This window comes from Lampetra planeri, chromosome 27 (genome assembly GCF_965212315.1).
Source record: "Lampetra planeri chromosome 27, kcLamPlan1.2.h2, whole genome shotgun sequence".
Classification (NCBI taxonomy): domain Eukaryota; kingdom Metazoa; phylum Chordata; class Hyperoartia; order Petromyzontiformes; family Petromyzontidae; genus Lampetra; species Lampetra planeri.
The window spans coordinates 11323894-11612251 of record NC_136133.1 but is presented as its reverse complement, the minus strand read 5'-3'; the positions used below and the strand labels follow the sequence as shown (position 1 = coordinate 11612251).

Here is a 288358-nt window from a genome sequence, read left to right as displayed (position 1 = left end):
TTTCACTGGAAAAACCATCTCTGAGGTACTAAACTCTACTGACCTGGTATCGACAATCAAGGGGATTTCCCTGTCCCCAGACGACCTGCTTGTCAGTTTTGATGTGGTTTTCTTATTCACCAAAGTTCCTGTACCTGACACCATCGCAATCATTGAAGACTTGGTTCATCAAGGACTGAACGCTGGGGTACCCCCCCTGGTGAGACACTGCTTAACCAATACATACTTCACCTGGAATGGAACTTTCTACAAATCAAACTGAGGGCACCCCAATGGGCCCCCCCCCCTATCTCCGGTTGTAGCCAACGTGTTCATGGAGAAATTTGAGACTGATGCCATCCAGACTGCCACTCTACGCCCGACCTTATGGAAGAGGTACGTAGATGACACTTTTGTCATCTGGCCACATGGCCGGCCTGCTCTAGACCAATTTCTCGACCACATCAATTCCATACACCCAGCCATCAGATTCACCATGGAAGTCGAAAAAGATGGCAAGCTACCCTTTTTGGATGTCCTAATTAAAAGGAGACCTGATGGTTCAATGAGCCACTCTGTCTACAGGAAAGCCACCCATACACATGCTTACCTAAAACCGGATTCCCACCACCATCCATCCCAGAAGAATTCCCTCATCAAGACTCTATACCATAGAGCCCAATGCATATCCGACCAGGAACACATTGCCAGTGAACTCAAACACGTACGCCAAGCTCTTAAGGCTAATGGTTACTCCGACTACACAATCCGCAAAGCCATTACTCCAACCATCAAAAAGGATCCTGTTGAGGAGCCTTTCAAGACCATCGCCTTACCCTACATTGCTGGGCTCACAAAAAAGATCTCCAAAATCCTGATAAAACACAAGATCCAGGTCCGATTCAACACAGTACATAAAATCCATGATCTGGTCCCGTCTGTAAAAGATGTTGTTCCAGACATACAGTACCCTGGCGTCTACAAACTAAGTTGCCTCTGTGGTAGCAGTTACATTGGAGAAACCAAACGACATGTCTCAGACCGCATCCGTGAACATAAAGCAGACTTGAAACACGGTAGGACAAACACCTCAGCTGTGGCAGATCACTGTTACAATTCAGTGGGCTCACATGATATTGACTTCTCCAAGACAGAGGTTCTCTGCAAGCCGTCTGGCTACCATGAGAGATTCGTTCATGAGGTGATCCACATATACAAACACAGAGACAATTTCAACCGAGAAGATGGATTCTGGCTTAGCAATCATTGGAAGGACGTAATAAACCATTTCGGATTTTAACTGATTGTGTTCACGTTTACGGTGACTTTCAGACCGTGTTCCACTCACTGGCATTGTATTCTCCGCAGGGAATGGATTCTTTGCTCCGCTGCAAGTTTCTACCCCTACTGACCCATTGACATATTTCGTTGCTTCCTCTTAGTATCTTTCACACGACGGTCAATGGTACAGTGTATAATAACAAATAGTATAACATTTATATGCTTAATACAATGTATAAAGTAATATATAGTATCGTAATTGTATAGTCAATATACAGCAGTGTGATATACATTAGGGTGGGTAGAATAATACATAGTGTAATATTACAATGTATAAGGTGGTTCATAGCAATACAGTATGTAATTTAATGTTGGGTTTGTCTATGGCAGTATATAATACGGTGTAGACTCGTGTGATGTAAGGGAATAAAGTTTAGATGGAAGCATATTATATATTTTTTACGACATAGAATTGTAATGTATTACTTACTGTTAGTAACTCAGCTTATTGTAGAGTATATTTAGTATACTGATGATACTATGTAGTTTATACTTTAGTTGTTTACGTTGTGGTTTTAGTTACTGCAGCTACATACTATTAACACTCCTTCCCTTTATTAATGCTACCCCTATCCCCTCCCTTTGATGCTGCTAATCCTGCATAATGCACGGACATAAGTAGTACTATTCACATACCTGCATTTCCCATGTCCCCTCCCTTTGATGCTGATAATCCTGCATAATGGACGGGCATAAGTAGTACTAATCACATAACTGCATTTCCCATATCCCTTCCCTTTGATGCTGCTAATCCTGCATAATGCATGGTCATAAGTAGTACTAATCACATACCTGCATTTCCCATAAATATGCTAAATTCCTCTTGATATGCATATTCTTTTGTCAAGGCGCCCTTTTCCCCCCTTCCAACCCAGCTTATATATATGCTCCAAGCACGTGTGCTGTTTTATTCAGACGCTGTCACCTCAACAGACCTGGTTTTCACCTGAGGACGGCTGCTTGCGTTGTGGCTGAAACGTCGTGAGAATTGTTTTATTATGTTTTATTTTTATTATTTTATTACTTCCCTTCTACGTGACTTTACCGAAAGAACCAAAGAAGACTTGGAGAATATCTGCAAAGAGGAGTGGGACAAAATCCCTCCTGAGATGTGTGCAAACCTGGTGGCCAACTACAAGAAACGTCTGACCTCTGTGATTGCCAACAAGGATTTTGCCACTAAGTACTAAGTCATGTTTTTCAGAGGGGTCAAATACTTATTTCCCTCGTTAAAATGCAAATCAAGTTATAACATTTTTGACATGCGTTTTTCTGAATTTTGTTGTTGTTATTCTGTCTTTCACTGTTCAAATAAACCTACCATTAAAATTATAGACTGATCATTTCTTTGTCAGTGGGCAAACGTACAAAAACAGCAGGGGATCAAATACTTTTTTCCCTCACTGTAAACCCAAAACCCTATAAACCCCTAACCCTCTGAACCCCTTTACCCTTAAACATCTTTACCCTGAAAACCCTAACCCTCTAAAATCCTAAACCTCTAAACCCTTCACCCTTTAAACCCCTATACCCCAAATAGCCTAATCCTCTAAACACCTAACCCTCTAAACCCCTTTACCCTGAAAACCCTAACCCTCTAAACCCCTAACTCTCGAATCCCCTCAACCCCTGACACTCTCAACCCCTAAACCCTATAACCCTCGAAATCCCGAAACCTCTAAACCCCTTATCCCTGAAATAACCCGAAACCTCTAAACCCTTAACTTTATAAATCCCTAACTCTCTAAACCCCTAACCCTTGGTGTGGAATGTGGTGGGTATGGTGATAGTGGTCGTGGTTCACAAAGATCCGTGACCACCACCACCACCTCTACTGTGTGGTGGACCGGCCACCACACAGCAGCACGCGTCGGAGGAGTGAACGGATGGTTCTCCCTATGCGGGCCAGACTCCCTCGCTTCCTCTTCTCCTGCATCACCATCACCTGATCCTCTTTCCTTGTCATCTCCTTCTCCACCATCTTCTCCACCAATGTCTCCTCCACCTGCACCACCATCTCCTCCTCCTGCTCCTTCGTCCATACCTCCTCTGTCTCCCCCCTCATCTCCTCTTCTTCCTGCACCACCAGCTCTTCCACCAGGGTCTCCTCCTCCTGCACCACCAGCTCCTCCACCAGGGTCTCCTCCTCCTGCACCACCAGCTCCTCCACCAGGGTCTCCTCCTCCTGCACCACCAGCTCCTCCACCAGGGTCTCTTCCTCCTGCACCACCAGCTCCTCCACCGGGGTCTCCTCCTCCTGCACCAACAGCTCCTCCACCAGGGTCTCCTCCTCCTGCACCACCAGCTCCTCCACCAGGGTCTCCTCCTCCTGCACCAACAGCTCCTCCACCAGGGTCTCCTCCTCCTGCACCAACAGCTCCTCCACCAGGGTCTCCTCCTCCTGCACCACCAGCTCCTCCACCAGGGTCTCCTCCTCCTGCACCACCAGCTCCTCCACCAGGGTCTCCTCCTGCACCAACAGCTCCTCCACCAGGGTCTCCTCCTCCTGCACCACCAGCTCCTCCACCAGGGTCTCCTCCTCCTGCACCAACAGCTCCTCCACCAGGGTCAGGGTCTCCTCCTCCACAACAACCGTCAGCCATTTAGAGGCCTGGGCAAGCGCGGAGGATGGGGGCAGCGCCGGCTCCGCTCTGTAAAGAGATGCGAACGACACCGTTCCAACTTCCTGCTACAGCAGAGATTGCACCCCCCCCCCCCCCCACCATCGTGCGGAGATAGATTAACCAGGTTAATAACGATGCTGCAGTAACGCAGCATACCTTTGCCCATCGTGGGTCTGGTTACAAAATGGGCATTAGTCTTGCGATATCACACTGGATGAAAGGCTACATGGCAAAGATATGGCTGCTTAATTATTTGTCCTCACCCAGAAACCAATTATAAAAATACATCCGCATATATACCGAATGTACACGTGGGGTTTGAACTGTACATGTGTTCGTTTGCAGGCGGCAGGGCTGGAACTCCCAGTCAGAGGGACCTGGGTTTGATGCCCAAAACTGGGGCCACTTTCTCCGTGTGGAATGTGGAAAATTACACTGGTCAACACTTTTTCTGGAATAAGGTATTCCAACGGTTTTTGGGTGCCGATTCCAAATCTGGCTTCAGTTTGTGTCTATCACATCAGGTTTTTGAGATCTCAAATATTGCACTTTCAATAAAAACTGCAGAAGAAAAATATTAAATAAATGTGGATATCTACATAAAATGATATTATAAACACACTATCCTAAAAATACAGCACCATATTTTAACACTAAAGCAGTCACTGACTCGCAACAACTTGCAATCATAAGTGACCGAGTTAATTTAGGATAAAATCAATGAAAATTGGGTATGCCGATAGCATAAAAATGAGATGTGATCGAGCAAATCTGAGACAAGATTTGGAATCAGCACACTGAAATTAGTCTAAAACAGCTGCAAAAGTCCAGGCCAGAAAAACATGTTTTTTTGTTGACCAGTGTTATTTAGACTGGATGAAGAGGAATCCGATAAGCTATGAAGCTCTTCTTTCACAGATATTCAGTCGAGGCACAGGGTCAGCAAGTTACAACAACAAACATAAGAAAATGAGTGCAACATGTAAAATGTAAGCAAGTCACAAAATAATTGAGCATATAAGCACAAAGTACGTAAAATCCTGCCAGTTTTTCAACACTAAATACAAACTTGGGCAAGGCAGCAAAACATCAACAAAAACAGCCCCAGACCTCACCAAGACAACACACAGTCCCTCAATAAAATTGTACATTAAAATGTAACTTTCATTCCTTGGAGTTTGGCATTTTCCTCCACGTAACCGAACCCTGACACACACGCCACACAACCAGTGTTGGATGGACATCCTCGGCAGTGTTAGAAATTGAACCCCCAAATCACTCAATAGGAATCGCATAGCAGCAGTAGCAAAAGCAAATTTGTTCTGTACTGCAAACAACTTGGCAGGACTCTAATTAAAAAGAGTCTTGAGACTGAGTGAGGCTCATGCTGGCTAAATAAGGGTAGTAGTAATCAATATAGAGCCGGGTACGGTGTACTGGGGAAACCGCCCCGGGCACCGTGCTTCTGGCGGCCCTGTGCTTCGATGTCACGGTGTCAGATGTAATGTCTTTTTAACACGTAGGCTTTCGTACCAGATTGGCTCACAAATGATGACATCACATTTATCACTATTTAAGACTGAAACAGGAGTATTTCTCCATAATTCTGGCCGTCACCTTATGAGGCTGGTTGCAATCCCTGGCAAAATGTCGTACTCGAATTGTAAATGTGGTGCGTTTACTTTCCAACACACTGGTGTGCTGATCTAGTAACTAATTGTCACATTTTGTTTACATGATACACCTTACTAATTGGCTGTGTTGGGTGATGGTGGGTTTAACAACACACGTATATCTACGCGATCTAACCGAAACAAACCTGTATCATTAGTAATACTTCCGGTTTAATTGTGACTTGCCCCGGGCTCCACACCTCCCTATGGACTGTCTTGAACATTTGACAAGCAGATCGTGGCTTACCGTCGCTCAGCAGCTCCAAAACACTGTACACTGCCAGGAGTAGCAGTGGTGGTGGCGTTGCTGGTGGTGCTGGTGGCCGCGGTCCGGAGCCAGCTGTGACCCAGCGCCTGCGCTGGCGTCATGCGACAATCCGGATCCCATCTGTTGAGAGACACACGGGGGTCACACGCGGCGCACATGGTGAGAGAGGCGTGGTGAGAGCATTGACGTTCCTTCCCTTCTCCCACGAGGTCCAGGAACGCACGGCAGCAGCGGTAGTCGTGGTAGCCGCGGCAATCCTTCAATACGCAGTACTCTAAAAATGCCCTGAGCCTCGCACTGCCGAGTAGAATCTTTAATGAACCTCCAAAGAGGGCGATCTTAACACCGGTGGTACTGGTCATCGGCAGATTCACTCAGCTCCACATCTTCCTGGTGATCGGAGGAGAGCGATCGTTGATCATCTTGGTGGGGGAAATCCTCATGGGGAGGGGGGATGATTCTTACCGCAGGCAGGAGCTGACGAATTCAACAAACTCCAGGTCTTGGCTATTGAGTGCCCCGTGAAGTGACAAGCTCCCTGGCACCCTTCTCTTGACTGGGCAGAACATCATGCCCACACGATCTGCAGGAGACATGCACAGCAGGAGAGACACAGTCACCAACCACCACTTTGCCCACTTACCCACCCACCCACTCTCCCACACACCCTTTTGCCCACCCACCCACTCACCCAAGGAATTGAAAATACAAAGAGGCCCCCCCCATGGCCACCCCAACAGCTCCAGGCCACACCCTAACACTGAATCCGGTCGGTTGCTCGCCCCACCCTTCAACTCACCAAAGTAGTGCATTCCGTCAGGAGCTGCATCCATCATACATCTTGGAGGCAACCCGAGGATCTGCACATGGTTGAGATAAAGGCAAAGGTCACCCATGTAGCCGCAGCAGACTGTAGGGGCAAGTGCTTATAGTAGTGAGTAGAAACAGCAGCAACAGTAGCGGCACCTGTTGAGGGCCAGGACTGTGACACACACAGAGAGGGGATGGTTGGCCATATTGAAGCAGGTACACACCGCACCAGGTACTCATTTGAGGCCGAGTCGAACAAGGGGATGCCCAGTACCGGTTCAGATAATCCTCACTGATGTTGGCCGTGATTTGGAATCAAACTCGCATTACCGGGTTTGTAGCTGAGCACGCAAACCGCTGCACCACCGCTTCCCCCACACGTACAAGACACACGTGTACACACATACAACATACGATGGCTGCCATTCGCCAGGTCACCAAGTACCCAATCGCCCCCCCCCTCTCCTACTTCCCCCAGAGCCTACAACTTCAAGGAAGGAGGGGGGAATCACGAGTGGGTGAACGCCCAGTTGGAAATACCTCCATGCAGCACGGGAGGTGGTCGTCGCGGCTGTCCGACTGGAATAATTCCCTGCCGGTCACCAACTCCGCCACCGTGCAGCCCAGTGCCCACATGTCCACTGCACAGGTCAATCTGTAGCCCAGCAATACCTCCGGAGATTGGAATGGCAGGGTCCCACCAACATGCAGAGCTGCACAACAATCACAACAACAACAAATATATATGTATGTGTGTACTCACTATGTCATGAACAGCATCGTTATTACACACTGTCACATGTACAGACACTAAGAGACTTGCACACACACTGGTACACAGACACAACCACACGCAGAAACTCACACCCAGGTGAGGTTACTCACGTTGACTTTTCACAAAAAAGCTGGTGCCAAAGTCCGTGACCCTGATGGTGCCGGTCACGGTGTCCTTGATTAGAACATTTTCCTAAAGCAAGAGAGGCAGAAGGAATTCACACTCGAAGGTTACGCCAATAGCATTCAGCCAGCAGTGGATCAATCACGTACCACAGTACATACTAAACAGGGGAACTAGGTGAGGCGTAGCGCCGTCGTCAACCTTTAGTCAAGTGCAACATTCCCTGTTTTCTGACAGCTGCCACTGGGGGTGCCCCTTTCAAATGCGTCAAGACGAGCCATGTTCGTCGAGGCTCACATGTAAAGCTCTCTGAAGCACCATCTATGTAAAAGGGTGCGGCTCTATAGACAACTTATCCTAGTTGCTCACAGCTGCCCGTTAACGAGTTACAAACCAAAAACCACACTCGAGGGCGCACGGATTTAGTGACGATTTGGGAAGTTTTCCATTCACAGCATGGAAGCCGACAATGGGCACCTGTCAGTTCAAACGCGTGTTTGGCACGTTTTGAAAATCATTCTTTTCGGCTCCGGTTTGTGTTTCCCAAAGTTTGTGGCAACGCTGTGATCTACATTGCTGGTTTTCTCCGTGGTGAGTCCCCCAATAGCGACACGACTCTACACGACAGTTTAATTCATACCGGATCATCACCAGAGGTAACATGACCCTGTCTCCTTCCAGATAGATGGACAGAGCTAACACATCGACCCTGTGACCAACGTGAGCGGTTTTCTCTATGGTCCGAGTCCCCAATAATGACAACTCCGGAACAAAGTCACGCTGAATGCTGTGTCCACTCACTGGCTTGATGTCCGCATGGATGATGCTCCTGGCCTTGGTGTGGCAAAGAAACTTGAGGATGCCCCTGGTGTAAGTTTTCACCATCCCCATGTGCAATTGCCGGAGCCCTGCTTCCGTAATCACATCATGGAGGCTCTCCCTGTGAAAGAGGCAGAAGCAACAACAACAATTACAACGACGCAGTGTCAGTGGCATACCCTGCAATACTGCGTGGATTATGATAACGACAATATTAATATTCTATTTGCACATTCACGACTAATATGAGTCATAGCGCCGTGTGGGTTTAGGTCATTGGTTTGCTGATAAACCGAATCAGCTAGCACATCTGACCACTTGCTTTCATTGGCTCTGTTTCCAGGTGGTGGAGTTATCTATTAGGAGATACAAACTCCACGCAGAAAGGCGTCCGTGTTGAGAATCAAACTCAGGGATTTTCATCGAGGTGCACAAGCGTCACCACTGCGCTGCAGCCAACCTGATCGAGTGGAGGCGTGGCTATATAAAAGTGGGCGGCGCTGATTGAGAAAAGAGGAGTGGCCTCTAGTGCACCTGGGGCACATGCCAGCTCCACAGTATCGCAATGCGAGGTTGGCACGGGAATCCCAGAAGTAACATCTAGCCCCGGTGGTGTGATGTTATCACCCCCCCTGGTGTGGAAGAGATCGGGGCTTTGATCCTGACGCTGACGCATGTATATTCTGAGTTTGCATGTTCTCCCCCTGGTCACGTGGATTTTTATCCGGGTCCTCTGGTTTTTCCCTCCATATTTAGAAACGTGTTTAGAGTATTTGGCTGCCATACATTTCCACATCAGCCACTTTTTTTAGCTATCATTAGTAGCCAGGCCGCTTGTGAAAAATAAATAATAGGGCAGTGGGCTTTACCTGCTAAATAAAATAGTTTTTGTTTAGCTAATGACGTTAACCACGCTATGGGGGGGGGGGGGGGGGGGGGCGGTGGGAACACATGGTACGTACTTCAACAGCTCCAGGACAATGCAGTGGTGTCCTCTGAAGTCAAAATGGTTCAGGACTTTGACGACGTTGTAGTCCTCATCACTGCCCTCGCCCTGAAGTGCCAGAGCCATCTTGATCTCCATTCTCTGAGATTTATCACGCTTGGAGCTGTGCAGAGAAAATCCATAAATGAATCATGACTTAGACTTGCTTAAGGAATGACCAGAAACAAATTATATTCAGAATTAAATAATTATACGTTCCCCAAGTGTAATGTCATTGTGAGTTCCAGTAGCGCGCTCATGGAAGGTTCCAGAAAGGATAGGGAAGAGGATAAAATAAGCAAGGGATAGAGGGGGTTTGGGGTGCTGCCTTAACGTAGTGATTCCCTAATGTGTGAATTGAGCCGACTCCGAGCTTGGCCCCAGCCACACTCAGGATTTCCAGGAGCTGAGCCAAGCCACGGCTGAGCCACTCGTGTATCTTTATCAGCAGCTGAGTGGCTCAAGCCTGAGCTAAACCACGGCTGAGCTGGAGCTGAGCCTGAGTTTTAGAGACTGAGCCATAGCTGATTCGTGACTGAATGTGGCTCTCACAGAGCAAGGCATTATAACGTGGAACATCCTGGGACCTCCTTTGCCAATACCAAAATATGAGAATAGATTTTCCCCTTTTTCCTGGCAACAAAACAGGTGTTAAGATGTAACAAAAAACTGAAACCTTTTACAAGGAATCATGTCTGAATTAACCACAATACTTGTGGTCAGTATGCAAACAAAAAACATACTCTGATAATATATGCATTGTCTTTTAAACTGATTGGTCCACACCAGACAGCTTTCTGTTAAGTCTAGTCTCAAAACGGTGTTAAACCAGAGGACGCCAAAAGGCGTACAGCACAAAGACAAGCACTATCAGAGGAATGAGAGCTCGTGGTGAGCAGCTACATCATGGGACCTCCTTTGCCAGTATATTTTTGGTACTGGCAAAGGAGGTCCCATGATGTAGCTACTATAACGCAGAACGCACATGTTATAACACAGAACGCGCCTGTTATGACATGGGATAACCTCATTAAAGCGTGGAACGTGCCTTTTATAGCGTGGAACGTGCCCATTATAACGTGGAAGGCTCCCGTTATAACGCGGACCGCACCCATTATAATCCGGAATGCATCTGTTCTAATGCAGGAAAGCGCCCATTATAACGTGCAATATGCCTGCTATGAAACTGCCCGGCTGAGCGGTGATACAGTAGGCGGAATGCGGAATGATAACGTGACGTGACAGCATACCCTCCATTATTGGTCTCTTCATATCACTGTGTGCGTGTATTATATCTTGCAAAACTTTATCGTTACATTATATATGGGGATATTATGTTTGCTTAATGTGCTTTCCCTTAACGCGGCACTTTTCAGGAATGCATCTACCAGGTGAAATGAATAATTAATGTAATGTAATAGTGAACTGATCCAGAACAGGGGGAGAACATACAAACTCCACACAGGAGGGCACCCGAGTCGAACCGGGGACCCTCTGTGAGGCACGAGTTGTCACCACCTCATCACACGGCCGCCCACAGCAAAGGACTGAACAACAACGTCGTCCTTGTGACAACACCGCTCTGAATTCTTACCTCAATGGTGATACCAAGATCTTCACGGCCACCAGGGTGTTCCTCATGTGGTCAAGGCACCGGATCACCTGGCCTTGACCTCCTTCCCCAATCTTCTTCACCACCTCATAGCGGTAGTGGAGGTGCTCATGCTGGACCTGCACCAAATTACAATCATTTAGACTGACTATATTTTGAAAATCACAACATGTAAGAAGTGTGAGCATTATTTTACGAAATAATTGTTTTATTAAGTGTTTGGTTTTCTTAAATCTGTAATTGTGGAATGCTCTGATGTCTGCTGGCTGAGACACCCTTAAAAAAGCTCATTAGCTCAATGGGCTTAACTTGGGAAATAAACTTGATTGTGAAGTGTGTGGGAGAGTGCATGTGTGCTGTCTCTGGGTGGTTGGTACTTCAGGTGCAATGACAAGAAGCCACGAACCTCGCGACCGCTGCGCCTGTGACCGCCCCCACGGCGCGGGGGCTTTGTGGCGAGTCTCACCGGAATGTAATGATGTTCGTGGTCGTCGTATCCATCGTTGTTTGGTCCCCGGGATCTGTTGCGGAGCGCAAAGTACCATACTTCCTGTATGGCGACAAGCTCCAGCTTCTCCCGGTGGGTCATTTGAGGGCCAAAGAGAGCCAGGATTGCTGCAGGCAAGAGAATAACAACAACAGCTGTCGGTGATCATTTGTTTAGATTCCTTTTCAGGAGGTTCCTGCAGATGATTTACAGAGAATGGGGGTGACGCTGCTGCCATTACGTCTGCTGTGTGATCCCAATTTGAGGAGTTTGCAGGGGATTTGGATGTTTTGGCCAATACCAGTTATATCTGTATGTTGAACTTATTTTGCATCGTGCTTCAGCAACCCTGCTAATCAGAAGTGAGAGGGAAGGACAATAAACTAAAAAGTTCGCAAAAATTATAGAATTAAATGAGCATCGCTCCAGTGGCTTCCTAATGTCGGAAGAGCATTCCAGATGACTGCAGAAGCACATCTGAAAACGTGCGATGCAGTGACCATCTTCGTTCGATGTCCAGCTATATGCAGCTTTGATGACGTCTTCGGTTGCTTGGGTTTGACAACGGGGTTAATGAATTAGATAAATATAACACAGATATGCCAAGGATTTTATGAAATAATAGCTTTTACCCTTTCTGGCACAAAAACAGGTGTTAATATGTTCAAACACCAAATAGATACCTTTTGCAAGGCATCACGTCTGCATTTACCACACGTACTTGTGGAAAAATATGTAAACAAACATGCTCCGATAATATATGCAGTCTTTGAAATTGACTGGCCTGCACCAGAGACAGCCTTCTTTATGACCTTGTCTCGCCGGTGTGAGACCAGAGAACGGCAAAAGTCGAACGGTACATCACCCATGCAACATGGCCACCATGAAGTCCCCCATGCATCATGGTCACTGTCACGTCCCCCTTGAAACATGACCGTCGTGATGTCCCACCATTCAGTGTGGCCATCTTGATGTCACTCATTTCTGTTCTTACCTTGTGGCGATTTGCTGCGGATGGAGGCGGTGCGCGCTGAGGACAGCGCACTCCACGTGGTGCAAGACTCGCCGTTACTCCGAGCCTCTCCAGCTCGGCTGATCTACACACACACACAAAAAGGTCCACCACTAGGGCTTGAGGAGTGAGTGGGACTCGGGCAGGACGAGCCATGGCCAGGATGGACAACAATGGCTGACAGTCAAGAATAATAACAGCGACAACCAAGGAACGGAACACATCAGAGAGGAGAGCCACCAGAGAGATGGTGCGACAAAACCGGCGCTTGGCGGATTATTCCATCACAGGATGTGAGGGGTAGCAGGGTCTCAGGGAGCGAGGCGTTCATCCATCAGTGGATAGATAACAGTGCTGTAGATGCTCACGCGTAGACAGGCATGTACACCAACAGGATCTTGGAGAGACACTGATAGACGCAAACACACTCAGGCGGGCAAGGAGAAGCACATCCAGGTATACAGGTCACAGGTAGGCACACGCAGAGGGGAGAACACACGTCCACCCATATTTCACCACACAAGTCGAGGAGCCTCATGTACCTCCATGGTAGCAACTTGCAGACGAGGGTGCTCAGAGCTCACGGTGTCTCTCGCGCGGTCCGGGTCTCTGCGTGGAGAGCGGGAGACAGAGGCGAGGGTCACAGAGTCGAAGGGGCGTGACACGCTCACGTCTAAACACACGTCACTTCACAATGCGGACTCTCATCATCAACACAGACTCACATCCTCACCAGTCACCCATAATACGAAAAACACAAAAAGCAACAACTGCCTTTCCTCAGCATGCCTGGCAAGGTGGTGTTGAATAATCCTTGCCAGGACCTTTCCCGGCACACTGAGGAGTGAGATGCCCTTGTAGTTGTTACAGTCTGTGCGGTCTCCCTTCTTAAAGATGGGGACCACCAGGGCATCCTGCCACCTCACTAACACCACCACCACTAATACCACCAACACCACCATCACTAACACCAGTAACACCACCACTATCACCACTAATAACAACCACAATCACTAACACCACCATCACTAAAACTAACACCACCACCATCACAAGCACCACCCCCACTAATACCACCAACATTAACACCACCACTCCTCCCCCTGCCAGTATGGGACAACAAAGACAAAGAAGGCTCAGCTAATCGAGTCTCTCACCTTTCTGAAGAGATGCCGCGACTCTAAGGTAATACCAATCGCATTTACACTAACCTCTGCTGCTGTAACTTCTTCTAATGCTAAACGAATTCTGTCTAGAACTAGCTTAGCTCTTATCTCAGAGAAAATCAGACTTATGCGCACCGAACTAGATCAGTTAGACAAGACACTCTAAAAATCACACTTATCTTTGACTGCAACAATGTCCACATCGGATTGGGAACATGTAGACAATATGACTGCCTCTTCAGCTGCCGCTATGTCGACCAAATGTAAGGACAACTTGATTTCCAAACTCTCAAATAAGAGACCGGACCCACACACTGAAAAGCTAGACGTTAACAAAGTCGTAATTAATCGCTAATCCTGCATAATGCACGGGCATAATGACTTTGAAACCCCCCGTCAAACCTCCTACGCATTTCACAAGTAGTACTAATCACATACCTGCATTTCTCATAAATATGCTAAATTCCTCTTGATATGCAAATTATTTTGTCAAGGCGCCCTTCCCCCCTTCCAACCCAGCTTAAATATACGCTCCAAGCGTGGTGGTGTTTCATTCAGACGCTGTCTCACCTACAGACCTGGTCTTCACTTGAGGACGGCTGCTTGCGTTGTGGCCGAAACGTCGTGAGAATTATTTTATTATGTTTTATTTTTTATTATTTTATTAATACCATTCCACGTGACTTTACCGAAAGAACCAAGAAGATGAATCCCTGCAGTCACGAAAGCTTTAAATCGAAATAAAAACAAAGATCCCCGTAGAGACTTAACCGTCTGTAGGGGAAAGTGCTGTTAGCCAGCAGTACGTATGAAGGCTGGCACGACACACGAGGGGGTTGGATTGCCAGCACCACGCCCGGCCGCCTTTGTCTCCCTAGTGGCGATCTTTACACACCGCACCAGGTTGAGTCGACCTAGGGGAGGCCCAGCACCGGTTCAGATAATCGTCACTGCTGTTGGCCTTGAGAGAGAATCCACCTCGGGGTCTCCCAGTTAATAGCGCGGCGCGCTGTCAGCTACATGACCGTTCCACACACACAGACTCACACAGATAGTCTCACACACACAGACTCACACAGAGAGACACACACACACAGACTCACATAGAGAGACTAACACCACCACCACCACTCGCCCATAGCTCGGTTCTACTCCTCACCTGCTCTGGGGTCTGTCCGCGCCTCTCTAACGGGCAAACTGCCAGTGGGAAGCACGTGGCGCGAGACGCGGGGGCGGTACAAGTTAACCACGCCCCCCCCCCGTGATGTCACAGCCATGAGCTCCTCCCCCCCACCTGAGCTCCTCCCCCCATGCCTCCTCTGCCCCCCACCCGAGACCCCTCTTGCCCCCCCTCAATACCCCCACCATGACCGTTCCACACAGACAGACTCACACACACACAGACTCACACGGAGAGACTCACATACAGAGACTCACACAGCCACCACTCACCCACAGCTCGGTTCCACTCCTGCAGAAGACCGACTCAGGGAAGTCCCAGGGCTTGCGAGCTGGTTTTCAGTCTTCAACGGCTCTTCTGCTCCAACGACTGCCTCGAGCTCTCACACGCACCGCCTTATATAGCCAACTGCCGCCCGAGGGGCGGGGCTGTATGCGGACGTTGATGTAGACACCCCACGCACGGAACGTGATGTAGACACCGCAACGTAATGGCTTGCTACACCCCGGTACGTAACACCTCTACATCTCGATTTAAAGCTTTCGTGACTGCAGGGATCCATCTTCTTGGTTCTTTCGGTAAAGTCACCTAGAATGGAAATAATAAAATAATAAAAATAAACCAATAAAATAATTCTCACGACGTTTCGGCCACAACGCAAGCAGCCGTCCTCAGGTGAAGACCAGGTCTGTCGGGGAGACAGCGTCTGAATGAAACACCACCACGCTTGGAGCGTATATTTAAGCTGGGTTGGAAGGGGGGAAGGGCGCCTTGACAAAATAATTTGCATATCAAGAGGAATTTAGCATATTTATGGGAAATGCAGGTATGTGATTAGTACTACAGTACTTGTGAAATGCGTAGGTGGGCGGGGGGTTTAAAGTCATATTATGCCCGTGCATCGTCAGTATACTAAATATACTCTCCAATAAGCTGAGCTACTAACAGTAAGTAATACATTACAATTCTACGTCGCAAAAAATATAATATGCTTCTAGCTAAACTTTATTCTCTTACGGGTCTACCCCGTACTATATACTGCCATAGACAAACCCAACATTAAATTATATACTGTATTACTATACACCACCCTATACCTTAGAATAATACGTAGTGTAGTATTACACTATGTATCATTCTATCCATCCTACTGTATATCACACTGCTGTATATTCACTATACAATTACGATGCTATATATTACTTTATACATTGTATTAAACATTACAATTTTATACTATTTATTATTATACAATCCGCTATACACTATACCATTGACCGTCGCGTGAAAGATACTAAGAGGAAGCAACGAAATATGTCAACGGGAGAGTGCACTGTGGTCTGAAAGTCATCGTAAACGTGAACACAATCAGTTAAGATCCGAACTGGTTTATTACGTTTTTTACCTCTACATCTCTAACGGCCAAACTGCCAGTGGGCGAGACGCGGGGGCGGTACAAGGTAACCACGCCCCCCCGTGATGTCACAGCCATGAGCTCCTCCCCCCATGCCCGCCCTGCCTCCCCTCGCGACCACCTTCCTCGTCCCCTCCCCCCTCGCGAACCCCCCATGCCCCTCCCCCTCACTCCCCATGCCCCACCCCCCTCACCCCCCATGCCCCTCCCCCCTCACGCCCCTCTCCCCTCCCCCCATGCCCCTCCCCCTCACCCCCCATGCCCCTCCCCCTCACTCCCCATGCCCCACCCCCCTCACCCCCCATGCCCCTCCCCCCTCACGCCCCTCCCCCCTCCTCCCATGCCCCTCCCCCTCACCCCCCATGCCCCACCCTCGCGAAAAGCTTCTGAAGCGGCGGCTCGCTGGGCCTCCTCTACGTCGACTCAGCCTGAAGGTGAGAACCTCGCGCGGTGTGTCCACATCAGCAGTGGCGGCGGCGGTGGGAGGAGACAGAGGAGGCGCCTGGCCCACAGCCGTCACGTTCTGCGGAGTTCACGGCGCAGCTTCAAGCAGAGCTCGTCCCTGCTGCTGCTGCTGTGGTTACATTATAGTTGTGGTTACATTATAGTTGTGGTTACATTATAGTTGTGGTTGCAGTTGTTGGTCGTGGTTATTGTTGTGATTATAATTGTGTGGTTGTTACTGTGGTGGTTGTGCAGGTGGTGGCACACGAGTTAACCCATAGCACCAGGGTCTAGCCCTCCTCTTGTACCGAGCCAGGCAGAGCAGTCGGCCCATGGCACCTGAGTCTGGCCCGTGACCTCCTCCTGCACTTAGCCTGGCACAGCCGTCAATCCATGGCACCTGGGTTATTGTGGTGACGTCACCGCCACGTCGTAGTGAATGGCGACTGTTGATGTGTGTGGGATTGTGTGTGAGTATGATGGTGAATGCGAGAGTATGATGGTGAGTATCATGGTGAGTATCATGGTGAGTGTGATGGTGAGTGTATCATGGTTGGTGAGTAATACTGAGTGTGAGTTTGACGAATTATCTTCCCTCTCCCTCTCGCTGTCTCTGCTTTCCCCCCTAACTACCTCGCCTGGTATACAGGAGTTTGTAGGTTCGATCCCGACCCTGATGCCTGCTGTATATTTGGAGTTTGCGTGTCTCTGTCTCTCCCGGTGGTCGCGTGGATTTTTCTCCGGGTCCTTCGGTTTTCTCTCCACATTAAGATACATTCGTTTAAAGTTTTGACTTAAAACTTTCGTGACTGCAGGAATTAATATTCTTGGTTCTTTCGGTAAAGTCACGTAAATAGAAAACAAAAACAAATCTATTTTTTTAAGTTAAAAAAATAAGATAAATTGAAAATAAAATCAATTTATTCGATTTATTTTCATTACTAATTTTTTTCTTTTTTGGTTTTCTATTTACGTGACTTTACCGAAAGAACCAAGAATATGAATATTCGTTTAAAGTATTTCGCTGCAATAATTTACACGTGATAATGAGCCACTTCGTTGAGCTATTATTGGTGGCAAGTAGCTTCTGAATAAGTAATATTTAAAAGTACTTTTTTTTTTAAAACACGCTTTAATTAAATGAAATGTACCACGACTCCAGGAAGTGGCCCCGATGCTTGCCATAACGTAAGGGGCCGTGGTGATTTACAGCCAACGTCAGTTGAGCGTGGACAATTAGACCCAAGCCGAAACATAACATAAAAATGAATACTTTTATTATAGAATGTAGTTTTGTCATCAGTATGACATAAGTAAACCAAGTTTTCAGTCGATACCACATTGGGAAGTGGGTTAAAATTGAGTTTCAAGATTTGAGGATATGACAACAACAGACAGAGTGAGTTAAATAAAAGCGCGTAATAAAATAGATATTTATCTCAGTGGACCTTACCTGGTAAAATTAAAATCGTTGAGATCTAGTTTTATCTCTCCTTCCCGAGCACAACAAAAAGCAGGAGTAGTGGGAGGAGCATTCTCCACTAAGTAGTGGTGACGACACCACGGCGCTTGTGCCAGGATATGTACACCACAGATATCCATCACATAGAGACCCATATAGTCATCACACATAGACCTATACAGTCACTACGCACAGACCCTCAGACTTGCACAGAGAACCATAAATTCACCACAAAGACCCAAATACTCATCAGACAGAGAACCACAGACTCAAACAGATCCACAGACTCGCACAGAGCCCTATAGACTCACCTAACAGAGACATAGACTCACCACAGAGAGACACATAGACTCACCAGACAGATACCCATAGACTCAATCGTACCCATACTCGCACAGAGACCCACAGACTCGCCACACATACCCATCTAATTACCACACAGAGACCCATAGATCTACACAAAAGTGCATAGACTCATCACACAGAACCACAGACTCAAACACACCCACAGACTCGCACAGAGGTCTATAGACTCGCCACACAAACACACGGTCTCACCACAGAGACGCATAGACTCACCCCACAGAGACTCATAGACTCACCCCACAGAGACCCATAGAGTTATACAAAAACGCATAGACTCATCACATAGAGAACCACCGACTCAAACAGACTCCCACAGAGCCCTATAGACTCACAAAACAGAGACACACGGACTATCACAGAGACCCATAGACTCACCACACAGAGATCCATCGACTCACAGAGAGACCCAAGGGCTAGCACGTGAATGTGTGGTGATTTAGTTGAAGGTGGAGGGGGGTTACCAGCCCCTCGCACCCATCCAGAACTCCCCGTGGCCACTGGTGGCTGCGGGCGACGTGAGGTGGTTCACAGCTGGTCAGGGTTGGCGCCCCCCCCCCCCCCCAAAATGGCATTTCTCACAACCACCGCTGCATTATCAACCGTCTCCATTCGCCAATAAGTAACAGTGACGTCGCCACAGCGACTGTGCCAGGCCAGGTGCACTTTGAAGCCACGTGAAGTGTCGAAGGCTCGCTGACCGGAGGTCCTGGAACAGACCCAGGTGCCATGGGTTGGCTGACTGAGATGACTGGCAGCACCACCTGTACCCCGTACTGTGCCAAATTGCTGCATATTTATCATCCGGTGTTCCGCTCGTTGTTGTGAGTGTCACTCCTCCGTTGTTGTTGGAGGGCGACTGTCGCCAACTGCCAAGTAGATGCATCCTTCACGAGCCTCCCCGCAGAGGCCGATCTCGACACCACTGGTACCAGTCGTCGGCAAAGCCCACTCAGCTCCACATCCTCCCGTACCGCATCAGTCCACCTCCACTCCAGCCCATGCCGTGCCCGCCCAGCTCCCTCCATCCACCCACCCACATACTCACTTACCGGCTTACTCACGCACTCACCCACTCATATCTGCTCACGCACCCACGCATTCAATTTTAAATGCAGGCTACGCAAAGCATCGTGATCAATTTACACCAAAATCTACTCTCAACCACTTAAACCACATATTCGTAAATGATGCGCACCCTAATCAGCCACTATGGCTGCGTGCAGGGTGTTGTGATGTCACATAGTACGACGTTTTTCTTGCTCCCCCCCCTCCCCACCCCGTTATAACGCATTGTCTATCTATGGCCTCGTCACATTGGCCTTAATGGACGCGTGGTGATGGTGAAATATGATTCGGCGGTGGACACTGAATTGCCGGAGCCCCATTTAACATTCAGGTGACACGGGGCACGGTACGTGAAGAACCTCTTATGTCCTGTAAGCAGACTTCTCTGCGTGGGATAGTTAACACCTCTTAATGCACAGACAACCGCCAACGCAGCCTCGCCTGCCGGAGGAGCTCGCTGATGATCGGACAGTGTTCAGATCTCTAAAGGATCTGTGAGCTACTCGCGCACAAAGATCCACGTGTAGCCTTTAACAGACTGTTGGGGCAAGTGCTTTATAACATCATCAACCATATATGGAAAAGAGATTTTTCCATATATGGTCTTTGTTGATTGTGAATCGATACTAATTGTATTGATTCCACTCAGTCGATACAGCAGCAAGCTCAAAATGTCCGATTTTATCTGAAATTTTCTGCGTTTCACAGATCATACAAAGCAACGGTATTGATGCCTGGTTTGTATGTACTTTTCTTTTGTAGTCTATCAGACTTTTGTATTAAATCGCTCTGCAAAAAGTCATTTTGTATGCTAATAAATCAATGTTATGCTAATGAAAAATTTCATCATAGCCGCGACTCGGTTTACTCCGATGTGCAATGTCATCTTTATTTCGATCCTGTGAGTGTACAATTTTATGTTAAACTTCATTTACTGAGTGAATGCAAGACCACTTATATGCTGATGTCCATTTTTATCATAGCTGTGATTCATTCAGCCATTCACTCACTCAGCCACAAACTCATTCAGCCACACACTCACTCAACGACTCACTCAACTACTCAGCCGCTCACTCACTCAGATATTAACTCACTAAACCACTCACTCACTCAATAATTAACTCAACCACTCACCCAACCAATCATTCAACCACCCACTCAATCACTCAACCATCACCCTCTCACTTAACCATTCACTCACTCAGCCACTCACTCACTCAATCACTCAACCACTCGCTCACTAAACCACTCGCTCATTCAACTGCTCGCTCACTCAACCATTCACTCACTCAACCACTCGCTTGCTCACTCAACCACTCACTTGCTCACTCAAGCACTCACTCACTCAACCACTCAACCACTCACTCAAAGACTCATTTATCCACTCATTCAAGCACTCACTCAAGTACTCACTCACTCAACCCCTCACCCAACCACTCGCTCAACGACTAACTCTACCACTCACTCAACCCCTCACTCAACCCCTCACTCAACCTTTCACTCAACCACTCACTCAACGACTCACTTAACCACTCACTTAACCACTCACTTAACCACTCACTTAACCACTCACTTAACCACTCACTTAACCACTCACTTAACCACTCACTTAACCACTCACTAGCTCAACCACTCACTCACTTAATGACTTACTCAACCACTCAACCAATTAATTTCTCACTCACTCAGCCACTCACTCCTTCACTCAGCCACTCACCCTTTCACTCAGCCACTCACTCATTTAGCCACTCACTCAGCCACTCACTTAGCCACACACTCAACCACTCAGCCGCGCACTCACGAAGCTACTTACTCACGAAGCTACTTACTTACTCAACCACTCACTCACTTAATCACTTACTCAACCACTCAACCATCACTCTTTCACCCACTCAACCACTCGCTCACTCAGCCACTCACTCCCTCAACCACTGACTGAACCACTCACTCAACCACTCACTCATTCAACCATTCCCGAATTCATTCAACCATTATGTCGCTGGACGAGTACCACCTTGATGGGTCTGCGACATTTCTTTCCAGAGTTATTGCCAAAAAACCACAAACATCCCATAATCCTCTCGGTTTGGGGTACAAATGTCGCTTATTATATCCCATGAGAAACATCGCATCGAATAAATGCGATTGGATTCTCTCCGCCTGGACGAGCAGAATTGAATATGTAAGCATCAGGGTTTGGATCAAACCTACAACCTCCTGTATACCGGGCGAAGTAGTGAACTTCTCGTCACCCAGGTCGCCCTAATCCATTCCCGTATCTCTTCTTCTGTGTGTGTGCTACAGGCGGGTGTCTCAGATTGCCAGCACCATGTGATGGGAGCTCCAGGGCATGCTGCGTGCTCGCCAGGAGGGGGTGGGCAAGATGGCGTAGTCGCTGGAGCAGCTGCGGGCGCGGCACCGCCGCTCTCACCCTGGCGGAGTGCAGCAACACAGTGGGGCGGCACCAGCGGGACACTCTGGACAACGCAGCCAAGGTGCGCGCCAGCCACTCACTCATCCACTCGCTCACTCACTCACTTAGCCACTCATACAGCCACTCACTTACGCAACCACTAACTTAAACCACTCACTCACTCATCCGCTCACTCACTCAGCCACTCATATAGCCACTCACTTACTCACCCACTAACTTAAACCACTCACTCAACTACTCACTCACTCAACCACTCACTCAACCATTCAGTCAACCATTCACTCACTCAACCACTCAATCAATCACTCACTCAGTCATTAACTCAACCACTCACTCAACCACACACTCATGCACTCAAACACTCACTCATTGGTTCAAACACTCACTCATTCAAATACTCATTCAACCACTCACTAATTCACTCAACCACTCACTCAGTGAACCACTCACTCGCTCACTCAACCACCCGCTCTCTCAATGAACCAATCGCTCCATCAACCACTCATTCAGCCACTCACTCAACCATTTGTAGTAGGCTCAAAGAGACTTGGACGACGTAGTCGGAGGCACACTTATTTATTAAACGTTCCACTATATACAGGCCAAGGTATACGACACTCGAAGGGGTATCGGCCCCTTCACCCGCCTAACAGGGAGATCCCACAATCTCTGTCCCGGCTAGCCTACTCCCAGGTCCTCCACTACAGAGCTAGGGGAGGCTAGCTGACCCGGCTCTGGTCAAGCTGGGATTACGGTACCCTGAGTCTCCAGACTGGCTCTTATAAGAACATCGGTTCTGGATTCTTTGCTCCGCTGCAAGTTTCCCACCACGACTCACCCATTGACACGACGGTCAATGCTACAGTGTATAATAACAAATAGTATAACATTTATATGCTTAATACAATGTAAAAAGTAATATATAGTATCGTAATTGTATAGTAAACATATAGCAGTGTGATACACATTAGGGTGGGTAGATTAATACATAGTGTTATATTAACATATATAAGGTGGTTTATAGCAATACAGTATATATTATATACAGTATATAATTTTAATGTTGGGTTTGTCTATGGCAGTATATAGTACGGTGTATACTCGTGTGATGTAAGATAATAAAGTTTAGATGGAAGCATATTATATAATTTTTACGACGTAGAATTGTAATGTATTACTTACTGTTAGTAACTCGGCTTATTTTAGAGTATAGTAAGTATTCTGATGATGCTATGCAGTTTATACTTTAGTTTTTTATGTAGTTCATACTTTAGTTTTCTACGTGGTTGTTTAGTAACTGCAGCTACATACTATTAACATTCCTTTCCTTTGTTAATGCTACTCCCTGCACCATCCCTTTGGTCTTGCTGATCCTGCATAATGCATGGGCATAATATGACTTTGAAACCCCCCCCCGCCCACCTCCTACGCATTTTCCATGAATATGCTAAATTCATCTTGATATGCACATTCTTTTTGTTAAGGCGCTCTTCTTCCACCTCCAACCCAGCTTATATATAAGCTCCTAGCTTGGCAGTGTCTCATTCTTCACCTGAAGACGGCTGCTTGCGTTGTAGCCGAAACGTCGTGAGAATTATTTTATTTTATTATGTTTTATTTTTATTATTTTATTACTTCCCTTCTACGTGACTTTACCGAAAGAACCAAGAAGTTGAGCAGGTGAGTTAGTGTGTGATTTGGTGGGTGGGTGAGTCAAAGAGTGGGGCACCACGGTGATGAGATGTTAACTACCTCACCTAGTATACAGGAGTTTGTGAATTCGATCCATCCTTTACACCTGTATATTTGGAGTTGGCATGTTCTCCCCGTGGTCGTGTGGATTTTTCTCCAGGTGGTCTGGGTTCTCCCTCCACATTTTAAAACATGCAATTATAGAATTTGGCTGCTATAACTTTATACGTGAAAAGCCACTTAATTGAGCTGTTATTTGTGGTCAGGTGGTTTCTGAAAAATATCTATATAGCTGAGGGCCTTACCTGGTAAAATAAAAAGCGTAATTTTCATTTAGTGTGCAGATGAGTGGCCGAGTGGGAGAGTGGATGAGTGAGTACGACGTTTGATGGGTAGTAGGTCAGTGGCTGGGTGAGTGAGTGTGGGCTTGAGATTGAGTGGGGGGCTTGGTGAGTGGGTAAGTGTGCGCTTGGCTCGGTGGTTGAATGAATGGATGGTTGAGTTAGTGGGTGGGTGTTTGAGTGTGTGTTATCGTGGGTGGGAGAGTCAGAGAGTGGAGTGCCATGTTGGCAAATTGTTAACTACCTTGCCTGGTATTTTTAAGTTTGTAGGTTCGATCCAAACCCTGTTTCTCAAAACAATATATATATGTCAATGTGCCTTTCCTGGGAAAAAAACATGATTTAGATTTAGTTAAGGGTGTTGGTGAGTAAGTGGGTGGGTGGGTGAGTGCATGAGTGTGGGTTTGAGATTTAGTGGGTGGCTTGGTGAGTGGGTAAGTTCGAGTGACTCAGTGGTTAAGTTAGTGGGTGGTTACGTTAGTAGGTGATTAAATTAGTGGGTGGGTCAATAATTACGTGGGTGAGTGGCTAAGTGGCTGAGGGAGTCGGCGGGTGATTGGGTGGGTGAGTAGGTGGGTTATAAATTGAGTAGGTGGCAGGGTAAGTGGATCTTAAAGTGGGTGAGTAGGTGCACGGCTGGGTGAGATAGTGAGTAGATGGATGAGTGAGTGAGTGGGTGTGGGTAGGAAGTTAGGTGGGTAGTGAGTGAGTGAGTGGGTTATAAATGGAGTGAGTCGGTTAGTCACTGGGTGATTGAATAAGTGGGTGAGTGAGGGGTTGGGTGAGCGATGGGTTGAGTGGGTATGTTTTTTTGTTAGTGAGTTTGTCGGTGGGTGAGTTAGTCAGTGAATGGGTGTGTTGGTGGGTGAGTGTGTAGCTTGGTGAGGGGTCGTAGGGTGAGTGAGCAAGTGGTTAATTAAGTGGGTGAGTTGTTGACTGGGTGGGGTAAGTGAGTGGGTGGGTGAGTGAATGGGTGAGTGACTGCTGGTTGGGTGAGTTTATGTGGGAGGTTAAGTGGGTAAGTTAGCATGTGAGTGAGTGGATGGGTGAGTCAGAGAGTGAGGCGCCAAGGTGGTTAGATGTTCACGACCTCGCCTAGTATACAGGAGGTTGTGTATTTTATCCCAGCCCTTCCGTCTGTATATATGGAGTTTGCATATTCTCCCCGTGGTCGTGTGGGATTTTCTCCGGGTTCTCCGGGTTGTCCCTCCACATTTGAAAATGCATTTATAGAATCTGGTTGCTGTAACTTTATTCGTGAACAGCCACTTCATTTAGCTGTCATTTGTGCTGAGGTGGCTTCCGAAAAAGATCTATGTAGCTGAGGGCCTTACCTGGTAAAATAAAAGAAATTGTTTAATGTTAGTTTAGTGTGTGGATGAGTGGGTGAGTGTGTAGGTGGGTAGATTAGTGAGTGGATGGGTTGATGGGTCAGAGGTGAGTGGCTGAGTGAGTGGCTGGGTGCATGAGTGTGGGTTAGTGATTGATTTGGTGGCATGATGAGTGGGTGAGTGTGTGAGTGGCTCAATAGTTGAGTGAGTGGGTGGGTGATTGAGTGGGTGAGTGGGTATTTGAGTCGGTGAGTGTGTGGGTTAGTGGGTGGGGGAGTCAGACAGTGGGGCACCACAGTGGCGAGATGTTAACTACCTTGCCTGGTATGCAGAAGGTTGTGGGTTTTATCCCAACCGTGACGCCTGTATATTTCCCTCCACATTTAAAATCAGCAAGCATTTTTTTATTTGGTTACAATAAATAATTACGTGATAAGCCACTTTGTTGACCGATCATTTGTAACCAGGTCACTTCTGAAAAATATTTTATATAGCTCTGTCAGCCTTACCTGGTAAAATAAACATAATTTAGATTCAGTGTAGTGTGTTGGTGAGTGTGTGGGTGGGTACTTGTGAGAGGCTCGTGGGTAGTAGTGGATGGTTGAGTTAATGGGTGCTTGAATTATTGGGTGGTTGACTTATTGGGTGTTTGATTGATGGGTGGGTGGGTGAATAATGACGTGGTTAGTGGGTGAGTAGCGGAGTAGCTGGGGGAGTGGTTGGGTGTGTGTGTGGGTTAAAAATGGAGTAGGTGGCATGGTAAGTGGATGTGTATGTGACTGGGTGAGTAGGTGAGTGGCTAGGTGAGTATGCGAGTGGATGGATGAGTGAGTGAGTGTGTGTGTGAGTGGGTGGGTGAGTGATTGTGTGGGTAGGAGGTTAGGTGGGTAGTGGGTGGGTTAGAAATTGAGTGAGTGGGTTAGTGATTGGGTGAGAGAGTGGGCAGGTGCGTGGGTGAGTTGTGGTTGAAAGAGTCAGTGGCAGAGCGAGTTGATGGGTTAGAGATTGATTAGCTCGGTGAGTGAGTGCTGGATGGGTTAGTGGGTTATTGGGTAGGTGAATGGGTGAGTGTTACTGGGTGGGTGCTTGACTGGGTGGCTGGGTGAGTGGTTGAGAAGATGGGGGTGCAAATCAACGGGTGGGTGAGTCGGTGAGTGAGTGGGATGGGTTAGAGATTGAGTGGGTATTTGGGTAAGTTGTGTGAGTGAATCGATGAATGGGTGGGTGGTTGGTTGAGTGAGTGAGTGGTTGGTTGAGTGGGTGAGTGAGTTAATGTGAGAGGTTGAGTGGGTAAGTTAGTAGGTAATGAGTAGGTAGGTGAGTCAGAGTAGGGCGCCACGGTGGTGGAATGTCAACTACCTCGCCTAGTATACAGGTGGTCGTGATTAGATCCCGACCCTGTCATCTGTATATTTGGAGTGTGCTTGTTCTCCCCATGGTCACGTGGATTTTTCTCCGGGTCCTCGGGGTTTTACCTCTGCATTGAGAATAAACTTGCATTCAGAGGATTTGGCTGCAATAAATGTATATGTGATAAGCCGCTTTGTTTACCTGTCATTTGTAACAAGGTCGCTTTTGAAAAGATCTATATAGCTCTGTGGGTCTTAGCTGGTACAATGAGAAATAGTTAAGTTTTCGTTTATTGAGTGGGTGAGTGGGTAGGTGGGTGATTGAGTGCGTGGGTGGTTGGGTGGGTGAGTCGGTAAGTGGCTGGATGAGCGGGTGGGTGAGTGGAGTCTAGAGTGAGTGGCTGAGTGTGTGCTTGAGCGAGTGAGTTAGCGGTTGAGTGGGTGGCAGGGTGAGTGGGTTTGTGAGTGGGTGAGTATGTGGGTGGCTTTAGTAGTTTAGTGGGTGGGTGAGTCCCTTGGCCTGGGGCTCCATGCAAGATCTCAATTCGTGGAGAAGGGTGAGGAAATCAGCCCAGAATTACACAGGAGGATCTTGTCAATGATCTCAAGGCAGCTGGGACCATAGTCACGAAGAAAACAGTTGGTAACACACTACGCCGTGAAGGACTGAAATCCTGCAGCGCCCGCAAGGTCCCCTTGCTCAAGAAAGCACATATACATGCCCGTCTGAAGTTTGCCAATGAACATCTGAATGATTCAGAGGACAACTGGGTGAAAGTGCTGTGGTCAGATGAGACGAAAATGGAGCTCTTTGGCATCAACTCAACTCACAATGTTTGGAGGAGGAGGAATGCTGCCTATGACCCCAAGAACACCATCCCCACCGTCAAACATGGAGGTGGAAACATTATTATTTGGGGGTGTTTTCTGCTAAGGGGACAGGACAACTTCACCGCATCAAAGGGACGATGGACGGGGCCATGTCCCGTCAAATATTGGGTGAGAACCTCCTTCCCTCAGCCAGGGCATTGAAAATGGGTCGTGGATGGGTATTCCAGCATGACAGTGACCCAAAACACACGGCCAAGGCAACAAAGGAGTGGCTCAAGAAGAAGCACATTAAGGTCCTGGACTGGCCTAGCCAGTCTCCAAACCTTAATCCCATAGAAAATCTGTGGAGGGAGCTGAAGGTTTGAGTTGCCAAACGTCAGCCTTGAAACCTTAATGACTTGCAGAATATCTGCAAAGAGGAGTGCGACAAAATCCCTCCTGAGATGTGTGCAAACCTGTTGGCCAACTACAAGAAACGTCTGACCTCTGTGATTGCCAACAAGGATTTTGCCACCAAGTACTAAGTCATGTTTTGCAGAGGGGTCAAATACTTATTTCCCTCATTAAAATGCAAATCAAGTTATAACATTTTTGACATGCGTTTTTCTGGATTTTGTTGTTATTCTGTCTTTCACTGTTCAAATAAACCTACCATTAAAAATTATAGACTGAAAATTTCTTTGTCAGTGGGCAAACGTACAAAATCAGCAGGGGATCAAATACTTTTTTCCCTCACTGTAAACTCAAAACCCTATAAACCCCTAACCCTCTAAACCCCTTTACCCTCTAAACTCCTTTACCCTTAAACCCCTTTACCCTGAAAACCCTAACCCTCTAAAACCATATACCCCAAATAGCCTAATCCTCTAAACACCTAACCCTCTAAACCCCAACCCTCTAAACCCCTAACTCTCGAATCCCCTCAACCCCTAAACCCTATAACCCTCGAAATCCCTAACCCTCTAAACCCCTAACCCTTTGTGTGGAATGTGGTGGGAGTGGGATCATGGGGTAGGTGGGTGTAGGGTGTGTGTGGTGTGCGTTGGGTGGTGGGTATCACAAGGGGGTGAATGGGTGCAGGGTGTGTGTGGTGGGTATGGTGATAGTGGTCGTGGTCCACAACGATCCGTGACCACCACCACCACCTCTGCTGTGTGGTGGACCGGCCACCACACAGCAGCACGCGTCGGAGGAGTGAACGGATGGTTCTCCCTATGCGGGCCAGACTCCCTCGCTTCCTCTTCTCCTCCTGCATCACCATCACCTGATCCTCTTTCCTTGTCATCTCCTTCTCCACCATCTTCTCCACCAATGTCTCCTCCACCTGCACCACAATCTCATCCTCCTGCTCCTCCGTCCATACCTCCTCTGTCTCCCCCCTCATCTCTTCTTCCTGCACCACCAGCTCCTCCACCAGGGTCTCCTCTTCCTCCACAACAACCGTCAGCCATTTAGAGGCCTGGGCGAGCGCGGAGGATGGGGGCAGCGCCGGCTCCGCTCCAACTTCCTGCTACAGCAGAGATTGCACCCCCCCCCCCCCCACCATCGTGCGGAGATAGATTAACCAGGTTAATAACGATGCTGCAGTAACGCAGCATACCTTTGCCCATCGTGGGTCTGGTTACAAAATGGGCATTAGTCTTGCGATATCACACTGGATGAAAGGCTACATAGCAAAGATATGGCTGCTTCATTATTTGTCCTCACCCAGAAACCAATTATAAAAATACATCCGTATATAACCGAATGTACACGTGGGGTTTGAACTGTACATGTGTTGGTTTGCAGGCGGCAGGGCTGGAACTCACAGAGGGACCTGGGTTTGATGCCCAAACTTGGGCCACTTTCTCCGTGTGGAATGTGGAGTGTGTTCTACCCCCCCCCCCCGTTTTATCCTGCATTGGTTTCCAAAATCAGAATAAATGATTTAGACTGGATGAAGAGGAATCCGATAAGCTATGAAGCTCTTCTTTCACAGACATGCAGTCGAGGCACAGGGTCAGCAAGTTACAACAACAAACAAAATAAAATGAGTGCAACGTGTAAAAATATAAGCAAGTCACAAAATAACTGAGCATATAAGCACAAAGTACGTAAAATCCTGCCAGTTTTTCAACACTAAATACAAATGTAGGGGTTGTTACGGGGAGAAAGGCGGACAAAAACAGCCAGTGTGTGAGAAGCTTACCAGGGAAGACTGAAGACCGGCAGAATAGGCCCTGGAACTCCCCTGGCTCGCTGTCCTTGTCAGGGATGAGCAGGGCAAGCCAGTGGCGCGGCCCCAAGAGCTCCAGGACCGCTGCTCTTGTAAGAGCACGGCCTGGTTAGCTGGGTGCTGGGATCCATGCTTGACCAGGGCCGGATCAGATAGCCTCCCCTAGCACTCATAGCGGAGGACTGGGAATAGGACAGTCAGGGGATAGTGCTAGGGGTGTTTCCCTTTGAGTACGGGTGAAGGGGCCGTTACCCCTTCAAGTATTGTTACCGCCTTTTGGTTAAATAAAAGAGTGTGCCTCAACTACGTCGTCTGTCTCCCTGAGAACTCACTACACTTGTATAAGTGTAGTGTATCGTGTCGTGTATAGTGTCGTGTATAGTGTAGTGTGTAGGTTAAACGTTGAGTTTTATAAGGGCACCACGGGGTGACCAGCCCCTCCCCACCCAGCCCCACCCTCCCCACCCAGCCCCTCCCCACCATCCCCTCCTCCCCCAGCCCCTCCCCACCCTCCCCTCCCCACCCAGCCCCACCCCCCCCCTCCCCACCCAGCCCCACCCCTCCCACCCCCACCCTCCCCTCCCCATATGCACGACAGACAATCCCTGGTGGGCAGTGTGGAACCTGTTGTTCCTACCGGTATAACAGTGGGAAATATCTGAACCGGTCCTGGGCCTCCCATTGGTCGACTCAGCCTCAAATGAGTACCTGATGCAGTGTGTACACATCACCACGAGGGAGACAAATGCGTGGTGTTGGCTACCCACTCCCCTGTGTACTGTGCCAGTCCTCATTAGGTCCTCACTAACACCACTTGCCTCAAAAATCTGTTAAGGCTATGAGGGGGATCTTTGTCTATGTACAGTGGCATTGGCTACGTATAAACTGATACTTTGCACGGAGTTTATAATACAGCATGGCCTATGTGTAACGCATCATATACCGTGAACACAGCACCATGAAAGTGTGTGCCGTATAATACAGAGTATGTGTAAAGGAGCATCGCCTGTGCACGTACTGCAGCGTTACTTTGAACTGAAACGTGGCATGGCCGTTATGTGTAGAACAGCATTTCTTGTGTATATGTAGTGGGTTCCCACGGAGACTGGAGACGTAGCTTAGAGGCAACACGGTTTATTTAAATCTTATAACAGAAGCCCCTTTTACTCCCACTACTTGGGGAGGTATGGCCTCCGAGCTAACGTGCCCTATCACTGGGGCTACGGGCTCTGAGTCCTCTGACTAAGGGTGGCCTAAGGGAGGCTATGCTGACCCGACCCAGTCAAGGTGCGAGTCTCGACCACTGGTCCGTGCTCGGCCCCGGCCCATAAAATGACGTCGGGTCCCAGGGTCCCAGGGTCCCAGGGTCCCAGGGTCCCAGGGTCCCAGGGTCCCAGGGTCCCAGGGTCCCAGGGTCCCAGGGTCCCAGGGTCCCAGGGTCCCAGGGTCCCAGGGTCCCAGGGTCCCAGGGTCCCAGGGTCCCAGGGTCCCAGGGTCCCAGGGTCCCAGGGTCCCAGGGTCCCAGGGTCCCAGGGTCCCAGGGTCCCAGGGTCCCAGGGTCCCAGGGTCCCAGCCTAGCTGGTCTTCAGTCTTCGTCTTCAGAGCACTGCCTCGGGCCGTCCTGGGGTCCGTCTTTTATACCCACCTCGGGGACTCTCCACCCCCGGTACCGCCCCCTTTCTGGAACCTTCCAGGTAGCTCTGGAATAACCCCCCAACCCCTCACCTGGGGTCGGGGGTGGAACTCGGCCTCTCAACGGTCCCGGTTCTCTCTCTAACTCAGGGTGGCACCCCCTTTCGACTCGTGCCCGCAACTACAGGTAAGCATACAGTGTGGTGTGTGCTTTGCATTTCCGACGCTACATATACAGCAAGAAATACTCTACATAGAGAGAGCATTGCATCTGTGTGTGTGTACTGCATGACACACGGTGTACGGTGTGTAATGCACAGTGATGGGCGGCTGCTGCTGTACCTGTTGATGTCGGGGCAGGCAGAGTCCTCGCTCCGGGTCCCGGTGGCGTTGCTCCGGGGGAACGTGCAGAAGAAGGCGTTGGCCAGGAGACAGGCGGCCTGCTCCTGAGACATCGTCAGCATCAAGCCGGTGTCCCGGCGGAGCAGCGACAGGGGCTGGGGACACGTGCGGTGCACAGGGCGCAGCGACGTCACACGCGGCAACGGGTGGCACGGGGTTGCAGAGAAGCAACGGCGCAATGGTAACACCGATGCAGAGCACTGAGCCTGCAGCACTGGGATGCTGGGGGCTGGGGTCTGGATCAAGGAGTTCTGAAATGCACGTAAACCAGATGATTGTTGTACACGTGAGGTTAATGGTGCAGCCCTGCAATTACTTGCTCATGCAACTGCTGGTGAAAGAACCTCCACTAGAGGGAGGTCTAGAGTGCCGATCCGGTGGGTATGTTTTGGCCAACTTTTCCACACTGACCATTCGTCTTGAAAGAGGTGGGAGTACTCGCCATTTAGCCCACTGCACGCGACCCACCGATGGACTGTGGGTGAACAAAACAGGGAATTGTAAGAATCCTGGTCAATGTTTTCAAGGCCAGGCTGGGAGATCGAACCGCGACATTTGAAGTCAATCGTGACAACCATCCCACAGGCATGGCAGCAGCCCTTTTGCAGAAATAAAATAAAATATTGGAGAGGGCTTCACACAAGAAACAAGAAGATTTAGTGGTTTGGACGTGGCTCTCCAATGAGTACAGAGAGGGTACCACAAGTAGCGGTGCATACTCGGGCGCAAGGAAATAGAAGCAGAGACAAAGAATGAGATAGATCGATGCAATAAAGAATTGGCAGTGGTGCACCAAGCACGACCCCTTGCTGAGCGCTGAAGCAGCAGCCACTCCCCCCATCTCCGGACCCCTCCCCCACCCTCCACTTCTCACCCTGACGCCACACAACCCGTGGGTAGGCGATGCCCTCTGGTGGACAAGGCGCGGTACAGGCGGCAGCACGAGACGCCAGCAGCGTTGCGCTGCCAGGGTTACTCACCCGAACACCTCCGTACACTTACACACACCTCTATACACCTCTATACACTCACACACACCTACACACTTACAAAGACCCCCCGTATAGCCTTAACAGACTGTAGGGGCAAGTGCTGTTAGCGAGCACCTATGAAGGCCTGAACGGTACACGAGGGGGTGGGTGGCCAGCACCACGCCCGACCGCCTTTGTCTCCCCAGTGGCGATGTTTACACACCGCACCAGGTACTCATTTAAGGCTGAGTCGACCTAGGGGAGGCCCAGGACCGGTTCAGATAATCGTCACTGGTGTTAGCCGTGAGTGGGAATCGAACCCGGGTCGCCAGGTTCATAGCGCAGCGCGCTAACCGCTACACTACCGCTCCCCACAGACCTACACACACACACCTCTACACACTTACACACCTACACACACACACCTATACAACAACAACCGCCATTCGCCACTAAGTGGCGGTGACGTCACCACGACGCTTGTGCCAGGCCAAGTGCACCTTGAGGCCACGTGAAGTGTCGAACGCCCGCTGGCAGGAGGTCACGGGGCAGACCCAGCAGGTGCCACGGGTCGACTGACCGAGATGACCGAGATGACTGGCTGATGCACCACCTGTGGCCCCCTACCGTACCAACTTGCTGTGCTTTAGCCACCCGGCGCTCCACTCCTTGTGAGCGTCGCTCCTCCGCCCTCCGTTGTTGTTGGAGGGCGACTGCCTCCAACTGCCCAGTAGCGTCCTTCACGAGCCTCCTCCACTGAGGCCGATCTTGACACTGCTGGTACCAGTCATCGGCAAGTCCACTCAGCTCCACGTCCTCCTGTACCACATCACTCCATCTCTTCTCTAGCCCGCGCCGCGCCCGTTTAGCCCCCTCGATTTTAGGCATGCGGTAGCTGGGCATGCGTGCTACATGACCCAGCCAACGCAGCCTTGCCTGCCGGAGGAGCTCACCGATGGGACTTTGCCCAGATCTTTCAAGGATTTGTGAGCTCCTCACACAATCCAGCCTGGTTAAACCCAGGATGGATTGTAGGCAGGCCAGCCTAAATGTTTCCAACCAGCGAAGATGCTCCATTAGGGGGGTCCACGTTTCGCAAGCGTAGAGAAGGGAGGGAATGACCGTGGCCGTAAAGACCTGAAGCTTCGTGCGGAGGTAGCTTCCACACAGCGTTACGCAACCGATGAAAAGATAATGCCGCTCGACTGATTCGGAGTGAGACCTCTGCTGATAAACTGGAGCCGGTCATAAGCACACTGCCCAGGTATGGGAAACTCTCCACTCTCTCCACAACTGCCCCATCACCGATTGGGAGTTGTGGGGGTGGAGTGTCTGATGGTACAAAATACCCAGGCAGGTGCTTAGTTTTGGTGGGGCTGATGGTAAGGCCCCACCTCTTAGTGGCACGCTCCAGTTTCAGCAGCAGCGTCTCCAACTCCTCTTCTGAATGAGCAGCTATTACTAAATCATCGGCATACATAACGTGGTCGATCAGCCTCCCATTATATCTGTACCAAATGGAAATTCCCCCGGTACAGCTATTGAAGGCTTCACGAACTACGCAGTCGAAATAGATGTTAAATAATGTGGGAGCCTGAGGACATCCCTGTCACACCCCAAGGTGTACAGGGGAAGGCTCTGATTTCCGGCCACGTAGTTTTACCCGGGCCCGCTCACCATCATGAAGGTCCTTAATGATCGTGAGCAGAGGGTCAGGGACTCCGAAAGCACGAAGAACAACCCAGAGCCCAGGCCTACTGATGGTATCATAGGCCTTGACCAGGTCAATAAAGCAGAGATGAAGGTCTTGTTGGAATTCCCTATACCTCTGCTGTAGCAGACGGACAGAAAATATGGCATCTGTGCAGGACCGCCCTTTCCTGAAACCGTATTGGGGTTCTGCAAGCCTCTCCTCAGCGTGCCTAGCAAGGCGATGTTGAATAATCCTTGCCAGGACCTTTCCCGGCACACTTAGGAGTGAGATGCCTCTGTAGTTGTTACAGTTTGTGCGGTCCCCCTTCTTAAAGAGGGGGACCACCAGGGCATCCTTCCAATCCTGCGGTACCCGTCCAGCGGTCCAGACTGTTGTTATGATGTCATATAGGGCAGTCTGTGCACAAGCGCCACCCTCCCTCAGCATTTCACTTGGGAGATCATCTCTGCCCGGTGCCTTTCCTCGTCTCAGACTCCGGATCGCCTTCAGTACTTCCTCAACAGATGGCACCTCAGCCAGCCACTCACAGGGGGTGACCTCCTCCAATATTTGAGGCACCGCAGCCTCAGCAGGGTTATCCCCACTTTGTGCCATGATGTTTTCCTGGCTGAGAGATTTTCCCTCTATACACTTACACACACCTACACACACCTACACACACCTACACACACCTACACACACCTACACACACCTCTACACACTTACACACACCTACACACACACCTCTACACACTTACACACACCTACACACAAGTACCTCTATACACCTACACACCTACACACACACCTCTAGACACTTACACACACCTACACACACACCTCTATACACACACCTCTATACACTCACACACACCTACACACACCTCTATACACTCACAAACACCTACACACACCTCTATACACTCACACACACTGACACACACCTATACACTTACACACACCTACACACACACCTCTACACACCTAAACACACCTATACACACACCTCTATATACTTACACACACCTACACACACACCTCTATACACTTACACCTACACACACCTCTATACACCTAAACACCTACACACACACCTCTATACACCTAAACACCTACACACACACCTCTATACACGTACACACACACCTCTATACACTTACACACACCTACACACCTCTAAACACTTACACACACACCTCTATACACTTACACACACACACCTCTACACCTAAACACCCACACACACACCTCTATACCCTTACTCACACCTACACGCAGGAGGAGGTGGTAGTGCAGGAACGAAAGGGCCTGGCTCGTGCGGCGAACGTGGTCCGTGCGCTCCTCCGCAGCATGATGCTGTTTTGTTGCGACCGGTCGACCGCACAGTTGGGGTGATGGAGGTGGTGCGGTGCTTACCATGACCGCTATCACCACATGCACCACACCATCTACCCACCCACCCCGTGATACACACCACACACACCACTCACACCACACACCCCACTCACACCACACACACCACACACACCACTCACACCACACACACCACACACACCACACACCCCACAAACACCATACACACCACACACACCACTCACACCACACACACCACAAACACCACACACACCACACACACCACTCACACCATACACACCACACACACCACACACACCACACACACCACTCACACCACTCACACCACACACACCACACACACCACACACACCACACACACCACTCACACCACACACACCACAAACACCACACACACCACACACACCACTCACACCACACACACCACACACACCACACACACCACAAACACCACAAACACCACACACCCCACTCACACCACACACACCACACACACCACTCACACCACACACACCACTCACACCATATACACCACACACACCACACACACCACTCACACCACACACACCACACACACCACACACACCACACACACCAGACACACCGCACACTCCGCACACACCGCACACACCACTCACACACACACCACTCACACCACTCACACTACACACACCACACACACCACTCACACCACACACACCACACACACCACACACACCACTCACACCACACACACCACACGGTTCCCCGGAAAGACGGTGCCACTGGGACCGCAGCTGGGGAAGGAAACTGAGCAGCAGATGCCAGGACTGGACTGGACAATGACTGCTGCCAACAGACTAATTCTGTTCAGAGATAGGATCAATCCAATGTATTATGTAATACTTATCATTGTTGTTTTTATTATTAACGTCATGACATGAACTTATGAGGAAACAATGTAACTTTGCATTGCTTGTGAGTGCTACCTGGGTTTGTTAAATGTGCCTTGGCTCGTGTGCAGTGTCCCGGCTGTATGTGCGGCGGTACAATGACAACTATGTCATGAGAGAAGTTTCAGGCAATGGCCCTTCTTCAGAACGTGTACAGGCAGTGGTGGGAAAAGATAATCAGGCGATTCGTCTGACACATCCGCCCCCTAACTGCTCCACTGCCCCTCTGCCAAGCTGCTCCGCTGTCCTGCTGCCCCAATGCCCACGGCCCCACTGCCCCTCTGCCCCACTGCCTCACTGCCCCTATGCTCCGCTGCTCCACTGTGCTGGTGCTACTCTGCCCTAATGCCCCGCTGTTCCATTGCCCCACTTTCCCACTGCCATCACATCCATCACGAAGCAGCGAGACGTCCACACCACCTCATTAAATATTACCCTGATGTGCACGCAGAGAGAGAGAGAGACCCTCGTTAAACATTAAATACTGGAGGGGGCTGCTGTGATGCGATGGCTCGTAAAATTCACTGGCAATAGAGAGATTTCTGGTTCCACCTTCTGGCACAGCAGTTGAAACAAATGGTCGAGTACTAATAGGGTTTTCCCCTTTTTTCTGGCAACAAAACTGACACCTTTTGCAAGGCATCATGCTTACATTAACCACAATACTTGCAGTCAAATGTTGCCAGAAAAAAGGGGAAACCCCTATTAGTATATTTTGGTACTGGCAAAGGAGGTCCCAAAATGGTCGAGTATCTTAAGTTCCCCTGCCTCTGTCCGCCAAACAGTACAACTGGGTACACCAAAATCGAGTGGCAAGTTGGGTGGTTAGGTGCTGGATGAATGAGTGCATCGGTGTGTGGGTAATTGGATGAGTTGGTACCTGGGTAAGTGGATGGTAGGTGGTTGAATGGGTAGATGGGTAATTGAATGAGTGGGTCAGTGTGTGAATGAGTGGGTGGCTGGGTGTGTGGTAGGTGGATGGATGAGTGGGTAATTCAAGTGTGTAGATTGGTGGATGTGTGAATGTGTTAATGAGTAAGTTGGTGGTTGGTGAATGATTAGGTGGGTGGATGAGTGAGTGGGCGGTTCAATGAGTTAGTTTAAATGAATGAGTGGTTGAATGGGTAATTAAATGAATGGGGAGGTGGATACATGATTTGGTGCTTGGGTGGGTCAGTTGGTATTTGAGCGAGTGGGGAATGAGTACGTGGGTGAGTGGATTTTTGAATGAGTGAATGGGTGAATGGGTGAGTTGATGAGTCTGTGTGTGAGGGGATGATTGAGTGGTTGGATGAGTGAATGGGTAAATTAGTGGATATTTGAGTGAGTTGTTGTGTGGGTGAGTGGGTAAATGAGTGGGTGAATGAGTGGTGGGTGAGTGGGGAGGTGATTGGGCGTGTGGGTGAGTGGATGGGTGAGTTAGTAAGTGATCGAGTGGGTGGGTGAGTGGGTGGATACGCGGGTGGGTGAGTTAGTAGGTGGGTAAGTTAGTAGGTGGGTGAGTGGATGGGTGAGTGGATGGGTGAGTGGGTTGGTGAGCGAGTGAATGAGTCGGTGAATCATTGAATTAGTGGGTGAGTAGGTGACCGAGTGAGTACTTGAGTGGGTGAGTGGGTGGGTGAGTAGTTGAGTGGGTAATTGAGTTAGTGAGTGAATATGTACGTGGGTAATTGGGTATTTGAATGATTGAGTGATTGGGTGAGTGGGTGGGTGAGGAGGTGCGTGAGTGGGTGAGTGAGAGTGGGTGGGTGGGTGAGTGGGTGGGTGAGTGGGTGAGTGGGTGGGTAAATTAGTGGATGAATGAGTGGGTGGGTGTGGGTGGGAGAGTGAGTGGGAAAGTGAGTGGGAGAGTGGGAGAGTGAGTGAGTGAGTGGGTGGGAGGGTGAGTGGGTGGGTGAGTGGGTGGCTGTGTGGTAGGTGGATGAATGAGTGGGTAATTCAGTGTGTAGATTGGTGGATGTTTGAATGTGTTAATGAGTAAGTGGGTGGTTAAGTTGGTAAATGATTAGGTGGGTGGATGAGTGAGTGGGCGGGTCAGTGAGTTAGTTTGAATGAATGAGTGGTTGAATGAGTAATTCAATGAATAGGGAGGTGGATGCATGATTTCGTGCTTGGGTGGGTCAGTGGGTAATTGAGCGAGTGGGGAATGAGAACGTGGGTGAGTGGATTTTTAATGAGTGATTGGGTGAATGGGTGAGTTCGTGAGTCTGTGTGTGAGTGTATAATTGAGTGATTGGATGGGTGAATGGGTAAATTAGTGGATATTTGAGTGAGTGGTTGGATGGGTGAGTGGGTTAATGAGTGGGTGAATGAGTGGTGGGTGAGTGGGGAGGTGATTGGGTGGGTGGGTGAGTGGGTTCGTGGGTGGGTGGGTGAGCGGATGGGTGGGTTAGTAAGTGGGCGAGTGGGTGCGTGGGTGGGTCAGCGGGTGGGTGAGTTAGTAGGTGAGTGGATGGGTGAGTGGGTGGGTGAGCGAGTGAATGAGTCGGTGAATCATTGAATGAGTGGGTGAGTAGGTGACTGAGTGAGTACTTGAGTGAGTGAGTGGGTGGGTGAGTCGTTGAGTGAGTGGTTGAGTGGGTAATTTAGTGAGTGGGTGAATATGTGCGTGGGTAATTGCGTATTTGAATGATTGAGTGATTGGGTGGGTGGGTCTGAAGACCAGACACGGTTGTGACCACTCCGTCCCCTTCGAGCGCCTTGCTGGCCTTCATCGGGGCTCACTACCAACACGAGCTGCCCTAGATATGTATATGAAAATCAAAATCTGAATATGTAATCATACTGGAGGAATCTGATGAGCTATAAAGCTTTTTTCAGAGATGTCCAGTAGGGGCAGGTTTGAACGTTACAGCAACAAACAATCCAAAAAATACGATCGGAGTGCAAGGTATAGGAAAAGTAAACAAATCAGTAAAAAAGTTACTGAGCAATTTTTGTTATCTTATCAGGCAACATCCAATGAGGTATTAGCTTATATTTCAGAAGCCACTTGACCACAAATGATAACTCATGTCTGGGGGCAGCTATTGAAGGCGGCCTGAGATGAACATGATGTATGCTGAACTTGTTTCGCACCGTACATAGCCAACCGTGCTAATCCGAAGTGCCGGGGAAGGACAACAACAGTATTAGGTTAGGGACAGGGCTATAGGCTCAGGGCTATAGGATGTAGGGGCACTGCAGGTTCTCCACAAGGCACGTGATGCCCTCTAGTGGACGAACGCACAACTACAGCTGCTGTTGCTGCTGCAACGCAAGGAACAAGACAACCGGCTGTACAGCCTGCACATCGCCACTTCTCCACGCACACAACGCGAGTGGTGCTTCTCAGCCGCACAACCTTCTCAGAGTGCATCTCATCATCAACATTAACTCAGCACAAACAGCACCCTGAAACAGGCTTCGTCTCTCAGTGTCTCATCAGCAGTCAGGCTCGCTTGAACCAACACTGGTGAACTGCCAGATGTTACTGACAGGGTACCACTCTGTTAGACGAGCCTTTTGCCCGTCCAAGGACGGGTGTATTGCAGTAAATCTGAAACGTGCAAGCGACAAAGCAGACCACGACGTGATATTCATTGCATCCATTCGTGTGCAATCTGTAAGGCCGCGGTGACACGGACCTATTTCATTTGCAGGTTATCATCCCTTGATCATCATGACGTCCTTTTTACTTTGATGTCTCAACTGCGTTATGGAGATCGCGTGACGTCAGGGTTGTTCTGCCTTTGTCGTGAGGGTTGTGAGTTGACGCCGAGGAGGGGGGAGGAGGCGCCTCGGCTCCCCATGTGGAGTGACGTCACCCACTAATTATTATGAATGGAGGGGGGGGGGTGTCAATGTGGAGGACGTCACCTGCTCATGAATATTAATGAGGGGGGCTGGTGGATGTGGAGTGACGTCACGAGCGTTAAGGACAGACATTCCTGGGTGATGAGAGTAGATCTATGGGCCTGCTTCAGCACAGGATCGTGTAGCGCAGTGGCAGGAGCCTGGCGCTGCTGCTGCTGCTGCCACTGCGGTGCACGGCGGAGACGCGGCGCCCTCTCGTGGGCGAGTCTCTGGGGCTGCAGATTATTGGGTGAAGCTGCGTTGGCAGCGACGCACGAACGCAATTCAAGACGACAAACTCAACACATTGGCCAATAACCCTGTGGCCTGAAAGAACCTCGACAGGCGGGAAAGTCGGGCCATGTCCAGCCCAGCGGCTCTCCTCGTCACCAGCGGGGGGACGACCTCGCGAGGAGCCGCCTCGTCCCGCGACCTCTGCCGCTGGTGGTGGTGGTGGAGGTGGTGGAGGTGGTGGTGGTGGAGGTGGTGATGGAGGTGGTGGTGGTGGAGGTGGTGGTGGTGGTGGTGGAGGTGGTGGTGGTGGTGGTGGTGGTGGAGGTGGTGGTGGTGGTGGAGGTGGTGGAGGTGGTGGAGGTGGTGGTGGTGGAGGTGGTGGAGGTGGTGGAGGTGGTGGTGGTGGAGGTGGTGGAGGTGGTGGTGGTGGTGGTGGTGGAGGTGGTGGTGGTGGAGGTGGTGGAGGTGGTGGTGGTGGAGGTGGTGGAGGTGGTGGTGGTGGAGGTGGTGGTGGTGGTGGAGGTGGTGGTGGTGGTGGTGGAGGTGGTGGAGGTGGTGGAGGTGGTGGAGGTGGTGGTGGTGGTGGAGATGGTGGTGGAGGTGGTGGTGGTGGAGGTGGTGGTGGTGGAGGTGGTGGTGGTGAAGGTGGTGGTGGTGATGGTGGTGGTGGTGGAGGTGGTGGTGGTGGTGGAGGTGGTGGAGGTGTGGTGGAGGTGGTGGTGGTGGAGGTGGTGGTGGTGGAGGTGGTGGTGGTGGTGGAGGTGTGGTGGTGGAGGTGGTGGTGGTGGAGGTGGTGGTGGTGGAGGTGGTGGTGGTGGTGGAGGTGTGGTGGTGGAGGTGGTGGTGGTGGAGGTGGTGGTGGTGGAGGTGGTGGAGGTGTGGTGGAGGTGGTGGTGGAGGTGGTGGTGGAGGTGGTGGAGGTGGTGGTGGTGGTGGAGGTGGTGGAGGTGGTGAAGGTGGTGGTGGTGATGGTGATGGTGGAGGTGGTGGAGGTGGTGGTGGTGGTGATGGTGCTGGTGGTGGTGGTGGAGGTGGGAATGGGACGCGAACCCTGGAGGAGGTCTCCTCCTCCTCCTTCTCGTGAGCTAAACGACCTCACCCGCTAAACTTTAACCGAGTGTCCATGTCGTGAGGTATCCGAACTCTGCTCACTGCAAGGGAGTAAAAATCGACGGACGCTCTGCACGCGTGACGTCATTTGTCCGCCCTCGCTGCTTCCTATTGGAAACCGCATTGCTTACGATCTACGAGTTTATAAAGGTCTTTAACCTAGTTGTAAGTGATCATACGGATTCAACATTGGTCGTAGCAGATTCGTACACAATTATTCACCAATCTATAGTCACACATTTCACACATGTATAAATCACCTCACTACACCCCCGCTAATAACCGAACGAGGAAGAAGGTCGCGCAGACAAACGAGTCGCCTTGTAACGAGTGCGTGGTCTCGGTGCGTGCGTGGTGAAGTCGGCGCGGGAGGTCGGGGGGCGAAGGGACGCGGCGCCGCGTGTCGTCTGCGGAGTCCCTCTCGCTTCTGTGGCCACAGCGAGACCCCCGCGACTCGACGGCGGCGCCAAGTGGAGACCTCGGGTCGGCCCTGTGACGTCACCGCCTTGCCACGCGGTGGCGCCACAGCGCGGCAGCAGCAGCGGCAGCAGTGGCACCTCGCGGGTTTGTTGGTCGTAGCACCGAAAAAAACTTACTAGCGTAGCAGCTACACGCTGTGTGGGCTCGGTGCGTGGGTGTAGAGGCGCTTGTGAAACGTGGACCCCCCTAATGGATCATCTGCGCCGGTTAGAAACGTCTAGGCTGTCCTGCCTACGATCCATCCTGGGGTTAACCAGGCTGGATCGTGTGAGGAGCTCGCAGTTCCTTGAAAGATCTGGACAAAGTCCCTGCAGGCAAGGCTGCGTTGGCTGGGTCATGTAGCCCGCATGCCCAGCCACTGCATGGCCAAGCAGCTTCTGTTTGGCCGGATAGACGGGCCTAAACGGGCACGACGTGTTCTTTGGGTCTTTGGGTAAAGTCACGTAGACAGGTTCAAAGAAAGAAGCAGTCACGAAAGCGTTAAGTCAAGATATAGGCACGACATGGGCTGGAGTAGAGATTAACTGATGCGGTACGGGAGCATGTGGAGCTGAGTGGTCTTGTCTCTCTCCATTGTACCCACTACATTAGTATGTTGAAGGGTGTGTTTAAGTGTATAGAGGTGTGTGTGTAGGTGTGTGTAAGTGTATAGAAGTGTGTGTGTAGGTGTGAGTGTATAGAGGTGTGTTTAGGTGTGTGTGAGTGTGTGTGAGTGTATAGAAGTGTGTGTGTAGGTGTGTGAGTGTATAGAGGTGTGTGTGTAGGTGTGAGTGTATAGAGGTGTGTGTGTAGGTGTGTGTAAGTGTATAGAAGTATGTGTGTAGCTGTGAGTGTATAGAGGTGTGTGTAGGTGTGTGTGAGTGTGTGTGAGTGTATAGAGGTGTGTGTAGGTGTGAGTGTATAGAGGTGTGTGCGTAGGTGTGTGTAAGTGTATAGAAGTGTGTGTGTAGGTGTGAGTGTATAGAGGTGTGTGTAGGTGTGTGTGAGTGTATAGAAGTGTGTGTGTAGGTGTGTGTAAGTGTATAGAGGTGTGTGTGTAGGTGTGTGAGTGTATAGAGGTGTGTGTGTATGTATGAGTGTATAGAGGTGTGTGTAGGTGTGTGTAAGTGTATAGAGGTTCGTGTGTAGGTGTGTGTAAGTGTAAAGAGGTGTGTGTGAGTGTATAGAGGTGTGTGTGTGTAGGTGTGTGTGAGTGTGTGTGAGTGTATAGAGGTGTGTAGGTGTGTGTGTATAGAGGTGTGTGTGTGTAGGTGTGTGTGAGTGTGTGTGAGTGTATAGAGGTGTGTAGGTGTGTGTGAGTGTATAGAAGTGTGTGTGCAGGTGTGTGTGTAAGTGTATAGAGGTGTGTGTGTAGGTGTGTGAGTGTATAGAGGTGTGTGTGTAGGTGTGAGTGTATAGAGGTGTGTGTGTAGGTGTGTGTAAGTGTATAGAGGTGTGTGTGTAGGTGTGTGTAAGTGTAAAGAGGTTTGTGTGAGTTTGTAGAGGTGTGTGAGTGTATAGAGGTGTGTGTAAGTGTCTAGAGGTGTGTGTAGATGTGTGTAAGTGTCTAGAGGTGTGTGTGTAGGTGTGTGTAAGTGTATAGAGGTGTGTGTGTAGGTGTGTGTAAGTGTTTAGAGGTGTGTGTGTAGGTGTGTGTGAGTGTATAGAGGTGTGTGTGTAGGTGTGTAGAGGTGTGTGTGTATGTGTGTGTAAGTGTATAGAGGTGTGTGTAGGTGTGTGTAAGTGTATAGAGGTGTGTATGTATGTGTGTGTAAGTGTATAGAGGTGTGTGTGTAGGTGTGTAGAGGTGTGTGTGTATGTGTGTGTAAGTGTATAGAGGTGTGTGTAGGTGTGTAGAGGTGTGTGTGTATGTGTGTGTAAGTGTATTGAGGTGTGTGTGTAGGTGTGTAGAGGTGTGTGTGTGTATGTGTGTGTAAGTGTATAGAGGTGTGTGTAGGTGTGTGTAAGTGTATAGAGGTGTGTGTGTATGTGTGTGTAAGTGTATAGAGGTGTGTGTAGGTGTGTGTAAGTGTACGGAGGTGTTCGGGAGAGTAACCCTGGCAGCGCAACGCTGCTGGCGTCTCGTGCTGCCGCCTGTACCGCGCCTTGTCGACCAGGGGGCATCGCCTACCCGCGGGTTGTGCGGCGTCAGGGTGAGAAGTGGAGGGTAGGGGAGGGGTCCGGGGATGGGGGGGGGGCTGCTGCTTCAGCTGAAGCAGCAGCCGCTGAAAGTCACCGTAAACGTGAACACAATCAGTTAAGATCCGAAATGGTTTATTACGTCCTTCCAATGATTGCTAAGCCCGAATCCATCTTCTCGGTTGAAATTGTCGTTCATGAGGCGATCCACATATACAAACACAGAGACAGTATATAATTTAATGTTGGGTTTGTCTATGGCAGTATATAGTACGGTGTAGACTCGTGTGATGTAAGAGAATAAAGTTAAGATGGAAGCATATTATATCATTTTTACGACGTAGAATTGTAATGTATTACTTACTGTTAGTAACTCAGCTTATTGTAGAGTATAGTAAGTATACTGATGATACTATGTGGTTTATACTTTAGTTGTTTACGCGTTGGTTTTAGTTGTTGCAGCTACATACTGTTAACACTCCTTCCCTTTATTAATGCTACCCCTATCCCCTCCCTTTGATGCTGAATAAGTACTATTCACATACCTGCATTTCCCATATCCTCTCCCTTTGATACTGCTAATCCTGCATAATGCACAGGCATATGTAGTACTAATCACATTCCTGCATTTCCCATGGAAATGCTAAATTCCTCTTGATATGCAAATTCCTTTGTCAAGGCGCCCAGCTTATATATATGCTCCAAGCTCGTGTGGTATTTCATTCAGACGCTGTCGCCTCGACAGACCTGGTTTTCACCTGAGGACGGCTGCTTGCGTTGTGGCCGAAACGTCGTGAGAATTATTTTATTATGTTTTATTATTTTATTACTTCCCTTCTACGTGACTTTTCCGAAAGAACCAAGAAGATGAATCCCTGCAGTCACGAAAGCTTTAAATCGAGATGTAGAGGTGTTACGTACCGGGGTGTAGCAAGCCATTACGTTGCGGTGTCTACATCACGGTCCGTGCATTGGGTGTCTACATCAACGTCCGCATACAGCCCCGCCCCTCAGGGGGCAGTTGGCTATATAAGGCGGTGCGTGAGAGAGCTCGAGGCAGTCGTTGGAGCAGAAGAACCAGTGACGACTGAAGACCAGCTAGCTAGCCCTGGGACTACCTTGACTCGCTGCACTTATAAGAGCCGAGCAGGGCAAGCCAGGGGCGACCTCAGAGCAGCGAGGTCTGTGTCCTTGTGAGGGCCAGGCTCGTGTGGCTGAGGGTCGGACCTGAGCCGAAGCTGGGCCAGGTCAGTGAGCCTCTACAGTAAAATGAAAAACAATTAAATATTCGTTTATTGTGTGGATGAGTGGGTGCGTGCATGTGTGGATGAGTGGGTGCGTGAGTGGATGAGTGAGTGGATGGGTTGATGCGTCATAGGTGAGTCGCTGAGTGAGTGAGTGGCTGGGTGCATGAGTGTGGGTTAGTGATTGAGTGGGTGGCTTAGTGAGTGGGTCAGTGTATGAATGGCTCAGTAGTTGAGTGGGTGAGTGTGAGTGGCTCGGTGGTTGAGTTAGTGGGTGGTTGAATGTTTTGGTGGTTTAATTATTGGGTGGTTGAGTGATGGGTGGGTGGGTAAATAATTACGTGGTTAGTGGGTGAGTTGCTGAGGGAGTGGCCGGGTGGTTGGGCGAGAGGGTGGGTTAGAAATTGAGTGGGTAGCATGGTGAGTGGATGTGGATGTGACTGGGTGAGTAGGTGAGTGGCTGGGTGAGTATGTGAGTGGATGGATGAGTGAGGGGGTGAGTGGGTTTGTGGATGAGTGAGTATGTGGGTAGGAATGAAACACCAACACGCTTGGAGCGTATATTTAAGCTGGGTTGGAAGGGGGGAAGGGCGCCTTGACAAAATAATTTGCATATCAAGAGGAATTTAGCATATTTATGGGAAATGCAGGTATGTGATTACTACTACTTGTGAAATGCGTAGGAGGTGGGCGGGGGGTTTAAAGTCATATTATGCCCGTGCATTATGCAGGATTAGCAGCATCAAAGAGAGGGGATAGGGGTAGCATTACTAAAGGGAAGGAATGTTAATAGTATGTAGCTGCAGTAACTAAACCACCACGTAAACAACTAAAGTATAAACTACATAGACATCTCTAACGCCAAACTGCCAGTGGCGCGAGACGCGGGGGCGGTACAAGGTAACCACGCCCCACCCCGTGATGTCACAGCCATTAGCTCCTCCCCCCATGCCCCTCCCCCCTCACCCCCCATGCCCCACCCCCCATGCCCCTCTCCCTCACCCCCCATGCCCCACCCCCTCACCCCCCATGCCCCTCCCCCTCACCCCCCATGCCCCTCCCCCTCAACTCCCATGCCCCTCCCCCTCACCCCCCATGCCCCACCCCCTCACCCCCCATGCCCCTCCCCCTCACCCCCCATGCCCCACCCCCTCACCCCCCATACCCCACCCCCCATGCCCCTCTCCCTCACCCCCCATGCTCCTCCCCCTCACCCCCCATGCCCCACCCCCTCACCCCCCATGCCCCTCCCCCTCACCCCCCATGCCCCTCCCCCTCAACTTCCATGCCCCTCCCCCTCACCCCCCATGCCCCACCCCCTCACCCCCCATGCCCCTCCCCCTCACCCCCCATGCCCCACCCCCTCACCCCCCATGCCCCTCCCCCTCACCCCCCATGCCCCTCCCCCTCACCCCCGATTGCCCCTCCCCCTCACCCCCCATGCCCCTCACCCCCATGCCCCTCCCCCTCACCCCCCATGCCCCTCACCCCCCATGCCCCACCCCCTCACCCCCCATGCCCCTCCCCCCTCCCCCTGCTGCTACTTACGCTGGGGCCGGGTGGAGGCGGCGCGCGCTGTGGATTGTGGGTGGCGAGCGGCAGATTTTGATTCCCGCTCACGGCCACCGTCAGTGGCGAGCGAAAGCTTCTGAAGCGGCGGCTCGCTGGGCTTCCTCTACGTCGACTCAGCCTGAAGGTGAGAACCTCGCGCGGTGTGTCCACATCAGCAGTGGCGGCGGCGGTGGGAGGAGACAGAGGAGGCGCCTGGCCCACAGCCGTCACGTTCTGCGGAGTTCACGGCGCAGCTTCAAGCAGAGCTCGTCCCTGCTGCTGCTGCTGTGGTTACATTATAGTTGTGGTTACATTATAGTTGTGGTTACATTATAGCTGTGGTTGCAGTTGTTGGTCGTGGTTATTGTTGTGATTATAATTGTGTGGTTGTTACTGTGGTGGTTGTGCAGGTGGTGGCACACGAGTTAACCCATAGCACCAGGGTCTAGCCCTCCTCTTGTACCGAGCCAGGCAGAGCAGTCGGCCCATGGCACCTGAGTGTGGCCCGTGACCTCCTCCTGCACTTAGCCTGGCACAGCCGTCAATCCATGGCACCTGGGTTATTGTGGTGACGTCACCGCCACGTCGTAGTGAATGGCGACTGTTGATGTGTGTGGGATTGTGTGTGAGTATGATGGTGAATGCGAGAGTATGATGGTGAGTATCATGGTGAGTGTGATGGTGAGTGTATCATGGTTGGTGAGTAATACTGAGTGTGAGTTTGACGAATTATCTTCCCTCTCCCTCTCGCTGTCTCTGCTTTCCCCCCTAACTACCTCGCCTGGTATACAGGAGTTTGTAGGTTCGATCCCGACCCTGATGCCTGCTGTATATTTGGAGTTTGCGTGTCTCTGTCTCTCCCGGTGGTCGCGTGGATTTTTCTCCGGGTCCTCCGGTTTTCTCTCCACATTAAGAAACATTCGTTTAAAGTTTTGACTTAAAACTTTCGTGACTGCAGGAATTAATATTCTTGGTTCTTTCGGTAAAGTCACCTAAATAGAAAACAAAAAATCTATTTTTTTTATAAAAAAAATCATATAAATTGATAATAATAGCAATTTATTATATTTATTTTATTTTCATTACTGATTTTTTATTTCCATTTACGTGACTTTACCGAAAGAACCAAGAATATGAATATTCGTTTAAAGTATTTAGCTGCTATAATTTACACGCGATGATGAGCCACTTCGTTGAGCTATTATTGGTGGCAAGTACTTTGTTTTTTTAAACACGCTTTAATTAAATTAAATGTACCACGACTCCAGGAAGTGGCCCCGATGCTTGCCATAACGTAAGGGACCATGGTGATTTACAGCCAACGTCAGTTGAGCGTGGACAATTAGACCCAAGCCGAAACATAACATAAAAATGAATGTTTAAAAATACTTTTTTTTATATATAGAATGTAGTTTTGTCATCAGTATGACATAAGTATACCAAGTTTGCAGTCGATACCACATTGGGAGTTAAATAAAAGCGCGTAATAAAAGAGATGTTTATCTCAGTGGACCTTACCTGGTGAAATGAAAATCGTTGAGATTTTAGTCTAGTTTTATCTCTCCTTCCCGAGCACAACAACAAGCAGGAGCAGTGGGAGGAGCATTCTCCACTATCGGCGCTTGTGCCAGGATATGTACACCACAGATATCCATCACATAGAGACCCATAGAGTCATCACACATAGACCTATACACTCACTACGCACAGACCCTCAGACTTGCACAGAGAACATAGACTTACCACACAGAGATCCATCGACTCACAGAGAGACCCAAGGGCTCACACGTGAATGTGTGGTGATTTAGTTGAAGGTGGAGGGGGGTTACCAGCCCCTCGCACCCATCCAGAACACCCCGTGGCCACTGGTGGCTGCGGGCAACGTGAGGTGGTTCACAGCTGGTCAGGGTTGGCGCCCCCCCCCCCCCAAAATGGCATTTCTCACAACCACCGCTGCATTATCAACCGTCACCATTCGCCAATAAGTGACAGTGACGTCACCACAGCGCCTGTGCCAGGCCAGGTGCACTTTGAAGCCACGTGAAGTGGCGAAGGCTCGTTGACCGGAGGTCCTGGAACAGACCCAGGTGCCATGGGTTGGCTGACTGAGATGACTGGCAGCACCACCTGTACCCCGTACTGTGCCAAATTGCTGCATATTTATCATCCGGTGTTCCGCTCGTTGTTGTGTCACTCCTCCGTTGTTGTTGGAGGGCGACTGTCGCCAACTGCCAAGTAGATGCATCCTTCACGAGCCTCCCCGCAGAGGCCGATCTCGACACCACTGGTACCAGTCGTCGGCAAAGCCCACTCAGCTCCACATCCTCCCGTACCGCATCAGTCCACTTCCACTCCAGCCCATGCCGTGCCCGCCCAGCTCCCTCCATCCACCCACATACTCACTTACCGGCTTACTCACGCACTCACCCACTCATATCTGCTCACGCACCCACGCATTAAATTTTAAATGCAGGCTACGCAAAGCATCGTGATCAATTTACACCAAAATCTACTCTCAACCACTTAAACCACATATTCGTTAATGATGCGCACCCTAATCAGCCACTATGGCTGCGTGCAGGGTGTAGTGATGTCACATAGTACGACGTTTTTCTTGCTCCCCACCCCCATTATAACGCATTGTCTATCTATGGCCTCATCACATTGGCCTTAATGGACGCGTGGTGATGGTGAAAGATGATTCGACGTTGGACACTGAATTACCGGAGCCCCATTTAACATTCAGGTGACACGGGGCACGGTACGTGAAGAACCTCTTATGTCCTGTAAGCAGACTTCTCTGCGTGGGATAGTTAACTCCTCTTAATGCACAGACAACCGCCAACGCAGCCTCGCCTGCCGGAGGAGCTCGCTGATGATCGGACAGTGTTCAGATCTCTCAAGGATCTGTGAGCTACTCGCACACAAAGATCCCCGTGTAGCCTTTAACAGACTGTTGGGGCAAGTGCTTTATAACATCATCAAAGGGGCGCTGCAATACGATGCAATCAAAATCACCGATCAGAGATTTTCCCATATATGGTCTTTGTTGATTGTGAATCGATACTAATTGTATTGATTCCACTCAGTCGATACAGCAGCAAGCTCAAAATGTCCGATTTTATCTGAAAATGTCTGCGTTTCACAAATCAAACAAAGCAACGGTATTGATGCCTGGTTTGTATGTACTTTTTATTTTAAAAAAAATGCATGTAGTCTATCAGACTTTTGTATTAAATCGCTCTGCAAAAAGTCATTTTGTATGCTAATAAATCAATGTTATGCTGATGCAAAATTTAATCATAGCCGCGACTCGGTTTACTCCGATGTGCAATGTCATCTTTATTTCGATCCTGTGAGTGTACAATTTTATATTAAACTTCATTTACTGAGTGAATACAAGACCACTTATATGCTGATGTCCATTTTTATCATAGCTGTGATTCATTCAGCCATTCACTCACTCAGCCACAAACTCACTCAGCCACACACTCACTCAACGACTCACTCAACTACTCAGCCGCTCGCTCACTCAGATATTCACTCACTCAACCACTCACTCACTCAATAATTCACTCAACCACTCAACCAATCATTCAACCACCCACTCACTCAATCACTCAACCATCACGCTCTCACTCACTCAACCATTCACTCACTCAGCCACTCACTCAGCCACTCACTCACTCAGTCACTCAACCACTCGCTCATTCAACCGCTCGCTCACTCAACCATTCACTCACTCAACCACTCGCTTGCTCACTCAACCACTCACTTGCTCACTCAAGCACTCGCTCACTCAACCACTCACCCAACCACTCGCTCAACGACTAACTCTACCACTCAGTCACTCACTCAACCCCTCACTCAACCTTTCACTCAACCCCTCACCAAACCACTCAACGACTCACCAGAATCCTCTCGGCTTGGGGACTCACTTAACCATTCACTTAACCACTCACTAGAGCAACCACTCACTCACTTAATGACTTACTCAACCACTCAACCAATTACTTTCTCACTCACTCAGCCACTCACTCCTTCACTCAGCCACTCACCCTTTCACTCAGCCACTCACTCATTTAGCCACTCACTCAGCCACGCACTCAACCACTCAGCCGTGCACTCACGAAGCTACTTACTCACGAAGCTACTTACTCACTCAACCACTCACTCACTTAATCACTTAATCAACCACTCAACCATCACTCTTTAACTCACTCAACCATTCACTCAATCAGCCACACTCACTCAACGACTCACTAACTTAACCGCTCAGCCGCTCAGTCACTCTATCTCAATCACTCAACCACTCGCTCACTCAGCCACTCACTCCCTCAACCACTAACTGACTGAACCACTCACTCAACCACTCACTCATTCAACCATTCCCGAATTCATTCAATCAGTCACTCAACCATTATGTCGCTGGACGAGTCCCACCTTGATGGGTCTGCGACATTTCTTTCCAGAGTTATTGCCAAAAAACCACAAACATCCCAGAATCCTCTCGGTTTGGGGTCCAAATGTTGTCGCTTATATCCCATGAGAAACATTGCATCGAATAAATGTGAATGGATTCTACCCGCCTGGACGAGCAGAATTTAATATGTAAGCATCAGGGTTTGGATCAAACCTACAACCTCCTGTATACCGGGCGAAGTAGTGATCTTCTCGTCACCCAGGTCGCCATAATCCATTCCCGTATCTCTTCTTCTGTGTGTGTGCTACAGGCGGGTGTCTCAGATTGCCAGCACCATGTGATGGGAACTCCAGGGCATGCTGCGTGCTCGCCAGGAGGGGCTGGGCAAGATGGCGTAGTCGCTGGAGCAGCTGCGGGCGCGGCACCGCCGCTCTCACCCTGGCGGAGTGCAGCAACACAGTGGGGCGGCACCAGCGGGACACTCTGGACAACGCAGCCAAGGTGCGCGTCAGCCACTCACTCACTCATCCACTCACTCACTCAGCCACTCATAAAACCACTCACTCACTCATCCACTAACTTAAACCACTCACTCAACTACTCACTCACTCAACCACTCACTCAACCATTCACTCAACCATCCACTTACTCAACCACTCAATCAATCACTCACTCAGTCATTAACTCAACCACTCACTCAACCACACACTCATGCGCTCAAACACTCACTCATTGGTTCAAACACTCACTCATTCAAATACTCATTCAACCACTCACTAATTCACTCAACCACTCACTCACTGAACCACTCACTCGCTCACTCAACCACCCGCTCGCTCACTGAACCAATCGCTCCATAAATCACTCATTCAGCCACTCACTCAGCCATTCACTCAACCAATCAGTCAATCATGAATTAAACCGCTCACTCACTCAACCCCTTACACACAGGCTCATCACCTGTGTCTCAACCATCTCACTGAGTAACATAACTCTTTTTTTAGAAGTGACCTGGCCACAAATGATAGGTCAACAACGTGCCTTATGTGGAAATTTATAGCAGCCAACTACTCTAAACGCCTGTTTCTAATGTGTAGGGAAAATCCAGAGGACCAGAATAAAAATCCACTTGACCACGGAGAGAACATGCAAACTCCAAATATACAGGTGTCAGGGTTGGGATCTAATCGACAACCTCCTGTATACCAGACGAGGTAGTTAACATTGTATCCGGGCAAGCCGTACATCGAGCTGGCGTGGACCATGCGGCCCATCCCTATCGCGTGAGTGGCTCCCACTGTTGTTATTGTGTTCATATGTGTGTGTTCTGCTTGTGTGTATGCGTGTGCCACACTGCGCTATGAACCCAACATGACCAGGCTGTTGCCCCACTCGCCCAACTCGTTGAGAGGCTTGCCCACCCCCCAGGGCGTTGTCGTGAAGATACCGCTGGGAGGAAGAATATCTCACAATACTGGAAGAGGTGAGGACTACACATAGAGTGGGTTATTAACTGGGTGGGTCTGTGAGTGAGTTGGTGGGTGAGTCAATGGGTGAGTCGGTGGGTGAGTGGGTGAGTGAGTGTGTTAGAGATTGAGTGGGTGGTGGGTGATTGTGTGAATTAGTGGGTGGGTGAGTGAATAGTTTGAAGTGGGTGAGGGAGTGGCTGAGAGGTGGGTTGGTGAGTGGATGAGTAAATTGCTGGGTTAGAGATTGAGTGGGTGGGTAACTAGGTGATTGTGTGGGTGAGTGGCTTAATGGGTGAGTAGGTGAGTGCCTGGATAAGTAAGTGAGTGGATGGTAGCATGAGTGGGTGGATGGTTGAGTGAGGGGTGAATTAGTGACTGACTGAGTGAGTTTATTGGGTAGGTCAGTGCGTGATTGTGTGGGGGAGTGGTGAGTGAGGAGTTGAGTGAATAGGTTAGTGGGTGGGTGAGTAGATTGTTGGGTGGGTCAGTTAGTGGGTGGGTGAGTGAATATCGAAGGTTGAGCAGGTGAGTTGTTAGTGTGTGATTGGGTGGGTGGGTGAGTCGAAGAGTGGGGCACCACGGTGGTGAGATGTTAACTACCTCACCTAGTATACAGGAGTTTGTGAATTCGATCCCATCCCTTCCACCTGTATATTTGGAGTTGGCATGTTCTCCCCGTGGTCGTGTGGATTTTTCTGCGGGTCCTCCAGGTTTTCTCTCCAGATCTAAGATCAACATGCATTTAGAGGATTTGGCTGCAATAAATGTCTCCGTGATAATCAGGTAACCAGGTCACTTCTGAAAAATATTAATATAGTTCTGAGCCTTATCTGGTAAAATATAAAAGATTGTTTAGTTGTTTGGGTGGGTGAGTGGGTAGGTGGGTTGTGGAGTGCGTTGGTGGGTAGGTTAGAGGTTGAGTGGGTGAATGGGTGGGTGTGTGAGTGGGGGTGTGAATAGTTGAATAGGTGAGTGGGTGAGTAAATTGTTGAGTGAGTGGATTAAAGATTGAGTGGGTGGCAGGGTGAGTGGGTTTGTGAGTGGGTTGGTGGGTGTTTGAATGGGTGAGTGGGTGGAGTGCCGTGGTGGCGAGCTGTTAACTACCTCGCCTTTTTTACAGGTCGTGAGGTCGATCCCGACCCTGACACCTGTATATTTGCATGTTCTCCCCATGTTCACGTGGAATTTTCTCCAGGTGCTCCGGGTTCTCCCTCCACATTTTAAAACATGCAATTATAGAATTTGGCTGCTATAACTTTATACGTGAAAAGCCACTTAATTGAGCTGTTATTTGTGGTCAGGTGCTTTCTGAAACATCTATATAGCTGAGGGCCTTACCTGGTAAAATAAAAAAGCGTAATTTTCATTTAGTGTGCAGATGAGTGGCCGAGTGGGAGAGTGGATGAGTGAGTGCGACGTTTGATGGGTAGTAGGTCAGTGGCTGGGTGAGTGAGTGTGGGCTAGAGATTGAGTGGGTGGCTTGGTGAGTGGGTGAGTGTGTGCTTGGCTCGGTGGTTGAATGAATGGATGGTTGAGTTAGTGGGTGGGTGTTTGAGTGTGTGTTATCGTGGGTGGGAGAGTCAGAGAGTGGAGAGCCAAATCCTCTACGTGACTTTACCTTGCCTGGTATTTTTAAGTTCGTAGGTTCGATCCAAACCCTGCTTCTCAAAACAATCTATATAGCTCAGTGGGCCTTACCTGGGAAAAAAACATAATTTAGATTTAGTTAAGGGTGTTGGTGAGTAAGTGGGCGGGTGGGTGAGTGCATGAGTGTGGGTTTGAGATTTAGTGGGTGGCTTTGTGAGTCGGTAAGTTCGAGTGACTCAGTGATTGAGTTAGTGGGTGGTTACGTTAGTAGGTGATTAAATTAGTGGGTGGGTCAATAATTACGTGGGTAGTGGGTGAGTGGCTAAGTGGCTGAGGGAGTCGGCGGGTGGTTGGGTGGGTGAGTAGGTGGGTTATAAATTGAGTAGGTGGCAGGGTGAGTGGATCTTAAAGTGGGTGAGTAGGTGCACGTCTGGGTGAGTTAGTGAGTAGATGGATGGATGAGTGAGTGGGTGGGTGAGTGTGTGGATGCATGGATGTGTGGGTGAGTGAGTGTGTGTGGGTAGGAGGTTAGGTGGGTAGTGAATGAGTGGGTGGGTTATAAATAGAGTGAGTCGGTTAGTCACTGGGTGAGTGAGTGGGTGGGTGGGTTTGTGAGTTTTGGTTAAGAGATTGAGTCGGTAGCAGGATTGGTGTGTGGTTTAGAGATTGAGTGGGTGAGTGGGTGGGTTAGAGATTGAGTGGCTCAGTAAGTGAGTGTTGGGTGGGTGAAGTGAGTTGGGTCGGTGAGTGCGTGGGTGGGTGATTGACTAAGTGGGTGAGTGAGGGGTTGGGTGAGCGATGGGTTGAGTGGGTATGTTTTTTTTGTTCGTGAGTTCGTGGGTGGGTGAGTTAGTCAGTGAATGGGTGTGTTGGTGGGTGAGTGTGTAGCTTGGTGAGGGGTGGGTGGGTGAGAAAGTGGTTAACGGAGTGAGTGGTTGGGTGGGTGGGTGAGTTGTTGACTGAGTGGGGTCAGCGAGTGGGTGGGTGAGTTGATGTGGGAGTTTGAGTGGGTAAGTCAGCGTGTGAGTGAGTGGATGGGTGAGTCAGAGAATAAGGCGCCAAGGTGGTGAGATGTTAACGACCTCGCCTAGTATACAGGAGGTTGTGTATTTTATCCCAGCCATTCCGTCTGTATATATGGAGTTTGCATATTCTCCCCATGGTCGCGTGGAATTTTCTCCGGGTTGTTCCTCCATATTTGAAAATGCATTTATAGAATCTGGTTGCTGTAACTTTATTCGTGAACAGCCACTTCATTTAGCTGTCATTTGTGCTGAGGTGGCTTCCGAAAAAGATCTATATAGCTGAGGGCCTTAGCTGATAAAATAAAAAAAATTGTTTAATATTAGTTTAGTGTGTGAATGAGTGGGTGAGTGTGTAGGTGGGTAGAATAGTGAGTGGATGGGTTGGTGGGTCGGAGGTGAGTGGCTTAGTGAGTGAGTGGCTGGGTGCATGAGTGTGGGTTAGTGATTGATTTGGTGGCATGGTGAGTGGGTGAGTGTGTGAGTGGCTCGGTAGTTGAGTGAGTGGGTGGGTGATTGAGTGGGCGAGTGTGTGGGTGTTTGAGTGGGTGTGTGAGTGGGTGTTTGAGTGGGCGAGTGTGTGGGTATTTGAGTGGGTGTTTGAGTGGGTGAGTGTGTGGGTGTTTGAGTGGGTGAGTGTGTGGGTGTTTGAGTGGGTGAGTGTTTGGGTATTTGAGTGGGTGTTTGAGTGGGTGAGTGGGTATTTGAGTGGGTGAGTGTGTGGGTGTGTGAGTGGGTATTTGAGTGGGTGAGTGTGTTGATGTTTGAGTGGGTGTGTGTGGGTGTTTGAGTGGGTGAGTGGGTATTTGAGTGGATGAGTGTGTGGATGTTTGAGTGGGTGTGTGAGTGGGTGTTTGAGTGGGTGAGTGTGTGGGTTAGTAGGTGGGGGAGTCAGACATCGGGCACCACAGTGGCGAGATGTTAACTACCTCGCCTGGTATGCAGAAGGTTGTGGGTTTTATCCCAACCTTGACGCCTGTATATTTCCCTCCACATTTAAAATCAGCAAGCATTTTTTTATTTGGTTGCAATAAATGATTACGTGATAAGCCACTTTGTTGACCGATCATTTGTAACCAGGTCACTTCTGAAAAATATTTTATATAGCTCTGTCAGCCTTACCTGGTAAAATAAACATAATTTAGATTCAGTGTAGTGTGTTGGTGAGTGTGTGGGTGGGTACTTGTGAGAGGCTCGTGGGTAGTAGTGGATGGTTGAGTTAATGGGTGCTTGAATTATTGGGTGGTTGAATTATTGGGTGGTTGAGTGATGGGTGGGTGGGTGAATAATGACGTGGTTAGTGGGTGAGTAGCTGAGGGAGTGGTTGGGTGTGTGGGTTAAAAATGGAGTATGTGGCATGGTACGTGGATGTGTATGTGACTGGGTGAGTAGGTGAGTGGCTAGGTGAGAATGCGAGTGGATGGATGAGTGAGTGGGTGTGTGAGTGGGTGAGTGAGTGTGTGGGTAGGAGGTTAGGTGGGTAGTGGGTGGGTTAGAAATTGAGTGAGTGGGTGGGTTAGTGATTGGGTGAGTGAGTCGGCGGGTGCGTGGGTGAGTTGTGGTTGAAAGAGTCAGTGGCAGAGCGAGTTGATGGGTTAGAGATTGATTAGCTCGGTGGGTGAGTGCTGGATGGGTTAGTGGGTTATTGAGTGGGTGAGTGTTACTCGGTGGGTGCTTGGGTGGCTTGATGAATGGTTGAGAAGATGGGGGTGCAAATTAACGGGTGGGCGAGTCGGTGAGTGAGTGGGATGGGTTAGAGATTGAGTGGGTATTTGGGTAAGTTGTGTGAGTGAATCGATGAATGGGTCGGTGGCTGATTGAGTGAGTGAGTGGGTGGTTGGTTTAGTGGGTGAGTCAGAGTAGGGGGCCACGGTGGTGGGATGTTAACTACCTCGCCTAGTATACAGGTGGTCGTGATTAGATCCCGACCCTGTCATCTGTTTATTTGGAGTGTGCTTGTTCTCCCCATGGCCACGTGGATTTTTCTCCGGGTCCTCGGGGTTTTACCTCTGCATTGAGAATAAACTTGCATTCAGAGGATTTGGCTGCAATAAATGTATATGTGATAAGCCACTTTGTTTACCTGTTATTTGTAACAAGGTCGCTTTTGAAAAAGATCTATATAGCTCTGTGGGCCTTAGCTTGTACAGTGAGAAATAGTTAAGTTTTCGTTTATTGAGTGGGTGAGTGGGTAGGTGGGTGATTGAGTGCGTGGGTGGTTGGGTGGGTGGGTGAGTCGGTAAGTGGCTGGGTGAGCGGGTGGGTGAGTGGAGTCTAGAGTGAGTAAGTCAGTAAGTGACTGAGTTGGTTGGTGGGTGGGTCGTTGAGTTAATGAGTGGGTGTGTAGGTGGGTGCACAGGTAAGTTATTGAGTGGCTGTGTGTGTGCTTGAACGAGTGAGTTAGCGGTTGAGTGGGTGGCAAGGTGAGTGGGTGGCAGAGTGAATGGGTGAGTGAGTGTGTGGGTGGCTTTCGTAGTTTAGTGGTTGAGTGAGTCAGATAATGAGGCACCACAGAGCGAGATGCAAACTCCCTCGCGAAAGACGACGTGTTAAACTGGTATATTGGAATTCGTATTTTTGACCCCAACCCTGATGTCTGTATATTTGGAGTTTGCATCTTCTCCCGTGGTCACGTCGATTTTCCTCTGATTCCTTCGGGTTTGTTTAACACGTAGACTTTCGCGACCAATATCATCCATAATAGAGGTTTATTTTTGGGTTAGATTGCGTAAATATATAAATGTGTCGTTAAAACCCACCACCATCCGACACAGCCAACTAGTAAGGGTTGTCACATATGCAGAACATGCCAATTTGTAACTAGTACAATTTGTAACTAGTAGAGCTCACGGTGTGTTGGAGAGTCAAGCCACAACATTTACAATCTTATTACAACGTTTCGCCAGTAATTACAACTACCTTCATCAGGCAACAGCCGCATTTGTGGAGACATTCACCTGTTTCGTTCCTTATATAGAGGCGTAGATGTGGTGCCTGTTTTTATCATTTGCCTGTTATCATTCGCCTGTTATCAAGTTAAAAGTAGAAATAGTTATTATTGTTTTAATCACGTTATAAGTAGAAATAATTGTTATTTCGTTAAAAGTAGAAATAATTATTGTTATCAGGTTATAAGTGGAAATAATAATGACTGTTCTCATTCGCCTGTCGTTATCATTTGCCTGTTGTTATTTTTCGCCTATTGTTATCAAGTTAGAAGTAGAAAGTTATTATTGTTGTTATCATTCGCCTGGTGTTGGTAGCGCACGTCTCTAATCCAGCACTGTGGAAGGTAGCGAGGGTTGGTGAATCACCGCACAATGATGTTGGAAAATACCCTTCCCGTGGGTGTCGAGGTGCCATAACCTGACTCGCCAGGAGAAGGCAGTAGAGCAAGTGGACTAATCGCCATCTTCACCTGTACAGGGATAGAGTGTTTCACCCTCACACGCATGGGTTTTCTCCGGGTACTCCGGTTTCCCCCACTGGTATAAACACTCGTCATTAATTAGCGCATAATGCCTCCATAGAGGACTGCAGAGCTTGGACAATTGTTGGGACTGGCTCACCACGTGGCTTCCTTCCTGCACGGCTGTGGTTCCTCCTGCCTCCGAGTCGTTCTTGTGCGCGCTATAAAACTTTAAATTATTACTATTATTCGCCAGGCGGTGGTGTTGCAAGCCTGTAATCAGCAGTGGAAGGCAGCAAGGGTGAGTGGATCACACAGTGAATGTTGTGAAACCCCCTTCCCGTGGGCATCGAGGCGCCTTCTCCTGGCTGGCTGGCCAGGAGAAGGCAGGACAAAAAGTGGGATAATCGCCATCTTTGCCTGTACGGTTTAAAGTGCTGCCCCTCGTATGCGTGGGTTTTCTCCAGGTGCTCCGGTTTCCTCCACTTGTGTAAGAACTCATCATTCATTCGTCGAAAATGTAAAAAAACAATTCAGGACCCGACTGTGACTCAGTGTGGATCTCCTGGAGAAAGTCTATTTTATTATTATAAAGAGTTAAAGGGGCTGTTTGATGACACGACTAGAGAGCTGGCTTGCACTGCAGGGAACTTAATATTCAACTTGGATTCCGCAACCCTCAATGGCCTTTTTAAGTTAAATGTGTGCATGTAAGACTCGCACAAACAACCATACCCAGAAACCCATAGACTCCAACAGAGACCCATACATTCCTACAGACCCTCAGACTCACACAGCGACCCCATACTCACAGAGACCGATAGACATGCACAGAGACCCATAGCCTCACACAGAGATCCATACACTCAAAGGCCCAAAAACTCACACAGAAATCCATAGATTCGCACAGAGGTCAATAGAATTTGAATTTGAATATTTATTTATACTGAATGAATCTGATAAGCTATAACGATGTTTTCACAGACGTCCAATCGGGTGGGTCAGAAAATAACAACAAAAATACAATACAAAAACATCACAGGAAAGGTAAACAAATTGTTTCGAAATATACAAATTAAACTGAACTCTTTTTATCTTACCATAGACTCATACAAACATGTTGGACTCGCACAGAGACCTTAACCACTAAACCTCGAACAATTAAAACCCTCTAAACCCCTAACTATCTAAATCCATAACCATCTAAACCGCTAACCCTCTCAACCACTTTACTCTTACAACCCTAATCTTTAAACCCCTCGCCCTCTAAAAGCTTAACCTCTAAACCCCCAAAACCCTAACCAACTCAACCCCTAACCCTCTAAATTCCTATACCCCTAACCCTCAACCCCTTTACCCTTAAAACCCTAACCCACCAAAACCCTCACTCTCTAAACCCCTTATTATTTTAACCCTAACCGTCTAAGCCATTAAAAAACCAAACCCTCGGAATCCCTAACCCTCTAAACCTTGAAACCCTAACCTTCTAAAACCCTAAATCCCTAACATTATAAATACCAACCAATCTAAACCACAACCCTCTAAAGAACTAACCCTCTAGACCCCTAACCCTCTGAACTCATAACCTCCTAAATCCTCAACCTCTAAAACCCTAACCCTCAAACCCCAAACGTTCTAAAACCCTAAATCCGTAACCTAATCCCAACACATTTAAACCCCAACCCTCTAAAGAACGAACCCTCTAGACGCATAACCCTTAAAACACCTATGCCCCTAAAATGCTAACCCTCCAAACAGATAATCCACTAAACCCGTAACCCTCTAAACCCATAAAGGTTTTTTTTGTTGGATTATGTAAATATAAACGTGTCATTAAACCAACCACCACCTGAAACAGCCAATTAGTAAAATTTGTCACATCAACAAAAAGTGCCATTAAGTGTTGGAGACTAACGAAAAAAAACACTTTATTACGGACAATATTAGTTGTGAAAGTCTAGGTGTTAAACCCTCAACTCTCAAACCACTAAACCCCTAACACTGTAAATCCCTAACCCTTGAAACCCCGATATCTCTAAACCCCTAAACACATACCCTTATAACCTCCTCAACTTCTAACCATCTAAACCATTCAACATCCAACAATTGAAACCCATAAACCTCTAAACATGTAACTCTCTAAACCCCTAACCCTCTAAAACCCATAAACCTCTAAACACGTAACTCTCTAAACCCTCTAAACTCAAAACGTTCTAAACTCTATCCCTCTAAACACCAAATCCTCTGAAGGACTTTCCCCTTAAGACCCCAACCGTCTAAACACCTCACCCTATAAAACCGCAACCCATAAACCCCCAACACTCTTAACTGCCAAAACCCTTAAACGTATAAACCCCAAACCGTCGAAACCCTTAAACCTGTAAAACCGTAACCCACTAAACCCCTCGCCTTATAAACCGCTAATTCCCTAAACATCAAAACCTCTAAACCCATAACCTTCTAAAACTCCTAACCTTGTAAACCAATACACCGAGCAATCAAACCCCATGAACCCTCTAAACCTCTAAACACCCAACTCTCTAAACTCCGAACCCTCTAAACCCATAACCTTCTAAACTCTAATCAAATAAAAAAAACCTCAACCCCTTTACCCTTAAAACCCTATCCGTCTAAACTCACCCTTTTAAATCCTAACCCAAATACACCGAAATCCCTAACCCTCTAAACCCCTCAACCTCTAACACACTCAACCCCAAAACATCATAACCCTTGAAACCCCCAAAACCTCTAAACCGCTTATCCCCTAAAAACCCCAAACCTCTAAACCCATAAGCCTTATAAACTCCTAATCCTCTAAACCACTAACCCTTTAACAATCAAACCCCATAAATCCTCTAAACACCTAATTATCTAAACCGAGAACCCTTTAAACCCATATCCTTCTAAACTGTAACCCTCTAAAACCCAACCCTCAAAACCCCTTTACCCTTAAAACCATAACGGTCTAAATCCATCACCCTCTAAAATCCTAACCCATAAACCCTCAAACCTCTAACCCACTGAACCCTTAACCTAAACCCTTACAGTGAGGGAAAAAAGTATTTGATCCCCTGCTGATTTTGTACGTTTGCCCACTGACAAAGAAATTATCAGTCTATAATTTTAATGGTAGGTTTATTTGAACAGTGAGAGACAGAATAACAACAACAAAATCCAGAAAAACGCATGTCAAAAATGTTATAAATTGATTTGCATTTAATGAGGGAAATAAGTATTTGACCCCCTCTCAATCAGAAAGATTTCTGGCTCCCAGGTGTCTTTTATACAGGTAACGAGCTGAGATTAGGAGCACACTCTTAAAGGGAGTGCTCCTAATCTCAGCTTGTTACCTGTATAAAAGACACCTGTTCACAGAAGCAATCAATCAGATTCCAAACTCTCCACCAAGGCCAAGACTAAAGAGCTCTCCAAGGATGTCAGGGACAAGATTGTAGATCTACACAAGGCTGGAATTGGCTACAAGACCATCGCTCAGCAGCTTGGCGATAAGGTGACAACAGTTGGTGCGATTATTCACAAATGGAAGAAACACAAAATAACTGTCAATCTCCCTCGGCCTGGGGCTCCATGCAAGGTCTCACCTTGTGGAGGTGAGAACTACACAGGAGGATCTTGTCAATGATCTCAAGGCAGCTGGGACCATAGTCATCAAGAAAACAGTTGGTAACACACTACGCCGTGAAGGACTGAAATCCTGCAGCGCCCGCAAGGTCCCCCTGCTCAAGAAAGCACATATACATGCCCGTCTGAAGTTTGCCAATGAACATCTGAATGATTCAGAGGACAACTGGGTGAAAGTGTTGTGGTCAGATGAGACCAAAATGGAGCTCTTCGGCATCAACTCAACTCGTGTTTGGAGGAGGAATGCTGCCTATGACCCCAAGAACACCATCCCCACCGTCAAACATGGAGGTGGAAACATTATGCTTTGGGGGTGTTTTTCTGCTGAGGGGACAGGACAACTTCACCGCATCAAAAGGGATGATGGACTGGGCCATGTACCATCGAATCTTGGGTGAGAACCTCTTTCCCTCAGCCAGGGCATTGAAAATGGGTCGTGGATGGGTATTCCAGCATGACAATGACCCAAAACACACAGCCAAGGCAACAAAGGAGTGGCTCAAGAAGAAGCACATTAAGGTCCTGGAATGGCCTAACCAGCCTCCAGACCTTAATCCCATAGAAAATCTGTGGAGGGAGCTGAAGGTTTGAGTTGCCAAACGTCAGCCTCGAAACCTTAATGACTTGGAGAATTTTTTTATTTAAAGCTTTAGTGACTGCAGGGATTCATCTTCTTGGTTCTTTCAGTAAAGTCACGTAGAGGGGAAGTAATAAAATAATAAAAATAAAACATAATAAAACAATTCTCACGACGTTTCGGCCATAACGCAAGCAGCCGTCCTCAGGTAAAAACCAGGTCTATCGAGGCGACAGCGTCTAAATGAAACAGCACACATGCTTGGAGCATATATATAAGCTGGGTTGGAAGGGGGGAAAAGGGTGCTTTGACAAAAGAATATGCATGTCAAGAGGAATTTAGCATATTTATGGGAAATGCAGGTATGTGATTAGTACTACTTATGCCCGTGCATTATGCAGGATTAGCAGCATCAAAGGGAGGGGATAGGGGTAGCATTAATAAAGGGAAGGAGTTTTAATAGTATGTAGCTGCAATAACTAAAACCACAACGTAAACAACTAAAGTATAAAATACATAGTATCATCAGTATACTAAATAAACTCTACAATAAGCTGAGTTACTAACAGTAAGTAATACATTACAATTCTACGTCGTAAAAATATATATAATATGCTTCCATCTAAACTTTATTCTCATATCACACGAGTCTACACCGTACTATATACTGCCATAGACAATCCCAACATTAAATTACATACTGTATTGCTATAAACCATATAACACTATGTATTATTCTACCCACCCTAATGTGTATCACACTGCTATATATTTACTATACAATTACGATACTATATATTACTTTGTACATTGTACTAAGCATATAAATGTTATACTATTTGTTATTATACACTGTACCATTGACCGTCGTGTGAAAGATACTAAGAGGAAGCAACGAAATATGTCAATGGGTGAGTAGTGAACGGGAAACTTGCAGCGGATTTTCTCTGAGATAAGAGCTTAGCTAGTTCTAGACAGAATTAGTTTAGCATTATCTCAGAGAAAATCAGACTTACGCACACCGATCTAGATCAGTTAGACAAGACACTCTACAAATCACACTTATCTTTGAGTGCAACAATGTCCACATCGGATTGGGAACATGTAGACAAAATGACTGCCTCTTCAGCTGCCGCTATGTCGACCAAATGTAAGGACAACTTGATTTCCAAATTCAACCGCCTCTCAAACAAGAGACCGGACCCACACATTGAAAAGCTAGACGTTAACAAAGTCGTAATTAATCGCATTAACAGTTCTATTTCTGAAGGTCTGAAATCCGTTTTAGCTAAAGGACTAAACTTTGCAGTCACACCTAGACACATACCAGTTAATGATATAATTGCTAGAGTACATGTAGCTCTCAAGGGCCTGAGTCACATCGCTGCAGACGTAGCAAGATCTGAAATCTCTGCAACCCTCAAAAACGCTAAGATGCCAGCTAGCAACATCAGCAAAGATGAGCGTTTTTAATTAGCTCAATTAAAAAAGAGGGATGACATTGTCATCCTCTCAGCCGACAAAGGCAATGCCACTGTCATCATGGACAAAATAGAATACAACAACAAAATTCAAGAACTACTCAACGATGGCAGCTATACAAAAATAAAAAGAGACCCCACCAACAGCCTCGTTTCTAAAACCAACAAAATCATTTCTGCTTCAACCGCATTAATTGATCAGACCAAACAGTTCTCGTTGAAACCTTCTGCAGCCAGGCCACCAAGATTATACGGCTTGCCAAAGATACATAAACAAGATACACCTCTTTGTCCCATTGTCTCTACTATCAACTCCCCCACCTACAAACTGGCTCGTTTTTTGTCTGAAATCCTACGGCCTTTCACTGGAAAAAACATCTCTGAGGTACTAAACTCTACTGACCTGGTATCGACAATCAAGGGGATTTCCCTGTCCCCAGACGACCTGCTTGTCAGTTTTGATGTGGTTTTCTTATTCACCAAAGTTCCTGTACCTGACACCATCGCAATCATTGAAGACTTGGTTCATCAAGGACTGAACGCTGGGGTACCCCCCCTGGTGAGACACTGCTTAACCAATACATACTTCACCTGGAATGGAACTTTCTACAAATCAAACTGAGGGCACCCCAATGGGCCCCCCCCCCTATCTCCGGTTGTAGCCAACGTGTTCATGGAGAAATTTGAGACTGACGCCGTCCAGACTGCCACTCTACGCCCGACCTTATGGAAGAGGTACGTAGATGACACTTTTGTCATCTGGCCACATGGCCGGCCTGCTCTAGACCAATTTCTCGACCACATCAATTCCATACACCCAGCCATCAGATTCACCATGGAAGTCGAAAAAGATGGCAAGCTACCCTTTTTGGATGTCCTAATTAAAAGGAGACCTGATGGTTCAATGAGCCACTCTGTCTACAGGAAAGCCACCCATACGCATGCTTACCTAAAACCGGATTCCTACCACCATCCATCCCAGAAGAATTCCCTCATCAAGACTCTATACCATAGAGCCCAATGCATATCCGACCAGGAACACATTGCCAGTGAACTCAAACACGTACGCCAAGCTCTTAAGGCTAATGGTTACTCCGACTACACAATACGCAAAGCCATTACTCCAACCATCAAAAAGGATCCTGTTGAGGAGCCTTTCAAGACCATCGCCTTACCTTACATTGCTGGGGTCACAAAAAAGATCTCCAAAATCCTGATAAAACACAAGATCCAGGTCCGATTCAACACAGTACATAAAATCCATGATCTGGTCCCGTCTGTAAAAGATGTGGTTCCAGACATACAGTACCCTGGCGTCTACAAACTAAGTTGCCTCTGTGGTAGCAGTTACATTGGAGAAACCAAACGACATGTCGCAGACCGCATCCGTGAACATAAAGCAGACTTGAAACACGGTAGGACAAACACCTCAGCTGTGGCAGATCACTGTTACAATTCAGTGGGCTCACATGATATTGACTTCTCCAAGACAAAGGTTCTCTGCAAGCCGTCTGGCTACCATGAGAGATTCGTTCATGAGGTGATCCACATATACAAACAGAGACAATTTCAACCGAGAAGATGGATTCTGGCTTAGCAATCATTGGAAGGACGTAATAAACCATTTCGGATCTTAACTGATTGTGTTCACGTTTACGGTGACTTTCAGACCGCGTTCCACTCACTGACATTGTATTCTCCGCAGGGAATGGATTCTTTGCTCCGCTGCAAGTTTCCACCAATACTGACCCATTGACATATTTCGTTGCTTCCTCTTAGTATCTTTCACACGACGGTCAATGGTACAGTGTATAATAACAAATAGTATAACATTTATATGCTTAATACAATGTATAAAGTAATATATAGTATCGTAATTGTATAGTCAATATACAGCAGTGTGATATACATTAGGGTGGGTAGAATAATACATAGTGTAATATTACAATGTATAAGGTGGTTCATAGCAATACAGTATGTAATTTAATGTTGGGTTTGTCTATGGCAGTATATAGTACGGTGTAGACTCGTGTGATGTAAGAGAATAAAGTTTAGATGGAAGCATATTATATATTTTTTACGACGTAGAATTGTAATGTATTACTTACTGTTAGTAACTCAGCTTATTGTAGAGTATATTTAGTATACTGATGATACTATGTAGTTTATACTTTAGTTGTTTACGTTGTGGTTTTAGTTACTGCAGCTACATACTATTAACACTCCTTCCCTTTATTAATGCTACCCCTATCCCCTCCCTTTGATGCTGCTAATCCTGCATAATGCACGGACATAAGTAGTACTATTCACATACCTGCATTTCCCATGTCCCCTCCCTTTGATGCTGATAATCCTGCATAATGGACGGGCATAAGTAGTACTAATCACATAACTGCATTTCCCATATCCCTTCCCTTTGATGCTGCTAATCCTGCATAATGCACGGTCATAAGTAGTACTAATCACATACCTGCATTTCCCATAAATATGCTAAATTCCTCTTGATATGCATATTCTTTTGTCAAGGCGCCCTTTTCCCCCCTTCCAACCCAGCTTATATATATGCTCCAAGCACGTGTGCTGTTTTATTCAGACGCTGTCACCTCAACAGACCTGGTTTTCACCTGAGGACGGCTGCTTGCGTTGTGGCTGAAACGTCGTGAGAATTGTTTTATTATGTTTTATTTTTATTATTTTATTACTTCCCTTCTACGTGACTTTACCGAAAGAACCAAAGAAGACTTGGAGAATATCTGCAAAGAGGAGTGGGACAAAATCCCTCCTGAGATGTGTGCAAACCTGGTGGCCAACTACAAGAAACGTCTGACCTCTGTGATTGCCAACAAGGATTTTGCCACTAAGTACTAAGTCATGTTTTTCAGAGGGGTCAAATACTTATTTCCCTCGTTAAAATGCAAATCAAGTTATAACATTTTTGACATGCGTTTTTCTGAATTTTGTTGTTGTTATTCTGTCTTTCACTGTTCAAATAAACCTACCATTAAAATTATAGACTGATCATTTCTTTGTCAGTGGGCAAACGTACAAAAACAGCAGGGGATCAAATACTTTTTTCCCTCACTGTAAACCCAAAACCCTATAAACCCCTAACCCTCTGAACCCCTTTACCCTTAAACATCTTTACCCTGAAAACCCTAACCCTCTAAAATCCTAAACCTCTAAACCCTTCACCCTTTAAACCCCTATACCCCAAATAGCCTAATCCTCTAAACACCTAACCCTCTAAACCCCTTTACCCTGAAAACCCTAACCCTCTAAACCCCTAACTCTCGAATCCCCTCAACCCCTGACACTCTCAACCCCTGAACCCTATAACCCTCGAAATCCCGAAACCTCTAAACCCCTTATCCCTGAAATAACCCGAAACCTCTAAACCCTTAACTTTATAAATCCCTAACCCTCTAAACCCCTAACCCTTGGTGTGGAATGTGGTGGGGGTGGGATCATGGGGTGGGTGAGTGCAGGGTGTGTGTGGTGGGTATGGTGATAGTGGTCGTGGTTCACAAAGATCCGTGACCACCACCACCACCTCTACTGTGTGGTGGACCGGCCACCACACAGCAGCACGCGTCGGAGGAGTGAACGGATGGTTCTCCCTATGCGGGCCAGACTCCCTCGCTTCCTCTTCTCCCCCTGCATCACCATCACCTGATCCTCTTTCCTTCTCATCTCCTCCACCATCTTCTCCACCAATGTCTCCTCCACCTGCACCACCATCTCCTCCTCCTGCTCCTTCGTCCATACCTCCTCTGTCTCCCCCCTCATCTCCTCTTCTTCCTGCACCACCAGCTCTTCCACCAGGGTCTCCTCCTGCACCACCAGCTCCTCCACCAGGGTCTCCTCCTCCTGCACCACCAGCTCCTCCACCAGTGTCTCCTCCTCCTGCACCACCAGCTCCTCCACCAGGGTCTCCTCCTCCTGCACCACCAGCTCCTCCACCAGGGTCTCCTCCTCCTGCACCAACAGCTCCTCCACCAGGGTCTCCTCCTGCACCAACAGCTCCTCCACCAGGGTCTCCTCCTCCTGCACCACCAGCTCCTCCACCAGGGTCTCCTCCTCCTGCACCACCAGCTCCTCCACCAGGGTCTCCTCCTCCTGCACCAACAGCTCCTCCACCAGGGTCTCCTCCTCCTGCACCACCAGCTCCTCCACCAGGGTCTCCTCCTCCTGCACCAACAGCTCCTCCACCAGGGTCTCCTCCTGCACCAACAGCTCCTCCACCAGGGTCAGGGTCTCCTCCTCCTGCACCACCAGCTCCTCCACCAGGGTCTCCTCCTGCACCAACAGCTCCTCCACCAGGGTCTCCTCCTCCTGCACCACCAGCTCCTCCACCAGGGTCTCCTCCTCCTGCACCAACAGCTCCTCCACCAGGGTCAGGGTCTCCTCCACAACAACCGTCAGCCATTTAGAGGCCTGGGCAAGCGCGGAGGATGGGGGCAGCGCCGGCTCTGCTCTGTAAAGAGATGCGAACGACACCGTTCCAACTTCCTGCTACAGCAGAGATTGCACCCCCCCCCCCCACCATCGTGCGGAGATAGATTAACCAGGTTAATAACGATGCTGCAGTAACGCAGCATACCTTTGCCCATCGTGTGTCTGGTTACAAAATGGGCATTAGTCTTGCGATATCACACTGGATGAAAGGCTACATGGCAAAGATATGGCTGCTTAATTATTTGTCCTCACCCAGAAACCAATTATAAAAATACATCCGTATATATACCGAATGTACACGTGGGGTTTGAACTGTACATGTGTTCGTTTGCAGGCGGCAGGGCTGGAACTCCCAGTCAGAGGGACCTGGGTTTGATGCCCAAACTTGGGCCACTTTCTCCGTGTGGAATGTGGAAAATTACACTGGTCAACACTTTTTCTGGAATAAGGTATTCCAACGGTTTTTGGGTGCCGATTCCAAATCTGGCTTCAGTTTGTGTCTATCACATCAGGTTTTTGAGATCTCAAATATTGCACTTTCAATAAAAACTGCAGAAGAAAAATATTAAATAAATGTGGATATCTACATAAAATGATATTATAAACACACTATCCTAAAAATACAGCACCATATTTTAACACTAAAGCAGTCACTGACTCGCAACAACTTGCAATCATAAGTGACAGAGTTAATTTAGGATAAAATCAATGAAAATGGGGTATGCCGATAGCATAAAAATGAGATGTGATCGAGCAAATCTGAGACAAGATTTGGAATCAGCACACTGAAATTAGTCTAAAACAGCTGCAAAAGTCCAGGCCAGAAAAACATGTTTTTTTGTTGACCAGTGTTATTTAGACTGGATGAAGAGGAATCCGATAAGCTATGAAGCTCTTCTTTCACAGATATTCAGTCGAGGCACAGGGTCAGCAAGTTACAACAACAAACATAAGAAAATGAGTGCAACATGTAAAATGTAAGCAAGTCACAAAATAATTGAGCATATAAGCACAAAGTACGTAAAATCCTGCCAGTTTTTCAGCACTAAATACAAACTTGGGCAAGGCAGCAAAACATCAACAAAAACAGCCCCAGACCTCACCAAGACAACACACAGTCCCTCAATAAAATTGTACATTAAAATGTAACTTTCATTCCTTGGAGTTTGGCATTTTCCTCCACGTAACCGAACCCTGACACACACGCCACACAACCAGTGTTGGATGGACATCCTCGGCAGTGTTAGAAATTGAACCCCCAAATCACTCAATAGGAATCGCATAGCAGCAGTAGCAAAAGCAAATTTGTTCTGTACTGCAAACAACTTGGCAGGACTCTAATTAAAAAGAGTCTTGAGACTGAGTGAGGCTCATGCTGGCTAAATAAGGGTAGTAGTAATCAATATAGAGCCGGGTACGGTGTACTGGGGAAACCGCCCCGGGCACCGTGCTTCTGGCGGCCCTGTGCTTCGATGTCACGGTGTCAGATGTAATGTCTTTTTAACACGTAGGCTTTCGTACCAGATTGGCTCACAAATGATGACATCACATTTATCACTATTTAAGACTGAAACAGGAGTATTTCTCCATAATTCTGGCCGTCACCTTATGAGGCTTGGTTGCAATCCCTGGCAAAATGTCGTACTCGAATTGTAAATGTGGTGCGTTTACTTTCCAACACACTGGTGTGCTGATCTAGTAACTAATTGTCACATTTTGTTTACATGATACACCTTACTAATTGGCTGTGTTGGGTGATGGTGGGTTTAACAACACACGTATATCTACGCGATCTAACCGAAACAAACCTGTATCATTAGTAATACTTCCGGTTTAATTGTGACTTGCCCCGGGCTCCACACCTCCCTATGGACTGTCTTGAACATTTGACAAGCAGATCGTGGCTTACCGTCGCTCAGCAGCTCCAAAACACTGTACACTGCCAGGAGTAGCAGTGGTGGTGGCGTTGCTGGTGGTGCTGGTGGCCGCGGTCCGGAGCCAGCTGTGACCCAGCGCCTGCGCTGGCGTCATGCGACAATCCGGATCCCATCTGTTGAGAGACACACGGGGGTCACACGCGGCGCACATGGTGAGAGAGGCGTGGTGAGAGCATTGACGTTTCTTCCCTTCTCCCACGAGGTCCAGGAACGCACGGCAGCAGCGGTAGTCGTGGTAGCCGCGGCAATCCTTCAATACGCAGTACTCTAAAAATGCCCTGAGCCTCGCACTGCCGAGTAGAATCTTTAATGAACCTCCAAAGAGGGCGATCTTAACACCGGTGGTACTGGTCATCGGCAGATTCACTCAGCTCCACATCTTCCTGGTGATCGGAGGAGAGCGATCGTTGATCACCTTGGTGGGGGAAATCCTCATGGGGAGGGGGGATGATTCTTACCGCAGGCAGGAGCTGACGAATTCAACAAACTCCAGGTCTTGGCTATTGAGTGCCCCGTGAAGTGACAAGCTCCCTGGCACCCTTCTCTTGACTGGGCAGAACATCATGCCCACACGATCTGCAGGAGACATGCACAGCAGGAGAGACACAGTCACCAACCACTACTTTGCCCACTTACCCACCCACCCACTCTCCCACACACCCTTTTGCCCACCCACCCACTCACCCAAGGAATTGAAAATACAAAGAGGCCCCCCCCATGGCCACCCCAACAGCTCCAAGCCACACCCTAACACTGAATCCGGTCGGTTGCTCGCCCCACCCTTCAACTCACCAAAGTAGTGCATTCCGTCAGGAGCTGCATCCATCATACATCTTGGAGGCAACCCGAGGATCTGCACATGGTTGAGATAAAGGCAAAGGTCACCCATGTAGCCGCAGCAGACTGTAGGGGCAAGTGCTTATAGTAGTGAGTAGAAACAGCAGCAACAGTAGCGGCACCTGTTGAGGGCCAGGACTGTGACACACACAGAGAGGGGATGGTTGGCCATATTGAAGCAGGTACACACCGCACCAGGTACTCATTTGAGGCCGAGTCGAACAAGGGGATGCCCAGTACCGGTTCAGATAATCCTCACTGATGTTGGCCGTGATTTGGAATCAAACTCGCATTACCGGGTTTGTAGCTGAGCACGCAAACCGCTGCACCACTGCTTCCCCCACACGTACAAGACACACACGTGTACACACATACAACATACGATGGCTGCCATTCGCCAGGTCACCAAGTACCCAATCGCCCCCCCCCTCTCCTACTTCCCCCAGAGCCTACAACTTCAAGGAAGGAGGGGGGAATCACGAGTGGGTGAACGCCCAGTTGGAAATACCTCCATGCAGCACGGGAGGTGGTCGTCGCGGCTGTCCGACTGGAATAATTCCCTGCCGGTCACCAACTCCGCCACCGTGCAGCCCAGTGCCCACATGTCCACTGCACAGGTCAATCTGTAGCCCAGCAATACCTCCGGAGATTGGAATGGCAGGGTCCCACCAACATGCAGAGCTGCACAACAATCACAACAACAACAAATATATATGTATGTGTGTACTCACTATGTCATGAACAGCATCGTTATTACACACTGTCACATGTACAGACACTAAGAGACTTGCACACACACTGGTACACAGACACACCCACACGCAGAAACTCACACCCAGGTGAGGTTACTCACGTTGACTTTTCACAAAAAAGCTGGTGCCAAAGTCCGTGACCCTGATGGTGCCGGTCACGGTGTCCTTGATTAGAACATTTTCCTAAAGCAAGAGAGGCAGAAGGAATTCACACTCGAAGGTTACGCCAATAGCATTCAGCCAGCAGTGGATCAATCACGTACCACAGTACATACTAAACAGGGGAACTAGGTGAGGCGTAGCGCCGTCGTCAACCTTTAGTCAAGTGCAACATTCCCTGTTTTCTGACAGCTGCCACTGGGGGTGCCCCTTTCAAATGCGTCAAGACGAGCCATGTTCGTCGAGGCTCACATGTAAAGCTCTCTGAAGCACCATCTATGTAAAAGGGTGCGGCTCTATAGACAACTTATCCTAGTTGCTCACAGCTGCCCGTTAACGAGTTACAAACCAAAAACCACACTCGAGGGCGCACGGATTTAGTGACGATTTGGGAAGTTTTCCATTCACAGCATGGAAGCCGACAATGGGCACCTGTCAGTTCAAACGCGTGTTTGGCACGTTTTGAAAATCATTCTTTTCGGCTCCGGTTTGTGTTTCCCAAAGTTTGTGGCAACGCTGTGATCTACATTGCTGGTTTTCTCCGTGGTGAGTCCCCCAATAGCGACACGACTCTACACGACAGTTTAATTCATACCGGATCATCACCAGAGGTAACATGACCCTGTCTCCTTCCAGATAGATGGACAGAGCTAACACATCGACCCTGTGACCAACGTGAGCGGTTTTCTCTATGGTCCGAGTCCCCAATAATGACAACTCCGGAACAAAGTCACGCTGAATGCTGTGTCCACTCACTGGCTTGATGTCCGCATGGATGATGCTCCTGGCCTTTGTGTGGCAAAGAAACTTGAGGATGCCCCTGGTGTAAGTTTTCACCATCCCCATGTGCAATTGCCGGAGCCCTGCTTCCGTAATCACATCATGGAGGCTCTCCCTGTGAAAGAGGCAGAAGCAACAACAACAATTACAACGACGCAGTGTCAGTGGCATACCCTGCAATACTGCGTGGATTATGATAACGACAATATTAATATTCTATTTGCACATTCACGACTAATATGAGTCATAGCGCCATGTGGGTTTAGGTCATTGGTTTGCTGATAAACCGAATCAGCTAGCACATCTGACCACTTGCTTTCATTGGCTCTGTTTCCAGGTGGTGGAGTTATCTATTAGGAGATACAAACTCCACGCAGAAAGGCGTCCGTGTTGAGAATCAAACTCAGGGATTTTCATCGAGGTGCACAAGCGTCACCACTGCGCTGCAGCCAACCTGATCGAGTGGAGGCGTGGCTATATAAAAGTGGGCGGCGCTGATTGAGAAAAGAGGAGTGGCCTCTAGTGCACCTGGGGCACATGCCAGCTCCACAGTATCGCAATGCGAGGTTGGCACGGGAATCCCAGAAGTAACATCTAGCCCCGGTGGTGTGATGTTATCACCCCCCCTGGTGTGGAAGAGATCGGGGCTTTGATCCTGACGCTGACGCATGTATATTCTGAGTTTGCATGTTCTCCCCCTGGTCACGTGGATTTTTATCCGGGTCCTCTGGTTTTTCCCTCCATATTTAGAAACGTGTTTAGAGTATTTGGCTGCCATACATTTCCACATCAGCCACTTTTTTTAGCTATCATTAGTAGCCAGGCCGCTTGTGAAAAATAACTAATAGGGCAGTGGGCTTTACCTGCTAAATAAAATAGTTTTTGTTTAGCTAATGACGTTAACCACGCTATGGGGGGGGGGGGGGGGGGGGGGGGGGCGGTGGGAACACATGGTACGTACTTCAACAGCTCCAGGACAATGCAGTGGTGTCCTCTGAAGTCAAAATGGTTCAGGACTTTGACGACGTTGTAGTCCTCATCACTGCCCTCGCCCTGAAGTGCCAGAGCCATCTTGATCTCCATTCTCTGAGATTTATCACGCTTGGAGCTGTGCAGAGAAAATCCATAAATGAATCATGACTTAGACTTGCTTAAGGAATGACCAGAAACAAATTATATTCAGAATTAAATAATTATACGTTCCCCAAGTGTAATGTCATTGTGAGTTCCAGTAGCGCGCTCATGGAAGGTTCCAGAAAGGATAGGGAAGAGGATAAAATAAGCAAGGGATAGAGGGGGTTTGGGGGTGCTGCCTTAACGTAGTGATTCCCTAATGTGTGAATTGAGCCGACTCCGAGCTTGGCCCCAGCCACACTCAGGATTTCCAGGAGCTGAGCCAAGCCACGGCTGAGCCACTCGTGTATCTTTATCAGCAGCTGAGTGGCTCAAGCCTGAGCTAAACCACGGCTGAGCTGGAGCTGAGCCTGAGTTTTAGAGACTGAGCCATAGCTGATTCGTGACTGAATGTGGCTCTCACAGAGCAAGGCATTATAACGTGGAACATCCTGGGACCTCCTTTGCCAATACCAAAATATGAGAATAGATTTTCCCCTTTTTCCTGGCAACAAAACAGGTGTTAAGATGTAACAAAAAACTGAAACCTTTTACAAGGAATCATGTCTGAATTAACCACAATACTTGTGGTCAGTATGCAAACAAAAAACATACTCTGATAATATATGCATTGTCTTTTAAACTGATTGGTCCACACCAGACAGCTTTCTGTTAAGTCTAGTCTCAAAACGGTGTTAAACCAGAGGACGCCAAAAGGCGTACAGCACAAAGACAAGCACTATCAGAGGAATGAGAGCTCGTGGTGAGCAGCTACATCATGGGACCTCCTTTGCCAGTATATTTTTGGTACTGGCAAAGGAGGTCCCATGATGTAGCTACTATAACGCAGAACGCACATGTTATAACACAGAACGCGCCCGTTATGACATGGGATAACCTCATTAAAGCGTGGAACGTGCCTTTTATAGCGTGGAACGTGCCCATTATAACGTGGAAGGCTCCCGTTATAACGCGGACCGCACCCATTATAATCCGGAATGCATCTGTTCTAATGCAGGAAAGCGCCCATTATAACGTGCAATATGCCTGCTATGAAACTGCCCGGCTGAGCGGTGATACAGTAGGCGGAATGCGGAATGATAACGTGACGTGACAGCATACCCTCCATTATTGGTCTCTTCATATCACTGTGTGCGTGTATTATATCTTGCAAAACTTTATCGTTACATTATATATGGGGATATTATGTTTGCTTAATGTGCTTTCCCTTAACGCGGCACTTTTCAGGAATGCATCTACCAGGTGAAATGAATAATTAATGTAATGTAATAGTGAACTGATCCAGAACAGGGGGAGAACATACAAACTCCACACAGGAGGGCACCCGAGTCGAACCGGGGACCCTCTGTGAGGCACGAGTTGTCACCACCTCATCACACGGCCGCCCACAGCAAAGGACTGAACAACAACGTCGTCCTTGTGACAACACCGCTCTGAATTCTTACCTCAATGGTGATACCAAGATCTTCACGGCCACCAGGGTGTTCCTCATGTGGTCAAGGCACCGGATCACCTGGCCTTGACCTCCTTCCCCAATCTTCTTCACCACCTCATAGCGGTAGTGGAGGTGCTCATGCTGGACCTGCACCAAATTACAATCATTTAGACTGACTATATTTTGAAAATCACAACATGTAAGAAGTGTGAGCATTATTTTACGAAATAATTGTTTTATTAAGTGTTTGGTTTTCTTAAATCTGTAATTGTGGAATGCTCTGATGTCTGCTGGCTGAGACACCCTTAAAAAAAGCTCATTAGCTCAATGGGCTTAACTTGGGAAATAAACTTGATTGTGAAGTGTGTGGGAGAGTGCATGTGTGCTGTCTCTGGGTGGTTGGTACTTCAGGTGCAATGACAAGAAGCCACGAACCTCGCGACCGCTGCGCCTGTGACCGCCCCCACGGTGCGGGGGCTTTGTGGCGAGTCTCACCGGAATGTAATGATGTTCGTGGTCGTCGTATCCATCGTTGTTTGGTCCCCGGGATCTGTTGCGGAGCGCAAAGTACCATACTTCCTGTATGGCGACAAGCTCCAGCTTCTCCCGGTGGGTCATTTGAGGGCCAAAGAGAGCCAGGATTGCTGCAGGCAAGAGAATAACAACAACAGCTGTCGGTGATCATTTGTTTAGATTCCTTTTCAGGAGGTTCCTGCAGATGATTTACAGAGAATGGGGGTGACGCTGCTGCCATTACGTCTGCTGTGTGATCCCAATTTGAGGAGTTTGCAGGGGATTTGGATGTTTTGGCCAATACCAGTTATATCTGTATGTTGAACTTATTTTGCATCGTGCTTCAGCAACCCTGCTAATCAGAAGTGAGGGGGAAGGACAATAAACTAAAAAGTTCGCAAAAATTATAGAATTAAATGAGCATCGCTCCAGTGGCTTCCTAATGTCGGAAGAGCATTCCAGATGACTGCAGAAGCACATCTGAAAACGTGCGATGCAGTGACCATCTTCGTTCGATGTCCAGCTATATGCAGCTTTGATGACGTCTTCGGTTGCTTGGGTTTGACAACGGGGTTAATGAATTAGATAAATATAACACAGATATGCCAAGGATTTTATGAAATAATAGCTTTTACCCTTTCTGGCACAAAAACAGGTGTTAATATGTTCAAACACCAAATAGATACCTTTTGCAAGGCATCACGTCTGCATTTACCACACGTACTTGTGGAAAAATATGCAAACAAACATGCTCCGATAATATATGCAGTCTTTGAAATTGACTGGCCTGCACCAGAGACAGCCTTCTTTATGACCTTGTCTCGCCGGTGTGAGACCAGAGAACGGCAAAAGTCGAACGGTACATCACCCATGCAACATGGCCACCATGAAGTCCCCCATGCATCATGGTCACTGTCACGTCCCCCTTGAAACATGACCGTCGTGATGTCCCACCATTCAGTGTGGCCATCTTGACGTCACTCATTTCTGTTCTTACCTTGTGGCGATTTGCTGCGGATGGAGGCGGTGCGCGCTGAGGACAGCGCACTCCACGTGGTGAAAGACTCGCCGTTACTCCGAGCCTCTCCAGCTCGGCTGATCTACACACACACACAAAAAGGTCCACCACTAGGGCTTGAGGAGTGAGTGGGACTCGGGCAGGACGAGCCATGGCCAGGATGGACAACAATGGCTGACAGTCAAGAATAATAACAGCGACAACCAAGGAACGGAACACATCAGAGAGGAGAGCCGCCAGAGAGATGGTGCGACAAAACCGGCGCTTGGCGGATTATTCCATCACAGGATGTGAGGGGTAGCAGGGTCTCAGGGAGCGAGGCGTTCATCCATCAGTGGATAGATAACAGTGCTGTAGATGCTCACGCGTAGACAGGCATGTACACCAACAGGATCTCGGAGAGACACTGATAGACGCAAACACACTCAGGCGGGCAAGGAGAAGCACATCCAGGTATACAGGTCACAGGTAGGCACACGCAGAGGGGAGAACACACGTCCACCCATATTTCACCACACAAGTCGAGGAGCCACATGTACCTCCATGGTAGCAACTTGCAGACGAGGGTGCTCAGAGCTCACGGTGTCTCTCGCGCGGTCCGGGTCTCTGCGTGGAGAGCGGGAGACAGAGGCGAGGGTCACAGAGTCGAAGGGGCGTGACACGCTCACGTCTAAACACACGTCACTTCACAATGCGGACTCTCGTCATCAACACAGACTCACATCCTCACCAGTCACCCATAATACGAAAAACACAAAAAGCAACAACTGCCTTTCCTCAGCATGCCTGGCAAGGTGGTGTTGAATAATCCTTGCCAGGACCTTTCCCGGCACACTGAGGAGTGAGATGCCCTTGTAGTTGTTACAGTCTGTGCGGTCTCCCTTCTTAAAGATGGGGACCACCAGGGCATCCTGCCACCTCACTAACACCACCACCACTAATACCACCAACACCACCATCACTAACACCAGTAACACCACCACTATCACCACTAATAACAACCACAATCACTAACACCACCATCACTAAAACTAACACCACCACCATCACAAGCACCACCCCCACTAATACCACCAACATTAACACCACCACTCCTCCCCCTGCCAGTATGGGACAACAAAGACAAAGAAGGCTCAGCTAATCGAGTCTCTCACCTTTCTGAAGAGATGCCGCGACTCTAAGGTAATACCAATCGCATTTACACTAACCTCTGCTGCTGAAACTTCTTCTAATGCAAAACGAATTCTGTCTAGAACTAGCTTAGCTCTTATCTCAGAGAACATCAGACTTACGCGCACCGAACTAGATCAGTTAGACAACACTCTAAAAATCACACTTATCTTTGACTGCAACAATGTCCACATCGGATTGGGAACATGTAGACAATATGACTGCCTCTTCAGCTGCCGCTATGTCGACCAAATGTAAGGACAACTTGATTTCCAAATTCAACCGCCTCTCAAATAAGAGACCGGACCCACACACTGAAAAGCTAGACGTTAACAAAGTCGTAATTAATCGCTAATCCTGCATAATGCACGGGCATAATATGACTTTGAAACCCCCCGTCAAACCTCCTACGCATTTCACAAGTAGTACTAATCACATACCTGCATTTCTCATAAATATGCTAAATTCCTCTTGATATGCAAATTATTTTGTCAAGGCGCGCTTCCCCCCTTCCAATTATTATTTTATTAATACCATTCCACGTGACTTTACCGAAAGAACCAAGAAGATGAATCCCTGCAGTCACGAAAGCTTTAAATCGAAATAAAAACAAAGATCCCAGTAGAGACTTAACAGTCTGTAGGGGAAAGTGCTGTTAGCCAGCAGTACGTATGAAGGCTGGCACGACACACGAGGGGGTTGGATTGCCAGCACCACGCCCGGCCGCCTTTGTCTCCCTAGTGGCGATCTTTACACACCGCACCAGGTACTCATTCGAGGTTGAGTCGACCTAGGGGAGGCCCAGCACAGGTTCAGATAATCGTCACTGCTGTTGGCCTTGAGAGAGAATCCACCTCGGGGTCTCCCAGTTAATAGCGCGGCGCGCTGTCAGCTACATGACCGTTCCACACACACAGACTCACACAGATAGTCTCACACACACAGACTCACACAGATAGTCTCACACACACACAGACTCACACAGAGAGACTCACACACACACACAGACTCACATAGAGAGACTAACACCACCACCACCACTCGCCCATAGCTCGGTTCTACTCCTCACCTGCTCTGGGGTCTGTCCGCGCCTCTCTAACGGGCAAACTGCCAGTGGGAAGCACGTGGCGCGAGACGCGGGGGCGGTACAAGTTAACCACGCCCCCCCCCCCCCGTGATGTCACAGCCATGAGCTCCTCCCCCCCACCTGAGCTCCTCCCCCCATGCCTCCTCTGCCCCCCACCCGAGACCCCTCATGCCCCCCCTCAATACCCCCACCATGACCGTTCCACACAGACAGACTCACACGGAGAGACTCACATACAGAGACTCACACAGCCACCACTCACCCACAGCTCGGTTCCACTCCTGCAGAAGACCGACTCAGGGAAGTCCCAGGGCTTGCGAGCTGGTTTTCAGTCTTCAACGGCTCTTCTGCTCCAACGACTGCCTCGAGCTCTCACACGCACCGCCTTATATAGCCAACTGCCGCCCGAGGGGCGGGGCTGTATGCGGACGTTGATGTAGACACCCCACGCACGGAACGTGATGTAGACACCGCAACGTAATGGCTTGCTACACCCCGGTACGTAACACCTCTACATCTCGATTTAAAGCTTTCGTGACTGCAGGGATCCATCTTCTTGGTTCTTTCGGTAAAGTCACGTAGAATGGAAATAATAAAATAATAAAAATAAAACAATAAAATAATTCTCACGACGTTTCGGCCACAACGCAAGCAGCCGTCCTTAGGTGAAGACCAGGTCTGTCGGGGAGACAGCGTCTGAATGAAACACCACCACGCTTGGAGCGTATATTTAAGCTGGGTTGGAAGGGGGGAAGGGCGCCTTGACAAAATAATTTGCATATCAAGAGGAATTTAGCATATTTATGGGAAATGCAGGTATGTGATTAGTACTACAGTACTTGTGAAATGCGTAGGAGGTGGGCGGGGGGTTTAAAGTCATATTATGCCCGTGCATCGTCAGTATACTAAATATACTCTCCAATAAGCTGAGCTACTAACAGTAAGTAATACATTACAATTCTACGTCGCAAAAAATATAATATGCTTCTAGCTAAACTTTATTCTCTTACGGGTCTACCCCGTACTATATACTGCCATAGACAAACCCAACATTAAATTATATACTGTATTACTATACACCACCCTATACCTTAGAATAATACGTAGTGTAGTATTACACTATGTATCATTCTATCCATCCTACTGTATATCACACTGCTGTATATTCACTATACAATTACGATGCTATATATTACTTTATACATTGTATTAAACATTACAATTTTATACTATTTATTATTATACAATCCGCTATACACTATACCATTGACCGTCGCGTGAAAGATACTAAGAGGAAGCAACGAAATATGTCAACGGGAGAGTGCACTGTGGTCTGAAAGTCATCGTAAACGTGAACACAATCAGTTAAGATCCGAACTGGTTTATTACGTTTTTTACCTCTACATCTCTAACGGCCAAACTGCCAGTGGGCGAGACGCGGGGGCGGTACAAGGTAACCACGCCCCCCCGTGATGTCACAGCCATGAGCTCCTCCCCCCATGCCCGCCCTGCCTCCCCTCGCGACCACCTTCCATGTCCCCTCCCCCCCTCGCGAACCCCCCATGCCCCTCCCCCTCACTCCCCATGCCCCACCCCCCCTCACCCCCCATGCCCCTCCCCTATCACGCCCCTCTCCCCTCCCCCCATGCCCCTCCCCCTCACCCCCCATGCCCCTCCCCCTCACCCCCCATGCCCCTCCCCCCTCCCCCTGCTGCTACTTACGCTGGGGCCGGGTGGAGGCGGCGCGCGCTGTGGATTGTGGGTGGCGAGCGGCAGATTTTGATTCCCGCTCACGGCCACCGTCAGTGGCGAGCGAAAGCTTCTGAAGCGGCGGCTCGCTGGGCCTCCTCTACGTCGACTCAGCCTGAAGGTGAGAACCTCGCGCGGTGTGTCCACATCAGCAGTGGCGGCGGCGGTGGGAGGAGACAGAGGAGGCGCCTGGCCCACAGCCGTCACGTTCTGCGGAGTTCACGGCGCAGCTTCAAGCAGAGCTCGTCCCTGCTGCTGCTGCTGTGGTTACATTATAGTTGTGGTTACATTATAGTTGTGGTTACATTATAGTTGTGGTTGCAGTTGTTGGTCGTGGTTATTGTTGTGATTATAATTGTGTGGTTGTTACTGTGGTGGTTGTGCAGGTGGTGGCACACGAGTTAACCCATAGCACCAGGGTCTAGCCCTCCTCTTGTACCGAGCCAGGCAGAGCAGTCGGCCCATGGCACCTGAGTCTGGCCCGTGACCTCCTCCTGCACTTAGCCTGGCACAGCCGTCAATCCATGGCACCTGGGTTATTGTGGTGACGTCACCGCCACGTCGTAGTGAATGGCGACTGTTGATGTGTGTGGGATTGTGTGTGAGTATGATGGTGAATGCGAGAGTATGATGGTGAGTATCATGGTGAGTATCATGGTGAGTGTGATGGTGAGTGTATCATGGTTGGTGAGTAATACTGAGTGTGAGTTTGACGAATTATCTTCCCTCTCCCTCTCGCTGTCTCTGCTTTCCCCCCTAACTACCTCGCCTGGTATACAGGAGTTTGTAGGTTCGATCCCGACCCTGATGCCTGCTGTATATTTGGAGTTTGCGTGTCTCTGTCTCTCACGGTGGTCGCGTGGATTTTTCTCCGGGTCCTTCGGTTTTCTCTCCACATTAAGATACATTCGTTTAAAGTTTTGACTTAAAACTGCAGGAATTAATATTCTTGGTTCTTTCGGTAAAGTCACGTAAATAGAAAACAAAAACAAATCTATTTTTTTAAGTTAAAAAAATAAGATAAATTGAAAATAAAATCAATTTATTCGATTTATTTTCATTACTAATTTTTTTCTTTTTTGGTTTTCTATTTACGTGACTTTACCGAAAGAACCAAGAATATGAATATTCGTTTAAAGTATTTCGCTGCAATAATTTACACGTGATAATGAGCCACTTCGTTGAGCTATTATTGGTGGCAAGTCGCTTCTGAATAAGTAATATTTAAAAGTACTTTTTTTTTAAAAACACGCTTTAATTAAATGAAATGTACCACGACTCCAGGAAGTGGCACCGATGCTTGCCATAACGTAAGGGGCCGTGGTGATTTACAGCCAACGTTAGTTGAGCGTGGACAATTAGACCCAAGCCGAAACATAACATAAAAATGAATACTTTTATTATAGAATGTAGTTTTGTCATCAGTATGACATAAGTAAACCAAGTTTTCAGTCGATACTACATTGGGAAGTGGGTTAAAATTGAGTTTCAAGATTTGAGGATATGACAACAACAGACAGAGTGAGTTAAATAAAAGCGCGTAATAAAAGAGATATTTATCTCAGTGGACCTTACCTGGTAAAATTAAAATCGTTGAGATCTAGTTTTATCTCTCCTTCCCGAGCACAACAAAAAGCAGGAGTAGTGGGAGGAGCATTCTCCACTAAGTAGTGGTGACGACACCACGGCGCTTGTGCCAGGATATGTACACCACAGATATCCATCACATAGAGACCCATATAGGAGGTCTATAGACTCGCCACACAAACACACGGTCTCACCACAGAGACGCATAGACTCACCCCACAGAGACTCATAGACTCACCCCACAGAGACCCATAGAGTTATACAAAAACGCATAGACTCATCACATAGAGAACCACCGACTCAAACAGACTCCCACAGAGCCCTATAGACTCACAAAACAGAGACACACGGACTATCACAGAGACCCATAGACTCACCACACAGAGATCCATCGACTCACAGAGACCCAAGGGCTAGCACGTGAATGTGTGGTGATTTAGTTGAAGGTGGAGGGGGGTTACCAGCCCCTCGCACCCATCCAGAACTCCCCGTGGCCACTGGTGGCTGCGGGCGACGTGAGGTTCACAGCTGGTCAGGGTTGGCGCCCCCCCCCCCCAAAATGGCATTTCTCACAACCACCGCTGCATTATCAACCGTCTCCATTCGCCAATAAGTAACAGTGACGTCACCACAGCGCCTGTGCCAGGCCAGGTGCACTTTGAAGCCACGTGAAGTGGCGAAGGCTCGTTGACCGGAGGTCCTGGAACAGACCCAGGTGCCATGGGTTGGCTGACTGAGATGACTGGCAGCACCACCTGTACCCCGTACTGTGCCAAATTGCTGCATATTTATCATCCGGTGTTCCGCTCGTTGTTGTGAGTGTCACTCCTCCGTTGTTGTTGGAGGGCGACTGTCGCCAACTGCCAAGTAGAAGCATCCTTCACGAGCCTCCCCGCAGAGGCCGATCTCGACACCACTGGTACCAGTCGTCGGCAAAGCCCACTCAGCTCCACATCCTCCCGTACCGCATCACCTCCACTCCAGCCCATGCCGTGCCCGCCCAGCTCCCTCCATCCACCCACATACTCACTTACCGGCTTACTCACGCACTCACCCACTCATATCTGCTCACGCACCCACGCATTAAATTTTAAATGCAGGCTACGCAAAGCATCGTGATCAATTTACACCAAAATCTACTCTCAACCACTTAAACCACATATTCGTAAATGATGCGCACCCTAATCAGCCACTATGGCTGCGTGCAGGGTGTTGTGATGTCACATAGTACGACGTTTTTCTTGCTCCCCCCCCTCCCCACCCCGTTATAACGCATTGTCTATCTATGGCCTCGTCACATTGGCCTTAATGGACGCGTGGTGATGGTGAAATATGATTCGGCGGTGGACACTGAATTGCCGGAGCCCCATTTAACATTCAGGTGACACGGGGCACGGTACGTGAAGAACCTCTTATGTCCTGTAAGCAGACTTCTCTGCGTGGGATAGTTAACACCTCTTAATGCACAGACAACCGCCAACGCAGCCTCGCCTGCCGGAGGAGCTCGCTGATGATCGGACAGTGTTCAGATCTCTAAAGGATCTGTGAGCTCCTCGCGCACAAAGATCCACGTGTAGCCTTTAACAGACTGTTGGGGAAAGTGCTTTATAACATCATCAAAGGGGCGCTGCAATACGATGCAATCAAAATAACCGATCAGAGATTTTTCCATATATGGTTTTTGTTGATTGTGAATCGATACTAATTGTATTGATTCCACTCAGTCGATACAGCAGCAAGCTCAAAATGTCCGATTTTATCTGAAATTTTCTGCGTTTCACAGATCATACAAAGCAACGGTATTGATGCCTGGTTTGTATGTACTTTTCTTTTGTAGTCTATCAGACTTTTGTATTAAATCGCTCTGCAAAAAGTCATTTTGTATGCTAATAAATCAATGTTATGCTAATGCAAAATTTCATCATAGCCGCGACTCTGTTTACTCCGATGTGCAATGTCATCTTTATTTCGATCCTGTGAGTGTACAATTTTATATTAAACTTCATTTACTGAGTGAATGCAAGACCACTTATATGCTGATGTCCATTTTTATCATAGCTGTGATTCATTCAGCCATTCACTCACTCAGCCACAAACTCATTCAGCCACACACTCACTCAACGACTCACTCAACTACTCAGCCGCTCACTCACTCAGATATTAACTCACTAAACCACTCACTCACTCAATAATTAACTCAACCACTCACCCAACCAATCATTCAACCACCCACTCAATCACTCAACCATCACCCTCTCACTCAACCATTCACTCACTCAGCCACTCACTCACTCAATCACTCAACCACTCGCTCACTAAACCACTCGCTCATTCAACTGCTCGCTCACTCAACCATTCACTCACTCAACCACTCGCTTGCTCACTCAACCACTCACTTGCTCACTCAAGCACTCACTCACTCAACCACTCAACAACTCACTCAAAGACTCATTTATCCACTCATTCAAGCACTCACTCAAGTACTCACTCACTCAACCCCTCACCCAACCACTCGCTCAACGACTAACTCTACCACTCACTCAACCCCTCACTCAACCTTTCACTCAACCACTCACTCAACGACTCACTTAACCACTCACTTAACCACTCACTTAACCACTCACTTAACCACTCACTTAACCACTCACTTAACCACTCACTTAACCACTCACTTAACCACTCACTTAACCACTCACTTAACCACTCACTAGCTCAACCACTCACTCACTTAATGACTTACTCAACCACTCAACCAATTAATTTCTCACTCACTCAGCCACTCACTCCTTCACTCAGCCACTCACCCTTTCACTCAGCCACTCACTCATTTAGCCACTCACTCAGCCACTCACTTAGCCACACACTCAACCACTCAGCCGCGCACTCACGAAGCTACTTACTCACGAAGCTACTTACTTACTCAACCACTCACTCACTTAATCACTTACTCAACCACTCAACCATCACTCTTTCACCCACTCAACCACTCGCTCACTCAGCCACTCACTCCCTCAACCACTAACTGACTGAACCACTCACTCAACCACTCACTCATTCAACCATTCCCGAATTCATTCAACCATTATGTCGCTGGACGAGTACCACCTTGATGGGTCTGCGACATTTCTTTCCAGAGTTATTGCCAAAAAACCACAAACATCCCATAATCCTCTCGGTTTGGGGTACAAATGTTGTCGCTTATTATATCCCATGAGAAACATCGCATCGAATAAATGCGATTGGATTCTCTCCGCCTGGACGAGCAGAATTGAATATGTAAGCATCAGGGTTTGGATCAAACCTACAACCTCCTGTATACCGGGCGAAGTAGTGAACTTCTCGTCACCCAGGTCGCCCTAATCCATTCCCGTATCTCTTCTTCTGTGTGTGTGCTACAGGCGGGTGTCTCAGATTGCCAGCACCATGTGATGGGAGCTCCAGGGCATGCTGCGTGCTCGCCAGGAGGGGGTGGGCAAGATGGCGTAGTCGCTGGAGCAGCTGCGGGCGCGGCACCGCCGCTCTCACCCTGGCGGAGTGCAGCAACACAGTGGGGCGGCACCAGCGGGACACTCTGGACAACGCAGCCAAGGTGCGCGCCAGCCACTCACTCATCCACTCGCTCACTCACTCACTCAGCCACTCATACAGCCACTCACTTACGCAACCACTAACTTAAACCACTCACTCACTCATCCGCTCACTCACTCAGCCACTCATATAGCCACTCACTTACTCACCCACTAACTTAAACCACTCACTCAACTACTCACTCACTCAACCACTCACTCAACCATTCAGTCAACCATTCACTCACTCAACCACTCAATCAATCACTCACTCAGTCATTAACTCAACCACTCACTCAACCACACACTCATGCACTCAAACACTCACTCATTGGTTCAAACACTCACTCATTCAAATACTCATTCAACCACTCACTAATTCACTCAACCACTCACTCAGTGAACCACTCACTCGCTCACTCAACCACCCGCTCTCTCAATGAACCAATCGCTCCATCAACCACTCATTCAGCCACTCACTCAACCATTTGTAGTAGGCTCAAAGAGACTTGGACGACGTAGTCGGAGGCACACTTATTTATTAAACGTTCCACTATATACAGGCCAAGGTATACGACACTCGAAGGGGTATCGGCCCCTTCACCCGCCTAACAGGGAGATCCCACAATCTCTGTCCCGGCTAGCCTACTCCCAGGTCCTCCACTACAGAGCTAGGGGAGGCTAGCTGACCCGGCTCTGGTCAAGCTGGGATTACGGTACCCTGAGTCTCCAGACTGGCTCTTATAAGAACATCGGTTCTGGATTCTTTGCTCCGCTGCAAGTTTCCCACCACGACTCACCCATTGACACGACGGTCAATGGTACAGTGTATAATAACAAATAGTATAACATTTATATGCTTAATACAATGTAAAAAGTAATATATAGTATCGTAATTGTATAGTAAACATATAGCAGTGTGATACACATTAGGGTGGGTAGATTAATACATAGTGTTATATTAACATATATAAGGTGGTTTATAGCAATACAGTATATATTATATACAGTATATAATTTTAATGTTGGGTTTGTCTATGGCAGTATATAGTACGGTGTATACTCGTGTGATGTAAGAGAATAAAGTTTAGATGGAAGCATATTATATAATTTTTACGACGTAGAATTGTAATGTATTACTTACTGTTAGTAACTCAGCTTATTTTAGAGTATAGTAAGTATTCTGATGATGCTATGCAGTTTATACTTTAGTTTTTTATGTAGTTCATACTTTAGTTTTCTACGTGGTTGTTTAGTAACTGCAGCTACATACTATTAACATTCCTTTCCTTTGTTAATGCTACTCCCTGCACCATCCCTTTGGTCTTGCTGATCCTGCATAATGCATGGGCATAATATGACTTTGAAACCCCCCCCGCCCACCTCCTACGCATTTTCCATGAATATGCTAAATTCATCTTGATATGCACATTCTTTTTGTTAAGGCGCTCTTCTTCCACCTCCAACCCAGCTTATATATAAGCTCCTAGCTTGGCAGTGTCTCATTCTTCACCTGAAGACGGCTGCTTGCGTTGTAGCCGAAACGTCGTGAGAATTATTTTATTTTATTATGTTTTATTTTTATTATTTTATTACTTCCCTTCTACGTGACTTTACCGAAAGAACCAAGAAGTTGAGCAGGTGAGTTAGTGTGTGATTTGGTGGGTGGGTGAGTCAAAGAGTGGGGCACCACGGTGATGAGATGTTAACTACCTCACCTAGTATACAGGAGTTTGTGAATTCGATCCATCCTTTACACCTGTATATTTGGAGTTGGCATGTTCTCCCCGTGGTCGTGTGGATTTTTCTCCAGGTGGTCTGGGTTCTCCCTCCACATTTTAAAACATGCAATTATAGAATTTGGCTGCTATAACTTTATACGTGAAAAGCCACTTAATTGAGCTGTTATTTGTGGTCAGGTGGTTTCTGAAAAATATCTATATAGCTGAGGGCCTTACCTGGTAAAATAAAAAGCGTAATTTTCATTTAGTGTGCAGATGAGTGGCCGAGTGGGAGAGTGGATGAGTGAGTACGACGTTTGATGGGTAGTAGGTCAGTGGCTGGGTGAGTGAGTGTGGGCTTGAGATTGAGTGGGGGGCTTGGTGAGTGGGTAAGTGTGCGCTTGGCTCGGTGGTTGAATGAATGGATGGTTGAGTTAGTGGGTGGGTGTTTGAGTGTGTGTTATCGTGGGTGGGAGAGTCAGAGAGTGGAGTGCCATGTTGGCAAATTGTTAACTACCTTGCCTGGTATTTTTAAGTTTGTAGGTTCGATCCAAACCCTGTTTCTCAAAACAATATATATATGTCAATGTGCCTTTCCTGGGAAAAAAACATGATTTAGATTTAGTTAAGGGTGTTGGTGAGTAAGTGGGTGGGTGGGTGAGTGCATGAGTGTGGGTTTGAGATTTAGTGGGTGGCTTGGTGAGTGGGTAAGTTCGAGTGACTCAGTGGTTGAGTTAGTGGGTGGTTACGTTAGTAGGTTATTAAATTAGTGGGTGGGTCAATAATTACGTGGGTGAGTGGCTAAGTAGCTGAGGGAGTCGGCGGGTGATTGGGTGGGTGAGTAGGTGGGTTATAAATTGAGTAGGTGGCAGGGTAAGTGGATCTTAAAGTGGGTGAGTAGGTGCACGGCTGGGTGAGATAGTGAGTAGATGGATGAGTGAGTGAGTGGGTGTGGGTAGGAAGTTAGGTGGGTAGTGAGTGAGTGAGTGGGTTATAAATGGAGTGAGTCGGTTAGTCACTGGGTGATTGAATAAGTGGGTGAGTGAGGGGTTGGGTGAGCGATGGGTTGAGTGGGTATGTTTTTTTGTTAGTGAGTTTGTCGGTGGGTGAGTTAGTCAGTGAATGGGTGTGTTGGTGGGTGAGTGTGTAGCTTGGTGAGGGGTCGTAGGGTGAGTGAGCAAGTGGTTAATTAAGTGGGTGAGTTGTTGACTGGGTGGGGTAAGCGAGTGGGTGGGTGAGTGAATGGGTGAGTGACTGCTGGTTGGGTGAGTTTATGTGGGAGGTTAAGTGGGTAAGTTAGCATGTGAGTGAGTGGATGGGTGAGTCAGAGAGTGAGGCGCCAAGGTGGTTAGATGTTCACGACCTCGCCTAGTATACAGGAGGTTGTGTATTTTATCCCAGCCCTTCCGTCTGTATATATGGAGTTTGCATATTCTCCCCGTGGTCGTGTGGGATTTTCTCCGGGTTCTCCGGGTTGTCCCTCCACATTTGAAAATGCATTTATAGAATCTGGTTGCTGTAACTTTATTCGTGAACAGCCACTTCATTTAGCTGTCATTTGTGCTGAGGTGGCTTCCGAAAAAGATCTATGTAGCTGAGGGCCTTACCTGGTAAAATAAAAGAAATTGTTTAATGTTAGTTTAGTGTGTGGATGAGTGGGTGAGTGTGTAGGTGGGTAGATTAGTGAGTGGATGGGTTGATGGGTCAGAGGTGAGTGGCTGAGTGAGTGGCTGGGTGCATGAGTGTGGGTTAGTGATTGATTTGGTGGCATGATGAGTGGGTGAGTGTGTGAGTGGCTCAATAGTTGAGTGAGTGGGTGGGTGATTGAGTGGGTGAGTGGGTATTTGAGTCGGTGAGTGTGTGGGTTAGTGGGTGGGGGAGTCAGACAGTGGGGCACCACAGTGGCGAGATGTTAACTACCTTGCCTGGTATGCAGAAGGTTGTGGGTTTTATCCCAACCGTGACGCCTGTATATTTCCCTCCACATTTAAAATCAGCAAGCATTTTTTTATTTGGTTACAATAAATAATTACGTGATAAGCCACTTTGTTGACCGATCATTTGTAACCAGGTCACTTCTGAAAAATATTTTATATAGCTCTGTCAGCCTTACCTGGTAAAATAAACATAATTTAGATTCAGTGTAGTGTGTTGGTGAGTGTGTGGGTGGGTACTTGTGAGAGGCTCGTGGGTAGTAGTGGATGGTTGAGTTAATGGGTGCTTGAATTATTGGGTGGTTGACTTATTGGGTGTTTGATTGATGGGTGGGTGGGTGAATAATGACGTGGTTAGTGGGTGAGTAGCGGAGTAGCTGGGGGAGTGGTTGGGTGTGTGTGTGGGTTAAAAATGGAGTAGGTGGCATGGTAAGTGGATGTGTATGTGACTGGGTGAGTAGGTGAGTGGCTAGGTGAGTATGCGAGTGGATGGATGAGTGAGTGTGTGTGTGAGTGGGTGGGTGAGTGATTGTGTGGGTAGGAGGTTAGGTGGGTAGTGGGTGGGTTAGAAATTGAGTGAGTGGGTTAGTGATTGGGTGAGAGAGTGGGCGGGTGCGTGGGTGAGTTGTGGTTGAAAGAGTCAGTGGCAGAGCGAGTTGATGGGTTAGAGATTGATTAGCTCGGTGAGTGAGTGCTGGATGGGTTAGTGGGTTATTGGGTAGGTGAATGGGTGAGTGTTACTGGGTGGGTGCTTGACTGGGTGGCTGGGTGAGTGGTTGAGAAGATGGGGGTGCAAATCAACGGGTGGGTGAGTCGGTGAGTGAGTGGGATGGGTTAGAGATTGAGTGGGTATTTGGGTAAGTTGTGTGAGTGAATCGATGAATGGGTGGGTGGTTGGTTGAGTGAGTGAGTGGTTGGTTGAGTGGGTGAGTGAGTTAATGTGAGAGGTTGAGTGGGTAAGTTAGTAGGTAATGAGTAGGTAGGTGAGTCAGAGTAGGGCGCCACGGTGGTGGAATGTCAACTACCTCGCCTAGTATACAGGTGGTCGTGATTAGATCCCGACCCTGTCATCTGTATATTTGGAGTGTGCTTGTTCTCCCCATGGTCACGTGGATTTTTCTCCGGGTCCTCGGGGTTTTACCTCTGCATTGAGAATAAACTTGCATTCAGAGGATTTGGCTGCAATAAATGTATATGTGATAAGCCGCTTTGTTTACCTGTCATTTGTAACAAGGTCGCTTTTGAAAAGATCTATATAGCTCTGTGGGTCTTAGCTGGTACAATGAGAAATAGTTAAGTTTTCGTTTATTGAGTGGGTGAGTGGGTAGGTGGGTGATTGAGTGCGTGGGTGGTTGGGTGGGTGAGTCGGTAAGTGGCTGGATGAGCGGGTGGGTGAGTGGAGTCTAGAGTGAGTGGCTGAGTGTGTGCTTGAGCGAGTGAGTTAGCGGTTGAGTGGGTGGCAGGGTGAGTGGGTTTGTGAGTGGGTGAGTATGTGGGTGGCTTTAGTAGTTTAGTGGGTGGGTGAGTCCCTTGGCCTGGGGCTCCATGCAAGATCTCAATTCGTGGAGAAGGGTGAGGAAATCAGCCCAGAATTACACAGGAGGATCTTGTCAATGATCTCAAGGCAGCTGGGACCATAGTCACGAAGAAAACAGTTGGTAACACACTACGCCGTGAAGGACTGAAATCCTGCAGCGCCCGCAAGGTCCCCTTGCTCAAGAAAGCACATATACATGCCCGTCTGAAGTTTGCCAATGAACATCTGAATGATTCAGAGGACAACTGGGTGAAAGTGCTGTGGTCAGATGAGACGAAAATGGAGCTCTCTGGCATCAACTCAACTCACAATGTTTGGAGGAGGAGGAATGCTGCCTATGACCCCAAGAACACCATCCCCACCGTCAAACATGGAGGTGGAAACATTATTATTTGGGGGTGTTTTCTGCTAAGGGGACAGGACAACTTCACCGCATCAAAGGGACGATGGACGGGGCCATGTCCCGTCAAATATTGGGTGAGAACCTCCTTCCCTCAGCCAGGGCATTGAAAATGGGTCGTGGATGGGTATTCCAGCATGACAGTGACCCAAAACACACGGCCAAGGCAACAAAGGAGTGGCTCAAGAAGAAGCACATTAAGGTCCTGGACTGGCCTAGCCAGTCTCCAAACCTTAATCCCATAGAAAATCTGTGGAGGGAGCTGAAGGTTTGAGTTGCCAAACGTCAGCCTTGAAACCTTAATGACTTGCAGAATATCTGCAAAGAGGAGTGGGACAAAATCCCTCCTGAGATGTGTGCAAACCTGTTGGCCAACTACAAGAAACGTCTGACCTCTGTGATTGCCAACAAGGATTTTGCCACCAAGTACTAAGTCATGTTTTGCAGAGGGGTCAAATACTTATTTCCCTCATTAAAATGCAAATCAAGTTACAACATTTTTGACATGCGTTTTTCTGGATTTTGTTGTTATTCTGTCTTTCACTGTTCAAATAAACCTACCATTAAAAATTATAGACTGAAAATTTCTTTGTCAGTGGGCAAATGTACAAAATCAGCAGGGGATCAAATACTTTTTTCCCTCACTGTAAACTCAAAACCCTATAAACCCCTAACCCTCTAAACCCCTTTACCCTCTAAACTCCTTTACCCTTAAACCCCTTTACCCTGAAAACCCTAACCCTCTAAAACCATATACCCCAAATAGCCTAATCCTCTAAACACCTAACCCTCTAAACCCCTAACTCTCGAATCCCCTCAACCCCTAAACCCTATAACCCTCGAAATCCCTAACCCTCTAAACCCCTAACCCTTTGTGTGGAATGTGGTGGGAGTGGGATCATGGGGTAGGTGGGTGTAGGGTGTGTGTGGTGTGCGTTGGGTGGTGGGTATCACAAGGGGGTGAATGGGTGCAGGGTGTGTGTGGTGGGTATGGTGATAGTGGTCGTGGTCCACAACGATCCGTGACCACCACCACCACCTCTGCTGTGTGGTGGACCGGCCACCACACAGCAGCACGCGTCGGAGGAGTGAACGGATGGTTCTCCCTATGCGGGCCAGACTCCCTCGCTTCCTCTTCTCCTCCTGCATCACCATCACCTGATCCTCTTTCCTTGTCATCTCCTTCTCCACCATCTTCTCCACCAATGTCTCCTCCACCTGCACCACAATCTCATCCTCCTGCTCCTCCGTCCATACCTCCTCTGTCTCCCCCCTCATCTCTTCTTCCTGCACCACCAGCTCCTCCACCAGGGTCTCCTCTTCCTCCACAACAACCGTCAGCCATTTAGAGGCCTGGGCGAGCGCGGAGGATGGGGGCAGCGCCGGCTCCGCTCCAACTTCCTGCTACAGCAGAGATTGCACCCCCCCCCCCCCCACCATCGTGCGGAGATAGATTAACCAGGTTAATAACGATGCTGCAGTAACGCAGCATACCTTTGCCCATCGTGGGTCTGGTTACAAAATGGGCATTAGTCTTGCGATATCACACTGGATGAAAGGCTACATAGCAAAGATATGGCTGCTTCATTATTTGTCCTCACCCAGAAACCAATTATAAAAATACATCCGTATATAACCGAATGTACACGTGGGGTTTGAACTGTACATGTGTTGGTTTGCAGGCGGCAGGGCTGGAACTCACAGAGGGACCTGGGTTTGATGCCCAAACTTGGGCCACTTTCTCCGTGTGGAATGTGGAGTGTGTTCTACCCCCCCCCCCCGTTTTATCCTGCATTGGTTTCCAAAATCAGAATAAATGATTTAGACTGGATGAAGAGGAATCCGATAAGCTATGAAGCTCTTCTTTCACAGACATGCAGTCGAGGCACAGGGTCAGCAAGTTACAACAACAAACAAAATAAAATGAGTGCAACGTGTAAAAATATAAGCAAGTCACAAAATAACTGAGCATATAAGCACAAAGTACGTAAAATCCTGCCAGTTTTTCAACACTAAATACAAATGTAGGGGTTGTTACGGGGAGAAAGGCGGACAAAAACAGCCAGTGTGTGAGAAGCTTACCAGGGAAGACTGAAGACCGGCAGAATAGGCCCTGGAACTCCCCTGGCTCGCTGTCCTTGTCAGGGATGAGCAGGGCAAGCCAGTGGCGCGGCCCCAAGAGCTCCAGGACCGCTGCTCTTGTAAGAGCACGGCCTGGTTAGCTGGGTGCTGGGATCCATGCTTGACCAGGGCCGGATCAGATAGCCTCCCCTAGCACTCATAGCGGAGGACTGGGAATAGGACAGTCAGGGGATAGTGCTAGGGGTGTTTCCCTTTGAGTACGGGTGAAGGGGCCGTTACCCCTTCAAGTATTGTTACCGCCTTTTGGTTAAATAAAAGAGTGTGCCTCAACTACGTCGTCTGTCTCCCTGAGAACTCACTACACTTGTATAAGTGTAGTGTATCGTGTCGTGTATAGTGTCGTGTATAGTGTAGTGTGTAGGTTAAACGTTGAGTTTTATAAGGGCACCACGGGGTGACCAGCCCCTCCCCACCCAGCCCCACCCTCCCCACCCAGCCCCTCCCCACCATCCCCTCCTCCCCCAGCCCCTGCCCACCCTCCCCTCCCCTCCCCACCCAGCCCCACCCCCCCCTCCCCACCCAGCCCCACCCCTCCCACCCCCACCCTCCCCTCCCCATATGCACGACAGACAATCCCTGGTGGGCAGTGTGGAACCTGTTGTTCCTACCGGTATAACAGTGGGAAATATCTGAACCGGTCCTGGGCCTCCCATTGGTCGACTCAGCCTCAAATGAGTACCTGATGCAGTGTGTACACATCACCACGAGGGAGACAAATGCGTGGTGTTGGCTACCCACTCCCCTGTGTACTGTGCCAGTCCTCATTAGGTCCTCACTAACACCACTTGCCTCAAAAATCTGTTAAGGCTATGAGGGGGATCTTTGTCTATGTACAGTGGCATTGGCTACGTATAAACTGATACTTTGCACGGAGTTTATAATACAGCATGGCCTATGTGTAACGCATCATATACCGTGAACACAGCACCATGAAAGTGTGTGCCGTATAATACAGAGTATGTGTAAAGGAGCATCGCCTGTGCACGTACTGCAGCGTTACTTTGAACTGAAACGTGGCATGGCCGTTATGTGTAGAACAGCATTTCTTGTGTATATGTAGTGGGTTCCCACGGAGACTGGAGACGTAGCTTAGAGGCAACACGGTTTATTTAAATCTTATAACAGAAGCCCCTTTTACTCCCACTACTTGGGGAGGTATGGCCTCCGAGCTAACGTGCCCTATCACTGGGGCTACGGGCTCTGAGTCCTCTGACTAAGGGTGGCCTAAGGGAGGCTATGCTGACCCGACCCAGTCAAGGTGCGAGTCTCGACCACTGGTCCGTGCTCGGCCCCGGCCCATAAAAGGACGTCGGGTCCCGGGGTCCCAGGGTCCCAGCCTAGCTGGTCTTCAGTCTTCGTCTTCAGAGCACTACCTCGGGCCGTCCTGGGGTCCGTCTTTTATACCCACCTCGGGGACTCTCCACCCCCGATACCTCCCCCTTTCTGGAACCTTCCAGGTGGCTCTGGAATAACCCCCCAACCCCTCACCTGGGGTCGGGGGGGGGAACTCGGCCTCTCAACGGTCCCGGTTCTCACAGAATGGTGTGTGCTTTGCATTTCCGACGCTACATATACAGCAAGAAATACTCTACATAGAGAGAGCATGGCATCTGTGTGTGTGTACTGCATGACACACGGTGTACGGTGTGTAATGCACAGTGATGGGCTGCTGCTGCTGCTGCACCTGTTGACGTTGATGTCGGGGCAGGCAGAGTCCTCGCTCCGGGTCCCGGTGGCGTTGCTCCGGGGGAACGTGCAGAAGAAGGCGTTGGCCAGGAGGCAGGTGGCCTGCTCCTGAGACATCGTCAGCATCAAGCCGGTGTCCCGGCGGAGCAGCGGCAGGGGCTGGGGACACGTGCGGTGCACAGGGCGCAGCGACGTCACACGCGTCAACGGGTGGCACGGGGTTGCAGAGGAGCAACGGCGCAATGGTAACACTGATGCAGAGCACTGAGCCTGCAGCACTGGGATGCTGGGGTCTGGATCAAGGAGTTCTGAAATGCACGGAAACCAGATGATTGTTGTACACGTGAGGTTAATGCTGCAGCCCTGCAATTACTTGCTCATGCAACTGCTTGTGAAAGAACATCCACTAGAGGGAGGTCTAGAGTGCTGATCCGGTGGGTATGTTTTGGCCAACTTTTCCACACTGACCATTAGTCTTGAAAGAGGTGGGAGCACTCGCCATTTAGCCCACTGCACGCGACCCACCGATGGACTGTGGGTGGACAAAAACAGGGAATTGTAACAATCCTGGTCATTGTTTTCAAGGCCAGGCTGGGAGATCGAACCGCGACATTTTAAGTCAGTCGTAACAACCATTCCACAGTCATGGCAGCAGCCCTTTTGCAGAAATCAAATAAAATATTGGAGAGGGCTTCACACAAGAAACTAGAAGATTTAGTGGTTTGGACGTGGCTCTCCAATGAGTACAGAGAGGGTACCACAAGTAGCGGTGCATACTCGGGCGCAAGGAAATAGAAGCAGAGACAAAGAATGAGATAGATCGATGCAATAAAGAATTGGCAGTGGTGCACCAAGCACGACCCCTTGCTGAGCGCTGCAGCAGGAGTCGCTCCCCCCCATCCCCTGACCCCTCCCCCCACCCTCCACTTCTCACCCTGACGCCACACAACCCGTGGGTAGGCGATGCCCTCTGGTGGACAAGGCGCGGTACAGGCGGCAGCACGAGACGCCAGCAGCGTTGCGCTGCCATGGTTACTCACCCGAACACCTCCGTACACTTACACACACACACCTATACACACTTACACACCTACACATACACCTCTATACACTTACACCTACACACACACCTCTATACACTTACACACACCTACACACACACCTCTATACACTTACACACACCTACACACACACACCTCTATACACTAACACACCTACACACACGCACCTATACAACAACAACCGCCATTCGCCACTAAGTGGCGGTGACGTCACCACGACGCTTGTGCCAGGCCAAGTGCACCTTGAGGCCACGTGAAGTGTCGAACGCCCGCTGGCAGGAGGTCACGGGGCAGACCCAGGTGCCACGGGTCGACTGACCGAGATGACCGAGATGACTGGCTGATGCACCACCTGTGCCCCCTACTGTACCAACTTGCTGTGCTTTAGTCACCCGGCGCTCCGCTCGTTGTTGTGAGCGTCGCTCCTCCGCCCTCCGTTGTTGTTGGAGGGCGACTGCCTCCAACTGCCCAGTAGCGTCCTTCACAAGCCTCCTCCACTGAGGCCGATCTTGACACCGCTGGTACCAGTCATCGGCAAGTCCACTCAGCTCCACGTCCTCCTGTACCACATCACTCCATCTCTTCTCTAGCCCGTGCCGCGCCCGTTTAGCCCCCTCGATCCGGCCACCACCACCACCACCACCTCCACCACCACCACCTCCACCACCACCACCTCCACCACCACCACCACCACCACCACCACCTCCACCTCCACCACCACCTCCACCACCTCCACCACCACCTCCACCACCACCTCCACCACCACCACCACCACCTCCACCACCACCACCTCCACCACCACCACCACCACCACCTCCACCACCACCTCCACCACCACCACCACCACCTCCATCACCACCTCCACCACCACCACCTCCACCACCTCCACCACCACCACCACCTCCACCGCCACCTCCACCACCACCACCTCCACCACCTCCACCACCACCACCTCCACCATCACCACCTCCACCACCACCTCCACCTCCACCACCACCACCACCACCTCCACCACCACCTCCACCACCACCTCCACCACCACCACCTCCACCACCACCACCTCCACCGCCTCCACCGCCACCTCCGCCACCACCACCACCACCTCCACCACCACCACCACCACCACCACCACCTCCACCACCACCACCACCACCACCACCTCCACCACCACCTCCACCACCACCACCACCTCCATCACCACCACCACCTCCACCACCACCTCCACCACCACCACCACCTCCACCACCACCACCACCACCACCACCTCCATCACCACCTCCACCACCACCACCTCCACCACCACCTCCACCACCTCCACCACCACCTCCACCACCACCACCAGCGGCAGAGGTCGCGGGACGAGGCGGCTCCTCGCGAGGTCGTCCCCCCGCTGGTGACGAGGAGAGCCGCTGGGCTGGACACAAGTCCCATGGCCCGACTTTCCCGCCTGTCGAGGTTCTTTCAGGCCACAGGGTTATTGGCCAATGTGTTGAGTTTGTCGTCTTGAATTGCGTTCGTGCGTCGCTGCCAACGCAGCTTCACCCAATAATCTGCAGCCCCAGAGACTCGCCCACGAGAGGGCGCCGCGTCTCCGCCGTGCACCGCAGTGGCAGCAGCAGCAGCAGCGCCAGGCTCCTGCCACTGCGCTACACGGTCCTGTGCTGAAGCAGGCCCATAGATCTACTCTCATCACCCAGGAATGTCTGTCCTTAACGCTCGTGACGTCCCTCCACATCCACCAGCCCCCCTCATTAATATTCATGAGCAGGTGACGTCCTCCACATGGACACCCCCCCCCATTCATAATAATTAGTGGGTGACGTCTCTCCACATGGGGAGCCGAGGCGCCTCCTCCCCCCTCCTCGGCGTCAACTCACAACCCTCACGACAAAGGCAGAACAACCCTCACGTCACGCGATCTCCATAACGCAGTTGAGACATCATGAGATGCACTCTGAGAAGGTTGTGCGGCTGAGAAGCACCACTCGCGTTGTGTGCGTGGAGAAGTGGCGATGTGGAGGCTGTACAGCCGGTTGTCTTGTTCCTTGCGTTGCAGCAGCAGCAGCTGTAGTTGTGCGTTCGTCCACTAGAGGGCATCACGTGCCTTGTGGAGAACCTGCAGTGCCCCTACATCCTATAGCCCTGAGCCTATAGCCCTGTCCCTAACCTAATACTGTTGTTGTCCTTCCCCGGCACTTCGGATTAGCACGGTTGGCTATGTACGGTGCGAAAGAAGTTCAGCATACATCATGTTCATCTCAGGCTGCCTTCAACAGCTGCCCCCAGACATGAGTTATCATTTGTGGTCAAGTGGTTTCTGAAATATAAGCTAATACCTCATTGGATTTTGCCTGATAAGATAACAAAAATTGTTTACTTTTCCTATACCTTGCACTCCGATCGTATTTTTTGGATTGTTTGTTGCTGTAACGTTCAAACCCGCCCCTACTGGACATCTCTGAAAAAAGCTTTATAGCTCATCAGATTCCTCCAGTATGATTACATATTCAGATTTTGATTTTCATATACATATCTAGGGCAGCTCGTGTTGGTAGTGAGCCCCGATGAAGGTCAGCAAGGCGCTCGAAGGGGACGGAGTGGTCACAACCGTGTCTGGTCCTCAGACCCACCCGCCCAATCACTCAATCATTCAAATACGCAATTACCCACGCACATATTCACCCACTCACTAAATTACCCACTCAACCACTCACTCAACGACTCACCCACCCACTCACCCACTCACTCACCCACTCACTCACCCACTCAAGTACTCACTCAGTCACCTACTTACCCACTCATTCAATGATTCACCGACTCATTCACTCGCTCAGCCACCCACTCACCCACCTACTATCTTACCCACCCACCTACTAACTCACCCACTCGCTGACCCACCCACGCACCCACTTGCCCATTTACTAACCCACCCATCCGCTCACCCACCCATCCACGAACCCACTCACCCACCCAATCACCTCCCCACTCACCCACCACTCATTCAGCCACTCATTAACCCACTCACCCATCCAACCACTCAATTATACACTCACACACAGACTCCAGAACTCACCCATTCACCCAATCGCTCATTAAAAATTCCACTCACCCACGTTCTCATTCCCAACTCGCTCAATTACCCACTGACCCACCCAAGCACGAAATCATGTATCCACCTCCCTATTCATTGAATTACTCATTCAACCACTCATTCATTTAAACTAACTCACTGACCCGCCCACTCACTCATCCACCCACCTAATCATTCACCAACCACCCACTTACTCATTAACACATTCACACATCCACCAATCTACACACTGAATTACCCACTCATCCATCCACCTACCACACACCCAGCCCCCCTTTCATTCACACACTGACCCACTCATTCAATTACCCATCCACCCATTCAACCACCTACCATCCACTTACCCAGGTACCAACTCATCCAATTACCCACACACCGATGCACTCATTCATCCAGCACCTACCCACCCAACTTGCCACTCGATTTTGGTGTACCCAGTTGTACTGTTTGGCGGACAGAGGCAGGGGAACTTATGATACTCAACCACTTTGGGACCTCCTTTGCCAGTACCAAAATATACTAATAGGGGTTTTCCCCTTTTTTCTGGCAACATTTGACTGCAAGTATTGTGGTTAATGTAAGCATGATGCCTTGCAAAAGGTGTCAGTGTTGTTGCCAGAAAAAAGGGGAAAACCCCTATTAGTACTCGACCATTTGTTTCAACTGCTGTGCCAGAAGTTGGAACCAGCAATCTCTCTATTGCCAGTGAATTTTACGAGCCATTGCATCACAGCAGCCCCCTCCAGTATTTAATGTTTAACGAGGGTCTCTCTCTCTCTGCGTGCACATCAGGGTAATATTTAATGAGGTGGTGTGGACGTCTCGCTGCTTCATGATGGATGTGATGGCAGTGGGAAAGTGGGGCAATGGAACAGCGGGGCATTAGGGCAGAGTAGCACCAGCACAGTGGAGCAGCGGAGCATAGGGGCAGTGAGGCAGTGGGGCAGAGGGGCAGTGGGGCCGTGGGCATTGGGGCAGCAGGACAGCGGAGCAGCTTGGCAGAGGGGCAGTGGAGCAGTTAGGGGGCGGATGTGTCAGACGAATCGCCTGATTATCTTTTCCCACCACTGCCTGTACACGTTCTGAAGAAGGGCCATTGCCTGAAACTTCTCTCATGACATAGTTGTCATTGTACCGCCGCACATACAGCCGGGACACTGCACACGAGCCAAGGCACATTTAACAAACCCAGGCAGCACTCACAAGCAATGCAAAGTTACATTGTTTCCTCATAAGTTTATGTTATGACGTTTATAATAAAAACAACAATGATAAGTATTACATAATACATTGGATTGATCCTATCTCTGAACAGAGTTAGTCTGTTGGCAGCAGTCATTGTCCAGTCCAGTCCTGGCATCTGCTGCTCAGTCTCCTTCCCCGGCTGCGGTCCCAGTGGCACCGTCTTTCCGGGGAACCGTGTGCTGTGTGTGGTGTGAGTGGTGTGTGTGGTGTTTGTGGTGTGTGTGGTGTGAGTGGTGTGTGTGGTGTGTGTGGTGTGTGTGATGTTTGTGGTGTGTGGTGTGAGTGGTGTGAGTGGTGTGTGTGGTGTGTGTGGTGTGTATGGTGTGAGTGGGTGTGTGGTGTGAGTGGTGTGTGTGGTGTGTGTGGTGTGTGTGGTGTTTGTGGTGTGTGTGGTATGAGTGGGGTGTGTGGTGTGAGTGGGGTGTGTGGTGTGTGTGGTGTGAGTGGTGTGTGTGGTGTGTGTAAGTGTAGGTGTGTGTAGGTGTGTAGAGGTGTGTGTAAGTGTATATAGGTGTGTGTATGTGTGTGTAAGTGTATAGAGGTGTGTATGTAGGTGTGTAGAGGTGTGTGTGTATGTGTGTGTAAGTGTATAGAGGTGTGTGTGTAAGTGTATATAGGTGTGTGTGTGTAAGTGTATAGAGGTGTATGTAGGTGTGTGTAGGTGTATAGAGGTGTATGTGTAAGTGTATATAGGTGTGTGTGTAAGTGTATAGAGGTGTGTGTGTAAGTGTATATAGATGTGTGTGTAAGTGTATAGAGGTGTGTGTAAGTGTGTAGAGGTGTATGTGTAGGTGTAAGTGTATAGAGGTGTGTGTGTAGGTGCGTAAGTGTGTAGAGGTGTGTGTGTAGGTGTGTGTAAGTGTGTCCAGGTGTGTGTGTGTAAGTGTACGGAAGTGTTCGGGTGAGTAACCCTGGCAGCGCAACTCTGCTGGCGTCTCGTGCTGCCGCCTGTACCGCGCCTTGTCCACCAGAGGGCATCGCCTACCCACGGGTTGTGTGGCGTCAGGGTGAGAAGTGGAGGGTGGGGGGAGGGGTCCGTGGATGGGGGGCGGCTGCTGCTGCAGCGCTCAGCAAAGGGGTCGTGCTTGGTGCACCACTGCCATTGAATGAGATCTATCTCATTCTTTGTCTTTGCTTCTATTTCCTTGCGCCCGAGTATGGACCGCTACTTGTGGCACCCTCTCTGTACTCATTGGAGAGCCACGTCCAAACCACTAAATCTTCTTGTTTCTTGTGTGAAGCCCTCTCCAATATTTTATTTGATTTCTGCAAAAGGGCTGCTGCCATGACTGTGGGATGGTCATCACGATTGACTTCAAATGTCGCGGTTCGATCTCCCAGCCTGGCCTTGAAAACATTGACCAGGATTCTTACAATTCCCTGTTTTTGTCCACCCACAGTCCATCGGTGGGTCGCGTGCAGTGGGCTAAATGGCGAGTACTCCCACCTCTTTCAAGACGAATGGTCAGTGTGGAAAAGTTGGCCAAAACATACCCACCGGATCAGCACTCTAGACCTCCCTCTAGTGGAGGTTCTTTCACAAGCAGTTGCATGAGCAAGTAATTGCAGGGCTGCAGCATTAACCTCACGTGTACAACAATCATCTGGTTTCCGTGCATTTCAGAACTCCTTGATCCAGACCCCAGCACCCCAGTGCTGCAGGCTCAGTGCTCTGCATCGGTGTTACCATTGCGCCGTTGCTCCTCTGCAACCCCGTGCCACCCGTTGCCGCGTGTGACGTCGCTGCGCCCTGTGCACCGCACGTGTCCCCAGCCCCTGCCGCTGCTCCGCCGGGACACCGGCTTGATGCTGACGATGTCTCAGGAGCAGGCCACCTGCCTCCTGGCCAACGCCTTCTTCTGCACGTTCCTCCGGAGCAACGCCACCGGGATCTGGAGCGAAGACTCTGCCTGCCCCGACATCAACGTCAACAGGTGCAGCAGCAGCCCATCACTGTGCATTACACACCGTACACCGTGTGTCATGCAGTACACACACACAGATGCCATGCTCTCTCTATGTAGAGTATTTCTTGCTGTATATGAAGCGTCGGAAATGCAAAGCACACACCACCCTGTGAGAACCGGGACCGTTGAGAGGCCGAGTTCCCCCCCCCCGACCCCAGGTGAGGGGTTGGGGGGTTATTCCAGGTCCACCTGGAAGGTTCCAGAAAGGGGGCGGTACCGAGGGTGGAGAGTCCCTGAGGTGGGTATAAAAGACGGACCCCAGGACGGCCCGAGGCAGTGCTCCGAAGACGAAGACTGAAGACCGGCTAGGCTAGGACTCTGGGACCCCGGGACCCCGGGACCCGACGTCCTTTTATGGGCCGGGGCCGAGCACGGACCAGTGGTCGAGACCCGCACCTTGGCTGGGTCGGGTCAGCATAGCCTCCCCTAGGTCACCCTTAGTCGGAGGACTCAGAGCCCGTAGCCCCAGTGATAGGGCACGTTCGCCCGGAGGCCATACCTCCCCAAGTAGTGGGAGTAAAAGGGGCTTCTGTTATAAGATTTAAATAAACCGTGTTGCCTCTAAGCTACGTCTCCAGTCTCCGTGGGAACCCACTACATATACACAAGAAATGCTGTTCTACATATAACGGCCATGCCACGTTTCAGTTCAAAGTAACGCTGCAGTACGTGCACAGGCGATGCTCCTTTACACATACTCTGTATTATACGGCACACACTTTCATGGTGCTGTGTACACGGTATATGATGCGTTACACATAGGCCATGCTGTATTATAAACTCCGTGCAAAGTATCAGTTTATACGTAGCCAATTCCACTGTACAAAGACAAAGATCCCCCTCATAGCCTTAGGCAAGTGGTATTAGTGAGGATCTAATGAGGACTGGCACAGTACACAGCGGAGTGGATAGCCAACACCACGCATTTGTCTCCCTCGTGGTGATGTGTACACACTGCATCAGGTACTCATTTGAGGCTGAGTCGACCAATGGGAGGCCCAGGACCGGTTCAGATATTTCCCACTGTTATACCGGTAGGAACAACAGGGTCCACACTGCCCACCAGGGATTATTTGTCTGTCGTGCATATGGGGAGGGTGGGGCTGGGTGGGGAGGGGAGGATGGGGAGGGGCTGGGGGAGGAGGGGATGGTGGGGAGGGGCTGGGTGGGGAGGGTGGGGCTGGGTGGGGGGGTGGGAGGGGTGGGGCCAGGTGGGGAGGGGCTGGTCACCCCCGTGGTGCCCTCATAAAACTCAACGTTTAACCTACACACGACACGATACACGACACGATACACTACACGATACACGACACTTATACAAGTGTAGTGAGTTCTCAGGGAGACAGACGACGTAGTTGAGGCACACTCTTTTATTTAACCAAAAGGCGGTAACATTACTTGAAGGGGTAGCGGCCCCTTCACCTGTACTCAATGGGAAACACCCCTAGCACTATCCCCTGACTGTCCTATTCCCAGTCCTCCGCTATGAGTGCTAGGGGAGGCTATCTGATCCGGCCCTGGTCAAGCACGGATCCCGGCACCCAGCTAACCAGGCCGTGCTCTTACAAGAGCAGCGGTCCTGGAGCTCTTGGGGCCGCGCCACTGGCTTGCCCTGCTCATCCCTGACAAGGACAGCGAGCCAGGGGAGTTCCAGGGCCTATTCTGCGGTCTTCAGTCTTCAATGGTAAGCTTCTCACACACTGGCCCCGAGCCCTCTGGCTCCCCGCCTTTTATTAGAATCCTCTCCGAGGGGTGGGGCTATGGGGGATCACAACGCCCCCATGCCCCCCAGGGTAAACCGATGCGGACGTGGATGTAGACACCCGTGTGTGGGTCCAGACACCCTTGTGTTTCTGTCCGCCTTTCTCCCCGTAACAACTCCTACATTTGTATTTGTATAAAAACTGGCAGGATTTTACGTACTTTGTAGCTTATTAAATCCTTTATATTAAGTTCACTTGCTTTCTTGCTTGCGTGCTTACGACCGTGCAAATCTTTCGGTCGTTTTAACCCACTTCCCGTGATCCAATCGAGCTGACATTTTGCACACAGACTCGTTGTGCGTGACAATTAATTTTAGTGAATTTTTTTTTCCAAAATATTACACAGTTTAAGGAATTTTTTTCAAATATTTATTTACCAATTGCTTAATGCTGGCAGACACTCATCTGACCCATAGGTGGCAGCAATCTCAAGCCAGAGGACGAGAGGCCTCTAGCCGCCACGCATATAAAGGATTTAGAGTGAAAAACTTGAACGACGATTTTTTGGCCCCGCTCCCCCTCCCCCTCCCGATGAGTTGTACTAACATTCTGATGAGCTCCCCCCCCATCTCCTCCCCCCTTCAACTTGCTTATAAGGGATTACATCTTGAATCATTGCCTCACTTGATGCAGCTAATTCGGCTGTGACGGTCCCACCTGATGACGGAGACTTGTGTTGCCTCCGAAACGTCGTGATTTTTTGTTTTATTTTATTTTATTTTCATTAATTTTGATGTTTTACCTACGTGACTTTACCGAAAAAACCTAAGAATATGATTCCTTGCAGTCACGAAAGCTTCAAATCTAGAACTTGATAACAATAGGCGAAAAATAACAACAGGCAAATGATAACGACAAGCGAATGAGAACAGTAATTATTATTTCCACTTAGAACTTGATAACAATAATTATTTCTACTTTTAACGAAATAACAATTATTTATACTTATAACGTGATTACAACAATAATAACTATTTCTACTTTTAACTTGATAACAGGCGAATGATAACAAGCAAATGATAAAAACAGGCACCACATCTACGCCTCTACATAAGGAACGAAACAGGTGAATGACTCCACAAATCTGGCTGTCGCTTGATGAAGCTGGTTGTAATTACTGGTGAAACGTCGTACTCAGATTGTAAATGTTGTGGCTTGACTCTCCAACACACCGTGTGCTGTACTAGTTACAAATTGGCATGTTCTGCGCAGAGAAAAATCAACGTGACCACGGGAGAAGATGCAAACTCCAAATATACAGACATCAGGGTTGGGGTCAAATCTACGAATTCCAATATACAAGTTTAACACGTCGTCTTTCGCGAGGGGGTTTGCATCTCGCCACTGTGGTGCCTCATGATGATCTGACTCACCCAACCACTGAACTACGAAAGCCACCCACACACTCACTCACCCACTCACTCACCCACTCACCCTGCCACCCACTCAACCGCTAACCCACTTGCTCATGCACACACACAGCCACTCAAGAACTTACCTGTGCACCCACCTACACACCCACTCATTAACTCAACGACCCACCCACCAACCCACTCACTCACTCACCCACCCACTCACCTATTCACTCCCCCACTCACACATCCACCCACCCACTCTCTAACTCACACACTCATCTGCCCGCTCAGCCAGCCACTTACCGACTCACCCACCCACCCAACCACCCACGCACTCAATCAATCACCCACCAACCACTCACCCACCCAATAAACGAAAACTGAACTATTTTTCATTGTACCAGCTAAGGCCCACAGACCATATAGATATTTTTCAAAAGCGACCTTGTTACAAATTACAGGTAAACAAAGTGGCTTATCACTTATACATTTATTGCAGCCAAATCCTCTGAATGCAAATTTATTCTCAATGCAGAGGTAAAACCCCGAGGACCCGGAGAAAAATCCACGTGACCACAGGGAGAAGATGCAAACTCGAAATATACAGGCGGCAGGGTCGGGATCAATTCCATGACCTCCTGTATACTAGGCAAGGTAGTTAACATCTCACCAACGTGGTGCCCCATTCTCTGACTCACTCACCCACCCACTCACACACTAACTTACCCACTCAACCTCCTACACTAACTTACCCACCCACCCACCAGCCACTCACCCAAACACCCACCCATTCACTTACTGACTCACACCACTTACTCAAATACCCATCCACTCACACAATGGCCCAGCCACTGACTCGAACACCCACCAACTCACCCACCCAACCCCCATTGAACAACCCAACCACCAACCCACCCATTCACTCACTTACCCACTCACCCACGAAACAAAAACTAAACTGTTTTATTTTACCAGGTAAGGCCCACAGGGCTATATAGATCTTTTTCAAAAGCGACCTTGTTACAAATGACAGGTTAACTAAGTGGCTTATCACATACACATGTATTTGAGCCAAATCCTCTGAATGCAAGTTTATTCTAAATGCAGAGGGAAAACTCAGTGGACCTGGTTAAAATCCACACGACCACGAGGAGAACAAGCACAATCAAATATACTTGCGACAGGGTCGGGATCGAATCGACAACCTCCTGTATACTAGGTGAGGAAGTTACCATCTGACCACCGTGGCACTCCATTCTCTGACTCACTCAAACACCCACCCATTCACCTATTCACGCACACCACTTACTCAAATACCCACCCCTCTCACTCAATAACCCATCCACTCACTCATGAACCCACTGAAGCACTCACCCATACAAAAACCCACTCACCCACTCACTTACCGACTCACTCACCCATGAAATCGCACACCCATCTTCTCAACCACTCAGCCAGCCACCCACTCAATCTCGTACCCACTAACTCTCTCACTTCCTCACCAACCTACCAACCCACCAGCGACGTGCGGTCAGGGGAGGCAGAGCCTCACCTGTCATACTCCAATGACAATAGTTGTTACGAAAAGTAAAAAAAAGAGAATAATAAAATAAAAATTAAGATTTTTCCACTGATCTGTGTTATAAATGTCATTTATGTACGACTACAATCATTTTTATAGTCAAAATCGCCAAAATTGCGGAGCTCCGCTGCAAATACAGGAAGAGACGAGAGGTGAGGCAGCGACGAGCTCAGCCTCCCCTGATTACGCAACCCCTCAGTAACTGGATGGAGCGCGGGCAATAAGCGCGTGCCTGTTACTATCACAGTATGTCACCAATGTAATGTTTGTAGACCCCTTCATGTCATGTCCTCGCCTTCCATACTCCAGGTAACTTATTTCACGTATGTGCATTAAGATATTTAGGCTCGCTGGTCTCGTCATAAAACTGCAATGAAAAAGCACCAGGGGAGGCAGCCATCACATTTGCCTCACTGAGGGGGATGCGTCTAACACGCCCCCCTCCGTGAGGCCACGTCCCCCTCAGTGTGTGAATCTGGCTCTGACACAAGCCAGTGCCTCCCCAGCCATTGACCTCACCACACGTCACTGCAACCCACCCACCCACCCCCTCACTCAACCACCCACCCAGTCAAACATCCACCCACTAACACTCACCCACTCACCCACCCAACAACTCACTAACCCACCCATCACTCACTCACCGAGCCAGTCAATCTCTAACCCACCAACTCACTTTTAAACTGACTCTCTCAACTACAACTCACCCAGTCACTAACCCACTCACTCCCCACATAATCTCCTACCCACACACTCACTCATCCACAAACCCACTCACCCCCTCACTCATCCATCCACTCACATACTCACCCAGCCACTCACCTACTCACCCAGTCACATCCACATCCACTCACCATGCTACCCACTCAATTTCTAACCCACCCTCTCGCCCAACCACCCGGCCACTCCCTCAGCAACTCACCCACTAACCACGTAATTATTCACCCACCCACCCATCACTCAACCACCCAATAATTAAACCACCAAAACATTCAACCACCCACTAACTCAACCACCGAGCCACTCACACTCACCCACTCAACTACTGAGCCATTCATACACTGACCCACTCACTAAGCCACCCACTCAATCACTAACCCACACTCATGCACCCAGCCACTCACTCACTCAGCGACTCACCTATGACGCATCAACCCATCCACTCACTCATCCACCCACGCACCCACCCACTCATCCACTCACGCACGCACCCACTCATCCACACATGCACGCACCCACTCATCCACACAATAAACGAATATTTAATTGTTTTTCATTTTACTGTAGAGGCTAACTGACCTGGCCCAGCTTCGGCTCAGGTCCGACCCTCAGCCACACGAGCCTGGCCCTCACAAGGACACAGACCTCGCTGCTCTGAGGTCGCCCCTGGCTTGCCCTGCTCGGCTCTTATAAGTGCAGCGAGTCAAGGTAGTCGCAGGGCAAGCTAGCTGGCCTTCAGTCTTCACTGGTTTTTCTGCTCCAACGACTGCCTCGAGCTCTCTCACGCACCGCCTTATATAGCCAACTGCCCCCCGAGGGGCGGGGCTGTATGCGGACGTTGATGTAGACACCCCACGCACGGACCGTGATGTAGACACCGCAACGTAATGGCTTGCTACACCCCAGTACGTAACACCTCTACATCTCGATTTAAAGCTTTCGTGACTGCAGGGATTCATCTTCTTGGTTCTTTCGGTAAAGTCACGTAGAATGGAAATAATAAAATAATAAAAATAAAACATAATAAAATAATTCTCACGACGTTTCGGCCACAACGCAAGTAGCCGTCCTCAGGTGAAGACCAGGTCTGTCGGGGAGACAGCGTCTGAATGAAACACCACCACGCTTGGAGCGTATATTTAAGCTGGGTTGGAAGGGGGGAAGGGCGCCTTGACAAAATAATTTGCATATCAAGAGGAATTTAGCATATTTATGGGAAATGCAGGTATGTGATTAGTACTACTTGTGAAATGCGTAGGAGGTGGGCAGGGGGTTTAAAATCATATTATGCCCGTGCATCGTCAGTATACTAAACATACTCTTCAATAAGCTGAGCTACTAACAGTAAGTAATACATTACAATTCTATGTCGCAAAAAATATAATATGCTTCCAGCTAAACTTTATTCTCTTACGGGTCTACCCCGTACTATATACTGCCATAGACAAACCCAACATTAAATGATATACTGTATTACTATACACCACCCTATACCTTAGAATAATACGTATTACACTATGTATTATTCTATCCATCCTACTGTATATCACACTGCTGTATATTCACTATACATTTACGATGCTATATATTACTTTATACATTGTATTAAACATTACAATTTTATACTATTTATTATTATACAATCCGCTATACACTATACCATTGATCGTCGCGTGAAAGATACTAAGAGGAGGCAACAAAATATGTCAATGGGAGAGTGGACTGCGGTCTGAAAGTCATCGTAAACGTGAACACAATCAGTTAAGATCCGAACTGGTTTATTACGTTTTTTACCTCTACATCTCTAACGGCCAAACTGCCAGTGGGCGAGACGCGGGGGCGGTACAAGGTAACCACGCCCCCCCGTGATGTCACAGCCATGAGCTCCTCCCCCCATGCCCCCCTGCCTCCCCTCGCGACCACCTTCCATGTCCCCTCCCCCCTCACGAACCCCCCATGCCCCTCCCCCTCACTCCCCATGCCCCACCCCCCTCACCCCCCCATGCCCCTTTCCCCTCACCCCCATGCCCCTCCCCCTTCCCCCATGCCCCTCCCCCTCACTCCCCATGCCCCACCCCCCTCCCCCATGCCCCTCACCCCCCATGCCCCTCCCTCTCACCCCCCATGCCCCTCCCCCCTCCCCCCGCTGCTACTTACGCTGGGGCCGGGTGGAGGCGGCGCGCGCTGTGCATTGTGGGTGGCGAGCGGCAGATTTTGATTCCCGCTCACGGCCACCGTCAGTGGCGAGCGAAAGCTTCTGAAGCGGCGGCTCACTGGGCCTCCTCTACGTCGACTCAGCCTGAAGGTGAGAACCTCGCGCGGTGTGTCCACATCAGCAGTGGCGGCGGTGGTGGGAGGAGACAGAGGAGGCGCCTGGCCCACAGCCGTCACGTTCTGCGGAGTTCACGGCGCAGCTTCAAGCAGAGCTCGTCCCTGCTGCTGCTGCTGTGGTTACATTATAGTTGTGGTTACATTATAGTTGTGGTTGCATTATAGTTGTGGTTACATTATAGTTGTGGTTGCATTATACTGGTAGGAACGAAGTGGACCAGACCACCAATAGATTAATGTGTCCGTCCGTCCGTCCGTCAACATCGCCCCCTACTGCAAACACTTGGCATGACCCTGTCCGACAAGATGGCCGCCCGCTCCCCCTTCGATCTGTGAATTAAACAAGATGGCCGTCGCTTCTGGCGCATCACGGCAAAACTTTAAACTTCGCTTCAAAATTACTTTACTGAAACGCAGCACGTTTATTTAAAAAATTACTTTACTGAAACGCAGCACGTTTTTTTAACACAGAGACAAGAAACATTTATTAACACAGAGACGAGATACATTTAATCGCCTTATTTGTGCACGAAAAGCATGGCGCGAGGCCTTGTGCGGCAGGCTTCGCGAGGCCTAGTGCGGCAGGCTTATTAACACAGAGACGAGATACATTTAATCGCCTTATTTGTGCACGAAAAGCGCGGCTTCGCGAGGCCTAGTGCAGAGGCTTCGCGAGGCCTAGTGCAGAAGGCTTCGCAAAGTCTACTGCAGAGAAGGCTTCGCGAGGCCTAGTGCGGTAGGCTTCACGAGGCCTAGTGCGGCAGGCTTCACGAGGCCTAGTGCGGGAGGCTTATTGATCGACTGACTATGGGCGAACTCATTTATTCTGGTGGGTGAACAGTGGCGGGGAGGGGTGGAGGAGGAGGAGGAATTGATGATAAAAACAAACTTGCACCATCGCTACAGCTGCCGCGACGAGAGATGTGGGAGGAGAAGCGGCGACCGCTGCCTTGCAGATGAGAGGTGCATGTGTGTGTGTATATGTGTGTGTGTGCGTGTGTGTATGCGCGTGTGTGTGTGTGTGTGCGTGTGTGTTTGCGTGCGTGTGTATGCGCGTGTGTGTGCGTGTCTGTGTGTGCGTGCGTGTGTGTATATGTGTGACTGTGTGTGCGTGTGTGTGTGCGTGCGTGTGTGCGTGTCCGGCCCACTCGAGCGGCGTGATGAATGGGCGCTATTGGGCTTCGGATCGTTATTCACGGCGAACTGGAAGCGTAGCAACACAACTTCATTACGTGTGTGTGCGTGCGTGCATGTGTGTGTACGTATGTGTGTGTGTGTGCGTGCAGTGTGTGTGCGTGCGTGTGTGCGCGTGTGTGTGCGGTCGATATCCCTGTACCGGTATTAGTATTATTCCTACCAGCCCACCCCGCAGGGTCCTGTTAGTTGTGGTTACATTATAGTTGTGGTTACATTATAGTTGTGGTTACATTATAGTTGTGGTTACATTATAGTTGTGGTTACATTATAGTTGTGGTTGCAGTTGTTGGTCGTGGTTATTGTTGTGATTATAATTGTGTGGTTGTTACTGTGGTGGTTGTGCAGGTGGTGGCACACGAGTTAACCCATAGCACCAGGGTCTAGCCCTCCTCTTGTACCGAGCCAGGCAGAGCAGTCGGCCCATGGCACCTGAGTCTGGCCCGTGACCTCCTCCTGCACTTAGCCTGGCACAGCCGTCAAACCATGGCACCTGGGTTATTGTGGTGACGTCCCTGCCACGTCGTAGTGAATGGCGACTGTTGATGTGTGTGGGATTGTGTGTGAGTATGATGGTGAATGCGAGAGTATGATGGTGAGTGTGATGGTGAGTGTATCATGGTTGGTGAGTAATACTGAGTAGGAGTTTGACTAATTATCTTCTCTCTCCCTCTCGCTGTCTCTGCTTTCCCCCCTAACTACCTCGCCTGGTATACAGGAGTTTGTAGGTTCGATCCCGACCCTGATGCCTGCTGTATATTTGGAGTTTGCGTGTCTCTGTCTCTCCCGGTGGTCGCGTGGATTTTTCTCCGGGTCCTTCGGTTTTCTCTCCACATTAATATGCATTCGTTTAAAGTTTTGACTTAACTTTCGTGACTGCAGGAATTACTATTCTTGGTTCTTTCGGTAAAGTCACGTAAATAGAAAACAAAGACAAATCTATTTTTTTAAGTTAAAAAAATAAGATAAATTGAAAATAAAAGCAATTTATTCGATTTATTTTCATTACTAATTTTTTTATTTTTTGGTTTTCTATTTACGTGACTTTACCGAAAGAACCAAGAATATGAATATTCGTTTACAGTATTTGGCTGCTAAAATTTACACGTGATGATGAGCCACTTCGTTGAGCTATTATTGGTGGCAAGTCGCTTCTGAATAAGTAATATTTAAAAGTACTTTTTTTTTAAAAACACGCTTTAATTAAATGAAATGTACCACGACTCCAGGAAGTGGCCCCGATGCTTGCCATAACGTAAGGGGCCGTGGTGATTTACAGCCAACGTCAGTTGAGCGTGGACAATTAGACCCAAGCCGAAACATAACATAAAAATGAATACTTTTTTTTATAGAATGTAGTTTTGTCATCAGTATGACATAAGTAAACCAAGTTTGCAGTCGATACCACATTGGGAAGTGTGTTAAAATTGAGTTGCAAGATTTGAGGATACGACAACAACAGACAGAGTGAGTTAAATAAAAGCGCGTAATAAAAGTGATGTTTATCTCAGTGGACCTTACCTGGTAAAATTAAAATCGTTGAGATCTAGTTTTATCTCTCCTTCCCGAGCACAACAACAAGCAGGAGTAGTGGGAGGAGCATTCTCCACTAAGTAGTGGTGACGACACCACGGCGCTTGTGCCAGGATATGTACACCACAGATATCCATCACATAGAGACCCATAGAGTAATCACACATAGACCTATACAGCCACTACGCACAGACCCTCAGACTTGCACAGAGAACCATAAATTCACCACAAAGACCCAAATACTCATCAGACAGAGAACCACAGACTCAAACAGATCCACAGACTCGCACAGAGCCCTATAGACTCACCAAACAGAGACATAGACTCACCACAGAGAGACACATAGACCCGCCCAGCTCCCTCCATCCACCCACACCGCTGTCCACCCTCCGCCTCTAGTCGGGCTACCCTTCCAGATAACCCTCCTACCGTGGCGCGTAGGTCCCCCATTTCGGATCGGATGGTCTCAACGGAGGATTGCAGTTTGGTCATATTCTCACCTATGTGGGTTACCCTCTCACCTACTTGTGTTATCTTACCGTTCATTTAGTCTACCCGGCCAGCAATATCTCCCATGCCGGTCTGTAACCCGGCTACCCACCCCGGGGTTGTCTCGCTGGGTCTCTGGGGTTCCCTTGCCCGTCCCCTTACAGCGATGGCGAGCTCTTCCTCCTCGTCGGAGAGTAGGCTCGCTACGGCACACTCTCGTCCCCTCCCTCGAGGCTGCGCGCGCTCACCCGAGAGTTTCTCGCATTGCGCGCGCGCTTGACGAGGGTGTTGAAGGAGAGGCGTGCACCGTCGACATTTGGCTGCCACCACGGGGTTTGTGCCAAATATCGCTGGACCTTCCCGGCGGCGAGGCCCTCAATTATTTTTTACTCTTACTCTGGGTACGCGAGCTGGGTCAGCGTGCGTACGTCCTCAGCGTAATCTCGCAAATCCTCGCCGGGTTGGCGGCGGCGTGCCTCTAAGGCCGCCTGCGCCTCCTCCTCGTCATACGTGCCGAAGCGCTGTTTGAGTTAGTTCCTCCCACTGTGTTTGTGCGCTTGCGGGCAAAGCTTCCACAAAGTCAGCTGCCCTCCCATCTAAATGTAGCTCTAACTGCTGCAACGCCTCCTCATCTGACCACCCATTAACCTTTTTAGCCCCCCTGATGCTGCGGGCAAACGATTTCCATGATGGAATTCCTTTGCCCGTAAATGTGCATTTGATTTTAATCTGGGTTGGGGGGCCTCTTTCCCTTGGGGGTGCGGGGGATCGTCCCGTTTCTGACACCACTTTGTCGGGGTCGCTGGCCCCCGAGATCCCTCCCTCGATAATGCTAATGGCCGGGCTGACATCATTACTCGCTCCCCTGCTGCTAGGCGAGCCACTGCTGGGTTCCTCACCCATGGGGTGGGAGCCGTCGCTCGAGGATTACCCTCCAGCGTGGGTCCGCGTAGTAGGCATGGTTAGTTAGTTACCGAGTGGTATTACGTCCCCTTCACACTACCACGATACTTCCCTTTCCTAGTCGCGCACCTGTTTCCTCCACGTAGTGAACACACGCGCACCCACACGCGCAGCTCCGCGCAGCGCTCACTCACGTGGCGAACCACTGTGTACACAGCACCACACACGTTCACACCTCTCAACGAGATCACACGAGGCCACGATCAGCTATTAATGATTTATTGTTTGCTACCTGGGAATTGATGTTACATCAGTATGAATCGACGAGGCTGGCCTATTCTACTACCCCTGGACCTATTCCCTATTTATCGGCTATGATCCTAACTCACCTTCTTACTCACTGTTAGGTGCCCACGGCAGTCCGTTGATCCCGTGCTCGCAGCGTACCTCGATGCGTCTCACGGACGTCCGGGTCGCTAGGCTGGAGAGCGTCTTGTCGCCTGGTGCTGGAGTAAGAGAGAGATCTCTCGTTTTCGCCCCCTTTTTATCGTCCCTACATCAAAGGGTTGTTGCTCCGCCTGTCGTCGCTCCCCTTCCAGTTTTTCTTTAACAATGGGCGCGCGCGCCCGTCAGGCCGCGTGCGCCCATTGTGCCTTTGATATGCTAATCGGATGCGCAGCGTGTGCGGCGTTAATTCTAATTAATCCCTTTCTCATGCATGGCGCCTTGGTCATGCACATTATGCAGCGGCGTCCATCGCAACGGCCTGCTGTGGAAGTTAAGCGCGGAGCCTCCGCATGTCTCCACCACCTGCCCCATCAATTGCGCACTATGCGCCCGAGTCGCCTCTCTGATTATTTGCAATTCCCGCCCTATCCTTTAACTTCCCTAACAATGGCACCTACGCACTCGAGCCCGCTTTGGCACGCTAAACTATGCCGCCCCGTCCCTCCTCTGCCTGTCTCGTCGACCCGTGGGGGTGTGTGTGGGGGGATGTGCTTCAACCGCGGTGGCCGAATGCCCTTCGCCGCAACCATACCATCTTAAGGCCGGTCGCAGCGCCGCGGTGCAAAGTAGCGTCGGGGGAGGTCGTCCAATTCCCTGGTCGCCGGAAACCGTGAAAGTTAATCCCGATAAGGGCTTCTCAGATAAAAACCGGTCGGTCAGGTGACCTCCCCTCGGAGCTCTATGGGGGGGGGGGGGGATGCGTGCGGGTGTGTTCATGTGAGGTGAGGTGAGGGGGACCCGGGGTCGGCTCCGTCGCTTGGTGGTGGCGAGGTCGTAGATGGGGCGCCTGCTGAACGGCTTCGTGGCGGCGGCATCACACAACACTGTTACAAGCAGACACCCGCATGGACGCCGCGTCAATTTATCACGCACACAACCGGACGAACACGCTCCGCAACCCAGCGAGTTAAAAAAAACACGCGATCGCAACCCGGCACACGCAAGATGGGTGAAGTTATTATTATTTTTCTTGGGGCCGGGTGCTTGTCATGTAACGACTCGCCTGGCAAACTGTGAATAGCGGAGGGCGGCAAGGTGGAGCACTGGGACGCCCCGAAGAATCTTGCATGGTGAATACGGCCTGCTCTTGCGCCACCCGAACGTGTGGAACTCCCCCTCCGCAGGCGTTGATGTCGGCGGGAGCGGCATTTCGGCAGCAGGAGTCGGCACGATGCTCGCCGTCGTGGTGCGTGATGATTCTGTCGTCGGATAGCGCGCGTAGCTCATCCACTGCTGGATGTCTTGGTTCCCAGCGGGTGTTGGTCGGTTTGTGGTCGAACACACGGCACATTCGATGGCGCTCTCCTCTTCCTCACGGGCGGCCGGTCAGGCTTTTTCCACTGCTACGTTCTCTCTCCTTGCTTTCGCCTTTGGCGTGCAGCTGACAGCTTCACACGGGCACCCGCTGATGCCTCTCCCGCCCTCACTTCAGGGATGCGCTGGAACCACACATCGTCACTTCGTTCTGCGAGAAGCGACACCGACCATCGGTGTCGGTGCCTGCTCCCTCGCGACGGCAACGCAAGCCTGAGCCAGGCTGAAACCAGACTCAAACCAGACTGTAACCAGACTGTACTGCGTGATGTGCATTTTGTGCTTAAAAACAAAACGTGAAACCCCCTCCCATCTCTGCGCGTCTCTTGCGAGAGAAAAACAAACAAAAGAACAGATGTCCTCCGCGGCACCTCCCCGTGGCCTCTCCCCGCGCTCCCTCTGAGTGCTTGTCATCTCGAGACCCCTTCATACATATTTATGGCTGGCATGTGTTTGTGCCGAACCGTTGGAAGACAAAGGGGGCCGGGGAGGCTTTGGTTCTATGGGATACATATTGTGTGTTCCTGTGTGTTAGATTTATTCCTTGTATCTCTTATGAGTTACCCCCGGTCTTAATATATCATGGTTATTATTCGGTTCATGTTTAATCAATATTCGTAATGCTCCTCGTTACGTCATTATTTTGAGGGTTTTGCCAAGTTCCGTTATGAGTCTGTCTCCAGGGATTTTTTTTATTTTAAAATATATTTTTCGATGCTGGGGAATAGTTTTAGTTTGGACTTAAGTTTTTAGTGATGGCAGGGCTCATGTATTGGTTCATTTGGTGAAGTTGCATAGATAGAAAGATACAATATAAAATAATATATATGTGGTGAATACGAGTAATATAAGGGAATTAATAATAAAGCCACTATTGTAGACTGCAGTCTTATCACGTTGATTTGTTCTTTTTTCTGAGTTTCAAACTTTTAACGTTAAAGAAAACGCGAGTTGTAACGTTGTTTGTCTCTGCTCTGCATATTATTTGTGCACCTCCAGACGTTTTGGGAATGTCGGGTCATAGACCTTTCGTCAATCTGGAGATTTCCAGATAGTCTGTAACCTCTCTTTGCCCCAAGCTTGTTGTTTAATGGAATTTTACGACCTCCAGATGCTTGGTGTGGCTTATGAGGGGTAGAGTTGAGAGTTTTGGGGGTATATGATTTTTTTATATATTTTTTTTTCTATTATTATTTTAAAATATTATTGGCTGAATTATTCTTAATATGAATTTGGAAAAAGGGGCATAAATACAACAGCACCATGAGGCACCACAGTGGTGACAGTCTGGGGAAGCTGAAGATCGCAGGGGTGGTTTGTGTAGGCTTTGTGTGTGTAATGTGCATTATACACAGCACCTCACATTTGTCTTCACAGATAAAGAAATTTTATTAATTGTTCGAAAGATCTGTACGCGACACGAGCCTCTTGCCAGCAGTGGACAGGCAATTTCGGCGAGGTGGGGTGTGGATGCCGCACAGCCAGGACAGACTGACATTGGATGAAACTGCACAGTTTGATTTTGAGATTACATTAACATCCAAACCAGGCAGGGCACAAGGTCGCACTGGCCCTGGGGGAACCCGTGGCCCCGGCAGAACCCGGGGCCTGGGGAAACCTGCACCGTCCCTCAATTCTCGGCTCGTGTTGAATCTTTTCTATGCAACCTTTTGAGAGTGCTGTTTGTTGCTGACCGCTTGACGTTTTGGGCCACTGCTCAGAAACCACGTTAAACAACAAAACGCCTGTACTCTGCTATTTAGACGTTAATACACTCTTACTCATATTTTGTAATTATTCCTCTTGTTTACCTCAAATCTTCACCGATTCTCAAGATCTTTCCAATCAAAGTCCCCAATTTTAGGGGGAGATTGCTATGCAGATTCCAATTGAGTAGATCACGGTGTTATTTTTAACATTTTGACTGACACGCCAGCACACAATGGCCTACTCTTGGAAATTATGCTGGATGATCTTAATCGTCCAGTATCAAGCAGACAGCACATGATATTTGCACGGTTACTAGGCACCGTGGTATTAACCAGGGCGGAAGTCGATTCACACGGGAAGCACACGACAGAGACGTCGCAGTGGCTGCTCGCTGGGGGCAGACAGGGCCTGCAGATAAGTGTGCATTTGAAATGAGGCCTACAAAGCCTCAAAGATAAGAAAAATACAGACACACGAGCTCTCAAAGAAACAGGATACAAACCCATAAAATTTAGGCCTGCAGATAGGCCCTCATGGAAATGGCCTACGCACAGGTTGAGAGACAGGGCCTCAAGGAGCCTAGATAGAGAAGAAAAATATCTTAAAGAGATGAGGCCTACAGAGCTTCATGGAGATAGGGCCTGCATAACATACAGTGTGAGGGCACCACTCTCCTAGCTCCACTGGAGGCCGCTATAGACCCTTGTTGAAGAAGACCACACATAGTTTGGGATTCTTGCTCCAGATCTCCACCCTCACCTCGGGCTCCAGGCGCGACACCGGCATGGAGCTGGGCCACAGTGACACGATCAAGATCATTAGCTCCAACACCATCACCAGCAACATAATCAGCATAAACATCAGCAGCAGCAGCAGCAGCATCAACAACACTATCAGCAGCAACAATCAAAATACTGTATCAGCAACATCACCATCAACAATCACAATCAACACCATCAACAACATTCAAATCAACACCATCACTATCAACACCATCACCGACATCAGCACCATCACCATCCCATATATTTACCACCCATTGATGACAGTCATCACTTGAGCCCGGGCTTCATCACAGTTAAGTCTGTCAGCTTTTGTGAATGTGTCTTGCTATAAGTCAATGTGTCTCTATATAGATCTGTGGATCTCTAGGTCCCACGGGTCTCTCTATAGTTATATGGGTCTCTATGTAGGTCTGTGGATCTTCCATGTGAGTCACTGGTGACCGGGCTGAAACCATCAACTCAGTAGACTTAAGAAGCCATTTTACCACAGTGGGCGGCTAAAACCTGGACTTGAACCCAGGACCTCAACGGTGCCAGCTCAGTGTTTTCGACACAATCATGATGCACTTCCTGTGTCTTTGATCAGAACCTGTTCTGTGGGAAGAGAGCGCAGCAAAGTGGTGTGGCGAACACCAGGCTGGGGGAAATAAGAAGACACGGGGAGACAAGACAGGGGGAACACAAAGGCATATGGGGACACACGGAGGAGAGAGGGAAGAGAGGTTAAATAACTTGCAGTTATATATCTTTGTAGTTGACATATAAACACAAACTGATGCAAATTACAAATACAAAGACAGTCACAGAGAGACAATTATACACATACCCAGACACTCGATGTGACACAGGTACCTTTTTAGAGACAGAGTATATCCCGATTAAACAGAATGGCAGAGAGACAGTCACAAAGACACTCGGAGACTAAAGACACAATCACAGACAGAGACACAGGGGTTCATAGAGATAACAGCCGCCATTCGTCACTAAGTAGCGGTGGCAACATCGCAACTTTTGTGCCAGACGAGGTGCACGTTGTGTGGAAGAATCGCCGGTAGGTCCCTGGACAGATCAAGGTCCCGTGGGTTGACTGAGATGACTGGCAGATGCGCACCACCTGTGCTCCCCATTGTGCAAACTTGTGCCAATGTTGTTTTGAGCATAAATACACCGCCCTCTGTTGTTGTTGGAGGGCGACTGCCTCCAACTACCCAGTAGCGTCTTTCACAAGCCGCTTCCACAGAAGCCGATCTTGACACCGCTGGTATCGGTCATTAGCAGGTCCACTCAGCTGCACATCCTTCTGTATGTACCACAGCCCAATTCCTCTAGCCCATGCCATGCCCGTTTAACTCCCTCTATCCGGCCAAATAGAGGCAGATACCAATTGAGCCATAGAAACACAGACTCACACATAGAGAAAGCCGCAGGCTCATACCCTGGCACACAGAGACACAGAGATAGATTCTTACCAGAGTCCAACCAAGGCAACTTGCACAGGAGCTCCTATCCATGGTATCCGCTGAGAAACATAATAACCACGATCATTATCACCATCATCACTATCATCATCACTGTTCCCTCGTGGTAGCGTGGTTTTTTTTCTTCAGGTCCTCCAGTTTTTCCCTCCACATTTCAAAACATGCATTTAGATTATTTGTCTGCTATAAATTTCCATGTGATAAGCAACTTCGTTGAGCTGTCATTTGTGATAGCCAGGTCACTTCTAGAAAAAATAACTAAAAGCTCAGTGGCCTTTACGTGGTAAAATGAAACTGATTTTTTTGTGATTTGCTTACCTTTCCTATACTTTGCACTCCTATCGTGTTTTTGTATTGTTCTTGTCGCTTTCTGACCTGCCCCTACTGGACATTTGTGAAAAAGAGGTTTATAACTCATCGGATTCACGCAGTATAAATAAAGATCCTGATTCTGATCATCTCCATCATGATCATCATTAGTATCACCATCATCATTGTCATCATCTTTGTCATCACCATTATCATCAGTAGCATTATCATCACTACGATGAATATTACTGCAAAAATTATTTTCACTAGTAAGGAACGTTTCACACAAAGCTGAAAGATTTGAAAGAGAGAACCAGGTGACAGAATAAGATGCAAAGATGAAGACAACTAACTAGTGAGAGGTTTATAGCAAGGCCGTAGCCATGGAGTCAACATTGGGGGGGACCAAATCTTCCAGGGGGTCTGGGGGTCCCCCCCCCAGAAAAAAAATCTAAATTTGGAAAGAATTTTCTGCCTAAAATATTTTTAAAAAATTCACTAACACATAGGATGGACTTTTTATTTATTTTTTACAATAATGTCGAATAGTGTATTGTATTACATTGCTCTGTTTTTTCTTTTTTTATCTTTTCTTGTTTCATTGTATGTAATGGCAGAGATTAGGGATTAATAAAGTACAACCATAACCACAATCATATAAACAGAAATCTATTTTATAGCAATATATTGGGGGGGACATTTTGAGCATATTTGAATATTGGGGAGGCTGTGTGTGTCCCACAATATATATTATAATTACGGCCTTGGTTTATAGACGCCATACACATCAGCAATGTCCGCAACCGTCCACAACCAGCCTGATCTGCACAACGAGGGAGTTCCAAAACCGGTAGGCACCAGTGGGGAGGTCCCCAACCGGCAGACACCAGTGGGGAGGTCCCCAACCGGCAGACACCAGTGGGGAGGTCCCCAACCGGCAGACACCAGTGGGGAGGTCCCCAACCGGCAGACACCAGTGGGGAGGTCCATAACCGGGGGGCACCAGTGAGGAGTTCCACAACCGGGGGCGGGGGGGCACCAGTTGATCATCACCATGACCGATAGGGAAACATCTGTCGACTGAACCTGGGCAACGATTAGCCTCCCACTATATGTGTACCGGATGTAAATTCCTCTGGCACGCCTATGGACGGCTTTTCGAATTATACGGTCGAAGATGATAAATAATGTCGGGGTCACACCCCGAGGTGAACAGGGAATAGCTTTGATTCCCGGTCACACAGCTTGAACCCGGGCCTGCCCCCACCATCATGAATATCCTTCATGATTCTGAACGATTGATCACCATCATTACTTCCATCGCCACCATTACCAATTTTCATAATCAACACCACAGTCACTACCACCGATGTTGAAACTCCTGCCCACGTTCCCATTGCTGGGGCCTGGGGAGCAGTCTGCCTCACCTTGAGGAGAGGTCTCTTCTCGAGCGTGTTCATGATGACTGGTGGAATGGCTGCAGGGAGCAGAGATTCACATAATCACCAACAACAAAAACTGCCATTCGCCACTAAGTGGTGGTGACGTCACCACGGCACTTGTGCCAGGCCAAGTGCACTCCGAGGCCATGTGAAGTTTCGAAGGCTCACTGGCAGGACAGACCCAGGTGCTATGGGTTGACTGAGATGACTGGCAGGTAGCTTCCATGCAGCGTTACACACCTAACAAACAATGCAGCTCAACTGATTTGGAGTGAGACCCCTGCTGCCAAACCGGAGCTGGTTAGAAGCATGGTTGTGGGGGTTGTGGTTGTTGTGGGGGTTGTGGTTGTTGTGGTGGTTGTGGTTATTGTGGTGGTTGTGGTGGTGGTGCTTGGCCCTCTCACCCATGGCCGGCAGGGCCATGCACACGCGGGAGAAGACGACCTGAGCAATGGCGGAGCGTGCGGCGATGCGAGACTCAGAGACACGGACTCCGTGTTCATCAGCCACGGAGACACCATGAATCAGCTCCCTATGGAGACATGGGAACATGGAGACACCGTGAGTCAGCTCCCTATGGAGACAGGGGGACATGGAGATTCCATACGTGAGCTCCCTACGGAGGCACAGGGACATGGAAACACTGAATTAGCTCCCTATGGAGACACGGAGACAAAGGGACACAGGGAGACACTGGGAGAGACACGAGGAGGAACAAGGGGAGACATACGGGAAGGCGCATGGGAATACAAAGAGATGCACAGGGAGGCACACGGAGAGACATACGAGGAAGAACAAGGGGAGACACACAGGGAGACACACACGGAGACACACAGGGAGACGCATGAGGAGATACACGGGGAGTCGCATGGGGAGATGCAGGGAGATGCATGGGGAGATGCAGGGAGATGCAGGGAGAGATGCACTGGAAGACACGGGGATAAGCATAGGGAGGCACAGTGAGGCGCATGTATCACCTCTGCCGCATGAAGGGGACGTTGATGCAGTTGGCGGCAGCGACAGCGGCGAAGGGGACCAATCTCCCCATGATGGGCGGCAGCGTCTGCATGACAACGGTGATCAGGATGGGGGTGGGGGAGGAGGCACCACGGCGCACACGCATGGAGATGCATTGAGACGCACAGAGATGCACGGAGGTCACACAGACTCAATGGCTGAGCTGCGGACTCGACCCCCCTGCACCGATATTGCGGAGCTGAATGGCGCCGGCAAATGCGCAGGCACCCAGGATGAGAGCCTCGTCGAGTCTCAGCACTCTCTTGCTGGAGGCTCCTACCCAGTGTTTACGCTGGGCAGCGGTGATTGCTGCTGCTGTCACAGCTCCTCTGTGCAATCCCAATGGACGTGAGTTTTGCTGATCCCATCTGTGGAGGACAATATTCCTGACATGCAATATCCCGGTGTCTCCAAACTAAGCTGTATCTGCGGCAGCAGTTACATTGGGGAAACTAAGCGACATGTCTCGGACCGTGTTCGTGAACATAAGGCAGATCTGAAACACGGTAGGACCAATACTTCTGCCGTAGCTGATCATTATTTGAATGTGGTTGGCTTACACGAATTTGATTTGTCTAAAACGATGGTACTTTGCAAGCCTACTGGCTATCAACAAAGATTCGTTCATAAAGCCATCCACTTAAAGAGACACAATTTCAACCGAGAAGACAGTTATAAACTCAGCAATCGGGAAAATGTCAAAACTGGGTGGTTTTTAACTTTTGCCGACAAAACTGGATCCCAAATGTCAAAACTGGGTGCACCCTGGGTGGCCAAAAACTTGAGTTTTGGAAACTCAGGGTGCACCCAGTTTTGACATTTGTCAAATACACTTGATAATTGTATACTAGCACAGTGTGCCAGCACCCCATTCATCCAAACACTTGGTATTTGTATACTGGCACACTGTGCCAGCCCCCCATTCATCTAAACACGTGGTATTAGTATGCTGGCACAGTGTGCCAGCACCATATAACTACACACACTTGATATTTGTACGCTGGCACAGTGTGCCAGCACCCCAACGACCAACATTTCAAGCTACGGCTCGGACTCGGAAGTGAGCCCGGGGCGGGCTTGCGACCAGGCGGGCGCACTGCCACCTTGCTCACATTCGAATGGCAACCCTCCACCCCAAGAAGACTTTTACCACGCGCCGCGAGGCCATCCACGGCATCCAAGACTTTGCTTTGCAACAAGGCAAGCGCGCGGTCCTTGACCTCAAGCGAAGCGGCGGACGGCACGTTGCCATCGTCTGCTCTAGTTCAACACCTTGTTCCTTCAAGGTGAAGCTGACGAAGCTCAGGGGGGAACGACGCGGCTTCCGCGTCTCGGCGCTGTGCACGGATCACCACGGCTGCACGGGCACTACCAAGATCACGCAGCGCCAAGTGGAGGCGAACACGACAGCCCGTTCGGCCTTTCGCGCCAACCCCCGTACCTCCGCACCAACTGTCATTGCCCAGGTCGCCGACGTTGCTCGCGTCATTGTCCCGACCCGGATGATGTACCGCGCCAAGGACACGTGCATCGCGGCGAACGAGAGTGCGGCCCATGCAGGCTTCGAGTTCATCAACTCGCTGGTGGAGACGTTCGGCAAGCTCAACGCGACGACCTGCAGTGTGCGAGAAGACGCGGGCATCTTCTGGGGTGCGTTCATCTGCAACCCGATCGCACGCTCGTTGCAGCCAAGTCTTCAACGCGTCGTCGGCATCGACGGGTCGCACATGAAGGCGCGCGCCTACAATGGAACCATGCTCGTCCTCGTTGGGCGCGACGGCAACAACCGCAACGTCCTTCTCGCCGTGGCGCTGGTGCCGTCCGAGACGGCAGCGGCCTACGACTGGTTTCTCAACTGCTGCACGACCAACGACATCGAGCTCGACGGCACGCCGGTCTTCTGCGATCGTGGCACGGGCATCCTAGCCTCCGACTGGAAGGACCTCATGCTCATCCACTGCACGCGGCATTTGATCTGCAACGGCGTGGACAACATCGGCTCCGCGTTCACGCCCGACCTCCAAGGCATCATCTACGATGCCCAAGGGTGCGCCTCCGAGGCCGCGTTCCGCAGCTCCTTGGGCTGCTTGGGCGTAGCTCTGCCTGCGGTGGCCACGTACTACAACAAGATCGACCCCCACACGTGGGCGCTCTACCCGCACCTGCACACGACGCCATTGTACGGCTGGCGCACGACGAACTTTGTGGAGTCCACGAACAGCGAGGCCCTGCCGGCTCGCGAGATGGACCCCTTCCACTTCCTCATGCACCACATGGAAGACATGATGACGACGGCCTTTGCCCACCGCAGCGACGCCGAAAAGTGGGCCGCTCAAGGGCGTGTCATTACGCCGTACGCTCAAGGACTCATCGACGCTCAGCAGGCGTTGGCCCCGAGGTACAAGGTCTACGAGAGTACCTCGACGCGTGCATACGTCAAGGATCCAGACGCCTACACCTCTGCCAAGCGCCGAGTCGATCTCAGCTCTCGGTCGTGCACGTGCGGGTACATGAAGCAGATGGGCTTGCCGTGTCGGCACTACATTCGTGCCCTCATGGCGTTTGGGCGGATGCCCGAGCTCTACGACGCATGTGCGGTGTGTTACCAAGTCTCTGCCATCAACACGACATGGACCTCGGTTGCCGGTATCGAGCTGCCCATTGCCAAGGAGCTGCAACGCGACAACACCATGATGCCACCTCCTCGCCAGAAGAAGGCTGGCCGCCCGAAGAAGCGTCGGATTCGCAACCGTGGCGAAGGTGGCCCATTGGGCCTCACGCGGTGCTCCTTCTGTCGCGCCAAGGGCCACAACAAGCGCTCTTGCCCGTCGAAGTAGTTATATATATGTAACAAACATGTTTTGTTCTAAGTGTGCAGCACCATACTTCTCGACGCAAACACTATCTACCGTTGTTCTACTGTAGTAGGTGTAGCATGCAAGCTGGCACACTGTACCAGTATACAAATGGCAAGTTCGTGTATGTTCGCGAGCTGAAAGTGTTACTGTAGTTGCAAGCTGGCACACTGTGCCAGTATACATATGGCAAGTAAGTGTTACTGTAGTAGCGAGCTGGCACACTGTGCCAGTATGCAAACGGGAAGTTTGTGGTGCAAGGTATGGAACATGAGCCACGAGAAACATCATTTGGAACGCTCTAAATCTGTGGCGACATATGGATGAATAACGCAAGGACCTAAACGTGTACAAAATGATACATTAAATCGTACACCTTCTTCACCCAGTTTTGACATTTGTCCACATTGAATATCACCCAGTTTTGTCATATCAAAAAGCACCACCCTGTTTTGCCTGTCGTTTTCCAAGACCACCCAGTTTTGACATTTGGGATCCAGTTTTGTCGGCAAAAGTTAAAAACCACCCAGTTTTGACATTTTCCCCTCAGCAATCATTGGAAAGATGTCATCAACCACTTTGGGTCATGACTTGATTTGTACTTTCTTGTCAACCTCCACCGTCAGCCATGTGAATGTGTGGAGCGAGGTGCAATGCCCCCCATCTCTACCCCCTCTCTCTCCCCCGATCTCTACCCCCCCCTCTCTCTCCCCCCTCTCTCTTTCCCTATCTCTACCCCTTCTCTCTCCCCCTTGTCTTCTCCTGCATTAGCATTGCCTGCCCCATTCATGCTGCTGACACACTTGGACTGCGCCACTCGCCGCTCAGGGCTGGCTCCACGGCTCATGTGCCCTGCCCACTCACAGCTTTGGCCCACCCATTCATGCTGCCCCGCAGGACTTGTCCCCACTTCTTCTGACACTTGGGCTGCGTCCATTTCAAGGCTTTATAAACAGTTGCAGTTGGAGGCTTGCCCACTTTTCTCTCCGCCTGATGACGACCTCTTGTGTTGCGTTCGAAACGTCGTGAGTTTTGGGTTTCATAAAAAAAAAAACATTTTATTATTATTATTTTTATTTTATACTTTTCTATCTACGTGACTTTACCGAAAGAACCAAAGAATAATCAAGACATCGTTCACCACTGAGCCATGGCCGGGAATCGCATGGGATGGGGGGCTGGGGTCGCAGTCGGGATCAGGGTCGTGACCTCTTACCTTGGCGAGGGACTTCAGTGCCAGCGCGGTAGCCACGGCTCCCGATGTGGCACAAATATATGCGCTTGCCAGCTGCCTGCAGCAGGAAAAACAAGTGTCACGACTGAGACACTTATTCATAGACCCGTATCTCCTCTCATGTCCTTTGTCCTCGAGTCCCTGCACGTCTCCCCATTTGTCCCCGTGTGTCTCCGTGTGTTCCCGTGTGTCACCCTGTTTGTCGCTGTGTGTCTCCCTGTATCCCCGGTGGGCTCCGTGTGTCCCTGTGTGTTTCCATGTCTCCCCGTATGTCCCCATGTGTGACCGTGTGTCTCTGTGTCTCCTTGTGTCTCCCTATTTGTCCCCGTGCATCCCCGTAGTCCTTTGTCCCTGTATCTCCGTGTCTCCCCGTGTGTCTGCCGTGTCTCCCCATGTGTCCCCATGATCACATGGTGCTCATGGGTGCGACTCCGCTGCGGTTCGTGAAGTTGACGATGGCATTGAATGACTGATTGATCCACTGCCAGAAAACCACCGCCGGGGTCGATCTAGAGCAAAAGGCAACAATCAACTATTACAGGCAACCATCAACCATCATGGGCAACAATCTACCACTACAGGCAACCATCAACAACCACGGACAACGATTAACCACCACGGGCAACCATCAACAAGTCAACTGACCATCAGCTGATATTAGTGCATAGGTAAGTAGGTGAGTGTGTTGGTGAGCGAGTGCTGACCGGTAGAAAGTGAGCATGCAGCCTGTGATGGTCATGTTGGCCGGGACCTGGGCTGACATGCGGCCGATGAGCAGCATCTTCTCCCCGGTTTCCGGGTGGAACGCAGAGTCATGAGCATACTTAGCACGCCACACCTACACCACCACCATCACCACCACCACCACTATCATAACTACCAATACCAATACCCACCATTCGCCACGAAGTGACGGTGACATCACCATGGCACCTGTGCCAGGCCAGGTGTACTTTGAGGCCACGTGAAGTGTCGAAGGCTCACTGACAGGTCTCGGGACAGACCCAGGTGCCATGGATTGGCTAACTGAGATGACCAGTAGATGCACTAGCTACCCCCTACTCTGCTAACGTGTTGCATTTTAGCTGTCTTGCGCTCCGCTTGTTGTTGTGAGTGTCACTCCTCTGCCCTCTGTTGTTGCTAAAGGGCTACTGCCTCCAACTGCCCGGTAGCATCCTTCACCAGCCTCCTCTATAGACGCTGATCATGACACCGCTGCTACCAGTCGTCGGCAAGTCCACTCAGCTCAAAATCCTCCCGTACCGCATCAGTCTATCTCTTCTCCTGCCCATGTCCGTTTAGCCTCCTCTATGTGGCCAAACAGGAGCTGCGTGGGCATGCGGTAACTGGGCATGCGGACTACATGACCCAGTCAACGCAGCCTTACCTGCCGGAGGAGCTCAATGATGGATTTGTGAGCTTCTCAAACAATCCAGCATGGTTAAACCCAGGATGGATAGTAGGCATGCCAGCCTGAATATCTCTAACCATCGCAGATGTTCCATTAGAGGGGTCCATGTTTCACCAGCATAGAGCAGGGAGGGCATGCCTGTGGCTAAGAAGACCTGAAGCTTCATGCGCAGTGACAGACCAGGTAGCTTTCACACAACATTGCGCAGCCGACTGAAATATACTGCCGTCCAACTGATTAGAAATGAGACTTCTGCTGTCAAACCGGAGCTGGTCATAAGCACAAACACACTGCCCAGGTAAGGGGAACTCTCCACTCTCTCCACAACTGCTCCATCACCAATGGGGAGCTGAGGGGGTGGAGTGTTTGGTGGCACAAAATACCAAAGCAGGTGCTTAGTTTTAGTGGGGCTGATGGTAAGACCCCACCTCTTAGTGGCAAACTCCATGGTTCAGCAGCACCGCCTCCAACTCACCCTCTGAGTGAGCAACAATCACCAGATAATCAGCATACATTAGATGGTTGACCAATAGGGGGCCATACCTCGACCGCACCCAAGCATCGATCAGCCTCCCGTTGTATCTGTACCAGCAGATGTAAATTCCTCCAGTACAGCCATAGAAAGCTTGTTGAACTATGTGGGCAAAGATTATGTTAAAAAATGTAGGAGCCAGAGGACATCCCTGTTGCACCCTAGGTGAAGAGGGAATGGCTCCTACTCCTGGCCACGTAGCTTTATCCAGGCCTGCCCACCCATCATGACGGCCCTTAATGATTGTAAGCAGACAGTCAGGGACTCTAAAAACCTGAAGAACTGCCCACAACCCTGGCTTGTTGATGGTATCATAGGCCTTGACCAGGTCAATAAAGCAGAAATGTAGGTCTTGTTGGAATTCCCTACACCTCTGCTGTAGCAAACGGACAGGGAATATGGCATCCGTGCAGGACCGCCCTGGTCTGAAACCACATTGGGGCTTTGCAAGCCTCTCCTCAGCGTGCCTGGCAAGGTGATGTTGAATAATCCTTGCCAGGACCTTTCCCAGCACACTGAGAAGAGAGATGCCCCTATAGTTGTAACAATCTGTGTGGTCCCCACTCTTAAACAGGGGGACCACCAGGGATTCTTCTAATCCTGCATAACCTGTCCTGTGGTCCAGACAGTTGTGATGATGTCATATCGGAAAGTCTGCACACAGATGCCACCCTCCCTCAGAATTTAGCTTGGGAGATCATCTCTGCCCGGTGCTTTTCTTGGTCTCAGACTTCGGATTGCCCCTCACACTTCCTCCACAGAAGACACCTCAGCCAACCATTCAGAAGGGTAGCTATTTCTGCCAATATTTGAGGCACCGCAGCCCTTGCATGGTCGTCCCCACCTTGCCCTGTGATGTCTGGGCTGAGGTAATTCCCTTCCCCCAAAACCTCACAAAAGTGCTCTGTAAACCTGCAGACTTGTTCCTGGGGGTCAGAGATCAGATTACCATTCTTTTCTTTAAGGATGGTGAAAGGTGAGGCGCTGCACGTTACTTTTACGATGGAATTAAAAAGTAATTTTTGATTGCGGGCTACTGAGGCAGATTCCATATCCCCAGCAACCTGCCCCCACCACTCATCCTTGCAGCACCGAAGGGCTCTCTGAATCTCCGAGCAAAGGCTGCGGTTAGACTCCTCATTCTCTGATGTTGGATTTTTAAGACGACGGGACTGGGCATATCGTTTTCTCTCAACCAGCCGGAACACCTCTTCTTTCAGCCAGGGTCGCTGGGGAGGTCTGGACTGCATACCCAATGCAGCCATTGCAGCTGCACAAGCCACAGTTCTGGACCTCCCCCATTTCCCCTCAGCATCAGAAGTAGGGGGCATGATGCTAACCCCAGCTGCAAGCGATATTGAAATTCCTGCTTTCAACTATCCTCAGTTAGCTGAGACCAAGCCACTGTGGGTTTGAATGGGGTCCTGGGTGTACACCCACCTGGAGTGGAAGAATGGCAGGCACATCTTACAGATGACAAGTCGATGGTCAGTGGGCAGATGAGCTCCACGGTAGGTCCTGGTGTCAAGGACATGGGCTTGCATCCGCTGGTCCGTAATTATATAGTCCAAACTCGGCGTGCATCCATGATGTTGTGTGGATGTGCCGATGCCAGAACAGCGTGTTCGTTATTATACGCCCATGGGCTGCGTAGAAGTCTAGCAGCCTCCTTCCGTTATTATTGAGCTGATCTGGCCCATGCCTTCCCATCACTCCAACCCAGGTATCTGCGTCACAATCCACTTGGGCATTACAGTCACGTAACATGATGACTCTATCCCGAGGGGCCACTTTAGCTAACACCTGGAATAGGAGGTTATAGAAGGCGTCTGACTCATCGGCCTTAAAACCACCACCACCATTCCTCGCCTCTTGTTGATGGGGAGGCGAGCCCATAGTTACCACCATCACCACCACAACCACCAAAGAGGAGTGAGGGGTGAGTGGAGGAATGAGGTGAGTGAGGAGGTGAGTGGAGGGGTGAGGAGGTGAGAAGTGAGGAGGTGAGTGGAGTGAGGAGGTGAAGATGAGGTCAGTAGAGGTGACAGTAGGTGAGGAACAGTGAGGTGAGTGGAGGTGTGAGTAGGTGAAGAGTGAGGTGAATGGAGGTGTGCGTAGGTGAATGGAGGTGAGGTGGAGTGGTGAAATAAGATGAGGTGACTGGAGCGAAGGATAAGTGAGGAGGTGAGGTATGGAACTCACATCCTCTTCGCTGAGCTCTGCATGTGAATAGCCTGCCCTGCATGCCAACATCAACAAGATGCACATCAATAAGATGAACATCAACAACATCATCAGAAACATGGTGTTGTGAGATGATTATGGTAGTGGTGTGGTAGTGTGATGGTGATCATGGTGTGGTGGTGGTAGTGGTGTGATGGTGAACGTGGTGTGGTGGTTTGGTGGTTTGCTGGTAGCCGTCTGGTGGTGGTGGTGACCATATACTGAGACAGGCGTGGGTGGAGCGGTTACTTGACGAGTGGGGGAGGGGTTCCCACCGGAAGTCGGTCACGATGGAGCGCGCCTGCTCGAGTTCGTGGGAACTCAGCAGGAGATTTCGGGGGTCCGTGACGGCAAAGAAATGGAGGGCGCGCCCCCAAAACGTCGACTGGTCCCAGCGGGGTGATCGCAGGTCCACGACTCGGGGGAGAGCAGAGCCCCCCTCGCCCATCGCCCTGTGGTGGGAGGGAGATGGGAGGTGGGTTACATGTCTCTGAAGGCTTCCGCAGATTACTACTAATCCCATTTGTACGTCAACTTCATGCCGCACATCGGTGAAGTGGCTGCCACGGATTTTTTAAAACCAGTCTCGTAATCCTTATTAAGATATTATCGATGGCTGAGTCGGCTTGGCGTCTACATATTTTTACTGGTTAAGGCGCGTGCCGTATTCACCGTAATAACCGTGCTGGCGAGATTTATATTGTCTTAGCGAGGTCATGTCTCATGGCCATGTTATCTGGCTGCCGCAGATTACTAGACGATATGATCCCGTGTTAAGTATTGAAACGTCGCTGCCTCGCATTTCTACACTTTACGGTCCAATATTAACAATCCAGTAGTCAATTTAGGAAGCTACGTGGCTTCAACAGACTTCTAATATAGTCCCCACAAAACTATAACCTATAGCTGCGGAGGAGCGGATATCCGAATTGGACGCCAAACCACGGCTAACATTGTTATTGTAGCAAGTTATATCTGCATCAACTTGCACTGACGCGCGTGGTGAAGTATGGTCAAACAACACCCGTGACCAACAGGCGTGGGGAGGCTTTCCTTCAGCAGTGGATTGAGAAACAGATGAAAGTTCCTGATTTTATATTTAGACTATGGAATTGTACGCTGCTCCCACTGAGTTCCAGAAGACAGACCTGACCCATTACCATCTTAGCTGTCACGCGGCCGCTGAGGATTTCTGTCAGTCCCTCCAAGCCATTGCCAGTACTGCCATGCGGCTTCCACGGATATCTCGGGAACCTGGTCATAGTTGTAAAACATCCACGTAACCATTGCGTTTTTTTTTATTTATCCCCGGAGCTGTGTTAACGATCGTCCCGATCGGCAAGCACTTACTTGGCTTCCGCGGATTTCTGAGATTCTTGTGAAGAGGTGGTAGCGGATGAGGAGTGGACGCGAAAAGGAGGTGGTTATTTTGATGTGATTGAGGTATTTATTAGTTAATGAGGTTAAATCTGTTTGTCATGGTTTCATGGAATGGTGAGCTGACGATGTTATTTGATGTGGTGAGTTGATGTCGTGAGGTGGTGATGAGAAGTAGTGAGGTGGTGATGAGTAGTGATGTGGTGAGTTGAGTGGATGACGAGGTGGTGAGTGGATGAGGTGGTGAGTTGAATGAGAACTGGCAGCCCCCCCCTCACCTGCACTTGAGGGGGGTGGGGTGCGGTGCGTCACGTGACCGCGTGGGTGGAAACCGCGACCACCATAAAGACTCTAATTATAGCAGGGGGCACCTTGCCAGTGTTTACACACACGGTTACACAGCGCGCTAACCACTACACACAATCACACTCCCACTGTAGAAGATGGGGAGAGCGCACACACTCCACGTACACAGCTGATTCTCGCTGCGAGGAGGCGGTGCGAGTCTCGGTGGCGCTAACGCACGAGCGCCTTTGCCTCTCGTCGTTGCGGACGTTCACGGTTCTAATGCCGCCCCGGTTAATACTGCGTGTTGAACCATATAACTACGACGTGCCGTCATTCGCAAAGCGTAGTACGTCAGTGTGTCAATGGCTCCACGCTCCAAATTTCCCAACTCTGGCAATGTACACAGCAGCAACACATTTTTGGAACCTTTTTCCAGCATCCAAATGAATGAAAAATAAGAATAAGTTTGACCCTTTCTTACAATAAAACAGTTAAGATGTTCAAACACCAAAAACTGTAGATCCCTTTTGCAAGGTATCAAGTCTGCATTAACCACACATACTTGTGGCAAAACATGCAAACAGACATGCTCTGATAATAAATGCATTCTTTGGAACGGATGTGTGTAGGCCAATCAGTTTCAAAGACAATGCATTTAATTGCATGTTTTTCCGCAGAGCAGCTGAAATCGCCGCACAACCTTCCGGCGAGCCCTTGGCAGGACCCTCATGACTCAGCGAGGCGCTCCTCCTGGGTGAACGCGTGGAATGAAGTCGGTGGTGGTGGTGCTGGTGGTTGGGGTAGTTGGGAGTGCAGTTCATGCGGAGCCGCCGACTCTCACGCGCGGCACCGGCAGAGCGTGACTGCTGATGCGGCAATGTCGAAACCGGTCTGGGGTGTGCGTACGTGGGACCCATGGTTCTCGATCATTAATGAAAAGTCAATCACGATGCGCCAGTCTCTCTCTACTGCTGGATGAACACCTCCGTTCTCGGTGTGCCGACGGCCCGATGTCTCTCGTCGGTGTGTAGGCGCAGCTCTGCAACTGCTCGCTACTCGCCACTGCTGCTGGCAAAAGGGGCCTCCACTCGAGGGAGCTCCAGAGAGATTCGGCCAACTCTTCCATGCTGACGAGATATCTTGAAAGAGATGGGGAGTACCCACTTTACCCCACCACCCGCAGTGACCTACCTGCACGTCGACTTAACCCATTTAGAATCAGAATGTTTATTTATACCGGAGGAATCATATGAGCTATTAAGCTCTTTTTCACAGATGTCCTGGAGGGGCGGGTAAGAAGGTTACAACTAACAATACAAAAACATAAGTGCAAAGTACAATAAAGGTAAACAAATCACCCAAACACATCAAAAGAAACCATCCCCATCCTGCCATGCAAAGCTCAACGAGGTATTCACATCGCTGCTGGGGGGAGGTGGAGTTTATGAACTCCGCTCCGTTGTTTAAACTGCTGTGCCAGGATCTCGAACAGGCATTTTTCCCCACTTACAAGTATCACACTCACGATATATTTAAACACCATGCTCCTAATTGTATGTGCTGGCTATGTGGACAAGACCCCCAATCCCGGTCTTCAGTGCCCCGTGCCCCGCCACCCAAGCCGAACACGTTTAACCACCCCCCACGTCCGCTGTCGTTCCTGACTTAGTGCGCTTGGCCAACGATGGCAGCGTCAATCTCGAATCAAATTGAAGCTTTGGTTCAGAAATAACATTCAGAAATGACACGTTCTTATAAATATCGAGAGGACATCCATATAGAGCGATGAAATCATCGCAGGATCGTGACAAGTGCCAGCGGTGGCTCTAAGAAGCGATACATCCAGCAGTGGATCGACACTGGCTGTCCACGCGTGTTCTATTGAATCGTGGGGATGCAACGATTATGTGAACAGGCTTCCCCGAGGTGGGCTCATTCTCAAATGAGTAGTTGGTGAACGTCATCATTAGGGAGACAAAGACGGCTGGGCGTGGTGCTGGTCATCTATCCGCTCGTGCGCGGCCTTCATCGACACCTCCGCACTCACTCAGCACTTGGTCTGGTCTCTAGGCCGCGGCTTCGGCACAACACAACCGACGCGGCGCCGGCGGCCGCCTACGGAAAATAGTTCCGCGTCCGGCACCACCGAACGCTTTTAAAAGCCTGAGCACCGCTCACGCGAGGCGGTGTTTCACCGCTGAGGCAGAATAGTTTTCCGTGGCGGATGAATACCGGCACTCGGATCGCGTTATGATGCACAATGCGATTTCTGGAGTCGATTCTGGTGGTTCCGTGAGCAGTTTGCAAGTGAGTCGCAATTACCGTGAATCGATTCAGAGTTTTTTTTTATGAAATCGATTCCTACAGCCTGCAGTGGAGGCCCGAGGTGAGGTGTATGTGGTGAGTGCGAGCGTGTTGTTGTAAGTAACAGCCTTGTGGTGATATAGTGAGTGTGGTGAGTGAGAGTCTGGTTAGAGAGTGAGTGTGGTGAGTATGTGGTGAGTGAGAGAGTGTGTATTGAGAGAGACTGTGTGGCAAATAGACGTGTGTGTGGTGAAATAGAGTGTGTGTGGTGAGAGAGAGTGGTGTGTGTGGTGAGAGAGGGAATGTGTGTGTGGTGAGAGAGAGAGTGTGTGTGTGTGTGTGGTGAGAGAGAGAGTGTGTGTGTGTGTGTGGTGAGAGAGAGAGAGTGTGTGTGTGTGTGGTGAGAGAGAGAGTGTGTGTGTGTGGTGAGAGAGAGAGTGTGTGTGTGGTGAGAGAGAGTGGTGTGTGGTGAGAGAGGGAATGTGTGTGTGGTGAGAGAGAGAGTGTGTGTGTGTGTGGTGAGAGAGAGAGTGTGTGTGTGTGGTGAGAGAGAGTGTGTGTGTGTGTGTGTGGTGAGAGAGAGAGAGTGTGTGTGTGTGTGTGGTGAGAGAGAGAGAGTGTGTGTGTGTGGTGAGAGAGAGAGTGTGTGTGTGTGTGTGGTGAGAGAGAGAGAGTGTGTGTGTGTGGTGAGAGAGAGAGTGTGTGTGTGGTGAGAGAGTGTGTGTGTGTGGTGAGAGAGAGAGTGTGTGTGTGTGTGTGGTGAGAGAGAGAGAGTGTGTGTGTGGTGAGAGAGAGAGTGTGTGTGTGTGTGGTGAGAGAGAGAGAGTGTGTGTGTGTGTGGTGAGAGAGAGAGTGTGTGTGTGTGGTGAGAGAGAGAGAGTGTGTGTGTGTGGTGAGAGAGAGAGAGTGTGTGTGTGTGTGTGTGGTGAGAGAGAGAGAGTGTGTGTGTGGTGAGAGAGAGAGAGTGTGTGTGTGTGTGGTGAGAGAGAGAGAGTGTGTGTGTGTGGTGAGAGAGAGAGTGTGTGTGTGTGTGGTGAGAGAGAGAGAGTGTGTGTGTGGTGAGAGAGAGAGTGTGTGTGTGTGTGGTGAGAGAGAGAGAGTGTGTGTGTGTGTGGTGAGAGAGAGAGAGTGTGTGTGTGTGGTGAGAGAGAGAGAGTGTGTGTGTGTGTGGTGAGAGAGAGAGAGTGTGTGTGTGTGGTGAGAGAGAGAGTGTGTGTGTGTGTGGTGAGAGAGAGAGTGTGTGTGTGTGGTGAGAGAGAGAGAGTGTGTGTGTGTGGTGAGAGAGAGAGTGTGTGTGTGTGGTGAGAGAGAGTGTGTGTGTGTGTGAGAGAGAGAGTGTGTGTGTGTGGTGAGAGAGAGAGAGTGTGTGTGTGTGGTGAGAGAGTGTGAGTGTGTGTGTGTGAGAGAGAGAGAGTGTGTGGTGTGTGGTGAGAGAGAGTGTGTGTGTGTGGTGAGAGAGAGTGTGTGTGTGGTGAGAGAGAGAGTGTGTGTGAGTGTGTGTGTGTGAGAGAGAGAGTGTGTGTGTGTGTGTGGTGAGAGAGAGAGTGTGTGTGGTAAGAGAGAGTGTGTGTGTGTGTGGTGAGAGAGAGAGTGTGTGTGTGTGTGTGTGGTGAGAGAGAGAGTGTGTGTGTGTGGTGAGAGAGAGAGAGTGTGTGTGTGTGGTGAGAGAGAGAGAGTGTGTGTGTGTGTGGTGAGAGAGAGTGTGTGTGTGTGGTGAGAGAGAGAGAGTGTGTGTGTGTGGTGAGAGAGAGAGAGTGTGTGTGTGTGGTGAGAGAGAGAGAGTGTGTGTGGTGAGAGAGAGAGAGTGTGTGTGTGTGTGGTGAGAGAGAGAGTGTGTGTGTGTGTGGTGAGAGAGAGAGAGTGTGTGTGTGTGTGGTGAGAGAGAGAGAGTGTGTGTGGTAAGAGAGAGAGAGTGTGTGTGTGTGTGGTGAGAGAGAGAGTGTGTGTGTGTGTGTGGTGAGAGAGAGAGAGTGTGTGTGTGTGGTGAGAGAGAGAGAGTGTGTGTGTGTGTGGTGAGAGAGAGAGTGTGTGTGTGTGTGGTGAGAGAGAGAGTGTGTGTGTGTGGTGAGAGAGAGAGAGTGTGTGTGTGGTGAGAGAGAGAGAGTGTGTGTGTGTGTGGTGAGAGAGAGAGTGTGTGTGTGGTGAGAGAGAGAGTGTGTGTGTGTGTGGTGAGAGAGAGAGTGTGTGTGTGTGGTGAGAGAGAGAGAGTGTGTGTGGTGAGAGAGAGAGAGTGTGTGTGTGTGGTGAGAGAGAGAGAGTGTGTGTGTGTGGTGAGAGAGAGAGAGTGTGTGGTAAGAGAGAGAGAGTGTGTGTGGTAAGAGAGAGAGTGTGTGTGTGTGTGTGGTGAGAGAGAGAGTGTGTGTGTGTGTGTGGTGAGAGAGAGAGAGTGTGTGTGTGTGGTGAGAGAGAGAGAGTGTGTGTGTGTGGTGAGAGAGAGAGTGAGTGTGTGTGTGTGGTGAGAGAGAGAGTGTGTGTGGTAAGAGAGAGTGTGTGTGTGTGTGGTGAGAGAGAGAGTGTGTGTGTGTGTGGTGAGAGAGAGAGTGTGTGTGTGTGTGGTGAGAGAGAGAGTGAGTGTGTGTGTGTGGTGAGAGTGAAAGAGTGTGTGTGGTGAGAGAGAGAGTGTGTGTGGTAAGAGAGAGTGTGTGTGTGTGTGGTGAGAGAGAGAGAGTGTGTGTGTGTGGTGAGAGAGAGAGAGTGTGTGTGTGTGTGGTGAGAGAGAGAGTGTGTGTGTGTGGTGAGAGAGAGAGTGTGTGTGTGTGGTGAGAGAGAGTGTGTGTGTGTGGTGAGAGAGAGAGTGTGTGTGTGTGGTGAGAGAGAGAGTGTGTGTGTGTGGTGAGAGAGAGAGTGTGTGTGTGTGGTGAGAGAGAGAGTGTGTGTGTGTGGTGAGAGAGAGAGTGTGTGTGTGTGGTGAGAGAGAGAGAGTGTGGTGAGAGAGAGAGAGTGTGTGTGTGTGGTGAAAGAGAGTGTGTGTGTGTGTGGTGAAAGAGAGTGTGTGTGTGTGTGGTGAAAGAGAGTGTGTGTGTGTGTGTGGTGAAAGAGAGTGTGTGTGTGTGTGTGGTGAAAGAGAGTGTGTGTGTGTGGTGAAAGAGAGTGTGTGTGTGTGGTGAAAGAGAGTGTGTGTGTGTGGTGAAAGAGAGTGTGTGTGTGTGTGGTGAAAGAGAGTGTGTATGTGTGTGTGAGGAGCTCACAAATCCTTGAAAGATCTGGGCAAAGTCCCATCGATGAGCTCCTCCGGCAGGCAAGGCTGCGTTGGCTGGGTCATGTAGCCCGCATGCCCAGCCACCGCATGCCTAAACAGCTTTTGTTCGGCCGGATCGAGGGGGCTAAACGGGCGCGGCACGGGCTAGAGAAGAGATGGAGTGATGTGGTACAGGAGGACGTGGAGCTGAGTGGACTTGCCGATGACTGGTACCAGCGGTGTCAAGATCGGCCTCAGTGGAGGAGGCTCGTGAAGGACGCTACTGGGCAGTTGGAGGCAGTCGCCCTCCAACAACAACGGAGGGCGGAGGAGCGACGCTCACAACAACGAGCGGAGCGCCGGGTGGCTAAAACACAGCAAGTTGGTAGGGGGCACAGGTGGTGCATCAGCCAGTCATCTCGGTAAGTCGACCCGTAGCACCTGCTGGGTCTGCCCCGTGACCTGCCAACGGGCGTTCGACACTTCACGTGGCCTCAAGGTGCACTTGGCCTGGCACAAGCGTCGTGGTGACGTCACCGCCACTTAGTGGCGAATGGCGGTTGTTGTGGTAAAAGAGAGTGTGTGTGGGGGGAGAGGGTGTGATGGGTGTGGTGCGTGATGAGTGCGTTTGTGGTGAGTGAAATTGTAAGAGGGTAGGTGAATTGTGAGCGTGTGTGATGAGTGAGAATTTGTGGTGAGAGTGTTTGTAGAGTGAGTGTGAGGGGAGTGACTACTTTGTGGTGTGTGTGTGTGGTGAGTAAGAGTGTGTGATGAATGAGTGAGTGCGTGCGTGGTAAGTGTGCGTGTGTGGGGAGTGAACGTTTGAGAGGATAGGTGAGTTTTGAGCGTGTGTGTTGAGTGAGTGTGTGTGTGTACAGTGTGTGGTGAGAGAGAGAGTGTGTGTGTGTGTGGTGAGAGAGCGTGTGTGTGTGTGGTGAGAGAGAGTGTGTGTGGTGAGAGAGAGTGTGTGTGTGTGTGGTGAAAGAGAGTGTGTGTGGGGGGGAGAGAGTGTGATGAGTGAGAGTGCATGATGAGTGCGTTTGTGGTGAGTGAAATTGTAAGAGGGTAGGTGAATTGTGAGCGTGTGTGATGAGTGAGAATTTGTGGTGAGAGTGTTTGTAGAGTGAGTGTGAGGGGAGTGACTACTTTGTGGTGTGTGTGTGTGTGGTGAGTAAGAGTGTGTGATGAATGAGTGAGTGCGTGCGTGGTAAGTGTGCGTGTGTGGGGAGTGAACGTTTGAGAGGATAGGTGAGTTTTGAGCGTGTGTGTTGAGTGACTGTGTGTGTGTACAGTGTGTGCTATTTGAAACTATGAACCTTACCTTAGTTTTGATAGATTTTAGAGTGCAGTGTAATTAAGGGGCTGTTGTGTTGATGCCTTGCTCAAGCTTATATTTGGTCTTGACAAATCGGCAGGACTTTACTTACCTTTGCAATTTGTACTTTTACACTTCATATATATGTAGTAAATTAGCTTTGATCTTTCTTGCTCCTGTGTCGTTTCCTGGATGTTTTGTTGATGTGGCTTGCTGACCCACCCCTACTGAACAACTATGGAAAATAGCTTTATAGCTCATCAGTCATCCAGTCTAAATAAAAAGTTTGAGCGAGTGTGTGGTGAGTGAGAGTACGTGCGTGTGAGTGGGTATGTGTTGTCGAGTGCATGGTTAATTTGTGTGTGTGACAATCACACGTTACTCTATAATTCCATAAAAAGTAACTTTCAGCACCACATCTATTACCATCCTTAAGTGAAGGAAAATCGATCTTATTTCCAATCCTCAGAAATATATCTGCATGTTTCCTGAAGAATTCTGAGGTCTTGGGGGAGTGTAAACCCCTCTGCTCAGATAACAATGAGACAAGATGGGGGTTGACCCTGCTGGGGCTGCCATCCCTCAGATATTAGAAGTAGCTGCCCCTTGTAAGTGACTAGCTGATGTGCCATCTGTTGAGGAAGGGCGATCCATTACCTGACACTAGTAAAAGCGCCGGGCAGAAATGACCTCTCAAGCGAGCTGCTGAGGTAGGGTGGCATTTGTGTGCAGGCTACCTTCCCTATGTGATGTCATAACAACTGTCTGGTCCACAGGATGGGTTCTGCAGGATTGAAGGATGCCTTCGTGTTCCCTATGTTTTTTAAACGAGGGCCGCACTGATTGCATCAACTACCATGGCATCTCCCTTTTCATTCTGCTGCGAAAGGTCCTGGCAAGGATTATTCAACATCGCCTTGCCAGGCACGCTTAGGAGAGTATTGTGGAGCCCCAGTGATGTTTCAGGACAATGTGGTCCTGCATAGTAGCCATATTCTCTGTCCTGCTACAGCAGAGGTGTAGGAAATTTTGACATGACCTACATCTCTGCTTTGTTGACCTGGTCAAGGCCTATGATAGCATAAATAGGCCAGGGCTCTGGGTTATTCTTCACGCTCACAAACACGAAGGACCATAATGGTGGTAAAGCTGCATGGCCGGAAGTCTGAGCCATTCCCTGTTCACCTTGGGATGCAAAAGGGATGTCCTCTGGCTCCTACATTATTTAATAATTTCCCCCCCAATTTGTTCAAGAAGCTTTCAATGGCTGTACCGGAGGGATTTTCATCTGCTACAGATGTGTAATAAACGACTTCCATGACGACTGTTGACTGGCATCTTATTATTAATAGAACTTATGCACAGCTCACTCCCGCTCTCCCCGAATATTTCCCTTCTCTCGACTGCCGGGGACGAGCCGTTCTCTCTGCTCCACCGCTGAGGTTCGCCTCTCTCTCTCCCCGATCCCGCCGCTGACTGGCGGCGTTCCGGGAGGAGAGGCGAGCTTCGCTGGAGTTCCGCCACTTGGTCGATGGCGAGGAGAGGTTCGTGCAGTGAAGCGGTCCGGACTCGAGGCTTCACACACCGACCTTGAGTCCTCCCCTGCCTCTGCTTATATTCCTCTCGAGCTAAGCTCCGCCTCTAGCCACGCTCCCTCGTGGAACCTTCCCGATGGTGCCCGCACGTTCCCCTTTGACTCCGCCCATCACCCTTGGCCCAGATATATCCCTGCTTGGGATTGGATACCCGTTACCCGGTGGTGGCCGTGCAGTTACCCCTTGCCGCCCATTGGATGGCGCTCTCATTACAGATGCAATGGGAGGCTGATCGATGCCTGGGTACAGGCAAGGGATAGCTCCCTATTGGTCAACCATTTTACGTACGGAGATGATCTGGTAATTGCTGCTTACTCTGATAAGGAGTTTGATACCCTGCTGTTGAACCTGGAGCATGCCACAAAGAGATGGGGACTTACCATCAGCCCCATAAAAACTAAGCACCTGCGGCATGATTGATGGGGCAGTTGTAGAGAAAGTAGATACGTTTCCATTGCTGGGCAGTGTCGTTATGACCAGCTCCAGTTTGGCAGCAGAGGTATCCAAATCAGCTGCGTTAGTTTCCTGACCTATTGCTCCATACAAATCTTTGGGTGAGAATAGGGTTTCCCCTTTTTTTCTGGCAACAAAACAGGTGTTTAGATGTTAAAACACCAAACTGAAACTTTTTACAAGGAATCATGTCTGCATTAACCACAATACTTGTGGTCAGAATGCAACCAAAAAACACATTCTGATAATATATGCATTGTCTTTGAAACTGATTGGTCCACACCAGAGACAGCTTTTTTTTAGCCTAGTCTCAACGGTGTTAGACCAGAGGATGCCAAAAGGCGTACAGCACAAAGACACGCACTATCAGAGTAATGAGAGCTCGGGGTGAGCAACTACATCATGGGACCTCCTTTGCCAGTACCAAAATATGAGAATCGGTTTTCCCCTTTTTTATCGCAACAAAACAGGTGTTTAGATGTTAAAACACCAAACTGAAACCTTTTACAAGGAATGATGTGTGCATTAACCACAAAAGACCCAAATATGTGGGTCTTTTCTGCCACAGTTATACCCTCTTGTGTAAGCTTGCAAAATATGGAACCCTTTAAAGGAACATCTGTGTAATTTTTAAACATTCAGGCTGGCCTGCCTATGATCCATCAATCTAACCAATTTGGATTGTTTGAGGAGCTCACAGATACTTGAAAGATGGGGATGCAGTGCCATCAGTGAGCTCCGGCAGGCAAAGCTGCGTTGGCTGGGTCATGTAGCCCGCATGCCCAAGCAACTTCTGTGTGGCCGGATAGAGGGGGCTACAGAAAAGATGGGCTGATGCAGTATAGGAGGATGTGGAGCTGCGTGGACTTGCGGATGACTGGTATAGGTGGTGTCAAGATCGGCCTCTGGAGGAGGCTCATGAAGGATACTACTGGGCAGTTGGAGGCAGTCACCCTCCAGCAACAACAGAGGGCAGAGGAACGACACTCATAACAATGAGCAAAGCACCGGGCAGATAGAACGCAGAAAACTGGCACTGGGGAACTCAGGTAGCACTTCTGTGAGTAATCATAGTCCATCCATAACAGCTGGGTCTGTTCCGTGACCTGCCACCAAGCTTCGACATTTCAAGTGGCCTCAAGGTGTACTTAACGTGATACAAGAGCCATTTTGATGTCACCGCCAATAAGTGGTGAATGGCGGCTGTTGTTGGGTGTTTTAGATATACGTTTAAGGTGGCATTGTGCATACCCCAAAACTTTGCCGTTCGCAGTGATTATGTTATTGATAGCAATCGGCAAATCCCCATTCCACAAACTCAAAGGCAAAAACGGGAGTTTTGTTCTCAGTTTGTTATATGACTCCCCCTCCTTTTGTTTTGTTACCCTACATTAACTCAAACATGAAACAGGTATTTTTAAAAATGTAAAGTAGGATGAACAGGACTGTTAAATATAACTTGTACACTAAATGTATAGAATTCTGTGATTGACTGAGTGAGTAACATTGTGACCGTTTCCTCTGTCTACAGGTCACGTGACCGTGATGTCTCCCCCCACGAGTGAGCGGGACCTGGGGGCAGTAGCGGGCTCGGCTGGGGTTGCGGCACGGAGAGGGGGACCCGGGGGGGGCACAGCCCCTTCCTTGCTCTCTCTGCTGTCCCCTCAGGTGCCTTCACGTTTCCCTTTGTCTCCCTGTGTCTCCCCGTGCTTCCCTGTGTAAGTGTCTCCCTGTGTCTGTGTATCTCCATGTATCTCCGTGTCTGTGGAGGAGGCTCATGAAGGACGCTACTGGGCAGTTGGAGGCAGTCGCCTTCCAGCAACAATAGAGGGCAGAGGAGCGACGCTCACAACAACGAGCGGAGTGCCGGGTGGCTACAGCACAGAAATTTGGCGCAGTAGGGGGCACAAGGGGGTGCATTAGCCAGTCATCTCAGGCAATCCATGGCACCTGGGTCTGTCCCGTGACCTGCCAGCGGGCGTTTGACACCTCATGAGGCCTTAACGTGCACATAGCCTGGCACAAGCGCTGATGTGACGACATCACCTCCACTTCGTGGTGAATGGTGGTTGTTGTATATCTCCGTGTCTGTGTGTCTCCTCGTGTCTCTCTGTGGCTGTCACCCTGTGTCTGCGTGTCTTCATGTGTGTCTGTGTGTCTTCCAGCGTCTCCCTTTGTCTGCCTGTACCCACCCGAGTCTGGCTGTATCTGCCAGTGGTTGCCTGTACAGTAAGGCCTCGACATTTGTGAGGGTTAGATTTTTGTAAATGTAGATACTGTACTGTGTTTAAATGTGAATAAGTAATATTTAAAAAAACTTTTTAAAACACGCTTTTATGAAATGTACTAGTAATGGCAGAACTCCACGACTCCAGGAAGTGGCCCCGAAGCTTGCAATAACGTAAGGGACCGTGGCCAATTACAGCCAACGTCAGTTGACCGTGGACAATTAGACCCAAGCCGAAACGTAACATGTAAAAAAGAATGTTTAAAAATATATATTTTTTATGATAGAAGAAAGTATTGTCATCAGTATGAGATAAGTATAGCAAGTTTTCAGTCGATACCACATTGGGAAGTGGGTTAAAATTGAGTTACAAGATTTGAGGATACAACAACGACAACAACAATAGACAGAGTGAGTTAAAAGTAAGCGTGTAAAAGGGGGATTAGGTTCCCGAGTCTGACTGCACATATGGAAGAAAATGCAAATTTGTCATAACATTAATGCTCTACTGTACACATAAATAGCATCCATATGCTTAATAAAATTCTATAATACACATAGATAAGAACATAAATACTACAATACACATCAATACATTTTACTGTACATTTAGAAGTTTTATTTACCTTGGATGATGATGGGGTGTGATAATGATACTACTTTGACGATCATCGGTGCACTTGTCGCCACACTCTCCCTGATTGTTTTCTCGTTTTTCTCTATAACTCCGACTGTTGACTCGTTTACCATGGCGGCCAACAGCAAGTCTCTCCAACTACTCCACTTTTTGCGCTAAACTTATCCCTGTTTTCTACCTTTCACTCTTGCCCTTTCTGCCTCGACTCGACTCTTAGACCCCATGATCAAAATAAAAACACACTACAAATCAGGCCTAAATAGCACATAAGTCAACTGCGCTTTAAGAGTGAAAGCTTGAGCATGTGTATGGCGGCACACGGGACACTACTGTACTGCGCAAGTACAGTACCCCTCTCATGATGTGAATAGTCGAAGGAAATGTGTGTGAATGTTAAACTGGTATGCAAATATTTAATTGCGAATAATTGAATCCGCCGAAACAAATCCGCGAAGTGAAGATGTTTGACTCGTATTTGGCTCTGGTTGTGTGCACGGCCCCCTTGTCCTCTCTCCCCTGCTCCCACCCCCACTGCAGGACCGCGAGCTGGACCTGGTGGTGCTAGACCACAGCTACGCGAGGCCCTGGAGCGCGCACCCGGACGCGGGGCACACACGCCCCCCTCGCCTCCTCTTCATGCGTAAACGCAGACTGCAGCAGCAGCAGCAGGCGCTGTGAGTCGATTGCGGCGTGTGTGTGTGTTGTTTTGTGAATATAGCTCTCAGAGTTGTTCTCCATGTGTATATGTCACGATGTGCTTGACTCTATGAATGTATATGATTCTCTATGTGTGTGTATTTGATTCTCCATGGATATATATGGCTTTCTTTTTGTGTGTGATTAACTTTGTATGTATGATTTTCTTTGGGTGTATATGGCTCTGTGTGGGTATGTGTATGCTTCCGTGTGAATGATTCCCCTTTGCCCAATAATTCTGGCCACCGGTCCATCGACTCAGGACTGTATGTGGAGGTTAGAGATGTTTAATTTAGACTCAGGTGCTTAGTGCTATTATATCTTGGAGTCGATATTGTAAATCACTGTGCAGGTGGTGGCGATCTTGCCTGTTTTACAAACGGGCGAGACGACACAGTTTGAGAATGGTTTTGTTAACATTTTCAACTATTAAATTGGCGTGGTGCGAAGCCACACATATTGTCTCTTCAATCAATTTTATATGCTTCGGCATCAAGTTACCTCCTGCTAATCAGCAGTGTTTAGTAGGGAGCAAGTCTTCTATAAGACTCACCGCATTATGTCGGTCTTCCTGTCAAAGGTTGTGTCAGGTGACACCCAAAGGCAGGAAATGCCAGCAAGCAGTAACAGCAGACCGGCTGGTGCAGTCCACAGCTGCCACGCTACACACACGGGAGCAGTATGCAACAGTGTTCGGGATCACTTGGTGAATCTCTAGTAAGACTGCTGGTAGAGGCGCTTGTCGACACCTCTGACCAATTATCTGGGGACAAGTCTCTCATTGTTGAGGTGACTTCTCACCACAAAGAAGAGGCATACACAGGCGTGGAGCCAACGCAAGCCTCATAGGGGTCTTCACCATATATACCATGTGGACGAAGACATCCTCACAGGGGTGACTGAGAAGTTCTGCCCTCATCAGATACGGAGGCCCCGATGATCCTGACCAAACAGCTGAAGTGTTTGCCACAGACCAAGCAGTAGTGTCAGCTTTAGAAGATGATAATGTCTTGCCAAAACAGGTCCAACTTCGCCTCGACCAGGGCCCTCCTCCTGTTGTTCTGAGCCTACCATACACCCTGCATAATGCAGCAGGTGTGTCAGTCTCTGAAGACGATAACGTCTTTCTGGGACAGATCAATTGGCGTGTCTGCTGTCACTGGCCAGAGGTCAATGCCACATACCTAGCAATTCGCTGCGGAAGTGTCAATCTCTGAAGATGATGCCATTGGCTGGGATGAATCCATCTTCCAGGAGCCCTGAATGCAGCTGAATAAGCATCGTCTGCACACCTTCATAAAAAATGGATGTTTCTACACGTCCTGCACTTGCCGAGATGTAGGATGAGGCGCAAGGTCAATCTCACTGAACCGGAGCACCCTCAGCTGACCGAGGTGGAGTCATTCCTCAGTTGTTTGAGGACGTAGCAGGCAGGAGCCAGTGAGCGTGCCAGATGACAGGTTAACCTACTGTACAGGAGGAAAGCTCCCAGGCCCTGTGGGACGCAACAAAGGTCATCAACCACAGCATCTGCCATAAGCCCAACGAGGAAGAGGACCAGGAGTTCTAGCAGGCTTACCTCAACATTCAGGTTGAGACCGTGTTTTTCCTCAACGCGGGAAAAGACACGCTGTACATTCCCTCTTAGTTGGTAGCGGCCATCCTAGTGGGCCGAAGTTGACCACGAGCTCAAAGAAGGTCTTGTGCGCTCTGCCGTCCGAGGGCGAGATCCTCTTTAACAAGGACCTGAAGGAGCGACTTTAGAAGGTGGACGATGCCAAAAAGGCAGAAGTGTGTAAGTCCTGAAACCAACAATGTCCTTCAACTCAGCGACTCTACCACCTTGCTGCTGACATCTGGAAGGACCAAGGTCAGATGCGACTTTCAAAGAAAATGGCATTGCACATCAGTCAACAGGCTCAAAAGCTGCAGTGACCAGGGCAAGGAGCATGCTAGTTCTTCTGGGGTAAATAGCTTCCACCACGGAGATGGTACCATGGGCAAGACTTCACGTGAGGTGACTTAATTTGGCTCGATTGCATCAATGGGATGCATTTCACAGCAGTCTTGATCAATGGGTTGAACTTTCCCAACGAGCGCTTGAGTATCTAGACTGCTGAGAGCCATGGAGATAACTCGGTGGCCAGACCTTTACTTGAGACTGATGATAGTGTGTGGGTGTGGGGACCACACCTCCAAAACATATACCGTTCCAAGGCAGGTGGCCAAGACACACAGAGGGAAGCATGAATCTCCTGGAGCTTTGAGCAGTGCATCGAGCGCTTTGTCACTTTCGGACTAAGGTCCCACAGAGGTGAATTCTCAAATGCTGTGATAAAGTAACAGCTGTAGTGAGGGTGAATCGCCAAGGTTACCCAAAATTTTGATCACGAATGATGGAGGCTTGGGGGCCCTTGTGTTGTGCGAGATGTGTTATCCATATGTCAGGCATTTTCAGTTGACTGCACGGACAATGAGGAGAGCCCCCAAGGGCATGGTTTATGCCAGCCCCTGTAGGGCATTCTTCCAGTCTGTCAAGGAAGGTCAGGTTGCTCTGTCATGCTGAATCTCAACTTATGCCAATCACCAATAGGTGGAATTTGAAAACGGCTCATTGACCGCGTCCATAAAGGTATGCCTGTCGGCTATTTCTGCCTTTCACGAACACATCCTTGGAGTCCCGGTGGGTTCCTCGGCAGTGCTGTTTAGGCTCCTGTGCGCCATGGCTGTGGAGAGACCAAGGCGGTCAACGTCCATGGTTCCTTGCGACCTTAGATTGATGTTGGACATTCTCATGTGTCCTCCATTTGAAACAATGGCTATTGCTTCCGAGAGGTTTCCAACCTTAAAAATCTGTCTTTTGGACTTCTGGTGACATTGTGCAAGAGTGAGCTGATCTTTTGAGTTACCTCTTCACCAACCACTTCATGTGAGTGTCTTGATGCACCTTTTTATTTTTACGAATATATATTTTTTACTCTCGATGTCAGACCCATTAAAGGGGGTCCTAGAAAGAGACAATTGAACCCTCCCTTTACCCGTTAAACATCCTAGACAGTAAAGGAGCAGCAGGAGCAGGAAACAGGGTAGGCTAGGGCCTGCCTTGCAGTGCCACACTTTACTATACCCCGACTCCTCCCTCCCCTCCCGAACTGCAGTTAGTTGGAGCCTCCTCCTCCCTCTCCACTCCACCGGTGCCCCTAATGTTCGATCAAGGAATGAACGGGTGGAGAAACAGGAGGCGCATATCATGGCCTTGCAGGTCACGACGAACAATTTGGTGAAAAATGACAATAGGAGAGGAGACCAACTCCAGGCTCTGGAAGAGGCTTTCAATAAGTTAGAGGCTATAAACAGGAGAAGCCAATTGAAGATATTCGGGGTTCCGGAAGGGGTGGAGGGCAAAGCAAGGAATCGGACCCTCATGTATGTCAGGAAGCATCTCCCAGCTGCACTCAAGAACATCCAACTACAGGACACCCCCCCTGCGGCACCTAAAACTATAGTGCAGGCTTTCCGAGTGGGTTGAAGGGAAAACACGGCCGACATGGAGACAAAACAAGCCACCAAACCTCGCCCCCTCCTTCATCCACCTGATAAACAGAGCGGAGACTAACAACATCCTTGTCACTGACAGGAACATGAAAGGCCAAGACATACCAATCTAGGATTCCCAGGCCTTAATTTCCCCGGACCTGACCCAGCTAAACTCCAAACAGTGGGCACTGGACCTGGGGAAGAGATCGGGGGTGAGGACATGGCTTCTATACCCTGCCAAGCTCAGGGTCCACCTGAACGGGAAGCACCTAAACTTCAACCCCATAGAGGCGATGAGCAACAGGGAGATCCAGGACCTGCTGCAGGAACCACTCGGATACCAGGAGAGAGAGCATGATCTGCTGGGACACATCTAGGCACGGCACGAAGAGTGAAGCGATAGGGATGGCAGGTCATCCCCTCGCCTCATGCATCTCAGCCATGTGGGCCCCCCTCTCTTCCCTGAGACCTCAACGTCGGAGCCATCATTCCAGCGGTCTTGGTGGATCCTTGGGTCCAACGTGATATCCACCCATCGCTCTCCCCCCCGAACACGCCTATAAACATTATAGGCGTGTTTGTTTTGACCCCCACCCTCCATCCCCCGATAACCCTTATGTTGTCTTGGCCTTGCCTCATCCCCGACAATTGCAACACTCTGTTCGCGACTCACGCTGTTTACCGTTGGGGACCATGATCCCCTGGGTGCCACTGTTGGCCCCATTTAGAGTCAGCAAGTTCAAGCCCGACTCTCAACCTCGCTTACGTGACCTTATGCGACCTAATATTGGTATGGGGGCCTTTTCCTATCGTGGTGATCCCCCTCCCCTGTCCTTCCCCGGAATGTGTTTTTTTCTCAATCCCCCTCCCTCCTCCCCTGAACGATGACACTCTGTACTGTATCGTGCTCATGGACAATGCAAAGCACACAACACCGGTCACGGTGGATTGCCTCACTTTATGGCTATAACCGCAGGACACTGAGATTCCCCCCTTGGGGGGCCGGTGTTTGACCGCCTCCCCAACCTTCCCCTCTACCCCCTCCCCAACTCCCTGAGTCAGTACTTTGTAGTTCGCCATAGAAACTCACGCTTTTGTGGATCGGGCCCTCATAGTCAACAGCGGGGCCCAGCCCCCTGGCCCTCAGACCATCCCTCCCCCCTTGATACACGATGCCACTGCCAGCTAATGGGGACACTTCCCTCCATGCCTCGGTGAGGCCAGAAGGTGAGGTCGTCCGACTAAGCATCATCTCCCTGAATGACAACGGCCTTAACCACCCTATAAAAAGATGGAGGACCCTGTCCTTCCTCCAGAGGCAGATAGCTGACATCGCCTTCATACAGGAAATCCATCTCACTGAGCCTGAGTTATACTTGACCAATAGCTTTTTGACCACTATCATGTTCTTACACAGTTTATTCTGGATCCCACTGAAGAATCCCATGAACATGGTTCCTGGACACCAGATTATTGCAGGATGCTGGACTATTAACGATAATCAGAAACGAGGTCACTAGTTTCATGGAAATAAACTCCAGATCATCCCCCCAACTTCCACCCTGGTGGTCTGAGATATCCTTAAAGCTTCCCTCAGGAGCATTTTAATCTCAGATGGGGGCTGGTGGAAGAAAGAAAGGGTCAGAACCATCCTACAGCTGGAGGGGAAACTGAATGAGAAACATAGCCTATTCAAGACAACCTAATCTTGTGTGGTCCAAGGGGCAGTCAATAGACTAAGCTGGAACTAGACAAGGTGTTAAATAACCAAACCTTCCCCTTTATTAAGGACCAAGATTCCATTTCACGACCCCTCTTCCTCCACGACCAAGCTCTTAGCCCGGCTGGTCAAGCACACGCAACCTTGTAACCACATTGCTGGGATCAAGAATGCCGATGGGCGCCTCAGGACGAGGGTAGCGGAGGTTAATGAGAAGTTCTGCAGCTTCTATAAGGACCTATACTGGTCAGACCTTCCATCGAGCCCTGACTTAGAGAAAGTCCTACTTGAGACTCCTCTACCCCATGTTAATCCGGATTGGGGGGTAGCTATGGAAGCCCCGATTGAGCTCCTTGAACTCCTGGAGGCCTAGGGTTCCTCCTCCATAGGGAAGGCCTCAGGCCCCAATGGCTTCCCATTGGAGTTCTACAGAAGCCTGGGCCCCCCGATCCTAACACACCTCCTTGACACTTTAAATTAATCTGTTAGACAAGGGAAACTTGTCTAACAGATTCACATGGCCGTTGGATGCCAAGTGAAAGGCAGTGACCTTGCAGTCCGCTGCATACATTTGTCAGGCATTACATAAGGACATCTTGGCTTCGCAGAATTCTTCCTTTGGGTTTGTTTGTGGCCTTCTAATGAGTGACCATTGCCTCCTCCAGGTTCCAGCTCTGGTATGGTTGCTGAATGGTATCAGATTTTGGCAGAATAGGATGAATATAAAGTTTTCTACCTTGGTAAACACTTTTTTCTCGAGAAGAGTGTTTACCATACTGCCAGCCTTCGGTTTCTCGCCTAGCCATCCCCACAATTTCCCACTCCTTTTGATCATTGGGAGAGTCTTTCGGGGTTCATATTTCGTTGAAGAGGTAAGTGATGTGTGTTAGTTTTGTTCATGTCCTGATCCTCCTTTTCAGTGTTCTTACACTTTCAAGTTGAGGAGTTTCCAATGCTTATGTTCTGGTCAGTGTCATACTTCTCCCTCCCCCCCCCCCATCGCTTCTCCACATGGCTTCGATTGTGTCAATGGAAGGGAGGGTGTTAACGTTATTTGTGTTCATGCTACTGGAAGTGTGCTTTGCTATAAGTAGTGTAGTGAGGCTTATGGCTAGGGTGTAGGCAATGGTGATGATTGGCGGGGCAGGCACTTCTTTTTATCTGCTGTGTATTCCACGAATCGAAGAAAATTGCTGAATATTAAGATTAACATTGGGACCAGTGGCTGGCAGTATGGACTAGAGAAACGAGTTTTTACCAAGTTACACAAGCTAATTTTTCTATGCGTGTATATGGCTTTGCGTTTGTGTGTATGATTCTCTCTCTATCTCTCAGTGTGGTGGATGAGCTGGTGAATGTGGAGAGCGTGGAGCCGCCCCCGCTCGCCCCTGCAGCGCTGGGCGACTCGGCCAAGGCTCGCTCGGTGATGAACGAGTGCCAGCGTCATGTGACATTTGCTCGCTCGCACTCCGAGGCTGCTCCCCCACCTCCCGATGAGTGGGAGGACAGCGTCAGCAGGTGGGGTCACGGGGGTCATGTGGGGGTCATGGGGGTGTCATGGGGTCACATGGCACATGGATGGGGGGGATGGCACCTGGGATGCAGAGTTACATCGTTCCTTGGGGGGGGGGGGGGATGGTAATTGGGAAATGAGGATCATATGCTCCATTTAGGTCACATGAGGTATGAAATCTCATGCGGAAGTGGGGGGGTCATATGGTGCATGAGGAGAGGTGGGTTGCGGTACCTGGAGAAAGAACATCACATGGTTCGGATATCACATGATGTATTGTGGGGGCAGCACCTGTAACAATAGAGTCACGCTGTACTTCGAGGGATCACGTGGTACATGCAGGTCACATTGCGCAGGGGCAGAACTTTGGGGATTGGAGTCACATTGTGCGTGTGCCTATGTTGGCACAGATACATGCACAGCATAGTGACGGTGCGCCAGTCGGTCATCTCAGTCAACCTCGTAACACCTCGGTCTATTTCGTGGCCTACTCTCAGCGACCCTTTGACACCTCCACGTGGCCTTAAAAGTGCGCATAGCCTGGCAAAAGCACTGTAGTCACGTCACCACTGCTTAGTGGCGAACGGCGGCCATTGTTGTTGTTGTGTACAGGCTGGGGTGGAGCATCAGCCAGAACAAGTTGTTCACGAAGGTGGTGAAAGCCCTGCAGGCCGATCGGCTCACTCGTCTCGCCTACCAAGGGGTACGTGTGTGTACCCGTGTGTACCCGTGTGTCCTGTGTGTACACGTGTGTGTGTGTTTACCCTTGTGGAAGCAGTAGTGTGCTACGAATCCCAGTGACCCAAGTTCAATTCCCACTTACAGCCAATACCAGTGATGATTATCTGAACTGGTGCTGGGCCTCCCCTATGTCGACTCAGCCTCAAATGAGTACCTGGTGCAATGTCTACACCACTCGGGGTACAAAGGCAGCCAGGCGTTTTGCTGGCCACACACCCCCTCGTGTACCTTACCGACCGTCATAGGTGCTCGCGAACGGAACCTGCCCCAATAAGTCTGTTAAAGCTATCCGGAGGATCTTTGCCTTACTGTTGTGTGCGTGTGTGCACCTTGTGTGGTGCCTGTTATTTTGGTGACCCAGGTCACTCATGCAAAAGAGACATTATCTTGGTCTCTTGTATTCATTATTTTTGTTAGCTGAGATGAAATCCTTTATCTACGTGTGTATTTGTATATATGTGTGTGTTGTATACACATGAGTGTTGTATACACGTGTGTGTTGTATACACGTGTGTATTGTATACACATGTACATGTGTACACATGTCCATGCGTGTGCCCACGTATGTATCTGCTTGTGTGCGCGTGTGTATATACACAGCGAATATAAATATATGCATATTTTGTGTGTGTGTCTGTTGGGGAACAGTAGTGCAGCGGGTTAGTACGCTGCGCTACGGACCTGGCAACCGGAGTTCGATTCTCGCTCAAGGCCAACACCAGTAATGATTATCTGAACCGGTCCTGGGCCTCGCCTAGGTCCACTCAGCCTCAAATGAGTACCTGGCTAGGCATGCAAACATCACCACCGGAGAGACAAAGGCAGCCGGGCGTGGAGCTGGCCACCCACCCCATCGTGTGCTGTGCCGGCCTTCCTAAGTGCTCTGTGTGTGTGTCCGTGTGGTGTGTAGGTGAGTGGCGAAGCGGTGCTGCGCCGTGCTGCCGTGGACCGTTGTGCAAGCCGCGTACGCGCTGCGCTTGCGAGCTGTGGCTGGGAGCCACGGCTGACCCAGTGGCTCCATGCAACGCTCATTGACTCTCTGAGCGTCGCAGCACTCTCCTCCTACCTCGACGTGCTGCAGACGCTACGCTCCAAGGCACGATCACACTCACCACCGTTCTTTCCTTTGTGCATGCTAGCTGGAAAGTGGTCTGTGCTGGCAAGATTATATCAGCAACACTCACACCCCCCTCCGCACCGATGGTGCTGCTTGCACGCCAGGCACGTTTAACTCGGCACGGAGCAACCAGTTTCAAGTTGAGTTTATTTAACCAGCATGAGAGCTCAAGAGACCCAGATAGTCTCATTTTCAAGAGTGATCTGGGTCACAAACATTACAACAGCAAGACAAAAGAAATTGCATCTTCATCTGCAGCTTGTCCTTGCCTTGCTGCAGTCAGAGCAATAGCAGGCGCTCCTCTGAGGTGTGTGACAGTGGCGGCACGGGGAAGCAGACGACAAGGAAAGCCTTGAGGGACTTTCTAACTTTTGCTGAGAGGCTTGTCGAGAGGTTGTGTCGAGAGGTGGTGTCGAGAGGAGGTGTCAAGAGGCGGTGTCGGAAGGATGTGTTGATCGGCTGCATTGAGAGATGGGCTGATGGGGTACAGGAGGATATTGAGCTGGGTAGATTTGCTGATGACTGCTACCAGTGTTGTCAGCCTCTATGGAGGAGGCTCTTCAAGGACGCTACTGGGCAGTTGGAGGCAGTCCCCACCCAACAACAAGCGGAGCGCTGTGCGGCTAAAACAAAACAAGTTGGTACAGTAGGGAACACTGGAGGTGCCTTTGGCAGTCATCGGCCACTTTGCGGCAAACGGATGTTTGTTGGTGTTGAAAGGCTTTGTTGAGAGGGTAAAGTTGAAGGATGTGTTGCGAAGCTGTCATATTGATTGACTGTAGTGAGTGAGCTAGGGTGTGGAGAAGAGCATCAGTTGAATGGTTGTGCTTGCCCGCCCAGGTCCCGTCGCTGGTGGACCGCATGATCGCCCCGTCCACTACCAAGTCGGAGGCCACGAGTGCCGAGGCGCTGTCCCTCCTCCTCAAGCGCCCGTGGGACCCCGCAGTGGGGCTCTTGTCTCAATACAAACCGGTACGGGGACACGGAGACACGGAGACACAGAGATGCGTCTCTGTGTCCGACTGGTATGAGGACACGGGAACACGGGGACATGGGGACTCACAGTGGGACTTCTTTCTCAATATCTGTACACGTGCGAGTGCGAGTACGCGCATGTGTGTACGTGTGTTTGTGTACGTGTGTGTTTAAACGTGTGTTGTGTGGACACATGCACACATGTACACCTAGCATGGCACAAATCCCGTGGTGACGTCACCACCACTTCGTAGTGAACGGAGATTGTTGTTGTCATGTTGTATATGTGCCTGCAGGTGAAGTAGGGAGCGGTAGTGTAGCCATTAACTTGCTGCACAACAAACGTGGCAGCCCGAGTTCGATTCCCGCTCACACTCAACACCAGTGACAATTATCTGAACCAGTCCTGGGCCTCCCCTAAGTCGACTCAGCCTCAAATGAGTGACTGTAGTGATCTACATTGGGTCAAACTTAACATCTCTCAATGTTCGACGGCTTGTGCATCAGATCTTATTTATTCATGATGTACTTACAAAAAAATTCGCAGATTAGCTACTGGATCTCCTCTCTGTTTCAAAGAACAAATTTGACCTAAGGTCTTCGCTCATTTACCAGCTTCACATTCCCTATTGCCGTACAAATACTGGAGGAAGGGCCTTTGCTTTTGATGCCCCCAGGGTCTGGAATGCTATTGCCAATAAACTGCAACTTGAAGCACTACCTATGAGATTTTCACTCAAAACTGCTCTAGAGGAGTTGTACACCCCTAGCTGCCACTGCAATTTAGTGGCCTAAAATACAATGTTTCGCTCCGGATGATCGCTGCAAAGTATTATCTGTGTTCAGATTTAGTGTGCTGATCTTAAAGGTGCATTGAAAAATGTTGATACTCCGACTGATGCTCCTACTGTTGTGGAGTGACTCATGCAGCCAGCTATGGCTGCAGAGTTTGGTAGTACATGTTGTTTACGTCGTTTATTGTGAAAATTCGGTCACAGTTCCTATGACCACTGTTTCATTGCTTTTATGGCTTTATTTTGGTGATTTTCGAAAAGTTTTTTGGTTTGGCCATGTTTGTTTGTTGTATTACATAGTTAGACTGATGGCCTTAATCTAAGTTGTCTTGTGGTTGTTGTTGTTTGACTTGCATCCCACTGGGATTTTTGCACACAGTGTTGGTGTACAGTGCTTTTTCTGCAATATTTTGCTGTCTTTTCTTGGATTTTCTATTTGCACTTAGACACATATTTACTTTAAGATGTTTTTTGTTAATGTTTTTGTTTTTTGTTTGTTGCGGTTGCACCCGATTCAAGAGCCGAATGGCTCACAGGGCTACACCTAATAAATTAACTTGAACTTGAGTATCTGGTGCGATGTGTAAACATCGCCACTGGGGAGATGACGGCGGTCGAGTGTGGTGCTGGCGACCCACCCCGCCGTGTGCTGTGCCGGCCTTCATAGGTGCTCGCTAACAGCACTTGCTCCTACAGCCTGTTCAGGCTATAGAGAGGATCTTTACCTTTCTCTTTGGTTTGTGTACACATGCGTGTGTGTGTGTACGTGTGTGTGTGTGCAGGTGAAGCTGCTGGGTGCCCCCCTCCTCCTCATCGCCCCCAGTGGCCCTACCGCCTCCACGGCTGCTGCTGCCGCATCTCGGCGCCTGCGCTTCTGGAATTCACAGCTCTCGTGCCTGGGCAAGGTGCGGGGGGTGACTGGAGGTGGTGGTGTGCGTGAGGAGCTGTGGCACTGTGGTTAGCACACCACGCTTCGCATCTGGTGTCTTGAGTTGGATTCCTATTAACGACCAGCAACAATGATAAATATCTGAACTGGTTCTGGGTCTTCCTTAAGTGGACACAACCTTCGGTATCAAAATCAAAATCTTTATTTAGTGTAGACAAATCCAATGAGCTATGAAGCTCTTTTTCACAGATGTCCAGTAGGTGTGGTTGTGGCCACACCACCCTCTCGTGTGCCATACGTGCCTGTTAACAGCACTTGCACAAATTCCATTAAGGCTATACAGGGGAAACCTTTTGTCTCTATCTTTTGGTGGAGGTGGTGATAGTGGTGATGATGATTATGATAGGAGAAATACTTTGTTCCAGTCACTATACAAACTGCGAGTGGTGGTGGTGGTTCTTGTGGTGTGACTGGTGGCGGTGGTATAGGTGATGGTAGTGACAGTAGAGGTAATGGTGGTGGTGGCAGTTGTGGTAGAAGTGATTTTAACAGTGGTGGTGGCAGTTGTGATAGAAGTGATTTTAACAATGGTGGTGTTGGTGGTTGTGAAGACGGTAATGACGATGATGGCGATGATGTCAATAGTGGTGGTGATGTCACGCAGGTGGTGCCAGTCACTATGCACACCACGAGTGGTGGCGCTGGCTTCAGTGTGGGACAGTGTCTGGAGCACATGGTGGGCGCTGTCAGGACCAAAGTTCTGGAGGTAGCACACACTTGTCTGTCCATGTGTGTGGATGCACACATCCGTATGGGTGCTTGCGTGTGTGTGTGTGTGTGCATGCTTGCGTGCGTTTGTGCGTGCATGCTTGTGTGCGTGTATGTGTGTATTTAAGGACCTACCTCTGTTTTGTTGACCTGGTCAAGGCCTATTATACCACCAACAGGCCAGGGCTCTGGGTTTTTCTTCATGCTTTCGAGGTCCCTGACATCTGTACTACATATCTGCATTTCCCATAATATGCTAAATTCCTCTTGATATGCAAATTATTTTGTCAAGGCGCTCTTTCCCCCCTCCATCCCAGCTTAATTAGTCGCTCCAAGCCTGGGGTGTGTCATTCGACAGACCTGTTCTCCACCTGAGGACAGCTGCTTGCGTTGTGGCCGAAACGTCGTGAGAATTATTTATTATGTTTTATTTTATTATTTTATTATTATTTCCATTTTACGTGACTTTACCGAAAGAACCAAGAAGATGAATCCCTGCAGTCACGAAAGCTTTAAATCGAAATCATCAAGGACCTTCATTATAGTGAGCAGGCCCAGGTACAGCTGCATGGCCTGTTGATCTTGGGATGCGACAGAGATATCCTCTGACCCCTACACTACTGAACATCTTTGACCACATAGTTTGAAAAGCTTTCCATGGTTGTACCGGAATAATTTGATACAAATACAATGGCACGCTGATTATGCCCGGGTGTGATCAAGGGATGGCTCCCAATTATGAGTTGGATACCCTATTGCTGAGCCTGGAGCATGTCTGTAAGAGGTGAGGCCTTACCATCAGCCTCACAAAAATAAAGTATGGGTCTTTATGTCATAAAATACTAAACCCTGTCCACTTCCCATGAGTGAATGGGCAGTTGTGGAGAGAGTGGAGAAGTTTCCATACTTGAGCCGTGTGCTTTTGAATATTTCCAGCTTGGCAGCTGAGATCTTATTCAGTCAAGCGGCATTATGTTTGTGAAATTCTGTGGAAGCTACCTGGCCTGTCGCTCCACACAAAGCTTTGAGTCTTCTCAGCCACGGTTATTCTATTCCTTCTCTATGCTTGCAAAACGTGGACCCCTCTGCAGGAACATTGTGCCGGTTTAAAACATTCAGGCTGGCCTGCCTACAATTCATCCTGAGTTTTACCAGGCAGAATTGTGTGAGGTCATTGAAAGTCCCATCAGTGAGCTCCTCCGGCAGGCAAGGCATTCCCAAGCAGCTTCTGTTGGCCAGATAGAGGGTGCTAAATGGGTGCGTTTGGGCTGGTATCGGAGGATGTGGAGCTGAGTAGACTTGCCATTGATCAGCAGTGTCAAGATTGGCCTCTGTGGAGGAGGTTCGTGTAGGATGCTACTGGGCCCTCCAACAACAACGGCGGGTGAAGGAGCAACACTCACAACAACGAGCGGAGTGCTTGGCGGCTAAAACGCATCTAGTTAGCACCATGAGGAGCACAGGTGGTTTGTCCCACGACCTCCTGTCAGCGAGCCTTCGACACTTCACATGGCGTTAATGTGCTGTTACTGCCACTTAGTGGCGAATCATGGTTGTTGTTGTACGTGTGTGTGTGTGTTTGTGTGTTTACAGCTTCAGCACCACTTCCCAAACCGACCGGTAGTTCTAATTGGCTGGAACGTGGGAGCATTGGTGGCGTGTCACGTGAGTTCACACACAAACACAAAGCTCAACATATACACATACCCGCACACATGCAAACACTCTCGCACACACACAAACAGGGAATGTCACACACACCCATACTGGGGTGCTTGTGTGCGTGTTTGCAGGTGTCTCTAATGGAGAGCGTCTCAGCTGTTGTCTGCCTCGGCTTCCCACTCTTCACCACAGAGGGCGAGAGAGGGGTGAGACACAAAGACAAAGGTCCCCATTTTGTCTGTGAGCTGTCGTGTGGTTATGTGTTCGTGTGGCCGTGTGCTGCCGTACGGCGGTGTGCGCGCTCTGTGACCATGTGACTATGTGCTGCCTTGTGCTGCCATGTGACTGTGTGCTGTCGTGTGCTACCATGTGACCGTGTAACCATCTGTTAGGGTGTGACTATGTGCTGCCATGTGACCATGTGACCATGTGACCATGTGACCGCGTGCTACGGTGTGACCGTGTGCTGCCGTGTGGCCGGGCCAGGATGTGGACGACCCTCTGCTGGAGCTGCGAGTCCCAACGTTGTTTGTGATTGGGCAGCGCTCGACCCTCAGCTCGCCCGCCGCCATGGACGAGTTCCGCGAGCGACTCCGCGCTCACAGTGGCCTCGTCATCGTCGGGGGCGCCGACTCGAGTCTCCGGTGCGTCACTCCGCACCGCCACATCGTCAGACCGCAAGGTCACACCATCACATCGCACCATTACACTACACCATCAGACCGCAAGGTCACACCGTCACACCGCACCGTCACACAGTACCATTCCACAGGCACACCACACCATCGTACTGTCACACCGCACCGTCACACTGCATCGTCACACCGCACAATCGCACCACACAATCACACTGCACTGTCGCACCGTCACACCACACTGTCGCACTACAGTCTTGCTATCGCACCAAACTGTCACACCGCACCATCACCCTAGCGCCACCTCGGCATCACATCAGCGTCACGGTATCATGCCACATCCCTGCGCTGTCACGCCCGTCCATCACAGCGCATCGTTACACTGCCACATATCATCACACACCACCATCACACCGTTGCTTCACACCACAGCGACACCTAAGCGTCGCACCGTTACACCACACCACCACACCGCACCATCACCATCGCGTCCCCTCATTGTCATACGGTATTCACATACCAGAGTTTGTATGTGTGTGTATATTTGTGTATATGTGTGGGGGGGAGCGATAGTGCAGCTCTATCCCCCCACATGTACACATTAAATGAGTCTTATTCATTGAAAGTGAAGGGCGAGTCTAAACATATTTAGTGCTTGTACACTGAGATGTGTGTGTCCTCTGTGACGTGTGTACACTGCTGTGTGTGCGCATCATGATGCGAGTACTGGGATGTGTGTATACACTGTCCTATAAACCTGGAGACCCGAGTTCGATTCCCGAACCAGTGACGATTATCTGAACTGGTCATGGACCTTCCCTAGGTCGACTCTTGCCTCAAATGAGTACATGGTGCGGTGTGTAATCATCTCCAATAGGGAGATACGTGGTTGGGCGCGGTGCTGGCCACCCACCCCCTCCCATGCTGTGCCAGCCTTCAAAGGTACTCACTAACAGCCCTTGCCCCAGCAGTTTGTTAAAGCGTTAAAGGCTATACTGCGTTTTTTGTCTTGCACCCCTGTGTGTGTGCAGGATGAACAAGACTAAGCGACGGTTGGAGGGTCTCACACAAAGCATGGTGGATCGCTGCATTCAGGTGTGTCTCTGAATATCTCTATGAATACTCTTTGGTTCTTTCGGTAAAGTCACGTAGGTAGAAAAAACGCAGACACAACTTCAACCGAGAAGATGGGTACAAACTGAGCAATCATTGGAAGGACGTTATTAACCAAGTCAAATCTTAACTGACTGTGATGTTTCCATCCTACCTGCCTATGTCAGCTGTTATTTCTGACTCTCTCTGTGTGTCTCTCTCTCTGTGTCTCCCTCTCATCATGTGTACCTCTTGCTCTTAGGGTTTCTTTTTGTTCCTGTTGCCCGGGTCTTCTGACATTGACATGCTAATATTCTCATTGGCACGGTGGCTGTGCCGTCTCACATTGACATGCTAATCTTTAACATTTACAGCTTCAAATCAAGATTTACGTACAAATACCTTCTCTAGCTCCGCCCACTTACCCTTGGGTTGGGCCCACCAAAATCCTATATAAACTCTTGTTGCAGCAGCTCTTTCTCCTACGTCAGCGGTCCTGCTGTGTTTGTTTCACACCTGATGATGGTTGCTTGTGTTACGATCGAAACGTTGTGATCTATTATAATTTTTTCTACCTACGTGACTTTACCGAAAGAACCAAGGAGTATGGATTCCTGCAGTCACGAAAGCTTCAAATCAAGATCTCTATGAATGTGTGTATTTCTACGTCTATGAATGTTTGTGCATCTCTGTGAATGCATGGATATATTTTTTATGAATGTGCGTCTCTGAATGTGGGTGTATCTGTATATATATATCTATGAATTTGTGTGTCTCTATTTAACCCTTTCCTGTTCCGAGACATCTGCAAGTTGCAGAGTGGGTCCTGTTCACCGCTGAATTTCAACGCGCAAGCGGTTTAGCATTATATTTATAGAGGTGAAGCGCTGCTGTTTTTAATGACATTGTCCTGTACTCACTGCAGGTAACTGTAGCGACACGAATGCACTCCACGATAGCTGGTACCAAACTGCTACATGCCCCCCCCGCATGGCCTTTTACTTCCGACTCCATTCGCAATAGATTCTGTTCCGATGATGTAAACGTACGGAATCGGAACGGAATCGGAAGGAAAACTGACGATGTACACGTACGTCATTAGAACAGGAATAGGTTAATGTGTTGTCTCTATGAATGTGTGTGTCTCCATGTATCTCTATGCATGTGTGCGTTTCTCCGTGTGTATGTGTGTCTCGATCTCTCAGGATGAAATCTCAGACTTCCTCTCCTGGGTGCTGGGTCGCGCTGCCTCCGCCCATGTGGGCCCCGACCCCCCAGGGGGCGATGGGGGCGCGGGGGGCGGTGGGGGCGATGCAGGTGGTCGGAGGAAGGGAGGGGGCGGCGGCGGAGGGGGCGGCGGCGGGGGGGGCGGCGGCGGGGGGTGCGGCGGGGGGGGGCGGGAGAGACGCCCGGAGAGACCTCTCGGTGGAGATGCAGGAGAGGGCCCCCCAATCGGCCTTCTCTATCTACCGGACTGCACAGGTGCCCACCACTAAAGTCCAGCGGCTCCACACTCCCCTCTGCACCCCCACTTTAAACAATTACCATGTGAATTTATTTACAGAGTCTGAATGTTGACATGTCTCTGCTATTGAGTATGAAAGTTTAAGCTTTTGAGTGAGTGTGTGTGTCAGAGGGGTGGCGCTGTGGTATAGCACGCTGTTCTTCAAACTTAGCAACACACGTTCGATTCCCACTCACGGCTAACACAAGTGATGATTATGTGAACTGGCCTCGCCTCGTCTGACTGAGCTTAAAATGAGTACCTGGTGTGTAAAACATTGCCACTAGGGCTGTAAAGGCGTGGTGCCAGCCACCCACCCACTCGTGTGACGTGCCGGCCTTCATCGGTGCCCACTAACAGCACTTGCCCCAGCAGTCGGTTAAGGCTATACGGGGGATCTTTGTCTTTTGTGCGTTTAAGTGAGTATATTTGTGAGTGAGTGTGCATAGTGCTTGCCACCTACCCCCTTGTGTGTCGTGCCGGTCTTCATCGTTGCCCACTAACAGCACTTGTCCCAAAAGTATGTTGAGACTACACGGAGGATATTTGTCTTTTTGCGTTTGCGAGTGCTGCCGCCGCTGCTGTAACTTACTGCGTTTGCAGGGAGCAACGGGGCTGAGCTCAGCGCCAGTGGGGGGTGGCGTCGGGGGCACCCGAGTGAGGCTGTGCGGTGGCACGGCGGGGCTGGTTTCGCCGGCGCTGTCGTCCGCGCTGGGCCTCTCCTCTGCCGAGGTGAAGGCGTCGCTGCTGGCGTCAGGCTCCGGGGCCCACTACGCCAGCCTCGTGCGCAACAGCCTGCAGCGCGCCGGGGGCAACGCTCTCTCCCGTGAGTGGGAGGCAGCCGGCGAGCGAGCGCGAGGGGGTGAGAGAGAGAGTGAGTGTGTGAGTGGGAACACTGGTGGAGCAAGTGGGGGGAGTGGGGTGGCACGTGCCCCCCCAATGATCCGATCGAAATTAGGGATTTCGATCGGATCATTGGGGTTTATTAGTAATAAATCGGCATTTTGCGACCCCCACTGCCACTGTGCAGCATATTATTACGTGCCAGGGACTCTATGAGATGATAGGACAATAGTCTGAGTTATAAGTGACTCACAGAATTGTGTGCAGTTGCGTATACAGTACACGACTTCTCTGAAGGCATTCACCTTCAGCGAGCACGATGCCGATCACACACGGTTTGAATTCGACCCTCGATCGATGGCTGTGCCATCGCCTCACACGTGTCGAATAAAAAGCAAGGGACAAGTCCTTACTTACTAACAACTCCTTTCATCTTTCATTGCTGGAGGGGTTGCCCCCCCTATCTGAAAATCCTGGCTCTGCCATTGAGTGGGAATTGGTGTTTGCTCACAACACTTGCCCCAGCAGTCTGTTAAGGCTATACAAGGGATCTCAGTCTTTGTGGGGAGTAGTAGTGCAGTGGTTAGAGCGCTGCGCTACGAACCCTGTGACCCAATTTCAATTCCCGCTGACATCTAACACCTGTGGTGAATATCTGAACTGGTCATGGGCCTCCCCAAGGTCGACTCGGCCTCAAATGAATACCTGGTGCGGTGTGTAACATCACCACTCAGGAGATAAAGGTGGCTGGGCGTGGTGCTGACCACCCACCCCCTCGTGGGCCTTCAGAGGTGCTCGCTAACAGAACTTTTACTAAAAGTCTGTTTCTACGGGGATCTTTTGTATTTGTGAGTGAGAACGCCAGGGAGTGAGTGTGAAGAAGTGAGCATGTTAGAGTGAGAGTGTGAATGGCTATATGAGAGCCAGCGAGTGTGAGTGTAAGCGTTTTAGAGTATGATAGAGTGGGAGTGTGAGTAGGGAGGGGATTGTCAGAAGGTGACTGGGGAGGGGACTGAGTTGGGAGGGGATTGTGAGAGTGTGGACAGTTCGAGAAGCTTTCCATCTCCATCTGGTACAGATACAATGGGAGGCTGATTGATGCCTGGATGCAGTCAAAGGATGGCCCTCCTATTGGTCACCATGTTATGTATGCGGATGATCTGATGGTTGCTGCTCACTCTAAGAAGGAGTTAGAGGTTCTGCTGCTGAACCTGCAGTGTGCCACTAAGTGGTGGGGCCTTGCCATCAGCCCCAGCCCCAGCAAAACTAAGCACTTGCTTGGATATTTTATGTCATCCAATACTCCATACCCTCAGCTGCCCATAAGGCAGTTGTTTAGAGAGTGCAGAAGTTTCTTTACCTAAGTAGTGTGCTTATGACCAACTCCGGTTTTGGCAGCCGAGTGGCATATTTTTGTTAGCTATGTAACGCTGTGTGGAAGCTACCTTATGTGTCGCTCCACACAAAGCTTCTTCTCAGCCACAGTCCTCCCTTCTCGCCCTCAATGGAACACCTGCACCAGTTTAAGACATTCAGGCTGGCCTGCCTACGATCCATCACAGGTTTAACCAGACTGGATTGTTTGAGGAGCTCAAATCCTTGAAAGATCTGACACAGTCCTCTTAGTGAGCTCCGGCAGGCAAGCCTCCATTGGCTAGGTCATGTAGCCCACATGCCCATCCGCCGCCTGCCCAAGCAGCTTCTGTATTGCCAGATAGGTCTAAACGGGCATGGCACGGGCTGGAGAAGTCACGGACTGATGTGGTACAGAAGGATGTGGAGCTGATTGACCTTGCCGATATCTAGTACCAGCAGTGTCAAAATCAGCCTCTTTTGAGGAGGTTCGTGAATGATGCTACTGGGGAGTTTGAGGCTGTTGTCATCCAGTAACAACAGCGGGCAGAGGAGCGGCACTCGAACAATGAGTGGAGCACTTGGTGGCTAAAAGGCAGAAAGTTGGCACGGTGGGGTGAACAGGTGGTACATCTACTAGTCATCTGAGTCGCTTAACCCATTGCACCTGGGTCTGTTCCATGACCTGACAGCGGCCCTTCAACATTTTACATGGCCTCAAAGTGCATCTAGCATGGCACAAGTGCCGTGATAATGTTGCCGCTACTTAGTGATGAACGGCGGTTGTTGTTGAGTGAGTGTAAGTGGAAAGCAGCAAGTGTGTATGTATGCGTGTGTGCGCAGCTCAATTTGCTGCCTTCCTCAAACAAACTCTGGACAAAAAACCTCCATCTAGCCCCGCCTACGTGTTCGGTGAGTGTGTTCTTACCCTCACCCAGCCACGATCATCCTGCCACACTGACCCTTACCCAGCCACGATCACCCTCATCCAGGCACACCCAGCCATTTTCACCCAGCCATACTCATCCTCACCCACGAGCGCTTACCACCCACAGTCACCAGTTTGGCAGCAGAGGTCTCACTCGGAATCAGCCGAGCGGCATCTTTTCGTTACCCACTCACACACTTTCACCCACTCACTCCACTCACCCTTGCCCACTTACCTTCTCCCTCACACACTCATCTAATCACCCACACTCCACCCCCCGCATCTCCCGTGTGGTGAGCAGTTCCCGTGAGCTCTGAAACCGGTGTTCACGACGGTGACGACAAAAACTCTCGCAAGCGGCGCCATGGAGCAGGACCCTCCCGTGTAGGAGGGCCCGGGGCTGCGGGGAGCACAGGGGGTGGGAGAGGGGCAGGAGGCAGTGGAGGAGGGGGCGGGCTGAGTAAGCGCACACGACCCAGCGGGATGGACATGTCGGCGCTAGCCGTGGTGGACCCGGGGCATGCCGGGGGCACCGCGAGTCCGATCGGCGGGCAAGCAGCCACCAGCGCACTGGAGGGTATGTGGTGCCAGTGTTCACACGTGTGTGTGTGTCACTTTGTGGTAGTGTAGTGGTTTGTGCGTCGCACTATGAACCCGGCGATCCGAATTCGATTCCCGCTCACGACCAACACCAGTGACAATTATCTGAACCACTCCTGGGCCCTCCCATAGGTTGACTCAACCTCAAATGAGTACCTGGTGTAGTGTGTAAACATCGCCACTAGGGAGACAAAGGTGGCCAGAGATGGTGCTGACCACCCACTGCTTGTTGTGCTGTGCCAGCATTCATAGGTGCTCACTAACAGCACTTGCCATAAACGTCTTTTAAGGCTATAAGGGGGATCCTTGTCCAAGTGTGTTAGTGTTTGTTTATCTGATTGATAATATTAGTTAACGTATAATATATACAGTATGGAGTATGTTGAGTGTGAGAATATTCTGGGCCTGGACAGTGTCCTTAGGACCAGCTCCGGTTTGTCAGCGGAGGTCTCACTCCGAATCAGTCGAGCGGCATTATGTTTTTATCAGTTGCATAACGCCATGTAAAAGCTGCCTGGCCTGTCGCTCTAGACGAAGCTTTGATTCTTCTTGGCCACAGTTATGCCATCCCTTCTCTATGCTTGTGAATCATGGACCCCTCTGCAGGAACATCTGTGTCGGTTTGCAACATTCAGACTGCCCTGCCTACAATCCATCTTGGGTTTAACCAGGCTGGATTGTGTAAATAGCTCGTAGATCCTTGTAAGTCCCATCAGTGAGCTCCTCAAGCAGGCAAGGCATTCCTAAGCAGCTTCTGTTTGGCCATCTAGAGGGGGCTAAACGGCAGGGGCACGGGCTAGAGAGGAGATAGGATGATGCGATACAGAAGGATATGGAGATTAATTGACCTGTCAATAACTGGTACCAGCAGTTTTAAGATCAGCCTCTATGGAGGAGGCTCATGAAGGATGCTACTGGCCAGTTGGAGGCAGTCACCCTCCAATGACTGCAGAGGGCAGAGGAGCGACGCTCACAACAATCAGCGGAGCACTGGGCTAGCAGCACTCTGGCACAGTAGGGAGCACAGGTGTGGCATCTGCAAGTCATTTCAGTCAACCCTGGCACCTGGGTGTATCCCATGACCTCCTGCCAGTAAGCCTTCGACACTTCATGTTGTGTTAAGGAGCACCCAGCCTGGCACAAGTGCCATGGTGATGGCAGTTGTTGGATGTGGTGGTAGCGGTTGGCACGCTGCTTTACAAATACGGCTCCTGAGTTTGATTCCTATTCACGGCCAACACCAGTGACAAGTATCTCCCATAGGTTGACTCAGCCTCAAATGAGTACCTGGTGCGATGTGACAACATCGCCACTGGAGAGACAAAGGTGGTCGGGTGTGGTGCTGACCAACAATGCCCTCTTGTGTCGTGCCGGCAAATATAGGTGCTCGTTAGCAGCACTTTCCCCAACAGTCTGTTGAGGCTATACGGTGGAACTTTGTGTCTGTGTGTAGGGCCCCCCAGAAGGTCACCCCCTGTGTCAGGAGTGAAGGAGCTCTCTGATTTGGTAATGATGGGAGGCAGCAACAGCAGCACAGGCTCGACACGCACACATGGACCCTCGCCAGGTACACGTGTGCACCTGTCTGTGTATGTGTCTCTGTGTCTGTGCGCATTTTTGTCTTTGTGTGTCTTTATGTCTCGGTATGTGTGCCATTACTACACTGCGCCAAAAACCTGGCGGCCTCCGTTTGAATCCCACTGAACCAGTCCAGGGCCTCTCCTAGGTCGACTCAATCTCAAATGAGTATCAGGTGCAATATGTAAATATCAGCACTGGGGAGCCAAATGTGGCCGACTGTGGTGCTGGCCACCCACCCCCTCGTGTGCTGTACCGGCCATTAATGGTGCCCACGAACAGAACTCGGCCCAACAGCCTGTTAAAGGCGACATGGGGGATATTTGTGTCTGTGTAGTTGTGTTTGTTCATCTTACAAAGCCCATGGGCTTGTAATCACCAACACGCTGTTCCGTTATCGGCACATCCAAACAACTTCATGGATGCAAGCCAGGTCCCAACAAGAATACCTCTTGAACTATATAGTAATGGAACATTAAATGCGTGCCCATGTCCTGGACACCAGGACCTACAGTGGAGCTGATCTGCCCACTGACCATTGGCTTGTCATGTATCCACTCCGGTAGTGGGTGTCAGAGGTGGGACAAAGTCATTGTTATGCAAGTCCAAGTCGAGTCGCAAGTCATCAAATTCATGACTCGAGTCTGACTCGAGTCCAAGTCACATGACTCGAGTCCACAACTCATAGGTGGGACAAAGTCATTGTTATGCAAGTCCAAGTCGAGTCGCAAGTCATCAAATTCATGACTCGAGTCTGACTCGAGTCCAAGTCACATGACTCGAGTCCACATCTCTGGTGGGTGTCCACCTAGGACACCCCATTCAATCCCACGATAGCCTGGTCTCAGCTAGCTGATGAAAGTTGCAAGCGAGAATCCCATCGTTTGCGCCTGGGGTTGGCAACGTCACCTGAGGGGAAGTAGGTGAGGTTCAGGACTTTGGTTCATGCAGCTGCAGTGGCTGCATTTGGTACACAGTCCAGACCTCCCCAGAGACCGTGAATTATGGAGGAAGGGTTCCAGCTGAGAGAAAGCAACAGGCCCACTCCCACCATCTACAATATTCTACGTCGAATAAGGAGGCTTACCACAGCATTTGTTGGAAGGTTCGGAAAGTCGTACAGCGCTGCAAGGATGAGTGGTGGTCACTTGTTGCTAACGAGATGGAATATGCCTCAGTAGCTCACAGATATTCAAGTTCATAAAAAAGCAACTTGCAGCACCCACACCAGTTACCATGATGGGCCGGCCCAGTCTAAAGCGGTATGGCGGGGTGTAGAAGCCATTTTCTGTTCACCTTGTGTGACAGGGATGTCCTTTGGCCCCGACATTATTTAACATATTTTTTGACCACGTAGTTCAAGAAGCTTTCCATGGATGAACCGGTGGAATTTCCATCTGGTATAGATACAATGGGAGGCTGATCGATGCCCAGGTGCGGTAAAGGGATGACTTACTATTGGTCAACCACTCAACCATGTTATGTATGCAGATTTCATAATTGCTGCCTACTCTGAGAAGGAGTTGGAGATGCTACTGCTGAACTTGGGGCCTTAAAATCAGGCCTGGGTATTTTATGTCATCGAATGTTCCCCTCCCTTCACTCCCCATGAGTGATGGGGCAATTGTGGAGAGAGTGGAAAAGTTTCTGTACCTTCGAATCAGTCGAGCGGCATATTTTCCTCAGCTGCGTAATGCTGTGTGGAAGCTATCTGGTCTATCACTCCATAAGAAGCTCTGGGTTTTCTCAGCCGCAGTTATGCCCTCCATTCTCTATTTTTGCAAAACGTTAAGCCCTCTGAAGGTACATCTTCACTGGTTTGAAACATTTAGGCTAGCCTGCCTATGGTCCATCCTGGGTTTAACCAGACTGAAATGTGTTATGAACTTCGATCCTTGAAAGATCTGGACACTTCCTTCAGTGAGCTGCAGCAAGCGAGGCTACATTGACTGATTCATGTAGCCACCACATGACCAAACATCTTATGTTTGGCCAGATAGATGGAACTAAATGGGCGCGGTATGAGCTACAGATGAGATGGACTGATATGGTACAGAAGGATGTGGAGCTTATTTGCTGATGACCGGTACCAGCGGTGTCAAGATCGGCCTCTGGGGAGGAGGTTTGTGAAGAACGCAACTGGGAAATTGGAGGCAGTCGCCTGCCAGCAACAACAAAGGGCAGTGGAGCAACTCTCACAACAATGAGCAGAGCGCCGAGCGGCTAAAACGCAGAAAATTTACAGTGGGGAGCACAGTTGGTGCATCTCCCAGCCATCTCAGTCAGTCAACCCATTGCACCTGGGTCAGTTCCATGACCTGCCAGCGGGCCTTCGACACTTCACATGGCCTCAAAGTGCACCTGGCATGGAAAAAACATTGTGGTGACATCACCGACATGTAGTGGTGAATGGCGGTTGTTATGGTCTAAGTCGGACATGGGCAAAGTACGGCCCGTGGGCCGTATACGGCCCGTTGGGCTTTTTAATCTGGCCCACCGAATTTGTCCAAATATTATTATTAAATTAAATATTACCTTCCTCCTGTAATGCCCCCATTTCCCCATTAGATGGCGCACTTTGACCAGGAAAGAGAGAGAATATTCGTATGAGCAATTCATGTTTCTATTGAAAGTAAGTTAACAGTAATATTTGGTTAGGTTTTTTCGGTAAAGTCACGTAGGTAAAACATTAAAATTAATGAAAGTAAAAAAAAAAATTCACGACGTTTTGGAGGCAACACAAGTCTCCGTCATCAGGTGGGACCGTCACAGCCGAATTAGCTGCATCAAGTGAAGCAATGATTCAAGATGTAATCCCTTATAAGCAAATTGAAGGGAGGTGGAGAGGGGGGGTGGAGAGCTTATCAGGCTGTGGTAGCCAATGAATGGAAACGTATCGGGAGGGAGGAGGAGCGGTGATCAAAGACTGCACGTAGTGCTCAACACAATGAATGGAGACGTGTCGGGACGGAGGGCGAGCGGCGATCAAAGACTGCACGCAGTGCTCAACACAATGAATGGAGACGCGCCGGGACGGAGGGCGAGCGGTGATCAAAGACATCACGTAGTGCTCAACACAATGAATGGAAACGTGTCGGGACGGAGGGCGAGCGGTGATCAAAGAACAATGAAGAGATTACTGTTAAACACTGGGGATGTTAACACTCGGTGAAGTAAATTAAAATAGTGCCTGTCAGATAAGATGGTCCAAAAAGTGTAATTAAGTCTTTTTTGCGTGGTTAATAACATCTTTCCAGTGATTACTGAGTTTGTACCCATCATCACGGTTGAAATTATGTCTGTGTTTGTATATTTGATCCAAGTCCGATTCAGTACAGTGCATAAAATCCGTGATCTGATTCCATCTGTGAAGGATGTCGTTCCTGACTTACAGTATCCTGGAGTCTACAAATTGAGTTGCATTTGTGGTGATTGCTACATTGGAGAAACAAAACGTCATGTTGCTGATCGTGTCCGCGAGCACAAGTCAGATCTGAAACACGGCAGAACTGATTCTTCGGCCGTTGCCGATCATTGCTACAACTCGGCGGGCTCTCATGAAATTGTCTTTTCCGAGACCAAGGTTCTCTGCAAACCTCCGGGCTACCATCAAAGGTTTGTACACGAAGCCATACAAATATACAAACACAGACATAATTTCAACCGTGATGATGGGTACAAACTCAGTAATCACTGGAAAGATGTTATTAACCACGCAAAAAAGACTTAATTACACTTTTTGGACCATCTTATCTGACAGGCACTATTTTAATTTACTTCACCGAGTGTTAACATCCCCAGTGTTTAACAGTAATCTCTTCATTGTTCTTTGATCACCGCTCGCCCTCCGTCCCGACACGTTTCCATTCATTGTGTTGAGCACTACGTGATGTCTTTGATCACCGCTCGCCCTCCGTCCCGGCGCGTCTCCATTCATTGTGTTGAGCACTGCGTGCAGTCTTTGATCGCCGCTCGCCCTCCGTCCCGACACGTCTCCATTCATTGTGTTGAGCACTACGTGCAGTCTTTGATCACCGCTCCTCCTCCCTCCCGATACGTTTCCATTCATTGGCTACCACAGCCTGATAAGCTCTCCACCCCCCCTCTCCACCTCCCTTCAACTTGCTTATAAGGGATTACATCTTGAATCATTGCTTCACTTGATGCAGCTAATTCGGCTGTGACGGTCCCACCTGATGACGGAGACTTGTGTTGCCTCCGAAACGTCGTGAATTATTTTTTTTGTTTGTTTTTTTTTGTTTTTGTTTTATTTTACTTTCATTAATTTTAATGTTTTACCTACGTGACTTTACCGAAAAAACCTAAGAATATGAATCATTGCAGTCACGAAAGCTTCAAATCTAGAAGTAATATTTGGGTACAGTATTGTTTTTGGAAGCATTCATTGTAATGTTGTATGAACGTTTACTTCACCGCATCATTGTATGAATGATGCGAGAAGAGATTAACGGGTTCTTATGTTAGCGATTTACGTACTCGGCGCTTTCGCTCTCTAAATTACGGCTTGAATGAGGGGGAGGGGTATGACTACGTCACAAAATTAATATCTTACTAGGAATTTTATATAACAAAAGTTATATAAATAACTGTTACGCTTTGTGTAATTCAACAAAACAAACAAAACTTAACTCTGAGTTCTCTCCGAATTTCATGAGTCCGTTCTAGACCCCACAGTTTTTTAAAGAGTTTTAAGCACAGAAAACATGATTAAAGTTTGAAAAATCATTAATTATACAAACTTTTCAATAATTTCCTTCTTCACTTCGATTTAAATTTTCTATAAAAACTTCTTCTCACCAACATTACCACTCATTACCACTTTCTCCGAAGGCAAGTTTGTAAAATAATACATGGTACAGACAGCAGACATCTTGTGTCCAGAGATCAAAAGCAAATTTGAAAAAGTCAGTTTATCACGCAGGACTGTGACTCACCGTGTGGAACTGATTGATAAAAATATAGCCAGTTAATTAAACAAAAAGTCTGATTCCTTTGAATTATATTCACTAGCACTGGATGAAAGTACGGACGTAAAAGACACTGCTCAGCTCCTCATTTTTATTCCGAGGCATTGACGACAGTTTTGCGATAACAGAGGAGTTTTTGACCATGGAGTCCCTGAAAGGAACAACGCGGGGAGAGGACTTGTATAGCCAGGTATCTGCTGTCATCGAAAGAATGACGCTACCTTGGAGTAAACTTGTCAATGTCACAACGGATGGATCGCCAAATTTAACTGGAAAAAATGTTGGGCTGCTGAAAAGAATCCAGGATAAAGTGAAAGAGGAAAACCCTGTCCAGGATCGTATTTTCCTTCACTGCATCATCCATCAGGAATCCCTGTGTAAGTCTGTATTGCAGCTTAATCATGTCGTGAATCCAGTCGTAAAACTTGTGAACTTAATACGAGCAAGGGGACTTCAGCACCGTCAGTTTATTACGTTCCTGGAGGAAACTGATGCGGATCATCAGGACTTGCTGTACCACTCTCGTGTCCGCTGGTTAAGTTTGGGGAAAGTGTTACAACGAGTGTGGGAGCTGAAAGAAGATATCATCGCATTTTTGGAGTTGATGGGGAAATCTGACAAATTCCCTGAGCTAAGCGACAAGAACTGGCTTTAGTGACTTTGCGTTTGCTGTGGACATATTTTCACACATGAATGAGCTGAATGTGAAACTGCAGGGGAAAGATCAGTTTGTTCACGACATGTACAAACATGTGAAAGCCTTCAAATCCAAGCTCACTTTGTTCTCCGGACAAATTGCGAACAAATTTTTCGCTCATTTCCCCACACTTGCCATGCAGGAAGAGACACCGCAAAAAGAAAAAAATACAGCAAATCACTTGTGGACCTGCACAGAGAATTCTGCCATAGGTTCTCTGATTTCGAAAACATTGAACAGTCACTTCAGCTGGTGTCCTGTCCCCTGTCACAAGACCCTGAAACAACACCGCAGGAGCTGCAGTTGGAACTGATAGATCTTTAGTCTGACTCCGTCCTAAAGGAGAAGTTCAACTCTGTTAAACTGAATGACTTTTATGCTTCACTTAACAGAGCCACGTTTCCAAACCTCCGGAGGACTGCACAGAAGATACTGACTTTGTTTGGCTCGACTTATGTGTGTGAGCAGACATTCAGCGTCATGAACGCCAACAAAGCCCGTCAAAGATCAAACTTAACGGATCAGCACCTCAGATCTATCCTGAGAATTGCCACAACCAAAATAACTCCAGACTTGGATGCACTGGCAAAAATGGGAGATCAACAACACTGTTCCCACTGAAACTGAAAGTGATTATGTGTTGCTGCAGCGAGGTTGGAGCCAAATCTCCATCACACAGCCTGCGTGGCTGCTCTAACCTGTTAATGTAAATAATAAAGAAGTTCAAGTGAGGTAATTGGTTTGGGCGCAGCCCTCAGATGTTTTCATGATGTTTGATCAGTCACGTTACGACATGTTTTTGTATTGTTCATGTTCGTGCAATTTGTTAAATTGCCTTGCAAATAAATGCTTTGCTACCTGTTAAAGGCCAAATCCTTTCATGTAATGATTTTTACATGTCATTTATATTAGTTCACACAAACACTCCATCCATCTGTTCCTGGCCCGGCACCTCTATCAAATTTTAGAACCCATTGTGGCCCGCGAGTGAAAAAGTTTGCCCACCCCTGGTCTAAGTGCTCTTGTCGTCATTTGCCCATTGGTGCCCCTTGTCCAGTCTCTCATTTCCTTGTGTCTCCCTGTCCCCGTGTCCCTCTCTCTCCATTTTCCCATGTCTCCATGTTCCTGTGCAGGAGTGGCAGGCAGTCTGCTGCAAGGTTTGAGCTTTAGTCTGCATGAAATTGGGGGGGGGGCCGGAGCTTCTGCCCCCCACACACGCACACAAATGTCCGCCATTCCCCCCACACAGGTGAGGGCACACGTGTACTTGGCGTAGTTGCGTGGAATGTTGGCGTGGTTGTGTGTTGTTTTGTTGCGTGGTGTGGTGATGTATTAGTGTGGCTGTGTGTTGATTTGTTGTGTGGTAGTGGTGATAGTGTGTTGGTGGTGTAATTAGTGTGTTTTTGTGTTGGTTGCGTGGTGTGGTGGTGGTGTATTAGTGTGGTTTTGTGTTGGTTTGTTGCATGGAGGTGGCAGTGTTTGCCTTTTGGCGTTCTCTGGTCTAACACTGTTTGAGACTAGGCCATAAAGAAGGCTGTTTCTGGTGTGGACCAATCAGTTTCAAAGGCAATGCATATATTACCAGAGCATGTTTTTGTTTGCATGTTCACCACAAATGTGTGGTTAATGCAGACATGATTCCTTGCAAAAGGTTTCTGTTTGATGTTTTAACATTTTAACACCTGTTTTATTTCCAGAAAGGGTAAACCCTATTCTTATATGGTGGTAGTGTTAATACAGGTTTTTTTGGTTATATCACGTAAATAAATGTGTCATTATACCTGCCACCAGAGGTGGGACAAAGTCATTGTTATGCAAGTCCAAGTCGAGTCGCAAGTCATCAAATTCATGACTCGAGTCTGACTCGAGTCCAAGTCACATGACTCGAGTCCACATCTCATAGGTGGGACAAAGTCATTGTTATGCAAGTCCAAGTCGAGTCGCAAGTCATCAAATTCATGACTCGAGTCTGACTCGAGTCCAAGTCACATGACTCGAGTCCACACCTCTGCCTGCCACCACCCGACACAGCTGATTAGTAAGGTGTGCCAACAAGGACACTTCAACATTATCAAAATCCATTGATTTCGATAATGTTGAGGTTCTATGAAAAACTGGTTACTAATGGCCAATACTAATTAGGTAATCTATTGAAATTGAGAGAAATAAAAATAATGTTAACTGTTCGGATAGATAAATTGTTTAAATGCATGCCTATACAGGTCACCATACTTCAATAGGGATTACCTTTGGTACGGCTATTTTAGTACGCACAATCGACAGGAAGTACAAGAACAATGGATTAGCATAATGTTAATGCATAATGTACATTGATTACCATATAAATAACCCAAACGGCAATGGATGCCCACAGTCATTTATATGCACTTGTCGTGAGTTCAACTGAGTCGCAGACGTACTCTTTGGAGGCTGGCCCCGCCTTTAGCCACGACCACCTTCTGGAATCCTCGAGCAGGATCTTGACCCTGACACGTGACCACCCCTAGCCCCCACTCGGGGGCCCTGTGGAGACTTAACCGGTCACGTGTCCTCTGAGGTCAACCAGAGTGCCACGGTCTATAGTAACCCCATTTCCGTGGCCGGCACTCTAGCACCCTATCCTGTAGGGGTCAGCACTGCACGCAGAACGTGGTGCCATTCAGCACGCTCAGTCAGCGCTCACCGAGCCCCTCTAGGTAGGCCTTGGCAAGGTAAGGTAAATTACCCTTTTTACCGGGTAAAAGGGTAAAGGTAAAGGGTAAAGGTGTCGACATGCCAAGGGGTAAGGTAAAGGGTAGGGTAAAGGTAGCTCGGAAGAATTACCCGGTAGGGTAAAGGTAGCGCGAAGTATTACTCGGTAAATACAGTACCTTGTTTACCGCTAAAAACTCCGTGGCGCAGTCTGTGGCCTCCTTTTAATAAGTAATATTTAAAAATAAAACTTTTTGAAAAACACCTTTTATTAAATGTACTAGTAATGGCAGAACTCCACGACTCCAGGAAGTGGCCCCGAAGCTTGCCATAACGTAAGGGACCGTGGCCAATTACAGCCAACGTCAGTTGAGCGTGGACAATTAGAGCCAAGCCGAAACATAACATATACAAAAGAATGTTTAAAAACATATGTTTAATGATAGAATATAGTGTTGTCATCAGTATGACATAAGTATACCAAGTTTGCAGTCAATACCACATTAGGAAGTGGGTTAAAATTGAGTTACAAGATTTGAGGATACGACAACGACGACAACAACAACAGATAGTGAGTTAATAGAAAGCGTGTAAAATTGGAATCATCGAGAGTATTCTATTTTGAATAAAGCGTTCTACCTAGCATTTACCGTTATAAACCTTGTTCATGTGTAGTTCCCTAGTAATTACCCTATAGTGGGGTAATTTGTATGGGGTAAGGGTAAAAGGTAAGGTAAAGGTAGGCTCGTTGCTTTTTACCTTTTACCTTTTATTTTACCTGCTAAAGGGTAAAAGGTAGGGTAGAGTGATTGTATTGTGGTAAGGTAAAAGGTAGGGTAAAGGTAAGCTCGTTGTTTTTACCTTTTTTCCTTACCTTGCCGAGGCCTACCTCTAGGGCCGGTACTGCACCCACATATATGTGGTGTCCGCGATGTCGCTACATCGCACGCCGTGCCTCTCTGGGGCCGGCATTACACAGTGACATCCGCGATGTCACTACACATTTGTTAATCCCCCCCCACTTCGCACAAGAAGAGCACATGAGTGTTGTCATCACATCCACCCTTCTGTTAAGGAACGAAACAGGAGGACTTCTCCACAAATCTGGCTGTCGCCTGATGAAGCTAGTTGTAATTACTGGCGAAATGTTGTACTCAGATTGTAAATGTTGTGGCTTGGCTCTCCAATACATCAGTGTGCTATACTAGTAACTAATTGGCATGTTCTGTTTACGTGACCTTACTAATTGCCTGTGGCGGGTGGTGGCAGGTTTAACGACACATTTATATATTTACGCGATCTAACCCAAAAAAAACTGTAGTATGGTTGCGAAAGCCTACATGTTAAACTGGTGGTAGTTTGTTGGTGGGGTATTAGTGTAGTAGTGTGGTGGTGTTGTGGTATATTAGTGTGGTGTGTTGGTTTGTTGCGTGGTGGTGGTGTGTTAGTGTCACGCAAAGGACCCTTTGCCTGTCAAGTGATGGATTAAGGGTTCAAGTGACCAGTTAAGTTGTACACCCGTTTGAAGGAGCAGCATTAAAACAATAACACTTAGGCTGCAATATGTATTAACCCAAAAATATGCAGGCTAAGTAACCTCAAGCAATTACACAATCAAACGCATTACACTCGAAGAGCAGAGATCGTGAACGTAATGAACAATCCGTTTGCATTGTAGATTCACTACACTTGGTTCTATATCAATGTCTACCTTACGACGCAACAGCTATTAACAGAACACAGTAGAATGCACTCAACGACCCAACCCATACGCCACCATCAACACAATATAGAGCATACCCTCCAGACACGCTCAATCGCCTACCCACTTTTTCCCAATAACCCTGCCGTCTGGGGACCATGGGTATGCAATGTAGACATTCCTCATTTTGAAGCCCTAACGACGTCACGTCGTGCAGGATCAAAGTGTCACGAGTGTCGGTTTGATGAGGTCCCTCAAGATGGCCCTCGAGGAGGAGTCGGAGGACAGAGGCCCCGCCTCGTTCCACCCCGCCCCCGATTCGAGCCTCTGTCCCGGCCCGGACTCAGTCCACGCTGGTACTGGCCCGCGACTGAAGCCCTGATCACTGGAATTCTGTTAAGCCACATGCTCGCTGTCTCAGCCCACGCACTTGCAGTGTAGTGGCCTGACCTAGCCCCGGCATTTGCAGTGGAGTGGCTTGAATTGGATCCAGCACTTGCAGTGGCGTGGCTTGACTTGGCCCCAGCACTTGGAGTGGCTTGACTTGGCCCGGGTACTTGGAGTGAAGTGGCTGCACTTGGCAACAACTTCTTCCTCTTGGAGTGACTGCCTCCTTGAAAGTTAGTCCAGTCCTTCAGCTCTGTAGCAGCACGTCCCGTTTGCTGGGTTCGTTTCATGCCTCAGCTGGTTAGAGGTCTCAGCCATCGGTGGAGGCCTCGCTTTCAGAGTGACCCACGCTGTTTGACTCTTGAGTAGTGGTGGTGTTGGTTTTTGTTTCTCCTCTCCGGTGCCTCTCCCTCACTTTTCACCCAGTTTCCTCTTCCTTTGCAGTTGCAGCATTGGTGTGGTTAACCTATGCTCCTTGCAGGAGTTTGTTTTATTTCCCATATCACCCACACCCCCAATGTCTTACATATTATGTATATGGGCTCTAGTGGAGAAAATGGAACTCAATCTGTTATAAGTGTGGTTGTGTGTTAGTTTATTGTGTGGTGTATTTGTGTGCTGTTGTGTGGTTTCCTGTGAATGTGCTAGTGATGTTGATCTTCGTTTTGCGTAACACAGAGTGTGCTGGTACCCCTCGGACCACACAAGCCACCACCCCCTTCCTCCTCTTCCATCAAGCAGCTACTTTCTGTGGAGAAACTATCAACTGGACTGCCCCCTAAGCCCGGTGAGTATGGGGTCACACGGGGTAACACAGGGTCACAATCGCACGCGGGGGTCGCTCAGGGACACTTGCCCTTGTCCCCATGATCTCTGATCTTTTCTGGCCCCTGTAAACACCACAGGTGCAGTGAGACCGGAGGAGATGGAGCGAGAGAGCACCAGGGTGCAGGCGATCCAACGTATGCAGGTGAGGAGGCATGCAGTGCGAACCCCCTCTTCAGACAAATGAGATCTGTATTGTGATTGTCCGGTTGTAGGAGCACAATTCTAATTGGTCACAGAGATGTTTGTCACCTAGCAGCGCAATATTCGACTGTGCAGAAGAAGCGGTAGACCGAGGGTTTATATATCTGTCTTCCTCCACCTTGTCCTCCTCTCTGCTGCTCTTCCTCTCCTCGCTTCACTGGCGCCACCAGTTCCATGACTTCCCTCTCACGACGGCCGGGCTCACAGTGCTGGGCACGCCGACCGTCACGCACGCACGCATCCTGCAGCAGCTCGAGCTCGCCGCTGCCAGCACCGCCACCACCCCCGCCATCACCGCCATCACCGCCACCACCGCCACCACCGCCACCAACGCCGGTATCACCAGCAACTCGACGATAGTAGCGTCAGCACCGATGCCGCAAAGGGGTTCTCCGACAGAGGAGGGGGAGGCAGCTGCGTCGGGTGGAGGTGAGAGGTCACTATGGTAGTGGGGGTGGTGATGTGTGACGATGGTGGTGATGTGTGCTGTGGTGGAGGTGGTGATGTGTGTGCTGTGTGTGCTGTGTGGGCTATCATGGGTGCTCGCGCACAGCACTTGCCCCAACAGTCTGTTAAGGCTGTACAGGGTAGCTTTGTTGGTGGTGATGTGATGTTGCATTGATGGTTTCGTAATGTTTCTCGTTGTGTTGGTTGTTATGGTTGTGGTTATGATTGTTTTTATGGTAATGTTTGTGGTTATCAATGCAACTGTGGTTATGTTTTTGTGGTTATTGTGGTTTTGGTTGGGGTCATCATTGTGGTTATCTTTAGGGTCGTGATTATCATTGTCGTGGTTATGATGGTCGTGGTTATTGTTGTTGTTTTGGTTGTGGTTATCGTGGTGGTTGTCATTATCATGTGCATGCTGCTTGGGGCATAGCAGTCCTCATGAGCTGCCACCAGGCAATCTTATCCTGCGCTAGCCGCCACGCTGAATATAAGCCAAGGCCGTGGTGTCGAAGATCAGCCTCAAGTGTGCATGTCCATGTCAGCCGTGGTCTTCCCTGGGGGCACCTCCAGTCCCATGATGGGCTGTCGACCATCGCGCGCAGGGCTCTGGCGTGATTTGTTGATGTGTCTGCCCAGGCAACGTGTCTGCCCAGGCAACGTGTCCGAAGAGCCTAAGTCTTCTAGCTCTGACTTTTTCATGCACTACCGGGCATCCCGTGCTAAGGCAGACCTCGACATTGGTGATGCATTCACTGAAGTGGATGTGGAGTGTCCATCACAGGCACCACTGGTCGAAGGCATCCAACTTCCTGCCCAGGGACGCCGTCATTGACCATGTCTCTGAGTCATACAGTAGTGCGGGGAGGATATATGCAATGTATAGTCGAATCTTTGTTGCTGTTGTAATACTGGAGCGCCAGATGTGTATGTCGAGCTGTTTCATGCATTCGCGTGCAATTAGATTCGCCTTTTAATGTCTACCTTGCTACTTCCAGTGTGTTGAATAGTGCAACTGAGATAGGTAAACGATTTTACCAATTTAACATTGTTGCCCGCTTTTTGCACTTAAGGAAAGTTGTGCGGCTGCTCAGTTTATGTCCAGGCCAAATGGGAGGGCTTCACTGTGCATGACCTCCAGAGCAAGGAGATCATGCATTTCAGCTAGGAAGGCAACATCATCTGCATAGTCCAGGTCGGTGAAAGCCTCGCTACCTAGGATTACTCCCAGCAGCCCATTTTTGAACCGTACGCTGCAGTATCCAGTCCAGTGGGGCAAGGAACAGGTTCGGGACAATGGTGCAGCCTTGCCTTCCGCCACTTTGGATACTGAACCATTCGGAAAGCATTTCTGCCGAGATGTTGCAAATTCCGGGTGCTCTGGCTTTTTTCATTTTTCTTAGAGCAGCCATCACTTCTTCCTCGGATGGCTTTGAGCAAGAGATGTTGAGATCTTCGGTTGCTGTTCTTCAGAGTGGGAAGAAGATGAAGGGTGATTCAGCAGCTGAGAATATAATTATTTCCAGTGTGCTAGTTTCTGCCTTTCACTGACGAGGAGGACATTGCAGTCCATGATTGGGCTGGACACTGCAAAATGTTATTATTGGTTCTTTCGGTAAAGTCACGTAGATAGAAAACAAAAATTAAAAGCAAAAAACCCACGACGTTTCGATCAAAACACAAGCGGTCTTCTTCAGGTGGAGAGAAAAGAGGGGGCAAGCTTCCAAATGCAGTTGCTTATCAGGGCTCCAGAGTGAGTGGGTGGGGGAAAGGGCTGCGGAAGAGACAGGGGGAGAGAGGGAATACATAAGGTGAAAAATTGGTTGATAATATCGACTGTGAATTGCTGTTCGAATGCCGGGTCTGAGAGTTTTTTTTATGTTGTATCAGGGAGATGGTCACGATTTCTTGCTAGGGAATCGTTTGTGTCTGATGCCGATGGTTGCGATAACTGGACGATGATATCTGTCGAACTCCAAGCTCCAGTAAACTCTGCACATTTAGCAGAGCTTTCCAACTGGAGTTAATGAGTATATGCTCAATTTTTTTCTCTCTGTGGCCGTCGTTTGAAAACCAGGTAAGTCTGTGAATGTCACAGCATTGGAACCAGGAGCCACCAGTTCTAAGCCCATTTCCTGCACAAAAATGTAGTAGCCTTTCAGAGTTGTCATTGGGGGTGTCACTGCCATGTGGATTGATCACAGTTTGGAGGCCTTCTCTAGAAGTGCCAGAGACTGCATTTAAATCTCCGAGGTACATAATGAGGTCCCATCATTTTTTGAGGTTTAGTGACTGTTCCAGAGACTGGTAGAAGTGGTCTTTGATGTTGTTAGGTGCTTCGTTCATTGGTATGTATGCCACATGAATGGATAAATCACCTAAGGTGTGCCTGAATCTAGCCATCAGTAGCTTGTCATTCACAAGGTGCCATTCTCATAGGGCTGACTTGGCTCTCCGATCAAGGGCAATAGCCACCCCAGCAAGCAGGGGAGAGCCATCAGGAGGCCCGGACCACAGGATGGGGTAGTTTTCTGCAGTGGTTTCAGTAGCACCACGCTAACGTACCTCCTGGAGGCTCATGATACTGATTCTTTCCCTCTCAAGTTCTTTAACAAGTGTGTGAATTGCACCTGGTTGGCAGAGGGTTTTGATGTTCCAGGTGCCACTGCGAGATGGTGTGCATAGTTTGAGGCTCTCAGTCATGTTCACCGTAGCACACTTGTCACAGCTGGCTGGTGAAAAACCAGGCTGCGTACGCCTTGTTAACCCACGCGACGAGCGATACGGTATAAAGACATACGTGGTAGTGTCTCACATGGGGAATTCTTGGCAGTTATATTCCCCTAGTCTCTTGCCGGGGGGGGCTAGGGTAGGTAGCTGAGAGACTTTATGTTGGGTTCCCTTGAGCCAGCGACCCGGCTGCTTCTTTCACCTTAGAGCAGGGGTAGCTGTTGCTGAACATCGGGACATATCCACATGCCGGTCGGCCCAGCACACTGCAACTATCGGGCCAGCATTTGCTCCCTGACCAGTTATACTGCTGGACATTCGGTTGCATGTACAGACTCAGTGATGAACACAGGGGGGGACCACGAGAAGGTGCCTGTACATACATTTCGCAGCGAGAGGCCATAGCAAGACGCATCAATGCCCCCCCCCCCCCCATCATGGTTGTGATTATTGCCGTTGTAATTGTGGTTATTGTTGCGCTTGTGGTTTACGGAGTGGTTGTGGTTACCGTTGTGGTTCTCTGTGAATCTCCGCAGGCCCGACATCAGGCAGCCCTGGAACTGTATACGTAGTCTCCAATGCCAAGCTGAGTGCACTCACTCCTCGACACACCCCAACGCACATCCCAACACCCACCACAACACCCTCCACCATAATACTCACAGCGCACACCCCAACCCCCACCACAACATTGACAGCGCACACCCCAACCCCTGCCGCAACACTCGCAGCACATGCCCCAACGCACACCCCAAAATATACACACAAACCAGCTCCCGCCACAACGCTCACAGTGCACCCCCCCACTCCCACCACAACAGTCACATCGTACACCCCAAACCCCACCTCATTACACACACCCACACACTCAAAGGAGAGGCATCCCCCATTGCCAGCCATCATCTCCACAAGTCAAAGAGCATCAGCAGCAGCCCAATCTTCAGCAGCAGCAATTGGTGCACATGGGGGTGACGAGGTTGGCATAACGAGGTGAGTAACCACTCGCTGTGTGTGTGGGGTATGTGGAGTATGTGTGTGGTATTGTCTTTGGTGTATATAAAAGTACATGCCTGTGTGTGTGTGGAGCGGTGGTGCAGCACGCTGCTCTTCGAACCCGCCTAACCGACCAACATTGGTGACGATTATCTCAACCGGTCTTGGGTCTACCCTAGGTCGACTCAACCTCAAATGAGTATCTGGTGTGATGTGTTAACATCGCCAATGGAGAGACAAATGCAGTTGGGCGTGCTACACGGAGGATCGTGGAATTTGTTAGCGTGCTTGTTCGCTAACACAGGTGTTTATGCATTTGTTTATGTGTACATGTTATATTGTGAAGAACTGTATACTACAGTAGTGTACAGTAGTGTGTGGATATAATGTAGGGATGCAGGCAAGGCTAATGAGTCAGATGCCTTCTATGACCTCTTGTCCCAGGTGCTAGCTCAAGTGGCCCCTCAGGATCGAGTCATGAATCCCTGCAGTCACGAAAGCTTTAAATCGAAAAATTTGAGTCATCTTGTTGGGTAACCTTAATTCCCGAGTGGGTATTGACACAGGCACCTCAGCCGGAGTCTATTTCATGGCAGGAGGAAAGAGCAATCGGTTGTAAACGTGTTTTACTTGAATGCTACGTTTTTTCAACTAATGCAAAGAGGCATTAGATACTGTATGGATTGCAGTGACAGACACCACCATGATGTTGCATGGATGGCACATTTGTCGGTGTAGTGTGATGATTTGGACCACGGTCATAGTTTGGCGGTTCGTTAACCTTCCATTTTTGGAAGGTAAACGTTCGTCTCCCATGTTTAGTTCGAGCGCGATGTAGCGAGGTCCATAGTTGTGGGAGAGAGAAGCCCGATACTTTCACTTTCTGGTCCTCAATGACGTTTTTGTTTGCCATCTCCATAGCCACCCACGATTCCGTCCAGCGAGTACCGATGTTGGGCCGGAGTGATTGGAAGGCATGGGCCAGATCAGCTCAATAACAACGGTAGGAGGCTGCTAGATTTCTATGCAGCCCATGGGCTTGTAATCACCAACATGCTGTTCCGGTATCGGCACATCCACACAACATCATGGATGCACGCCAAGTCCAAGCAAAAGCATATGCTGGACGATATAGTGACAGAACAGTGGATGTGGGCCCATGTTCTTGACACCAGAACTTACCGTGGAGCTGATTTTCCCACTGACCATTGGCTCGTCATCTGTAAGTTGTGCCTACCATTCTTCCACTCCGGTGGTGGGTGTGCATCTAGGACCCCATTAAACCCCATAGTGGCCTGGTCTCAGCTATCTGATGAAAGTTGTAGGCAAGATGTCATCATCACTAGCAGCTGGGGTTGGCATTGTCACCTCTTTCCTCCAGATTCCAAGGGGAAATGGGTGAGGATTAGGACTGTAACTCATTCGGTAGCAATGGCTTTATTGCGTACACAGTTGAGACCTCCCCAGAAACCTTGACTGACAGAGATGTTCTGGCTAGCTGGGAGAAAGCAACAGGCCCACTCCAACCGTCTACAACATCGAATAAAGAGGCTTATCGCAGCTTTCGTTCGGAGGTTCGGAAAGCCGTATAGCCCTGCAAGGATAAGTGGTGGTCACTGGTTGCTAATGATATGGTATCTGCCTCAGTTGCTCATCATCACGAATCTGTAACGCCATCAAAAATGTAACTTGCAGCGCCACAACAATCAACAAATAGTGATCCGATCTCTGACCCCCAAGAGCAGGTCTGCAGGTATTGCTGAGAATTTTTGTGAGACCCTGGCTTACAGACTAGCTGAGAGAAAGTGACAGGCCCACTCCCACCGTATACAACATACCATACACAAAAATGATGAGGCTTTACCACAGCCTGGGCTCATGAGTTTGGAAAGCTGTGTGATACTGCAAGGATGAGGGTTGGTCATGCGTTGCTAAGGAGATGGAAATGGCCTCATTTGCACACGATCACGAGTCTCATTAATCCCATAAAAAAGTAACCTGCAGTGACACCTATTACCATACTTAAGGGAAACAATGATGATCCAACCTCCGACCCTATGGAACAGGTCTGCAGGATTGATAAACATTTATGTCTTGGGGGAGGGGAAACCCCTCAACTCAAAACATGGGGCAAGGTTAGAGTTGACAATGCTGGGACTGCAGCACCTCAAATATAAAAGGAAGTAGCCACTCACTGTGAGTGGTTGGCTGGTGTGCCATTAGTTGAAGAAGTGTGAATAGCAATCCAGAGCTTGAGAACAGGTAAAGCGCTGGGCAGAGATGACCTCAAAAGGGAACTGCCGAGGCAGGGTGGCGTTTTTATGCAGGCTGTCCTATGTGACCTCCCTAGAACCATCTGATCTGCAGGATGGGTTCCACAGGATTGGAAAGATGCCCTGGTGGTCCCCATTTAAAAAAAAAGGAGGAACCGACTGATTACAAAAACTACCAGGGCATCTCCCTCTTCAGTGTGCTGACAAGGTCCAAGCAGGTATTATGACCTTGCCAGGCACACTGAGAAGAGGCTTGCAGAGTCCCAATGTGGTTTAAAGTCGGGGCAGTCCTGCACGAAAACTATTTTCCCTGTACGTCTGCTACAGCAGAGGTGTAGAAATTGTCAACAGGACCTACATCTATGCTTTATTGACCTGGTCAAGGCCTATGATATGATGAGGCCTGGGCTTTGGGTTGTCATGCTTTTGGGGTCCCTGACTCTGCTCAATCATTAAGGACCTTGATGGTGGCCAGTTCCGAGTAAAGCTGCGTGGGTGGGAGTCAAGGACCATTGCCTGTTCACCTTGGGGTGTGACAGGGATCTCCTCTAGCCCTTTCACTATTTACACTTAATCGACCATGTAATTTAAGATGCCTTTCATGGCTTTACCGGAGGAATGTTCATCTGGTACAGATACAATGGGAGGCTGAACGATGCCTGGGTAGGGTCAAGGGATGGCTCCCTATTGATCAACCATGTTATGTATGCTGAGGATCTGGATATTGCAGCTTACTTTGAGAAGGAGTTGAAGACGTTACTACTGAACCTGGAGTGTGCTATTAAGAAACGAAGCTTAACAATTAGTACGACAAAAACAAAGCACTTTCCTGGGTGTTTTACGTCGTAAAATACTCCACTCGCTCAACTCCGCATGAGTGCAGGGGCATTTGTCGACAGAGTGGAGAAGTTTCTGTACCTGGGCAGTGTGCTTATGATCAGCTCTGCTTTGGCAGTAGAGGATTCATTCCGAATCAATTGAGCGCCATTATTTTTTAATCAGCTGTGTAACACCGTGTGGAAGCTTCTTGGTCTGTCGCTCGACACAAAGCTCTGTCTTCTCAGCCACAGTTATTTCCTCCACTCTCAATGCTCATGAAATGTGGAGCCCTAAGAGCATCTGGGCAGTTGGAGGGAGTCGTCCTCCAGCAATAGCGGAGGGCAGATGAGCAATGCTCAAAACAGCAAGTGGAGCGTGGGGTGGCTAAAATGCAGTGAGTTAGCACAGTGAGGAGCACATCTGTTGCCTTTACCAGTCACCTCAGTCAGTCAACCCATATCACCTGGATTTGTCCCGTGATTGCCTGCCAGCAGTGACCCTTCGACACTTCACATGGCCTCAAGAAGCACCTAGCTTGGCACAAGTGTCATGATGATGTCACCGCAACTGAGTGGCGAGCAGCGGTTGTTGTATATAAGAGTGCACTGTATGTGCTTGTGTCCATGCTCATTTAACCCATATCACCTGCCACCTGTGCGTTGACCTGCCAATGAGCCTCAGACACTTCACGTGATGGCCTCACAGTGCACCTCACATGGTACACTTAATGGCAAATGGTAGTTGTGCATTTATAAAAGCGTGTGTGTATATGTTAATGCCTGTGCCCATGTATCTTTACTTATTTGGTTTGTGTATGTGTGCATCATCAGGCACTTCATCCCGTCCCCTGTGCATGCGTCTCACAAGATCTCCGAAGCTACAGAAGCCACCACCAACACCACCACCAATCCTACCACCACTACCAATCCTACCAACACAACCATCACCAACAACACAATCACCACCAACAACACAATCACCAACACAACAACCACCACTTCCACTACCTCCACCATCATAGGCCACAACACCACTACCTCCCACAACACTCTTGCTCTGACCATCACCACCACCACCCACAATGCTGCCACCAACACTACCGTCACGCTCCCTCGTGCGCCAGTCGCCTCGGCTCACACGTCCATCGCTCTGTCCAGGCCGCGTCGCTCCTGCACAGCCCCCCATGGCACCAAACAACCCTACTGACTCACCACGGTGGGGGGTCCCTGGGCGAGGAGTCAAATGCGGCTCCCTCGCCAGTTTGTCCCCCTCTTGGTAACCTTCAGCCTGGGTGGCCTCCTCTGGCCTGTGGGCCCCGGGGCAGTTTCACCATCTGCGCGATTGATAGCCACACCACTCAATAAGGAGTGGTGACAGATGAGCGAGTGGTGACGGATGAGTGGTTGGGGAGTAGCTAGGCACAGTAATCATGATGTTCATTTGTCCAGGAGAGCCTCACCGATTCTTCAAGACTCCCTTTCAGGAGGATCCTGTTCCACTGGAATATTTGGCCATTAACTTGTTTTAGTGAAAATTTGGCTTTGTGCGTGATAAAACCGGAGAAAACTTGGTACACTCTGCACAGATGCATTCAAGAATACGTTTCTGTGCTGTGATCCTGCCACCTCACAGCGGTTGAGTGGTTGGGCAGTGGTTAAAGTAGTTGATTGGTTATTTTCATGTTGAGCAGTAGCCGAGTTAAATATTTGAGTCGTGCTTGAGTAGGGGTTAAGGTTGTGGTTTGGTAGAGGTAATGCATTGTGTTTGAGGTTGTGTGTTGCTGCCTCCCACCAACTCATTACAGTGATGATGTAAATGTTTGTCTGAAGCGTCGTGAGTTGAGATTCTGGATTGCGTTCTGGTTTCTGTTATTGACTCAGATTCTCAATAAACATGGAGATGCGAGATTCTGCCTGTGAGCTCATTTATGCGCGGTGACTCCATCACGACTATCATTATTGCTTGACATCACCCAAAACATCTCCGTCAACATCACAACTGTTCACCACATCACTAACCATCACTACCACTCAATTGCCGTAAACAATCATTACCATCTGCAACACCATCTGTGCAGAGGGAGATTGTCTCTCTAGAGAGGGTCATTCTGTTTTCCCCATGGTGTACGGCAGTGGTTCTGAACGAGGGGGGGGGGGAGTGGTACACAGACCCATGGAGGTACATGGCAATGTCCTAGGTAGTATATAAGGTAATTTATCAATTTGAATCACTCCAACACGTTGATTGTAGAAAAGGTGTGAGAAGATTTTATATTCTGCAGCATGCGAGCATGTCAACTTCTACCATCAAAAGCGCCCCAAGCCTTCCCCGATCATCTCCTCCTCTCCCTTGTCCGCTGTTTCACTCCATCCAATAATTTCTCCCATTCCTCGTCATACTTCCCATCTCCCGTTTGCTGGGCGCACCTTCCGATCTCTCACCTAAGCTTATTCGTAGGTGTGCTCTTTCAGCCAATAGGGAGCCATGTTGCTTGCCGGCCCCGCAGTCCATACAATGCTCACGCATGTGTCTACCTCTCCGTTTGTGCAGGTAAGTCTTACCTATAAGCTTAATTTTTTGTCTCTCTGTCTGTGGACGAAACCTGCGAAGGATTTGCCTCGCGAACCGTGGGGTTTATGTTTAAAAAAAGTAGCCAGTTACCACGCCATAAGCCCCATGGTGAGCCAGCGCTATTACATTTTCCCATCCGTCAACTTTCAAGTAGTTAAATTAACAATTTAGTGCTATGTATTATGTATTTATTTCCTTATGCCGCTGCATGCATTTGCGCGTCAAAGCTGACGGGGGGGGGGGGGGGGGGTTGCGCCTAGCAACACATACGTCTTCGTTGGGAGGGGGGGGGGATTTTATTTCGCGTAAAAAATGCAAAAAAAAACCCTGAGGTAAATTATTCAAAGGGTTGTGTCCCCCCCCCCCCCCACTTCAGTGTGCAATTACTACTATAGGGTCGGTAGATACTAATATTATACTGGTAGGAACGAAGTGGACCAGACACCAATAGATTATATCGTCCGTCCGTCCGTCCGTGTAGCAACATCGCCCCCTACTGCAAACACTTGGCATGACCCTTTAAAAACCGAGACCTAGGCCTGAAACTCTCCCTTCGTATCGTACCCCCGCGTGTGTGAAAGGGAGTTATGTTTAACAATGTTACATTCCCTGATGTTTTTAAATAGAAACATTTACATTTAAAGCTTTTACATAAATAATTAAAACATTTATATTAACAATTAACTCACGGCGGCCTAAGGCCTACAGCTAGGCCTAAAGCCTAGACCTAGGCCTCAAACTCTCCCTTCGTATAGTTCCCCCGTGTGTGTGAAAGGGAGTTAATGTTTAACAATGTTACATTCCCTGATGTTTTTTAATAGCAACATTTACATTTAAAGCTTTTACATAAATAATTAAAACATTTATATGAACAATTAACTCACGGCGGACTAAGGCCTACAGCTAGGCCTAAAGCCTAGACCTAGGCCTCAAGCTCTCCCTTCGTATAGATCCCCCGTGTGTGTGAAAGGGAGTTAATGTTTTACAATGTTACATTCCCTGATGTTTTTTAATAGCAACATTTACATTTAAAGCTTTTACATAAATAATTAAAACATTTTTTATTAACAATTAACTCACGGCGGACTAAGGCCTACAGCTAGGCCTAAAGCCTAGACCTAGGCCTCAAGCTCTCCCTTCGTATAGATCCCCCGTGTGTGTGAAAGGGAGTTAATGTTTTACAATGTTACATTCCCTGATGTTTTTTAATAGCAACATTTACATTTAAAGCTTTTACATAAATAATTAAAACATTTTTATTAACAATTAACTCACGGCGGCCTAAGGCCTACAGCTAGGCCTAAAGCCTAGACCTAGGCCTCAAGCTCTCCCTTCGTATAGTTCCCCCGTGTGTGTGAAAGGGAGTTAATGTTTAACAATGTTACATTCCCTGATGTTTTTTAATAGCAACATTTACATTTAAAGCTTTTACATAAATAATTAAAACATTTATATGAACAATTAACTCACGGCGGACTAAGGCCTACAGCTAGGCCTAAAGCCTAGACCTAGGCCTCAAGCTCTCCCTTCGTATAGTTCCCCCGTGTGTGTGAAAGGGAGTTAATGTTTTACAATGTTACATTCCCTGATGTTTTTTTAATAGCAACATTTACATTTAAAGCTTTTACATAAATAATTAAAACATTTTTATTAACAATTAACTCACGGCGGCCTAAGGCCTACAGCTAGGCCTAAAGCCTAGACCTAGGCCTCAAGCTCTCCCTTCGTATAGTTCCCCCGTGTGTGTGAAAGGGAGTTAATGTTTAACAATGTTACATTCCCTGATGTTTTTTTAATAGAAACATTTACATTTAAAGCTTTTACATTAAAAACAACTCCCTACCCCCCCCCCCCTCGTCGGCGGCTCTCCAGCCGAGCCAGGCCTGGGAATCTCTTCCCCGCTCAGGGTGTATTGGGTGGGGCTACAGCGGCAGGGGGCGGGGCTGGGCGGGGCAACGGCGGCAGGGGGCGTGGGCACGAGGTGGAGGGCGGGGCTACGCGAGGTTGGGGCGGGGTTACGGCGGTAAGGGGCGGGGCAACAAGCTGGGGGCGGGGACACCGAGATGGGGCGGGGCCACGGGTGGCCGGGGCGGGGTTACGCGGGTGGAGGGCGGGGCCACGGGGCATCCACTTATTGGCGGCCATTTTTTGCCATTTCATTTTATTATAGCCATTCAATTGTTTGGTCCTACCAGCCCACCCCACAGGGTTCTGTTAGCGCTTAGATACTATTATTGTAGAGCGGGCGGGGGTATGGTGGGGGAGGGCGAGGGTAGCGGCCCAGCCTCAGCCTGCCAAGGTGCCACCTCGGCCGGCTGGGAAATCTAGGCGAGGACGGGGGCTCGGCACGGGACGAGGCCTCACGACGGCACTGTCAAGTTAGTAGTTTGTACTCTTTGGGTCTTTCGGTAAAGTTATCTAGGTAGAAAAATAATGCATCACGACGTTTCAGACGCAACACAAGCGTCCGTCATCAGGCGAAAAATGGTGAGAAAGCTGCTACAAGCAAGGTGTTATATAAGTAAATGTAAGGCTAGCAAACAGAAGGCTAGCAAGCGTCAGCTAATCCGAGGGGGGGCTGCCATAACGAGCGAGCGGGTGGGGATGCAATTTACAGAGGGATCGGTGGCAGGAGGAGAGAGTGGGGGTGGGGCAGAGCAAGACAGGGGGGTGCGCGTGAGGTAAGGGGGAGAGAGATGGGGGTGTGACAGAGATAGGGAAGGGAGCTGCGCGAGCGCCAGGGGGAGAGAGAGGGGGGAAGCAGGAGGAGAGGGGGTGGGGCATAGCTAAACGGTAGCAGGGGGAGACCAAAGCTGTGTTCGTGAATGTGACTCAGAGAGCCGAGAGAAGCTGCTAACATAGGCGGGCAGGAAGAGGACATCACAGCCAGTTATGAACTAAACTGGTTAATAACGTGCTTCCAATGATTGCTCAGTTTGTACCCATATTCTCGGTTGAAATTGTGTCTGTGTTTATATTTCTGGATGGCTTCATGGATAAATCTTTGATGGTAGCCCGAAAGTTTGCAGAGTACCTTGGTCACGGAAAACACAATATCACGTGAGCCCACCGCGTTAAAACAGTGATCAGCCACGGCAGAGGTATTGTTCTGCCGTGTTTCAAATCTGCCTTGTATTCGCGAACACGGTCCGAGACATGTCGTTTCTCCCCAATTTTCGCCTGACGGACGCTTATGTTGCGTTCGAAACGTCGTGATCTATTATTTTTCTACCATACATGACTTTACCGAAAGACCCAAAGAGTATGGATTCCTGCATTCACGAAAGCTTCAAAGCAAGATTTAGTAGTTTGTGCTATCGAGTCGATATATACTGCTATAGAGTCAGCATGTACTACTGTAGTGATAGCAGGCACCACCACAGTCAGTTATGCACTGCTGTAGTTAAAGCAGGTACTACTAAAGTCCGTATGCAATGCTGTAGTCATATCAGGTACCACCACAGTCAATATGCACTGCTGTAGTGAAAGCAGGAACCACCACAGTCAGGATGCAATGCTGTAGTGATAGTAGGTACCACCACAGTCAGTATGCACTGCTATAGTGATAGCAGGTACCACCAGTCGGTATGCACTGCCGTAGTGATAGCAGGTATCACCACAGTAGGTATACACTGCTATAGTGAAAGCAGGTACCACCACAGTCGGTATGCAATGCTGTAGTCATAGCAGGTACCACCACAGTCAGTATGCACTGCTGTTGTCATAACAGGCACTACCACAGTTGGTATGCACAGCTATAGTGAAAGCCGGTACCACCACAGTCGGTATGCACTGCTGTAGTGATAGCAGGAACCACCACAGTCGGTATGCACTGCTGTAGTGATAGCAGGTACCACCACAGTCGATATGCACTGCTGTAGTGAAAGCAGGCACCACCACAGTCGGTATGCACTGCTGAAGTGATAGCAGGTTCCACCACAGTCAGTATGCACTGCTGTAGTGAAAGCAGGTACCACCAATGTTGCTATGCACTGCTGTAGTGAAAGCAGGAACCACCACAGTAGGCATACACTGCTATAGTGAAAGCAGGTACCACCACAGTCAGTATGCACTGCTGTAGTCATAACAGGCACTACCACAGTTGGTATGCACAGCTGTAGTGAAAGCCGGTACCACCACAGTCGGTATGCACTGCTGTAGTGATAGCAGGAACCACCACAGTCGGTATGCACTGCTGTAGTGAAAGCAGGCACCCCATAGCAGGAACCACCAGTCAGTATGCACTGCTGTAGTGATAGCTGGTTTCACTACAGTCGGTATGCACAGCTGCAGTGATAGCAGGTGCCACAGTCGGTATGCACTGCTGTAGTGATAGCTGGAACCACAACAGTCGGTATGCACTGCTGTAGTTAAATCAGGTACCACCAAGTCGGTATGCACTGATGTAGTGATAGCAGGAACCACCAAAGTCGCTATATACTGCTGTAGTGATAGCTGGAACCACCACAGTCGGGATGCAATGCTGTAGTTAAAGCAGTTACCACCACAGTGGTATGCACTGCATTGTTAGCAAGTCCAAGAAAACGGCGTGTGTTTGGACGTGGCCTACCCCCACATCGGTGGGGGAGGTGCGGGGTGTTGGATTCATGACCCTTTTTCCAAAATTCATATTAAGAATAATTCTGCCATTTTTTTTTCATATACTCACTCACGGGGTCGCTGGGAGCACAAACGGACCCCCCCTCCTCGCGAGCAGCCGCCTTGACACGCTCGCAATAGAAAGCCGGAGATGAACCATGAAAGATAATGAAAGGACACCCCCCCCCCGTACAAAGGAGAGCAAGAGGAAGTGGCTCTCACAAAGAGTTTTATTGCAGGTTAGGCATCTGTGTTCCACGGATGAAAATATGGCTTGGGGAAGGAGATTTAACAGATGTCTCAATAAAACACACGCACACACATACCACTCCCCCTCCCCACAGCAAGCGACATCAAAGCAAAGTTGGGCTTTTGTGAACAGAGAGAGGGGAGGGATTATACAATTCTAAGTACGAACACGATTCACAAATCGTCAGTTTTGCTAATCTTGCTCAGGCTTGCGGTGTCGTCGCGAGGGAGCAAGCACCGACCCCAACCATGGGTGTCATGTCTCACAGAGAGAAGTGACGATGTGTGTTTGGAGAGCTGGGTTCGGCATGAGCTGACAAGAGTATCGCTGAAAGTTTTATGCTACATTTCCCCTGATATGTTGATACATTCGAAAAGTCAAGGATTGCGATAAGTGGTAGTGTACTAAGCTTTCACAGTTGTTTAAGAGGTGGCGAATACAATTCACAACTTTTGAAAGTGAGCGCACAGCAAAAGCACCGTGAAATCATCACCACGGACATCATCACCACCACCGATGCAGATCATCACCACCGACGCAGAAGAAGACTCCGCATCTCATCAAGTATGGAGAGGCTCGCTGGGTAGCGATATGCTAAACCAAGCAAGAATTCTGTGCCAACAGAAGTATCGCGACACCGAGCCGCTGCAGTGCGAGTGAGACTGGCGAAGATTCCAGTTAACACTCGTAAAATAGCGAAAGCGCCCAACGTCGACCAGGCAACGAACGAAAGCATCATTCATCGCCAGAGAACCCGGAGCCAGAGAGTGCGCACAGCCGCGTCGCCCAGTGCTCAGAGCACAAAGGTGCCAGCCACCAGCGCACGAGCGAATGAGCACCGGACGCCACCGGACGCACCGAGCGCCACGAGCGACCGAGTCTCTTCAAGGACATCGTGCCGTAGCCGCTCATCTAGCTGCGGAGAGAGAAAGCCGGCGGCTCACTGCAGCCACGCCCGAGTGAGAGGGAACTTTTCCGAAGCCGTTCGTATGATACGCCATCCCCCACACTCACAAACCCACGACGCGCCCGGCGTCTGCTCCCACAAGAATTTATCAAGGGGACAATCAAACGCCCCCACACAATGGAATCAACCCGAGCCAATCATAAGAAGACTAATTATAAAAGTGCATGAACCATCAGCTGGCCGTGAAGGCATCGCGGCTCATCGAGTGATAAGAATACGTCGTCCTTGAACTGGCTGACCTATTGAAGGGTTGTGTACAGTGCGCGCGGCGGAACCAGCCGGCCAGGCCCTGTTGTCCGCCCTTGCAGTCGATTCGCATCTCACGCATCAATTAACTAATTGCACTGGACATTCTGGGTCCCTTTCCTGTTACCCCCTGGGGTAATAAATATTTACTGGTGGGGGTGGAATATTTTTCACGCTGGCCTATGGCCTGGTCGCTCCCAAACCAGTCGGCGGCTGCTATCACTGACGCCTTCATGGATGGTTACGTTATGGATAAGGGTGCTCTTGAGCATTTATTGACTGACCAGGGTAAGAACTTCTCCAAATTACTGTGGGAGGTGTGTGAACTATTGGTCATGAAGAAAACTTGCACGTCCCCATACCATCGCCAAACGGATGGTATGGTTGAGCGCCTGCACAAAATGCTCACCTCAATGCTGAGTCACCAGGTCAGCGAGTCCCAGCTTGATTGTTGACATTCAACTGCGCATAGCGCCTCCGCTCACTAAATCCAAGATTTCCAAGGCGGCACGCTTCAACATTCAGAGGCTGTCTGAAGCACGCGAAGCTTCTAGGGTGCATTCTAATTCGCGCCAATTGGCTAATGAGCGCCTGTGGAATCGGCGTGTTTCGCGCTATGAGTGGGTTCTGGGTGACAGGGCATGGCTCCATTATCCTCAAGACCCGGTGGGTACTTCGCCAAAATGATTCAAACCTTGGAGAGGGCCGGTCGAGATCGTTTGCATTGTCCGTTCGCAATGTGTACAAATTCGGTGGGCCCGCCGGTGCTGGTTTGTCCACCCATCACGCCTCAAGCTCTTCGTCGCTCTGCGCGATTCCATCTCACCTCCAAAATGCTGGCGAGTTGAGGAGTGTGCCTGCCGAGGTGGATCTTCAGCAGAGGCCTGTCAATTCATCCCCAGATGCCGCGCGATTTACGCCCATCCAGGTGCCATCGTCTGCTGCTCCTCCGGCTCCGGGAGCTCCTCCGCCCAGCCGGTGGCTCCCGGGGCAGACTTGACCACTCCAGAACACCCGGGTTTTCCCCCGGGGGACCGACCACGAGGACTCGGTCCAAAACTTTCCGGTTCACATGACCCCGTCACATGCGCCACCCCCCACACCATTTATTGAGGTCTCGATTTGAAGCTTTCGTGACTGCAAGGATTCATACTCTTAGGTTCTTTCGGTAAAGTCACGTAGGTAAAATAATAATAAAATAATAATAAATGAAAATAAATAAATTAAATCACGACGTTTCGGAAGCAACACAAGCCTCCGTCATCAGGTGTAACTGCTCCAGTAAAATTACTGTAGCGTGTGAAGAAAGCTATTCAAGACACGTATTTTTTATATAGGGTGCTGGGCAGGGAGGAGCCAATGAGTCGGGGGGAGAGATAACCATCTCGGTGCTTGTACACTGCAAGTACGGTGCTTGTACACTGAAAGTACGGTGCTTGTGTAGTGACATAAGACGTCACTACTGTGTCGGCCCGTACGAGGGCTGGGGGCCCCAAGGGGGTGCCTGGGGGGTCACGTGGTGGAGGGACCCAGACCTTCCCGTGAGGTGGGTGAAGGGAGGCGTGGCCTGGGAAGGGAGGCGTGGCCTGGGCTGAGCCAGCCACGCCGGAGCGGATATAAGCGGGGTGTGAACGCAGAGCGGGGCTGTTTAAATCCGAAGTGAAGACGACATCATCGGTCATCAAGTCCCGGGTCGTCGTCCTGGACCAGGCAGCCCGTTGCCAGCCTGGTCCACTCTGTGTCGTGTTCCAGAGTGTTAGTGAGTTGAGGAAGGTGGTCACCACCTCATGTACAGTGTTATATTACTTACCGTTTAATAGTGTTGCCTCCAAGCTGTGTGTGTGCACCTAATTCGAACCCACTACACTTTTACACTGCATGTACGGTGCCTGGACACTGAATGGCGAATGAAACACTGTTGTAAATCAGACTTTCCTTAGTGATGGTGGTGTATCAGGCTGGATATGACTGTAAAATTATAAGAATCAATATGGATATACTCTCATAATCATATCCATATTGATTCTTGTAATTTTACAGTCATATCCAGCCTTATACACCACCATCACTAAGGAAAAAAGTCTTATTTACAAGTGTTTCATTCGCCATTCAGCGTCCAGGCACCGTACATGCAGTGTACAAACACCGTACATGCAGTGTACAAGCAGTGTACAAGCACCGTACTTGCAGTGTACAAGCACCGTACTTGCAGTGTACAAGCACCGTATATGCAGTGTACAAGCAGTGTACAAGCACCGTACTTGCAGTGTACAAGCACCGTACTTGCAGTGTACAAGCACCGTATATGCAGTGTACAAGCACCGTACATGCAGTGTACAAGGACCGTACATGCAGTGTACAAGCACCGTACATGCAGTGTACAAGCACCGTACATGCAGTGTACAAGCACCGAGATGGTTCCCCCCCCCCCCCGACTCATTGGCTCCTCCCTGCCCAGCACCCTATATAAAAACACGTGTCTTGAATAGCTTTCTTCACACGATACAGTAATTTTCCTTTTTTACCTACGTGAAAGAACCTAAGAGTATTCAGGTCTCCCTCATCAGGCCATTATTGTTGCCTTTATTGAATTTTCACAGGGTGATACACGGTGTGGGTGGTGGGATTGTTGGGGTGCGGGGTCATGAGCTTGGCGTGCTTTCTTGTCCTATCCCGTGTTGTTGCTCCATGTTCCTGCCCTTTTCCGGTCGCGATGTATATATGTATATAGTGTACGTTTGTATAGGTGGGCTGGGGTATTTATCGTCGGGACCGTTTTTGTTATTGTTCTTGTTGAGGCACGCGTTGTCGTTATGTTGCTATTACGGGTCAGCTTATGTTCACGAGTATCAGCTGGGATGGCTGAGTGCTGGGGGGGGTGATGGCATCGGGGATGTCACTGCATGTTGTGTGAAGCCGGCCTGAGTGAGGCATGACACAAGCCGCTCACACCATCTACAGCACTGCAGTGGGAATGCAGTACCGACCCTAGCGGGGGCCGGCTGAGATTGCCGATCAAGGATGGATGGCACTGCACTCCACGTGTCAGCCTCTGGAGGTTAGGGGGTGAGAGTGCCAGGGATGGGGCAGGGGTACACAGGGGGCCATGGCATTCCATGTGAACCCGGAGGCCTGGTGACCGGAGGTACCCGGTTCAGGGGCCCCAAAGAGAGGGCTGGGGGACCACGGGACCAGGACCCTCTCGAAGGCTCGAGAAGGGGGGTGTCACTAGGGGCGGAGTAAGCCCCGCCACGGGCAATATAAGCCGGAGCCCTGAACGGGTCCGGCTGGCTGGAGAAGACCTGCCCGACTACAAGACTCGGACCCGAGCCGGGGGCCTGTACGAGATAGCCACTCCGTGTGAGCGAGGGTTAGCTAGCCCGGAGGAAATACCTCCCTAGGGTAGCTGGTGATGGGGCAGATATACCCCTTCGTGTTTAGGGCTTTATTGTTAAACCAACGTGTTGCCTCTAAAAAGTATCTGCCTCCCTGGTGTAAACCACATGTAATAGATGGTTTTGAAACACATGGTAATACAAAGAAATCTCTTCATTATTAAAACTCACCAGAGCACTAGTCAGTCCAAATCATACTTGATACTCTTACATAAAACAAAAAAGGATGTAGACAGCTTAATTCAGAATTTAGGTGAATTAACCAGTGCACAAAGTTTAAGGCAAACAATGCAACAAAGGATTTCAGTCTGTAGCAGGCGGTCTCTCGTGCTAGCGTCGGCAGTGACACGGCAGGGGTGTAAGGAATTTTCTTTTATGGTGAATGTGAAGTCATCACAGTCTCTCAAGCAGCAGCTTGATGACACACCAGCCAGGCGATTGATGCAGCAGCTGGTGACTTGCCAGGTGTGTTTGGGCCTCGACGACATGGAGAACGATGTTCTCTTTCCTTCAGTCCTCCATTCGGGGGAAGAACACTGCCAAACAAAACATTAAGGGGGTATGGGAAGGCGAGGTGTGGGAAGTTGCAAGTACCAGGCTGTTGTGTGGTCACCTCCCCATTGACAGGTGGTCAGGAATGGTGATGGTGGCTTACACCATTATACTATCAATGGAGGGGTGCAGACAAAACCGAGTCACCTTCTATAACCTCCTGTCCCAGGTGCTAGCTAAATTGGCCCTTTGGGATAGTCGTTCTATTGGGTGACTATGGTCATGACACGCACCTGGGCTGGAATGAGTCGAAGGCATGGACAGCTCAATAGTAATGGTAGGAGGCTGCTAGACTTATGTGCAGCCCATGGGCTTGTAATCACTAACATGCTGTTCGAACATTGGTACATCCACACAACACCAGAGCCAAGCGACATTTTCTGGACTATATAGTGATGGAACAGTGAATGTAGGCCCATGTCCTTGACATGGGCCTACCCATATCTACTGACTCGTAATATCTACTGATTGCAGTAGTAGCTTCTGACTCTACAGTAGTATCTACCGACTCTATAGCAGTATCTACTGACTACAGTATCTCCTGACCTACAGTAGCATATACTGACTCTACAGTAGTATCTACTAACTCTATAGTAGTATATACAGATTGTACAGTAGTATCTAGCGCAGACATGGGCTAAGCGACAAGAACTGGCTTAGTGACTTTGCGTTTGCTGTGGACATATTTTCACACATGAATGAGCTGAATGTGAAACTGCAGGGGAAAGATCAGTTTGTTCACATGTCCAAACATGTGAAAGCCTTCAAATCCAAGCTCACTTTGTTCTCCGGACAAATTGCGAACAAATCTTTCGCTCATTTCCCCACACTTGCCATGCAGGAAGAGGCACCACGAAACGCAAAAAAATACAGCAAATCACATGAGGACCTGCACGGAGAATTCTGCCATAGGTTCTCTGATTTCGAAAACATTGAACAGTCACTTCAGCTGGTGTCCTGTCCCCTGTCACAAGACCCTGAAACAGCACCACAGGAGCTGCAGTTGGAACTGATAGATCTTCAGTCTGACTCAGTCCTAAAGGAGTAGTTCAACTCTGTTAAACTGAATTACTTTTATGCTTCACTTAACAGAGCCACGTTTCCAAACCTCTGGAGGACTGCACAGAAGATACTGACTTTGTTTGGCTCGACTTATGTGTGTGAGCAGACATTCAGCGTCATGAACGCCAACAAAGCCCGTCACAGATCAAAGTTAACGGATCAGCACCTCAGATCTATCCTGAGAATTGCCACAACCAAAATAACTCCAGACTTGGATGCACTGGCAAAAATGGGAGATCAACAACACTGTTCCCACTGAAACTGATTGTGTTGCTGCAGTGAGGTTGGAGCCAAATCTCCATCACACAGCCTGCGTGGCTGCTCTAACCTGTTAATGTAAATAATAAAGAAGTTCAAGTGAGGTAATTGGTTTGGGCGCAGGCCTCAGATGTTTTCATGATGTTTGATCAGTCACGTTACATGTTTTTATATTGTTCATGTTCGTGCAATTTGTTAAATTGCCTTGCAAATAAATGCTTTGCTACCTGTTAAAGGCCAAATCCTTTCATGTAATGATTTTTACATATCATTATATTAGTTCACACAAACACTCCATCCATCTGTTCCTGGCCCGGCCCTCTGTCAAATTTTAGAACCCATTGTGGCCCACGAGTGAAAAAGTTTGGCCACCCCTGGTATAGAATCAGTAGATATTGCTAGTCAGCAGATACTGCGATAGTCAGCAGATACTACTATAGAGTTAGTAGTTACTACTATAGTCAGTAGATACTACTATAGTCATTAGATGCTACTGTAGAGTCGGTAGATACTACTTTAGAGTACGTAGATACTACTGTAGAGTCAGGAGATAATGTAGTCAGTAGTTACTACTGTCAAGTCACTAGATACTGGAGTCGGTAGATCCTACTGTACAATCCGTATATACTATAGTTAACAGACACTACTGTAGAGTCAGTAGATACTAATGTACAATCTATAGATACTATCGTCAGTAGATACTACTGTAGGTCAGGAGATATTGTTGTCGGTAGATACCACTATAGAGTTGGTAGATACTACTGTATAGTCAGGAGCTACTAATGCAGTCAGTAGATATTACGAGTCAGTAGATACTGCTATAGAGTTAGTAATTACTAGTCAGTAGATACTACTGTAGTGACCAGTAGCGTCACTACTGTGTAAACACACGCACACGCGTGACGTCACCATGCGGGGGAGCGTCACTACCAAGCGGGTCTACACACACACATGACGTCATCCCGGCTGGAGGCAGGGATGACGTCAGGGCTGGTTCTGGACTCGGGAGGCCACGGGGGTGGTGTGAGGCCGTGGCACTCTCTGTGACCCCGGCTGGACACGTGACCGGATCCCGGTGGGGGTCGGGGGCCCGGGGGGCACCTTGGGGGGCACGTGGACAGCAGGGAGGCTTCGAGAGGGTTCTCGAAGGGAGGCGTGACCGGAGCGGGGCCCGGGCACACCGAGGCCCATATAAGCAGCCTCCTCACGAGGTTCGGGGCTGCCTGTGCCAAGAATGAAGATGCATTGTGAAGATGCCAAGAAGAGAGAAGCCTCCAGTCAGCGGACCCACCAGTAGCCCACCTGGCTGGGTCACGCGAAGGTTATCCGAGAGTCAGTGCTACCACGCACGCTGAGGGAAAAAGAGTGACGTCTCTCTGGCTATTCCTCCTACCAAAAGCACAATTTATTTATAACACACATTATGAATAACACATAACATAACAAACACAAAGGTCTCGCACATAGCCCACACAGACTGTTGGGGCAAATGTTGTTGCTAACACCCATTAAGGCCAATACGGCTCACGAAGGGGTGTGGCCAACACCACGCTTGGCCAACTTTGTCTCCCGAGGAATATTATTTACTCAATTAAGGCTTAGAGGAGGCACAGGACTGGTTCAGATATTCAAGAGTAGACATATTCTAGATATGCAACCAAGACAACACGAACAAACCAACAAACACGCACAAGCAAAATAACAACACAACTACCGCAAGGACCTCCTTGACAGCTATGCTGACCCCCGTGCCAGGCCACATGCAAGACCTGTGTGCCGCACCGCAGGGTTAGTGGCTGGCGTCGTCGGGCAATGGTGAGATCATGGATGACTTGATCTGAAACAGATCGATTAGTTCCTGCATGCACACATACACACACACGCGCGTACACAATCAGTAACAACAACCACCATTCGCCATTAAGTGGCGGTGACATCACCACGGCACTTGTGCCAGGCTATGTACACATTAAGGCCACATGAAGAATCGAACGCCCGCTGGCAGGTCACGGGACAGACCCAGGTGCCATGGGTCGACTGAGATGACTGGCCGATGCACCACCTGTGCCCCCTACTCCGCCAATTTGCTGTTTTGGCCACCAGGAGTTCCGCTCGTTGTGAGCGTTGCTCCTCTGCCCTCCGTTATTGCTGGAGGGCAACTGGCTCCAATTGCCCAGTAGCGTTCTTCACGAGCCTCCTCCACAGAGACCGATCTTGACCCTGCTGGTACCAGTCATCGGCAAGTCCACTCAGCTCTACATCCTCCTGTAACACATCACTCCATCTCTTCTCTATCCCATTCCGTGCCTATTTAGCCCCTTCTATCCAGCCAAACAAAAGCTGTTTAGACAAACAGTGGCTGGGCATGCGGGCTACATGACCCAGCCATTGCAGCCTTGCCTGCCGGAGAAGCTCACCGATGGGACTTTCAAGGATTTGTGATCTCACACAATCCAACCTAGTTAAACCCAGGATGGATCATAGGCAGGCCAGCCTAAATGTTTACGGCGAATATGTTCCATTAGCGGGGTCCACATTTCGCAAGTCATGCTCTCCGACTGTGGCTGAGAAGACCTGAAACTACGTGTGGAGTGACAGACCAGGTAGCATCCACACAGCATTACGCACAATCAACTTAACACACAGAGATCCAAAACTCATACACGCACATGGAACACACATGCCACATATATCCTTAGACTGTTGGGCCAAGTGCCGTTAGCGAGCACCTATGAAGGCCGGCATGGCACACGAGAAGGTGGGGGGCCAGCACCACGCCCGGCTGCCTTTGTCTCCTCAGTGGCAATGATTTTATACACCACATGAGGTACTCATTTGAGGCTGAGTCGACATAGGGGAGGCCCAGGATCGGTTGAGATAATCGTCACTGCTGTTGGGCGTGAGCGGGAATCAAACTCGGGTCGCTGGGTTCGTAGCACAGCGTCCTAATCACTACAGTACCGCTCCATACATGCACGCACTCACGTACATGCCCACATGTGTGTGTGTGCGCGAGTTGCCTTCCAGATTTTTATATTGAAGGTCATGATTTCCTGGTCGGTTTTCTTCCTCTCTTCAATTGTCTTGCTCCCTCCCTTATTTTCCTCAGTTAACTCTAAAAAAACATCAAACACCATCGATACGCTGTTAGAGAGCACCTATTAAGGCCAGCACAGACACACACAAACAAGCACAGACCCACTTATAAAACAAAAGCATCCGTCACTAAGTGACCATAATATAATTACGGCACCTGTGCCAGTCGAGGTGCACTTTAAGGCCAATACGTGAAGTTTTATGCTCGCTGGCAGGTCGCAGGACAAACCCAGGTGTTATGGGTTGACTGAGATCAGAATCAGAATATTTGTTCATACTAGAGGAATCCGATGAGCAATAAAGCTCTTTTTCACAGGTGTCCAGTAGGGGCAGGTCATAACATTATAACCATACAAAAATACAATAGGAGTGCAAAGTATAGGAAAGGTAATCAAATCACTTCAAAAAATATATATAAATAAAACTAAACTATTGTTACCTTACCAGGTAAAGCCCACTGAGCTATTAGCTTATTTTTCTGAAGCGACCTAGTCACAAATGATAGCTTAATAAAGTGGCTTATCATGTGGAAATATACACGAGCATAATTATATTAATAATCTGGAGGACCCAGAGAAAAAATCTACACGACCACGGAAAGAATGCGCAAACTCGAAATATACAGCAGGCGTCAGGGTTGGGATCAAACCCCTGACCTGTATACCATGCGAGGAAGATAACATCACACCACTGTGGTGCCCCTTCACCAAAAAAGTATATAAATTCATATTGCATTAGTACTTCAATTCCCAAGCTTGGGAAAAGCAGAACAGAAAAAGTCCCAGACACACACAAAGACAACACACAATCCCTCAATAAAATTGTACATTCAAATTTAAATATTGATACATTGTTACAAATACAATTTACAAATAACATTGGCAAATGTGGCTGTATCCAACACTAATCTTCTGCAAAATATTGTTTTAAGATTTACGAAATTAAAATAGGAAACAAAGTTGTTCCAAAACGTTGGTTCTGCAATGGCTTTGTCACCTATTCCAATTCTTATTCTTGGGATAGTTAAAATGCAATTAGATGGACGTTTTAGGTTTCTTGGATTTGACAATAAGGTTAATGAATAGCAGATTTTCAAATAAGAATTTTATGGATGTCTGGCAGATGTACCACCTGTGCTCCCCATCGTGCAACTTGCGAAGACACAAAAACATATATAAACGTACAAAGATACCCTGTGCAGTCTACACAGGCTGTTGGGGAAAGTACTGTTAGAGAGCAACTTATTAAGGCCACCACGGTAAATGAAGGGGTGGTCTGGCCAGCGCCACGCATGGATGACTTTGTCTCCCCAGTGCCGAGTTGATCTTGGGGAGGCCCATACACAGGCACGTGTATCGGACTCACCTATCAGGACTTACCTATCAGAAGAACGCAGGCCTTGTTCTGACTAATCCGGACCTTGCCATCCTGCAGACACAGACGCAGCAACGTGGGGACAGATTATCCATCTCACAGTCTCCCCGTCCTCATATCCCTATGTCCCCGTGTCTCCATGTCTCAATGTCACATGTCCCCATGTCTCCCTGTCTCCATATCTCCTTGTTACCCCCACCATGGCATCCCCCATGTTGTCACCCCCGTGGTGTCCACCCCGTGCCACCCTCCCCACGCCCCGTGGTTTCCCCCCCATGGCGTGGCTCACCCGCTCAAGGAAGGCCGTGTGGAAGATGTTCTCCAGCGTGCAGCTGAAGGAGGTGGAGTTGATGACAAACTCAAAGAAACCCAGCGGCTTCCCACCTGTATGCATGTGGGTAAGCGTGTGTGCGTGTTTGTTTACGTGCGTATGCGTGGGTGTGTGTATGCATGTGTACATGTGTGGAAGTGAAACAAAGACAGCCGTGAAGAGAGGGATTAATATCATACGACCCTCACAAAGGTCACGAGCAACAAGTTCACTCGGTAACTGCTGGGCGTCGCTGCATGTGGCCTGCGACCGTGGTGAGGGTTGGTGGATCGCGCATTCATGACACATGGCAGCACAGCAAGTGGGTTGTTTCCATCTGTACGTGGATTGAGTGTTGCCCCACTCGCACACCGTGGGTGTTCTCAGGGTGCTCGCGTGTATGAAGACAAAACAACGGCTCGCTGTGGACATTAATCGTATCACAATAATAATATTACATTGATATGGTCTCCGTGCCACTACACGAGCGACGCGGTGCCTACGCCGGCACTTACGGCGCCTCTAGCCCATGAGCGCAGAGTGGCCGTTCACTCACCGGGGCCACGGGAGTGGCGCGGCGTCGGCCATTCCAGTTTCTCGATGTGGCCACGAACAGTGAATCATGTGATGCCCGTTGTAAAAGGAGGGGGCAATCGAGGCATTCACTCTCATTAGCGACATGAATACAGGCGATGCTCGCTCAGCGCTCCTCAAAATGCGTCATTGCTCCTGGACAAGTGAGCACTAATCGAATCAACGCTAAATGGAGCCATTATATATATGGGCATGCATTCCCAACAGCTCATACACATCCACGTATTGAATGGCCCCAGCTGGAACACATCGGCAGATCACAGCCCCTGCAGTCTACCCGAGAGGACCCCCAGCGGCAGCTGCCCCTGTACGCCACAATGTGTACACAGCAGAGCAGCCCTGCTACATGGGCATGAGTCTGTCATGAGGGGGAGATGTTGCTATGAGGCTCTTCCCAATTGAGAGATTGGCAATTTGAGCGATTTATAAATTGAGTGATTGATAATTTATTACAAAGCTAATTAACTCACCGTTCATTTTTATATTTTCTTTCAGAATGCTCTGAATCCTCTCCACTTCCTTGATTGTTGCCTTTTCGCTGCTGGATTCAAACCTTTTGAGCTGCACACACAAAAAAACAAATGTCCCCTGTGTAGCCTATATATGGTGTTGCGGCAAGTGCTTTTAACGAGCAGCACCTATGAAAACCGCAACAGAGAACAAGTGGATGGTGTGACCAGCACCACGCCTGGCCGTCTTTATCTCCCCAAATGCTGATGTTTACACACCACACCAGGTCTTCATTTAAGGCTCAGTTGACCCAGAGGAGGTCCAGGACTGGAAGTGCAGTGCGCTAACCACGGCACAACTGCTCCCCAAACGCAGAAGCAACCTGGCCACAAATGATAGCTCAACGAAGTGGCTTATCATTTGGAGATTTATAGCAGCCAAATACTCTAAAGGCATGTTTCTAAATGTGGAGGTGAAAACCAGTGAACCCGGAGAAAAATCCACACGACCACAGGGAGAACATGCGAACTCCAAATATACAGGCATCAGGGTCAGGATCGAACCCTGCATACCAGGTGAGGTAGTTAACATATCCTAGCTACAGAAATGAAGAGGAGCAGAGGCCAAGGGTCAGCGTGGGAGGGAGGCCGGGACCTGCTGGGGCATGGCTCGCATTTCCTGTCTTGACTTCACGGGGCGGGACTTCTTGTTTTCAGCGCGCTGCACGGGGAGTGGGTCTGCCTTGAATGTACCCAGCCTGTCCGCAGGGGGGATGTGGGGACACAAGAGAGAGACATGCAGAGATGCACGGGGACACACAGAGTGGCACAGAGCAGCATGGGGGTTATTTAGAGGAACACAGGGTGACACAGAGGGACACACAGAGACAAGACAATATGAGAGGATACACGGTAATACATAAGAACACACAGGTGGATCAGGGAACATGGGTATACATGGAGACACGGGGCCACACAGGAGTACATGGGGGGGACACGTGGGGATATGGGGCGACACGGGGGTACACACGGGGGGACACGGGGGGACACGGGGGTATACAGGAGTACACGGGGGGACACGGGAGTACACGGGGACACGGGAGTACATGGGGGGACACAGGGGTGCGACTCTCACATGTAGTGGAAGGTGGGCACCACGCTCATATAGGATGAGGCGCAGGTTGCGAGCCGGGCCCAGGCTCCACGTGGGAAGCAAGTGTTGTCCTCCGTGACGTGTGCATCGTCGCATCCTCCTTGTCCTTGTCGTGTGTCCTCGTCACTGCCGCCCAGCTCCTTCCCCTCCCTGCCAAGCGACTCTGCCCCCGCACTCGCACCGTCTCCACGGGAGCAGCCCATGTACGTCAACTGGGGGAGGGGGGGGGTGTGGCACAGGGGAATGGCACAGGGGGATGGAACGGGTAAGTGCATACTCGTGGGTGCGAGTGTGTATGTGTAGTGACCTACCTCCTCGTGGTGCCGGACGGGCAACGTTGTCGTGGACAGTGCCGTGGGGGGAGGGCCAATTCAAATTGGCCTTTCCCCTCAGGGTGTCTGTGACCACCACAGCAGCTAAATGGGGGCTCTGGACGGGTGCGAGGGGCTGGTAACCCTCCACCTTAAATAAATTACCACTAAACCACGACTGAAATATCTAACTAATAAGCTTGTGCCGGAGGCCCCGGGGGGACAGGCGTCTATGACGTCTCCTGGCCAAACCCCATTTGAAGGAGCCAGGAGATTGAATCTTTACCCTCGGGGCTCCTCCAGAAACAACGAAAAGCCACTACGGATGGCCACGTGGAATGTTTGAATGCTCTCTGCGGAGGAGAGGCTGCCACTCCTCTGTCGGGAGCTGTACCGGTACCGCATGGATCTCTGTGGTATTCAGGAGGTCTGGTGGACCAGCTCTGGCTCCTGCCACCATGAGGGGTGGACAGTCCTCTACTCGGGGCAGGAGACTGCTAAATAACAGGGTGTGGCTCTTCTTCTGAACAAAAGAATGAAGGGGGCGTGGGAGCGTGGCGGTGAGGTGTGGGAAGCTGTAAGCCCCAGGCTACTTTGGGCTCGCCTTCCCATCAACCGGAGGAGAGGAGTGGTGGTCGTGGTAACTTATGCCCCCACCGAAGACAAACATCCGTGGAGGGATGCAGGCAAGGCCAATGAGTCAGAAGCCTTCTAGGACCTCCTGTCACAGGTGCTGGCTAAAGTGTCCCCTTGGGATAGAGTATCCTTGTTGGGTGACTTCAATGCCTGAGTTGGTCATGATGCTGGCACCTGATATGGAGTGATTGGAAGGCATGGGCCAGATCAGCTCAATAACAACGGTAGGAGGCTGCTAGATTTTTGTGCAGCCCATGGGCTTGTAATTACCAACATACTGTTCCGGCATTGGCGCATCCACACAACATCATGGATGCATGCCGGGTCCAAGCAAGAACATCTGCTGGACTACATAGTGACGGACCAGCCGATGCAAGCCCATGTCCTTGACACCAGGACCTACTGTGGAGCTGATCTGCCCTCTGACCATTGACTAGTCATCTGTAAGATGCGCCTGCTATTCTACCACTCCGGTAGTGGGTGTACACCCAGGACCCAATTCCAACCTAAGGTGGCCTGGTCTCAGCTGATGAAAGTTGCAAGCGAGAATTTAATCATCGCTTGCGGCTGGGGTTGGCATCGTCTCCCACTCCTCCTGATGTCGAGGGTAAATGGGCGAGGTTTAGGACTGTGACTCATGCAGCTGCAATGGCTGCTTTGGGTACACGGTCCAGACCTCCCCAGAGACCCTGGCTGACAGAGGAGGTGTTCAGGATGGTTGAGAAAAAGTGACAGTCCCACTCTACTCTTTGGTTTTTTCGGTAAAGTCACGTAGGTAAAACAATCAATAAAATAAAATAAATGAAATCTAAATTAAATCACGACGTTTTGGAGGCAAAACACAAGCTTCCTTCATCAGGTGTAAAAAAGGGCACAGCAAAATAACTGTAGCGAGAGTTATTTGTGATGAGACATTGTTATATAGGGTACTAGCGGTTAGTACCTGGCGTTGCCCGGGCGAAAAAGGCAGACACATAGTTACACACGCAAATCCATTCATACATACACATAGAGTTACACGCACAAATGGACTCACACATACATACATAGACTGAACAACAACAACCGCCATTCGCCACTAAGTGGTGGTGACGTCACAACAACGCTTGTGCCAGGCTATGTGCACCTTGAGGCCATGTGAAGTGTCGAACGCCCGCTGGCAAGAGGTGACGGGGCAAACCCAGATGGCACAGGTCGACTGACTGAGACGAATGGCTGATGCACCACCTGCGGCCCCTACTGTGGCAACTTTCTGTGCTTTAGCCACCCGGCGCTCCGCTCGTTGTTGTGAGCGTCGCTCCTCCGCCCTCCGTTGTTGTTGGAGGGTGACTGCCTCCAACTGGCCAGTAGCGTCCTTCAGGAGCCTCCTCCACAGTGGCCGATCTTGACACGGCTGGTACCAGTCATCCGCAAGTGGACTCAGCTCCAAGTCTTCCTGTAGCACATCACTCCATGTCTTCTCCAGCCCGTGCCACACCCGTTTAGCCCCCTCGATCCGGCGGAACAAAAGCTGTTTAGGCATGCGGTGGCTGGCCATGCGGGCTACATGACTCAGGCAACGCAGGCTTGCCTGCCGGAGGTCACCGATGGGACTTTGTCCACATCTTTCAAGGATTTGTGAGCTCCTCACACAATGCAGCCTGGTTAAACCCAGGATGGATCGTAGGCAGGCCAGCCTAAATGTTTCTAACCGGCGAAGATGTTCCATTAGGGGGGTCCAAGTTTCGCAAGCGTAGAGAAGAGAGGGAATGACCGTGGCCGAGAAGACCTGAAGCTTCGTACGGAGTGATAGACCAGGTAGCTTCCACACAGCGTTACGCAGCCAATGAAAATATACTGCAGCTCGACTGATTCGTAGTGAGACCTCTGCTGTTAAACCGGAGCCGGTCATTAGCACACTGCCCAGGGAAACTCTCCACTGTCTCCACAACTGCCCCATCATCAATTGGGAGTTGTGGGGGTGGAGTGTCCGATGGTACAAAATAGGCAGACAGGTGCTTAGCTTTGGTTGGGCTGATGGTAAGGCCCCACCTGTTGGTGGCAAGCTCCAGGTTCAGCAGCAGCACCTCGAACTCCTCCTCTGAGTGAGCAGCCATTAGCAGATCATCGGCATACATAACGTGGTTGAGCAATAGGGAGCCATCCCTTGACCACACCCGGGGATCGATCAGCCTCCCATTGTATCTGTAGCAGATGGGAATTCTTCCGGTACAGGCATTGAAGGTTCGACGAACTACGTGGTCCAATGTGGGAGCCAGAGGACATCCCTGTTGCACCCCAAGGTGTAAAGGGAATGGCTCTGACTCACGGCCACGTAGTTAAGATGCGTGCCGCTCACCATCATGAAGGTCTTTAAGGATGGTGATGAGTGGGTTCGGGACTCGGAAAACACGAAGAGCAACCCAGAGGCCAGGCCTACTGGTGGTATCATAGGCCTTGAGCAGGTCAATAAAGCACACACATGGACTAAGATGCACACATGGACCTACAGACACGCAAAGAAATGGAGTTACACTGACTAACATGGAGGCATGCACACACAGCGACTAACACACACTCACATGGACTGAGACACACACACACATGGACTGACACACACAAACACATCGACTTACAGACACACATACACATATGGACTCACACACACATAGACATGCACTTGAGATACGCAAACATGGAGTTACACACACATATCGACGTACACACATACAGCGACACACATACATAGAGTGACACACACATTGCCGTACACACACATACACATGTGGACTGTCACACAGACATCCACTTGAGATATACACACATGGAGTTGCACACACATATATGGACGTACACACACACACCGACTTGCACACAGCAATACGTGGACTAAAACACACATTAACGTAAACACACATATGTACTTACACACACATATGGACTAAGACACACACACATGAACTTACACATACATAGACTGACACACACATATCCCTACACACACACACATATGGACTGTGACACACAGATATCTACTTTAGATACACAGACATGGATTAACACACATATGGACTCACACACAGACGCATTGACTTACACACACACATCGAGTGACACACATGTATAGACTTACACACACATGTGGACGAACACACACACATATGGACTGACATACACATCGACGTACACGCACACAGATCGACTGACACACACACATGGACTAACACACACACAAACACTTTGACGTTGTCCATTCGAAAAAGACACCCACATGGAGTTAAAGACACGCATGGCTCTACACGCACACACATGTGGACTCAAAGACACACACATGGACTCACAAACACACATCGACGGGCACAGCAATCCCCGATGATGGCACAGCTATCAGTATCGCAGTACTACGTATGAGTAAATAGCGTGACGTGAGCGATGGAAACAATAGAAATGCATTTAAGAAATAAGCAGAAATCACAGACTGGCAGTAGACCGTGGCAGAGCTATAAAAGCGCAGCAAAAACAGTGGCAATTGAGCAACCCAAAAATCCAAAAAGAGTTTTGTGTATACAAACATAATGGTAAAAAATGAACCTGAGTTGTTATCTTGACAAAAACATAATTATTGTAACATTTGTGAACTTGTTTCAGAATGTTGAACAATGAAGCTGAGTTTTTATCTGCACACAAACATTATTATTGTAATGTTTGCCAACTAATGTGTTTAACAATAGTAAACAATGGACTTGAGTTGTTAGTGTAAAAAGCAAGGAAATTTGTACTTACCATAGGCGTGTTGAGGCCTTGTGCCATGCGTAGCCCCCGTACTGGCGGAGTTGGCACGTTGCCAGGCTAGGGGCTGGGCCGCTACCCCCCCCTCCCCAGCATCCCCTGCCCGTGCAAGAATAATGCTATGTAAGCAGTAAAATATTACTATCTACGGAGTCTGTAGTATAAACTAGACGCATCGTGTTGGGGGGGAGGGGGTGAAGAGGACATGACACTGTGAATAAATATCCGCAGCATGATGTGTGTATGTGTTGGCTGTAAAACGCGTAAAAGAAAATGTCCCCCGTGAGCTCGAGCGAACGCGCATCACTTGGCAGGGTCCGCCCCCCCCTCACGCAATTGGCGTCACTTGGTACGGTCGATGTCGTGCAATAAGTAAATAATTAATAATAGAAACGGCACTAATGTGTTAATTAAACTACTTTAAAGTTTACGTATGGGAAAACGGAATAGCCTATTCCCACCACGGGGCTTAGGGCGTGCCGGCTGGCAAATTATTTCGGTCTTAAACCCCACCGTCCAAGAACCAAATCCCCCGCAAGCGCGAGCGCACGGAGACTTTTATATATAAAAAAAGAAAGAGGGGGAGCAGCCAAGGAGGACAGGAGCAGGATGGGGTGGGGGGAGTTGGGGTGTGGGTGGAGCCAGGAAGGTGAAGGTGGTACTACACAACAGAGCCACGGATGGGGGAGGAGGGACGCAGAGCGGGGGAGAGTAGCGGTTGAGGTTTCCAATGATTGCTCAATTTCAATCCATCTTCTCAGTTGAAGTTATGTCTATGTTTGTATATCTGTATGGCCTCATGGACAAATCTTTGGTGGTATCCAGATGGCTTGCAGAGTACCTTGGTATCGGAGAAAACAATGTCATGATCACCCACAGCGTTGTAACAATGATCAGCAACGGCCGAAGAATTCGTTCTGCCGTGTTTCAAATCTGATTTGTGCTCGCGAATTCGGTCCGAAATATGTAGTTTTGTCTCCCCAATATAGCAGTCACCGCAGGTACAACTCAATTTGTAAACACCAGGGTACTGTACGTCCGGAATGACATCCTTTACGGATGGGATCAGATCACGGATTTTGTGTACTGTATTGTATTGAACCGGACCTGGATCTTGTTTGTTTAGAATTTTGGAAATCTTTTTGGTAACGCCTGCTATGTATGACAGCGTGATGATTTCGATCGGAGTTTCAGGTGGTTGTTTCTGCATGGTGGGAGAAACAACTTGGCGGATAGTACGGTCTGAGTATCCGTTCATCTTGAGGGCCAGATGTACATGTTTTAATTCACTGGCCAGGTGGTGTTGGTCAGAGATGCAATGAGCCCTATGGTATAGAGTTTTGATGAGGGAATTATTTTGAGCTGGGTGATGGTGGGAATCAGGCTTTAAGTAGGAATCTGTGAGGGTGACCTTCCTGTAAACAGAATGTCCCAAAGAACCATCAGGCCTCCTCTCAAATAGAACATCCAAGAATGGCAGCTTGCCATCTTTCTCCACTTCCATGGTGAATTTAATGGATGGGTGTCTAGAATTGATGTGGTCTAGGAAATGGTTCAATGCTGGGAGGCCATATGGCCAAATGACGAAAGTATCATCCACATATCTCTTCCACATGGAAGGACGAAGGGTGGATGTCTGGATGGCATGTGATTCAAACTTCTCCATGAAAACATTGGCTATCACTGGTGATAAGGGGGAACCCATAGGGGTACCCTCATTTTGTTTGTAGAAGGTAATCGTCTATAGCATGCCACGTCAGAGAATGAGGCGGCTTATCGCAGCCTTCGCTCGGAAGTTCGGAGAGCCGTGAGGCGCTGCAAGGATGGGTGGTGGTCGCGGGTTGCTGAGGAGATGGAGTCTGCCTCAGTGGCCTGCGATCATAAATCCCTATTTAACTCCATCAAAAAAGCAACCTGCAGCGCCACACCTATTACCACCATTAGGGGAAAAAACCGTGATCCAATCTCCGGCCCCCAGGAACAGGTTTGCAGATTTGCTGAGCATTTCTGTGAGGTCCTGGGGGAGAGGAAATCCCTCAGCCAGGAAAACAACGTGCGACAAAGTGGGGATGACCCTGCTGAGGATGCGGTGCCTCAAATATTGGAAGAAGTAGTTACCCCCTGAGGTGGCTGGCTGAAGTGCCATCTGTTGAGGAAGTACTAAAGGCGATCCAGAGTCTGAAACTAGGAAAGGCACCGGGCAGAGATGATCTCCCAAGCGAAATGCTGAGGGAGGGTGGCGTTTGTGTACAGACTGCCCTACATGACATCATAACAACAGTCCGGACCACTGGACGGGTTCCGCAGGATTGGAAAGGATGCCCTGGTGGTTCCCCTCTTTAAGAAGGGGGACCGCACAGACTGTAACAACTACGGGGGCATCTCACTCCTCAGTGTGCCAGGAAAGGTCCTGGCAAGGATTATTCAACATCGCCTTGCTAGGCACGCTGAGGAGAGGCTTGCTGAGCCCCAATGCAGTTTCAGGAAAGGGCGGTCCTGCACAGATGCCATATTTTCTGTCCGTCTGCTACAGCAGATGTGTAGGGAATTCCAACAAGACCTACATCTCTGCTTTATTGATCTGGTCAAGACCTATGATACCATCAGTAGGCCTGGGCTCTGGGTTGTTCTTCGTGCTTTCAGAGTCCCTGACCCTCTGCTCACGATCATTAAGGACCTTCATGATGGTGAGCGGGCCCCGGTAAAACTACGTGGCTGGGAGTCAGAGCCATTCCCTGTACACCTTGGGGTGCGACAGGGATGTCCTCTGGCTCCCACATTATTTTGCCCACGTAGTTCGTGAAGCCTTCAATAGCTGTACCGGAGGAATTTCAATTTGGTACAGATATAATGGGAGGCTGATCGATGCCCGGGTGCGGTCAAGGGATGGCTCCCTATTGGTCAACCACGTCATGTATGCCGATGATTTGGTAATTGCTGCTCATTCAGAGGAGGAGTTTGACACGCTGCTGCTGAAACTGGAACGTACCACTAAGAGGTGGGGACCTTACCATCAGCCCCACCAAAACTAAGCACCTGCCTGGGTATTTTGTACCATCAGACACTCCACCCCCACAACACCCAATCGGTGATGGAGCAGTTGTGGAAAGAGCGGAGAGGTTCCCATACCTGGGCAGTGTGCTCATGACCGGCTCCAGTTTAACAGCAGAGGTCTCACTCCGAATCAGTCAAGCGGCAATATCTTTTCATCGGTTGCGTAACGCTGTGTGGAAGCCACCTGGTCTGTCACTCCGCACAAAGCTTCAGGTCTTCTCGGCCACGGTCCTTCCCTCCCTTCTCGACGCTTGCGAAACGTGGACCCCCCTAATGGAACATCTTCGCCGGTTAGAAACATTTGGGCTGGCCTGCCTACGATCCAGCCTGGGTTTAACCAGGCTGGATTGTGTGAGGAGCTCACAAATCCTTGAAAGATCTGTGCAAAGTCCCATCGGTGAGCTCCCCCGGCAGGCAAGACTGCGTTGGCTGGGTCATGTAGCCCGCATGCCCAGCCACCACATGCCTAAACAGCTTTTGTTCGGCCGGATAGAGGGGGCTAAACGGGCGCGGCACGGTCTAGAGAAGAGATGGAGTGATGTGTTACAGGAGGATGTGGAGCTGAGTGGACTTGCCAATGACTGGTACCAGCAATATCAAGATCGGCCTCAGTGGAGGAGGCTCGTGAGGGACGCTACTGGGCAGTTAGAGGCAGTCGCCCTCCAACAACAACGGAGGGCGGAGGAGCGATGCTCACAACAACGAGCGGAGCGCTGGGTGGCTAAAGCACAGCAAGTTGGCACAGTAGGGGGCACAGGTGGTGCATCAACCAGTCGTCTCAGTCAGTCGACCCGTGGCACCTGGGTCTGCCCCGTGACCTCCTGCCAGCGGGCGTTCGACACTTCACGTGGCCTCAAGGTGCACATAGCCTGGCACAAGCATCGTGGTGACTTCACCGCCACTTAGTGGGGAATGGCGGTTGTTTTTGTGTAGTGACATGGAATGGGTCAGTATGGCGCGTAGCGCTGGTTGCTGGCAGAGAAAGGGATCTGCTGTTGTAGCAGCCCTGTCTGCCAACAGGTCATGTGATAAGCCGAATAAAGGGATGTGGGGCAAAGGTGATAGAGGGGGCACATGATGTAAAGCCCAGGAACCTTCTTGTAGGTTGTAGAAGGGGGTGTAGCCAAAGGCGGAGTGAGGTCACGCTGGGTGGATAAAAGGGGGATCTAGAGCAAAGTTCGGGGCTGTTTGGAGTGGAACCCATCGTGCTGCTGGAGTCTTCGTCACCATCTTCACCTCCTCGGTGTTGTTAGTCAGGCAGCCTATTAGCTGTCCTGACCATAGTGTAGTTACTCCTTGTGTAGCAACATAAATAGGCCGTTCTAAGGCTAGTGATGTAATGCGTAAAGGGGCCCACTAGGGGGCAGGATCCGGATGTCTCAGAGGTCAGGTCAGGTCATGATAGTCTGAGGGAACCCGCGAGAGCACGTGACCAGATGAGGGGGCATGGGGACCCCTAGTGGGGAGTGAAGGGGCCACGTGGTGTGCATCTAGAACCTCCAGGAAGGATCTTGCTGTTATAAGCCGAGTCCCTAGAGGGAACGTGGCTGTTCAACCCGGGAATGAAGCGCCTTCTTCGATCCTCGCTCTTCAGTCTCCGCACACGACGACCCGACATCGTGTTGGCTGTTCTCGTTCAACCATATAGAGATTCCATTCAAGTGGTTAAGTGGTGAGGAATGGTGGCCACCACCTAACATAGTTAACCCGTAATGTACATAGTTAATCTTGGAACGTTGAGCAGTATAGGTTGTGTTAGTGAATAAATGTGTTGCCTCCAAGTTTTGGTGTGCGCCTATTGGAAAAGAACCCACTACACTTGTACCTGTGAAGGTTATAATATGTCTTTGAGTGACTCACTGCCTATGTACATGCGGGAAAGTCGGTGTCGCGGTTAGCGCGCTGAATCCGGTGACCCGAGTTTGATTTCCGCGCACGGCCCACACCAGTGACGATTATCTGAACCAGTCCTGGGCCTACCCTAGGTCGATTCAACCTCAAATCAGTACCTGGTGTGATGTGTTAACATCGCCACTGGGGAGACAAAAGCGGTTGGGTGTGGTACTGGCCACCCACTCCACAGTGTGCTGTGCTGGCCTTCATGGATGCTCGCCAAGAACACTTGGCCCAACAGTCTGTTCAGGTTATAAGAGGGATTTTTGTCTTTGTTGTACACAAATGTACAACAATGAGCAGATGCTAGATCATAAGCTTTCGTAACTGCAAGGATTCATATTCTTGGGTTTTTTCGGTAAAGTCACGTAGGTAAAAAAAACGAATAAATAAAAGTAAAATAAAAATTTAATAAAAATCACAAGTAAGAGAAATTCCAAGAAAACAGTCCTTGTATATATACTGGTTGAGGGTGGGAGGAGCCAAGGTAGGCCCCCTTTTTATTATTATGGTAAGGTTGGTGCGGCTGAAACTACGGCTAGTCTACATAACAAAGGACTGAGCCTTTGTTATGTAGACTGGCTGAGAGGGGGGGGGGGTGCCAGAGTTATTAAAGTGCAACTGCTGCTAATGGGACCGAGCCGCTGCCATGTAGAAGGTAAAAGCAAAAAACCAGGTCAGGAAGAAACAGCCTCCTGCTATGTTGCTTGGTGGGTAAAACTTATAGCAGGAAACCAGCCTGTGAAAAAAGAAGCTAAACATGATAAAACAAAACTGGCTGTCTATCAGTAAACTGTGCAGTAACTAAAGAATAGTTGTCTGTCAATTAAGATGGTCCAAATATATGTAGTTAAATCTTTTTTGCATGGTTAATAACATCTTTCCAATGATTACTCAGTTTGTACCCATCATCACGGTTGAAATTATGTCTGTGTTTGTATATTTGTATGGCTTCGTGTACAAACCTTTGATGGTAGCCAGGAGGTTTGCAGAGCACCTTGGTCTCGGAAAAGACAATTTCATGAGAGCCCACAGAGTTGTAGCAATGATCGGCAACGGCGGAAGACTCAGTTCTGCCGTGTTTCAGATCTGACTTGTGCTCGCGGACACGTTCAGAGACATGACGTTTCGTTTCTCCAATGTAGCAATCACCACAACTGCAGCTCAGTTTGTAGACTCCAGGGTACTGTAAGTCAGGAACGACATCCTTCACAGATGGAATCAGATCACGGATTTTATGCACTGTACTGAATCGGACTTGGATCTTATGTTTGTTTATAATTTTGGAAATCTTTTTGGTCACGCCTGCTATGTATGGCAACGTGATAGTTTTGATCGGAGTTTCATGTGGCTGTTTCTGTATGGTGGGAGAAACAGCTTGGCGGATGGTGCGGTCAGAGTATCCGTTCATCCTGAGGGCCCGATGTACATGTCTTAATTCACTGGCCAGGTGGTGTTGGTCAGAAATGCCATGAGCTCTGAGGTATAGCGTTTTGATGAGATAATTCTTTTGAGATGGGTGGTGGTGGGAATCAGGTTTCAAGTAGGAATCTGTGTGGGTGCCTTTCCTGTAGACAGAATGTCCCAAGGATCCGTCAGGTCTCCTCACAAACAGAATATCTAAGAATGGTAGTTTACCATCTTTCTCCACTTCCATGGTGAATCTGATGGATGGGTGTCTGGAATTGATGTGGTCCAAGAAGTGGTTCAATGACGAAAGTGTCATCCACATACCTTTTCCACAGGGAAGGACGTAGGGTGGATGTCTGGATGGCGTCTGATTCAAACTTTTCCATGAACATGTTGGCTATCACTGGTGACAAGGGGGAGCCCATAGGGGTACCCTCATTCTGTTTGTAGAAGGTGCCATTCCAGGTAAAATAAGTGTTGGTGATGCAATGCCTAACCAGCGCAGGTACATCCGAATTCAATCCATGTTGGACCAAGTCCTCAATTATTGTTAGTGGTGTCAGGCACTGGGACTTTGGTAAACAGAGATACTACATCAAAACTGACGAGGATGTCATCAGGAGATAGTACCATGTCCTTGACCATAGAGACTAATTGGGTTGAGTTGAGTACTGCCGAAGAGGTCTTGCCTGTAAAGGGAAGAGCATCTGATAGAAACCGGGCTAGTTTGTAGGTAGGAGAGTTGATCGTCGACACGATGGGTCGTAGCGGGGTGCCTTCTTTATGGATCTTGGGAAGACCATAGAGTCTGGGAGGTCTTGCCGCCGATGGTTTTAGAGAGGGACGTTTAGTTGGTTCGATTAGGGAAGTCGAACTCGTGATGATTGTGTTAGTTTTTGTCGTTAGGCTGTTAGTAGGATCGTTTTAAATTTTGGAGTAACTCCCATCATTAAGTAGGTCCAGGATTTTGTTGTTGTATGAATCTTTATCCATGATGACCGTGGCATTGCCCTTGTCTGCCGAGAGGATGACTATATCATCTCTCTTTTTTAGGTCCGCGAGTGATGTTGGGATCTGAACTCGATATTTTAGACAAGACTCTCTTACAAACACATTTAATGTTAACACAAAAAATGTCCCCTTCCGATTGGAACCACGTTGATTACATGACTTCTGCTTCTGCTGACTCAATGTCAGCCAAATGCAAAGCTAACCTGATTTCTAAATTCAACCTCCTATCGAAGAAGAAACCAGAGCCACACATCGCAAAGCTGGATGTCAATAAGACCATTATTAATCAGAGTAACATCCCAATTTCTGACAATCTGAAAACGGTACTGGCCAAAGGACTAAATTTCGCTGTCACCCCTAAATATATACCAGTAGAGGATGTGATTTCTCAGATTGATGTAGCCCTCAGAGGCATAAGACACATCCATGCGCATGTAGCAAGAGCCGAAATATCCACTATTCTTAAGAATGCTAAGAAACCCACTAGTAACATTAGCAAAAACGAACGCTCTGAACTCGCGGACCTAAAAAAGAGAAATGATATAGTCATCCTCTCGGCAGACAAGGGCAATGCCACGGTCATCATGGATAAAGATTCATACAACATCAAAATCCTGGACCTACTTAATGATGGGAGTTACTCCAAAATGAAAAACTATCCTACTAACAGCCTAATGACAAAAACTAACAAAATCATCACGAGTTCGACTTCCCTAATCGAACCAACTGAACGTCCCTCTCTAAAACCATCGGCGGCAAGACCTCCCAGACTCTATGGTCTTCCCAAGATCCATAAAGAAGGCACCCGCTACGACCCATCGTGTCGACGATCAACTCTCCTACCTACAAACTAGCCCGGTTTCTATCAGATACTCTGCTTCCCTTCACAGGCAAGACTTCTTCGGCAGTACTCAACTCAACCCAATTAGTCTCTATGGTCAAGGACATGGTACTATCTCCTGATGACATCCTCGTGAGTTTTGATGTAGTATCTCTGTTTACCAAAGTACCAGTGCCTGACACCCTAACAATAATTGAGGACTTGGTCCAACATGGATTGAATTTGGATGTACCTGTGCTAGTTAGGCATTGCCTCACCAACACTTATTTTACCTGGAATGGCACCTTCTACAAACAGAATGAGGGTACCCCTATGGGCTCCCCCTTGTCACCAGTGATAGCCAACATGTTCATGGAAAAGTTTGAATCAGACGCCATCCAGACATCCACCCTACGTCCTTCCCTGTGGAAGAGGTATGTGGATGACACTTTCGTTATTTGGCCACATGGCCTCCCAGCATTGAACCACTTCTTGGACCACATCAATTCCAGACACCCATCCATCAGATTCATCATGGAAGTGGAGAAAGATGGTAAACTACCATTCTTAGATATTCTGTTTGAGAGGAGACCTGACGGATCCTTGGGACATTCTGTCTACAGGAAAGCCACCCACACAGATTCCTACTTGAAACCTGATTCCCACCACCACCCATCTCAAAAGAATTCTCTCATCAAAAAGCTATACCACAGAGCTCATGGCATTTCTGACCAACACCACCTGGCCAGTGAATTAAGACATGTACATCGGGCCCTTAGGATGAACGGATACTCTGTCCGCACCATCCGCCAAGCTGTTTCTCCCACCATACAGAAACAGCCACATGAAACTCCGATCAAAACTATCACGTTGCCATACATAGCAGGCGTGACCAAAAAGATCTCCAAAATTCTAAACAAACATAAGATCCAAGTCCGATTCAGTACAGTGCATAAAATCTGTGATCTGATTCCATCTGTGAAGGATGTCGTTCCTGACTTACAGTACCCTGGAGTCTACAAACTGAGTTGCAGTTGTGGTGATTGCTACATTGGAGAAACGAAACGTCATGTCTCTGATTGTGTCCGCGTCAAATCTGAAACACGGCAGAACCGAGTCTTCCGCCGTTGCCGATCATTGCTACAACTCTGTGGGCTCTCATGAAATTGTCTTTTCCGAGACCAAGGTGCTCTGCAAACCTCCTGGCTACCATCAAAGGTTTGTACACGAAGCCATACAAATATACAAATACAGATATAATTTCAACCGTGATGATGGGTACAAACTGAGTAATCATTGGAAAGATGTTATTAACCATGCAAAAAAGATTTAACTACACATATTTGGACCATCTTAATTGACAGACAACTATTCTTTAGTTACTGCACAGTTTACTGATAGACAGCCAGTTTTGTTTAACATGTTTAGCTTCTTTTTTCACAGGCTGGTTTCCTGCTATAAGTTTTACCCACCAAGCAACATAGCAGGAGGCTGTTTCTTCCTGACCTGCTTTTTTGCTTTTACCTTCTACATAGCAGGGGCTCGGTCCCATTAGCAGCAGTTGCACTTTAACAACTCTGCCCCCCCCCTCTCAGCCAGTCTACATAACAAAGGCTCAGTCCTTTGTTATGTAGACTAGCTGTAGTTTCAGCCGCACCAACCTTACCATAATAATAAAAAGGGGGCCTACCAGTATATATACAAGAACTGTTTTCTTGGAATTTATCTTACTTGATACAGCTATCGTGCTGCGACGGTTCCACCTGAAGACGGAAGCTTGTGTTGCCTCCGAAACGTCGTGATTTTTATTAAATTTTTATTTTATTTTACTTTTATTAATTAACATTTTTTACCTACGTGACTTTACCGAAAGAACCCAAGAATAACAATGAGCAGACTACATGGCAGCTAAAACGCAGCAAATTGGCTCAGTAGGGAGTAGAGGTGAAGCATCTGCCAGTCATCTCAGTCAAGTTAACCCATGGCAATTGGGTCTGTACCATGACTCCTGCCAGAGGGCCTCTGACACTTCACATGGCCTCAAAGTACACCTAGCCTGGCACAAGTGCCATGGTGATGTCACCTCCACTTAGTGGCGAAAGGTAGTTATTGTTGTTGTTTTACACATGTGAGGGTCGGTGGCCAGCACCACACCCTTTGTCTCTCAAGTGGCAGTGTTCACACAACGTGCCAGGCATTCATTTGAGGCTAAGTCGACATAGGGGAGGCCCAGGTGTTGGTGGCTATGAGCGCGAAATTAACTTGGATTTCCGGGTTTGTAGCACAGCGCGCTAACCAATGTGCCACACATGTACACACTCTAGCCCCCTCTGAAGCTCTCTCTCGCGCTCTCACGCTCTCTCACGCTCTCTCACCACGTGCTCCGAGAAGACCCCTTCGTCGAAATCCAGGAGCCCCGTGTGCAGCTGCGTCGCCTTCTCCTGTCCGATGGTGGCTGCCAGCACCAGGAACTGCGAGTCCATCGCTGCTTCCCGTGTCTCCTTCACTGCAAAGGCACAAAGCCTACTGAGGCTGCCGGGGCAAGTGCTGCCAGTATGCACCAACGAAAGCAGGCATGGCCTGCCTCTCGACAACTGGCAGATCACCAGCATCGATTCAAGCGAGCTTTACTCTGTTGATGAGACAATGAATGTCTAAACTGGCTTAAATTTTGGCTTATACTGAATCAATGCTGCTGAAATGTGGCTGATGGGATGAAAACAAATACTTGTGTATAGATGGATAAATGAAGGAGATGTAGTGTCTGCAAATCCATTCTGCTCAACTTCTCCACAAGAACGCCTGTGAACGTCATGTTATGAGGGCGTTAGTGTGGCCAGAACTACGCCCGGCCACCTTCATCAACCAAGAGCACTAACTACTGAGCCACCATTCTCCACACACACAACAGCCGCCAATCTCCACGAAGTGGAGGTGATGTCACCACAGCACTCCACTCGTTTTCTTGAGCGCTCCTCTGCCCTCCACTGTTGTTGGAGGGCGACTACCTCCAACTGCCCGGTAGTGTCCTTCACGAGCCTCCTCTAACGAGGAGGAACATCAGTCCATCTCTTCTCGAGCCCATGCCATGTCAAATCAGCTCCCTCTGTCCAATTAAACATAAGCTGCTTGGACATCCGGTGGCAGGGCATGTGGGCTGCATAACCCAGCCAACGCAGCCTTGCTTGCCGGAGGAGCTTACTGATGGACTGTGTCTTGATCTTTTCAGCCTGAATGTTTCTAACTGGCGCAAATGTTCCATTTGAGGGCTCCACGTCTCACAAGCATACAGAAGGGAGGGCATCACTGTGGTCGAGAAGACCTGAAGCTTAGTATGGAGCGATAGGTCAGGAAACTTCCACACAACGTTACGCAGCTGATGAAAAAATAATGCCGCTCAACTGATTTGGAATGAAACCTATATTGCTAAAGTGGAGATGGTAATAAACACACTGCCCAGGTACAAACACTTCTCCACTCTCTCTACAACTGCCCCATCACTCATGAGGAGCGGAAGAGGTGGAGTATTTGATGACATAAAATACCCACGCAGGTGCTTTGTTTGTGGAATTGATAGTAAGCCCCATCTTTTAAAAGCACACTCCAGCCAAAGCCATAGCATTTCCAACTACACAGAGCGAGTAGCAATCTCTTGACCACAGCCGGCCATCAATCAGCCTCGCACTGTATCTGCACAAGATGGAAATTCCTCCGGTACAACCATGGAAAACATCTCAAACTACGTGATCAAAGAAGATTATTTAAAAGTGTAGGGGCCAGAGGACATCCCTGTCGCACCACAAGGTGAACAGGGAATGGCTCCGACTCCTGGCCACGTAGCTTTACCCAGGCCTGCCCACCATCATGAAGGTCCTTAATAATTGTGAGGAGAGTGTCAGGGACTCCGAAAGCACAAATAATAACCCAGAGCCCTGGTCTATTTATGATATCATAGGCATTAACCAGGTCAATGAAGCAGAGATATAGGTCCTGTTAAAGTTTTGTACACCTCTGCTGTAGCAGGACAGAGAATATAGTGTCTGTGAAGGAGCGGCCTGGTCTGAAACCACATTGGGCCTCCACAAACCTCTCCTCAGTTTGCCTGGCAAGGTGGTGTTTGATTATAATTATCCTTGCCAGGATATTTACTGGCAATATCCACAAATACAAACAAAGACATACAACAAGGTAGTAGGCATAGAGAGCGTAAGACAGATGGACAAGTGAGTGGACATGACACTCACCACTACGGAAGAGTTTCTGACTCTGTTGAAGAGCGGTCGCGAGTCCTTCGTTGTCTGGCTGAATGAGTTCCTCTCGGTCCTCTGCACACGCCAACGCAGAGTAACGCACACGGTTATAAACACACACACAATCAGATACACAACAACAGCCACCATTCACCACAAAGTGGCAATGACATCACCACAGAGCTTGTGCCAGGCTAGATGCATTTTGAGGCCACGTGAACTGGCAAAGGCTCAACTGACAGAAGGTCATGAGACAGAACCAGGTGTCATGGGTTGACTGAGATGACGACCGTATTTTCCCCCATATAACCCGCAGACGCATATATCCCGCAAAAATAGCGTTTTGTGTAAAACAAATTTCAGATAGCCCGCACCTCCATATACCCCGCATGTGAATAGTTCATATATTTAACGTCGTTACCGCAGCTTAATTCCATCATATTAATACGAAGTTTACATTTGTAATACATTCCTCTATCAATTGTTAACATTAAAAGCAGAAAGAAAACAAACTAACCAGAAACGAGTGACCTTTAAACAGTAAATAAGTAACAAAAGTAAATATCCAATAAATAAGTAACACATAACTGGTAGATAAGTACAGTTTTAGCACTGGTAGATTGCGCACTGCGCAGATAATAGCGGCACTACGGTAACTCCGTTGCCCCCCCCACCTCTCTCCCCCAGCTGCCCCACCCCCCAACCCCCACCTCTCTTCCCAGCTCTCCCGTCGCCGGTAAACAGTGCGAGCACTTCAAACATTGTCGTTTAATTGTACAATTGATTAAAAACGTGATAACATGTGCAATTTTAGTGCGAGTGGTTTATTCAGCAGTGCTTTAGGCAAAGGTAAGTGTTGCTTAGTAGATAGTCCTACCATGAAAAAATTAAACGAGTCATGACATGTCACACGTGCAAAATATTTTTGGGATAGCCCGCATCTCCATATACCCCGCAGGGTCTTGTTTTGTTTGTAAAAAGTGGTATACCCCGCGGGTTATATGCGGGAAAATACGGTAACCCTAATTTAAGGGCAACAGTCTCCAACTGCCAAGTAGCATCCTTCACGAACCTCCTCCAGAGGCCGATCTTGACACCACTAGTATCAGTTGTCCGTCCGGTGCTCAGCAAGACGGTTACTGCAGACATGCCGTAGTGAGTTTCAATAATCGAGCCTTGTCGATACGATGCTACATGCCACTGTGTTGGCTCTGTCACGACTCAATCATGGCCGAATGTGTCATAGAACCCCGATATGAAAATTGCTGCACCTGACTATATTTTGCACGTGGTGATCAAACGACATTCTCGTCGAGTAAGGTGCCGAGGCTCTTTAGAGGAGTATAAAACTGAATCCTGGAGTCTACGACCTGGTCACCGTATTGTCCATAGGAGTGGACTCACACCCAGGTCACCGTGTTGTGAGTGTGAGTGAACTCACACCCTGGTCACCACCGTGTTGACCGAGTGTGAATGGATTCGCACCCTGGAGGCTGTGCATGAGCATGCGGTACTTGTGCCGCAGCTGCTGCCTCTCCCTGTTCACTTCTATGTTGCGATTGTAGCCCTCCCAATCTTCATCCTCTCCTCTCTCCTCATCGTCGTCCTCTTCACCATTCGTCGCCATCGCCTCCTCACTCTGCTGTCTCAAACGTGACATCTGTCAACGATGGAAATAACAAGGTTAGAGGTAAGACAACCCAAGTCAAACCCAGTCTATATCCAACCCAGCCTTATCCCAAGACCTATCTCCAACCCAGGCTAACTTTAACTTCAGCCTATCTCTAACTCAGTGTACCCCTAATCCAGTGTACCCCTAACCCAGTATAACTCTAGCCTAGTCAAACTCGAACCCTGCCTATCTCTAACCCAGCCAATCTATAACCTGGCCCAACTCTAACATGGCCTCACCATAACCTGGTCTATCTCTAAGCAGACAAATCCTTAACCCGGCCCAAATATAAGCTGGTCAATCTCTAATTTGGACTCTCACACAGCTTATCTCAAACCCAGTCTATCTCTAACCCAATTATTTGGTGATGCTGTATTGACAGTGGTGCACAATCACAAAAACTCGACACATTCATCAATAACACTGTCAATAAAACATTTAATATAAAAATTGTGTTTTGGGCAATGGCTTTTTATTCAGCACAAATAGGGGCCGGAGAGGTGGAGGTGACAATACGAGTTGGAGATTGAACTTTACACCAATAGGGCCTGGTGAGAATAAAATGTATAGTGTTTTCTGATGACCAGATTCCAAATAGGCATATGAATAGTTACATAATAGCAAATCCTTAAACATTGTAAAACGAATTTAGATTGAAAGTTAAATTGTAAAATGTTGCTGGAACAATGCATTGTGGGATGATGTATTCTTGTCAGCACAGGGCACAATCTACTTGCATTCCACGGCCCAAACGCCATCTCAATTAAAGGAACTTACTTGCCCTACATCCTTGAGAAATAAAATGAGGTACACACAATCTGCTGTCCTATAACGCCTGTTATAATGCGAATTGGAAATAACACGATTCATGCATAAGGGAATACGTTTTTTATCACTATAATGCAAATTTAATATAACGGAATTGAATAAACAGAACTACGTGGCATTAGTAGGAATAAGCGGTTGTACGGCTGCCTCGGCGTAGCATCATCACACAAGGTGGGATGCTGTTGGATGTTTCTAGATGCTACCCACGTGCTTCAGTCTTTGTTCGGCCTGCATACGCATCTCACGTGTTATCGCGGTGTTTTTCAGGAACGCAACTATCGTGTCATAGAACAGACTGTATATGAAATTAAAATAAAATTTAAAAGAGAGTTGTGCCTATCTACCTCTAAACCAATCTATCCCTAAGTCTATTGTCACGTACGTGGAAATTAAATTCACTGGGAGGATCTATGGTGATGCAGAGTACATTTTTGTATTGGTATTGGGACACCGAGAAAGTTGGCAATTTTTCAGCACAATATTTAATATTAAAGCGGAATACAGTAAGTGTTTAACGCGGTAAATGTGTTCCTGAAAAGTGCCACATTAAGCGAAAAATGTGTGAAATGAAAAGAATTTCCCCATAAATAAGGAAACGATAAAGTTCGGCGAAATGCGATGTAGTACACACACACACGCAGTGAGATTGTCAGACACTTGACAGAGGGAAAACCATTCTGGTATCACTCAGCGTACTCTTATCACTGTCCCGCTCAGCTGCGCAAATAAGGAAAGTTCGTCGTCGGCCACTCGAAAACCGCGTGGTAAGTGCGCTCAGTGGCGTTATAACGGTGCAAAAGCAGTGGTGTAGTCACTACATTATCAGTGGTGTAGTCACTACATTCTCAGTGGTCTAGTCACTACATTATCAGTGGTCTAGTCACTACATTATCAGTGGTCTAGTCACTACATTATCAGTGATGTAGTAACGATATTATCAGCTCAGGGGGTTGCGGCAATCGGTCAGGTGGGTCCCCAATATTTGATTTGTCTCACACGGTCGCACCGAGACTATTATATAACACGGCTTCTCTTGCCTCATCACATCGTCGTGTCGCTCACGGTCTCGAACATATAACGCCGTGGGGGCGCTCTGTCTTCACAAAATGCAGCCACGATAGCTTCGTAGTCACACCCCCTTTACAATATTACATTACTGCTCAAATTAAATAAAAATGTGGAACGTAAATGAAATCATTTTCACAAAAAAATAGTTTAAACTGTGCGCATTAAATAAGTGTGAAATCTTGACTTAAAGCTTTCGTGACTGCAGGAATTCATATTATTTGGGTCTTTCGGTAAAGTGACGTAGATAGGTTCAAATAAAAAAAATCTACGTCATCCTGCTTGTTGCGATCGAAACGTCGTAGATTTTTTTGTTATTTTCTTTGAACCTATCTACGTGACTTTACCGAAAGAAGCAAAGAATATAAATAAGTGTTGTTTTTTATACACTGTTGTTGAAAACATCTCTCGTGGTGGTTGTCAAGGGGGACCCAACTCGTAGCTTTGGCCACCAAGGAGGGATCGCATTCCGCGTTTGCGAAGTGTTCTCGAATGGAATACCGCGTTATAGCGAAACCGCGCTCTAGTGTGAACACCACCACGCGTTAACGTGTGCACGTGGCACCGGTATCACCGGAGGGCGCCAAGAGTCCAAGTTTGTCTCTCCCTTAAGACAACCCTCATGACCTTTGCTTGATCTCGTGTAAAACAAAGATCCCCCGTATAGCCTTAACATACTGTTGTAGCAAGTGCTGTAAGCGAGCACCTATGAAGGCCGGCACGGCACACGAGGGGGGTGGATGGCCGAGACCACGCCCGGCCGCCTTTGTCTTCCCAGTGGCGATATTTACACATCGCAGCAGATACTCATTTCAGGGTCAGTCGACCTAAGGAAGGCCCACGGGCAGTTCAGGCAATCGTCACTGGTGTAAGCCGTGAGCGGGAATCGACCTCGGGTCCTACGCCATGAATATTTACATTGATTTAGTCAATTAATACTGAGGCATATAACCATGTCCGTATCTAATTGAGCAATAGTTTGATATCCCTTTAAATCTTAGCATGTATATTATGCTTTCTGCCCTGCTCATACGAGACGTCTCAGCCGATGTCTCCTCTGCTCCCATCTCCGAGTCGCTGTTTATATCGACGGGGTACAGTAATTGTATTATCCCCTCCTCCAACACGTGCCCCCCCCCCTTCCATGTCTGAACATTTCAAACAATGAAAGCAAATTAACACGGATACCAGCCAGTATTATATGTATATTATAAACGCCATTTCAAACACATCCTGCGAAGAAGACCAAACCAAGATTCGCCAAGCGAGAAGCTGCAGTGGCGAGCCGCCCCCCCCCCCCCCCACGGATCGCCGCTGCGTTCGGGCCTGGTCTGGAGGTCGGACACAACCCGCACTACTTGCTCGATGCGCTCTCACACAGCGGGGCAATGCGCATCGAGCAGCGCGACACTCTGACACCGGCACCGCTCTTCCCCGGCTCCCTGGAGGTCTGTGGAGCATCCTGCCACAGTGCCACCAAATATCTGCAGAGACATTGCGCGAACCTGCAAAGGATTCGCGCGTTTTCTTGCCCGCCCATCGTGAACCAAGACCTCAACAATGTTCCTCGCCACCGACTCCCGATCCCTCTGCCTGGGGTCGCGCTGCTGCCGCTGCTGCGGCTGTCGCCATCCTAGAATGTCACCCAGAACGCCGGCGGACGGAGCCAAAGCCACGCGGAAACGTCCGGACAATCAACGCGGCATTCGAGACCAAAGCACCACCACCACCGGCACCCCCCGGCGTTCGCGTGATCCTCCTCGTAGACGCCGATGGTGGAACCGTGACCCGCATCGGGACACCAGCGGCCGGGCCGATGCGCTCACCTCCTTCAGGAGCGATCGCTGAGAGCCCCGCGGGGCTCGCCACTTGCCGACCTCCCCCCGTGCCGCGCAGCGAACAAGTCGCGCGCTGATGACGTCATCTCGCTCTCCTCACCCAACATGGCCGATCCGCGTGCTGCGAAAAGCACGCGGGGGTCACCGACAACGCCATTAGACCACGGCCGCTCGCACGTGGATTGGGGGGCACCGCTGGGGCGTCTGGTTAGGGGGCACCGCTGGGGCGTCTGGTTAGGAGGCACCGCTGGTGCGTCTGTATGGCGGGCATATCTGGCGCATCTGCCAGTCACCTCAGGCAATCAACTCAGGGCACCTGCCGGCTCTGTCCTGCGACCTCCTGTCAGCAAGCATTCGACACTTAACATGGCCTCAGAGTGCACCTAGTCTGGCACAAGTGCCGTGATGACGTCACCACCACTTCGTGACCGCCCTAGGTACTCGACTGTGCCTGGGGCGCCACTAGGGAGACAAAGGTGGTCGAGTGTGGTGCTGACCATCTCATGTTCCGTCCCGGCCTTCATAGGTGATCGATAACAGCATTTGGCCCAAAAGTCGATTTCGACTGTACGGGGATCTTTGCCTTTGTGGGTTAATAGGTTTGTATCCATCGAATTATATCGACGGGATCGCGTATCAATATGTTTGTGAAGGGGTCCATTACTATAATTTTCCATTAATGCTGGTTCAATCTCCCGGCGCGGCAGTTTAAACATCGGAGCGAGTTTATCAACTCCGCCCCTTTCCGTTATCCACCCAGCAGCGTTATGAATGGGTTCAGTCGACGTGCAGGTCACTGCGTGTGGTGGGGTACAGGGCGGGTATTACTGGTAGGAACCTCCTGGTTACACCAGCCCACAGGGGATTATTGTGTCTGTCCGTCCGTCGTGAAGGGAGGGGCTGGGTGGGGAGGGAGGGGAGGGTGGGGAGGGGCTGGGTGGAGAGAGGCTGGGTGAGGGGTGGGACTGGGTGGGGAGGGGCTGGTCACCCCGTGGTGCCCTTATAAAACTCAACGTTTAACCTACTAACGCCGGCTTGGGCCCGCTCTCACAGTCGGCTATATTTGTGGAATACACCACGCCGCCGTTGACCCTGGCCATTGGCCGAGCAACCCAACGTTCCTACCAGCTCCCTCCGCAGGAATGTGTTCTCCACCTCTTTCAAGATATCTCGCCAGAATGGGAAAGTCGGCCGAATCCCTCTAGAGCTCCCTCTAGTGGGAGCTCGGACCGTTGACACACCGAAAAGGGAGACATTCATTCAGCAGTAGAGAGAAACTGGCGCATCGTAATTGACATCATTAATGAACCATGATTTGCACACACGCACACTCCAGACCGGTTTGGACATTCGTTCTAAAATCAGCAGTCAACGACCACCTCCTCACGACTTCAACTCAACACACATCAAATAACATCGTCAGCTCACCACTTCATGAACCCATGATAAATATGTAGTAAGTTGCAGGAAGCTTGGACGACGTAGTTGGAGGCACACGTATTTATTAACACAAACGTATTTACAGAGATGGGGATACACAACACTTGAAGGGGTATCGGCCCCTTCACCCGTCTAACAGGGAGACCCAACGTCTAACCCGGCTAGCCTACTCCCAGGTCCTCCACTACAGAGCTAAGGGAGGCTATCTATCCCAGCCCTGGTCAAGCTGGGATTTACGGCACCCTGAGTCTCCAGACCGGCTCTTATAAGAACATCGGTCTGGGCTCTCGGGGCCACGCCACCGGCTTTCCCTGGTTGGTCCTGACAAGGACAGCGAGCCAGGGAAGTTCCAGGGCCTACTCTAGCTGGTCTTCAGTCTTCGCTGGTTAAAACTAACACTCGACCTCGAGCCCTCCGGCTCACCACCTTATATAGCAATCGGGGGGGCCGTGGGGGATGGCAGGTGCGGACGTCGATGTAAGCACCTTCTCTGCGTACGGCCATAACCACGCCCCTTGTGTTTGTTTCCCATCCGTACCAATACACCTCTACATAACCCCCCCCCCCCCCCCCCTGTACAGCCCGCAGCCGTCCCCGGCTGCAACAAAATCCCAACACGATGCCTCCCCCCCCGAATTCGCGTGTGCCTCGCGTAACTTTAACAACAACAACAATAACCAGTAACCAACAGAGGGAAAAAATAAAAAAAAACCGACCCGACGTACCCCCCCTGAATAAATACCCCATCCCATAAACACACAACATATATACATATATACAAGCGCCCTGGACGCCCCCCGCAAGGTCCCCACCAGCGGCCGACCTCACAAAAGTCTGCACGTTTTGGCGCGCGTTCTTGCAGCGGGGCCGTCACAAGGGGCAGCCCCGGTTGGACCAGTGGTGGGCGCCGACAGTTCGGGTGCGGGAGCGTCCGGTATGTCCAATGAGCCACCCCCGACCCCCCCGGGTGGGGTCGCAGGACGTGGGCACGTCAATCCCGGTGCACCTGGAGGTGGAACAGCTGGTGACAAGTCAGTCGAAAGCAGCGAAATCGGGGAGTCGGTGGACCCCTCACACGTTTGGCCACGCGTGTGTGTGTGAGGAACCTGGGGCGCAATGAACGGTTTCAACCGGGAGGGGTGCAAGTACCACCGACGCTTTCCCCATCGGACGCGCACACATTGCGGCCGCAAGACCTGTATGACTTCCACGGGCCCCCGCCACGGCCGTACCAGCTTAGACGAGGTCGCCAGTGGCACCTGGGGACAGTGCAACCACGCCTTGTCCCCCGGTTTCCATTGGAGCACATGTGCCCGACCCAGCCTAAGCCTCTCATTCGCCCTCTGGCGGAGTTCCGAATTCTGTATGGCCGCCTCCCGCGCCTCTGTTAATTTCTCGATGTCAAATTTGACGTGGTCGGACAATTTAGAGTTTGCATGCGGCGTCGAGAGCTTTAGCTGAGTCGCAACAGGCGGGTTAGCCTCGCGGCCATACATCAGGAAGAAAGGCGAAAATCCAGTGACCGCATGAGGAGCCATTCTGTAGGCTACCAAAACCCCCGCAATGTGAAGGTCCCAATCGGTCTGGGATTCAGAGACCTGTTGGGACAGCATGGACGTGATAGTCCGATGCAGCCGCTCCACCATCCCGTCAGTTTGCGGGTGATATGGGGAGGTCCGAATTTTCTCCGTACCCAGGAGCTCGCACACTTCGCGGAGGAGTTTCCCCGAAAAATGTTTACCCTGGTCGGTCAGCAGCCGCTCCAGAGCACCTTTGTCGAGGACGTAGCCCTGGACAAAGGCCTCCACGATGGCTGCTGCCGACTGGTTAGCCAGGGGCCAGGCCATAGGCCATCTCGTGAAATATTCAACCCCTGTCAGTAAGTACCTATTTCCCCTAGGTGTAGCGGGAAATGGCCCGAGAATATCCAGTGCAACGAGCTCGTTAATCCGGGAAACTTTTATCGACTGCAGCGGAGGGTTGGACCCCCTCGCCGGTGGTTTCCGCTGCGCGCATTGAGTGCACGACCCCAAGAGATCACCCACGTCCCTTGACATGCCCGGCCAGGAAAAATTGAGTTGGAGCATGGCAAGTGTCTTGTGAGTCCCCAGGTGAAGGAGCCGCTCATGCGCAGCCCACACCACTCTACCCCTCAATGCGGAAGGCACCACCAGCCGGTGGCGGCGGGATCTCCCGTCCCAGTGCATTAAAAGCCCCTGGAACAACCCCCACGAGTCAACGTTTGCCGCCCCCTGACCAACCCCCCCGATGCGACGGCGCAAAGCGAGGAGGGAGGGGTCCTCCATTTGGAGGCGTCCCCACTCTGCCACGGACAACCCCAGCAAGGAATCCCTCCCTTCTTGCTCGATAGGACCCGAAGTTGAAGGCACATCGGCGGCGGCCGCAAGGACCGAATCAGCGATCACATTCGGAGGTCTACAACGCCCCGAACCCAAGAGGCAAGCGCACTCGGAAGTGGGCGGCAAACGCGACAGAGCGTCAGCGTTCGTGTGGCGGACGCCCTTACAATATGTGGTGACAAAATCGTAGTCTTGGAGAATCTCCAACCATCGAGACAACTGTCCCGATGGTTGTTGAATCCGCAAGGCGTACTGCAGCGCCGTATGATCTGTACGGACGGTGAAATGTCGACCGTACAGATATGGGCGGTACTGCTGAATGAAATAAACGATCGCCAATAGTTCACGACGGGTAACGCAGTACCGTTGTTCCGCCGGAGACAACACCCGACTACCGTAAGCTACCACATGCTCTACGCCCCCAATGAGCTGCGAAAGCACGCCCCCAATGCCTGTGTTGCTTGCGTCTGTATCGAGCAAGAAGGGTTGTGAAAAATCTGGATAACTCAATGGCGGAGCCCCCACCAAGGCATCCCGGAAGGAGCGAAAAGCAGCCTCCTCCTCCGGTTCCCAATGAAACCTGACTCCCTTGGACGTCAAGGCATGCAAGGGTTTCGCGATTGTAGCGAAGTCAGCTACAAACCGTCAGTAATACGACGCGAACCCAATGAAACTCCTGACCTCCCCCACCGAGGTGGGGGTCGGCCAGGAGCTGACACATTTTGTTTTGGCGGGATCCGTGGCAATCCCCGAGCATCCGACAATGTAACCCAAATACCGCACTGATTCGCGGAGCAAATGGCACTTCTGCGGTTTGAATTTCAAATTGGCAGCCCGCATTTTGAGGAAAACAGCACGCAACCTCTAGATGTGGTCATCGAATGTTTTACTAAAGACGATGACATCGTCTAAGTAAATTAAACATGAATCCCATTGCAACCCCGCCAAGACCAATTCCATTAACTGCTGAAAAGTTGCCGGCGCAGAATGTAGCCCCATCGGCAAGCGGTTACATTGAAAAAGGCTGTGCGGCGTACGGAAAGCAGTCTTAGGTTTAGATTCGTCATCCAGAGGGAGCTGCCAGAATCCAGAAAGCAAATCCAACGTGGAAAAGAACCGCGCCCCCGCTAGGGCATCAAGCGATTCATCCATCTGAGGAAGCAGGTATGCGTCGGCCACGGAAATCTTGTTCAACCGACGAAAATCGACACAAAACCGCAGTGAGCCATCGTGTTTTTTCACTAAAACGATTGGTGCACCCCAAGGGCTGGTAGAAGGGGATATAATAGCCGCGGCTAGCATGTCGTCTACGGCCGATTTGACATGATCCTTTTCGGCAGGACTCAACCGAAAAGGATTTTGGCGGATTGGCGCGCTGTCACCCGTGTCAATATGGTGTCGCAGCAATTTAGTACAACCAATATCAAATTTGTGTTGACTAAAAACGTTGGCAAACTCGCGCAGGAGAACTCGAAGCCTCTCACGCTGTGAGTCGGACAGGTCCACTGATCCCGCGCAAAGCGCATTCAGCCATCCCTCATCACGGTCCGAATGCGGTCGCGACAGAGGATCGGTGCTCACCTGACCCACGACCGGTTCCTCACAGGGCGCCGGCGTTGCGTGTGCAAGCACGGTCCCTTGAGGAACCACGGCCGTTCGCGATCCCACATTAAGGACCGCAATGAAGGGGTCCCCGTCCCCTTTTACCATGGTCTGAGCCGCTAGCAAATCAGGTCCATTGACCCCGGCTCTAGATGGTCCCAACAGGACCCCCCAATCCGCAACTCCCTTAGCAAACGGCCGACGCAACCTAAGAGGCACGAGCATCTGAGCTCCCGGTGGTACGCGTACAGTCCTCGCCACGAACGCCTGCACCGTCGCAAATGCCGTACGCTCAGTGGTGGGGGAGGACAAAAACATTATACGTCGGCCCGACGGAAGTTCGATGCAACCCTGGTCGATCAATATACGGATAGGTATTTTGGCCAAGAAATCTGTCCCCAACAGGCACGGAAAGGCCAGCGAGGAGGAGACCAATACCGACCCGGATAATTTGATGTCCCCAATACAAATTTGCGCGCGGATCTGCCCAATGATGCCCAGCGAGCCCCCGTTAGCAGCATAGCATGGAACCTCAACGGGGAGCAAAGGACGGCTTTGAACGGGAAGGATGTTATAAATCAAATCTGATATAATATTCGCCGATGCTCCTGTATCAATTAAAACCCGCACCTCAACCCCATCAATGTGACCGACCACGACCGATGACCCCGCCGACGCGGCAACAACACGATGGGCGAGCTCCGACCACTGCCCCGGTTGGAGCGCCCGCCACATTTCGGAACACTCCGACGCAACACCTGGCGATTTGCGACCCCTGTACGTTGTAGTGAGTGAGTGTGTGACAGGTGTGTGCGTAGGCCAAACATGTGAGGTGCCACGACTCGCCGTATTCTGCTGCTGGAGCTTGGGTAGAGGCGGCGCGGTGTCCGGACGAGGCGTTGCTCCGCGCCGTCGAGGAGCCCGGCATCCTGAAGCCACGTGGCCCTGAAGGCCACAGTTGTAGCAGCGTGTGAGCGCCCCAGACGGCCTGGGCTGATCCTGGTGGCTCGGTCTGTTCCGAGCTTGTGGTCCCGCGGATCTCCAATCCACCGGCCGCTCCACCGCGCAGACCTCCTCCGATGGGAGGGTGGTTGCCGCCATGGCATGCCCGGCCACTGCCTTGCTGGCCTTGCGACGCAGGGACCGCAAACTTGCGTGGATGTGGCGCGCGACCAGCAAGGAACACATCTCTGTGTCGTCTTGTGCCAAGACGGCAACATCCAACTCGTCCGCCAGCAGCAACAGCTTTTCAGTCACCATGGCGTCCACTCCTTCCTCGTCCATCCGCGAAAAAGCTGCCTTCGCCAGGGCCAGGAGAGCTGTTCGGAAAGCCAGGGGCGATTCCTTGGCGCCCCGATGGCGATCGTGGAACAACTGCCTGCAGTCCGAAGGCGGCCCGTAGACAGCGGACAGAAGCTGTAGCGCCAACTGCAGCGTGGTGCGCTTTTCCTTTGGCGCCGAGGTGAGGGTAGCCAGGGCGTCATTGTCGGGCATCGCCGGCAGCGTGCGTAGTGCTTTGTCGTTCGTCCAATTCGCCATTTCCTGGTGAGCGAGGAACCGTCTTCTGAAGCCTCCCCAGTCCCCGTCCTCGCCCATGAACTCTTTGAGGGGCGGTAGTCACTGCTGTAATGCGACGTCCGTGGTCGTGGATCGCGCCCCGTCGTTCCCGGCACTCGGTACAGTGTGGGCGGGCAGAGCATATGGCATCGCCGGTCGCTCCGTTGGTGACGCGCTAGCCGGTGTTGATGACGTTGCGGCTTCTGCTTGGCAATCGGCGGCCCCGCCCTCTGCTCCCCCTGTAGCGATGGCGGGAAATTTGACTGGGGGCCGCGTTGAGATGGCGGGAAGCGGCGCTGCCTGTCGGCGCCGTCGCCCCGTGCAGCTTCTCCAGCCCCCAGCCGCGTGATCTCCTCCAACATGGCGGCCGCAGCGTAGAGCAGCTCTGCCAGGCGGGAGTGAGCCAGCCGAAGTCCCTCAGCCGACGCTCCCCACCCTTCCTGGCGTTGCGGAGTGGGTGTACTCGGCCCCGGCTGCTCGGATCCGACTTCGGCCATCTCGGGCGCCGAGTCGGCCGGGGTGTCCTCCATCTCCGGCTCCCTGGTACGTGTCGTCCCTCGTGTGTCCATCGTTGAAAGACCACTTCCGACACCAGATGTAGTAAGTTGCAGGAGGCTTGGGCGACGTAGTTGGAGGCACACGTATTTATTAACACCAACGTATTTACAGAGACGGGGATACACAACACTTGAAGGGGTATCGGCCCCTTCACCTGTCTAACAGGGAGACCCAACGTCTAACCCGGCTAGCCTACTCCCAGGTCCTCCACTACAGAGCTAAGGGAGGCTATCTATCCCAGCCCTGGTCAAGCTGGGATTTACGGCACCCTGAGTCTCCAGACCGGCTCTTATAAGAACATCGGTCTGGGCTCTCGGGGCCACACCACCGGCTTCCCCTGGTCAGTCCTGATAAGGACAGCGAGCCAGGGGAGTTCCAGGGCCTACTCTAGCTGGTCTTCAGTCTTCGCTGGTTAAAGCTAACACTCGACCTCGAGCCCTCCGGCTCACCACCTTATATAGCAATCGCCCCCCCCCCCCCGGGGGGGCGTGGGGGATGGCAGGTGCGGACGTCGATGTAAGCACCTTATCTGCGTACGGCCATAACCACGCCCCTTGTGTTTGTTTCCCATCCGTACCAATACACCTCTACAAATAAATTATCTAATTCACCAATAAATACCGTATAATCACAATATTGCAATAACCAACTTCCTTACCAATTCAACTCCTCATCCACTTACCACCTCTTCACAGAACTCTCAGACATCCGCAAAAGTATTGTTAAAACAGCTCCCGGAGTAAATAGAAATCCGCGACAGTTACGTGGATGTTTTACTACTGGGATCAGGTTCCCTAGAAACCGTGGAAGCCGCATGGTTGTACTGGCTATACGGTTTAGATGGAACTGCTATAAATCCTCGGCGGCCCCGTGAAATCCGTGAGAGCGGCGTAAAATTCTATATAGTAAATATCAATATAGGAACTGCTCGAGGAAAGCCTCCCCACGACTGATGGCCACGAAGATTGTTTGACCATACTTCACCGAGCGGGTCAGTGCGGGTTGATAAAGATATCACTCGCTAGAATAAAAATGTTAGTTGTGGTTTGGAGCCCAATTCGGATTGCTGTTTCTCCGCAGCTATAGGTTATAGTTTTGCCTGGCCTATATTATAATTCCGTAGAAGCCATGTAACGCCTAAAATGACTACTGAATCATTAACATTGGACCGTGAAGTCTAAAAATGCGGAACAGCGACGTTTCCATAGTCAATACGGGATCATGTCGTCTAGAAATTCGCGACAGCCAGGTAACATGGCCGTGAGTTATGCACTTGATAACACTATATAAATCTGAGCAGCCCGGGCATTACGGTGAATACAGCACCAGGATTAACCAGTAGAAATGTGGACGCCAAGCTGACTCAGCCATCGATAATATATAAATATGGATTACGGCGCTGGCTTGTCAAAAATCCGTGGCAGACACTTAAACGATGTGCGGTATAAAGTCTACAGTTGACGTACAAATTGGATTAGTAGAGATTTGCGGAAGCCTTCAGAGACTGCCCCCTCCCCCCACAGGGCGATGGGCGAGGGGGTTCTGCCCTGTGTCTTTGTGTGCCAGTCTGTGTGTGAGTCTTTGTCTGTTAGTCTTGTTTTTCTCTGTTTCTATGGCTCTATAGGCCTCGGCAAGGTAAGGCAAAAGGTAAAAACAACGAACCTACCTTTACCCTACCTTTTACCTTACCACAATACAATCACTCTATCCTTACCTTTTACCCTTTAGCAAGGTAAGGTAAAAGGTCAATACCAACGAGCCTACCTTTTTACCCTACCTTTTACCCTTACCCCATACAAATTACCCGATTACAGGGTAATTACTGGGGTACTACACATGATAAAGGTTTATAACAGGTAAATGCTAGGTAGAGCGCATTATTAATTCATCTATATATATAAAAGGGAAATATGTGAATGTGTGTCTGTTCGAAATGTTTAGCATACTTCCCAACATGCAACAAACTTGAAACTTGGCATGTGTATTCTTAGTTCTTTCGGTAAAGTCACGTAGGTAAAAAAATGAAATTAAAATTAATAAAAAATAAAACAATAAGATCACGACGTTTCGGAGGCAACACAAGTCTCCGTCATCAGGTGGGACCGTCACAGCCAGATTTGCTGCATCACCTTGATGCAGCAAATCCGAAACGTCGTGATCTTATTGTTTTATTTTTTATTAATTTTAATTTCATTTTTTTTTTACCTACGTGACTTTACCGAAAGAGCTAAGAGTATGAATCCTTGCAGTCACGAAAGCTTCAAATCTAGAATTTGGCATGTGGGCAGCTTCCAGACTGTACACAATGCAAAAAGTATAAAAATATACTTTTTTTATTTGGGGGGGGGGGGGGGGGCGCAATTATGGATATATTTGCACGGCAAGTGAGCGGTGACGTCACATCTGTCACATCTGTCACATCTGTGACGTCACCCGCATGCGGCAGCGTCACGCAGTGTGCCTGCTGACGTCATGCATCCGCCCAACCATTCGCGTAGGCTGTGTATTAATCCAAGACAAGAATCCAAATTTCGGGCAAAGCCGGATAGTAAGGCTAGTATAAAATACTCTCGATGATTCCAATTTTAAATGGAGGCCACAGACTGCGCCACGGAGCTTTTCGCGAGTGGTAAACAAGGTATTTACCGGGTAATACTTCGCGCTACATTTACCCTACCGGGTAATTCTTCCGCGCTACCTTTACCCTACCCTTTTCCTTACCCCTTGGCATGTCGAGATTCCAAGAACACAGGATGAGATGTTACTATCCTTTGTGCAAGCACTTCCAAGAGTTCATGAACAGTGAGCCTGGTGAAATTTGGGGAGCGCATCGTCAGTAGTGTACCTTTGGTTCCTAGGGTGTTTCGGCCTTTCACACTATACACCCTCCCCAAAGGCGGCCAGCGACAGGGTGATCAATCCTACGCTTGCGTCCCATTCCCAATTAGTCATAGGAGTTGCCTTGTTGTTGATAGCCAACATCCCATGGGACTATGCATGGCAGGGGCGTCCTCCTCCCTGAGTCAAGCATTGTTGACTGCATACCTCCTGGCCCTCTCACTTCGGGGCCCAGCTGGGGTCTTTCCTCTTCATCCAGAGCCTTCTGCCGCCTCTGATACGGCTCTGATTGCCGAACGCTGGCTCTGGCCCTTAATTCCCAGGTCTCTAAGCAGTCTGGTTGTAGATGTTGCCACAAAACCTCTGCAGCCCACCTCCACTGGTCGGACTTCGGTGTTCCAGCCATGATGCCGTGCTTCGGCAGCTAGATCAGCATAGCGCAGATGTTTTCGCTCATAAGCCTCATCTACTGAGTCCTCCCAGGGTACTGTGAGCTCAATGATGAAGACCTTCTTGAGCGAACGGGACCAGAGCACCATGTCAGGTCTTAGGGTGGTGGTTGCGATCTCCGGAGGAAACACAAGTTGCCGGCCAATGTCAGCTAGCATTTTCCAGTCGCGGGCCAAGCGCAGCTGGTCTCGCTCTAATGGTGTAGAGCCGCTCTTCGGTGGTTTAGCCCCTTCACGGACAAAGGTCGTCCGTAAGGGGTGTGATGCTGCTGGGGGTGGTAGGGAGTTGGTGGCAGCTCGCTTGTCCTCCAGGGCGGATGCAAGGTTTTTAAGGACTTGGTTGTAACGCCAAGTGTAGCGTCCTTGGGTGAGGCTTGTTTTACACCCTGTGAGAATGTGCCTGAGGTTGGCTGGCATGGAACAGAGGGCACAGTCCGGATCTTCACCATACCATTGGTGAAGATTAACTGGTGTTGGAAGGACGTCATATGTTGCTCTGATGGAAAAGCTCAACCGCCTCGCTTCCATGGCCCACAGATACTTCCAGCTGATCTTCCTCTTCTCCACACTGTCCCATCGAGTCCACTGTCCCTGTTTGGCAAGAGAGACTGCCTTGGCCCACCTTGCAGCCTCCTCCTGATGGCGTACTTCCTGCACTACCATCTTCCGCCGCTCTGGTGCAGTGGCTTTACTCTAAGCAGCACGGCTAGTTAGCCCAAGGCCTCCTCTCCCTTGCTGAACATGACCCACAATGTCAGCATGTCTGAGGGCTGCTGTTGCCTCCTGGACTGCTTTTCCTGGCCTCCATTTGTGCCCAGTTGCCAAGGTCGGCGCGTTGTTGCTCACCACTGGGTCTCGAGATTCATTCAGTGTCATCTGGAGCCTGGTTTTTGCACACTTGAATTCCTCTGTTAGACTGGTGAGGGGCAGCTTGAGGACACCATCTCCATAGAGGCCTATGGTGGTAAGGCATCGTGGAACTCCGAGCCACTTCTTTAAGTAGCCTGTGACTCCTCTTTCCATCTTCTCCACTGTTGATATTGGAACCTCATACACTGCTAGGGGCCACAACACCCGGGGTAGGAGACCAAACTGCAGACACCAGGCCTTTAACTTTCCAGGTAGCTGGGTGTTGTCGATGGACTGTAGGCTACTACTGATGTCTTTGCGCAGCTGTTGCACCTGGTATTTGTCCTTCAGGCTTGCATCATACCACCTTCCAAGGCTTTTTATCGGCTGCTCAGATACTGTTGGGATTTGGTCATCTCCGATGAAGAATTTCAGGTCAGAGAGTACTCCCTTCACAATCGAGATGCTGCGTGACTTGTTTGGTTTAATCTTCATACGGGCCCAGCTGATGTTCTCCTCGAGTTTTCTGAGCAGTCTCCTGGTGCATAGGACAGTGGTGGTCAATGTTGTAATGTTGTCCATGTAGGCTCTGAGTGGAGGGAGGCGGAAACCAGAGTCGACTCGCTGTCCACCAGCAACCCATTTTGAGGATCTGATGATAACCTCCATTTCCATTATGAATGCCAACTGAGAAATGGTACATCCCGCCATTATACCTACATTCAGGCACTGCCATGAGGTGGTGAACTCTGAGGTGGTGAAGCAGAACTGCAGATCCTGGAAGTACGACTTCACCAGGGTTGTGATGGTGTCCGGTATGTGGAAAAATCTGAGGGCAGACCACAGGAGTTCATGGGGCACAGAGCCAAATGCATTGGCGAGGTCGAGGAAGACTACATGGAGGTTCCTTTTCTCCACCTTGGCCATTTGGATCTGGTGCCAGATCATGCTGGAATGTTCCAAGCAGCCAGGTAAAAAGGATAAATTACCTTACCTTGCCGAGGCCTAGCTCTATAGGTATCTGCCTCTGTGTGTTTGGCTGGAAAGAGGGGGCTCAACGGGCGTGGCATGGACTAGAGAGGAATTGCACTGATGTGGTACAGGATATTGGGGTGAGTAAATCTGCCAATGACCGGTACCAGCAAGTGTCAAGATCGGCCTCTGTAAATGAGGCTCCTGAAGGAAGCTCCTGGGCAGTTGGAGGCAATCGCCTTCCAGCAACAACGGAGGGCAGAGGAGCAACGTTCACAACAACGAGCGGAACGTCGGGTGACCAAATTACTGCAAATTCTAAATTTGGGAGCTTTCGTGACTGCAGGAATTATTCTTTGGTTCTTTTCGGTTAAGTCACGTCTAAAAATAAAATAATAAATCAAAATAAAACAACACATTACGACGTTTCGATTGCAACACAAGCAATCATCATCAGGCATAAAGGAAATAGCAACAAAAATCTAACTAGAAAACTATAGACCGACATACAAGCAGACATACATCACAACGGCACACATAGAGAGGAGTATACAGGCACACGAAAATTAAATAACCTAGTAAAATATTGAAATGTGATGTAATACAACACAGAGAGTCGGTTAACACACAATTAACGCATGGCCTGGTTGACTACGTGTTTCAAAATTTGCTAAGTTAGAATTTTAAGTGTGAGCAACAAATATCTAACTAGAAAACTATAGACAGACATACAAGCAGACAGACATCACAACGGCACACAGAGAGAGGACACAAATCGGCTGTGTGAGCAACAAAAATCTAACTAGAAAACTATAGACAGACATACAAGCAGACAGACATCACAACGGCACACAGAGAGAGGACACAAATCGGCACAAAGAGATGGTCGTTTCTGTGACGGTCCCTTAAATATAGAGAGGAGGGGGAGGGGACGGGGGGAGGGAGAGGGCGGGGAAAATCAGCATATCAATGAGTGCACGCCAACGTACTCCCATTGTAAGTGAGATGATAGACGCGGCACGGGAGGCAAACCTGAAAATTAGGACAAACGCGGTACGGGAGGCAAGCCTGAAAATTAGGAGACAAGCACACGAAAATTAAATAACCTAGCAAAATATCGAAATGTGATGTAATACAACACAGAGAGTCGGTTAACACACAATTAACGCATAGCCTGGTTTATTACGTGTTTCAAAATTTGCTAAGTTAGAATTTTAAGTGTGAAATTTCAAGGAGAGGACACAGGCAGAGAGAACAAATAGCCAGAAAGAAAAAAGGATAAGTTTAAAACTTCCCCGTAGAAGTGGTTCAATCTTAATTTGGGAGCTTTCGTGACTGCAGGAATTATTCTTTGGTTCTTTTCGGTTAAGTCACGTCTAAAAATAAAATAATAAATCAAAATAAAACAACACATTACGACGTTTCGATTGCAACACAAGCAATCATCATCAGGCATAAAGGAAATAGCAACAAAAATCTAACTAGAAAACTATAGACCGACATACAAGCAGACAGACATCACAACGGCACACATAGAGAGGAGTATACAGGCACACGAAAATTAAATAACCTAGTAAAATATTGAAATGTGATGTAATACAACACAGAGAATCGGTTAACACACAATTAACGCATGGCCTGGTTGACTACGTGTTTCAAAATTTGCTAAGTTAGAATTTTAAGTGTGAGCAACAAATATCTAACTAGAAAACTATAGACAGACATACAAGCAGACAGACATCACAACGGCACACAGAGAGAGGACACAAATCGGCTGTGTGAGCAACAAAAATCTAACTAGAAAACTATAGACAGACATACAAGCAGACAGACATCACAACGGCACACAGAGAGAGGACACAAATCGGCACAAAGAGATGGTCGTTTCTGTGACGGTCCCTTAAATATAGAGAGGAGGGGGAGGGGACGGGGGGGAGGGAGAGGGCGGGGAAAATCAGCATATCAATGAGTGCACGCCAACGTACTCCCATTGTAAGTGAGATGATAGACGCGGCACGGGAGGCAAACCTGAAAATTAGGACAAACGCGGTACGGGAGGCAAGCCTGAAAATTAGGAGACAAGCACACGAAAATTAAATAACCTAGCAAAATATCGAAATGTGATGTAATACAACACAGAGAGTCGGTTAACACACAATTAACGCATAGCCTGGTTTATTACGTGTTTCAAAATTTGCTAAGTTAGAATTTTAAGTGTGAAATTTCAAGGAGAGGACACAGGCAGAGAGAACAAATAGCCAGAAAGAAAAAAGGATAAGTTTAAGACTTCCCCGTAGAAGTGGTTCAATCTTAATTTGGGAGCTTTCGTGACTGCAGGAATTATTCTTTGGTTCTTTTCGGTTAAGTCACGTCTAAAAATAAAATAATAAATCAAAATAAAACAACACATTACGACGTTTCGATTGCAACACAAGCAATCATCATCAGGCATAAAGGAAATAGCAACAAAAATCTAACTAGAAAACTATAGACCGACATACAAGCAGACAGACATCACAACGGCACACATAGAGATGAGTATACAGGCACACGAAAATTAAATAACCTAGTAAAATATTGAAATGTGATGTAATACAACACAGAGAGTCGGTTAACACAAAATTAACGCATGGCCTGGTTGACTACGTGTTTCAAAATTTGCTAAGTTAGAATTTTAAGTGTGAGCAACAAATATCTAACTAGAAAACTATAGACAGACATACAAGCAGACAGACATCACAACGGCACACAGAGAGAGGACACAAATCGGCTGTGTGAGCAGCAAAAATCTAACTAGAAAACTATAGACAGACATACAAGCAGACAGACATCACAACGGCACACAGAGAGAGGACACAAATCGGCACAAAGAGATGGTCGTTTCTGTGACGGTCCCTTAAATATAGAGAGGAGGGGGAGGGGACGGGGGGAGGGAGAGGGCAGGGAAAATTAGCATATCAATGAGTGCACGCCAACGTACTCCCATTGTAAGTGAGATGATAGACGCGGCACGGGAGGCAAACCTGAAAATTAGGACAAACGCGGTACGGGAAGCAAGCCTGAAAATTAGGAGACAAGCACACGAAAATTAAATAACCTAGCAAAATATCGAAATGTGATGTAATACAACACAGAGAGTCGGTTAACACACAATTAACGCATAGCCTGGTTTATTACGTGTTTCTATTTGTTCTCTCTGCCTGTGTCCTCTCCTTGAAATTTCACACTTAAAATTCTAACTTAGCAAATTTTGAAACACGTAATAAACCAGGCTATGCGTTAATTGTGTGTTAACCGACTCTCTGTGTTGTATTACATCACATTTCGATATTTTGCTAGGTTATTTAATTTTCGTGTGCTTGTCTCCTAATTTTCAGGCTTGCCTCCCGTACCGCGTTTGTCCTAATTTTCAGGTTTGCCTCCCGTGCCGCGTCTATCATCTCACGTACAATGGGAGTACGTTGGCGTGCACTCATTGATATGCTGATTTTCCCCGCCCTCTCCCTCCCCCCGTCCCCTCCCCCTCCTCTCTATATTTAAGGGACCGTCACAGAAACGACCATCTCTTTGTGCCGATTTGTGTCCTCTCTCTGTGTGCCGTTGTGATGTCTGTCTGCTTGTATGTCTGTCTATAGTTTTCTAGTTAGATTTTTGTTGCTCACACAGCCGATTTGTGTCCTCTCTCTGTGTGCCGTTGTGATGTCTGTCTGCTTGTATGTCTGTTTATAGTTTTCTAGTTAGATATTTGTTGCTCACACTTAAAATTCTAACTTAGCAAATTTTGAAACACGTAGTCAACCAGGCCATGCGTTAATTGTGTGTTAACCGACTCTCTGTGTTGTATTACATCACATTTCAATATTTTACTAGGTTATTTAATTTTCGTGTGCCTGTATACTCCTCTCTATGTGTGCCGTTGTGATGTCTGTCTGCTTGTATGTCGGTCTATAGTTTTCTAGTTAGATTTGTGTTGCTATTTCCTTTATGCCTGATGATGATTGCTTGTGTTGCAATCGAAACGTCGTAATGTGTTGTTTTATTTTGATTTATTATTTTATTTTTAGACGTGACTTAACCGAAAAGAACCAAAGAATAATTCCTGCAGTCACGAAAGCTCCCAAATTAAGATTGAACCACTTCTACGGGGAAGTTTTAAACTTATCCTTTTTTCTTTCTGGCTATTTGTTCTCTCTGCCTGTGTCCTCTCCTTAAAATTTCACACTTAAAATTCTAACTTAGCAAATTTTGAAACACGTAATAAACCAGGCTATGCGTTAATTGTGTGTTAACCGACTCTCTGTGTTGTATTACATCACATTTCGATATTTTGCTAGGTTATTTAATTTTCGTGTGCTTGTCTCCTAATTTTCAGGCTTGCCTCCCGTACCGCGTTTGTCCTAATTTTCAGGTTTGCCTCCCGTGCCGCGTCTATCATCTCACTTACAATGGGAGTACGTTGGCGTGCACTCATTGATATGCTGATTTTCCCCGCCCTCTCCCTCCCCCCGTCCCCTCCCCCTCCTCTCTATATTTAAGGGACCGTCACAGAAACGACCATCTCTTTGTGCCGATTTGTGTCCTCTCTCTGTGTGCCGTTGTGATGTCTGTCTGCTTGTATGTCTGTCTATAGTTTTCTAGTTAGATTTTTGTTGCTCACACAGCCGATTTGTGTCCTCTCTCTGTGTGCCGTTGTGATGTCTGTCTGCTTGTATGTCTGTCTATAGTTTTCTAGTTAGATATTTGTTGCTCACACTTAAAATTCTAACTTAGCAAATTTTGAAACACGTAGTCAACCAGGCCATGCGTTAATTGTGTGTTAACCGACTCTCTGTGTTGTATTACATCACATTTCAATATTTTACTAGGTTATTTAATTTTCGTGTGCCTGTATACTCCTCTCTATGTGTGCCGTTGTGATGTCTGTCTGCTTGTATGTCGGTCTATAGTTTTCTAGTTAGATTTTTGTTGCTATTTCCTTTATGCCTGATGATGATTGCTTGTGTTGCAATCGAAACGTCGTAATGTGTTGTTTTATTTTGATTTATTATTTTATTTTTAGACGTGACTTAACCGAAAAGAACCAAAGAATAATTCCTGCAGTCACGAAAGCTCCCAAATTAAGATTGAACCACTTCTACGGGGAAGTTTTAAACTTATCCTTTTTTCTTTCTGGCTATTTGTTCTCTCTGCCTGTGTCCTCTCCTTGAAATTTCACACTTAAAATTCTAACTTAGCAAATTTTGAAACACGTAATAAACCAGGCTATGCGTTAATTGTGTGTTAACCGACTCTCTGTGTTGTATTACATCACATTTCGATATTTTGCTAGGTTATTTAATTTTCGTGTGCTTGTCTCCTAATTTTCAGGGTTGCCTCCCGTACCGCGTTTGTCCTAATTTTCAGGTTTGCCTCCCGTGCCGCGTCTATCATCTCACTTACAATGGGAGTACGTTGGCGTGCACTCATTGATATGCTGATTTTCCCCGCCCTCTCCCTCCCCCCCGTCCCCTCCCCCTCCTCTCTATATTTAAGGGACCGTCACAGAAACGACCATCTCTTTGTGCCGATTTGTGTCCTCTCTCTGTGTGCCGTTGTGATGTCTGTCTGCTTGTATGTCTGTCTATAGTTTTCTAGTTAGATATTTGTTGCTCACACTTAAAATTCTAACTTAGCAAATTTTGAAACGCGTAGTCAACCAGGCCATGCGTTAATTGTGTGTTAACCGACTCTCTGTGTTGTATTACATCACATTTCGATATTTTGCTAGGTTATTTAATTTTCGTGTGCCTGTATACTCCTCTCTATGTGTGCCGTTGTGATGTCTGTCTGCTTGTATGTCGGTCTATAGTTTTCTAGTTAGATTTTTGTTGCTATTTCCTTTATGCCTGATGATGATTGCTTGTGTTGCAATCGAAACGTCGTAATGTGTTGTTTTATTTTGATTTATTATTTTATTTTTAGACGTGACTTAACCGAAAAGAACCAAAGAATAATTCCTGCAGTCACGAAAGCTCCCAAATTAAGATTGAACCACTTCTACGGGGAAGTTTTAAACTTATCCTTTTTTCTTTCTGGCTATTTGTTCTCTCTGCCTGTGTCCTCTCCTTGAAATTTCACACTTAAAATTCTAACTTAGCAAATTTTGAAACACGTAATAAACCAGGCTATGCGTTAATTGTGTGTTAACCGACTCTCTGTGTTGTATTACATCACATTTCGATATTTTGCTAGGTTATTTAATTTTCGTGTGCTTGTCTCCTAATTTTCAGGCTTGCCTCCCGTACCGCGTTTGTCCTAATTTTCAGGTTTGCCTCCCGTGCCGCGTCTATCATCTCACTTACAATGGGAGTACGTTGGCGTGCACTCATTGATATGCTGATTTTCCCCGCCCTCTCCCTCCCCCCGTCCCCTCCCCCTCCTCTCTATATTTAAGGGACCGTCACAGAAACGACCATCTCTTTGTGCCGATTTGTGTCCTCTCTCTGTGTGCCGTTGTGATGTCTGTCTGCTTGTATGTCTGTCTATAGTTTTCTAGTTAGATTTTTGTTGCTCACACAGCCGATTTGTGTCCTCTCTCTGTGTGCCGTTGTGATGTCTGTCTGCTTGTATGTCTGTCTATAGTTTTCTAGTTAGATATTTGTTGCTCACACTTAAAATTCTAACTTAGCAAATTTTGAAACACGTAGTCAACCAGGCCATGCGTTAATTGTGTGTTAACCGACTTTCTGTGTTGTATTACATCACATTTCAATATTTTACTAGGTTATTTAATTTTCGTGTGCCTGTATACTCATCTCTATGTGTGCCGTTGTGATGTCTGTCTGCTTGTATGTCGGTCTATAGTTTTCTAGTTAGATTTTTGTTGCTATTTCCTTTATGCCTGATGATGATTGCTTGTGTTGCAATCGAAACGTCGTAATGTGTTGTTTTATTTTGATTTATTATTTTATTTTTAGACGTGACTTAACCGAAAAGAACCAAAGAATAATTACTGCAAATTGGCATAGTAGTGGGCACATTAACATAAGCGCATAATAGCTTATTAACATAAGCACATTAGCGCGCACCCATAGATGCCATCGCAGCCACACAAATGTAAATGGATGCACGGTACGGTAGGGGACAAAGGAACTAAGGGTCCCTAAGGGTTCCTGTGTTGGCGACAAAGGGATAAGCAGAATGTGATGTGATAAGTGGAATGTTTGTGGGTCGCTCTCTCACTCTCTCTGTTAATGCTAGGACCGCCATTTTCCCATACCTCGGACAAATGTTTTTAGGCCAAGTCATTCCAAGCTGGAGGCCTGACGATTTGTTTTTCTAATGTATGAGGTTCAATGTGATCGAATACGTGGAGGTCCCCAGCAGAAGTATGGAAATGGCCGCGCCAAAGCCCGTGGGAACGACCGCTTTTATTGACAGTGGGTGTGTGAACGAGGAGGAGAGGGATGAAACGTGAAAGTCGGGGTCACGTGATTGGTGCTGGTGAATCCCGTATGACTGCTCCCCTATCCATAACAATCAGGGAGCTAGGGCCCTGAGTGGCAATGACTCAGGAAGGGGATGCAAAGGGGCAGGAGCAGCTCAGTCTTCAGGAGAGCGAGCTGGAGAGTGGCCGTGTGTAAACCTAACATGAAAGCGTAGAGTTCCGTGGGAACTCTCAACTTCTGGGTTCTCGGTCGAGTCACCCCATAAAGTCCATCTAAGCCCAGCCAAAACCGAGATGAGAGATTAATCATTACACAGTCTGTGTCGTCTTGGTCTTCATACTGTTGGTGGTACGTTGTGGGTGTGCAAGTGACTGTCGTGGTAAGGCAGATGCCTAAATCTATGAGAGGGCTCAGCCTGAATGGGAGGCCCTCAGTTTAAAAAAACTCTCCCTGCCGCCAGCGAGGCATGCACAGGGTCTTCACCCCAAGGAGCCATCTCTCTGAACAGTGGGAAGGCCGCATAAGCTCGGGTGGAGGGGGTGTTGGGGGGTTGTGTACGTGGGGCAAGGAGCCAACTTTAGGCGTTGGCCACAGCGCACGTAGAGGGTCCACTGCCGAGTAATTTGTATTGTGCATAAAACGGCTCCCCCTCTATCAGACCAGGTGCGGCCAGATATAACTACGCCCCATGACGCCAGAGCTCGCAAAAAAGGCCTGGAGAAGCGCAGATTCACTGTTGGCGGGGCGCCAACTGGAGGACGCACTCACGTCGCGCACAGAAGGGCCACTGCCAAGTTCCTTCGCAGTGTTGTCTGTGCATCATGGTCCATCCACAGCTAGTTATTGTACGTCAGGCTCATTCTGCAGTTGGCACATGGTTGCTGCTCAGCATACTGCCTGTCAGTCGAGCTGCCTGGTTCGCGAGCACCCTTGGTGGCCCCCCTTCCCCCGTGGAGGTCTCCCGCTGTGCAGCGGCCTGTACGTTTTGCTCACTCAGTCTTGGCCTCTCAAAAACTCATAAAACATCAGTCACTTGACTAACAGAACTTTTCCAGCCTATAGCTTGGACAATATTTCATGCATACTCGATATTGGTGATATTGGTGTACTAAAAAGAAGAAGAAACTATACGGTAACTGAAAAATGTTATTAACCATGCAAAAAAGATTTAACTATACATATTTGGACCATCTTACTTGACAGGCACTATTCTTTAGTTACCGTATAGTTTCTTCTTCTTTTTTCACACACTGGTTTTCCTACTTTAAGTTTTACCACACATATTTGGCAAATCTAGAATTAATCCCAGCAACGTAACAAAGTGCTGTTTCATCTACATAACAAAGGCTCAGTCCCATTCACAGCAGCCGCACCTTTACATCAGCCGCACCTTAACAACTCTTAGAACCTCCCAGTTCAACCAGTCTACACAACAAAGACTCATTCCTGGCAGCGGTTTCAGCCGCACCACCTCTACATAACAAAAGGCTCAGTCCCATTTACACGCACCTTTACGTCAGCTGCACCTAGTTTACACAACAAAGGCTCATTCCTAACACCGTGCTTCAGCTGCACCGAACCTCACAATAATAATATTCAGGGCCTACCTTGGCTCCTCCCACCCTCAACCAGTATATATACAAGAACTGTTTTCTTGGAATTTCTCTTACTTGATACAGCTATCGTGCTGAACGGTTCCACCTGAAGACGGAAGCTTGTGTTGCCTCCGAAACGTCGTGATTTTTATTTTATTTTCATTTTACTTTTATTAATTTAAATTTAAATTTTTTACCTACATGACTTTACCGAAAAAAAACCTAAGAATATGAATCATTGCAGTCACGAAAGCTTCACATCTAGAACTTAGAGTCTGCCTTAGTAAGACTCAACACTCTGGCTGATTATAATTATGGGAGCCAAACCCTGGAGTTTGGTGTTGCAAGACTGGTTTGTGTGGTTTTCATATTCTGCTATACAATATAGGGATTTCTTCCTGAAGACACATCAAAAGTCCAAAGCTCCTCCCACTATCACACCCCTCGAACATTCATATAGTCAGTCTAAGTTGACCCTTTGTTATGGTTGCCTAGATACCCTGATGCCAGGGGTTAGCAACTCGGCCATACTTCCCCCCTTCCTCCGTAGGTCATCCCAAGACTTCTGTGGACACATATGTTCTTAATTGTCCCTGGTGTGGCCTTTTTGACTCGTAATAAGCTGATCCCCGGGTGTGGTGTGTGTTTGTGTCTGTGGTCCTGTGTTTATTGTGAAATGGCCTTTGGATTATCCATGTGGTGTGGGAATGGCCTCCCTTCCTCTCTCTCTCTGTCCTCTCTGTAGAGCCTGGTTTACCTATATCGATTCTCCTTAAATCAATACAGTGGCGGTTACCTGCTCTGGTTGTGATTCCCTCCATAGGTCGACTCCGCCTACGTATGAATATCTGCCACGGTGTGCGATGATAGCCACTGGGAAGATAAAAGGCGGTTGGGCACGGCTTTGGTTGTACATTGTGTTGGTCGCAGAAAATAGACAACCATAATATCTAAACATATCTATTGTTCTGAATATAATAATAATTAATTTGTAGATGTGTAATGAGCGACTTCCGCGACGTCGTGTAGAGGGTACATCTTTATTACTCACACTGGGCACAACACAGGCCAATACTTATTCCTTGTCACACTGAGTACAACACTAGGTATTAACGTATCTACTGGCTACACACAGCCGATCACTTGGCGTGGTCCCATCGCCCTCACTCGGCTACGCCGCTGGCTGGCTGGCGTGACGATGACGGAAACCATGCAGGAGATCTTCCACGTGGCCGGACGACAGAGAGAGATGTCGGCAAGCACGACGCAGCCAGGACCCAAGACCCCACATGAGCCCCGAGTCCCGGGTCCACTCCCCCTTATAACCCCCAGGCGTGGCTAGGTCGCGCCTCTGGCGACGCCCTCTCTTGGAAACTTCGAGCAGGTTCCCGGAGAATCTCAGCTAACCCCACCTTTTATCTTTGCCCCATATACACCTCCTTCTCCGATTGGTTGTTACTTAACCATGCCCATACCCGGGATTCCCCTTCCAGGTCAGCAGGTGTCACACTGTCATTACATCACCCCCCCGCCCCCTTCAATAAAAAGATAGCCATCCCGGCTAATACCAACTAATTTCCAGGTAAGGAACCCACCTGTACAATGTTAAAGTACAGCAATGAAAGAGTTAACAAACAATGACTCTGGTTCTTCTTAAGTAAGGCGGAACAATCCGCAGGAACGATCAAGAAAGCATCTAACAAGGAAAGGGATGACGAGGAAATGGCGAGAGGGAACAAGATGGAGGAGAGAAAAAAAAATTCACAACCCAGGCAGAGCAATCACAATCCCCCCTCCCTTACACAACCCACAGGGACATTCCCATCAACGGAATCTTAAGCATTTAGACCGAGTTCGCGATGCCATCGACGGGAACGGTCATCTCCTTCACAGGGGGTGTGCCATCATCAGATTCACAGGTGCTGCAGGCTTGGCGGCAGCAGACAACTCCTCAAGTTTTGTGAGGCTTCGAAATCCGTCAACTGGCATGGGCTCGGAAGCTGTGGGTGGCACGACACAATCCTTCTGACGTATGCCCTCCGCCAGCACTCCCCTCGGCTCGTCGGACACAACAGACACTGGCCGTATATTTTTTGGAGATGAAGAGTCAGCCCGAGGAGGAACAAATGGTTTTAACCGCGATGGAAGGACAAACCAACGGCAACGGCGCACCCGTACACGCACACACTGCGACCGTTTGACCTCGATCACTTCCACGGGACCCTGCCAAGGCTTATGCAACTTAGGGGACGTACCCACCGGCACCTGTGGGCAATGCAACCATGCCCTGTCACCTATAAACCATGGCAGTATGTAATCCCTTTTCCCTGCATTTCGCTCGTTAGCTGCCTGTGCTTTGGCGGTGTTCACTTTAGCTGCTTCCTGAGCCACAGAAATGCATTCCAGCGTAATTTGCACTTGCACAGGCAATTTGAAATTCCCCTTTTCCTTCGACGATCCCAATTGAGCGTCCATAGAAGATACATTTTCCCTTCCATACATGAGAAAAAACGCCGAAAATCCCGTGGAAGCATGGTGGGCCATCATATACGCAGCAAATACAATCGGAACATGCACATCCCAATCCGTTTGCATCACGCTAACTGCCTGACAAAGCATGGACGTCAGAGTCCTATTCAGCCGCTGCACCATCCCATCTATCCGGGAATGGTATGGCGACGTTCTAATCTTCTTAGTGCCCGACGCGTTGCAGACCTCGTGCAGCAGCTTCGACGAGAAATTCTGCCCCTGGTCAGTGAGCAGCTGCTCAGGGGCCCCTTTGTCTATTACGTAGCCGTACAAAAACGCCTCAGCAATCAAAGCTGCTGACTGGTCAGGCAGCGGCCAAGCCATACTCAACCTCCACCAAAAGAAATCTATTTCCTCTTTGAGTGGCCGGGAAGGGCCCAAGGATATAGAGCGTGACCAACTCATTAATCCGTGAAACCGAAATGTAAGGCAGCGGAGGCTGGGACTTCCTCTGTGGCGGTCTCCTACACGCACACTCCGTGCACCCTTGGACCAAGTGGTACACATCACTTGACATACCCGGCCAATAATAATCAATTTTCCTCGAAGAGCAGTGGGGACGACAACACGACAACGGTACAAGATATCTTCCCTCAACATCAATAGGTTATCCTGAAGGACCATTGGCGGTCCGTCAGTAGGCACAGAAGCTTTTTGGTCCAATGCATCGTGACGCCGTTAGGCCTTTAGGGACACATCTTCCAATTGCTCTCGGCAGGCTCTGTGTCTTGAACGCTTCCATGATGGTCGCTGATCTCACTGTCGGAGGTTTACTATAGCCCGCACCAGAAGAACATGCACAGCTCGACGATTGAGGCAGAAGGGACAACGCGTCAGCATTGCAATGCCGCACCCCTTAATAATATATCACGCGGAACGAGTATTCTTGCAGAATTTCAAGCCAACATGAAAGTTGGCCAGAAGGTTGATCAACCTTCAAGGAGTACTGAAGGGCCGCGTGATCTGTGCGGACAATTAATTCATTGCCACAGAGTAAGGCCTGTACTGTTCTACAAAATAAACCATGGCCAAAAGTTTTCTGCGAGAATAAATGGCAGAGAGAAATCAGGGTACTCAAGTATGGGTGCATCGGACAGAAGCTCACGAAGGGCTAAACATGCAGCTTCTTCCACCCCCCACTGGAACCTCTGGTTTTTAGCCGTCAAGGCGTGCAAGGGCTTAGCAACCGTGGCAAATTGCGGCACGAACCTGTAGTAGTGATCAGTTTAATAAACGTAACCATTTAGGGTCAATTGTACGGATAAATGACAATTCCAAGCATACAGTGTTCGCATATTCGAGTGTTTTTAGATATTAAAATTGCTTAACACAAAAGAGTGAGCGATTCCTTCCCAAGTTCATGCTTAATAATGTTAATTTTAAGAACTGTATCCTGCAGTGAGATCTGAATTCTGAGACCTGACATTAAACACACAAACATAATGAGTAAAAGTTAAAGTGAGAATCATTGTATTATCACGATTGTGAATACAACCCCCGACGACGAAGCAGATCCGCATTAGAATGAATGCATAAATTAGCATAATTACATACATTAACATACTTTTTTTTATTACACGTTTTTTTCATTAAAATTTTCTTATTCTTCTTATTTTTCAAGACCTAATATATATGTAGTGGTGGTATTGACGTGCGCCGACTGTGACAGTGATGGATCACGGGACGGCGCGGGGTGCGGGGTTGGGCACGCGTTGTGGGCGTGGTGTGGACGCGCGCGCCGGGAGTGACAGATGACGGGGCGGTGCGGCGTGGGTGGTGAGGCACGATGAGATGTGGGAAAACAGGATCGTAGCCAGCGCCCAGCGATTGGTCGAATAAGTGGGTGCTCGCAGCGACGTCCGCAGGTGGGGTATAAAGGGGGACGCGCGAGAGCACTCGGGGAGAGTTACCCAGTTGAAGACCCGAAGACGGAGCTGAAGACCTAGTGCCCCGAGACCCCTAGTCCCGCCGTCCTTGTGGGGACCGGGGCCCTGTGTGGCTCGGAGGCGAGGCTGTGGGACCCAGGGTCCGACGCCCCCGTGGGTCGGGCTGGGGACCCACAGTCGAGACGGATACCCCGGGCAGGGAGTGTCCCGAGTAGCTCAGTGGCGTTAGTCGCCGAGTAGCTAAGTGGATGTTGGTCATCCGAGTAGCTCAGTGGCGTTAGTCGCCGAGTAGCTAAGTGGGTGTTTGTCACCCGAGATACTAAGTGGATGTTGGTCATCCGAGTAGCTCAGTGGGCGTTAGTCGCCAAGTAGCTAAGTGGGTGTTTGTCACCCGAGATACTAAGTGGGTGTTTGTCACCCGAGATACTAAGTGGGTGTTTGTCACCCGAGATACGAAGTAGGTGTTAGTCACCTGTGAACGAGTTTGATAAAATAAAGAGTGTGTTACCCGTGAAGTCGTCTCCCGCCGAGTTACTACATTACAACTGGCGTCAGAAGTAAACCTGTCTTCAAGAAGTATGGACACGAGGAAGACTACCCGTACCCACGAGCGAGGTCGGGACGACGACGGCGTACCGGGGACACCAACCTCGGGAGGAGAGGACGAGGAGTTGCCGCCGATGCAGCACTTCGCGGTGATGGCCGACGCTCCGCTTGCCTCCGACACCAGCCTCCAAGACGCACACTCCCGGTTGGCGGAGTTGCTGCTCGCCGCCGCTGCAATCTTGGCGGAGATCTCCGTTCCAGCGGGCGAGAAAACGGCTGGGGGGTTGGAGGAAGGAGCGAGGCTGGCGGGATCCCGCCAAAAGGCGTTTCGCGCCAAAAGTCTGGAAGTTCCCGCCGTTTTTGAGGGGCCGCCATTGATTGGCGGGAAACACGGACACCGCGTGACCGGAGACCTCCGCTCAGCGCAGCCCACATCATCAGCGCGCACCGGAGCTCTCCATTTTGCGCCTGACAACCGAGCCGACATTTTACACAACTACAGCGGAGCGCGGGAAAATCTCTCCGACGTCGACGACGATCGGGTCCTCCAGCAAAGATTGCCCGCGCTGTCGGCGTTCAAGGCGGATGGGGGCGACTGGGGAGCCTTCCAACGAAGGTTCCTCGCTCATCAGGAGATGTCGGGGTGGTCCGACACCACTGCCCTGCGTGCGTTGCCAGCGATGCTCGACGACGACGCGCTTGCAGCCTTCACATCTGCTGCAAGGTCGTCCCGCTCTACGCTCCAGGCCGCACTACACCTGATGGCGAAGGTGTTCGGACCGCCCTCCACGTGTCGCCACCAGTTCTACGATCGGCGGAAGGTGGCTGGAGAAACGACGCTCGCCTATCGCACGGCACTGCTCGCCTTGGCGGACGCAGCTTTTCCCCGCATGGATAAGGAGGGGAAGGACGCCATGGTGACGGAGCAGCTGCTGGCGTTGGCCCACGAGTTGGGGGTCCCCATCAATGTGGGGGACGAGATGGATATCTGCTCCCTGGCGATCGCCACGAGCATTCACGCATACGAGGTCCTCAGACGCAGGCCGGGGGTCGTCTGCAATTTGGCGGGGAACGCGGTACTGGCAGCCACGATCGCCGAACCTCAGCCAGCTGCGGATCAGGAGCAGGCCTTCGCTGCATCGCGTCCGGGGGAGTGGAGAACGGGAGGTCGTTCGCCCACACGTTCACCCCGCAAGCTGGAGCAACCGAAACCAACGACGTCCGTCGTCTGCTACAACTGCGGCCTTCGGGGTCACGTCGCAGCCGGGTGCCGGGCCCCGCGTCAGCGCGCCACAGGACCACGTCGGGACGACGACCAGGCCCACAAGTCATCCCAACAAAACCCGGCAAGTCGCGGCACCTCACACGTTCGGTCCACAAACACGGCACATTCGGGTCGCCGCTTGGCGGTGGGGGGTTCGCGGCTGGGTGCCGGGGGTTCATTTCGGCGAGGGGGGTCCGTACGCGGCCTGCAAGCAGTCGAGTGGTCCGAATTGGCCCACAGGATCGTGGCTGCGTCGGCCGGGTCGTCCGTGGTAACGGGGTTTATTGACGGGGTTGAGGTCCGGGTGCTTGTGGACACGGGTGCGTCGGCCACCATCATCTCGGACCTTATTTATAACATTCTTCCCGTCCAAAGTAGACCCCTTCTGCCAGTAGACGTGCCATTTAATGCGGCGAATGGGGGATCCCTGGGGATCATCGGCCAGATTCGGGCGACTATTTGCATTGGTGACATCAAATTGGCGGGCCCTATTTTTGTATCATCATCGCTGGCCGTTCCCTGTTTGCTAGGTACGGACTTTTTGTCCAAAATGCCCATCAAAATTCTCATAGATCAGGCCTGCATTGAGCTTCCGTCAGGTCGGCGGCTTGCGTTCTTGACGAGCCCTACCAAAATACGCACGGTTTGTGCGACGGTGCAGGCGCTGGCAACTCAGACTGTAAGGGTGCCCCCGGGATCGAAAATGTTGGTACCCCGTCGGTTGAGGAAGCCACTCGAGGTGGGCGCGGTGGCACAGGGGGTGCCGTTGGGGCCGTCTAACAGGGCCAGAAGGGGCCTCGACTTAGCGGTTGCTCAAACCATGGTGAGAGGGGACAGTGAGCCGTTCGTAAGGGTCCTGAATACGGGGTCGCGGCCGGCCGAAATTGCGCAGGGAACGGTGCTGGCTCACGCCGCGCCGCTACCCGTTGAGGAACGGCTCGTGTCTCAAGCGGATTTCACTGTCGAGTCGCATCCTCCAAGTGATGAGGGGACAGAGTGGTTGGACTCGTTGTGTGCCGGTTCTGCTAACTTGTCCAAAGGGCAATTGGGAGTCGACGCTCCCACGGGGAGGGATTCGCTGTTGTCATTGCCCCTCATTGAGTGGGGCCATCTCCAAATGTCCGACAGCTCCCTACTTACGCTACGTCGAAAAGTTGGCGCTCCCGAGGTAGGGGATGCGCGGGTCGGTTCCTGGGTGTGCAGACAGGGCCTTTTGATGAAGTGGGACAACATGTCCCGGGGTCACGTGCTCGTTGTGCCTGTTGCTATGCGGGGTAAGGTCGTTCTGGCAGCTCATGAACGGCTCATGCATCTGGGTTTTCACAAAACGCTCGCCCTAATCCAGCGAGACTATTATTGGCCGGGGATGGGTAACGACGTGGCGAACATTCTTAAGGGATGCGTAGGGTGCGCCGAAAGAAAACCGCCACCATTGGCAGCTAATCCACCGCTGCAATCCATTCAAGTTTCGCGCACAAACGAATTGGTTGCGTTGGACATCTTGGGGCCCTTTCCTGCTACACCGAGGGGAAATAGGTTCCTGCTGGTTGGCGTAGAATACTTCACCCGATGGCCCATGGCATGGCCACTCGCCAACCAGTCGGCTGCAGCGGTGGCGGACGCCTTCGTCCAGGGTTATGTTTTGGACAAGGGCGCCCCCGAACGCTTGCTGACGGATCGAGGAAAGAATTTTTCGAGCGGTTTGTTGCGCGAGGTGTGCGACCTGTTGGGTACAATGAAAGTGCGTACTTCCCCCTACCACCCGCAGACTGACGGGATGGTTGAGCGTCTGAACAGGACGATTACGTCTATGTTGTGCCAACAGGTCTGCGACGATCAGGTTGATTGGGACTTACAGGTGCCGGGGGTACTCGCGGCCTATCGAATGGCCCCTCATGCGGCGACGGGGTTTTCCCCATTTTTTCTTATGTATGGGCGGGAGGCCGATCCGGCCATGGACGTCCAACTGGGGATTTCCCAGCCACGTGCAAAATCTAAATTGGCAGACCACATCAAAATTAATATCGCCAAATTGACTGAAGCACGGGAGGCGGCGAGGTTGAATTCGCGGTCGCGGCAAATTGCGAACGAGAGATTGCATGAGCGGAGGGTGCATACGCATGATTGAAAACCAGGCGATAAGGCCTGGCTGCATTGTCCACATGCACCGTTGGCTACGTCCCCCAAGTTGTTGAGACCTTGGAGGGGACCGGTGGAAATTGTGCGGGTTGCACGACCCCAGAGTATACAGATTAAATGGGAAAAACGCCGTTGGTACGTGCACCCCTCCCGACTGAAGCCCTATACGGCACCGTGTGACCCCGTTCTGTGCCGTAACGACCGGGCGTGTGATGTGACCGTCGACTCGGGGAGGGAGGTGTCGCAGGCTGCTCCTCACGTGTTTCCACCTGACCCACCCCCAGGTGCCTCGGGCTTGACGGCTGCTGACCGTCGGGAGCCTGAACCCCGCGGCACGCACGGGTCCTCGGTGCCTGGCCGATGTCTTTCTGAACCGCCAGCACCACCGGACGTTCAACCGCGTCTGGTGCCGTACGACGGACCGGCAAGGCGGACTCGGGCTAGGGCACAACAATTTTCATGAAGACGTTTTTTTCTCAACACCGAGCTCGCCCGGTGTTCCCCTCTGCCGGGGTAATGTCCCGTTGTAGGGACGCTCGGAAAGGATGGGACACTGCACGAGTCGAAAGAAAAAAAAAAAATTTCCATTTATTTTCCTTTCTGCATACACATTGCTATTGTCACTCGCCGGTTTGTATATATTGTTCTATTGTCGCGGTGGCATTGGTTGATGGTTGCGGATGGTAGTGTTCGCGTCGTGTTGTGTTGTTACGTTAGTTGTTGTGTTGTGTTACGGGGCACACAGGGCGGTTTGTATATTTTTATAGCAGCCGGGTCGGCTGCGAGCTATGTGGTAGGGGGTGATGTAGTGGTGGTATTGACGTGCGCCGACTGTGACAGTGATGGATCACGGGACGGCGCGGGGTGCGGGGTTGGGCACGCGTTGTGGGCGTGGTGTGGACGCGCGCGCCGGGAGTGACAGATGATGGGGCGGCGCGGCGTGGGTGGTGAGGCACGATGAGATGTGGGAAAACAGGATCGTAGCCAGCGCCCAGCGATTGGTCGAATAAGTGGGTGCTCGCAGCGACGTCCGCAGGTGGGGTATAAAGGGGGACGCGCGAGAGCACTCGGGGAGAGTTACCCAGTTGAAGACCCGAAGACGGAGCTGAAGACCTAGTGCCCCGAGACCCCTAGTCCCGCCGTCCTTGTGGGGACCGGGGCCCTGTGTGGCTCGGAGGCGAGGCTGTGGGACCCGGGGTCCGACGCCCCCGTGGGTCGGGCTGGGGACCCACAGTCGAGACGGATACCCCGGGCAGGGAGTGTCCCGAGTAGCTCAGTGGCGTTAGTCGCCGAGTAGCTAAGTGGATGTTGGTCATCCGAGTAGCTCAGTGGCGTTAGTCGCCGAGTAGCTAAGTGGGTGTTTGTCACCCGAGATACTAAGTGGATGTTGGTCATCCGAGTAGCTCAGTGGGCGTTAGTCGCCAAGTAGCTAAGTGGGTGTTTGTCACCCGAGATACTAAGTGGGTGTTTGTCACCCGAGATACTAAGTGGGTGTTTGTCACCCGAGATACGAAGTAGGTGTTAGTCACCTGTGAACGAGTTTGATAAAATAAAGAGTGTGTTACCCGTGAAGTCGTCTCCCGCCGAGTTACTACATTACATATACAACAAAGAGGCTGCAGTGCGTGCTTATACAGGTCGGTCGCCGTCACTGATTTGTGCACCCGTTACCCTATGTTCAACCCTATGTAGACAGTTCATCTCCATCTCCAGAGTGGCGGGTGTCTGATGTGTCCAACGAGCCAGGGCGAATGAGCCCGGAAGTTGCGCTTCAGAAGGATTGCGTTGTGCCGCCCGCAGGATCCTAGAACCTGAAGTGTGAAAGACCGCGTGTGGAAGCCCAGTCCCCATCTTCTTCTCCCAGGGAGGGGCCGCGCTCTTTAGGTCGTTTGTGTGATGTCCCGGTGGTCCCCAGCATGCAAGTTCCTGCTCGAGATGGGGGACGGGCGTCAATGACTCACTTCAAGAGCGCTTCTTTCCGCTGAACCATTGCCTTCCCGTCATGTTAATTGTGTTCTGACGTCGTCCGGCGGGTGGCTGCCGCTGCGAGCCAGGCTGTGGCTTGTGGTTGATCTGGGGTCCTTCCTGATGCTCGCAGGCTGCGGGGCAGCAGTGGACATCGTGAATTGTTGCGCTTCCCTCGCGGTTCGGATTTAATAGTTACGGGGTTTTGTTACGGATGTCTGCTAACCCTTCCTGTTATGGTAATTGTGTTAGCGCACATGTTCTTGTAGGCCCTTCCCCCCTCTTATTACGTGATTGTTGTCAGCCGAGATGGCTGTTTTTTTTTTCATGGGGGGGGGGGGGGGTGATGTAGTGGTATAGGGCTGGCTGCTGGCGGAAAAGGGTAACTGAAGTGTACAGCAGTACTAGTGTCAGCAGGCCATGATATATATGAGAGGGGGACATCTAGGGGAAAGTTCACAGAAGGGGTCCATCGGGAAGCCCTGGGAACCCGCTAGTAGGTTCCAGAAAGGGGGCGTGGCCGAGGCCGAGCAAGGCCACGCTGGGAGTATAAGAGGGGGCCCTGAGCGGGAGCTCGAGGCTGTTGCTGGAAGTGGAATCCCCGTCGTGCCATTCAAGATCATCATCATCACCATCTCGTCGTCGTCACCGTCTCCTCATCATTGTCTTCACCATTGTGAGGTGCTGTTAGTCAGACAGCCTACCAACTGTTCTAACTAAGTAGTGCTGCCGACAATAGACGGTCTTAATTATAAGTGTGCACCCACGTAGGGTGTACATTATCCTGATGGTGCTTGTTAAATAAAATAAGTGCCTCCAAGTATTACTGTCTCCGATCTGTGTCACTACACATTTTTGGAAAACAAGCCGGTACACCAATTCCCTCACTCAGCTCGCATAGACTTCATGTCACGTGACCCTACAAAGACACCGGAAGTTCACAATGACTGTGTCGAAAACACTGCCTTCTTAATTCTACGGAGTTGATGGTCTCAGCCCGATCATCAGTGACTCACATGGAAGATCCAAATACCTACAGAGACCCACAGACCGAGACATTCATGGACCTACATAGAGACCCACGTAACTATAGACACCCATGGACCTAGAGATACACTTATCTATACAGACACATTGACTAATATCGAGACACATTCAGAGACCAAACGCGGACATAAACAGAGTTGTGATGAAGCCTGGTCTCAAGTGATGACTGTCATATTAATGGGTGGTAAAAATATGGGTGGGGATGGTGATGGTGCTGTCGGTGTTGATAGTGATTGTTGATGATGTTGTTGATGCTGCTGCTGTTGCTGATAATGGTTAAAATGCTGATGATGACGGTGTTAGAGCTGATGATATTGATGGTGTCACTGTGGCCCAGCTCCATGTTAGTGTCACGCCTTGAGCCGCAGGTGACGGAGATTTGGAGCAAGAATCGTGAAATACGTGCAGTCTTCTTCAATAAGCGCCTCCCACACTCTCTGGAGACTTTATATCAACCCAAAAAACCTTTATTATGGATGCAGGCCCTGTCTCCACGAGGCCACTGTCTACAGGTGTTCTGCCTCACGGCAGGTTTGGGGGTGGGCGTACACAGGAATTTCCTGTACTGATGTTGAGTTTGGTTATGTGACCAGGAAGTTACGATTTGACATCCTCTAAGCCATGCGGCAGGGTATCAGCCATGACACAGAGTACAAAATGGAGGCACAAATAACGTCTCAGTGAAGACAGGTGCATCTGTTCATTGTGGGACTTTAAGAAGCATTGTCTGTAAGTTCGTTTCTGTTCTTATAATACTGGGACTGCTGTTATGTTAGACTGGCCGTTATAATGCTGTTAAATTGTTATGATAAATATGAGGCCTAGTTAACAACGAAGCCTGCCACTTGCCTTATTGTGAATGTTACTTGTAATTGAATAAGTCGAGTCAGACTTGTACTCATGTAACCTTATTGCGATCTTGAGAGCAGGATGACGAAATCTCATCCACAGTTCAGTGTTATGTGTAGTGCTGTACATTTAGGCTGCAGTATGGTGATTACACGATGTGCCCTTATTTAACACAGTAGCTTATTCTCTTGTATAGCTATTCAGTACTAATATAGGTGCCTGGTCCATCCAGGATCTATTATTGAGTTTCATGTTATCTAAGACAATGTTATGATGCTGTAGTGTTCATTCATTGTATTGATATTTCCAAGTATTAACAGATGCTGTATTTGTGCTGTTTTTCCATCAGTTTTACCTCGTTCAATTGATTAAATACGTTTGGAGTCGGATGTTCACCCTGGCTCTGAAGGTTTATTGAATGTGAGGTTATCTACTCGGATAGTGGTGCAACGCAGCGCACAGCGAGGCCGAGACAACAGGCCTCATCTCTTTCAGGGTTTATTCTGTCTGTCTTTAGGCTCCTTATCGATGCCCTGTCTCCCTACTTGTGCGTAGGCCGTTTGCATGAGGCCCTATTTGCAGGGCTCATCTGTTTATGGGTTTGTACCCTGTTTCTTTGAGGTGTTGTGTTTATTTTTTTAATCTTTTTGAGGCTCTGTAGACCTAATTTTCAAGGGACTCCTGTCACCAGGTCCCGTCTACTTGACGCTTCGTAGGCCCCATCTCGTCAAGTACCTGTCTCTGCCTAGCCTCCTTGAGGCTGTGGCTGTAGGACATGTCTCCATGAGGCTACCTCAAGAAGCCCCTGTCTCCAGTAGGCCTGATCTCCAGTAGGCCGGGTTTTCACATGACCCTGTCTTCAGGAGGCCCCGTGGTCTGCACGCGAAGTAGCGCTCCCAACACCAGTCGCACACTTCTGTCGCCTAGTCGCTCATTTATTGGACACAGAGGCCACACATTGCACAGATGGTCATCACATGGTAGGGACACGTGTACAACCAATTGAATCGCAGCAACCGGTCGCGCAACGTGTTGCAGAGCCTGCCACACACGTTGGACGTAACCACGCATGTATAATGCGCTATCACATCACGACACGACTCAGAGCCCCCCTAGTAGCAGCTCTCCCTGTGCGCACAAGGTGCCCCGGCACCTGGCTCTGCAATGGGAATTACTCCGCGAGTAGGGGGCGACTATTTCTGCGTGAATACGTTTATCGGTAATTTATATATTTGTTCAAAATGAGAACCGAGATTGTGTTAGGTTATGGGGGGAACCAGGATAACCCCCAGAGTTCCTTCCCGGGCCATGCTTGCTACCGGCTAAGCGAGGTTGCATGCAACTGATTTCTCAGGAGTGGACCCAGTTTCAGGGCTAAATTCCTCACTCGGTACTGTGGGACGCTGCTGGGCTGGCTCTCGGGAGGGATTATTGGCGTTGTAAGCCACCGACACTGACTAAGTGTAAATCACGCCCATCAACAACACGCTGTGTCGCAAGGACAAAACAAGGTGAGGTGGCGCTGCCGGAGTGGCGGTGCCAACGGATCCGGCCATGTGCTTCCCCGTGCGAACAGACTTCAGTTCCTGAAGAAGCTCCCAGCACGGAGAAAACGTTGCACGTCGTGCCGAAACGTTAATCCAAAAGCACACAGGAGAGCTGTACATTAGCAGCAGTAGCACGACCACGACACCCACACTGCCATGCGGAGGTTCACACTTTAAATGCAGTGGCCACCCTGGTTAATACCGCGGTGCCTAGTAACCGTGCAAATACCACGTGCTGTTTCACACTGGACCTTCAAGATCCTGTGGTGTTATTTTCAAGAGTAGGCCATTGTGTCCCAGCGTCTCAGTACAGAAAAATGACACCGCAAACTACTCAACTGGAATCTGCATAGCAATCATCGCCCCCTACAGTTGGCAGGACCCTCCTAAAAAAGTCTTGAGACTCCAGAATGTGTAAAAAAAAAATCAGAATTACAAAATATGAGGAAGGTTTATGTTTATGTCTTATTAATGTCAAAATAGCGAGAAAGCACAGGTGTTTTGTAGTTTAATGTAATTACTGAGCACAGGCCCAAAACGTCAAGCGGTCAGCAACAAACAGCACTCTGAAAAGTGTGTATGGAAAAGATTCAACACGAGCCTAGAATTGAGGGATGGTGGAGGAGACCGATGTGGCCTAAGTCCTGAGTTCCCCGAGGGCCCCAGATTTCCCCAGGGTCCTGGATTCCTCCAGGGTCAGTGCGACCTTGCACCCTCTCTGGTTTGAACGTTAACGTAATTATCTCAAATCAAACTGTGCAGGTCCATCCACTGTCAGCCAGTCCATCAACCGCAGCGCAGCACGCACACCCCACCTCTCCGACTTTGCCCGTCCACTGCTGGACGAGAGGCTGGTGTCGCGTATAGGTCTGTGGAGCCATTCGTTCAATCCTTTACTCTGTTAAGGCCTCCTCCCCTTCGTTCAGAAGTTGCTCGAACCATTCATCAGACAGCACGTCGCAAGTCTACGGGTCCAGATGACTTCCCTGTGGAATTGTTTAAAGGAGGGGAGTCGGTACTTGACAGGATGCAACACAATGTGTGGCAATCTGGGAAACTGGTGAATGGCAAGAGGACATACTGTACATTTATTCTACTTCCAAATAAGGGTGATTCTAAACAGTGTACAAATTACAGGACAATAGCACTGGTTTGAAAACAGAATACGAGATTGCAGATGAGTAAGCTGGATTCTGGCAAGGGAGAGGGACCAGAGAACAAGTCACCAATCTCAGAATCCTCATGCACAAGGTAAGAGGACATCATAAGCCATTATATATGTGATTTGTGTACTTTCAGAAAGCGTTTGACTTGGTTCCTCATGATAAGCTGTCGCGAACCATGATGGACATGGGATTCCCAGTACATCTGATTGACTTACTGGCAAAACTTTATCAGAAATAACTTGCTAGAGTCAAAGTGGTGGAGACACTATCCGAATGGTTTCCATGTCAGAAAGGGAGTCAGACAGGGTTGTGTCCTTTCTCCATACTTATTTAACATCTTGGCTGAAACGGTAATGAGAGAGACACTTGATGGTTTCTTAGGAGGAATCCAGATCGAAGGGTGATGAGTAACAAATGTTCGGTATGCCGATTACATAATTATTTTTGCCGGTTCTCAGGTGGAGTTGCAGGATTTGACAGATCGCTTAGATTGGGTTAGTCGCAAGTTTAACCTCCTCACCAATGTGGACAAGATCAAACTGATGAGCAGTGATGGAGCAGCCTGCCACATCTGGATACAAGGTATCCAGCTGGAGAAAGTGGACACCTTTCCATATCTTGGAGCAGTCATCACTGAAGATGCGAAGTGATCAAAATAAATTCAAGCTAAACTAAGTAAGGGTCAGACAATTGGGTCATCCCTGAAGAAAATATGGAAGATTCACAGCATCCCCATTGGAACGAAGATCAGACTTCTGCATGCCCTTGTGTGGCCAATTTATACGTATGGTTGTGAAAGTTGGACAATCAAGAATAACGATGAGGCATAAATAAATGCCTTTGAAATTAAAGGACTCGGGTGGATAGTATGTGTATCGTGGACTGAAAAGAAAACAAATGAATGGGGTTTGGAGAAAGCTGGTGTTGAGAGGTGATAACATTAAGAAAACTATCCTACTATGGTCATGTTATGAGAAAAAAATGGAACTTGTTTGGAAAAGCAGATTATGCAAAGCATAATACCCGGTTTACGTGAGCGAGGAAGATGAAGGATGATATGGATATATAACATCAAAGCATGGACAAGGCTCACGCTGGAATAGACAATGAGGATAACGGAAGACAGAATTCAGTGGCAAAGGATTGCCCATGGTGCGGCCAACCCTCGGATCGAGGATGGCTAAAAACAAGACAAGTTAGGGAAAATGTAAGGCACTGTGTATAACACACATTACACACATATAGACAAAGTTCCCCCGTGTAGCCTACACAGGCTCACGGGGCGATTTCAGTAAGAGAGCACCTATTAAGACACGAGGGAGTGTGGGCCAGCATCACCACGCTCGGTCTCCATTGTCTCCCCAATGCTGATGTTTGTACACAATGGTAACAGGTACTCATTTTGCTTAAGGCTGAGTTAACCTAGGGGAAGCAAAAACCACCACTCACAATAGCTGTGAATGGGTAGCGAACTCTGGTAGTTCGGTGCTTAGAGCAGCGCACTAACCACTGCGCCACTGCTTCACGCCCTGGCCACACTCACACCCTGTCTGGCGCTGGCAGGGCCAGTGTGAGGTGCACACTTAGGTCTAGCTTATACATCGGAGTGCGTCGGTTCTCAGGAGGGGCTCATACACGGGAACCGTTGCACCGCATTGCATGACGCCCGGGGTCAACAGAGTAACGCATGTATGGTCACACAAAGACAAAGATCCCCCATGTAGCCTTCAACTAATTCGGGGCAAATGCTGTAAGCGAGTACCTATGAAGCCACGGCACATTTTTACACACCACGCCAGGTGCTCATTTAAGGCTGAGTCGACCTAGGTGAGGCCCCAGAAACCGGTTGACATATCCGTCACCGATGTTGGTGCTAACCACTGCACACATCACACACACACACTCTACAGAACAGGGGCAGAACACACAAACTCCTCACAGACAGGAGCCCGGGCCAGGAATGAAATCTGAAACCCCTTCTTGCTGTGAGGCACGAGCAATACCACTCCGCTACCCGAATGTAGCAGGACCCTCTCTGAAAAGAGTTGAGATCTCAAGTGAGACTTTTTTTTCCAAAAATCTTAATAACACCGTTAACGTTGGGTGAGAGACAGGAGGAAGAGGCACGCACGGGTTAGATAGGAACTCGGCATCGCGGTGGTGCCACTGCTGACGGGACGCGCCACGGCAGAGCAGCCAGAGGAGGGCGTACACCGGAGGATGTCTGCCACCGACTCGGAGTGACGGACTCGGCGCGACGGACTCGGCGCGCTTGCCCAGGACAACGGGTGGACTGCTACATCGCAGGACCCTGAGAGATGGCCAACAGCTTAGGGAGGCCTTTATCCAGTGGTAGATTGGTCGTGGTCATGGCAGAAAATTTGCGTCGTGTGCGACGACCGCAAACACAGTGAAGTGGCTCACGGCCACAGCGACGCGGTAGTGCAGTGTGAAGGCACTCGGTGTCATGGGGACACAGAGACGCAGGGACAGAGAGACATGGGGACACAGATGCGGGGAGACAGAGACATGGGGACACAGCCAACAACTTGCATGCCTGAGAATGAATTAAGTCATTGTCGAGGTCTCTCTATCACAGATAAAGATCCCCCGTGTCGGCTAAATAGGCTGAAAGGGCAAGTCGTTTTCGCGAGCACCTATTAAGGCTGGTGATGCTGCTACCGCTGCTGCTGGCTCCTCCTCTCTCACCACCAGCGCTACAGGCTGCTGATTGCGATTGCCTCTTTCTCTTTCACACTCTCTCTCTCCTTCTCCTTCATCCTCTTCTTCTCCCCCTTCTGCTGGCGCGCCGTCGACACCAGGTTGGCGACAGCCGTGCCGGCCGTGCCGGTCACCACGCAGCCCGCGCCGGCCAGGGTCCAGGCCCCCACGGCGCCATCCTGCTCCCCAAACAGCAGCTGCTGCCACGCGAGGCTCAGCAGCACGTCCACGGTGCGCACCAGCGCCACGGGCCCAGCACGCTCCAACTGCAGTGCCCGGCTCAGCAGCATCTGCGCCGCCACGCCGAGCAGGCCAGAGGCGAGCAGAGCCGGTCGCAGCCACGGCGGGTTGCATGGCGGCAGCGCCGGCGCCGCCCCGGGGTCGAGCGCCGAGACCACCACCAGCGCAGCCAGCGCCAGGCCCAGGCCGATGACGCTGTAGAACCACGTGGAAACGAGGGTGCTCACCGCCGAGCCCATGCGGCGCAGCACCACGATAGTGACGGCCGACAGCAGCGCCGTGCCCAGCGCTGCCAGCGAGCCCCAGAGTCGGCGTGACGAGGATGAGGAAGAATCCGAGAGCCAGTCTGGGATGGGGGAGGGAGACGGGGTGGGGGGAGAAGGGAGGGAAAGATGAGGAGGGGAAGAAGAGAGGAGTTAATTTAATTAATTAGATTTACAGAAATGTTGTGAATGAACTCGTCAAGCGCGGCGATGACTATGACTGCCCAGCACCGTCATCATCACCACCGATATTACCTACCCACCGTCACCATCATCACTACCAGCACCACGACTCATCAGCTGCCCACCAAAGACTGGTCGACAGTGATGAGGCAACATTAATATGAGACTGATCGAAGATGCAGACCGAGTTTCTCTTGTGACGTTACTGGAGATTGCGGCACGCGGAGCGCGATGAACATTGAGGGGGAGGAGGGCGGTGACGCGGGTGGGAGGTAGCACGTTCCTCACTTGCCGGAGGATCACAGTTCAAATCCAGCAGCCGCACCGGTTAACACCATGGTGGAGGCATTAATCACACAAATACGAGTACTTGGTGTGGTGCATAAACATCAGCTCTGGGGAGACAAAGGCACCCGAGAGTGGTGATGGTCATGTCACCCCTCCCACGTAACATACTGCACTGGCCCCAATGTCCTGCATTGGCTACACAGGAGACCTTCGCGTCTGCGCGTCCGTACCGTCACCATCTCCGTCGCCGAAGATGAAGGGTGGACGCACAATGAGGACAACTCCGGTGAGCGCCAGCAGGGTGAGCGGCGGCTCCCAGGGCCGGCAGCGCTCGCGCAAACAGCAGCAGGCGAGCAGGCCCGTGAAGGCCGGGCTGCTGAACGCGATGACCGTGGCGTCTGCCAGCGGCACCGAGCGCACCGCGAAGAACAGCAGCATCATCGCTGATGAGCCGGATACGGCGCGAATCACCAGGCTCACCCGTTGCCCCGGGGGGCCCAGCAGGGGCTGCCTATACAACCGCAACCACAACCATGTCAACAACAGCCAGCCACATCAGCATCATCAACCACCACCGTGTCAAGAGTTAAAGAAGCGCTGCAATTGAACGGCTACAATTATGCACAAATCATCAGGGAACTGAATGCCAAAACCAAATCAAATCGCATAAGTGTTGAAATTGATCAAGTAAATAAAACTATTCAATTACCATACATTCCAGGAGTAACTGATAAGCTAGCCAGATTTTTTTTAAAAACAAAACATCCGAGTGAGTTTTGGAATGGTACATAAAATACAAAACCTATTATCTGGTACTAAATATATATTACCGAAGCTATCAACAAAAGGTGTGTATCAGATGAATTACTCCTGTGGAAAATGCTATGTTGGTCAGACGGGACGAATTATCAGCATAAGAATAAAAGAACACCAAAGAAATATGAAATACTCCCAAACACAACTGTCAGCAGTTGCAAAGCACGCTGCCAACAAGGTCACAATTGATTTTGATAATGTTGAGGTTTTGTGTACTCCTGGCCAAGAAATAATGTATTGAAATTGAGAGAAATATAAAAAATAAATTTCGATTTAAAGCTTTCGTAACTGCATGGATTAATATTCTTGGTTCTTTCGGTAAAGTCACGTAGAAGAGAAATAATAAAATAATAAAAATAAAACATAATAAGATAAAATTCTCACGATGTTTCGGCCACAATGCAAGCAGCCATCCTCAGGTGAAGAACAGGGGTGTTGGAAAGACAGCGTCCTAATGAACACTGCTAAGCTTGGCAGTGTATTTTTAAGCTGGGTCGGAGGAGGAGAGAGCATTAACAAAGGAGTTTACATATCAACAGAGGAATTTAGCATATTGATGACAAATGCAGATATGGGATTAGTCACTACTTGTGGAATGTGTAGGTGGTGGGGGGTCTCAAAGTCATATTATGCTAGTATATTATGTAGGATTAGCAGTGATAACGGGAGGGAAATAGGATTAGCAGTGATAAAGAAAGGGAAATTTTTATAGTAAAGAGCTGCAGCAGCCAAACCACCACGTATCAAGCTCGTGCATTGTGTGGTCAACAAAAAAAGAGTTTCTAAAGAACTACAAATACCCTACTGCCATACAATACACCGATGTGAAAAAGTAAATATAAACTACATCAATAGAATCAATGTACTCAATATACTCTCCAATAAGCTGAGCTATTGACATTAAGTGACTGGGCATACACTAAACTATATAATGTCTACCTATATAGTAAACTGATAAAAAAACTAAAAAACAAACTACATCAATATAATCAATAAACTCAATATACTCTCCAATAAGCTGAGCTATTAACAATATACATTACACTTCTATGTCGACACCGTACTATGCACTGCCATAGACAAACCTCAACATTGAAATATATACTGCGTTACTATACACTACCTTAGACTATACATTGTAATATTACACTATGTATTATTCTACAAACCCTAATGTATACCACAAAGTTGTACATTCACTATAGAATTATGATACTATATATTACCTTATACATTCTAGTAAACATTACACTAATATACTATTTATTATTATACAATCTACTATACACCATACCATTTACAGTCACGTGAAGGTACTAAGAGGAAGCAAAGAAATATGTCAATGGGAGAGTGGTAGGAGGAAACATGCAGCGGAGCAAAGACTCTGATCCGTGAAGAGAAAACAAAAGCTATATAGTCAATGCCAGCGAATGTAATGCATTCTGAAAGTCACCGTAAACATGAACACAATCAATCAAGACCTGAAATGGTTTATCACGTCCTTCCAATGATTGCTGAGCCTGAATCCATCTTCTCGATTGAAATTGTCTCTGTGTTTGTATATGTGGATGGCCTCATGAACGAATCTCTCATGGTAGCCGGATGGCTGAATCAGAAATGATTTTGTTGGTTTTAATGACGAGGCTGTTGGTGGGGTCTCTTTTTATTTTTGTATAGCTACTCAACGATGGCAGCGATACAAAAATAAAAAGAGACCCCACCAACAGCCTCGTCATTAAAACCAACAAAATCATTTCTGATTTAACCGCATTCATTGATCAAACCAAACAGTTCTCGTTGAAAACTTATGCGGCCAGGCCACCAAGAATACATGGCTTACCAAAGATACATAAAGAAGATACACCCCTTCGTCCCATCGTCTCTACCATCAACTCCCCCACCTACAAACTGGCTCATTTTTTGTCTGAAATCCTGTGGCCTTTCACTGGAAAAACCACCTCTGCAGTACTAAACTCTACTCACCTGGTATCGGCAATCAAGGGTATTTCTCTGTCCCCAGACGACCTGCTTGTCAGTTTTGATGTGGTCTCATTATTCACCAAAGTTCCTGTACCTGACACCATTGCAATCATTGAATACTTGGTTCATCAAGGACTGAACATTGAGGTACCCCCCCTGGTGAGACACTGCTTAACCAATACATACTTCACCTGGAATGGAACTTTCTACAAACAAACTGAGGGCACCCCAATGGGCTCCCCCCTATTTCCGATTGTAGCCAACGTTTTCATGGAGAAATTTGAGACTGACGCCATCCAGACTGCCACTCTATGCCCGACCTTATGGAAGAGGTACGTGGATGCAACTTTTGTCATCTGGCCACATGGCCGGCATGCTCTAGACCAATTCCTCGACCACATCAATTCAATATACCCAGCCATCAGATTTACCATGGAAGTAAAAAAAAAAGGCAAACTACCCTTTTTGGATGTCCTAATTAAAAAAGAGACCTGATGGTTCAATGAGCTACTCTGTCTACAGGAAAGCTACCCATACGGATGCTTACCTAAAACCGGATTCCCACCACCATCCATCCCAGAAGAATTCCCTCATCGAGACTCTACACCATAGAGCCCAATGCATCTCCGACCAGGAACACATTGCCAGTGAACTCAAGCACGTACACCAAGCTCTCAAGGCTAATGGTTACTCCGACTACACAATCCGCAAAGCCATCACTCCAACTATGAAGAAGGATCCTCTTGAGGAGCCATTCAAAACCATCACCTTACCCTACATTGCGGGGGTCACAAAAAAGATCTCCAAAATCCTGAATAAACACAAGATCCAGGTCCGATTCAACACAGTACATATAATCCGTGATCTGGTCCCGTCTGTAAAAAATGTGATTCCAGACATACAGTACGCTGGCGTCTACAAACTAAGTTGCCTCTGTGGTAGCAGTTACATTGGGGAAACCAAACGACATGTCTCGGACCGCATCCGTGAACACAAGGCAGATCTGAAACACGTTATAATTCAGTGGGCTCACATGATATTGACTTCTCCAAGACGGAGGTTCTCTGCAAGCCATCCGGCTACCATGAGAGATTCGTTCATGAGGCCATCCACATATACAAATGTAGTAAGTATTCAGGAGGCTTTGACGACGGAGTCGGAGGCACACTTATTTATTAACACCAACGTGTGCACAGTAACGGGTACACACAGCACTTAGAGGGGTATCGTCCCCTTCACTCGTCTAACAGGGAGACGCAACATCTAACCCCACTAACCTACGCCCGAGTCCTCCACTACGGAGCTAGGGGAGGCTACCTATCCCAGCCCTGGTCAAGCTGGGATCCCGGCACCCTGAGTCTCCAGACCGGCTCTTATAAGAACGTCAGTCTGGGCTCTCGGGGCCACGCCACCGGCTTGCCCTGGTCGGCCCTGACAAGGACAGCGAGCCAGGGGAGCTCTGGGGCCTATTCTAGCTGGTCTTCGCTCTTCGCTGGTTTAAGCTAATCTCGACCTCGAGCCCTCCGGCTCACCACCGCCCCCGGGAGGGGCCCGTGGGGGATGCAGGTGCGGACGTCGTTGTGAGCACCTCCTCTGTGTACGGCCCTAACCACGCCCCTTGTGTTTGTTAGCCATCCGTGCCCATACACAATTACACCTCTACACAAACACAGAGGCAATTGAAACCGAGAAGATGGATTCTGGCTCAGCAATCATTGGAAGGACGTGATAAACTATTTCGGGTCTTGATTAAGTGTGTTCATGTTTACGGTGACTTTCAGACTGCATTACATTCGCTGGCATTGACTATATAGCTTTAGTATTCTCCGCAGGGAATGGAGTCTTTGCTCCGCTGCAAGTTTCCCGCCACCACTCTCCCACTGACATATTCCTTTGCTTCATTTTAGTATCTTCACACGACTGTCAATGGTACGGCGTATAGTAGATTGTATAATAATAAATAGTATAATAGTGTAATGTTTAATAGAATGTATAAGATAATATATAGTATCATAATTGTATAGTAAATATACAGCTGTGTGGTATACATTAGGGTTTGTAGAATAATACATAGTGTAATATTACAATGCATAGTCTAAGGTATAGGGTAGTGTATAGTAACGCAGTATATAATTCCATGTTGGGGTTTGTCTATGGCAGTGCATAGTACGGTGTCGACATAGAAGTGTAATGTATATTGTTAGTAGCTCAGCTTATTGGAGAGTATATTGAGTTTATTCATTATATTGATGTAGTTTATATTTGAGTTTTTTTATCAGTTTACTATATGGTAGTCATTATATAGTTTAATGTATACCCAGTTACTTAATGTCAATAGCTCAGCTTATTGGATAGTATATTGAGTCCATTGATTATATTGATGTAGTTTATATTTAGTTTTTTTCACAGCGGTGTATTGTATGGCAATAGGGTATTTGTAGTTCTTTAGAAACTCCTTCTTTTTTGTTGTCCACATAATGCACGCGCTTGATACGCGGTGGTTTGGCTGCTGCAGCTCTTTACTATTAAAACTTCCCTCCCTTTATCGCTGCTAATCCTATTTCCGTCCCGTTATCACTGCTAATCCTACATAATATACTAGCATAATATAAACACACTGTTTAATTGCATGCCTATACAGGTCACCAAACATCGATGGTGATTAACTGCGAGCAGCCAAAAAAGGCACTGCATATACTCTGAAATTAGATGAACATAATTAGATTAACATAATGTATGTACATAACACATGTACATATATTATCTATGTTGATTAACTGTAAATAACCCAACTAATAATATATATCCATTGTAATTTATATGACAGTAACTTCCCTCTGGTCTTCACACAAGTGTAGTGACTGATTCGGAGACGCTAAGACTTGGAGGCACTTCTTTTATCAACCGAGCACCTTTTGCACAATACACACCCTACGCTGGTACACACTCTCTACGTGGGTTGCTGGCCTATACACAACACTAGCCGTCTAACACTGACGTCACTGAACCGAGACAGCCAACTACCGTCTAGCAGTGCAATATCGAGTGAAGACAACAGCAATGATGGCGACGAGACGACAGCGATGATGGCGACGAGACGACAGCGATGATGGCGACAATCTCCAAATGACAGCCCCGAGCTCTCGCTCAGGGTCCCCTTTTATGCTCCCAGCGTGGCCTCGCTCTGCCCCGGCCACGCCCCCTCTCTAGAACCTACTAGCAGGTTCCCAGGCTTCCCCCACGTGCCCCTTCTGTAACCTTTCCCCCAGATATCCCCTCTGGTGTATCACCTGGCCTGCCGATGTCAGGGCTGCTGTAAGCCGCAGATCCCCTTCCCCACCAGCAGCCAGCACTCGAATTGTAAATCTTGTGGGTTTACTCTCCAACCCACTGGTGTGCTGAAGCAGTGATGCATTGGGATGTTTTGTTTACGTGACAAACCTTACTAATTGGAGGTGTCGGTGGTGGCGGGTTGAAAGACATTTATATTTACGCGATCTAACCCAAAAAAAAAACCTCTATTATGGACAGTGGTGGGTGTACACCTAGGACCCCATTCAAACCCACTGTAACCTGGCCTCAGCTCGTTGATAAAAGTTGCAAGCAGAAATTTCTACATCGCTTGCAGCTCGGGTTAGCATCATCCCTCCCTCCTGATGCCGAGGGGAAATGGGTGACGTTCAAGACTCTGGCTCATGCAACTGCCACATGGCTGCATTGAGAACACAGTCCGTTCCTCTCCAGAGACCCTGGGTAACAGAGGTGTTCTGGCTAGCTTAGAGAAAGCCACAGGCCCATTCCCACACCTACAGCATCGCACATAGGAGAATGAGGAGGCTTACCGCAGCCTTCACTCGGAGGTTTGGAGAGCCGTGTAGGACTACAAGGATGAGTGGTGGGCATGGGTTGCTGAGGAGATGGAATCTGCCTCAGTAGCCCACAATCACAAATCACTTTTTAATTCCATCAAAAAAGTAATTTGCAGCGCCTCACCGACCACCATCCTTAAGGAAAAGAACGGTGATCTGATCTCCGACACCAGTAACTGGTCTGCAGGTTTTCAAAGCATTTCTATGAGGTTTAGGGAGAGAATTCCCTCAGCTCAGGCAACATTATGGGGCAAGATTGAGATGACTCTGCTGGGGCTGCTGTGCCTCAAATATTGGAAGAAGTCACCCCCTGTGAGTGGCTGGCTGAAGTGCCATCTGTTGAGGAAGTACGAAAGGCAATCTAGTGTCCGAGACCAGAAAAAGCACCGGGCAGAGATGATCTCCAAAGTAAAATGCTGAGGGAGGGTGATGTTTGTGGGCAGACTGCTCTATATGACATCATAATAACCGTCTAGACCACTGGACAGGTTCCGCAGCATTGGAAGGATGCCCTGGTAGTCCCCCTCTTTAAGAAGGGGAACCGCACATACTGTAATAACTACAGGGGCATCTCCCTCCTCAGTGTTCCGGAAAAAGTCCTGGCAAGGATTATTCAACAACGCCTTGCCAGACACGTTGAGCAAAGGCTTGCGTAACCCCAATGTGGTTTCAGGCGAGGGCGGTTTTGCACTAGATGCCATATTTTCTGTCCGCCTGCTACAGCAGAGGTGTAGGGAATTCCAACAGGACCTCCATCTCTGCTTTATTTACCTGGTCGAGGCCTATGATAACATCAGTAGGCCTTGGCTCTGGGTTGTTCTTCGTGCTTTCCGAGTCCCTGACTCTCTGCTCACAATCATTCAGGACCTTCATGATGGTGGGCAGACCTGGGTAAAATTATATGGCTGGGAGTTGGAGCCATTCCCTGTTCACCTTAGGATGTACAGGGATGTCCTCTAGCTCCCACATTATTTATGTTTCAACCACATAGTTTGTGAAACCTTCGATGGCTGTACCGGAGGAATTTCCATCTAGTACAGATACAATGGGAGGCTGTATCGACGCCCAGGTGCGGTCCAGGGATGGCTCCCTATGGGTTAACTATGTTATGTATCCTGATGATCTGGTGATTGCTGCTCACTCAGAAGAGTTTGAGGCGCAGCTGCTGCACCTGGAGCGTGCTACTAAGAGGTGGGGCCTTACCATCAGCCCCACCAAAACTAAACACCTGCCTGGGTATTTTGTGCCATCAAACACTCCACCCCCTCACCCAATTGGTGATAGGGCAGTTGTGGAGAGGGAAACGTTTTCCATACCTGGGCAGTGTGCTCATGACCAGCAGAGGTCTCACTCCGAATCAGTCTAGCAGAATTTTCTTTTCATCGGCTGCGTAACGCTGTTTGGAAGCGAAGCTTCAGGTCTTCTCAGCCAGTCATTCCCTCCCTTCTCTATACTTGCGAAACATGGACCCCCCCCATTAGAACATCTTCGCCGATTAGAAGCATTTAGACTGGCCTGCCTACGATCCATCCTGGGTTTAACAGGCTGGATTGTGTGAGGAGCTCACGAATCCTTGAAAGATCTGGACAAAGTCCCATCGGTGAGCTCCTCCGGCAAGCAATGCTGCATTGGCTGGGTTATGTAGCCCTCATGCCCAGCCACCGCAAGCCTAAACAGCTTTTGTTCGGCTGGATAAAGGAGGCCAAACGTGTGTGGCACGGGCTAGAGAGAAGTGATGTGGTATAAGAGGATGTGCGCCGAGTGGACTTGTGGATGACTGGTAGTAGCAGTGTCAAAATCGGCCTCTGTGGAGGAGGCTCGTACAGGACGCTACTGAGCAGTTAGAGGCAGTCACTCCAGCAACAACAGAGGGCAGAGGAGCAATGCTCACGACAACGAGCGGAGTGCCGGGTGGCTAAAACACAGCAATTTGGCACAGTAGGGAGCACAGGTGGTGCATCGGCAAATAAACTCAGTCAGTCAACCCATGGCACTTGTGTCTCTCGTGTGCCTTCCTGCCAGCGGGCATTCGACACTTCACCTGGCCTTCACGTTCACATAGCCTGGTACAAGCGCCATAGTGGTGTCACCACCACTTAGTGGCGAATAGTGGTTGTTGTTGTCTACGTGTAGTCGTGTGTGGGTGTAGCAGTGTGTGTTTGTAGCCACGTGTGTATGCGTGTGACCCCGCACCCCGTGTAGAGGAGCGCCGGGAGGATGAAGACGGCTTGGAAGAAGCAGCGGCACGCTGCCACGGTGAGTGGGTGCACGGGGTCCACGAGCTTCACGAGCGCCGAGATCACTGAAAAGATCAGTGACGAGAGCAGCGCGAGCAGCAGGCCCAGACCAGGGCAGCACGGCTTGGGGGCGGGTGGCGGCACCCCTACAGCACACACACAGCACACACACAGCACTCACGCTATATATACACATAGAGAGTACACACACACAGTATATACACAGCACATACACAGTATATACACAGAGCACACAAGGGTGCGACGATGGCGAGATGTGAATTACCTTGCCTGGTATACAGGAGTATTTGGGTTCGATCCCGACCCCAACGTCTGTATATTTGGAGTTTGCGTATCTCTCTCCCCGTGATCGCGTGGATTTTTCTCTGGGTCCTCTGATTTTTCGCTCCACATTTAGAAACATGCGTTCAGAGTATTTGGCTTGCGATACATTTCCACATTATAAGTTACTTTGTTGAAGTATCATTTGTGGCCAGCTCACTTATGAAAAAGAGCTATGTAGCTCAGTGGGCCTTACCTGGTAAAATAAGTGTATTTTTTTTTAGTTTAAATAGAAATAGTATGTATACACAGCACACACACATTATATACACAACACACAGGATATACACACAATACACACAAAGTACACGCACAGTTACTATTGTTGGCAGTCGCATCGGCTTGATAGCGGTTGAGAGGGAAGGTTGCTGTTGACTCGGTATGTCTTAACGGTGGATCAGGAGACCGATACGGGCAGTAGACCTCGCACGCACTTGAACTCTGAAGGTTCAGCCCCTGCTCACCGCACGGAGGGTGGCACCCTGCATGGCTGCTGTTTTCGTCGACTTTCAAATCACCGCCGTCGTACAGCACTGTCGATGCTGCATGCAGCCAGCGATCGTCGGGTTAATGCCTCCTCCTTGAAACACCTCCTTTGTCGTCCAGCTGGGCGCTAGCCCATTTTCATATCTCCACGGTGCGGTGTGCATTTATTAAACATGGTGTTAACCATGCAGAGCGCATGTCCGGTCCATCTCAGCTGTGTCTCGACAAGGTACACTTCGGTGCCTGTTGCCTGGGCTCATCACAGCACGTCCTCGTGTGTGATTGTGTCCTGGCCATTTTAATTCGTAGAATTCTCCACAGGAGCCACGTGTGAAACATCCCAGCTGCGGTTCGCACATCGCCCTGCAGAGTCCACGTCTCACAGCCGTGGAGAAGATGACCAGTAAGATCAACTGCCTGGTAGACTTCGATCTTCATTGAAACTCGGTCCGCGTTCATTCCACACTCTGTTGTGCAGTGTAACGCTATGGTAATCTAACACTCGCTGTACGTGACTTTACCGAAAGACCCAAAGAGTACTCGCTGTATCATTGGGTCAACGTTACTTCATGCTTGTGTAGGGGTGTTAGAGAGAGAGCCGTTATGCATGGCAGCTTATGGGAAACAAACACAGTGGGCGGGGCTACGTGAGTGCACGGGGGGGGGGGTGCTCTCAACGACGTCCGCACCAGGCAGCCCGGGGCCCCACCCCTCAGCGGGGGTGGAGTATAAAGGGGGATGTGTCAGAGGGCTCGGGGCGGAATGTTAAAGGTAAACCAGTGAAGACCGAAGATCGTCTAGCTAGAGCCCTGGACTCCCCTGGGACGCCGCCCTTGTCAGGGCCGCGCAGGACCGAGCCAGCGGCGTGGTCCCGAGAACCAGAGCTAGTGCTCTGGGACTCCGGGTACCGTAGCCCGACTTACCAGTGTCGGGCCAGACAGCCTCCCCTAGCCCGTTAGTGGAGGACTAGGAGGTAGGTCAGAGATAGCTAGCAGTGTATTCCCAGCTAGCCGGGTGAGGGGGCCGATACCCCCTCTAGTATTGTATGTCCACAGTTGTGACTACTTGTACGGAATAAATACGTGTGCCTCACCAACGGTGTCCAAGAGTCATCAACGGTACTTCACTTGTGTAGAGTTCTGATGTTAATTGCTTTAACGTTCACAAACTGTTATCGACTCGTCCATACCAAAATGTTGCACGTTCAATGCTATTGGGGGATGGCACCATGAGATGAGGGCGATCGGGGGCGGGGAGGTGTCGAGATCATTGGGCATTTGTGAAAAAGAGCTTCTTAGCTCATCGGATTCCTCAACTCTAAAATAAGATTCTGATTCTGTTAGTTACCTCACCTCTGCAAACAGTAGTTCAGATAGTAAAAGTCAGCATTTCCAGGAGGTGACACTCTGCAACACCTGATCACACTTGAACAGGTGTTGTAAAGTGCACGGACCACGTTGACAAATATGACTGGGCTCACCAGTTTGGACAGCAAGGCACAAATGGCAGATCGGTTCATGGTGTAAATGGTTTTGTACAACAATAAAGTGAACAATGTACAAATGTGGATTTTGTTCTCAGCACTTGTCCTGGATGAGCCTAACAGAGGAAACACAACTGGAGATGCCGAGGGCCGCTCTAAGACCTGACTGAAATTCAGTAAATACACTAAACACGGTGCTCACAAAGCACACGTCATGGTTCAATCAAAACAAGTAATTCTCATTGCTACTATCCTCAAACACACACAGCATATCTGGCTTTCCACACACAAAACAAACATCGCGACTCATTTAAATACTCGGGCGACTCGTGATCAGAGCCAGGCTAGCGTGAACAGTGCCTGGTGAGCTGCCAGATGTTATAAGAGGCATCGGTTTTGAGGTATGGCTCCGATTTCATCTGCTTACATCATTACGCCCCGCGCCTCATTGCGTAATCCCCCCCACCCCCTCGTGTCTCTTTCTCCCTCCTCTCCCCCCTGTGCCTGTCCGCGCGTCTCAAACCTCCCTCCCCTCGCCTCCCTCCTCCTCCCCGTGTCTCACCCTCCCTCCCCTCGCCTCCCTCCTCATCCCCGCGTCTCACCCTCCCTCCCCTCGCCTCCCTCCTCCTCCCCGTGTCTCACCCTCCCTCCCCTCGCCTCCCTCCTCCTCCCCGTGTCTCACCCTCCCTCCCCTCGCCTCCCTCCTCCTCCCCGTGTCTCACCCTCCCTCCCCTCGTCTCCCTCCTCCTCCCCGTGTCTCACCCTCCCTCCCCTCGCCTCCCTCCTCCTCCCCGTGTCTCACCCTCCCTCCCCTCGTCTCCCTCCTCCTCCCCGTGTCTCACCCTCCCTCCCCTCGCCTCCCTCCTCCTCCCCGTGTCTCACCCTCCCTCCCCTCGTCTCCCTCCTCCTCCCCGTGTCTCACCCTCCCTCCCCTCGCCTCCCTCCTCATCCCCGCGTCTCACCCTCCCACCCTCGTCTCCCTCCTCCTCCCCGTGTCTCACCCTCCCTCCCCTCCCCTCGCCTCCCTCCTCATCCCCGCGTCTCACCCTCCCTCCCCTCGTCTCCCTCCTCCTCCCCGTGTCTCACCCTCCCTCCCCTCGCCTCCCTCCTCATCCCCGCGTCTCACCCTCCCTCCCCTCGTCTCCCTCCTCCTCCCCGTGTCTCACCCTCCCTCCCCTCGTCTCCCTCCTCCTCCCCGTGTCTCACCCTCCCTCCCCTCGTCTCCCTCCTCATCCCCGTGTCTCACCCTCCCTCCCCTCGTCTCCCTCCTCCTCCCCGTGTCTCACCCTCCCTCCCCTCGTCTCCCTCCTCATCCCCGTGTCTCACCCTCCCTCCCCTCGTCTCCCTCCTCATCCCCGTGTCTCACCCTCCCTCCCCTCGTCTCCCTCCTCCTCCCCGTGTCTCACCCTCCCTCCCCTCGTCTCCCTCCTCATCCCCGTGTCTCACCCTCCCTCCCCTCGTCTCCCTCCTCCTCCCCGTGTCTCACCCTCCCTCCCCTCGTCTCCCTCCTCATCCCCGTGTCTCACCCTCCCTCCCCTCGTCTCCCTCCTCATCCCCGCGTCTCACCCTCCCTCCCCTCGTCTCCCTCCTCCTCCCCGTGTCTCACCCTCCCTCCCCTCGTCTCCCTCCTCATCCCCGCGTCTCACCCTCCCTCCCCTCGTCTCCCTCCTCCTCCCGGTGTCTCACCCTCCTCCCCCCTCGTCTCCCTCGGCCTGCTACCCGTGTCCCTCCCTCCCCGTGCCACCCCTTACCCCCTTTGTTTTGTAATTGAGGGGGATGTTGGAGGGGAGGGAAGCTGACTCAGTGGGCTCCGGGGGGTGAACTCAGGGCCAATGGGGAAGTGGGGGACAGAGAGGGCAGGGGCGGGGGGGTCAAGGGGCGGGGCGGTTCAGGGGGATGCCGCGCGCGTGGGGCACGAGGAGACTTTGGACTCTGGACTCGGCGATGGTCGATGGCAGCACGCGGGGGGGCACCAGGGCCCCTCAGCACCGCCGCTCCGGGTTCAATTGTCACGCTTAGTTCGAGCAGATGCGGTGTGACCAGGGCGAGAACTCGAGCGAAAGTAAGCGGGGTGGGGGTACATAAAGAAAAGCATTAAAAAAAACGAAACGATGAACGAAGCAAAGTGCCGACTACACCGAGCATCTTCTTGTTTCCTCTGATCGTAAAACAAGAGAGAGGAGAGAGAGGCCCGGTGTCGTCACCAAAATGACACAACTAAACAAGAAACAGGAACATGTGCGGAAACAACCACGTCCCAAGGGATATCGACAACATCACTCACATAGCCCCCTCCGCTAGCTCGACTCGGCCTCAAAAGACGTATCCGGTGCGGTGTGTCACAAGTATCATCCGTGGGGAGATAAATGCGGCCGGGTGTGGTTCTGGCCACACCACCCCCGTCATATGTGATAGGAGCTACCCCTAACAGCACTTGCCCCACCGGCCGTTGTGAGCCACACGGGGGGGGGTCATCTTTGTTGTGACCACACCAGTGGTCACCATGGCGCGTCGCATGGCCACAGGCGCCTGGGTCTTAAGTCACGGCCAGCAGCATCAGCAGCAGCATCATCATCAGCAACATCATCATCATTAGCGCCGTCACAAATACCAGCGAGTGGTTGTAAAGGTGGTGGCGGTGGTAATGGCGATAAGTGGGATGTAGATGCTGGTGTTGATGGTGGTGATAGTGACGTTGATGGTGATGTTGATGATAGTGACGGTGTTGATGGTCTTGATGGTGGTGATGGTGACGGTGTTGATGGTGGTGATGGTGACGGTGTTGATGGTGGTGATGGTGTTGATGGTGGTGATAGTGGCGGTGTTGATGGTGGTGATAGTGACGTTGATGGTGATGTTGATGATAGTGACGGTGTAGATGGTGTTGATGATGATGGTGGTGATAGTGATGGTGTTAATGGTGGTGATAGTGATGGTGTTAATGGTGGTGATAGTGATGGTGGTGATTTTGATGGTGTTGATGGTGGTGATGTTGATGGTGGTGGTGTTGATGGTGGTGATGTTGATGGTGGTGATAGTTGGCTACTCTACGCCGCTTGTTGAATTTTGTTTCACCCGAGTCCCCCCTTGCTTGACCCAACATGGTTCTGAGAAATAAAAGTGTGAATAATGAACGTAGATATAGTAGCCCATTGTCCGTGTTGTGAGGTATCCTAACTAGCGAGGAACAGCAACCGAATACAGAAACTGAACGGACGCTCCCCACGCGTGACCCCCCCCCCCCCCACGTGCTCGCCGGTGACTTGGAAAGCACATTGCTTACCATCAATGAGTTTAGGGAGGTCTTTAATATCGTTCTAGGTTACCATATGGACTACAATTTTTTTATCGTAGTTATTTTATATTGGCAGATTAATACGTGATTAAATTCAACAATGACTCTCACGTATGATATTTCACAAATGTATAAATAACCTCACGTAACACCTGGGAAATTGACACGTTACCCCCCCCCCCCAGGGGTCCGCGTACCCCCCCCGGTTGAGAACCACTGCAGTGCTGATGGTGGTGATGGTGACGGTGGTGATGTGGTGATGGTGACGGTGGTGATGTGGTAATGGTGACGGTGGTGATGGTGGTGATGGTGGTGATGGTGGTGATGGTGTAGATGGTGATGGTGAAGATGTTTCCCATGCTACTCACCGCCTTCCTCCTTAGCATCTCCCAGTATCACCCCCTCCTCCTTCTTCTGCTCCTCCTCATTCTTCTCTTCTACCTCCTGTTCCGTGGCCATCACCACGGCCACCCCATCCCTCCATGACTCACACCTCCCATCCCTCACTGATCCATTAACCCCATCAATGAGGGCCCCATATTGTGCCACAGTCACGGGTACATCCTCCTCCTCCTCCTCTCCTCCACCCCAGTCCCTCATGTCTCCCCACTACGAATCGCCGGCACTCGGCCACCATAACGTGGAATGGAGACCCCAGTATCTGCGTGTATAGATCTCTCTCTCTCTGTAGCCGTCTCTCTGCAGTTGTCTCTGTAACTGTCTCCCTGTAGCTGTCTCACTGTAGCTGTCTCCCTATAGCGGTCTCTGTAAATCTCTGTAGTTGTCTCTGTAACTCTCTATAGCTGTATCTGTTGCTGTCTCTGTAGTTGTCTCTACGGCTATATCTGTAGCTGTCTCTCTGTAGTTGTCTCTGTAGCTGTCTCTGTAGTTGTCTCTGTAGCTGTCTCTCTGTAGCTGTCTCTCTGTAGCTGTCTCTCTGTAGCTGTCTCTCTGTAGCTGTCTCTCTATAGCTGTCTCTGTTGCTGTCTCTGTTGCTGTCTCTGTTGCTGTCTCTGTAGTTGTCTCTGTAGTTGTCTCTGTAGCTGTCTCTCTGTAGCTGTCTCTGTTGCTGTCTCTGTAGTTGTATCTGTAGTTGTCTCTGTAGCTGTCTCTGTTGCTGTCTCTGTAGTTGTCTCTGTAGTTGTCTCTGTAGCTGTCTCTCTGTAGCTGTCTCTGTTGCTGTCTCTGTAGTTGTCTCTGTAGTTGTCTCTACAGCTGTATCTGTAGCTGTCTCACTACAGCTGTCTCTGTAGCTGTCTCTCTCTGTAGCTGTCTCTGTAGTTGTCTCTGTAGCTGTCTCTGTAGTTGTCTCTGTTGCTGTATCTGTAGTTGTCTCTGTAGTTGTCTCTGTTGCTGTCTCTGTAGCTGTCTCTGTAGCTGTATCTGTAGTTGTCTCTAGTTGTCTCTGTAGTTATCTCTGTTGCTGTTTCTGTAGCTGTCTCACTACAGCTTTCTCACTACAGCTGTCTCACTACAGCTGTCTCACTACAGCTGTATCTGTAACTCTCTGTAGTTGTCTCTGTTGCTGTATCTGTAACTCTCTGTTTCTGTATCCCTCTCGCTGTGCCACCGCGGGTCCTCCTCGCCCTTTGCCGCAAGCTTCACGCGCGCGCGCGCCGATTTCAGCTTCCGCTGCTGAATCAGTGGCGACCCCCCCCCCCTCGATTATAAACAAAATTTGCGTACGAGGCCACGCCTCCACCCCGTGGGCCTGGCGTGCCGTGGAATCTGCGCAACACGTGCCTGGTGAGTGACGCACGCGTGTGTGACCGCGTGTGAACTGACACTGGTGACATGGTCATGTCGCCACTGTTGTGTGTGTGCGGGTGACACGTGCTCACCGTGTGTAGTCATGTGTGCACCTATCCTGGCACGGGTGACATGGTGAAGTCACCGTTGTGTGTGTGCGTAGCATTGTAAGATTATATTCTTGGTATGAATCCCTGCAGTTATGAAAGCTTTAAATCAAAATTGTAAGATGTGTGGTACTTGTGTGTCCGCAGTATATCATAACAAGAGCGCCCGGCGGCCAAAACACAGCAAGTTGGCACAGTGGGGAGCACAGCTGATGCCTCATCCCAGTCAGTCAATCCTTGGCATCTGGGTCTGTCTCGTGACCTTCCAGTGAGCCCTCGACACTTTGCATGGCCTCAATCTGCACCTAGCCTGGCACAGTCACCGTGGTGACATCACCACCACTTAGTGGCGAACGGCGGCTGTTATCTGTGTATTTTGTGTGTAACTTTTCGTGTGTGTGGGTGTTATGCATATCTATGTTTACGTATGTGCATTGATGTATATTAGGTGAGGAGCGGTGGCGCAGTGGTTACCGCACTGCACTACAAACTCGAGTTCGATTCCTGCTGATGGCCAACATCGGTGACAAATATTGGAACCGGTCCACAGCCTCCACGAGGTCGACTCAGCCTT

The 288358-nt window shown here is 49.5% G+C and overlaps 5 protein-coding genes across 13 annotated transcripts; 2 read left to right on the top strand and 3 right to left on the bottom strand.

The window, feature by feature from the left end:
* Positions 1-116081: 116081 nt before the first annotated feature.
* Positions 116082-140039, bottom strand: LOC144728177 (sideroflexin-3-like). 3 transcript variants are annotated; one of them, XM_078607538.1, is made up of 13 exons: positions 139791-140039; positions 132909-133085; positions 132613-132649; positions 129172-129248; positions 128878-128976; positions 128450-128525; positions 124339-124424; positions 123766-123893; positions 123347-123396; positions 121602-121651; positions 120722-120769; positions 117327-120137; positions 116082-117147 (listed from the first exon to the last, which is right to left on the bottom strand). In XM_078607538.1, the coding sequence occupies exons 1-12, from the start codon at positions 139862-139864 to the stop codon at positions 120041-120043; spliced, it is 999 nt and encodes a 332-aa protein (XP_078463664.1). In that variant the 5' UTR covers positions 139865-140039; the 3' UTR covers positions 116082-117147; positions 117327-120040. The 3 variants fall into 3 exon arrangements, with proteins under 3 accessions (XP_078463664.1, XP_078463663.1, XP_078463665.1); XM_078607537.1 differs by having other exon boundaries at positions 129172-129305; positions 139791-140035; XM_078607539.1 differs by lacking the exons at positions 129172-129248; positions 139791-140039 and adding an exon at positions 133794-133910 and having other exon boundaries at positions 132613-132644.
* On the top strand, positions 136358-163510 carry LOC144727934 (KAT8 regulatory NSL complex subunit 3-like; the record flags this gene model as incomplete). The annotated part of the gene is made up of 14 exons (XM_078607063.1): positions 136358-136684; positions 144675-144811; positions 146545-146681; positions 153296-153478; positions 154086-154176; positions 155125-155310; positions 156172-156303; positions 157883-158005; positions 158654-158755; positions 160351-160422; positions 160551-160625; positions 160906-161063; positions 162086-162149; positions 163352-163510. Coding segments are annotated over exons 2-14 (1605 nt in total), but the record flags the coding sequence as incomplete, so codon positions are not given.
* Positions 163511-163547: 37 nt separating this feature from the next.
* LOC144728176 (uncharacterized) lies at positions 163548-189613 on the top strand. 7 transcript variants are annotated; one of them, XM_078607534.1, is made up of 12 exons: positions 163548-163628; positions 164254-164512; positions 166690-166758; positions 167076-167351; positions 168828-168941; positions 175771-175886; positions 180096-180204; positions 180323-180387; positions 180617-180875; positions 184160-184613; positions 185538-185619; positions 188539-188626. In XM_078607534.1, the coding sequence occupies exons 1-11, from the start codon at positions 163578-163580 to the stop codon at positions 185581-185583; spliced, it is 1818 nt and encodes a 605-aa protein (XP_078463660.1). In that variant the 5' UTR covers positions 163548-163577; the 3' UTR covers positions 185584-185619; positions 188539-188626. The 7 variants fall into 7 exon arrangements, 6 of the variants coding, with proteins under 6 accessions (XP_078463660.1, XP_078463657.1, XP_078463656.1 ...); XM_078607531.1 differs by lacking the exon at positions 185538-185619 and having other exon boundaries at positions 164254-164476; positions 188539-189613; XM_078607530.1 differs by lacking the exon at positions 185538-185619 and having other exon boundaries at positions 188539-189613.
* A 13378-nt stretch (positions 189614-202991) lies between these two features.
* Positions 202992-230949, bottom strand: LOC144728175 (EP300-interacting inhibitor of differentiation 3-like). The gene is given in 12 exon segments (XM_078607529.1): positions 202992-203462; positions 204625-204723; positions 206084-206132; positions 206368-206462; positions 207453-207543; positions 208087-208189; positions 208567-208796; positions 223863-223993; positions 225732-225812; positions 227223-227397; positions 230862-230880; positions 230882-230949. Coding segments are annotated over 12 exon segments (1191 nt in total). The 5' UTR covers positions 230935-230949; the 3' UTR covers positions 202992-203397.
* A 34977-nt stretch (positions 230950-265926) lies between these two features.
* LOC144728174 (solute carrier family 35 member G1-like) lies at positions 265927-287569 on the bottom strand. The gene is made up of 4 exons (XM_078607528.1): positions 286297-287569; positions 280279-280468; positions 271651-271931; positions 265927-271032 (listed from the first exon to the last, which is right to left on the bottom strand). The coding sequence occupies exons 1-4, from the start codon at positions 286526-286528 to the stop codon at positions 270443-270445; spliced, it is 1293 nt and encodes a 430-aa protein (XP_078463654.1). The 5' UTR covers positions 286529-287569; the 3' UTR covers positions 265927-270442.
* Positions 287570-288358: the final 789 nt, after the last annotated feature.

Bases quoted from the DNA above. Each gene is read 5' to 3' on its own strand.
- LOC144728174 (XM_078607528.1), bottom strand. From the start codon at position 286,528: ATGAGGGACTGGGGTGGAGGAGAGGAGGAGGAGGAGGATGTACCCGTG. The intron at 280,469-286,296 runs GTGAGTAGCATG...TGTGTGCTGTAG, and splicing joins AGATGCTAAGGAGGAAGGCG to GGGTGCCGCCACCCGCCCCC. The intron at 271,932-280,278 runs GTGCGGGGTCAC...GCGGTTGTATAG, and splicing joins CCGGCGCTCCTCTACACGGG to GCAGCCCCTGCTGGGCCCCC.
- LOC144728177 (XM_078607537.1), bottom strand. From the start codon at position 139,864: ATGACCCAGCCAACGCAGCCTTGCCTGCCGGAGGAGCTCATCGATGGG. The intron at 128,977-129,171 runs GTCAGCACTCGC...CTTTTGCTCTAG, and splicing joins TGCATGCTCACTTTCTACCG to ATCGACCCCGGCGGTGGTTT. The intron at 123,397-123,765 runs GTGAGAGGGCCA...TGCTCCCTGCAG, and splicing joins CATGGCCCTGCCGGCCATGG to CCATTCCACCAGTCATCATG.
- LOC144728176 (XM_078607530.1), top strand. From the start codon at position 163,578: ATGCAGGAGAGGGCCCCCCAATCGGCCTTCTCTATCTACCGGACTGCA. The intron at 163,629-164,253 runs GTGCCCACCACT...CTGCGTTTGCAG, and splicing joins CTATCTACCGGACTGCACAG to GGAGCAACGGGGCTGAGCTC. The intron at 180,205-180,322 runs GTGAGTATGGGG...TAAACACCACAG, and splicing joins TGGACTGCCCCCTAAGCCCG to GTGCAGTGAGACCGGAGGAG.